Source organism: Rhipicephalus sanguineus, chromosome 1 (assembly GCF_013339695.2).
Source record: "Rhipicephalus sanguineus isolate Rsan-2018 chromosome 1, BIME_Rsan_1.4, whole genome shotgun sequence".
Classification (NCBI taxonomy): domain Eukaryota; kingdom Metazoa; phylum Arthropoda; class Arachnida; order Ixodida; family Ixodidae; genus Rhipicephalus; species Rhipicephalus sanguineus.
This window is the reverse complement of record NC_051176.1, coordinates 258,671,574-258,959,931: the sequence shown is the minus strand read 5'-3', so window position 1 is coordinate 258,959,931 and position 288,358 is coordinate 258,671,574. Positions and strand designations below refer to the sequence as shown.

The window sequence follows — 288,358 nt, the reverse complement described above, 5'->3', positions numbered from 1 at the left end:
TCGGAAATACAGATACAGATACTTGTTTTGCGAGACGTATTGCGATACAGATACCCTAAGAGTATCTAAGATAGTATCGAAGATACATGTATCTTCGATACTGCCCAGCTATACTATACTAGACTGCTATACTATACTATACTATGTCAGTGCCCGCAGTACAGCTTTGAGAGACAGTCCCTCTCAGCAGTGTTTGCTCGCCTCGACGACCAGCCGCTTTCTGAGCAGTCAATCTTGAAATGTCGGAAAGATCGAGCTTCACGCCAGAAAGCAACGAAGGCGCTGATGAAGTTTCTGCGAGCGACCGGCCTCGTTGAACGATTGTGACACTCCTGTGTGTGTGTTTGTGCTTCCCTCCCTCCCTATCCGATTCCTCTCTTTCTTGCTTTTCTGTCTCCCCTTACCCCTTCCCCAGTGCAGGGTATCAAACCAGATATGCTTTCTGGTTAACCTCCCTGCCTTTCCGCATTAAATTTCTCTCTCTCTCTATACTATACTATACATGGCTATGCTTGCTCTCTTTTTTTTTGTCTATCTTTCTTTTGGGTCTTTCTACCCTTCCTTTCTCTCTATGCTCTTGTGGGATGCGGAGTCGGTGAAGGACGGATCCCAACATAAAACGAAACGATGTTTATTAACGTAGTAGCAGCAGCAGGGCAAGCATGCCGATGCTGCGCTTCGGAAGGTTAGAGAAACAAAACATGAAACCAAGCTTGGTAGCTTGGGTTATATAGCCAGCAGTGGTGACGTAAGCCTCCGACGAAACTGCGTGGCGCTGTCTTTTATCGGAAGCGTGTTGCAGCAAGTAGCTGTGTCACGCCGGGCTAATCAGTGACGAGACGGAGGTTGCGTAGGTCTGTGCGCAGTGGTCGCCACACTCTCTTTCTTTCTATCTGTGTCTTTCTTTCTCTCTCTCTGTACTCGTTCTCCCCTCCTCCTCACCCTTACATCTGTCCTCCTCGCCCTCACTTCCTTTTCCCACGTCCTTATTATACTATACTATACTATACTATACTATACTATACTATACTATACTATACTATACTATACTATACTATACTATACTATACTATACTATACTATACTATACTATACAAGGCTATGCTATGCTAGCTCTGCTAGCGTGCCTGGATAGCCGAGTAGTTACGACGCTCGCCTTCGGATCGTGGGGACGCGGGTTCGAATCTCGGCACGCCAAGAATTTCTCTCTTTCTTCCTCTTTCTTTCTCTCTTTCTGTACTCGTTCTCTCGCCCATCAGATTTATTGCATCCCACGCTGGACAAATAAGCGCAAGTGTTATGGGAGCGAAGCAGAAGAGGAAGGCGATGAAGAAGAGGACGAAGACAGCGCGTGCCGGTTTATGATGATGATAATTTTCTATCTACAACACATGGTAAACCTCGACCATAACAGCTCTGCTGTAATATAACCATTTGTTTCGCCTTCTTTTCTAATATGGTGAGGTGACTGCCACTGGGACGAGCTCAGCGGAGAGGGCCTCTGAATTAACAGTTAACTTGCAGTAAATCTTCTTTCCTTCATTCATAGCGAGGGTCTCGTTCTGGCAGACATGATGCCTTCAGGTAGTATGCGAGGGATTATTGGTCAGCTGCCTGCTCGTAAATAGATCACGTGCTACGTGACGCCAAAAAGGCAGAAAAAAGAGTGTTCCACACTCGCCGCCATGGCTGCGAGTGGCGCTGACTGACACTCCTAAGTTTCAATTCACATATATACCCTATAAAGTGGACGGGGCGATGACCGCCGCCGTAGCTCAGTGGTAGAGCATCGGACGCGTTATTCGAAGGTCGCAGGTTCGGTCCCTGCCGGCGTCAAGTTATCTTTTCGTCCACTTTACTTCACATTTATATTCTAATTACTACAATTAACACCCCCTATACTTTCCTTGGCATTGCTGTCTATTAGTTCCCATTAATATTGTGTCTAACAAAGAAAAACGAGCCCTTAAAAGTAATCTTCTTTCCTTCATTCATTGCAGTAAAGATATATCATAGTGTTGCTTAAAAATAAAACAATAGATTTGAGATATTGAGCAGGAATAGTAGCTTGCTTTATTTATTTATTTATTTATTTATTTATTTATTTATTTATTTATTTATTTATTTATTGTTTTTGGTTGCCTCGAATACTGTGAAGGTAAGTATCGCCGACCAAGAGTCAGAAAACTCGCAAGCTGAGGCTTGAAAAACAACAATCTAGTGAAAGTCAGTCTCAGTTCGAGCACGCCAAGATACGGAAAACCCATTCTTGTCATAATCGAGATTGTATTCAACACATGTTATTCTTTGTTCATAGAATATAACCGCTCAGTGTTGCGGCTGCAGAACATCAAAACTATTTTCTTTTCGCGGAACTAGTGGAACAATACGCAATGGCTAGCAACAAGCCTTCTTTCCTTACGGCTATAAACTGCGGAAACATGCACCCTATAATAATTTGCAAAGAGTTCAGCTTGACGACGACGACAACATTCGCAACACAAGTTCGCATCACAAGCATAGTCGGTACCGGCGACCCCCTTGTAACGTATGCAAATATACTATCGTGCGCAACCTTCTTGCGCTGTCTTCACATTGAGTGTACAAGAAAGGGTGCTTTAAAAAATTCCACGGAGTCAAAATGGAAACTCGATATATTCGTTCCGTCTCGCCTGAGTGTGCGTACCCTCCGTACGTGTTTGCTGCATGCCTTGGTCGCATGTGCGTGCGTTCGTGTTTGTGTGTGCATGTGCCTTGGTGACACACTTCCTGGGTTTTTATCTGAGATTTGTTTTGCAGCGACAAGCATGCTGGAGCCTGAAAAGAGGGGGGAACAAATTAGACGGTTGTCTCGGCTATACGGAGCGCATTAATCACCTCGCCGGGAGCCCAAACTGCGCAGCTTTACGGGACGCGTTCTTGACAGGCCGGCTCCCGGCGCCCCTCGGAGGCTGCTGGGCCCGTGGCGACGACCGCGGAGCTCCGGCCGATCCGCGGACTCTGTCCCGAGCGAGGAATAATTCATCTGAAACTCGATCGCCGGAGCCCAAGCCCGTGTTGTTTTTCCCGTGACACGCCTCGCTACCTCTCGACCCCCACCCCGCCGCATGCCGGCGCCGACTGCTTAGTGAAGCGCTTCTCCCTAATTGGCTTCGCGGACCGCGCCTTCCAGCCCGAGCAGAGCTCTGAAGGAAGAGACTGCGCGATACGCATCTCAGCTGCGGTCTTTCCCGGCCGAGCGACGATCTTGGCGACGCTTATCGCGGGTCGCCGCGAGAATGCACGCGGCTTCGACACCTCCCCACGGGCAGACGCGCGAGCTTCCTTTCGCGGAGCCCCCAGATGGGGACGAAACCGCGCCACGCAGAGTGCGCACTCGGAGGAACGCGAGCCCTCCCCCAGCGGTCGCGAAGAAGTCGCAAAAATAACTGGAACATTTGTTGGTTCCACGGTTTGCAACAGTGGTCCGAGGCAGATCAGCTTCTAATTGGCCATGCATGCCGGAGTTTGCGGGACGCAGGATGTGGCGCCCTGAGCGATGAGCTGCGCCGGTATGACGGAAGTCGCGCCTTCGGAGCTCGCTGTCAACTTCTCGCGACTTCCCCCCGTGACCTCTCCACTGCGCCTTCGCAGCATCGCTTGCAGCTCCGTCAGCCTGGTCACGGCCCTGCGTAGTGCCCTCAGAGGATGTACAGCGCGTGTACAAAAATGTATATAAGTAGACTTCGCTGTAAGCAGATGAGGGGGGGGGGTGCGCTCTGCCGAGAATGAGCGCAAACAGCTGGCATTGACACTGCGTGGTATTGGAGAGTAAGAAAACTAGCCACCGCCGTGTGACATAGGTGTGTTCTGGTTTGGCGCAACACACCGCTCAAATGTCATGTCATCCGCGCTTGTCGCCTGTTCCCCGTGTCAGCTTGTTTATTTCCTATTTTTCTATTTTTACATTTCTATAAAGCCAACGCGCCACGAAAGTCACTCTCTTTCGATTCTATCGACGCCTGTGGCTAAGCACAAGCATAAAAGCGAGCGATATCAATTGAGTTGAATCTTCCTCCCAGGCATTACGTTCAAAGTCACGAAATACTTCATGAAAGTTTCCACCTCGGGCTAGCAATATATTGTTACGTTGGAGAGATCTGAATAGTACGTCGACTACTGAGAAAACGACCAAACATCAATAGCCTGGACTGGACCCTTCGCTGTCTCTGCCAGCCATATCTTTTGTAAGTGCACTCCGTAAATAGTTTTATAAGCGTCACATTATGGTGGAGCTGATACTTCTTATCATCTTTCTTTATTCTCATTGAATAACAATAGAATGCATTAGCAGAGAACTATATTTGTGATTTTTCTACATGCATGGCAAGCAAGAAAACGCTCTCGTTAGGCAACTGTTCAGCTGACTTTTTTGAACATTTGTAGCACTTGGAATAGGTGATCCATATGAACAAGGAGCTTAATTGCCGGATTTTGATAATTTGATAGAAAAAACTTTCAGCCAGTTCCAGGCCGTCAAAACCATGGGACAGCGAAGCTATAAGCGCGTGTGTATGTGATTGGATAGTGATATTACGTGAACCATCATCGTCATTTCGAGCATCCTCATTTCGTTTTAGTTATTTCTTTATTTACTCCCCCCTTCTGATCACTTGAACTGCGTGACGCCTGCTGCTTACTACTACTACTACTACTACTACTACTACTACTACTACTACTACTACTACTACTACTACTACTACTACTACTACTACTACTACGACGACGACGACGACGACGACCACGACGACGAGGACGAGGACGGCAGAGGGTAGACATATAGACAGCTGCGCTGTAAAAATAGTAAAATGACGCCTTTAGTTGACATATAATTAACTCTGAAGCGGAAATTGTTACTGTAATTGGGCAAACCTCACCTGTTTCTGTATTGTAGAGCGCTTCGTGGGGAAAGCTGCCCATGTAAGAACTGCGCTTAAAAGACCATGACCGGTTAACGCTCCCAAAACTGCACTGCACGTTATTGGGTGTTTTAGCTGTGACGGTAATAGCGTGTACCGTTTACTGCTACGGTATTACCAATCCGTCTTAAATATACCACAGTCCGAAAACGTGTCAACTGTTATATGCGTGCACTCGAAGTGCATTTATAAGAGCACTTTCAGTTAGTGCACTTAAGCACGCTGAGTGCGTTGGAGGCACGGTGCTGCACGAGAAAGTGAACTGTACTTTGGAAATGACAATGATGGTTATGGTGATGGGTGAGTCAGTGTTACAATATATATTTATCGTTTTCGCAATATTTCTTACGCATACTAATGTCTTATCAGTACCCTTTCAAACAAACTTGAGGTACAAATGCAGCGGACGCGGACATATTGCACGATGTATGGATGTATGCTATGAGCGTCCACCTTATAACGAGGCGGTGATACGTGTGCCATCAGACTCGACAAAAAAAGAAAACGCCTTTTTGTTGTTCTTTTTCTTTTAAATGAGAAGCATTTCTTAGCGAACCTTTGGCACTTTGAGCGTTTCTATCTATCTAGCCGCCTACGCCTGGGTGCTCTCATGATCGCCTCCTTAACTTGGTGTAGACCAAAATTGGCTTGGGAGGGTAAGAGGATTTGACGAATATGACTGTCGGGTCATGAAAGGAATAACGTGAAAATCCTGTCGCGTACGTCGTCAAACCCTTCTCTCGGGACACGTGTGGCGCACTCCCGTTTACCACGGGCCGCGGTGTACGGCCGGGTATGCGCCACAGGTGATTGACAGTTTATATCTACCCATGAATGGTGAGAACAGACATCAGTAATTTAAATGCGAGAGGGTTAAGAAAAACCGTCATCGGCAGCGCTGACGCGACAAATGGAAAGAATAAAAATTACGATCCCAGCAGGAATCGAACCCAAGAATTCTGCGTGGCAATCAGGTATTCTTCCACAGAGCCACGCCAGGTCTAGGAACTGCCTTGGAAAAACACCCTACGCAGGCGTAACGTCGGTGCAACGTCAATTGTGGTTGTGGTGCTGGCTATCTAATTTTGCAAGAAAGTAATAAACACTACATTTGTGCTCCTACGATACAGGCGTCATATCAGATTAACCTCTGTCGTTCCAGTGTTGGCTCCGCTTTTATAGCAGTCTAATAAACATTACATTTGTCTTCCTATGATTCAGCAAGCTATATTGAAGCATTGCTAGACCCCGGAGGAATACATTAACGAAAGTTACGTATGATATTCATATATCAGTTAGAGGCAAAACAGCGCGAAATAACAGGGACCAAAGAAGCGTAGACACGACACGAGCGCTGACTTTCAACTGAAAAATTTATATATTTCGCGCTGTTTTGCCTCTAACTGCTAAGAATCGTTACCAACTCGCCCAGTTTTCAATCCTACTCAGTATGATATTCACATGATTGCACCATAAAGTGCACTTAGTTTCCATAAATGCCACGCCCAACCACATGCGACACAGCAAAGTTGCGTCGCGTCGTGAGAGCCCGGCTGCCAAACGAAGTTGCAATTTTGGGTCAATCGAATACAGGCGAGCGTTGTAAAAACCCTGCGTATTCCATTGTAGAAGCGTGGTACGACATGCAAGTGATTGCAGTCGCCGCGCGGCGTCCGTTCTCAGGAGTGGTATGGGTGTCCGCAGCTCTTGGTCATGAGCCGATAGTGCAGCTTCATCCGCGCGGTCATTGCCGACAATTCCGCAATGACTCGGCAACTATTGAAATACGCATTTACGAATGCGTATTCGTGTCTCACTGGAATGACCAGCAGTGCGGCATGCAACATTTGCGCTTGCAAGGAGACGCTTGAACACATTCTATGCCACAGCCCATCAGGGGCTTCAATCATACCAGGCTCCGTCACCTGGATTCAAGACCACTGACAGAAAAGATCCTAGGACCTTGGCCTACGGTCTCGCATATGCGCAAAGCCACGAAAGCCCTATTGTGCTTCTTGAGGACCACCGGACTTCACGAGCGCCTGTGAACTAACAGCGCGAGTTCGTGTTGAGTAGTTTCAAGCTAACTGTTCATCCATCTCTTTCTTACTCTTCTTCTTTCTTCTCTACCCTTTCCTTTCTATTATTCCCCATCCCCCCACCCCAAGTGTAATGTGGCCAACCGAGTCAAAGCTTGGTTAACATCCCTGCCTTTCCTCTTCGTTTCTCTCTCTCTCTCTCTCTAGTTTCGATAATACTGGCGTATGTACTCTAACGTGAAGGCTGACGTAACGTCGCACCATAAGTTATCCTTTAAAGGCCAGTGTTGTCGGCGTGCCTGGTAAGCCCACGATGTGCACACAGCTACTTCACTTACAAAAACACGTCGATCCACCTCGTAACGCTTGGCTCAAAGCCATAAAATACAGCATAGAAGTTGACTGCTTCGCATGAAACCGATTCGCACAACGCGTAGGCTCTGCCGAATTTTTTAAGTGGGTGTCTTGTCCTACTACGATTAAATCAATCTTACTATAGAGAAGAAAAAAAAACAAATTTACAGCCCAGTTCTCTGCCCCTTTCGGCAGCATGTCCTTACTTTTTCCACTATTTATTTTTGTCCGTTCTCTCTAGTTCTCTGCCACCAATACTCTTACCGTCTCTTACTTATTTCAATCGCGGGTGTGTTCAGCTTTCCATTGTTGCCCCTAAAACCCAAGGCTTCATGTAGGCTCGTGCCCAAACATGCGGATATCTCCACATTCAATCAGAACATGCTCCGCCGTTTCCTAGCTTCCCCACAGCTTGTGCATTGTTCTCCTTTTGCAGAATCTCGCTTTATAACTACGCGCTCTAAGGCAACCCTACCTCGCCTCAAACAGTAAATCGCTTCCCCTCGAATTATCATAAAATGCCTCCCTCCTTATTTCCTTTTTGCCCTTTCGGTAGTTACTCTTGGGAAGAAATTACTCTCACTCAGTGGCGAAAATCCAGAAAAATCACAAAGGGGGACACATCAGACCATGAAGTATGGGTTGTATTTTTCTTTGCATAGGAATTAAACCATGCTTTGAAATAAATTTTAAAAAACGAGCATGGGGTCCGAACTCGAGCAACTGCATTATTCTATTCAGTGTTCTTTGAACCGGTCGAGCGGCTTTTGCGATTTTTATAGTCCGACACAGCGGAGGGGTATTGAACAAAGGTACACACTACACACTGAAAAATAATCACCCTTTAAAAAATGTTAAATGCGCTATACTTAACTGTCAAGTAATTCAAACATGTGACGTTCTAAGCTAAATCTCAAGGGGGGACACTTGCAAGGGGTTCCCCACAGCCTGAACACAAGGGGGGGTCAAGACCCCCCTGCCCTACACTTCAACAGAGGCTACACTTCAACGCAGCGAAATGAGCTTGCTGAACACACTCGCTATATATATATATATATATATATATATATATATATATATATATATATATATATATATATATATATATATATATATGTGTGTGTGTGTGTGTGTGTGTGTGTGTGTGTGTGTGTGTGTTGTAGACGCGGTTTACGAAGCGGATAATTTATTTTGCTGCTTCTCGATTATCTCACTCCCCTTTATTTTTTCATTATGACCAAGCTTCTCTCTTAGTGGCGCATGTAATAAACACCCACAACCCAGGTTCGTGATGCGCTAGTAAAGAATAATATAAGTACTATTAAACACCAAACTGTTGGTGTTTCCCAATAGTGTTCCTGTTCGGTTACGATCGTAAGCGCAGACTGAGTGTCGTGTTTAGGCTGTGAGCTGGAAACGTGTTGTATATATAATGCTCACTCTCTTTTTTCATTGATTCCATGATGGAACTTAGGCAAATGGGAGGCGAACGTATGTGTATTCTTGTTTCTTTTTTTCTTTTTTAACTCGAGATGTAATTTCGCTTTCCTGCATCATTTTGGAGCTGTCGTTGTATAGGAAGACATCTGCAGCAGTTCACGATGTGGCATGGCAGCGAATCGCACTTCCTCCCACAATGACCGCGCTCTCCCAGATGGACGTCACTTGCCCTTCTTTAATGCGAACCCGAACCAGTCACCCGAACACAAATCTCGGCTCTTTCTAGGACCCCTCGAAGCCGGCGGGGTCCCACGATTTGCGCAACGCCTCCTTCGCCTCGGCGCAGTATCTTTCCAAATGAAGCATCGCGGCCTCTCCGCGGGCCAAGCGAAGGGTTGCTGCGCCTCGGCGGGAACGACGCGTGGGTCGCAGACGGCCGAGGAAGCGTTTCCACTGCTGCTGCTGCTGACTTCCCGTCAGCGATGGCCCACGTCAAACGCCCGCGACTGCTATCGCGTGTTCCGTCAACTGCTACCGCATGTCCTTACGATGTCGATTCCCGGTAAGAAAGACGCGGGGCTCGTTTTGGAACAGCCCTGCCATTCATTTCTCCACGAGGCCGGGGTTACTCGAGGAGGCGCCTCTCTTCAGCTTCCTCCCTCCTCTTATGTTTTATCTTCTTCTTTTTCATCTTCTCGCTCGCGGACCAGTTAGCAGGCGCTGAAGCTTCGCACTTGCGCATGTGGCCGTGTGGGAATATACGAGCTTGTTAGCCGGAAAAACATGACAGAGCGGGCTGTCGGCGTGAGTAGGTGGGCAGAGCGAGCGCACGCTTGCTGCTGGGAGCATCCACCGGGCAGAAAAGTACGGCTCCCAGATTTTTTTTCGGACGGAAGGCGCCTTATACGCTGAAAGGCGAGCTACCGTGAGCGCACTCGTGGGGGCTCACGCGGAGCTTCGAGCGGCGCTGAGAAATCGATCCTCTCTCTGTAAACGTCCTTGACATGTAGAAACAGGGCCTGAGAAAGACTTGAAAACCGATAAGTAAACGCTGATAAGACGACGCCAAATGGCGAAGGGAAACGAAACTGTAGGAATGCTCCTGAAAAAAAAAAAAATGTTAGTGGCAAATATGCGCACAAAATTCACCGTATCACTACTGTTTTTTGCTGTACTTGATACGTATTATGGTGTACTATAGGACGCGAGAGAATATAAACACCAGCTCGACAAGAAGGCGGCGCCAATTTTCAGCATAGTAGAGACTCTGTTTCCTATCTTGATCTTACTTCACATTGATTCGCGTTATAAAAGAGTGTGATTGCCTACAGATGTTTGCTACACTGATGTTAAAAAAGAAATGAACCCCTTAAATTCAGTAGTACGCGTATTCAGTGCTGAGTGCGGGAACTACCGGGATAAAATACGTTATCGTGTCTTTCAAGAATAAACGTTTGCTTTTTTCTCTCTCTCGTTCTGCAGCAGATCTGGTATATTACAAATTTATTGCGGCAATTACTCCTCGTGATGAGCTTTGACAAACAAATGAACAAGTGAAAAGCCCGAATTTTCTTATTATTCATTTTAAATTTTGGCAGCTGTTTAAGTGTCGCTTTCATTATACATACATACATACATACATACATACATACATACATACATACATACATACATACATACATACATACATACATACATACATACATACATACATACATACATACATACATACATACATACATACATACATACATCTTATCCCGGCCACGGTGGCCGCATTTTTACGGAGGTGAAATGCAAAAAAAAATTCAGGAGCTCATTCCCTATCGGGAGAATGGGGGCAATGAGACGAAGCTTGGCGTGTGCGTCCCTGACGTACTACTTTCATTTCTTTCTTTCTTTCTTTCTTTCTTTCTTTCTTTCTTTCTTTCTTTCTTTCTTTCTTTCTTTCTTCCATTTTTCTTTCTTTCTTCCTTTCTTTCCTTCTTTCTTTCTTTCTTTCTTTCTTTCTTTCTTTCTTTCTTTCTTTCTTTCTTTCTTTCTCATTGCTCAATGGTCCGTTCTAACTGTTTCCTTCCTCCATGCCGGGAATTGGATCACTGACCGTCATCCACGTGTTCAGCAGCGCAACACTTCACTTGCTACGGGTAACAACGACAGTCGTGCGTTCATATTCTGGCAACAATGAAATCTGGCAACATGACATCACAAGTCACCCCGATAACCTCCATAAAAGATCAGATGGCCATATCAGAAACGGCTAACTGATGACAAGCTCACGATCGAGAGAGCATCAATTATTGAAAAACGGCGCATACAAATACGCGTTACCGGTGCACATTCGAGGACCTCATTTCTTTGTTCTTGCGGGTGCCGTTTTTTTTTTTCTCTCTTTTTTTTTTTGCTTTCACACCTACAACGCCGACGACACTTGTGGGGCAATACACGCTTCGCTTGAAAACGCCCGTGTACTTAGAGTTAGGTGCATGTTAAAGAACCCTATAGGCGGTCAAAATTAATCCGTAGTCCCTCACTACTGCGTGTGTCATGACCGTATAGTGATTATGACGCCTAAAATCGCGTAAGTTAATTAACTTACACACACACACACGCGCACGTACATACGTAGATACACAAAGTGCGACGACACTAATAAACTACATCATCATCATCATCATCATCATCAGCCTGACAGTGCCCAGTGCAGGGCAAAGGCCTCTGCCATGTTCCGCCAATCAACCCGGTCCTGTGCTTGCTCATCTGCCTACCTAACTTTCTGTCTCCCCCTCGCGCTTTGCCTTCTCTTGGAATCCAGTCAGTTACTCTTAAAGACCAGCGGTTATCTTGCCTACGCGCTACATGCCCTGCCCATGCCCATTTCTTCTCCTTCATTTCAACTACGATGTCCTTAACACCCGTCTGTTCCTTGACCCACTCTGCTCTCTTCCTGTCCCTTCAGGTTACACCGATAATTTTCCTTTCCATCGCTCGCTGCCTGGTCCTCAGTTTAAGTTGAACCCTCTTTTGTAAGCCTCCAGCTTTCTGCTCCGTAGGTAAGTACCGGTAAGATGCAACTGTTATATATCCTTCCTCTTGAGTGATAGCGGTAAACTACCATTCATGATTTAAGAATGCTTGCCGAATGTGCTCCATTACTTCAGTCTCATGGTTCGGCTCCGCGGTTCCTATCTGTCCTAAGTAGACGTATTCCTTTACAACTTCCAGTGCCTCGCTACCTATCGCAAAGCGCTGTTCTCTTCCGAGACTGTTGCACATTACTTTAGTTTTCTGCATATTAATTTTCAGACCTACCGTTCTGCTTTCCTTGTCCAATTCAGTAATCATGAGTTGCAGTTCGTCCCCTGAGTTACTCATTAATGCACTGTCATCAACGAATCGCAGGTTACTAAGGGTACTCTCCATTAACTCGTGCCCCTAACTCTTCCCAATCTAGGGCCCTGAAAACCTCTTGTAAGCACGCGGTGAATAGCATTGGGGAGACCATGTCTCCCTGCCTTACACCTTCTTTATTGGAATTTTGTCGCTTTCTTTATGGAGGACTATGGTGGCTGTGGAGCCGCTGTAGATTTCTTCCAGTACGTTTATATGTGTTTCATTGACGCCCTGATTCCACAGTGCCTGCACTACTTTTGATATCTCGACCGAATCAAATGCCTTCTCGTAATCTACGAAGGCATAGGGGTTGGTTATATTCCGCGCATTTCTCTATCACATGATTGATAGTGGGAATGTGATCTATTGTCGAGTAGCCTGTACGAAATCCTGCTTGGTCCCTTGGTTGATTGAATTCAATGTTGTCTTAATTCTATTAGCTACTATCGCGGCCACACGACATTTGTCTGTGCGCAAACAGGTTGTAGACAACGGGTAGTAAGCTGATCGGCCTATCATTTTTCAAGTCCTTGGCGTCCCCTTTCTTGGCTGTGTGCCATACTTTGATAACACCTGATTAAGATATGTTAGCATGAACGGGATGATATTGATTGTGTCTGCACCGTCCGCGCTTAAGATTCTTTTTTGGTGGTGTGTTGGACAATAATGGATGAGTAAAAACCTAACCGTTAAGTCGCGCTTCCGAATAAACGACATCAAGCGCTTGTGTAGTGTCTTTCTTTCTAGCTGTCCCTGTGGGTGGTTTTTGCGCTTACGAAGATACAGGGTGGGATGTGATCTATTGTCAGTTTACGAAATCTGCTTGGTCCCTTGGTTGAACGTTGTCTTAATCTGTCCTTTGTACCGTAGTAAGCTTCGGCCTCATTTTTCACAGTCCCCTTTCTATTTGATGTTCTTCCAAGATTCTGGTAGCCTAACCGTTAAGAGACATTTCGTATACAGGGTGGCCAGTTTTTCTAACGTAATCTGTCCACCGTCTTTCAACAGATTTGATGTTACCTGATCCTCACCAGCGGCTTTACCTCTTTTGCGTTCCCTCTAAGGCTTTCTTTATTTCCCATGTCGTTACCGGTGGGATGTCCCTTTCCTCTGGGCTACTGTACAGATCTCTGTAAAACTCCTCAGCTATCTTTAACCATCCTATGCATATTGGTAGGGACTTTGCCTTCCTTGTCCCTGAGCGTACATGTGGTTTCTCTTTACCGCTTTGAGGCTGCGCCCGTTCCTTAGAGCTTGTTCAAATCGCTCCATGTTATATCTTGATATGTCGAGTACTTTACGCTTATTGATTAACTTCGAAAGCTCTGCCAGTTCTATATTGTCTGTTGTGTTTGAGGCTTTCATTCTTTAACGTTTCTTAATGAGGTTTTTCGTCTCCTGGGAGAGCTTGCCAGTGTCATGTTTAATGACTACCTCCGACTTGCACTGTACACTCTGTAATGATGCTCGTCAGATTGTCCTTCATTGCGTCAACACTAAAGGTCGGTTTCCTCGGATAGAGCCGAGAATCTGTTCCGAAGCGAGACCCTGAATTCCTGTACTTCACCCTCTCAGAGCTAGCTCGTTAATTGGCTTCTTGCGTGTGATTTTCTTCCGCTCCTTCCTCAAGTATTTGTGACCTAACCATTCTATGGTCACCGCATCTATCTTCCGAACTACTTCCACATCCTGCACGATGCCAGGGTGCGCGCACAGTATGAAGTCTATTTTGTTCTTAGCTTCGGCATTAGGGCTCCTCCACGTCCACTTACGGCTCGCCCGTTTCTGGTAGAAGGGATTCAAGATACGTAAATTATTGCTTTCAACGAACTCTACTAATAACTCCCCTCTCGCATTTCTAGAACCGATGCCATATTCCCCAACTGCCTGGTCTCCAGCCTGCTTCTTGCCAACCTTGGCAGTAAAGTCGCCCATCAGTACAGTATACTGTGTCTTTACCTTGTTCATTGCTGATTTCACGTCTTCATAGAAGCGTTCAACTAAATGGTCATCATGGCTGGATGGAGGCGCGTAGGCCTGTACCACCTTCATCTTGTACCACGTATTAAGCTTAATTACGATACTTGCCACTCTCACTAATGCTGTAGTATTCCTCTATGTTGCCAGCTATGCTTTCATGGATAAGGAATGCCACCTCCAGCTCTCTTAATACATTACATAGCAGCCTACGTGGAAGCCTATGTAATAAATTACATAGACTGCCATAAATGTCCCGTATGTGCTTGCCGATGTTTTGCTCTTGATAAAGGTCGATCAATCACAGCTTTCTTTCGCTCCGATATAACAGTTGATGGGGTTTAACGTCCCAAAACCACGATGCGATTATGACAGACGCCGTTGTGGAGGCCTCCTGAAATTTCGACCACCTGCGGTTCTCTAACGTGCACCTAAATCTAAGTACACGGGCCTCTAGCATTTCGCCTCCATCGTTATGCGACCGCCGCGACCGGGATCGAACCCCCGTCTAACGAAATCTAAAAGTCCTGTAGTTCCTGCAAAATTTTCCACCTTCAAAATACCACCTTCCTGTTGTAAAGGTGCAAGTGAGTACTTGACATACGGTTACACGACTATGAACATACCCTCGCCCATGAGTGTCGGCAGGATTTTGTCTTGAGGGGTGCAGACCCGTGTTGCATCGCGGCGGGGAGGGGGGAGCGCTAGTGTAGCTTGGGTGGGGGCAAGTGCCTGTGTGGTTTGAGGGGGGCCCCCCTTTTCACCCGCCTGCCGACGCCCATCACCTTGCCATTCTCATTCGGTTTCCAGCGATGCAAAATGATGCTTATCCGTTAGGTTAACTCTTCAAGGTTGCGTCCCTGAATAACCCCATCTAGGCACCTGCCACAATTATAAACTATTGGTGAATGTTGTTGGCTACATAGCAACCGTTACTCCAAGGCATGACCATAGCATGACCACCGTTGCAAAACTTGCGATCGAGAAGCTGTTATCATAACTATATTGCCTATATTTTATTTCTGCGATGAGCGAGTAGAATAAGCGTAACCATCGGCCTCAACATTTCGTTAGTTCCAGTGCTGGAGAAAGTTTCCTCGTTCGCCGTGGTATAGTTCAGCAGCTCGGGGTTTACACTTCTGAGCTTGGTTGCGGGTCCAACACCGGCCGAGACGGGCACATTCCGATCGGAATGCGACAACTGTCAAGTACTTCGATTTAGGTGCATGTTAAAGAACCCCCGAAGTACGGTCAAAATTAATCCGTAGCCATCGTCAAGTCAAGATTTTCGTACGCATGAAAGGATATGCACACTCACGTATGACGCATACGCACGTATATAGCTTACGCAAGTAAGCTATAAGGTGTCTGGTTCACACCGGAACACACACACACCGGGACACACACACACACACACACACACGCACACACACACACACACACACACACGCGCGCGCGCGCGCGCACGAGTGATTCACTGCCGCCGTTAGCTTCCCTCTGAACACTTGCGTACCTGATGACCTTTATTAGGAAGGAATAACAGGGTTCTAAAAAGACAGGGCGTGCAAACACGGACACAAGAAAGAAGTCAGGACACTACAAACGCCGACTAAACAACTGAAGAGACGCACAACGGCTGAAAAGAAAGAAGGCACGAAAACTTATCTGCGCATGCCCATGCAACAGGCGAACCTATCAATCCGGCACGCGTGGCGGTCTACGTGGAAGATAACTGTTAAGGCATTTGATTTCATCTTTATGCAAGTTAATCGACGGTTGGCTCACGCATGCGCTACCACTATTCTCGATATGCCATGCTTCAATCATCAGGCGCGTTTCTTCATTTCTATGACGGTACAACCCTGCGCATTCATCGAATTTTGGCGTGCACTTACAATCTCGAAATAAGAGGGGATTTGAGAAACAGAGAAGACGAAGGGAAAGACAGGGCAATGTTGGCCAGCATTGCGCCCTGTTTGCTGTAATGTGCTCTGGAAGGGTAACACAGTGCATATAAGAACATTGAAGCTATTAGCGCAAACTGTGGAACATAACGAATTTATTCGTTTGTTTAAACATATTTAATCACAGGTTGGCCACTTCGAATCCGTTCATGTAGTAAACGGTTCTTTCATAATGAAAATCCACAACTTCGCACAGCGTTCATTTCGGATAGCATGAGCATAATTGTCGCATAAACACACTACTATAGTTCGACTGCTGATATTTAAATGGAGCTGCTTCACTGTATACCACATAGAAAGCCGCAGCCTACGGCAGTGTAAGTACACGCAAAAGTGTAATCGATAGCAAAAGCACGTTTCTGGCCGAAATTCAACGTTCAACATTTCCTCGTTCCCTACCGATCGCTATCGCACGAAGCGCTCGGAAAACACAGAGCGTGTGCGAAATAAAGTTTGTGTACGAAATAGTTTTGAGAAGGCTTCCCGCCTACAAGTTAAGAAGATATTATCTCTGTACAATGCCCACAAAATACCAGATTTTATCAGGTCAGAAAGTATTCAATTTGTGAAACACACTGCCGCATTCACGACAGACATCTCATAGAAAAACAATATTAAAGTGATTGTGCACCAAGGGAATGAAGCGGTCTTCATGAGCTCAATTTTCCTTCATCAATTGACGAGATTTTCCTCCTTAAGAATATGAAAAGTGGCTAAGATGCGAACTTTGTTCGGTGTACCACCAACAACAAACGACTAGAGGCGTACGATATAGAAAATGATCGAGATCGGGATAACATACCCAACCTGAGTTATGAAAAGCTGGCAACTTGTGACTTCTGTGCATCAAAACGCCAGACGAAGGCTGATCAATTAGGTTATACACAGTGCATGCAATGAAACACAGTACAATGAAGCACAAAGTTCTTGTATACAATAACTTTCAGCATATTGATGTTCTAAAAGTACGCATCCTATTTAATGCATGCTTTTCATTAAATGACACTACAGAGACATCTGTACTAAACTAATTTCAATCAAGGCCGGCAACATGCCACCCAGGCGCAGTGCAGTTGGCAGGAACCGGCTGCCTCAATCGTTCGCACAGCTTGATATTGCCAACAAAATAGAGGCGGTAAAGTTTGCGAAACGGAGCACGAAGCCATCACCGATTGCACCTAAAAGCAACCGCTCGACGAACTATTGACGAGGCTATAGTCGCAGAACGCATGCACCAGGAAACATTACGCGCAGAAGAACTAACATGTGCTTACATTATCAGCCCTTATCTTTGTGCGCTGATAGAATCCTAATCTAAAGAATTCTTAAATAATAATTGAAGCTAAAACGTAAGTGTGACGTCTTCCTGTGAAAAAATAAATACCAAAACAAAGAAGGACTTCTACATTTTCTCAAAAGGGTTATGACATTCGTTTACGTTTATAGTAGTTCACGCAAGCGCAGTGAGTCGCTTAGGAAAGGTCGCTTGACCGCATTCATCATGTTCTGGTGAGCTTCCCAGCGAAGAGGCGGCAAATTACAAATATGTGCGGTATATGATGACAATGATGACGTACCATTATTTCATATAACTCAATACCGGAGACCGTCAGTGAACTTACAAAAAAAACGGCCTTGTATACTGCAACAGATGTGTCGACCGGAGTACTTAAGTGCTCAAGATGTGGAACACTCGACGGCCGACGGGTCGCGTGAGCGCCGGGATATCGGAGTGTCATGAGGCCGCATGGAGAGAGTTTCCAAGTCTGGATACATAAAACACAGACCGCTAGCCTGCTTTTCCCAGTCTTACATACGAAATCAAGAAGAAAATTGTGGTTATGAGTCTTATCAGAGTTGTATACATACACTGCACGGTCAATTCCACCACAGGACGAATCGCAAGTGCGAGATCTGTAAGCAAATGTGAAGAATGACGCATTCGTACCCATATAACTTTGGAAGGTAAAACAATCGGACCTTTTCGAAAGTAAAGGGGATAAATTTGGTCGTTTTCCGACGCTCGGCTTGTTACTGATAACGCATGTTGATAAAACTCACTCAGTGCGCTCGCCTGTGCCGTCTTCTGGCTCTTATTTATTAAGTCATTAACAGCCCAATCCCGAAAAGAGGAAGCGCCATCTACTGCCACCACCGAAACTCAACAAAAAGGCCGGCAAATGCGGATTCGTTACATTATTTCCAGTTCCCTCGATTAAAGGATAGATACAACCACACTCGCCCGTTCACCATAGCGCGCAAATTTTGTTCGTGAAAATAACGGGTCTTTTTCAACGCCCAACACATTGTTCACCAGTAGCGTCATCCGGCAAGGACCCCGAGCACGTTGTCGCTTTTAGTAACAGCGGCAGCTATCGGTATTCGGCGAGACAGGCAATCTCGTGGAATGATTTAAACCGCGTCGTTGGCCGCCCCTCCGAAGGACACAAAAGAAGGAACGCAACAGCGCATCTGTTCGGGCGCCTGAGCCCGCCATGCTGACTAGGGCTCAAAGGCGCTGACTAGGGTCTTTAAGGGTTGACAGAGTGATGTGCATGTCGGAGGCTAGGTAGCACGCGCACAGCTATTTTCGTTCTTGAAAAGCTGAGCACTAGAGGTGCCTTTCGCGCGCCTAATAAGTTACATCCAGCCGAAGGCAAGCCACTGACAGGCGCGAAGGACGCCTTCGTCGGACCTGCTCCTTTTTCAACTGTTTTCAGCCTTTGTCAGTATGATGAATCGCCATTGTGGTGACAAGTGAAGTTATGAACGTTTCCTAGGCATGCGACTATCTGTGTGCAGTCGAACAGTGCTCGAAAGCCCGAAAGATGATGATTGCTGGAGTTTAACGGGCCAGTTGTGGCTAAAGAGCGCCAAGACATATAGTGTAATGCGAAAGTAATGGTGCGTTCAATTACAATGGGTATATTCAAAAGAGCAGGTCGGATATCCTATACTCGGATAGGCACATAACGACCAATCAGGACAATTTATGTCTATCTGGGTAATAACAGATACTTCAATCAATCAATCAATCAATTTATTTCCTTTCAATAGGATGAGTACAGGACTAAAAGCTCGAGAGCTTGACGAGGTCCCGACCCCGTTACAAGTTGGCAATGCAGCAGGATGGCGGACAATCATGAATGCAAAATACAGAATACACTTTACAAGTTTAACATGGCGTCAAGTAATACAAAAATTATGATACAAATCACTGAAAATAGAGAGAACAGTTTATATACTTGTGTAACAGTTATCGTATTGCAACGATATAGGTGCTGATAATACGGAGCAAAAAAAGTTTACAGCATGTTACTAGTTCATGTTATATTCACATTAGTGAAATGACTATTCATTTAATCCCGTATACCGTATATCTGCATATTCTCATTGTCCCCCCTCTATCCCTTTGGCTTCATGTGACTGACTAACGAAAATCAATCCCCTCGCTAATTCTTATTCTCGTTCATAGCAAAGGCCTTGATTCAAACAGTTTTGATGCCTTCAGGTAACCTACGAGGGCTTATTGACCAGTTGCCTTCGACCAAAGTTCACGTAACTACTACGTGACGCCGGCGGTATATAAACATGATGTTTTAGATCGGCCGCTATGGTTACGAGTGCATGGTGGCGCTACCTAACACTCTCAGGATTACCTCCTACGCATAAACGCTTCAAAATGTGAATGAGAAAACCGCGTCGCGGCACCTTGCCTTTTCTTCCACCTTCATTTCGATTTTCATTATTGTTCCTACATTTCAGTTACATAAAAAATTATATTTTTCTTCGGTCACTTTACATTGCCTGATGGCTTCATGCGATGATAGTCGTGATTAACATACATATACACACACTTTCCGTTGGCAGAGACAGCAAGGCCGACAATCCGCCTTTGCGAGAATATGGTGTACATGCGTAGAAGGAAGCCTTCGCGGACAGTGGTTCTGCCTGGTGGACCATGCGCGCGCCCAGAGGCGCCCAGCAGCCGGGGTGCCGGTCAGCCGTCGGTCCGGCCGAGACAAACAAGCGCGCGTGCATTGTGCGCAGCGGTAGCCGGGATCGTGGCGGTGGTGCTCAATTGCCGGCGAGCGCCATCCGTCACTGTCAATTTGGAGCCTATAGCCGCGCCGGCGTGACGTTTCTGGTGTGCGCCGCTCGAGCAGCGCCATTATCCTGGCCGTGTGTGCCGGAACAGCAGCAGTCAGACGCGTCTCTATTGGGGCCTTTTGTGACGCGCCACTTCGGGCCGACATCAAGTGCGTAATGAAGATGATGCTCTCCTTTTGTGGTCGGCCTGCCACACGGACCGCTTAATTATGACGCATCTGGGCATGGTCAAATCGACCAGGCAGCGAAACGAAAACACCGAATCGTTTTCTTTTGTGAACGAGGGGGGGTTCCGGCGGGATGGGTAGCCGAGTGGCCCGTGTAAAGATTTTGAGTTATTGGCGCGGTCCTCGCGCCAAAGCTTGACGGCCCAGATGAAGACGTCCCGGAGCCCGCTTGCTCCTGGGACGGTCGCGACCTCTGGTGCGCCTCCGTCACTTGGGCGCGTCAAGGCGTTGCGTGCGCAATTTGGCCGCGCCGAGGCCCATCTGTTAGGACGGCGCCGCTCGCGCGGACGCATTCTTGGCTCTGACGGCCTTTTGAATTGGCCACTGGTCTTCATCGTCCCTCTCTAATAACTTGGCGGGGCCGCCTTTCGCGCGCGCCTCGAAAAAGTGATTCGAATTGGCTCGTCGGCGCACACGTCCGCGGCTCCCGCCAGCGCCCACAACTAATGAACTCTCCCGGGCACGCCCCAAGCCAAACACACGCCGACGCTTGCGTGTATCCCGTGAGCGCGGTACCCTTTTGCGGGCTTTCTGAAATTGTAGGACTCACCCATGGCGACCTGCTTCACCGTGCGAATGTAGTTTAGCTCTGCACATCTGCTCTGTCGTGAAAGACCAGCCACATCCTATATTAGCAGTGGGAAATTGCCTCATTTTAATACTCTCTTGGCGCTGCAAATTGTGAGGCAACACGTGGGCTCTGTATGAGGAATACGTAGGCGTGCGTTCATGCTTTAAAAGGCCCCTTACCAGGTTTTGGTATTGCAAATAAACAAACACGGCGCGTAGATTGCTCAGTGGCGATCGCGTATGCGAAGTATGAAACAGCTGCAGCGTGGAGCGAAAACGGTGGAAATTTTAAACAGAAAGCCACGCGCCCATCCTTTCAAGAGATCGAGCCGCGCTTCGGGAGAAAGTGAAACAGGCACCGCTTGTAACTTCACTTACCATAGTACAATGTGGAACGTTTAATGTTCCCATTGGATATACGCCACGAAGCAAGGTAGAACGAGAAGAAAGGCAGCGGGGCTCGTCAGCGAACGAGGTTTGCACCCTCTGCTCCGTTACTTATTGGAGAACGCGGAGCAGAACACAGTTTGGAGACGCTAACCGAACTGTACAAAGGGGAGTAGTGTCTCTGCAGGCAGGTGGCGCTATGCCCATCTCTATAGCCATGGTAACAGGACTGTTCATTGTCTAGGAGTTAGAATTTGTTCCAACTCCTTCAATAATGAACCGATTGAAACAATTATTTCAGTAAAATGCTCATCAGCTGCGTCTTACTACTTCCAGCGCGCAACCAAAAATAAGCAATGAGACCTGGTGAAGAGCCTTTTAAATGAAACAGTTCACCGCGGCGGGCATTGCGTTACAGGCAGGACATCGAGTAGCAGAAAGGCGCGTGTACTTGCAGTGAACGCAAAAATGTGGATTTCGTAGGCAAATTATACTTATTCCGTGACGTGCAGAAACATTGGTTGTTTTTATCCATCGTTTCGGCCGTGGTGCGGCGTCGTACGAGCAAATAACTGGCTTTACGATATAATCTGTTTGTAAATTTTTACTTTTAATGAGTTCAAGCGTCTCCTAGTGCAATTAGCTATGAAACGCCCTTATTTGCCACCACCTTTCAGCAATTTGGTGGGCCCCTTCCTACCCCAACAAGGCCAAGCTCGACTGTTGTGCCGCATCTTGAGGCCGGAAGCATGGAGACAAATTGAGCTGCTGAAGGATTGCTTGCTGCTAAGCTGCTCACCATAGGCGTGCGCAGGGTTGGCCGTCAGGGGGGGGGGGGGGGGGCAAAGGTTCATCCCAGCCCCCCCCCCACCCTACTAAGTCAATGTATGGGGCATATTTTGCCCCCCCCCCCCCCCCCCCTCTTAGGTGACTAGAAAGGTCAATGTACAGGGCAGATTTCGCGCCCCCCTCTTAGGTGATTAGAGGGGGCGGCCGCCCCCACCCTCCCCCCTGCGCGCACGCCTATGCTGCTCACGACGTGTACGACGTATCGGCGCCTCCTGCAGTGCAGCCAAAAGCTAAAAGAGGTGGGCCAATTAACCGAATTTGTATGGAGATGTATGCTTGCCAGCCTGCCTAAGGAACCGCGACGGCACCCCTCCGGCCAGGAAGTGAAGAAGGTGGGTGACGTGGCCATTCCTGACAAGGTCGAAGAAGCCCTCAGGTGGGGTATAAATTCTGCATTGCCCCCAAGTTAGACATAGTAGAGGCACGGTCTCTTGTTAGGGCAGCTGCCGGCAAGGCCACTGGCCCCGAAGCGGATCGTGTGATACTTGGGTGTGTGGAAACACTACCGTCGGAACTTGCTGGCTCAAGAAGTATCAACCCGCGTAGCATCGTTTCCACGTTAAGGGAGAAAAACTACAAGTTTCTCCAGTCTGACAAGGAGGGAGCCTTTGTTGTGGTCCATCCGGAACAGTATCGACTTCTGGCGGTCAGAGCCCTCATTCAAAACTTCAGGCCGGCAGATGACTTTCAGCCATCAAAAGCTAGGAAGAAGGCTATCGAGGTAAGCGAGTCAGCGGGCTTACAGAGACTGGCAGCTACACTCGGAACTCAAACGTTCTTTGTCTGAAGGTATTCTTCTCGGCCAAAACACACAAAGAAGGCACCCCTTTTCGGGTGATCGTCTCTGAGGCTAGGTCGTGGCAAAGGTGCATGTGAAGCTTTCTACTCAATTGCTTGAAAATACTGGAAGTAAAGGACCCATACTTGGTTCACAAGGCGTCCGATGTTTCTGAATTTTTGGCCAGGTCTTGCCCCGCAGGAACGCAGGCGTTCTCTGTAGATATCAAAGACTTATTTTATTCCTTGCCGCAGGAGGACCTTGTTAGAGTCGTAAAAAATGGCATGGAAGAGCACGGAGTCGTTCGTTTTCCGAACGCCATAGGTACCAGCGCCTCCAGTTTCGAAGAAATGCTGCTGCTGTACCTACGGTCTACAGTGGTCGAACAGAACGGAAGGAGGTATGTACAGAGGAATGGCGTCTGCATAGGCACGCGCATCGCACCAGTATTAATTGACCTTCTTCTGGCAGATTATGATAGCATCCTCGAGGAGAAGCTTCAACATTTGAGCTGGGTCAGGATCTTCCTTTATGTGGATGATTTCCTGGTGATATTCAGAGCCCAACCAGAAGGACCTCGTGTCAAGTGCAAAGAATTTTCAACATGTTCCGGTTCTGTTTCCCGGGCCTTACCTTCACCCAGGAGCTACCAGTCGAAGGCAGGATTCGCTTCCTGGACATGGAAATCTACCTTGACCGAGACCATACATGTTGGTCTTATGCACCGCGCTCGAAGAAGCTCCTACTACCGTTCTCGTCCGACATTTCCAAAATTGTGAAACGGGCCATCGCTTGTGGTGCTCTCAGAAATGCCCTTGTTCGCTCCTGCCACCACTCGGTCGCTGGCAGCTACGGGTCGCAACTTCAGAAGCTTAGAGAGAGCGGCTATCCGGAGAGCCTGCTGTCCTCGTTGTCCGTCGCCCTTTTGCGTGAGGTGAAGCCCACAAAAGATCGCGTCCGCTCAAGCCTTCAAAAGTCCAAGATTGTGGTGATACCGTATGTGCACAGTGTGTCCCACCGTATCAAGAAGGCCGTCGGGCAAGCGGAGGTACAAATGCTTTTCTCGGCCCCCAACAAGCTGAGCTCCCTATGCCAGAAGGTCAATGAGACGGCTTTGAACAGAAAGGGATGTGTGAAGAAGCACTCGACGGACTATGTTCCCTGCAAGTGTGAAGTGGTGTATGAGATTCCGACGACCTGTGGGAGAGCCTCTATCGGGCAGACGGGACGTTGCCTCAGCGACCATCTGCGTGAACACGCTAACAATCTCAAGGCAAGAAATGGTAGTAATTTGGCCATCCACTGTGCGAAGTGTGGCTGCCAGCCACGTTTCGGCGAGACCCGGATGCTGCGCTCATACAACAATTTGACAGCACATGAACAGTATGATGCTTACATGATTAAATGTAAAGATGATGCTTGTGTGAGCGCGCCATCGATAAATATTACAGACATGGAGTGTTACTATCTCCGAACTAATCATCATGACAAAACATTTTATTACCGTTGGACGCAGGTGCGGCTAGAAGCACTGATATGTTCCCCCTTCCCCGATTTATCTGTTCTTTGTATATTTGAGCGTATGTTCAATAAACATTTCAGTTGGCAGTCAGCGCTGGTCCTGTGTACTTCCTAGTCTGTGTCTACGTCGCGCTGTTTTTCACTGTGGATTTGGACCAACTAGCTCGCATCAATTCGCTCATAAGTTATTCGGATCCATTGCAGTATACAGTACTTCCCTTATATGAATGCCTATTGAGTTGTGGTTGAAATACCGTTGAGGATTTATTGGAACAACGGATTTGTAAAGATTTGGAAATAACTCTTGCTCAAGATGTGCTCGGTGGTTTTTCTGTTTCGCATATCACAGAAGAAAAAAAAAGAGTCATTGGCGAAATTAATGTTGACTTATTATTGTGAAAGTATTGAGTACCAGTGTACGCATGAATGGGTGTTATCGAGCGTAAAAAGCAGCGAAACCTTTTTGATGAATGAAACCACACAAAGTAAGCACACCATACGACACACAAACGCGGCGCAAACGTTCACTGCATACAGCGGTCATCCATTGCAGGCATACAAGCTACCTTTGGCACCGCGATTTCTCCAGCCTGCCCGCCTGATTAGCTGTAACCGAATGTTCCTGCTCATAACTCTTCAGACGCCAACTATGCGTAACTGACTTCTTGTTGCAGAAACCCAAGCAAAGCATATAAATGTAATCTCCGTGTACACAGCCGTGTGCAACAGCTGCGCTGCTGCCGAATCCACAAAGAAAGCCTGGCTTCAGAACATACAACTCATATGCAAAGTTAATGAGAACTAACAGACAATCAAGCCAAGGAAAGTATAGAGGATGTTGTTTGTACTAATTTGGATGTTTTGAATTATGATTGCAGTAATTGTGATAGTTATATGCAGTAATTATATCATAATTATTACAAATAACATCCTGTATACTTTCCTTTACTTGATTGCCTGTTAGTGCTCGTAAACGCTGCGTCTAACAAAGAAAAAAAAACGCCAGGCCTAGGCACGGAACACACAGCACAGTCACAGTGAAAGCTGGAAGAGCGGCCTTTCCAGAGCCCGTTGTAAACTCTCTTGGGGCAGCTGATGCAGGACACCTGCAGGGTACCACCCGCCACGGTGGTCTATAGTGGTTATGGTGCTCGACTGCTGATCCGAAGGTCGTGGGATCGAATCCCGGCCGCGGCGGCCGCATTTTTGATGGAGGCGAAAAAGCTTGAGGCCAGTGTACTTATATTTAGGTGCAATTTAAAGAACCGCAGGTGGTAGAAATTTCCGGAGCCCTCCACTACGACGTCCCTCATAATCATATCGTGGTTTTGGGACGTTAAACCTCAACAGTTATTATTACTTGCAGGGTATCGACCACACCATAAGTCATAACTTTTGTGGAGTAGGGAAGCACCCACAATGCCATTGTTCACAGGCACAAATATGAAGAAACGCGAGATGAATTGAAATGCCTCACTAGTTATCTCTGGCGTAGAACACCCCCCCCCCCTCCCTGGTGCCGGATTGCTTAGGCCGCGTGCCCATTCGCGACACATTGCTTAGGCCGTGTCGCGAATAGGCAGCGGAATTCCTTACACTGAGAGTTTTGTTTCCGTTGCCATCGACGGGCATTCCCTCGCCGTGCGAGTAAATCGAGTTCTCTTTAGACATCACCAGTGAACTTTCTGCTAGTTGTGCGAGTGCATACAACTGTCTTTTCTCAAATTCCGCTAATCGAAGTTGAAGGTCTGATGCCAGCCTTAAGATGTCGCAGTCAAAATTTTCACAACTTTCGACGTCGCTTTCTAGACCTTCAAGAGGTCATCATCGTCATCATCAGCCTGACTATACTCCTAGTGCAGAGCAAAGGCCTCTCCCATGTTCCGCCAATCAACCCGGCCCTGTGCTTTCTGCCACGTCGTACCCGCAAACTTCTTAATCTCACTCATCTGCCCACCTAACTTTCTGTCTCCCCTCACGCGTTTGCCTTCTCTTGGAATCCAGTCAGTTACTCTTATTGACCAGCGGTTATCTTCCTACGCGCTACATGCCCTGCCCGTGTCCATTTCTTCTTCATTTCGACTAAGATGTCCTTAACACCCGTTTGGCCCCTGACTTCAAGAGGTATAGTGTCATAAATCTGGTGGTCTACTTCCTTCAAGTCCTGAAGATATATATATATATATATGTGTGTGTGTGTGTGTGTGTGTGTGTGTGTGTGTGTGTGTGTGTGTGTGTGTGTGTGTGTGTGTGTGTGTGTGTGTGTGTGTGTGTGTGTGTGTGTGTGTGTGTGTGTGTGTGTGTGTGTGTGTGTGTGTGTGTGTGTGTGTGTGTGTGTGTGTGTGTGTAAAATCTCTTTCTTCTTTCTGCGCCAATGAAGGGCAGCATAAAACTGCCTCCATATCATTATCGACGAGATAATTTCAGCACTCACTTCACAAAATCGACAATCATATCCAGTCTTTTTACTGTGATATAATTTCCATATCCCCTTCCATATATTTAAGAATTCTTTACAGTAACAAGGTCAGAATTCGAGCATTTCGCATAAAGGCTTGCATGTAACTATTCATCTCGAGGACTTGGGATGTCCGAACAGAGTTGCTGCATCAATGACAGCCATTGAAAGATCCAGACCTACGGAAAGAGACAGAACCTCATTGTAATAAAAGCTTATTAGTATTGCGCTGAAATGAAGGTGTTTCTCAATTATATTGTAGCGCAAAGAAACGATGACACAAGAAAGGCACACGAAGACACACACACCGCTCCACACTTACAACGAACAGTGTTTTATTATCGGGTACCAAGTCGTACTGATACACGTTTGCACTGTGCTGCAACTAGCTGGTAAAACAGCATACTCAGCAGTACATCAGCAAATTTGAATCCTTAATCACGCATTGTAAACAGTATCAGAGAAAAAAACAAAAACATTTCAACAGTTTCACACGTCAGCTCATGCGCAGTTATTGTAACTCCTTTCTTGACAGCGCAATAGACATATTACTGGCATACGAATCACCAGCTCTGACTATTAATGAGAACTAACAGACAGCAATGCCAAGGAAAGTATAGGGGGTGTTATTTGTAGTAATTAGAATATAAATGTGAAGAAAGTGAAGTGGACGAAAAGATAACCTGCCGCCGGCAGGGACCGAACCTTCGACCTTCGAATAACGCGTCCGATGCTCCACCACTGAGCTACGGCGGCGGTCATCTCCCCGTCCACTTTATAGGGTATATATGTAGATTGAAATTTAGGAGTGTCAGTCAGCGCCAGTCGCAGCCATGGCGGCGAGTGTGGAACACTCTTTTTTCTGCCTTTTTGGCGTCACGTAGCACGTGATCTATATACGAGCAGGCAGCTGACCAATAATCCCTCGCATACTACCTGAAGGCATCATGTCTGCCAGAACGAGACCCTCGCTATGAATGAAGGAAAGAAGATTACTTTTAAGGGCTTGTTTTTCTTTGTTACACACAATATTAATGAGAACTAACAGACAGCAATGCCAAGGAAAGTATAGGGGGTGTTATTTGTAGTAATTAGAATATAAATGTGAAGAAAGTAAAGTGGACGAAAAGATAACCTGCCGCCGGCAGGGACCGAACCTGCGACCTTCGAATAACGCGTCCGATGCTCCACCACTGAGCTACGGCGGCGGTCATCTCCCCGTCAGGTAGTATGCGAGGGATTATTGGTCAGCTGCCTGCTCGTATATAGATCACATGCTACGTGACGCCAAAAAGGCAGAAAAAAGAGTGTTCCACACTCGCCGCCATGGCTGCGACTGGCGCTGACTGACACTCCTAAGTTTCAATCTACATATATACCCTATAAAGTGGACGGGGAGATGACCGCCGCCGTAGCTCAGTGGTGGAGCATCGGACGCGTTATTCGAAGGTCGCAGGTTCGGTCCCTGCCGGCGGCAGGTTATCTTTTCGTCCACTTTACTTTCTTCACATTTATATTCTAATTACTACAAATAACACCCCCTATACTTTCCTTGGCATTGCTGTCTGTTAGTTCTCATTAATATTGTGTGTAACAAAGAAAAACGAGCCCTTAAAAGTAATCTTCTTTCCTTCAGCTCTGACTATAGACTATTTTACGGACGGGTTTCCGTGCCGCCATGCTGGGCTGTTAACCTTGCCGTGTTTTATCTTGAAGAACTAAGCGAACAGTGTGAAAACGGTTGGGTTGGTGCATTCGGCGTTTCCTGACTTTATCAGTTCGCGTCAGGGGATACAAAAATAAGAAAACATTCGTTTAACGGCCCATGATGGCGGCGCCCATATGCCTTACGTAACATAGTCTATAGACGATTTTATGTAGCGACGCATGAGCGCGGACATGTTTGATCACGTGATCGTGACTGGCCTTGGGCCCGTGAAGAGGCGGTGGCCATACCACACAAGCTGGCTGCAGCAGGGTGCGAGCGAGTCACATTCTTGCTTGCGCAAGAAACAGTGAATGTACGGTACTACCGCGATCTTTTTACGACTAGCTTCCTCTTTCGTTAACAGCTCTGACTGGAACGTCTTGAGTGTGTGTGCGTGTTGTGTTGTTTTTTTTTTTCGTTTTCATTTTATCTCTCGCTCTCTGTTCTCTTTCCTACCCCTATTTCCTTACACTTGTGCAGGGTAGCAAACCGGTCACTCGCGCCAGGTTAACCTCCCTGCGTTTCCTCTTCATCTATTTCTCTCTCTCTCTCCTCTTTCGTTGAGGACCCGTCTTCTCCCAGACGTACCTGCAAGCAAGCCTTCTGCTACTGACACTATGACATGACTTGGGTATCCAGCCTCCTGAAGTCGTGTGGCTTGCAACCTGAAGTTTGCATTCATTAGGTGCGGGCATGGCTTCTGCAAAGCACTAATACACGACTTCTACACCAGAACATGACGTCTCCATATTGTCCATTGCCAAGTAAAAGCAACCACCGGCGCCAGTTAGGGTATTGGCTGGGGTGCGCTGTTTCCTAGTGACTAACGAAAAAAGAATGTTGTTGCTTAATTAGGTATTAGCTCGAACAGCGAGCCCATATTTAACGCAGCCGCACTGCCACTAAACGCTTGGCTACCTACAGAGGTGTTAAGCTCCACATGGTCCCTCAGCAAACAGTCATGTCCGAGGAATTAGGCACCGAACAGCTTTGAGAGATACGGCAACACCTTCCTTTCTAGATACATTTTCTGGTTAACGGGGAAAAAAATTGTGCTGTGTAACGTCGTTGACATGTAGCACAGTGACAGAGAAGTTTTGTACAACACCTCAAAAGAAAAGTACATATTCATTCATTTTTCCATCTAGAAGAGGCAGAATGTCACCAATACGATAATAACTAAATTTATGCATTACATTGCAAAGATTTCCAATTACTACAATGTGGCCATGTTAGCTTGCACTATGAACTAGTCTAGGGGCGAACCTGTGGGACGACATAGTCGGATTTGAATTTCACTAAAGCTTGTTGAGTTCACTGCGTGTTCACTACAGTTCTTCTTGCAGGGATCTTATCATGGAACATATGACGAGTGCTGGACCGAGCTTGATGTCCATCAAAGTGATAAGGTGATCTTCTCCAAGAAGGAACATCGCCTCTCCGTCAATCTCTTGCGTGCGAAATTTTTCGGCGTAGTCTGCGCGGCCCGTGATCTTCCATATATAGCCGGTCACATCTTCCACTGTCCAGTTTATTGGCCTGTTCCTGGGAGCCAATTTCGGCTTGCACACATGGCCAAGTGTTTCCGTAGACTGGTCATGGGTCCGCTTAGTGAGGTAAACAAGACGACGGTTATGAGTTGGGGCCTGGTAAGTGTTCAGCACCGTAGCCATGGACTCGCACATGGTAGGGACTGTGTTCGTGGCGCTGGTCAGCAGGGGCAACCACTTGTCTGCGGTCGCGGCAGGAATTGATGCAATTGGCCAATGGGTTGGAACATGGCTTGCGTTCACAACCGCACTCAGGGCTGGTGACATGGTCGGGACTATGCCTGTGACAGTAGTCGGCAGGGGCGCGCGCACGTCTAGGGTGGCAACAGGTGCTGATGCAAAGGACCAACTTGAGCCGATGACAAGAGGCACGTTCCGCTTCTCGCGAACGCTCGGTAAAAGGTTGCTCGGCCGCGGCTCTAGATATTCTTCGATCGTAAAACCGTCGATCACGTGCTTGATAACGCCTGTGCTGGCCACTTTTTCAATGAATGGTTTGCGAGCAGACAAAGACGGCATATTCTCTTGCAATGGATCTTGTGAACTGTTGCTAGCTATGTGGTGTTCGTCGTTGCATCGATGAGGCTGTTCCCTGCTGTATGGTGCGGCATTGTGGACCCTTTTGGCAAATCCAGCAGCTAGGCCTCGCGCACGCCGCTTCTTCATTGCTGCACTCCGCGTGATTCACAGATGAAATCTGTCGATTTCAGGCAAGCCGAGAAGCTGGATTATCGCTCACCCGAAGCAGCGTACTTGACGTAGCTCGGTCCGCGCACTTAGTCGTGAGAGCGCGTCGGCAAAAACCTACACAACTTGAAAGATCGACAGTGCTGACCTATTCTTAGCCTCGAACGCTCCGCCCTTCCATCAGCTGTTTATCGGTGTTCATCGCGTATTCTCTCCTCCTTCCGGTGCGATTATACCAGCGCCTCTCGCGGCAACAACTTAGACACATGCCGGCGACGTTCTGACGCGCGGTGCTCGGAGGCAGCTCTCGTAGCAGCCTCCGAGCAGCTGCAAGATTCATAAGCGGTTCCCAACGGGGGCAGAGTTGCGCGTAGCGTAGGTCCACCAACTTGCGCGCCGGCGAATCCACGTTAGGCAGGGAAGCCACTCCTCTGGAATGTAAAAGACGACGCCGCTCAGTGGTTCCGTGTGCTTTCTCAAAGCTCGTTGATTCCGAGTCGCTGGCAGGAAAAAACATTCGCTTAAAAAAATGAAAAAAGGTAAACTCGTACATAAATCAATTTAGATCAAACTGGTGCTATAAATTGTTGGATGGTATAGTCACTATCGGCAGTAATATATTTGTTTGAAATATCATATAAGCAAACCATAAAGACATGATTCTGGCCAAAACAAGTTCCAAATCGCTCGTTCCACATGTTTTTGACGCATCGCTTTAAAATATAAAATAGGTAACTCGGGAAAACAACAAGCACCCGCGGCGGTGGTCTAATGGTTATGGTGCTCGCTTGGTGGCCCGAAGATCGTGGGATTGAATCCCAGCCGCGGCGACCGCATTTCGACGGAGGCAAAATACTAGAGGCCTGTGTGCTGAGATTTAGCTGGACATTAAAGAACCCCAGGAGGACGAAATTTCTGGACACTCTCAACTACGGCGTCTCTCATAATCATATCGTGGTTTTGGGACGTAAAAGCCCGACAATTATTATTAAAACAACGAGCGCCGATAAAACAAGCGCTAAAAATTATTTGCACTTCGTGTGCAAACGCAAGCTAACGAAAATTTTCGTAGAGCTATGTAAATGTGATGTAATAGACAATGGATAAGGCTTCAAACTTTTATACTGCACAGTGGTCGGACACTATTATGCTGTTATGCTAGATCTGTAAGGTGAATATTGAAACATTCACAAGCGCACATGTTTATCTTTCTTTCTGGTCCGATTTTTGTCGCCGGTTAGTCAGCTGTTGCAGAGTGGGCGAGAAGCCATACATGTGCTGAACGTTATGGCCAACTCTAGTCGTAACAATATTGCTAATGAGATTTATAGTTACTCTATATAATCAGATTTAGCGCGTGACTTGTATAGGGATGGGCATTCTTAAATGTACTGTTGCACTGAAATAAATAATGAGTCGTATTGAACTATGCCGCCGCATTCGACCTGCAGTGCCGATTTCGACGGCCGACAAATGTACAGACCCACCAGGTACATTCAAGCAAGTTGCTTCGAGTGCCACTGTTTTTTTTTTTGTTTTTTTTTTTGCTACTCGATAGCTGGGGCACCCTGCATATACAGACAATGAACCAGCAGACAATAAAGCCAAGGAAGGCATAGGGAACATCGATTGTAGTTTTTAACTATAGTGTATAGTCTACTAAATATGAAATAAATGGAAAGGAATTAAAGTGAGCGAAAAAAAGAGCTTGCCGCCGGTAGGGACCGAACCTATACCTTTCAGATCCTGTGGTTGTGCCCTACCTTAATAAAACGGCTATGAGACACAGACGTGCTGTCAGCGCACGTGTGAAATAGCCGAAGCCTTTTTTTTTTTTTATAAGATTCAGTAAACATTTAAGTCGTCCATCAATCACTCTACTAAATGAAGAGTACAATTACCTATTAGGTAAGACTTGATTCATGCTGTCTTGCAACACATGTGCAGAGTTTTGGTGACTCATTGTTATCTATATATGTTCTTTCTTTTTCGAAAATAAGTCTAGTTGCGAGTTCAGCGCTGTGTCCTTTTCTTCTACTGTCCGTACTCTGACTCTGCTGCGCTGTTCGTTATTCCACGATCTACAACCTTCAGATGATGCGTCCGTTGCTCTATATACCAATTGAGCGAGCGCGGCGGTCTCGTTGGATGGGTGTTTCTTCGTTGTCCCTGTCAAGTTTATTTGCACTGTATTTACTCTGTGTGTGTGTGTGTGTGTGTGTGTGTGTGTGTGTGTGTGTGTGTGTGCGTGTGTGTGTGTGTGTGTGCGTGTGTGTGCGTGTGTGCGTGTGTGTGTGTGTGTGTGTGTGTGCGCGTGTGTGCGTGTGTGTGTGTGTGTGTGTGTGTGTGTGTGTGTGTGTGTGTGTGTGTGTGTGTGTGTGTGTGTGTGTGTGTGTGTGTGTGTGTGTGTGTGTGTGTGTGTGTGTGTGTGTGTGTGTGTGTGTTATCAGGCCGAGCACAGGCCATTAAGTGTGGGCAGGGGCGCCAAGATCAAGCGGCCTATTGGTGTTCGTTTCGAGTTGTCTTCACTGTAGAAAGCATTCCTTGCACCGCTATGATGGCGGATACACCGCATGCTACATGCTTGTCTCACCATCATTACAAGTCGATTTCAGCTACCGCAGTTGCGAGAACGCTGAATATTTGCTTTGCACTGACCCTTTGTATGCAACAGCGGCGCGAGTATATAGCCGTGGCCGGAACTGAAGCTCGTGTGCGTTCAATAACCAAACCATCAAGACTTGAGACTCTCTGTACACGAAGTGTTGTTACTGGAGTTCCCAGTAGGAGCTCCATTTGACTCGCGCCGAACTATTCTTCACAAAATCGCATCGCCTCACGTGCACGCGTGCTACCCGCCTGAACGGCACGCCGGTGTTCACGCCCATGCAGCGGTGCGCTATGACTCCAGCCGAGCGCCGAAGTCGTGGCGTTGTAACGAGCGTATCCCGTCATTAGTGCGTCGTCCTTTGTGGTTCCTTCTGCGAGTGGCCGCATATGCTGTAGTGCAGACGCGCGAAGTGTAACGACTCTCCCCAAGCTCAGGAGCTGGAGTTGCTTGTGAATGGTTTCCTCGCGAGGCCGGTGATCGCTGCCGCACGACTTCCAAACAGCAAGGCGCCAAGCGATCTGGCAGCTGATAGGAAGACAATCAAAGCCAGACCATTTCGGAACACACCGAAGTTTCGCAGTATGTAACGCGCCCGCGAAATTGTAAGCGCTGGCCACGCGTGGTCTGCTGAGTTGAGATTTGTCATTCCGACATAAGTTACACGAGCATTTCTCTCTTTTTTCCTTGCTTATTTCCCCACGGCAGCTCGGCTTCCCCTTGTGGAGCTTCCATTGCGTGCTTTGCGTCCTCGCTACATTGAAAAGCTGGCACTGAAGCATTCTGAACAAGCGCGTACGCGGACCATGGTCGTCCCTTTCTTGCTCGTCAGGAATCTCGCTGCGCCGTTCTGAATCGTTCCATGCGTGCGGGCGTTACCTCTCAACGGGTCTCCAAAGGCACGCTCGTCTTGTTCGTGGCGGCGCTATACTACTCTTTCGAGGCGATAAGAAATCATATCCGCATGTTTTCCAACAGCCGTACAGCCACGTTTCCTTTTTTTTTTTTCTTTCTGGTTTCATTTTATCCTGGTTTTCTGGCATCTATAATTGTTAGCAAACCGAATTTTTCCTCCAAAGTCCGCGTAATATTCTTTTTTTTTTTTTTCGCACGTTGCCCGATCTAAACAACTGCGATCCACTAGCACAATATAATCCTTTCAGTTCACACAATTCACAATACCTTCTAATCCCGAGCGTGCGGCTGGTCAGCAATATAGTTACTAATTCGCGGAAGTATACGGCTCAGCGCGGGAGAGCGGAGGAGCCCGTTAATCAGCGTGTCGCTGCGTCGCAAAATGGCAATCCATGGCACTACGCCTCTGTTTGCAGGGTATTTCTGTCTGCCATGCGCTGCGCAGCCAGCATGGCAGCCATGGGCATAGCGAGGACAGCCAGCCCAAATCAGCAATGTTCGCACCGATGTGTATTTTCGACTGTGGAAAGGAATTCTAGAAAAAATCCAGATAATTTCTGGCGCAGGTGGCTGTTTTGGTCGGCGGTGCATGACAGTCAGAAAAAATTTCGGAGGGGGGGGGGAGAGAAGCTGTAGCCCGGTCACCCCCCGCCTGGCCACTGGCTTGGGGAGAACTTGTGCAAAAACAGAACAGTTAAGTTAGCAAACGCGAACGCACCTTCCTTGTCCTGCCCTTGTGACTTAATGAGGGCTAGTTGGTTCACAATTAGAGCGGAGTATGAAACAGCGAGACAAGAACAAGGACAACATAGGAACGACGCGCTTGCCCTGCGGTATTCGTTCCTTTGTTGTCCTTGATCTCGTCTTGTTGTTTCGTCATCTGCCCTTGTGCAGTTTACCACAAAAATCGTTTACCCAGAAGCCCAGCCTAAAACCCGTTTTCAGGGGGACTCGCTCGTTTTCGGGTGATTTTCATGCCAAACTCGGGTTGGTATGAATCAATCCATGCTGGTTGTTTCATTTATAAACGCTTCTCTCTCGTATGCGCACACGTTTATAAGCAGGGTGACTACTTTTATATTGTTTGTCTTTTTTTTTGGCGTTTATTTTTAGGTCGAAGTTGCAGAAGTTCTCGTCATTAATGTTCTGCGCGATTTTGGTGCCATTTTTTTTTCACCTTCTCACAGCATGGCACACTAATTTATCTTCAACATTTAGTTGCTCGACCTTCTGGGCAGTAACGTCGCCAAAAGGGTGGCTTTCTTTGCCACTCTCTTCCGGGTGTGCGGCAGGGCAGCGACGATGGTGGTGGCTGTGCGATGACGAACCTGTTGCTTGCGGCAGCGCAAGCGATAACCGTTGCGTCTGCTTATCGCTGTCATGGACCGCGGCGAGAGAAGCATATCACTCTTGAAAAAAAAATAATAATAAACAGTTAGTAAACGCGTGTATTTACTAGTTTCGAGCCTATTTTACTACCTTCGCGGCATCTATAGCTCTTTACTAGCCAGCAGCTAGTAAAGGTCGTAACTCTTGCCGTTACTAACCAGGGAAGCTTTCTTAGTGTTTTTAACTAAGTAACTACTAAGCCACCCACGTTGCCAGATCTTTCGTAGATGCCGCAGTATACTTTGCCTAATCGTGACGGTCTTTAGAAAAATTAAAACAAACTTCAATTTTATCGATTACCTTGGAATAAAAGTTTCGTGCTACGTGAAGGCACACATATAAGCTAATATAAGGACACACGATAATGTGTAGAAAACATCAATTATTATTCTAAATTCTATGGCTGCTAACCAGTACACGGTGTGCTATCCCAAGGAAGAAGCATATATAGTCTTCAAGCTGCTGCTATTGTCGACATCGGCTACGTAGAAGTCTTGATATTCTGTGTGTGCGTTTGCGTGTGTGTTCCCGTTTGTGATCCATTCATACTTCTCTGTATGTTGCTGTGATGCGTACGTACCATGGTAATTACATGAAGTAATTATCGGTCATTAGTGTAATGTACGAGGACAATGCCACTTCGTTTTTTTTTATCCTACTGTAATTGACATCTGTAATATAGAATCATCTTGATATGGCAATGCACACGCACATATAAACAAAATAGGCGTAATCTTCTAATGGCTAAGTGTAGTCCACTGTAGTTAATACGGTTACTAAGTTGCTAGCGCAGTTACTAACAACTTAGTAATGGACTAGCCATTCGAGTCAGCACTATTCACTCACTAACTAGGTAGCAAATTTCACTAACCTGCATTTTACTACCTTCACTTACTAAGAGGTTAGTGTTTTTTGACAAGTAAACGGTTAGTATTTACGTTAAGGAGCACTGCAATCACGGCGCGCAAGCAGGCATGTCACGTGACATATTTGTATTTCGCGGGCACCATGCATAGTAAGCAGACAAACACTAATACTGCTAATACTTGATAGATAGAAAGTTACAAAACTGTCTAATTGAACGTTTTGCAAACAGATCTATACCTTCTCATTGGAATTTCTTGTCTAGCTTTGTTGCTTCAAATGTTAAGTAATTTATTAATCTTGCCTAATTAAGCAATTAAGCAGAACGCAAAAAAAGTGTGACTTACTCCATGCTATATAGTCAGCATCATGGCATTTGGTCGCGACATCATAGAGTGCGTCGGCATATTTTAAAACTCTGGCTAGAGTTAGCTGGGGCACCGTGCATATAGTTCAGACGAAGGTGCTGGTGACATGTACGGTATGCACGATCCGGCGGTGCCCAGTGAGCACATCATGACACAAGCACGGGGGGTTCTCTTATCAACCTCTTCTGAAAGAAACTGTCCATGTTGTGAATCAATGTTGCGGTGTTCAGAAAAAAAATGACATCGGATCACTGAATAGCTTACCTTGTGGTCGTTTCCATAAGTAAGTGTATTAAGGCAGTTGTGTGCTTCATTTTAATAGCGAAGCTGTTAGACAAACCATAAAGACGGCAGTGGTGTTGCAAAAAAATATCATCATCATAAACGGGCATGTGCCGCAGAATTTTGGCAAATCCCACAACTCCCCGCTCCGGCGTGGCCTGTAATAACCTTGATGGGTGAGAGAACGAGTACAGAGAGAGAAACAAAGAAAGAAACAAAGAGTAAGAGAAAAATTCCTGAAAAAAAAATTCTTCACGAGGCGGGAGTCGAACCCACGTACCCTCGATCCGAAGCGAGCGTCCTAAACAGTCGGCTATCCAGGCACGCCAGCAGAGCCTAGCATAGCCTTGTATAGTATAGTACAGCAAGAGGGGTGGGAAAGGGAAATGAGCGTGAGGAGGAGAGCTGTGATGGTGAGGAGGAGGGAAAGGAGGAGGGGAGAGAGTAAAGCGTAGCACGGAAAGAATGAGGAAGAGAGAAATAGAGAGAAAGAAATGCAGAAAGAGAGATAGACAGAAGATCAACGAAAAATAGAGAAAATAAGATAGAAAGAAAGAGTAAGCAAGTATCGCGACCGGATACCACACCACCTGGCCAAGCCGTGCATGCGCGGTAGCTAAGCCACGCCCACCGACGGAGACATCGCGTGCAACTTTTGCTCTATAGTATCAGATCCTGGCTGCGCCCATGGGGCGTCCTAAGAAAGTGCGTACTCCCGAGGAGGAAGGCGCACATCTCGAAGCTAGACGTGTCGGTCGACGGGGAGTGCGAGCGGCGACGGGCCCGTGCTTCACTGTGCTTTGAGCCTGCACGCGCCACGAGAGCTTCACTTTGCTAAACGACCATTCCCTGCTGGCGAGTGAGATAAGTATTGTTAGCGCGATTTGGACAGCGATCGCTATGGTATGTAAGAACTTGCTCTCCTTTCTATAACTTTTTTTACAATACAATACAGCTTTATTTCCAGAAGTACAACTATTCTGGGGGATACCATTGGCTAAAAGCTTCATATACATTATATCACAGTAAACCACTTTACACCCTTAAGGGGGTTTCGCCGTGTCTATAACTAACACCCTTACACCCTAGGAAAAGGGTGTTTTCACGTATCAAAACACCAATACCATAGGGTGTTTCCAATGGCCTAAACACCCTTATCACTGAAAAATGTGAAAAAAAAAAGATCTACCAGTCAGAGAACGTGCAATTATAGATGACATCAGCATAAAAGGTGTACGCATGCGCCACACCGCACACAACAGAGCGTATTGTGAAATACCACATGGACGGAGCGCTCGTGCTCCTACTCGTGCTACACAGCCTTGCACTGACCATCTGGTATATATAGTCATAGTATCTTAAGCCACCGTTCAGTGCCGGTGGAGACATTTCTGTTCCGTATAAATGAACATTAAACATTGAGAGAATATGCGTAAATTTATGGTACGCTTGTAGATAGCCCTAAAAGAGACATATCTTTTAATGTAAACTCGCCGAAGATCCAACGTCATTTTAATCAGCGAGTCCCAGTTATGATCTGGCACGCTGTGGTATGGGCCATGGGTGTTTCGATAACACATAACACCCTTAACTCCTAAAGGGTGTTTAGTTAGAGCATTACCCCTTAAAGGCTATTTTGCGGAAGGAAAACACCCTTACACCCTAATTTTTGCAAAATTTGGTTAGGCAAAAGGGTGTTTTGCTCACTTGAAACCCCCTTAAGGGTGCAAAGTGGTTTACAGTATATATATATATATATATATATATATATATTCAATGCGCTGTTCAGGTACTTAAGTTCTTTCATTTGCTGTTCTTTCAAGTAACATAATGTAACCTAAAATTTCTTGTCCTTGGACCCTATGATTATATTATTAAATTACCTTTTCGCATTAGTTTTTTTTTTAGCTACCCCGTGGCTGTTCCTTCTCCACTCCATGACACAGTCCATAAGCAAGGCACAAGGCAGGGGCGTAGCCAGGCATTTCTTTTCGGGGGAAAGGGGGAAGGTTTCATACCCTGTACCACTGGCTACTATGCCAGTGGTACAGGGTATCCTAAGCTTCCTGCATTAGGACGGGAACAAACAGCGCTACAGACGGGATGGTGAGAGAACGACTGGTGCCATGCAAACCATACACACACGCACAAAAGAAAATCTGGGGTATTAAGTGCAAATTACAAGGAAGATATGATAATGAGACACAACGCAGCGGGGAAACCGGATGAATTTTGGTCAATTAGAGTTCTTTAACGTGCACCTACTCTAAGTATACGGACTTTTTTAGCACTTCGCTCCCATCCAAATATAGACAAGAAAACCTGGGCCGGGGGGCGCTGTTGCGCCTTTCTGAAAAGCGCTCCCTTTATTGGAAATCTCGCTATGCGGTCGCGCTATGCCACCATAGTCGCGCTAGGCACTGCGTCGGTGGTTTGTTTACATTGCGGCTGCGTGCACTGCACGCGACGGCGCGCATGCTTTCTCTCTCTCTCTCTCTCTACTCTCGTTCTGTGTTCGCGAAACGCGTGCGCTCTCCGAGTCACTCGTGCGCACGTTCTGTCCTCGCGCTGTGCTCAACGGCAGTGCGCGTGCTTTGCTCGCGGTCACTCATGTGAGCGTGCTTGCGCGCTAACCTCTCGTTGCGCTGGCTCTTGCGTTATATTTAACTGCAGGTCGTGGTCTCGCGGGATTGATGGAGGTGGTGTACGGCACCTTTGTCAATGGAGTGGCAAAGAAAGCCACCCTTGTGGCGACGGTAGTACCCAGAAGGTCGAGCAACTAAAGGTTGAAGATAAATTAGTGTGCCATGCTGTCAGAATGGGGAAAAAAAAAGGCACTAAGATCGCGCAGAACATTATTGACGAGAACTTCTGCAACTTCGACCTAAACGCCACAAAGAAAGAAGACAAAAAATATAAAAGTAGTCATCATGCTTAAAAACGCGTGTGCATACGTGAGAGAAGCGTTTATAATTGAAACAACCAGCATGGACTGACTCATACCAACCCGAGTTTGCCATGAAAATCATCCGAAAACGAGCGAGTTCCCCTGAAAACGGGTTTTAGACTGGACTTCTTGGTAAACGATTTTTGTGGCTAACTGCACGAGGGCAGATGACGAAACATCAAGACGAGATCAAGGACAACAAAGGAACGAATACCGCAGGGCAAGCGCGTCGTTGCTATGTTGTCCTTGTTCTTGTCTCGCTGTTTCATCCTCCGCTCTAATTGTGAACCAACTAGCCCTCATTAAGTCACAAGGGCAGGACAAGAAAGGTTCGTTCGCGTTTGCTACCGTTCTGTTTTTGCACATAAGTTCTCCCCAAGTTTGAGGTGGACTGTTTTCCTGGTCCTGCGGTTTCCGAAAGTAGAGCAGTGCGAAGAAAAAAAAAAAAAAACACGACTGCTGTTTATTTCTTTCCGATGTAATTTCAAATTAACATAAAAGCCACATTGCTAAAATTTGAGGAAATGTAGGTGCGAATATGCTATATATGTAGGGCGTCCCAACTGTCGCGCAGCACGATTTAAAAAAAGAGGAACGGAGTCACGCAAAGCAAAGCTAGTGTATATCGTTCCTAGCACACTGGAGCAGCCACTACTATTTTTTTCGTTTAGGAGGTTTAATTAATTAGTCATAATTATATTTTTAACCCGGCAAGCACTCACCTAATTATCAAAATGTCAATGACGCATATGTAGGAATGTTCACGCGACATCTAACTGCGTTATTTTCAACAACATACTAGTTGCGTGCTCATTTTTTCCGGTTGATAAAGAAAGCCCAGGAAATCTGAAAAGTGACACGTGACTATACTGTTGCGTGCATCATAAAGCTGTGGATCCGTACGGGTCATTCACAGAACACTTTTTCCCAGAACCTTGCAATCTCGGCAGTTCCTATGGCTATTCAGCGTGTCATCGGACAGTTGTATCGAACTTTAGCACTGTTCTTGTCTCTCCTGTTCATTCTCTATTTCTATTATTCCCTACGGAAGCTGTGTGCCCAAAGGGACCAGTTTAATTAGACGCCTCACTGATTCCACTCTTGCGTCTACCTGGTTTCCGACAGTGGCTTGCAGCAGTGCGTCTTATGTTTTTCATTGCGCCGTGCATTCAGCAAAAAAAAAAGTCACAGTTTCGGCGCAAGGGCGAAGCAATGAATGCAATAGCAATAAATCGTAATGTAACACGAAGAACGGAAAGCAGCTCGCAATTGCCAGCGCGTCGCTCGAGCCCAAAGGACGCACGAAAAGAACGCACACAGGACGAGCGCGAACTAATGCGTCACAGCTCGACACTTGAAGCGCACTGCTCAAACATAAAGCACGACGCACGAAACGAACGAACAGGTACACACAAGACGAGCGCGAACTAATTGTCACAGTTGTTACTTATTTCTGTTTGAACAGCGCGCTCCTTTCGCAAACGCGGCCGCTGCAGCGAGCGAAGCGAAGCACCCCACCGGCCACCCCTTCTTTCCTCGAGATAAGCGCACGAAAGCGACCACGCCCTGTAGAGCGAAGAGCAACGGTGTTCGCAGGAGCCGGGCGACGATCTTTAAAGCGCGTCACACGCGCGCACGTCGCGCCATCTATGTGGCCACTAAGAAAGCATGCTGAATTACATGGTGTATATAAATAGCACGCCGTTAGCAGGCTGAAAGACGGTGCTGTCGTGGCCTAACGTCTAACGCGGCGGGCTGCAAAGCGAGAAAAATAATTCAGAAGAATTTCTGAATTATTTTTCTTTGTGGCTTTTCTATATATATACATACTTATACATATACGGTGAATGACGGCGACGGGGACGGACATTTTCCAGCCGAGACTGTCCATATAATTGCTATCGCAATAAAACAAAAAAAACGAAAACATGTAGACACCTCTAATGATTGCGAAGACTGGCCCGCCGTGTTCCGTAATCCCTCGTTATAACGAAATCGCTTTACTCGAAATATCGCTTTCTTCGAAATTTCTTCCGGTCCCGACCCAAACGCACGGCGGCGGCGACCCTTTTGCGCATACAGTGTCAAATTAATGCCGCCGACGAACTAGTCTCATCGAGGCACAGAACAGGCTACCAAAGTACCAAACCCACGACCTACGGGTACCAAGCGAGTGCCGAGTGCTCCCAGATGTTCACTGCGGAACGAACGGGAGCTGTCAAATGCCATGGTGCAGCGCGCCCGAACCGTTAATCTTCTGTCGTAAACGCATCGCTGGTGTCCTCCATCATAGAATCTACACGAAAATAAAGTTGTACCGGCGATTTGCGGCGCCTGAAAACTGCGGTCCCTTGGATGTAGAAAAGTGGCCAAAAGACCGCGGGCTGAGTTTACATTACATGGGTTGCTCTCGAGCAAAGTTTAGCGCTCTAAAGAGCACTTCATTGGCACTTCTGGCGCTGAAACGCGCCACCTGGCTTTAGACAGTGACAAACGGTCCAAATGCATGCTAGGGTCATTGAATTTTCTTCCTGGACGCGACGGTGCACAAACACCGACACTAGAACCGTAGAATTAGCAGTTTTGTCGACAACGGGGCGCCGAAAAACTCTTGTTTTGCAAACTTCACGGCTGGAAAAAGTCGCCCATTGATCATGCAAAACCCCTACTGCAAAAACCGGTTAGCTTTCACGATTGAGCTGTGCACACACAATGTTTTAAGCACAACAAATCCAACCTCAGACTCGAGCCACGGCATTTGCGGCGCTTTCCAGCGCAAAATTCGTTGCGTTCCGCGACGTTCACAGATGCGCACGAAGGGGGCAGGGGGGGGGGGCTGCCCCCCTCCACTAATCACCAAGTGGGGGCCACCCAATTATTCGATCCCCAGTATGGCCACCCAATTTTTACTTTTTACTTCACATCTTTACTTCAGGAAAGCCAGGAACCAAAGGTATGTCATTGTCATAAGCATGTCATCGCTTCATTTTCATTTTTTTCTTCCATTGTCCTTTGAACGGACCAAGGAGGGGGGCAAAACTTTGCCTCCCCCCCCCCAATGGCGAACCTGCGCACCCCCCTATCAGTACTGTAGCCAGAATTTTTTTCGGGGGGGGGGAGGAGTTGTTCAACCATACCTTATGTATGTTCGTGCGTGCGTTTGTATGTGTGCGTGCATATATACACATGCAAAATTGACACCCACCAGCTACGCCACTGCCCCCTATAAACGCGGCCACTGCCTTCCCCTCCTCATTCGCTCTCCAGTCTCCAAGCCGTTCGGACGCCAGCCACTGCTCTCGCTCGCCGTCTAATCGCCGTCATGTCGACTCCGTCTCCTTGCGGCCACTTTCGACGTCACTACTCCTCCAAAGCTGCCCTCCTTAGCACAACAACAGTGTACTAGAATACTGTAGCACAACCTTCCACCAGCGGGTGCATAGGCGGAGAGTGCGGGGTGCTCGCCCTCCCCCCCCCCCCCCCCCCGGACTTCTTCATGGGGGGCTAAGCCCCCCCCCCCCCCCCCGGAGCCGGCCCAGGTTTTTTTTTTTTTTTTAGGAGCTTGGCTTAGGTCCCCAACCATTGACAACGGACTTCTGGCCGTCCTACATGTCCGGCAGCTAATTCACAGGGGGCTGTTTATGCCCACATTTTTTTCAGTATTTTAGAATTCAGATCATGGTCCATTGACAAGACAAACATTCACTGCAAAATGCCCCTCAAACGAATTTGTATGTGCAGAATATGTTGTGTTGATGAACCACTGAAGGGATCATTGAAGTAATGACAAGTTAAAAAGTCTTGAACCGCGTAGAGAGCGGTTTTTCTAATACAAAAATGCTGATAAGAATACAAGGCAATCCGACACGGTCAGTCAGTTAATGCTTTCGCACACACTTGCTCTCCCATAAAAATTTTCAATGGCTTAGCTCGGCTATGCCAGGATATACGTAGCGTTAGCAAAGGTTCAGCTGATTATTCTTACCATACCAGATAAAATGTGGTATGGTATGGTATGGTATGGTATGGTATGGTATGGTATGGTATGGTATGGTATGGTATGGTATGGTATGGTATGGTATGGTATGGTATGGTAAAGCTTCATTGGGTCTTGAGGCTCAGCCATGGGGTCCTGTGCATGGCCCTGAGTTGATACTGAAGTAGGTATGTTATTATTCGGGGGTGGGTGCATAAATCCATTTACGCACGTGCTGGTTTGGACGACATATTGTTTCCTACGTGAGAGCGGAAATCGTTAAATTACAAATTCCTTGCAATGAAAAAAATTGCAGTGGCTTAGCTCGGCTATGCCAGGATGTACGTAGCGTTAGCAAATGTTCAGCTGATTATTCTTACCATACCGATAAAATGTGGTATGGTATGGTTTGGTAAAGCTTTGGGTCTTGAGGCTCAGCCATGGGGTCCTGTGCATGGCCCTGAGTTGATACTGAAGTAGGTAGGTTATTATTCGGGGGTGGGTGCATAAATCCATTTACGCACGAGCTGGTTTGGACGACATATTGTTTCCTACGTGAGAGCGGAAATCGTTAAATTACAAATTCCCTGCAATGAAAAAAACTGCAGTGGCTTAGCTCGGCTATGCCAGGATATACGTAGCGTTAGCCAAAGGTTCAGTTGAGTGTTCTTAGCTTTCCAGATTGTCTAGGATTATTAGCCTTCTGTTCATTCTTCGTACGCTGAACCGCTAATTGCCAGGCAACTACTTCGGGATCCGATGAGATAAGCTTCTCGGCTCTTCTGCGTCATTGAGCAGCATTTGCGCTCTCTTTCTCTATGGCGTTACCCACCTACAAACGCCAGTCAGAGGCGCTATCAAGCGGCTACAGCGCAGTGTCAGACGGCGACTGCACAGCGAAGGCGAATAGCTGCGCGCGCGCCGGCGCCATTGTGTCTGCCATGGCTAAGACGTCACCCCTCTCGAATGCGCAGACCAGCAGCGGCGAGTCGCGCACGCGCCGGCGCCAGTGTGTCTGGCGCGGCTACGACGCCACTCCTCCCGAACGCGCAGACCAGCAGCGCGTTCGGGAGGAGACCAGACCCCCCCCCCCCTTCGCCTGGGTGCAGGGGCGTACCCAGGAAAAAAAATTGTCTGGGTACGCTCCTACTGACAAGAAAATCGGAATATGCACATTCTTCGAGGAAAAAGGAAACGCAAGCAAGACGGGTTAATGTTGGTGGGAGCAGCGATCGACGTGCTAAAGGGCGCAAAATGTTTTATGTTTTTCGACTGCGCCTGCCATCTTTAATGCAGTCGTATATATATATATATATATATATATATATAATATATATATATATATATATATATATATATATATATATATATATATATATATATATATATATATATATAAATAGCAAATCGCTATATGGAGACGCAGCAGGGAAGAGCACGTAGCAATGTCCCCTAGTAGCTTCCGTGCCAGTCTCCGCGACAATCTTGACATCGCATGTCTGTTTTAAGTGGCCTATACGCACATCTGTGTTCTAGAAGAGAGTGGTAGACTGAAGTAAATCATTTAAAACACAAACACGCATCGAGCGAACCAGGGGGTGGTGGAGTCTGAACGTCGTGATGTCTCGCTGCCACGTGACCACATTCTGCGCTATGCATCATGACCACGTGGTCATGATACCAAGTGTTCCTTCTTATAAACAAAACCGGAACTGGTTTGTAGAAAAGACTACATCATGCATGGCCCACTAAAGTTTTGTATTATACTTTTCAAGGTTTCAAAAACCGAGATTCAGAAAAATCCTTCAACGAAAATATTAACAATTAGTTGATAACAATGACAATGAAGAAATGTCGCGACTATCACGTCATCAGCAAAAAGCCTGCCCTTGGGCGTATGCAGTCATAAACATATGTGAAATGCAGCTGACGGTCACATTACGTAAAAACAAGAAATATGAGAAAGGCATCGCGCACTCCGTAATTTCTACACAAATTGTTCCTCATTTATCATGATTTTATAAATCAAACGCCTTTAAGAATAGCGAAACGCATCATTTTGTTTGATCCAGTATTTAATAAAGTACGTTTTATGTACAATGTAATTTTTGGTGGGTTAGTAAACTTTTTTTTTTCTTCGGCGAATCAGACTTAGTTTTCATGTTATGCCTACGAAAAATAATAACAACGTAAACTCTTTATTATCGTTTTAACTATATTTTCTTCAGTTGAACAACAGTATACAATTGGCCGGGAATAAGGTGATAGTCACCGACAGGCACATCCTCCATTCTTACGGGAAATACGCAAGAGGAAGACGACAGTCCGAAAAAAAAAAGAACGCTGTAGTTTTAACTGGATAGGTGACCCCCATAGTCACAATTAAAACGTCGCGATATTACAACAACTGCTGTCGCGACACGTGGCCCGACGAGTTTGCGAATCTGTCTTCGTTTTTATCTAGCGCTGTTCCAATGGCGGCAGGCGGGTGCAGTTACACCCGTTCACTTCGTCAATGCGTAGAGGACAATGGTCTACGCAAGAAACACCTCCATCTTGGACTGTGGCACGGGAGTACACAGGCTGACGTCACAGCCTCGGCAATGCAATTTGGGAAGCTTACCACAACCCAGAGAGGATTATGGCGGCACCCAGGGAGCTGTCCGTGAAAAAAAAAAAAAAAAAAGAACGCCTATAGAGCAGGTGCTACACAGCAATCGCTCTGTGCTTAGCAGAGTGGCGCAGTGGAAGCGTGCTGGGCCCATAACCCAGAGGTCCGTGGATCGAAACCACGCTCTGCTACAGTATTTTTTTTTACTTCTTACTTCAGTCAAGACCTCATCGCTGCACAGCTCTTTTGTATGTGCGACACCAATGTGGGACACATTTTCTTGCTTACGACTATTCTCAAAAACTTTGCGAAAACATAGTAGTAACAGCGCAGAACAAATTAGATTTAGAGTCGCAGCAGACATAAGCGTACCCAGAGGTGGGGGAGTTCGCGCAATTCAGACCCCCCCCCCTCCCCCCTCCGTAATTTTTTATTTTTGTACGTGTATTTTTACGCGCGCTCATACAAACACGCACGTGCATATGTAGGGATTGGACCCCTGCCCCCCAAACAAGATCTTGGCTACAGCATGCGAACTGCATCAAATGCACAACGAAGCAAGAACAACACTGCAAGCTTAATATTAAATTTAATGAGTTAAATTGATAATTACCTACTGAGCCGGCACTACAGTTCGATAAAAATTTTAAACATACCGAAGAAAAAAAATTTCTGCGCAGTCGACAGGATTCGAACCTGTGCGGGGAGGCCCCAATGGATTTCTAGTCCATCGCCTTAACCACTCGGCCACGACGGCACCGTGCCGCCATTTTTTAAATGCCTCATTTCTTCACGGGCATGACGACTGTGACTATGGCGACTTTCTTTACTTCACTGGCATTCATTTCGGTAGCGCTAAAAAATAAAGGCGTAGACACAAGCGAGGACACATAGATAGGACGGGCGCCCGTCTTGTATATACGTGTCCTCTTTTGCGTCTGCGTCTTTATTTTTTGCGCGACCGAAATGAATGCCAGTAATCACAACCAACTAGCCCGCATTACCGTCTCGATTTCTTGTTTCCTTTGCAACAAATGCAGGTGACCCCCCCCCCCTCTCATAGAAAGGGGGGTGGGGAGATGCGGCTCCTCATGCATGTCTTTCTTCCTCTCAGTGCATGTTTGTGTAATCGCTGTCTTCTTGAAAAATCCTTCATAACGCGAAGTGTTACGAAGTTTCCGACGACACTGTAGTAAACGGTATCACTGGAGAGGAGCACTACAAAAACCTGTACGCCTTGCTGGCGATAAATGCAAGAAGCCAGTCTGAAACTGAGAATTTGAGATCTCACAATGACATGATGTTGATAATGATGTTCCTTCACCACGTGGCGCATACCCACAATTTGGGATATAGACCAAGAACGGGTGGTTCAACCTATAGAAAAAAATACATAGATATATCAACTTCAGAAAACTGAACATATTATGTAGTCGTCTTCGTGTCATGAACGGCAATGGAATATATGTCCACAGTGTGAAAACAATTATAGCGCGGAAGCTAGGCCTTTTCATTACCTCGATCATCTACACAAGCTCGATTCAACCAAATAAACGGAAACATGCATGCTAATTAAATAGCAATTTAACTGCCCCTGCTCTCTCTCTCTGCTTACGAAAAAAACTTTACCCCCCCCCCCCCCCCCAGTTTTTCCCCCCGTTTCCTACACGGTACAAAACACAGTTTGTATATAGGCAGGTATTTAATCCATGGTAAAACAGCATCTGTAGGACTTGTTGGGATGACAGCGCAAACGACAAAACACTGCGGGTGCCCTTCGCGGTTCATGCTTCTTTCACGACTCCGATCGCCTTTCTTCTGTAACACGTGAAGCCGAAGCCAAGTCCGCCATTGCAGCCGCCGCCATCACCAGCGCGCACGAAGGAAGAGAGATGCTTGGACGACGTTTTGAAACTTCTGCGTCGCCCGCCGCGTTCAATCACTTTGGTGCCGACAGCGCGTGCCCTTGGAACTGTGCTGCAGGCCACGTGATTGTGTTATTCAGAATCGAGTCGAAAATTCAGAGTGCTCTGTTAGGCGTGCCGACGGCGCGTGCCCTTGGATCCGTGCTGCAGGCCATTGTGTCATTCAGAATCGAGTCGAAAATTCAGAGTGCTTTGTTAGGCGTGCCTCGCGTGTTTATTTGTAGTCTATAAAATAAAGTTTTGCTTCACTGAATAGATTGTGTTTTGATTTCCCCGCACTTGTGGCGCAATTAAGTGGTCGCTTATATCGAGATACCGCTTATAACGATTTTTTTCGCCGTCCCGATGACTTAGTCATGAACGAGGGATTACCGTATATAGTTTAGTTGCTATGTCGTTGCGCTCATTATTTATTTAATGCTTTTATTTAACTAACTCTTTCTCTTCCATTTTCTTTTCTATCTCTTTAGCATTCAATTGGGAAACCGCGAACACAAATAACATTTTCGCTTACCTAAAATTATCTCTTGAGAATTATCCTTTTTTTTTTTCTCCCCCCCCCCCCCTTTTTTTTTTTTTTCACTCACACATCCTACTGCCGCACGATTCGTGGCCGATCCCCCGTGGTGGGTTGTGCCATTCCTCTAGGATCAACCAACCAACCAACGTTGCGCTGCTGTCGCCCCAGTCGTGGCGTCCGCATTTCGTTGGCGGGCGGAATAACCGTTTGTACTGTTCGATTTAATGCGCGTTACGGAATTCGAGCTGGTCAAAAGTACGCCCTAGTTTTTCACGACGGCGTGCCTAATCACATTAAGTCATTGTTTTCACACGTAAAACCCCAATTTATTGCTAATTGAAAGGAAGAAAAGAAGCTGAACGTCCTTGCATCATGTTTAGCGGCATAATAGCTGTCAGGAGATACTATAAGGCTTTCCATACAAACGCGGCACTTTTCCAAGCCGGCAATTATCTATTGCAATAGGTTTTTTCCCTTGTTTTCTTTTACTTATCCGTGATGTCCCTACGGCTTAATCTTTAGCTTTCCCGATAGGAGTTGCGATGATTGCGCGAGTCCAACATGCTTACATTTCGTGCGCGCATTACGTTTCACTATTTCAATTAAAAAAAAAAAGCGATACCCGAACGTACTGCGCGCAGCCTGCACCAATAGATACATTTATCTGGGTTCAAATGCACATCCAAAGGGCGCAAGAACTTGTTTGTACAGCTTTGCTGTTGTGACATACAACTCGGAAAAACTAATAAGGCGAAGGCTTTATATGGCTCATGCGAACGTGACCTCGAACGAAAAGCCGCTACGAAAGGATATCACGTGACCGCTCAACGCCAAAGGTGGCTCGGCAAGTACGAAATGAGGGCACAATGAGCCAAATGCCCCGTCGTATTCTGACGGAACGTTTCAGTTACTAATGCATTGGCGATCAGGCTTTCGCCTATGAGTCGTCCTAACGATAATGTAGGAGCCCGAAGTCGTCTTCGTTCATAATAACCACGCGCTCTGAAAGCTGTAGTGCACAAAGTGAATGAATTATAACATCCACAGATGGCAAATATCAAAATAGAGTCAAATTAGAAGACGCACACCAAGGAAGATAATGTGATACATGCAACTTTATTTTTCACACAAAGGCTTCAAAAACTAACAAAAAATATGTGCACAAAAACATTCGAAATTAAAGCACATGAGATGGAGCTACCACCTCAGATGGATTGCACCTAAAGAGCTTGTGTAACAAACCGACACACAAATTCACAAAATGAAATTATGAGTGCCTATTCTGATCATAATGATTGTGAAGCAGATCTGAATGAATTCACTCAGCCCAGCTAACTCAGCAAGGCTGTCAGTCAGCTGCTTTGTGTTTATGATGATCAGTCCTCTACAGCCGAACAGATATATCACTAAAAAAACACAATGAAGCACTAATACAATATTCAACTTTGTTCAGAGATAATTATGACAATGAGTGAATTATGTTCATGACTTCATTATGACTATCTTAACAACCTAAATCCGATGTTACTACAGTGGCACCAGTTTGGTTTCCTACTAAGCACTTGCAATGCACAAAGAAAAAATATGGACCGCCCTTTCTCATAGATCATAACTACAATTTTCCTACTAGCATTCGGTAAGGATGAAGTGAGCAAAAAACAAAGTAACTATAAGCCATAGCAAGTTGGCATAAGTCTAGAAGAATACAGTTGCTTTTGAAATGGCTATAAACCAAAATGTTATATATCTAGTATATTGCAATGCTAAAAAAAGGAGCAATAATAATATCACACTGTAAAAGCAATCTGGAGATATGTGCAACATTTTGGTACAATTGCAATGTAAAATTTTGTCAGTGAATGACCCTTTCTTGACAACCACAAAAGCACATAAGCTCAAACATAACATCATATACTACAATTTATGCTCAAATGAGGTTGATGTGGCAAATTAACATCATATTTGTTTACACATTTTTAGTAGTTTAAAAAAAGGTTGTTTCAAAGGAGGATGAGAAGGAGCAATTTCTCCTCCTTTATGTAATAGCCAGTGAAAGACCCTTTGCAAGTGCAACAACCAGCAATATGCTAAACAGCAGGCCAGTGTGCTTGACATTTCCAGACTGCAAGTAACACAAGCAGCTTGTCAAACACATAAGACCCAAAAAGGTTCTTCAGATGCTGTTGGTGTTTGTGATGAGATCGAAATAGTGAGGCTTCAAAAAGATAACTATAGCAGCTGCATGTTGTACCACGGAATGCTGTAAACTTTGCGAGCCCTGTCATTAATACATTGTTCACCCAAGTTGATGTTCATTACCATGACTACACATTCGCACTTCATAACACACCATTCAGTTCACACCCACACCTTGCAAAGAACAGCAATTTAAGATACAAAACATCAGGTCCCAGTAAAAAAAAGAAAGCAAACTGTGAAACTGACACCAGCACACTTTAGTAAGGCAAATGTTGACTCTTCAGCACAAGCTCTTCAATACATAGGCTGCACCAGCATCCTGCGTTACTTGGGGTGTTCGTGAGCAGACTTTCCTTTTGATTCTTGCTTTTCTGGTTCACTGCTGTAGGCCCACTTGCAAACAGAACCATCCCACTGAAACCAAAACACTGCCATTAGCCTCAAGTATAAGAATTTCAGCACAAAACCATAACTTACAGGACTTTTGATAGCCAACTCATCTCTCAAACACACACACAGAATGCTGCTTAGTCTTCATATACATCGTCGAGTTACCAATTCCCACTTCAGGTGCGCTATGTCAAACTTCGTGAAGCCTTAGCACCGGGGGATAGAGTTGCCATGTAATACTATAGCATGAACTTGGGGAATGACAGCAGTTACTTCAGGAATTTCGGTGAAAGTGTTTGTGCCTTCTTCCCTGCATTAGCTTTTTACATAATTAGACACACAAAAAAGCTTCAGGTCAGATAATGTGGACCAATGAAAACACTAAGTAGTACAGTTGACTTCCATTATTTTTACTCGACAGGACTGACAGAACTGATTTAATTCTCCAGGGAGTGAAATTAAAGGAAGAAGCACAGAGAAATGCCGAATTTGCAATGAGCACCTAAATCCAGTGCATACCTGATTCTGCAACACAAGAAATGTAGCATGCCACGAAGTGTGGCGATCATAAACATGACAAGTCTACCTTTACAAAATAGAAATTTATTTACGCTTAATATTTGTTGTCATCAATCACGACCACCTTTTACTGATGTATACAACAGGTTGCCCTGCTTCAGTATAGTATGTACATTGTAAGTTGCAAGGTGCCATATATGGAGTGTCTTACAAAAAGTTTTTCTAATCGGTTTGTTATTGGGCAAGTTAAATGAAATAGAACCACCCTGTTGCCATGGGTATCGCAGTGCACGTTGTGTAGGAGCTTTTGTGCATGTGGCTTCACATGAAGCTCAACTTTCTCGAGAATGAAGGCCCGTGCTTTTCTGTTCCAAACATCAACCATTTTCATGCCACGGAGATGTTTCATACTTTGCAAACATGATTACCACCACGTGACATACATGCTGCACTTGTTCGCTTAAGATGCCCAAATCTGCCAATGGGCCCTTTTAATAGTCCTTATGCACCCTCCTCGCTGTTTCAACAGACTGGGCCATGCACTTGCAAATCCTGTTCAATGCCTTGTAGCCAACGCTCTTAATACTTCATAACTTGGTTATTTTTCTGAAGCTGTAGCTGATAACGAAATCAATCATGGTTTCGATACATCTATCACAGCTCTTTTGTTACTTTTTTTTCTTGTACTTACCGATGAGCTCACCAGGATAGGCAGGTAGGGATGCCATGACACATCTCTCACGCAACCCCTGTGACCAGATAGAACAGTTGCCACTTTTCCAGTTAGAAGGTCGTAGACTGAAAAAAAGAGAACAGAACAGTCAAATACATGCTTGGATGCAGTCATACATGTCAAAAAACACAAATGCCACAAGTGTGGTTCTGGCATAAGGGGAAAACAAATGGAATCCTTTTCATCGTGTTCCTTTGCTTTGCACCAGAACCACATCTTAAAGCGATGCACCAACTAGCCCAACCCACACAGTTCGATGTCACCTACTTCTTAAGAGACTTATTACAACGTTAGTGCCCTTACAACATACTGGGCTAGGCTAGCAGTACACACATGCGTCAAACCAGCACATGACTAGGTGCAGAATGATTAATTTCGTATTAAATGTAACAGTAGAATATATAAACTTGTTTTTCACACCTTGATGGCACCTACACAAACTCTGATGCTGAACTTCTCTTGTACACACATAGTGTGCACCAATGTTTCTAAAACCAATTCAGTTTCGCAGCTCCTTACAGGCACCTGCTCTCTGAAATGGACCTGGCGGTTGTCGCAAATATTAGTGGTGCTACTGCCCATTTTGCTTCATGCCTCACGCATCCTCCTCTGCAGCACCATTGAGCCTTATTGTCGTCGCAGCTGTTACCGGCCATAACAGCAGAATTCACCCTTGATACTTTTTGAGTAACCTCAACTGCTTCAACAAACAAATTTTCACAACCCACAACCCTCACTACATAATTATACACCATAGTACCAACAAATTTTAGCTAAAATAATGCTGTCAATTTCACAAGTCTGGCTGTTCGACCATAGGCTCAAACGAATGTTCACATGCTGCCAACCTGTGTGTTCACTTGTTGTAATGCTAGGCTGTCATAAGACGATCAAGCTATACTGTAACTTAGCTATATTCATGAAAATCCTGACAAACTTGCCAATTATTGTTGTATGGCAGGGTCTTACTGCCACACAACAATAGTAGTTTATCTTGCATGATTTCCTTGTGTTTTCACCGCGTCTGCAGTAATTCCCAGTAACAAATGGCCTGCGGCTATCAGCGCGACACAGCATTCTGAATTGCCAAGTTTGGAAAAAAGAAGGTAATGCTAACAAGCTAGATTACTGTTGCATGGCAGCATTACTCTCCAAATATTTTATTTTTGTCTTATGTACGGGAATGCCACAAAAACGAAAAAATGTGGCTCACAGCAGTAGGACAGTAGGATGTGCCCTACTTAGTTGACATTCTGCGCCGCGCAATGCCCAATGATAAAAAAAATGTTTATGGCTCACAGCAGTTTTGCCTTCTTGCTGACTGCATTTGTTAAGAAATCAACATTTCACTTTTCTTCTTTTACTGTGATAGCAATTATATGGACACTCCAGGCACAATTTTGCCGTTGGCGTCACCATGAAATTTCGTATAAAGTCCAAAGCCAATCACATTCATCCTGCATGTCGTATGCTCTGTGAGCAAGTGAAAGCGTAGCAGGGGCGTAGCCAGAAATTTTTTTCGGGGGGCGGGGGGTTCAACCATACTTTATGTATGTTCGTGCGTGCGTTTGTACGTGTGCGTGCCTATATACGCAAGCAAAACTGAAAAATTTCGGGGGGGGGGGGGGTTGAACCCCCCAACCCCCCCTTGGCTACGCCCCTGGTGCAAGGGCAGTCGACAATCTCTGCTCAAGCAGAGAGAAGATGCGCTGACCGTCTTCCGTCGCATGAAAGGCCCATGCAGGGGTCCTTGAGGAAGGGGGCTGCATAGCTCTGACAGAAACTGCGTTTTTAAGAATGGCCGGGCACGGTCGCCCTACCTTGACAGAGATTAGTAGATGACTTGTACCTTTGCACGTACTGCATTCCTACTGCTCAGTTTACGTTGAAGCGAATGACAGCACAAAGGCCGCTTCGCCCTGTGCGGCAGCCGCATTTTCATTGGCCAGCGTTTTGTTCCTTGACAGGGATTAGATGATGACTCATACCTTTGCACGTACTGCATTCCCACTGCTCAGTTTACGTTGAAGCGATTGACAGCACAAAGGTCGCATTGCCCAGTGCAACAGCCGCACTTCTATTCGCCAGCATTTTGTTGAGTTACGCTAGGTCGGATGCTAAAGAAGTAAGCTGCTAGCCTTGCTTCGTATAACATTCCGATTTGTTGCTATCACATTCATTGGTTTGTGTTTGCGGCAAAACTGCGACGTTTCTTTAATAGAAAGCCCTTGGCTGCAATCTCCTGAAAATTAGCTTCAGAATCAATCACAGGCAACGAAGCTTCCTCAAGTTGTACAAACACAAATATCCAAACTCAGGGCGACTGTCAAGAGTCTGGCGAATTATCTTTTGCACTTTCTTGATGAAAGCGAGGACGCAAGTGGCATCAACCTGCGTCGCAGCTCACGGTCACAGGTGCAGCAAGACGCTGACAGCAGTGGCATTAGTTCACGCATCAACTGCCTGTGCCGGCTCACGTGCGGAGCTGTGAAACTCAATTGGTTCTAGAAATGTTGGTGTGCACTGGCTCAGAACAAATAAAAATAACATTTTCTTTTGATGACTATCTCATTTCTACAGGATGTTGCTGTTCTTCAAAGAACCTTTTCATCACTTAACTCTTTCAACTCTTCATCATGTACAGCCTTTTCAGTTTCTGAACTTTCTTTAACTTGAGATAAACATGTTCTATCACTTCAGACCAACTCCAATCACACTCCAATTTCAATACTCACTGCCCCTTGCCCGTATAGGTCTTGTTTCTAAACTTTTACAACCCACTTACTACACGAGCATATTATTCAGTTTTGCATCTTGATTGTAGTATCCATTATTTTTACTGTTAAATAGTGCAGCAGTTCTAGACAGTTTCCTCATCACTTGACAAAACACTTCGGCATGTTCCTTTCATCCGCTTGGAAGTTTTGACTGTCGATGCCTGTGTACTGTAACTTTGCAAAGATGATATTGCAGTATATGTCCCATTTATACACCAAGTGTGTACTGCAACAAAATATACAACACTAACACTAACAAAGCCAAGGCAACGGCTTCCTTGAACAGAAATTCCCTCTAAAGTAAAAAAAAAAAGATGCAGCAGCTTGCCAAATAGATCATGCAAGTTCCCTGAAGATATGAGCAGCAAAGCTCATCATTACTGCACATAACCTGTGATGACTAGTCTGTTCTAGCAAAGGTGGAGAGTGCATACACCCTCTCATCCACACTCCTGAAAAATACTTTCGAACACACAAAAAGAATTTTCACTGACCAATGACTCGGCCTGAAGCACAGCCAGTGTAGATGAACTGCTGACCCGTTGTGGCAGCAGGTGAAAAGTGACATCGAATAAGGGTCTGCAAGACTGTGTGGCCCTGGTAGGTCATCAAAGATGTGTCTCCGGGCAGCTTCTCACAGAGATCGAGCACTTCAAGGAAGATACGAAAACAACTCTCAGGCAAAAGTGCTATTCGGTCTCAGGACAAGCAACCAACAATGCGCAAATGCACCAATCAGCTTTAAAAAAGATTACATGGCTCTAAAATACCATGTCAAAGCTGTCTCTAGGCAGCTTGACAGCCTATAAAGATAATGCTGCAGGTAGTGTAACACTATCCGCATGCAAGATGTGCGATAGGACTTCAGTGCAAAAATTTTACGAAACAATTTAACAATGTTACCAGCCTCTCAGAATGTGCCAGCATTTCAAGCTGGGAAAAATAACGTACTTGCATACAATTCAAAGAGAACTGTGTGGTAAGTAAGGCTCAAATGCAACTTCTATAAGTAAAGTAAAATTAATACTGCAATAAGCAGCTATTGCAAATGCAGTAGAATGTTATTAATGCATATTCACTGAGAAGGTACCAAGAAAAAGGTCATTAATTTGGAAAACCTGATAAAGCAGACTCATGGCCAATCATATGCATTGTTTGATGCGGCAAGGCAAGCACGAAATGCAAGAGTGAAAATGGCATTAGTGTAAATCTGGGATAAAGTAACGCAGTTTGCATTAGCACAGTTATTAGTAATTTTGCTTTCACTGTGTGCATTCGTGGTGTGTGTAGTCTTGTCATGTTCGAGCTAGGTACATAATGTGTTCCAGTGTAATGAAAAATGATTTCGCAGTCAAGTACTCACGTTTCTTGGGCACACGTTGCCACCGATAGTCCCAGTTCTGACAGGCTACTGCCATTTTTGTTGCCTAAAATAGATAAAGTAAACAAGTAAGGAATGGTGAAATTAATAACAAGAGAAAAACAGTGCACGTAACTCAGACTGGCAGCAGGGCAGGGTCTTGCATCAAAAATTTTGGCACATGGGTAGGCCCCATAATTATACTGTACATAGTGAAGGTATGCAGTTGTGTGCATATGTTTACACCAAATATTCAAATGCCTGAACAATAGTCGTTCCACTGTCTAGAATACTCAAATACTATTGAAGATTTAAATGTCCTATTCTACAAAATTGCAACATCATGTACAAAATGATATATATTTCTATGTTGCCGAAACAGCGAGAAAAACAGAGCTACATAGTGTAACCAAGCAGTTAGTTGTTAAAGTGAGAAAACAGCCGTTTTACAGACCTGGATACCATCTTTTGATGAAAAGGCTCGCATGTCCCAAAGCTTGATTGTTTGATCTTTAGAGTTTGTGATGAGGTACCTGGCATCATTCTGGAAAGCAGACAAAGATATTACTCGTGTGACCAAAATCAACACTCAGGTTTTCAACAACTCACCTTAGAATCAACAAAGGTGATGCCGTTGCTATGTCCTGCAAGGATACCCACTGGCTTAGGATCTCTCTCACTAAGTGTCCTCCTGTCCCAAACCTGCCCCAAAACAAGTGGAGATTAACTGTAAACATACATAAGCATGTCTATACAAGACACATCTAGGTATCCTTTTAAACTTCATTATCTTAATAGGGATGGGCGAATATTCGGGCGTTTCGAATATTCGAATGAATATTAAAGTATTCGAATTCGCTTCGATACGAATTTATATTATTCGAAATGAACGAATATGTGTATGTTTGACCGCACATAACCCCCTGTAAAGGTGGTTTCACTGCAGCGTCGGGTTGCTGTGCCGTGAAACCACCCTTCCGGGGGGGGGGGGGGGTTAAATGTACTCGTTTGTTTATTTTTTTAGTTTAACAGCATGTTATATGGGCTTATAGGCACTAAGTAAAGTAATTTTTAAATTGTAAAGTATTGTACCACTTATAACTTGCACCCTACTGCTATTCAAATTGTTATACTATTCAAGGCTTCTTCCACTTCATTTCAAACCAAAAAAGTGACATTCACTCATACCTAGTTCGAATTCTTAAAAATATTGTGCAACGGTCATAACGAAAATGCTCATTTTTTTAAATATGTGGCAAGTAGTATTCGAACTATTCGATTTGAAATTATTCGACCAAATCACTATTCGCTTCGGATTCGCTTCGAACCTCAAATGTACTATTCGCCCATCCCTAATTATCTATACACATCATTGCAGAGTATTTGATCTATTTTAAAGCGATAGCTCTACTCCTCCCAGTACAAACCCAGAAAAATGCCTTGTTGCGTACATCTGACCTTCAAGCTCAGCCAGAGTCAATGCTGGCAAAACAGCTTCAGCAAAACACTATAGTGGGTTACAAACCAAGAAAAAATATAAGTTCCACCCACAGAATCCCAGCATGCCCGTCATTCACCTGCGAAAGACAGTTGGGCTAGCTGGTTTCCGCTCAAACTGGAAGTACTTTTTCTCGGCTAATGTGAACGCTATGCATACCGAGAGTTAAAGGTAGGTCGTTACTACCTAAAACATTACGTTTGGATGAGCAGCGATGTCAGAATCCGCGACAAAATTTACCTGGATGTTCCAAGTTTCCATCCTAAAACCAGCGACGCAGATGTGAGTCTGTATGGGAAGGTTAACTACATGAAACACTCCAGACGTGCTTGCCATCACGAAAATGAGCAAGCGCTACTGAATAGAGCGTTTATTCAAATTCTCTGTGGGAGGGACAGCAACCGCTGTGGGTGGATCTGGCATTTTTTTCTTAGGTTGTAACCAACTATAGTGCGGCGTGTTTGCAAAAACGAACAGCGGCTCAAGGCTAATCTTTCGTGCTGCCACTGCCACAGGTGCTGGCTGCATCCAACTTCACTGCACGTTCACGCCTAGAGTGCCAATGGCACTGAGCAGTGTCTGTGTGTAGTGGTGCAACACGTTGGCTCCCTTGTTGTGGCACGTAGTTGAAGCGTGTAGACTTCTTGTCGTTCTTGCCCAAACCAAGACATGCAATAAAGTTAAATCTCTGCAAACCAATGGTTTTCGTCCTTTCCCAAAGCATGCAAAACCGAGCTATCATTCCACAAATTTGGTTTAACCACATTCAACCATGGCAAACTTTTTCTAAACATTTAGAAAAAGTTTGCCATTTTGCATTAGCAAAATTTGCAACCAAGAATGATGGCGAGAAAGTTCACTTTTAAAAAAAGTTCACACAAGTTCACTCTATATAATACCACCAAACATTTAAACAGTCATAATAAAGCTTCTTAGCTTCTCAATAATACTGTATTTACTGTGTTCATTTTACCAATAAACTTGCACAACAGACTTCCACAAGACAGGTTGGCAGTCTGCGCTTGTGGTGTTCTTTGTGTTTCTCACTCGTGTCTTCGTCTTTTTGCGCAGTTCAATAACGTCTGAAGGCTATGAACCAACTAGCTGACCAGAACGTCTTACTATGGACACAGTTGCTAAGATGGATGAAAACCATTTGGGTATGTGTGTTAAAACACTACCCATCACATGGCTACAGCTCCACAGTTCCCAATCAAAGAATGAAAGCATGCATACAGCTTAATTGAGCTACAGTAGACTCTCAGTAAACGGAAATCTGTTAAACGGAACTGCTGCTTAAACGGAACAAATGCATCTAATATAATTGGTTTCATACTAGGATTCTGCACTCCTGTTCATCTCTCAGTAAACGGAACTCCTGTTAAATGGAACACATTTTCTTGGTCCCTTCAGGTTCCGTTTAACGAGAGTCTACTGTACTTTCAAAATTCCTGCGCTGGAGTAGGATGTCAGCTTGGATGCTACAATTGGAGCAGCTTGTCACCTTTGGATAAACAACTATACTCATGTATTAGTATGCACGTTCTTCTCATTGCCCACCTTACAAAGGCCATCATCTCCTGCACTAAAGAGGATCTGTGAGGTCTTGTCAGCAAATGCAACAGCATTGACATCTCCGTCATGGGCACGTATCTGTAAGAAAATGACATTTTGGGTATAGACCAGAATTCGCAGTGTTTCTAAGGGTTTGCCTTTTTTTTTCTGGGGACTGAGGGAACTGCCGAAAAGAGTGAAAGAAATGTGACAATGCTCAGCCTATTCTAAACAGTTGTGCGAGAGTAACAGATCCTCATCTATAAGCAACATGAATTATATTCACCATATTGTACAAGCAATAAATTTCAATGTGCTTGAATAATACATTTGTCGCACGGACAAATTTAGGCTTAACATGAATTATATTCACCATATTGTACAAGCAATAAATTTCTATGTGCTTGAATTATACATTTGTCGCACGGACAAATTTAGGCTTAGTTTGAGCGAGTGCACTTATAGTACACAGAGTGTCACTTAGGTGAGTGCTGCTAAACAAGAAACAAAAGTGTGCTTTGAAATCTATGGTAATGACGATGGGTGGATCAGTAGGCACTGCATATATACACGTTTTTAGGCAATGTTTGCTAAATAGTAATGTGCTATAGTTATAACCAGTATTTAAACTTAACTAAACGAAGTAAACCATTCCAGTACCATTAACGTCATCTCATTCATCACCATGAGCCACGATACAAATGACAGCGACTGCTCAGATGCAAACATTGCGGCCACTACATGGTGCAACCGGTGGCATATGCCTGGCAGCCATGGCCATAAACTGCTGGAGAGCAAGAATAGTATACTTTTTTTTTTTTGTAATATAGCACGTGACAATACATAACAATATTCCTAATAACAAAATGATGGTTTAATAATAGTACCACCTCGGCTTTCAATATTTATTTTTCAGCCACCTGCTATCGATGCTACACACTTCAACTCAGTGAAGTGAGTTTGAAAAAGTGTCACAAAGCGTTCCCGTGTGACACCGTGCGAATGACACTAGCGGTGAAGTGCACTCGGTCAAAGTGCACACACGTTAACCCTTGTGGCAGGGGTATAACATATTGTGGTCTACTTTAATTGCGAGGGCGTAACTGATGACACTAGTAGTGCATAAGAACTAGGAGAAAGGGGACAGAGGCAAGAAAGGCAACCACTGAGTTGAGACTCTAGTTCACCTCAATGTTAATGTTGACAACAAAGGGATGAAGCAGCCGAGTGTGAAAGTAAAGCATTTTGAAACACAGAACGGTATGGCCTGGTGAATAGAAGCTCAATAAATACGGTAGCAAGGCAAGCTTTGTGTTCTACAACAGATCAGATCTAGAGTGAATGTTTGGGATGTTTGGTTTCACACAGAAATCGGCAAACAATCATTGAAATTCAAAGCTCCCAATCATTAGATGCTGTCAGTCTGCTGACTATAATAGGGGTATACCAATGGACACATTAGTCTTATTTTCTCAAGCAACGATCACTGAAGTATAGCACAAAGAGCGAGTTCATTTACATCATTTAATCTGTCAATGAAGTTACACGTGCTTTCTTCACTACTAATAGATCTGTTTCATCTCCCTCTACAGTTTCATTGCAATTATGTAGATGTAATTATGATTATGAATACTATATGCATCAGAGATTAAACCATGCCTTCACAGAAAAAAATTGATTTTAAATGGTTAGCGGGTATGAAATTTTCAGCCATACTGCTGTGAAACATTATACAGGGTGTTTCAAGAAATGTGTCCAACCTTCTCGAAAAATCAGGAAAATGCGATATTTGATTGCTGCCTTCAAAATTGGTTTCTCTGTAGTGGCAGGGATTTTAAGATGGTTAAAGAAATTATTTGAAACTGTAATTAAAAAAGTTAAATTAATTAACTTTTTAATTAGTGGAGTTAGGTGGTTGTGTCAAATGGGAGAATTGAAGTTCTTCGTGCGAGAAACCCAACCCAACTTTAAGATTTCGAAAAAGTGCCATCAAGTAATATTTACGAAGTAATGAAATTCAACTAAATTCAATGGCGAAACCTAAACAGAAACATGGAAGAACGCAACTGCCATATTCTTCTGAGACGTCCAAAATGAGTGAATGACTTTTTCTGTAGCGCTAGGCATCTTAAGATGGTTAGAGACATGACTTGAGACAGTAATTAAGAAAGTTAAATTAATTAACTTTTTAATTAGTGGAGTTAGGTGACTGTGCCAAATTGGGGAATTGAAGTTCTTTGTGCCAGAAACCCATCCCAACACTGAGATTTCGAAAAAGCGGCCTCTAGTAATAATTACGAAGTAGTGAAATTCAACCGAATTCGATGGCTTTTGCTGTTGAAAGCCGTTGCATTTCACTGAATTTCATTACGCTACAACAATTACTAGAGGACACTTTTTCGAAATCTCAAAGCTCGGATGGGTTCCTCGCATGAAGAACTTCAATTCTCCCATTTGACACAATCACCTCACTCCACTAATTAAAAAGTTAATTAATGTAACTTTCTTAATTACTACCCTAAATAATGTTCGTAACTACCTTAAGATTCCTGCCCCTACAGAAAAAGCAATTCGGAAAGCCCCGAGCAAATATCGTATTTTCCAGATTTTTTGAGAAGGTTGGACACATTTTCTTGAAACACATTGTAGAATGGAGTAAAATGACATATGCGTCTCTCTTTCATATGCAAGGTACTTTCTACTCTCTAAAAATTGGAGGCTCGTGTACTTAGATTTAGGTGCACATTAAAGAACCCCAGGTGGGTGAAATTTCCGGAGCCCTCCACTACGGCGTCTCTCATAATCATATTGTGGTTTTGGGACGTTAAATTCCAGATATTATTATTACTCTCTAAAAACATTGTAAAGCACATGCTTTTTTTAAAAGACATTAAAACTTGATCTCTTACTTGAAAAACAAAAATGACACTGTACATATTTACATATTCTACCAACTTCAACCAGATAGGTTGAGTGAAAGTTTAATGATATGATGAAGCACTGCAGGAGGACATGACAAAACATGTTATTTGCCACACTATGGAGCAATTTCCACTGTTTCATAGTGACAACATTAAAGAGCTTAAAACAGAAGTTGCTCTGTCCATTAATGTGTTCTGAAACATACAATATTTAAGTCCTCATGTTGTTATTGCACCATCATTACCATGCCATAGTTACCACTGTGAAATTGCTGTTGGAGTGTTGCTGTCATAGCCTGTCATAATGCTGTTGCTGTACTGACACCACTGTCGGCATGTTACCATAGTTGCTATGCAAGAGTTGTCAATTTTAAGTACAGCCTGAACAATTTACACAAAATTGGAGCAATTCTGCACAAAGGCAGAAAGAAAGTAGCTGTTGTGGTAGTAAGTTAAGATCCATAGAAATTTATTACATATTATCCTGTCAAAGTGCATATATGGTAAGGAAAGATAAAGGTTACCAAGTCTCATTCTACACTAATTCGTTTTTAAGATTTACTCATTCATATTTTACAAACATTGTGATGCAGAAGAGATTTTCTGTGTCAATATAAAAAAGTGTCTTGGACTTCCTTAAACACTTTCAGAGATGAAGTTTACCCTCTTATTTTAAGACTAGCAACACTGACTAAATAACTGACAAAGTGTTCAACGAAAATATTTTAATGTAATCTATCAAGTGGCTATTTTAATTTTATAGGTGTCCCCTAGTGCAGTGGCACATTTTAAAATTTTGTTTACAGCTAGCTGGGACACCCTGTACATGACATATTTCAAGCATATGGTCAATGTGACTGTGGCATGAACAATTTCGGTGTGTGTATTAAACCACTCACCAGATGGGTCCTGCGACTTTTTATTCTTAAAGAAATTAGTAGCTCACCAATACAGTCATAAACAACTACACCTGGTATTTTCTGTACTTGCAGAAGAGCTTATGGTTTAACTTAAATGGCTGCTTGCCGGGCCCTCTATAAGACAATGGGAATGTGTTGTAAAATCAGCACGCTTCATACCCTTAGGGAACGGTGGTGAACCTCTCTGTCATATACATAGAGGCACGAGTCATTTGCTCTGAAAGAAACAAACAATAACTCAGAATGCAAACACACAGATTCAGCACATGATCAGGAGTGTTTATAATGGCCTAGATTACACTTTTCACGCAGATGTTCTATGATGTGCGACTCTACATGTGTCCTTCCCACAGGGGTGTCGCCAGAAGTTCTTTTCGGGGGAGGGTTCGACCGCCTTTTACGTATGTTCATGCTTCCCCACCAACCCCCTAGCTACACCACTTCCTTCCAGATGTGCGTTTCCCATCTCCCGCAGTCAACCAACCAGAAAAGTGGGGCAGAAGGATGACTTAACAAATTCCGCATTCAACAATGCATTAGTAGAGAATATTTCATAGTTCTACCATGATGTGCATATAGTATAATCTCAGTTGTAAACTATTCACATTAGAGGCGCAAGGTATTTGAGGGTATGGCTTTGAATTGCTGTTTATATTAGGTGTTCTCATTCCATCTGCTCAAGTGCTATGAAGCCATTCAGGTGGTCAATTTTCTACAGTAGATTGAGGCTACGACGAGTGACAGATCTTGAGCAGCTGCATAATGCTTTCTCATGAAGCGGCTTTGCCCAACTGTTGAAAGATTTATGTTTGACACGGTGTCATATAAAAATAAATGAGCAATGCCCCTAAAACCTAACCTCTTACAGAATAAACGTGGACTTTCCGAGATTTGCTTATTAACTAAAACCTGGTAAAAAAAAAAGCCACTCACCCTCCAAGAATGTCTTTTCCATCAGAAGAGAACTGCAAGGAGAAGATGCAAAACCTTCTATCCTCAGGGCAAAGTGGCAGTGCCTCGTGGACCTGGTGCTCTCCAAAAACATTGCACAGGTGGACTGTAAAGTATGAAACGACAAGTGGACCATAACAATTACAGCAATGTCTCGCCTGTGCCTATTCAGCAACATGTCAGCGCTATGAAGGTCAAGAAAGCATAGGAAAATATTACAAAAAAAAAAAGTTGCTCCCTCCAGAAAAGATTGCAGCACGGATTGAAAAATACAAAAATGCCACACAAAAGTTAAAAGAATCTGTACGAGATCAGAAGCATTACAATTTCCCAGGAGCTATGATAGAAAAAAAAAATGAATAAAATGTCACTCAGGTCAGGCGTCAATGCCATTTCATGAAAATGTTTAGAGGATACGTCAACATTTCATGAAAAGGAGATGTCCGTTAACAATAACTTACACAGTATTTGTGTTAAAAAAAATTAGGTTAAAAAAAAAAACAAGTCTTGCAGAGACCATATTACACAATGTATGCAGAAACATTTGTCACAACTGGTTTGAAAACTTTCTATAACCTTCTTAAAATTTCCCAAATTCTGCTGTTGGCTACACCTGACCATGCACTGTAAATAATCCAAGACATCACAATGACCTAGCATGAGAACCTCAAGGTGGTGTCATCACAAGTCTTTCATTCCTGTCTTTTTTTTGGCCCATAAAACCTTTTCCCACTGCAAGTGTGTTTCTTCTTTGCATTGTAAAGGGGAATTTAATAATACAGCCCAAATCACTCTATTTAGCGTCTCCGTAAAGGACCACACAAGAGGAAAGTGATTTCACTTGTTATCGTTAAATCAGCCTTCTACAACTGTACCAAGAGCACCACTCCCGCCTTGAGAAAATGCTTTCACCGGTGCAGCGGAGAAAACACAAAAGACAATGGAACAGAGAGAACACCAAAAGAGAAAATGCAGGTGGTGACGATGCTTTGAAGTTGCCATGCCATCTTGTAGTGACATCACAAGATTTTGACGGCGTCTGCCAGAGCCTACATAACTCTTTATTGGTAAAAAATTACACTGTATTCTAAATGAGCCACATACTTAACATGACACATTTCAGGAAAAACTTGGAGCCATGTGGCCAAAATTAAAAAAAAAAAGTGAGGTACAGGACAGCACACTGACATTCAGGTGTTTGAAACTGAAACCGGCTTTTATTTTCTCTTTTAATAGTGAACCTATAATTGTGAAATAATGACAACAGAGTTCTCAAAGAATAATTTAGCAGTCTAAATTTAGTGTTTTTTTATGCACACAAATGCCCCAAAGAAGGAAATTAGTGTCCTTGTGTTGATAATATATTCTGAGCTCAGAGCACAGTTTCGCTGTTCTCTCTCACAAACGCACGCGCGCGCGCGCACACACACGCGCGCACACACACACACACACACACACACACACACACACACACACACACACACACACACACACACACACACACACACACACACACACACACACACACACACACACACACACACTCTTCTCAATAAATGTCCGAAAGTGCTATATTTGCTCGCTTCCTCCATAATTACCTTCTCTGTAGTGGCAGACATCATAAGGTGGCTAGAGACTTTTCATTATGGCAGTATTTATAAAAATTTAATTAACTTTTCTATTTGACGAAACAGGTGGTCAGGGCAAATTAGAAAATTGAAGTCCTTTGCCACTGTGAGACTTCCAAAAAGTGGCCGTCGGCAATTTTTGCTGAGTGACGTGATCCAACTATTTTCACCGGTGAATCCGAAACTGAAGCGCCAAAGAGCACAACTGCCATACTCTTCTGAGACAGCCAGAATGAGTAACCGTCGTTATATCAGTCATTAATCCACTTCTCTTCTGATTGTGAGGGCTGTGCTTGCCATTCTAGCACGTATGGCACACGTAGGTTAATGAATACAGAAGGACCAATATCACTGTCGAAAACAGTGATGTCACTCTGGTCACTCTGCTATGATATGGCAGTGGCGCTCATCGAAGCTACGGTTTTGAGGGTGAACTTGGTCAAACTTCATCCCTGCCCAAAAATTAATACAGGCAGCTTTCTGGAAATCTCAAAGTGACAATGGGCTCTCCACAGAAAGGGCTTCAATTCAATTTAACCTGACTCCCTCTACCTACTAATTAAAAAGTTATTTTAATTTCTATAACCAATGCTGTAATTAACATATCTAATCATCCTAAGATTTCTGCCTCCACAGAAAAAGTAATTATGAGGACAGCAAGCAAATACTATCTCATTTCCATAATGTTTGAGAATTTTTTTTTTGTCTATACATTTTACATACAGTGGTTTTTAAAGATGTTCCACACTTACGATATTCTGACCAGCTTGAATACACAAAATAGAGACCATCAGGACTGAAAGAAAATTGAAAAATTAGTTTACAAAGACTGCACGATGTGAAGATCTAGTATAAAAATAACATTTGTATAAATATGATTTATGGTAACTTGAGCGGATTTACATTCATTTACAAAAACGGTGGCCACATGACATTCTCTTCAAACAAGCAAAATTTGGAGTCACAGCCTCCAATATTTAGTTATAATACTATGAATCTAGCTACAGCACTCTGGTTTTTACTGGCTTTTTTCAATACCGTCAGATAGTGAAATATTGAATCCATGACAATGTTTGGTAAGAAGTAAAAAAAAAAAGACAGCAAAATCACAGTCACGCCATATTAAACAGATTAGAATTCTAAAGCAACAAATGTGCCACTGTTGCCAGGAAAAATGTTCTCACAATCAAGAAAATGTTGGAAATGCAATTGGGGAGTGCCACCACATCATTGGGAATAAGGAGCCAACTGCTGATGACTCACTAGTACATACCCTTGGCAATCTTATCTTTTGTCAGCAGTAGTCAGCAATTCATAACAACAGGGTGCGTTCAAACAAAGACAGCTGGAGGAGGATCATCCCAACTATATTTTGGTTTCAGCTCAATTTTTTACAACAGCAAACTATCAAGCATTTAGACCATATTGAAAAAATTTGCACAAAACACAGTCTGACGTAGGTTAAATCGCATGGGGAGAGCAACTCGTGATGTACTAGCAGCAGCCCTGTGTTGTCAGTTGCACATGGTGCACGTAAAGAACGACGAGTGAATTGTTGTCCAGCGACTTCTACAGCCACATGCAGGATGCAGAGTTCGCAAACTCAGTGAACTGCGTTGACTCGTCATGATTATGTCTGTAACGGTGGGGCTGGCTTACAGATGCTGGTGACAACAACATAAAAATCAAACATATTTTATACATGTTTCCTGGCTCCGATGTGCTCCTTCTTGCAATGCCTCAAAATCTTGTCAGTACTCCTTTAATAGGGCACACTCAAATCCAAATATGTCAAAACATGTAATGGACTGCCTTAACATTCCCTCAGAAATCCTTTGTGAGAATACACCACTATGCTGCATGTATATAGGACTCCCGTTCACTTCCACGTTCGATATATCGAATACTACGCCCTTGCAAGTGTGCTTCCCCCAACTTGCCCACAATGAACTACATAATCAAAAATATTAATTCCGATGAAATGGCACTGCTTTGGTAAATGCTGTCAAACAGGGCATGAAATCTGAAGGGCAGTACAAGCTATGAGAACAAATGAACAAAATGCATGTTTCGAAACATAAATTGCTCACACAGCTGAGATTTTATTTGCACTCCATAATGATGGATCTGCTTTAGCAAACTTCACCACGGTACAGCCATGTAATGCGGCGAAAAAGACTGATAGCAAAGAAAACTGTGCAGTGAAGCATACCGCTTGAAGCTGTTCCTTATTGCCATTCCATATCAACCATGATCATATCCTCAGGGTTTTGCAGTACTCTGCACCGGAAATTACTTATACAGTAATATCTTGTTAACTCGAACTCGCATATCTCTAAAAATCGGCTAAGTCGAAATTTTCCGCGATACCGAATGATTTCGCATAGGTGCAATGTATTCATTGCCCTTTATCTCGAAGTATTTCCGTGCCCACTTTTGGGTATCTCGAAATCTTGACTGAGAGTGGAACAAAAACTTCGCCACCAAACCATTTTGAAATATCGAAATATTTTGCGGTCCACTTTGAGTTTGACATATCCAGGTTTGACTGTCATTGGAAGTCTAATGGGATAATGCACATAGCATTATCCCTGTCCACATCCTGTAGTACATGGTTGTGGAAAATCCATCAACTAACAAGCCAAATTCTAATAGTACTCTCAATGCCGCCTTCCACACTTCTAGCTCCTGTGCCTTAACATTTCAAAGTACAAAAAGCCAGTTCTGTTCAAAGTAAAAAGCTGTATTTGCAGACAGCGCATGACGCAGCTGTAACCTACCTAACAGCCATGTCAAGAATACTCCAACCCACATCTCGAGCAGACACAGATTTCAATTGCTTGAAATCACCCCGGCTTGTGTCATAGATGCGTATCACACAGTCTGCACAATGTGAAAAGAAAATGAAGCACAGAATAGCCATAATAAACATTGGTCAAATCAGTACAGTAAAAGCTCGTTAATTCGGCCCTTGTTAATTTGAAAAATTGGATAATTCAGACATGTTTCCTCGTCCCGGCCAGCAGATGCATTGTTTCACGACATCAAAATCTTGTTTAATTCGGTCACATTTGGCCGCAACCCGGTTCATTCAAACGATCCGCGGAGCGCACCGGGCGCCAAGCGCCGCAAATGTGCGATACAAAAGAGCAAAAACGGTGTTTGCAGACAACCACAACGAGGCGGCGCTGTCCGCATCGTTATCTTCATCAGTTAGTGACCACGGTTTTCTCCACATGCGGATCCGTCACTAGTAGCTTCGTTTTAACTTGATGCAATGCGTGCGCAATGTCAGTGTCACAGAACTCAAACATACCCGCCACGGTGGTCTAGTGGTAATGTTGCTTGACTGCTGACCCAAAGGTCGGGGGATGAAATCCCGGCCGTGGCGGCCGCATTTTTGATGGAGGCGAAGATGCTTGAGGCCTGAGTACTTAGATTTAGGTGCACGTTAAAGAACCCCAGGTGGTCTAAATTTCCAGAACCCTCCGCTACGGCGTCCCTCATAATCATATCGTGGTTTTGAGCCGTTAAACCACAACAATTATTAACTCAGATATGGCGGAAGCTGTTGAAGAGCTTTCAGCTGTGGTCGGCATGCTGGCATGAAACTCGTTTGCTACATCGCGATCCACTATCGGTTGCCGACCATTTTGCCTGTGAAAGAACTATCGTCGCATGCGCGTGATAGTGGTGGTGGCAGTACACATGAAGGGAGGGGCACAGAGCACATTTCGGGCTAATTGAACACGGGAGTCTGGCACCGTGATCGTCATTAAGTCGCAGGATGATGAAAATTGTGGTTTCTACACTGATCTTACGCAAAATAGGGACATAATTTACGTATATATCAAGAAAATGAAAGTTTATTGATGTAACAGACATTTGTTTGTTGTTTTCTCGATACTTTCAATAATTCGGCATTCGGGTAATTTGGACAGTAGTACTTTTGAATACAAATGCAAACAGCTACAGATAATGAAAGCAGAACATACACAAGACAGTTCTCTATTAACTATCTTGCTGTCTGCATCGAATCCGAAATTCAGGATTCAGACATTGAAGTAATTCATCGTGTTCCGACGAAGGATAAGACCAAACAAAACATTGTGGTTAGGTTTGCATCTCGCAAAGTCAGAGACAGGGTCCTGAAAGCAGCTAAAAAACACAGACTAAACACGTCGTCCTTGGGTTTGAAAGACAACCTTCCCATTTTCATTAATGAGCATCTGTGTTCTGCAAACAAAGTACTTCTGAACAAAGCGCTGAATGCAAAGCGAGAGCATAAATGGAAGTTCACTTGGGTATCTGATGGGAAGATACTCATGCGCAAAACAGAAAATTCGCGTGTAGTTCATGTGACATGTGCTGAGGACCTTGCTCAGGTACAGTAAGGGTGAGGAAAAAAAAAACGGAACGATGGATTTCCCTCATTTTGATGCAACACGCCAAGGGCGTGATTTCTTATCACTGATTCACTGCAACCTGCGCAGTATTACTAAAAACCTAGACTTGCTCTTAAGCTACATATCTCAACATACCTTTTCCTACGACATCATCGCGATATCGGAAACATGGCTTAGAAAGGGTGAAAAGATAAAAATACCTGGTTATACCATGTTATCGCAACCAAGAGAAAGCATAGCACGTGGCGGTGGTGTCGCGCTTTTTATACGGGACAACATAAGCTTCCATTATCTACCTGACTGTTCCTACAGCTGTCAAAGCGCTGAAACCCTCTTTGTGAAGCTTGAAAATGGCGCTGTTATAGGTGTGGTTTACCGTCCGCCAAACTCATGTGTTAACGATTTTATCTCTCTGATGGAAAGTGTTATTGACCCTATAGTATCTGTCCACAGTCCGATTATTATTTGTGGTGACATGAACATCGACCTGTCTAGAGATGCTTGCTACGACTATGTATTTTTTCTGCAATCTTTCAACCTTAGGAACGTGATTTCATCACCTACTCGAGTATGTGACAGGTCTTCGACGCTCATTGATCATATCTTATGCAATGTTGATCTTGATGTGCGGGCAGGTGTTTATGACACTGCAATAGCTGACCATTGCCCAACATATTTGTTTTTGCCTCGAGATTACATGACTCCTCTTCGCCAAACAAATTCTAAATACTGCACAAGGGTAAACTATTCACGCGTGCGTGAAATCCTGAACACTACGTGCTTTGGTAACCTATACAGTGAAAACGTTCACGCGGAATGTCAAAACATTATAGACTGCATTACTCAAGCTATAGAAAAATCTCGGTACAATTCTAAGCACAACTATGACTACGCCATATGCCCCTGGATGAATGATAGCATACTGCTTTTAATAAAAAGGAAAGATTACTTTTACAATAAACTAAAACACAACAAAGCCAACAAGTATTATAGAGGCCAGTTTAAGTTTTTCCGAAACAAATCAGTTATGTTAATTCGGAAAGCAAAGAAGAATTACTACACCAACCTAATTAAGCGACAAAACGGTGATGGAAGGCAAATATGGAGAATTGTTAGAGATGTAGTAGGATTAGAAGATAAACGATATGTTACCCCAGAAAATGTATCTGTTCAGACTGCTAATGACTTTAATGATCATTTCTCAAGAATCGGTGTGAACATATACAAACAGTCTGCCCTAACAATTTCCACAACCAGGCTTGAGAGATCTATTGAATATGACTTTCAGTTTCGTGAAATAACACTTGATGAAGTAAAATCAATCGTAGGAAAGTTATCTGCAAATAAGGCATCTGGACCAGACGGTATTCAGGTTAGGATCCTGAAAAACAATATCGATATCTTGTGCAGGCCCCTTTGCCACGTGTTCAATCACGCAGTGAGCATGAACTGTTACCCAGACGTATTGAAAGTTGGTAAAGTCATTCCAGTGTACAAATCTGGTGACCCGAACCACCCGGGTAGTTATAGACCAATAACTATTCTCAGTACAGTGAACACCCTATTCGAAAAACTCATTGCATTACAACTAAATGCATTCTTTGAGAACAATAACATTATCTGCCCGCAGCAGCATGGTTTCATTGCAGGTAGATCTACTGCAACCGCCGTTTCAACACTTTCACAATTCATTAACACCGCTCTAAACAGGCAGGACGTTGCAGTATCAATATTTCTCGATGTAAGGAAGGCGTTCGACACAATCTGTCATGCTAGACTATTTGAAAAGTTAGAGTCTTATGGAGTCGTTGGAAACGCGCTTCAATTCATCCAGAGCTATTTCCACGCACGTAGACAGCAAGTTGTAATTGGCAAACATTGCTCTACTTTTGCTGATGTCACATGCGGAGTACCACAGGGATCGGTTTTGGGTCCCATTTTCTTCTCTTTATACGTCAATGATCTACCGCTGGCTCTTAAGTTCACAAAAGTCCTAATGTATGCTGATGATACAGCATTACTTTACTCAGGTAACTCACTTCCTTCACTGCAAGACGTTATATCGAAAGAAATGACAATAATAAATAAGTGGTTTACAGAAAACAGGCTAGCCATAAATACTGAGAAAACTCAATACGTCGTATTTCACTCAAGCAGAAAAATAGTGAACTACAGCAGCCTTAATATTTCTCTGGCCAACCAAACTCTGAATAGGGTCGACTCATTCAAATACTTGGGAATTCTTTTTGACCATCACTTGCACTGGAGAGACCAGATCAATGCTGTGTGTAGAAAACTAGCTTTCAGCTGTTATGCACTGGTCCGTTCCCGCCAATATTTTCCTCGTTCTCTACTTCGTTGCATATATTTTTCTCTGTTTCATTCACACCTCGGCTACTGCTGTGAGGCCTGGGGCCTAACATACAAAACTTATTTAAGACCTATACTCCAGTTACAAAAACGTGCTTTAAGAATAATAACACTCTCCCCCGTTCATTACCCCAGTGGCACCCTATTCAATGATCTTCATATTCTCTCATTTACGGCGCTAAGAAATTATAAGGTAGCTTGCCTAGTTCACAAAATACTGTACACAAACTTTCCACTACCCAACACCATATTCAACTTCCCGCGTGCAAACACCAGACAAACAAGTCAGTTAAATTTAAATCTTCCTCCCTGTAACAACGTTTATGGCGAACGATTGCTAGAATTCTTCGGAGCTGTAACCTGGAACACTGTGCCTCTGGAAATAAAAACTACGCGTAACTTCAACCTTTCTTGCAAACGCTTTTTCTTGTCTAATGAATTGTAATCACCTTCCGTACGTAGATTGTACATCACTGAAACTTCCATATGTATAAAACCAATCATTTTTCATGACCAATCATGTGCGTTGCTAACTTTTATGTATTTTCTCTATTGGACCAGCTACTAGCCACGTAGGCTATTGGTCCAAATATTATGTACGCATTTTTTGTATACATGTCTTAATAAACTCATTTTGATTTGATTTGATTTTGATTTACTTTAAAGCTGCCACCCAGGACCTAGGAATATTTATACATACTCAGTGGTATGTATATATGGGTGGCACTTGGCCTCACTGGGGTGGAAGTGCACAAAGTAAAACGAGTGCACCCTTTCATACATCTCAGTCCCCTCCCAAGCAACATTCCAGCCCGAAACAAGTCACTCGCAATATTAAGTGGGAGGGGAGGGGGGCATGCTGTTAGTACAAGCATAGTCCCTCAATACTTTTTACTGGTCACGAAACTTCCCCGTCACTCTATGGGAGAGCTTTGTGTGCCGCCAACTTTGACCGCGGGGCGGCGCCACCAGTGTTAGGGGGGCACCCGCGGCACTCATCGAAGCAGTCGGCGAGGCGACGGCGTGGTGTGTTTGCTTTTGTGTGTCGTGCTGTATCGCGTGTGTGCGGTGCTTTCTGTGCGTCTTATCGTATTCAAACGTGACGAATACTTAGCGGCAACGTGACGAACGATGCAGAAGACGTCCTGCGTGCCGCACGGTCGCTCCGGCGAACAAGGCGCTCGTCAAGGCCAGCGCGGCGACGGCGTGCTGTGTTCGCTTTGTTTGCGTCGCTTTATCGCGTGTGTGCGGTGCTGTGTGTGCCTGTGACCATTTTCGTATGCGACAAATAGTTAGCGGCAGCTTCACGAACGATGACAAAGACATCCTGTGTGCTGCACTGCCGCTCCGGCTATTGGAACCGCTGAAAAAGTATCGTTGTTTTTGTTCCCCAGCGACCCCGAAAGCCGCGAGCAGTGGAGGCGGGCAATACCACGTGAAGAAACGGGCGCATTTTCGTTCAGTTCACCAAACGTTCGAGCATGCGAAAAACATTTCTATAACGAGGACATTCGCGAAGACGAATGCGTTATAGAAGAGGTTGCCGCGCGAAAGAGTGAAGCTGAGGGCCGGCGCTTTACCTCGATTATTTGAATGTCTCCCGGCTTACTTGGCCAAAAAGAAGCCGGCACCTCGGCAGTTGCCTCACAGGCGGCCGGTCAAGCGTCGTTGGGGGTCTTCGGAGGATTCCAGTGGGGAAAATGCTGCGCAGAGGATCCGCGTGGACATCTCCGACAAATTGGATGCAGTAAATCATGGTAAATATTGCAGTTTTACGCGGCTTGCTCTTCTGTGTTCTTCGGCACGCTGATTATAACGCAAGTTGAGCAAACGTGATGGATTTCGTAAACCTTTGTGTTTTTCCCCTTGTTCTGCAGAAAGTATGCCGACGGTAAACAAGGCTGAGGACAAAGCTTGCAAAACAGAGGAGGCTGTGTGCAGCGCTTCGGAACAGTTGTTTGTGCTGCTAAGTTCTTCACTGTTTGCCTTCAGTTTCTGCTTTCAAAATAAAATGATTATAGCCAGCAATTTACTGTTTGTTATGAATATATAGAATAGATGAAGCCCACTGGCTTTCACCTTTTAATAAGGTGCTAAAAAGATTGAATATTTCCTCTAGATCAAACAGCTGCACAAGACCCTTGTTCAACTTTCGTCCAAGTGAAAGAAGCTGCTGTAGAGCATGGCTGGGAAAATACATTATACAATCGCTTGGCACTTCGCAGAGTGCAAGGGTCCTTAGCCATTTTGCAAGAAAGAAAAAAAAGAAACTACGCCATGTGGCTCTGCAATGTGCCTGTAAATCTAAGTACACATGTTTTTGCGCCTCATCTCCCTGGAATGCGAGCGCTTCAACAAGCATGTTTAGCAGCACATCTTAGCTGCTTAGCCACCGAGGCTGGTAAAAGAGCGTTATCAGAGTTTTCGCTCGTATTATTACAATATTGTTGCGATATTCACTTCAGAGTTTTGTACGTGCAGTCTGCCCGAGACAGACCTTAGCGACGCATGGGCCGTGTACAAATTTTTTTCTCTAACGTGGTATTTCCTACGCCGAGCGTCGGTGGCGCATGGAAATGTACCAGTAACGTTTAACTCGGTCATGTATATTCAGAGGAATTTAAGCTAAGTCTTTTTTCAAAGCATGGATAAATCGCCGGGAGAAAGTATCATCGCTTAAGTTGCGCAAGTCGGTACGTTTTTTGGTGAAGAGACGGGATTCACGCCCGTCGTACGTACGGTTGTGTTGGTCGCGGTTCTTCCGCTGACGTCGGCTACAGCCTCGTGGAAAATAAAAAGCGTCAAAAAGGCATGACCGAGCAGTCTTCGCTAAATCAGCGTGCAGGGCGTGGCTGCACGCCGATTTCGCCGCGATCGAAAGGAATAGAACACTGCCGCAACCGAACAGACATTTATGGCCGCTACGCGCAGATACGAGTACGCTGCCTATACGCGATGGGTGATCAGTATATAAAAAAGCCATGGAAATATGTCCGTGAAGCCACCAGAGCGAGTCGCCGCCGCGGAAACCTCTTGACGCACCAAAAAGCCGTTTAAGCGGCCGCGATGAAAGCCCCCTTGTCTGCACTAACGCCCCTGGCGGGAGACTATGTCCCTATACCAAACTTGGCCCGAAGTTTCGTGACCATAAAGAAGTATTGAGGGACTATGGTACAAGCACACACAACGTGGCCCAGCCAGCTCAGGCCTAGCTACTTCAAAATAAGGTGCTACGAGATACAAAGATGTGACCAACAGGATTTTGTTAGTGGTAGCCTCATGCACACTGGTAGTTCTTTCATTGTCAGTGCTTAATTTATGAAAACTAACTGTCTAAACACTTATCTCACAGGCATAATTGTGAAGGAGAGAAGGAAATTTTCGAGGGCTCGTTTCTTTGTTTGACAAAGCCGTAATGAAAACCAGCAGATAATGAAGCCAAGGAAGGTATAGGGGATGTTAACTGCACTGTTTTAAGTGTACTGTAATAATTGGGATATAGATGTGAAAAAGCAGAGCAGACGAAAAGACCAACCTGCTGCCAGCAGGGACCGCACCTGCAACCTTCGGATTATGCGCCTGATGCAAGGGGACGACCGCCACTGTAGCTTAATAGGTAGAGCATCGGACGTGTAATCCGAAGGTTGCAGGTTCAGTGCCTGCTGGCGGCAAGTTGGTCTTTTCGTCGACTTTTCTTTCTTCACATCTAAATCCCAATTACTACAATACACTTAAAACAGTGCAATTAACGTCCCCTATACTTCCTTGGCTTCATCACCTGCTGGTTTTCATTAAGGCATAATTGTGGAAATTCTGGCGTAATTCTGCATCACATTAAAAAACATCACGCTAAAAAAACTGAAGCGGCTGCATGGCTTACATTGAACAGAAACAATTGCTATTTTTGTAATAGGCATGCAGGATTTCTTTCGATAACTAATGAATGCACTGAAACTCAGATGTGCAGGCACATAGCAACTTCTTTTCTTTGGGTTTTCATTAGAGACAGTAAAAAAAAGTAAACATAATATGGAAAAAACCTCATTGTAGATCTCTCAACATGTTAAACTCTTCAAAAAACAACTTATAAATTCGAACAAACATATGAAGAAATACTCTTCTGCATTTGAATAATCACCACTGAGGCTTACCCTGGCACGCTGTCATGAATATGTCACCATTTCGGGCAAATGTTCCACAGAATGTTTTGCTTGGGTAGTACACTGTATCTGCTTGGAAGTTTGGCAGCAATCTAATGGCAAATGATGAAATGAGCCCATCAGTAACAACAAAAAAATGTTAAGTCACATTCATTTCAAAAAGATCTACGGGGGCACATAAGGAAATCTTACGATCTGTAAATGCGAGCTCATCGCCAAGTGTGTCGGGAGTTAACTTGTTGAGTTCGGTGCTGAGAAAGTGATAATTTCAGAATACCAAATCTGACGTTCACCTAGCAGTTATGTTCCATCTGCACAACAGAAAGCTTACAATACAGGGTACACAATCATGCAGTAGTTATGTGTGAAAACAAACGTGAAATATATTGAACAGCTTTTTAAACAGAAAGTACGGCACTATTAATGGCAGATAATTACATACAGCAATATTTGGTCATATGGAACATCTCAAATGTTGCCGTCCAATTTCACAGCAATGTGTTGCAGCACTCAGTTTTACGCAACCTCCTGATTACAGTAAAAAAAATACAAACATGCTCTTTGATACTACCAATATAAGGCAACTTTCATTAGCTGTGCAATCTTGTGGCACACATTGGCTAGTTGTAGGTTCCTTCAACATTAATGCTGCAAGCCCAAACTGAACATTTAATTTTTTTTTTTATAGTGCCGTTGATTACAATACACACAATGAGGCAATGCTGCAACACCTGTGAATTAAAGCTGATAATTACCAGGGTCCAAGAAGTTGCTGCAACACCATCACAATGGCATAATTCTAACGCTACCGGTTGGTATTTACACACTGCTACTTTAAGCTTTTACATTCATATAAAATGTGCTCGCATACAGTCTTGCTTTTCTTGTGTTCTCAAAGGTAAAGCCTCTCTCCATTATAAGACCTAGGCCCAAGACTGCTGTTCACCCACATAAAGAATGTTAATGGACTCAGTGAACAGAACCCAACATCTTTAATGTGGGATACTGCTGGTCTTCAACAGTGATGACTTACACAAGGAGTTGTGTTTCAAGAACTCTATGGATGGCAGTGCGAAGTTTGTGGAACGTGCAAGAAAACAGAATTGGCCTTCTGGTTAGGGATACAGGTCTCCTTAATGTCAATGAGAGTGTGTTAAAATATATGCACTAATTACACAACTATTTACTTAGTGTGCTTAACGTATGATCAGAAAGGCCGAGGCAACCAATAGGCAATACTTGCCTAGAGCTCATCCTGCACTTGTCTCCTGTGGTGAAGATACCACGAAATGGCATTCCACATTCTCTCTGTAAAGCAAACACAACAAGAAATTTTTAAAAAATTACGAGCTAGTCGCAAGTTTAGTTTCTTTAGTTGCACTGAAACAAATGTGCAAAACCATAAGGCAGACTGCAACAAGAAGGACTACACTTATCGCTGTGAGAAAAAAAAAAAGTATTTTCTGCAAGTTATATAATGACATGCCTTTAAATCACAGTGCTGAAAATTAAAGTTCTTAAAAATTTTGCCTTGAACTCTAAATATTTCAACTTAACCCTCTATATACCATACACCAAGTATGACTTTCACCAGCTAAAATTGTGGTCTACTAAAGATCTACTAATCATAGAAACATACAATTTTATTCATTCATAAATATAAAAAATAACCTGCTGTACATAAAGTATACCATGTTTTACCATTTTTGCAGGGTGCAGAGCCCTGCAACTAATTCACTTAATTTACAAAAGAAGACTGCTTCTGTTTAACTCTTTCCTTACCATGCCGCTACAGATCGGCCACCGGTGAATGATATTTTTGAAAGCGCAATCTGAAAAATCCGTTGCGCTCAACTATAGTTGCTGTTTCTCTACGCAGGGCGCACAATCTCGAACGTTGAAGCACATGCGAGTGTAATGATGGCATCGACACCCCAAACCGCACGCACTTAAAAAGAAGTACAAGCAAGCAATTCTGCTTATTCCCATATTGCTTAGAAGTGATCTCAGGACTCATCGAGCAGTGTTGACTTGAGCATTGATGTCGCTTAGTCAGACTTTAGTTTGGATGAGTTAGTTACTTGTGTTTGTTGATTTTTATTACACTGTAATAATCTTTTGTTCAAAAATGTACCTTTGAAAAGTGCATTCAATAGCCGTTTCAATAATCACATTAAGGTGTATAAAATTTAGCTGTAAACTAATCTCCTTTTTTTTGAAAAAAGAAATTTTAATTAGGACCAACCAAGGCATGAATATTTAGTAACTATGTGTCGTGTAATTTTTCTTAACCCAAAGAGTACTTGGTCTATCGTAATAATTTAAATAAATATTGCCAAGTAACCTTGCAACAATTTGTAATGAAATTTCATTAAAATTATTTTTTTTTTACTGATGTTACTTTTTAAAAGTTTAAATTTTGTTTTATTTTTTGTTTATAATTTTTTAGCAGAAAGATTCTTTTTGTATCTTATTAAAATAAAACACCATATTAAAGCATGCTTAGCTTTATGCCCGTGTCAAGCGAGCAAGTTAAGTGCACTAAGGAGTACACTTCGGAACCCCGAGTGACACTTCAGGGCACATGGTGCTGAACGGGAAAACAGAGCGCACTAGTAGCAAAGAAGAAATGGCGACACACTGCGACAGTGTTTTTCAAAAATGTAGATGAAACGGAAAGGAACATTCCGAAATGTGACTGTTTTACGTTGAGTTATAAATAAAAACAACGTTTTTTTTTTCTCGCCAAGAAGCGCAGCTGTCTTTCATTTAAGTGTTGCAAGTCAATACCGGCGGAGGTGCAGCGAAATGTGCTCATACAACGCAAGTACACGTTTCTGCAAGTAACACTCCGCTTGCATCATTTAGACTTCATAAAGCACACTTTAAGCAAAGTGTACTCCCCATAAGTACACTTCACTTGCCTGCTTGACAAGGGTGCTACTTTGATATATCGCAAGACACTGTAAATACAGTAGGTGTTGCACAAGAAATTCGTAACTCAGACACACAAAAGACTGTCAATTTCCTTATGGTAAGGAATGAGTTAAAGGAGTACTGACAGGAATTTTAAAATTTTTCGGGTTGTTGCTGTAAATGAAAGCACGGGTGTCGAGAACCCTAAAAAGAGTGTCGTGGTGCCTGGGGATGCATTGCATATATTTTTAATACCGCTTCTTTCAACCAGCAGTTTCGGTTTCGGTTTCGAGAGGGTGGCTTCATAGTGACGTGTCAAGTCTGCCCGTGACGTCACGGGCAGACTGCAACCCACGAAATATGCACCTGCTGTCCTTTGCTGTCAGTCGAACGTGGTTCATGATGAGTGAACTGTCGTCCAGTGCCTCCGACAGCGATTTCTGTGATTTAGGCTGCATGCAGAACCCAGACTTCGCAAACCAAGTGAGCTGACTTGGAACGTCATAGGGCTCTCCATGCGGTGAAGCTGCCTTACAGATGCTGGGAGATGAAAACTTTAAAATCAAACTTAAATATTTATAAGTGTTTCCCGGATGCGGTGTGGGGAGAGCGTTAACATTACATGCCAAGGAAACCAAAAACGTCCATTTTCCTGCACTTCAAAATCGTGTCAGTACTCCTTTAAGCTGCAATTCCATTTAAGCGATTTCCATTTACCAAGGTCCTACCATATGGGAAGTCTGCTGTATATGACACATTCTTACACAATTTTGTTCACTGAGACATTTGCATGAGAAGCACTTGGCATGGCTCTCATTCATTGAAATACTTCTGCTATTCTTTTAAATCATTAGTTGAAGGTCTCTGTGCCATGTTTTTCTATGCAAGTTGATTTAAACAAATTTAACTGCATGCATTTAAATGTTGTAATAGTACTGCAAAAGACTTGCCTTTCGAAGCAGCGCAGCCATTGAAGTGCCTTGCTCTGGCTGCGGCTTGCTTTTGCTGCCAGAGTGTTGCTTGATGATTTCATAAAGATCATTTTTCTGTTAGGAAAATACATTTTTTTTTACATTCAGACAAGGCCACTACATACTCAAGATGCTAATAGCAAATGTGATGCTCGAAGATGTGTAAAAAGTTGCGTAGGAGCTACCCTAACCTAGAATTTCGAAAATACGGACTATGTAGCTACATTTTACACACACACAAAAGAAATTGCAAGATAAAGCATAAGGTTTAAATGAGTAATGTCCAGCAATGAAGAGGGAACTATTTTACAAAGAAAGTACAGTTTTAGCAGATTGCTCTTGCCATCTACCCTGTCGATGCTCTACCACTAAGCCGCCCTGCAGCGACAACCTTCCTTGATAGTTTTCTTTCTTTTTTTTTGTGCTACCTTTTCTTCCCTTACGATTAACTGGAGGTATATCTTTTGGTCTCTGGTGTAGTGGTGGCCTCTGGTAGTTCAATCTGTCAAAAATACGGGGTACTTATATATTCATAACCTTCAAACAATGAATTGAATGTTGTTCCATTTGAATTGATTCTCGAATGAAATACTAGTCGTTATTCAAAAATAAAGATGCTTTTCATATCATTTTCAGATAGTTCACATTGTCAACTGAGCCTTAACAAACCTCAAATTTAAGCAGAAATGCAAGAACTTTCATACCATTCATAGTGGACACACTTGGGCCCACTTAGTCACTTAGGGAGCCAGAAATTTTTAGCTATGATTTTTTAGCTATAATTTTTTGTCATCAATTTTGTTTAGAGATGGTATTCGGAAGTGGATATACTTTGGTACTATTTATATATATATATATATGATACCTGTGTCCTCTCATTGTACTAAATCTGAATAGGTTTCATTGCAAGTGATACAAAATTTTTGTGAAAACAGTGCAAGCAATAAAGACAGAGAACCACACAAATGCAGCATTGTCCCCTCTCTGCTGTTTGTGCTGTTTGGTCACGCTCAATGTTTCGTTCTTTGATACATGCACAATCTTCCTCGGCCATTTGACCTTGAGAAAGTTTTTTTTTTTAGTCACTTTGCCCATAGGCAACAAGCCAGCAGCCCTATTCAGTCACAATAAAGATTTTAACCTTTCATAACGCCATCGCTGCAAACAACATGCATTTCAGATTTCGTCATTGAGCTATGCACAGATTTTGATGGACCGTAATGCCACAACGCCTCATACTGGGGTGTAGCCAGAAATGTTTTCTGGGTGGGAAGGTGGGGGGGGAGGGGTCTGACCCTTTTTTAGGAGTGTTTGTATGTGTGTGCGTATGTGTACGTACACAATGTAAACATTTTGGGGGAGGGTTGAACCCCCTCAAAAACACCACTAGCCTAACATGCTCAGAACAGCCCTGTGCTTGTGAGCTCCTTAGGTATTCCTAATGCTCCCCTTGTGCTTTTACTAAAGCACGCTTTTTAATGTGAAGTGTAATAACTAACTTACTAATGACTACTAAGATGTGAGAGCGACTACTAGGTTTTGAAAATTGATATCAATAATACCAGGGCTGAACATTATCCCTAATTATGTGAACAATATTTTATATTCGATTCACTTCTGGCACTGCTTGATTAGTATTTGATCTGCTCACAAAAGCTAGTATTTGTACATGCCTAAAAATAAGCATTCGAGTTTCGCTAATTCACAATAGCTGGCCCCCTTTAAGCTGTATTCACACGATGGACGAAATCGCGATTCGAGCCTGCGGATCGCGTACTACGTCACCATACGTCAGCCGTTCCCGCGTTCCCGCTTCAGTCCGCGCGGAGCGATTCGTGAAACGACGGAGGCCCAAATCACAGTTGGGATCTTTGGGGAGCAATGCCGAAATCCTCGCTTGTAGTGTGAATTCTCCCCTATCACGTGAATGCTGGCTGCAGAGAGATCCGAACCACGTCACACGTCACGTGACTGATTCGTCCGTGATCACATCCGTGGGAATACAGCTTTACGGGACCTTGCAATGCCTTTCCAAGTAACCATCGAATGGCTTCATTAAAGGAGTTTATTGCCTCACGAATCAACTGCCGCAAATATTTTTAGAATCCGTCAAGGAGGAGCAGAGTTAGAGAGATTTGTCACACGCGGTAATAGCTTTCTCTCTTCTCTCGTCGCAATGAACGGAGGTATGGCACGGGGGAATGAAGATACATCACGTGCGCGTCATGACCTTGAGCATTTTTTCATTTTTCTTCTTCTTCAAACACGTGGCTTACTTTCAGCGTGATCTCGAGCACACGCGCGGGCACGTGGCGACCACTCGCAGCGGTCACGGTAACAATGCAGCTCACGATGCTCTAATCAGCCGATGGCCTCAAATTACTAGCGTATTTTGAGAATTAATTCTGTAAATTCCAGGTCGTGTGCTGTGCTATAATGTTTGGATCGCATGTTCTCAGGAGCCTCGACTACCGATCGGCAGCGTTTTCCGACCATGCTGAAAAAGTGTTGCAGGGCCTCTTTAACACAGCTTCTTAAAGGGGCTCTGCAACATTTTCTGAACATAGTCAGAAAATGCTGCTGATCAATAGTCAAGGCTCCTGTGAACATGTCAGCCAAATATTACTGCACCTCACACAGCAGGGAATTTAACTTTGTTTCAAAATACAGCTCGCTTTTCTCTCGGCAAACTATGTAGGCAAAGGGACCGACCGTGTAGTCGTAGGGCAACAGTTGCATGGTCACTGGCTCATTTGATAACATCCTTGGTAATATTCATATTGTTTGTTTCCAGTTCAATAAATAAAAAATGTAAATGCTGCTCTCTTCAGGAACACCAAAAAATTAATGATCTTAGTACTTCCAGTCTCAATCAGCATGATGACTGAGGGGCGCGAAAAAACGGCACACAACCGCTCAACTCGCCCAACTTTTTACTTTACTCAATCAGCAGTCATGTGCTTGTTGTTTTTCCTCTTACATTCAATTAAGGCAACACATGGAGTACTACATCTGTGCTAACACTTAGAGCACGAGTTGGCCACTTGTCTTCTACTGAGCCCACTACGATAGTACTTACCGACGCATATTCACCGTTTACAAAACGGCCACTATGCTTGCCATGGCACATTTGTCTCTTTATACAGTGTTTTTTTAAGACAAAACAGATTTTAAAAAATGCTATGACAGCCGGGCCCCTGTCTTCGCAAACCAACTCGACGCGGAGGTGCAAAAACTTTGCCGCACCTAAAATTAGATTCAAATGAGTAATTAACAAATGGTAATTAACTTTTTAATTATTAACTTTAGGGCCGCTGTTTATATGGAAGAGTTGTAGGGCGTGACATTTTACAGCATGCTCATTTTCTTTTTTAAATTGCAAAACTACACACCAAACGACAAGATAAGTGGTCCAATTGGGTATTCTGAGATGGCTTGCCATTTTTCCTGACTATGTTTTGCTGTTACGCGCCTTTTTTCAAAGTTCGTCACGGGAGCTTCGGGCCTGACGTAATAGGGCTATGTACATTTTTTGCAATTTAAAAAAAAAAGGGCATGCCATAAAATGTCACGCCCTACAACTCTTCGATATAAACGGCCCTAAAGTCAATAATTAAAAAGTTAATTAACGAGTTTTTGTTAGTTACTCATTTGCATGCAACTTTAGGTGTGGCAATGCTTTTTCGCCTAAGTGTAGAGTTCACTTGCGAAGACGACAGGGGCCTGACTGTCACAGTATTATTATAAAAAATCTGTACTGTCTAAAAAAAACACCCTGTATGCCTTGCGAGCATGACATCTTGCCAGACATTTCTTGATGTTCAGCCAATTGAACTTGCTTCAAGATGCACTATCTGAATTTCGCTACTATCTGTGGGTAAAGCTGACGCAGGACAAAGTCGGTGCACGCAAGCTACTCACAGAGCTCGGCCAAACTTTCAAACAACAATGGTGCTTCTTGCGCTGCTTAGTTACCACAGCTGCCAAAGGGCACCACCATGTACCAGCAGCATGCTTGTAATTATACCGGATGTGTGTAAAAGAAAAAAAGATGTGAAAATGCTGAAGGCCATGACTCGCACTGTTGTAGCTTTTTGCCCTTTGTCCCCGCCCCCCATCTTGTAGCTTACAGCACACTCAGAAGGACGAAAGACGATAAAAAGCGCTGAGGCATCCCTCAACTCCATTTATACATAATGAATTCAAGAAATTTTTACAGCAAGCGATTCATGAGGTAATAAACCCTGCTAGTGAGGTCATTCGGTGATTACTTGGAAAAATGTTGCCGGGCCGCTTTCAGTGTTTTGCACAAAAGAAGCACAGAGATATTACTGAGGCTATAAAAACTGGAACACACAACTCTTGCATGTATTAAAAAAAAAGACATTCCCGCCTAGTAACTATATGAAGGTTGGGAAACAAATTATGTTCATTTGATGTGAAAAAGTTCCTCGAAATGCCAAACATGGCATCACCTATATCGCCATAATAAAAATTTGCCGACGTATTGTAGCAACGAGACTACACATCAAGGTGCCCTTCATAAAAATTAAGAAGTGACATATGAAATTATTTTGGCAAAGCTGCTCACATGTGGTAGCCGCAGAGTTCAGAGCAAAGGAGTCAGTCACTGTACTGTGATGTCAAGACACATCCAACTCTCAAACTAAAATCGAAACTGGTTCATTTAAACAAGTATTATGGTAAATTATAATATATTTATAGAGCTCTAGCGCTTCCCAATGTTTTGTTCTAACACTGAGAGCATTTTAACCATAATTAAATACAAAAAAGTCACAAGTAAATGCCATGTCTGTACTTATGGTGATGAGACACCCGAATGCAAGAAAAATTTTGCTTACCATATTATCAGCCTGAGCTTATCCAGCCATGTCACTGCACTTATGACTACACACACACAATTTTTTTTTTCTGAATCATGCAGTAATTAGCTTAGCTTATCTAAGGTAAGAGAGGAGTGGAGCGGTCACTTCCTTAGCTCCTCACAGTTAAGTGTTCTTCACATGTTCACTTGATCTCAATCATTGAATAAAGCAGGCCAGAGAACCAATCTATTAAAACTACTCATTAAAAGACCCATTTTGGTGCATACAATCCGATACTAAAGGTGCACATTTGTGAGCTAAAAGAAAGTTGGACTCACCATACTTGCAAATAAAAGATCTGTCACATTTTCAGAGCTACACATACCTACGCACATGTAGTTGGCCAAGTAGTATACTTACTAGAATCCTTGAGTTGTCTGGTGACGAAGCAGCTGAAACAAGTTGAAAATAACATCTCCTTGACATCAGACCTCGACCCATGTCAAGTGTATCTGTTGGCATAAATTTAACATGCATTAACTGCTACTCGTAAAAGGCCTTCCACAAGAACACCCAATTGCTGTCTAATGCAAGTTGCGTTCAAGCTGTGTTATGTTCCAGTTGATAGAACGGTAGCCTGGCCCAGTTGGTGATTTGGAATCGATATATTTGTGCCATGCAAATATGATTATGTTCCAGGGCGTCAAACCAAACCCAAACCGAAAACCACACCTGTCCCGTAATTTTGGCTGGAACTGAGCCAGAACCAATATTCTTGGGACGTGCCTGAACCTAAACTGAACCAGATCCTAAAATATATAATATTGGTTATCGGCTTGGACAAAAGCAGATCAAGGTATAAGCAAGAGCAATTCTTGCAGTCTACCTGGAGAGACTGAATCAAATGGAGACTCATTAAAGTGATTCCGGTGTATTGCTCCTGTTGCGCAGATCGGGTTCCTGAACAAACATTAGAAGGAGGTTACTGATGCAAGAGTTACCCGTCATTAAATAAGTCTGTCTAGCCTTCAGGCAGCCGATCAATTTGCTGTCTCGATCTGGGAAAAGCAACTTATTATTTCACCGACTTCAACGTTAGTATTTAAACATACATAATGATACACGATACTGTAGCCTTTAACTCAATGCACTCCACACATCATGCATCTGTGATATACTGCTCCTCTTTTTATAATTAATTACAACATCATCATGCACGTGATGTAATCCTTTCATTAACACGTGGTATCCAATTATGTATTTGTTGCCTAGCAGATTTAAAGAGACTTTACATTTCATTTCATTTCAATCAATACTAGATGGTCGTTTTCCTATGACATTCTTATTTGAACCAGATCGAAAATTTCGCTCTAAGGACATCCGTATAAATTGCTACTGTTTCACCCTCTCTCTGTATGATTAGCAATAGAAAGAAATGTGGGAAAAATAGAGATGAATGTGTCAATGAGCTGTACACACATGCCATTCTGAGCAGTGCTCATAAAATGGCCGTGTTTATAACTATGCCTGCTCTAGCTATTTTCACTAAATTTCACCAATAGTCATGTGAAAACTTTGATCACTGTTTCCAAATTGCCAACAGGCTTATTTCTTCCACTTCCTCAAGAAACTTGCCAATGAGCATTCAATTGGAAATGAAAAGAAAATTAAATAAAATACATATTACGAAACACAATTCCAGGTGAATTTACTAGTTTATGAGGTGTTTGAGCTCAACATATAAGTCAGAAGCACTGCATAACGTGTCGAAGCTAAAGTTTGCAATGCCAAACTGGTTCAAAAACCACTGAATTTTTATTTCTTTGAACTGGAGCGAAATGAAGCACACTTAACCTAAACCCGAACCTGCATTTCTTTTCTTCAGTTCAACACCCTGGTTCCGTAGCTCGAATATATGAACATTACAACATTTTTGCAAGATACAGTAAAATTTCATTAATTCGGACTAGGTTATTTCGAAATCCCGCTTAATTTGAAGGGTTTCTGCAGTCCCATATTTTTCAATGTAAATTTGAGTAGATAATTTGAAGCGGCGGTCAGCACCAGCCCGGTTAATTTGAAAACTGTGGGTGCCTTGTGTCAATTCCCGATCCCGATTTCACCGCAAATCCGCGGAAACGACGGCCCTCAGGAGCCACAAGGCAATGCAGTGTAGCGATACTAATGAGTGACAGGTGAAGCACCCCAGCCTCGCTGCTGCCAGTGGAAAAAAAAAGAAAAAACGAAAAGCAGTCTCGTGGTCAGCCGAAACATGCGCCTGCGGAAGGACACGCGGGCAGCCTGTCGCATGCTTCTCGCAACGTCAGCGGGTCATGATTTACGCATTCTTTCTGGGAAAAGAAAAATAATAAAGGATAATCTGACGGAATTCACAACGTATGCGAACGTTCGATTGGCGGTTGCTCCGCCAATTTGCGCACTTGCACTGCTGGTGGGGTTCTCGCCTGCAATGCCTACTTCGCAAACTCAGTTCGAAAACTTCAATGATAATATTTTCCAGCCAGAACACATCGCGAATTCCGTCACAGTGGTCATTATTAAATTCTTTATTTTACCAGAAAGAATGGGCGAATGGTCACATCCATAGGTGTGCACAGGTTTCCCATCAGGGGGGGGGGCGAAGGTTCATCGCAGCACCCTCCCCCCCCCTGTAAATCAATGTACGAGGCAGATTTTGCGCCCCCCCGCCTCTTAGGTGACTAGGGGGGTCAAAGTATGGGGCAGATTTTGCGCCCCCCCCCTCTTAGGTTATTAGGGGGGGCGGTCGCCCCCCCTGCCCCCCCTGTGCGCACGCCTATGGTCACATCATGACACGCTGACCCTGCGAAGGGCAGGTGACATGCTGCCCGCGTGCCACCACTGTGCTGCAGTGAAGCACGTCTTCTTTTCTGCCGGCGCGCATTTCAGATGACCATGAGACTGTTCTTTTTCTTTTTTTCTTCTTTGCCCTGATAGCAGCGAGGCCCGCTGTTTCCCTGGGTTTGCGGTAAAAGTGGCACCGCGTATCGCTGGGAAACAAACCTACATGCCGCAAACTGGCAGGCACAGCAAACATTACTTTCAGTAATTCAAAGTTCCTTATATCCCGCTTGTTGTTTGTTTTGTTAATTCGAAAACCCGCTTAATTTGAAGATTTTTCACAGTCCCAGTGAGTTTGCATTAACGAGGTTTTACTGTAGTAATAATGGTGAATATTGCCATGACTACGCTAAGTTTCAATAAAGATTCACCACATGTTTCACCAATTATTAACTAGAGCACTATAAGCATAATGGCTGGGAGTATTTGGCCAATATTTATATAGGTACTGTAAAATACCTCTTCACTTACTCTGCAAAGAGAACATTTTTTGACGAGACTAAAGCACTTCAGTGGTTTCTTTGGCTTTGCAATGGTCTTATGACAAAGCCTTCAAACAAGTTCAAATTGCGCTGCAATGCCTGCTCAGAACAAAAAAAAAAAAAAAAAAAAAAAAAAAAAAAAAAAAAAAGGCAGCCCACGAGAATGTACAGTTAAGATAGCATAATTATGTATTTTTAGCGCTTGATATTCGAGAGGAAGTTCATAAGCACCTTTCAATTTTAAACTGGATAGCTCTTTCCGAAATTTTTTCAAGTGTTCTTATGGGGCCACACTTTTTTTTTTCTGAAGACAGCATTCCCATAACCTCAGCCCTCTCACTTTGTGAGTACCGACACAAAATGCTTGGCTCGTTTTGTTTCAAATTCTTTTCACCCTAGCCCTTCCGAGTGTAAAATGTTTTTGTGAAATGTGACCACATGAATAGATTTTTGTCTACTGCCGATTTAAGATCTTCAGAGAGACCTACTTAAAAAAAAATTTACCCTAATTTTTTTAAGTGACCCTATAGTAAGCTTTTATAACACAGTGTTTATGAAACACTGTGTTAATACACTGAGTATTACCCAGCGTTTATGAAAGTTTACACTAAAGTTTTAAGTTAAATATCGATACATATTTAAAAATAAAGGATTAAAAGGGTTACCCGATAGGTCAAACCCATTAATGAGAGAATTAAGCCTGAACTAATCTAAGACAAAATTAATAACCACGTTTTAAATGCAAGTGCTTTAATAAATGTGCATTAAGTGCACCGTAGCTTTGGCCTTGAAGCAGAGCACCTCAATACATCACGGAAATTATCATAAAAGTGGTCGCACCATTTACTGATGCACAGGTGAGTCGAGTAGACTTCTTTGCATTCAACTTGGGATAAGCCTGGTCCTCTGGCTTATTAGAGAGTGTCCTTCTCGCAGTCTCTCATCCATTATCGCACAAAGTGTTAAGTCTTTTAAGTGCTCAACTTTTGGCAACATGTCACAGTCAAGGACCTATGCACTATGTTGACTGACTCATGTATCAGTGGTTTGTGATGCACAGTGAGCATCACCTCCAATTTTTTCACACTTTGTTTCACACTTTGTTTGAGTTTTAAATTGTTATCTTAGAATTACATTTGCAACAAAACATTTATTGTGCACTTTCGGAACTCCGGCCCTTTACTGCAATTACGGGGTCAACAACTGCCTAATAAAGCAAAAAAAAAAAGAATTAATTAATAAATAAACAAATAAATAAAATAAATAAATGTAAAAATATTTATGTCAGTACTCCAAATTAGGCTTCCATAAACCCCTACAAGCCCTCAGTAACCAAAAGAAAGACGTGTGTCTGTACAAGCAAGCACGCCTGCATTAGACGTTTACACACAGCATAAGTATGTATGTTAATTCTTTGGATGTGGTGCTCCCTGGTGAAAAATAATCTGCAAGTTTTTTCTGAGGTTTAAAAAAAAAAGCTGCAACATCCTGCAAATAAAAAAAACTATTACACAATCTGGATCAATAAGCTGGATGTGTCTTATTGTTGGTTGACTTGTGCCTCCCCAATGACGGATGATTTCTTGAATACCAAAACATCTATTTTAAATGAAAACAAAGATGTAGAAGTCAGCAGAGCCAATATATTTCAAATATGCAATGATAAGCTTGTCATCATTTCCTTGTTTTAAGCAATACTGTGCAAGCAACAAACTTGTTTTAAGCAATACTGTGCAAGCAACAAATTCACAACCACCCAAGATCTTATTGTGGTGTAGGAAGATATCAGAGAGAGCAGGCATGTACAGAGAGAACCCATATTCGTAGCACCGCCAGTTCCTTCATTACTCCAGCTAGCATGGCCCTTTCACACCTCTCAGTCTATTATTTAGAGTTCAGAAGGGAGGACGTTTGGGCATGTTGGTAGTTCATCGTATTAAGCGCTTGTCCTGTCTTCATCTTGTCTCGTGTTCGTTTAGCGCACTACGGTTTCTGAAGTATCATTTAGAGATACTTCACAAGCTCTATGAAAATGAACCGCACACCAAGCTACAATGCATGCATTCAGCTATTTATCACATCCATATTTCTCATATTCATCAATGTAAAAAATGGAGGGCAGCACCTGCTCTGAAACCACAACTATGTGCACGTGTGATGCACAACAGTGACAGCCCCAAATGCATAACTATTTCAGCAGATGATGTACGACAGCCCTGAATGCACATGAGCAATCTCACCAATTATTCTTCTTTGCTTCAATAATTTAGCCGCCGCTTAGCTAATAGTTTTTTTTTTGTCACGACACAGAACTAGCAAGACAGGTCACAAACAAGAAGAGAACATGTGCGCAGTGACTACAGGTGATATGCAGCAGAAGCAAAATTGAGAACTGTTGTAAAGCTTCAAATTAACAATTTTTACAAACACAGGAGCAAAGTGAAGAAGGTGCTTGGATAAAAAAAATATGCTTACATATTCCGTTCAGTTGCTGGTCATCATCCGAATCGTCTTGATAAAACACCTCCAGGGCACTGCTGAACAGCCGTGCCCGGTTAGCTTCAATGCTGCAAGCAGAACATACAATGAGGGTAAAGCACCAAGAACACAATCACTGTAGTAAAATTCTTTTAATCAAAACAAGCCTGGGAACATGTATAAGCATCCAAGTGCGCCACCTATAATTGTTTCACCTGCACTAGAATATCAAATTATTTTAGACTGACACAGCTTGAGGAAGCCTAAACAGAGAAGATGCACATGTGAATGACTTGGTCTGCTGTACTGAATTATTGTCATTTTAATGCGCTAAAATGTCTGGCAATATCTACTAATTTAAATTCTTATGAATAATAAGATGTGGGAATGCATATTAAGCATTTTGATTAAACAGAAGCAGTGTGCAGGGTAGCAAAACGATTCCTTTTTCAGAACAGCAGAATGAACTTTCAGAGTACAACCTAGGTTCCATGTTCACTACAAAAGCTAACAGAGCCAAATTCATGGCTACTGGAACACAATGGGTGCTACAAAAAAATATTTTGTAGCTAAGTAAAATCAAAGTACAGACTACACATTACCTGCAAGAGTAACCTGAAACAATGTTTACAGATGTATCCATGCACTTGAATGTCCATCACATTATGTCCTACTCCATTGCCTAGTAACACATGCCATCACCGTGTGCAATTATATGTGAATGCATTAAGGTGTTTACAGCCTAAGATACAAGAAAATAACCTATATTAATTAATTACACTTACAACAGTAGAAAGTTGAAATTTAGAACAGCTTGCGACCAAGTGCCACTATCATGAAGACATCCTGAGGTTCGCTGCTCACAAAAGATTCTTAGACATGAACTAAATGCGCGAACCTTCGAACACTCAAGATACATGAAAATAACCTATATTAATTAATTACACTTACAACAGTAGAAAGTTGAAATTTAGAACAGCTTGCGACCAAGTGCCACTATCATGAAGACATCCTGAGGTTCGCTACTCACAAAAGATTCTTAGACATGAACTAAATGCGCGAACCTTCGAACACTCAAGGCTTAGGGAGTACAGTAGGGTCGAAAAAACCGTACCTAACAGTGAAAAGTGCATTCATTTCGAAAACCCCAGAATAATGTGACTAAGCTCCTGCTCCAGCTTTCCCCGTCAGCAGCATACCACAGGAACCGCAATCACCGGCATCCACTGCCGCGATCCCTTGACATGGTTGACATGCCAGCACATTCTATACTTCTAAGTTAACGGGTTACACACTTTAACAGCTAGATTGCTGCCTCCAAGCTGCAACTCAGATTTCGCTAAGTATTGCGGCTGACATCTTTGCACTTAAGCAACAAACGCAATAACTTAAGAGGTTCATGAATCTTAGTTCGTTAATAACGATTGACAAGTTCTCGGTTTCTAGTTAGTAAAAAAAAAAAAAAAAAAAAGTTAAGCACAAAGTGCTCGCACAAATATGTTCGATCCGAGCGCAGTTATGATCAACGACGTAAACGATGCACCAATTACGAAAAACATGGAACTCTTAACTAAGCAATGACATCGGCATGCGTGCACATACCCTGACAAAATGATCAAAGAGTTACTGTGGATTATGTCCTTGAGAAAACAAGCGCAACGAAAAATCCTCACGTTAGAAGTCGCCAGAATTCCAAAAATGACGGGTCGTCCCCTGATGGCATACTGACACAAGTTCAAATTAGAAGACTACAGGCACTCGCGCCACGCTGGTCCACAGGCCAGCGATTCCACAAAAGAATGAGATTCGAACGCGACCGATCGTCCTTTTCAACGCGCCCGACATGGCACGCGCGCAGACAACTGCGCCACAAATGTGTAGTCGACGCGCGAGCCAACGTAATAAAGATAAGGCACACACTATCACCCTCTCATACAAAATTTATGCTCTCTAATTAAATATAACCATACGTACCTCCTCAGTAAAAACTGCAGAACCCTAGCGTAGCCAGAATCTTCGCTGTTCCGTCTACTCGCACTTTCCGATGGGGTCCTTTCACACATCCTCCCTGAGCTAGAACTAGTTGAGCTCATGCAGTCATTGCTGTGTTATGGTGCTGGTTAAACGCCTGCTAAAAATCCCTAGAGCACTTTTAACAGATCAGCCAAGGCAGTGGCTATCTTACAGTTGACAGCCTTTACTATCTTTGCACGACGCGGTCCTAAACAAACCTATGCTTTCGTAAACAACTCGCTGGCTGCAGCACCACAAGCACAGCACAACGCTCAACCATGGACAACAAAACCAAAACAAAACTAAAAAAGTATGACGTCGCAATTAATTATGCTTAGTGACAAAACTTGCACCTCAAGACCTCGTAAAATTTATGTCAAAATTTTGCGATTAAAACACGCGCTTTCTATGTAGCCAAATATCACGCCTTTAGTTAAAAGAGCATCTTCAATCAACTACGGTGCATACAGTACATAGGTGGCGTCAGGACTTTATCTGCGATGCGGTTTCGTTTTTGCGCCATGTTTTTGCGCTCATATTGTGAGAAACTCTATGGCGCTCATAAAATGCTTGTGTGTAAATGGAGATGTAGAAAACCATGATTTATTGCGACGAAAAGAACGGAAACTTTCTTATGCACGTTTTAGGCCATTACAGCTGTGTATGCAGATCGTGCGCTAAAGGTGTTATATGGATGAGTTACTGTATTAATGCTTATGTACTTACCAGTAAACGCTTCTACATGAATTATGTTCATTTTAGGGTTCCTATACAGCTCAGGGCTGGAGTAGTGGTGCTTTTCGGTGCCTCCACTGATTTAATCCAGTGGTGGCGCCGGTGGCGCTTTATTATTACGGTCACGTGATGCCATCTTTGTCCAGAGAGGCAAATGGCGTTGTTGTGGAGCGGTGTTGTTCGTCGTCTTCGTGAAAATGGCAATTTGCCGATTATTCGCAGCTGAAAGTCACCGTACGACTGTTACAATAAGTGCACAAGTGTTCTAGCTACGTGTTCGTAGGGCGTGCGTGTGTTTACGTGTCTTTACTGAAATCCAGCCGCTAAATGATTGAGCTAAACACACGTGGATTTGTGTACATTCACATCTTCGTTCAAGTCAGCTCTAAAGTACTTGCCAGGAGCGTTTGTGGCTCTCTGTCAGGCGTCGTAGTGTTTTAAATAGTCGAGTAATAGCGATGGTAGTTAATATTACAGGTTCTCGCTTGAAAGGAGCGTTTCGATTCGCTAAAGAGTGCGATGTAAATGTGCTGTTTACCGAGCTGACGCTTCCGCTGATACTGGAGAACGTACTGGAGAACATTGTTTCTAACAGCCGTTCATGCAAGTAAGTTCCTACCGCGGCTACTGTTAAAAGTTTTTTTTTTTTACATGTGCGTAGTTGTGAATGGAATGTGCTTGATTGCTACACAAGAAAGTGACGTATCTGCTGTAGCAGCGGATTTGGCGGGATAAGTATCTCAGCATACGCTGTTGGCAAATTGTTATCCTCCTTGAGTAAACATTCAGCATGTTGCTTATGTTATTGTAGCAGTCATGTGCGGAAATATGATGAACATAAACGAAACAGCGATGCGCTCATTGCAAAGTAATTTCTGGGGTTACTGGACTGCCCGTGTGACATTCCTTAATCGCGAAGCTGTGTTATCAATGACTAATTTGTAATATATCGAGGTGTCTAGTTTCGTAGGGTGGGGTTAATTATATATCTTTCGGAAATAAATTGGTGGGGGATTGGGTTCCTTCTGACGGGGAGCTGGGTATCAACCACTGAATGTGTGCAGTTCGTCTCGAATGCATGATTAGCATGGTACTTCGCTTTTCTTTTCATAGACAAGGTTGTCTACTTCTGTTGACGATAGCTTCATGCGACCAAAAGTCTCCAGCATGCAGTGTCTGCTGAAGGTTTTTCGTCACTTATGAATATGTTATGGTAGAAAAGAGATAAGGAAATAAGTAGTTAGCTAAGCAAGCAGTGACATGTAAAATGCAGTGTCTGACAAAAATGCAAAACCATGCTGCTGCTTGTTTGCAGTAACTTTGGGCAATATTTCATTATATATAGACTAGCATGTTTAATATACTACAAGATTTTTGAAAGCTTTGTTCAAATCTTTGGAGCAATTTGTAATTTTTGTGATGTGCAAGTACCCTTGATAGGGTTTTCCATGTCCCATCTTTGCAGAAGATATAATAGAGTGGAACTGTTAGGTTAAGTGTAAGTCTTCTGCATGATGTCAGTAGTAATCTGTAAAGAGGTCTAATTGTTTAAAACCATTGCAGGTACTCTAGGGCTCTTTGGTATGTGCTGTTTTTTCAGTCTTTTTGGGTGCCATATACGTTTTGATGCACATTTCAAAACATCACAAAATATTGTAGGGTGAAGGAATGACTTGAAGGCCTGACATGTCTGATGCTCGTTTCCAAAACCTCTTGTCACGTGATGAGACACTTCTGGAGAAAAACCACACAGTGAGCGAGATGCTTAGCAAACCAGCTGCATCCTGGGAGGAACAGAAGTTTGGTAGGTAGCCTTTGCCACTCAGATGTGTGTATTGCTTTGATTCCAGTTCTGTGAATTGAACTTCTCTAAGCTCCTTTTATTAAGAAATGAAAAAATTTACTGCCATAAAATAGAATCTGCTTGAGCAAACTGGGGTAAATTGGCTATCATTGGGAGAAGCCTTCGTCCTGCGGTGGACATAAAATAAGATGATGAGGCTTCATTTTTAAGATTATGGAAACATTGCTAAGGCCATTGGAAAGTTTGTTTTCTTGGCCTAAAAAGTTCTGTAGTAGTGCAGAATATGTAATTGTTGTCACCTGTTCTCTGCTGTGCTCTCCCTTGTTTATCTGGTGGGAATAGGTTTTTGTTACACGCGTTATCCGAATGAAACGATTTTTTTGTGTGTCTTTGTTCAGGTTGTGTTCACAGCTAAATATACGACCACAATTACTGCATTGTGGCCATGTATGTAGATCGTAGAGAATGAATAATGTACAAAATTCTTTCAGGACCTATCTGCATTGGTGGTTGAGTTCATGGTAAAATTGTCATACTTGTGCCTTAAGTACAGTTCTCAAAGTTGTTGAATGACACAGTGGTCAGCACTGTGTCATCTGCGAAAGTAACAACTAGGCACGTGCACGCAGAGAATCCTCCTATCTGGGCATTGTCTGCTAGGCTGTTCCATTGAGTTCATTGCAGCACCTGCTAGTTGTCCACTTCTATTGCAAACACAAATATGCTCGTGTATGTTTTCATGCAAGCGCCTAATAACTCCCATTTGCTGCGCTTTATTCCTTCCTGTGGCTCTTGTGTGCACACAGTGGTTACAATAAGTGGCTGCAAGGGATACGTAGGCTGACAACATTTGGATTGGCATGTGCTGAAGCTCCCGTGAAATTACACAATAACTTCTTGAGAACAGCACATGTAGCATCCTAATGCTTATGTGGAACACTTATTTTGTTGGCTGTATGTGTGTAGTTTTAATGCAAAAAGCTTTCTGTGGCAGATTTCGAATACTTTTTTTGAGACGAATTCGAGGAGCTCACATGACATTGCAGTCCAGAGGCACATGACATTAATGATTGATGAAAGCCTGCAAAGGATGTCATTACCATACATGTAGCTTTGGAAGTAGCAGTCTTTCATTAAAGTTAACCAGTGAAAGAGCTTTATGTGGTAGGCACATAAAGGAATATTGTTGCTTGAACTTGTTTGTTTATACATATAGGGCACCTGGTGTACTGTTATTTGTGCACACACTCCATTGCCAAAATAATTGATGTTGGAGGCTCCCTTTTTTTTTTCATGTGCTTGCACATGCTTTTTTCAGCATGAACCCTCTGATTTACTGGTTAGCATGGCCTTGTTTGTGCACTGTGTCCATTTTTGTGTTATGCAGTTAATATAAAACCTGGCAAAAGATCCAGGGGCTAAAATTGTCACAATGTGAATGTTTTGTTGCTGCTGTGAATATATTTTTCAAATTACAAACTTGCTTTGAAGCAGTTGCATGTATATTTGAATTCAGTTTACATGCACAAGTTTGTACTGAAAACACTTAAGCACCTAGCCTTGCCAGTTAACCCTTTGAGGTGCTTTGTATACAATTGTGTACACCACTTGTTTTTGTTAGTTGTGTCGCCTAGTGCCTAAGAAAGAGCAAGAGACATTGAGATGTGAATGAATTAAACCTCATGCATAATAAATGTCTCTTCATTTAACTTCATTTTAACATGTACTGTTTGATATGAGCTCTTTGCTGAAGGCACTACCATGTTAGACGATTAATTCAATGTGCCACTTTCTGCAAGACATTTAAAAAGGTATAACTTTTTTTTTGCTGGAAATGAATATAACCGAAAACGATATTGCATTGTATTTCTAGCCTGAGATTTTATTCTATTTATGGAAAAACACAATATGAACAGCTTGAGGATGCATAGATATTTAATTACATTTTAATTAAAATTAATTGCTATGAAACACACAAATCAACATATTATGCAATAATTTTGGTTGCAATAGAATATAGAGTGCCTTGAAATAATGTCATGTAAATTTGGTGCACTTACAAACTGAAAGGGCAACTGAAAGGGTTAAGTGGTGCATAAACCAAATTGTAAAGGTTGTTAATGGATGTTAAATTAACATAAATTACATATTGGTAATGACTGCTGTAGATTCTGGGTCTTGGTATTTAATTCAGTGTATATTCAGCGTAGTAGGAAAGTGGAACTTGATTTCGTTTGCACTGTGGATTCAGGTGTGGAAAATGTCCCAGTGGGGCAGACGACACCATTCCTGTCACCACCACAGACTGTTGGTCCAGATCCCGTGCACGACTTGCCGGCCGAGTTGTTGCAGGTGGGATGGCGGCGCTTCTGGAGCAAGCGTGAAGGCCGGCCTTACTTCTTCAACAAACTCACAAATGAGTCCCTGTGGGAAATGCCACGGCTCAGCACACCAGCTCAGGTGAATGTTGAGCTTTGCTAAGCATAAAATAAACGTTGACACTGCTGGCCATTCAGCACTCAAACACAACACTACTGTTCTGAAAGGTAACCCTGCAAATTGTTAGTCCAGCTTTGCACCTAACGGTACTGGATACCTGTGCAGAGTAAAATGTCTGTTACAAGGTGTGGGAGAGTTTTCTGCTGTTCCATGATGTCACATGCAGCTATCAAGCTTTAGTATGCGCATCTGGTATGTCAGTCTCATTGAGTGATGACCATTGCTACTACATGAAAAGGCGGATAATAAGACAGAGAACAGGACCTATTTGTTGTCATAACGGGTTGCCACATCTATCTGTATAATTATGCAGCGTCATAAAATGCTTTGTAATAAAATGGCAAGTTCGGCGAGTTGGTGTGTTTTAATTTTCTGCAGAAAAAACAGTACACAAAAAATAACAAAAACAAGAAAGAGAGGGAAGACACAAAGTGCTGTGTGTCTTCGTTTTTTTTTTTGTGCACTGTTTTTCTGCAGAACATAAAATGCTTGCAGCATTGTAGCAGTAATTTTCTCAGTGACATTCAACCAGCAGACTGAAGTATATTGCTTTCCACTATCAAAATGCATAAAATGTTATTTGTTCTGTAGCTGTTTTTTCTTTGCAGCTTATTTCTGACTGCTGCTAATTAGATTCATAAGGTTTAGTGCTTACTGTTTGTTAAAAAAAAAAAGTAAAGAAGCAGCAGCTACTAGCATTCACAGTAAAATGGCTGCTTATTATTTTTTATTGAATGCTTAGATGTTTCAGCCTTTTTCGTCCTTCACATTAGCCAATGTATGAGGGATCATCCAAAGCTATTTATAACATAATGTGTTTTATCTCAGTGAAGGGACATGCTGCTGCACTGCTTGCGGCCTGCTGATAAGTAAAGAGCTCAATTCACTTCAGTTCTTTTTATGTTTTTAAAACTATCCTGGAATGGTTTATTGGGGCTAAAATCTGTGTTCTGCAGCTTTTAGACCCAACAGTTTTGATTGATAAGAATATAATCGTTTATCCTCATCACGTTCTTTCGTAGTTCTAGATGTGTTGATGTTGCTTTTTATTGGCCTTGGTGAGTTTTGTATGCATGTTGGCTTTTTGTTTGTGTATGTGTGTGCATGCTGCTTTTCTTGTTCATTCCATATGCCAACGTGTGCATTTGATGCTCTTTTTAACTTCAGTCTTGGTAGAAGGGGCTCAAATTTCGATTCACTTTCATGCAGCTTATTTCCAATTCATACATCAGAACTTGGAGGCAGGTCCTGTAGTGTGAGTCAGGGGCTTCAGAACAGTTGCACATGGTTAGTGGGGATCTTTATTTAACATTACACAAACTGTTGTTGTGTTTGTATTGGTTTTCCCATTTGAAATCTGTCCTGAGTGTTGGTTATGCTCTCTGGATGGTCTGCAATACACGTAAATCAGTTGAACCACTTCCAAGTTTGGATCAGACAGCTTCATCTTCAATGCTTGCTTTAGTGTTTTGTGTGTCTTGGCTACACTTTTCCGAATTGGAAACAAAGCTTGACATGCATTCCTTGCTCTTTACAATTCCATCATAATAACTAATGCAAAGCTGCCTCACCATACCATATCAGAACAAAATGTAAATGGTGTGAGGTAATGTCATTAGCGTAATCAACCGAAACATAGGCTAGCTTACTTTAATATTAAGTGTGCTATTCAGGTGCAGAACAGGCTGCCATTATAAGCAGAGTTGCATAGTATTTTGAGGAACTTTTGAATTGCCTTTCACTAGTTCAAGGTCCTCTGTGAAAGGTACCCCACTTAGCGTCCATATACAGTAACACTTACATGATACATTGCTGGATGTTTTATGTTGTGACATAAGTTACTATTCTGCTGTTTGGCTAGAGCTATATTTTCTTGGCGTAGAAAGTTTCTTGTCCCTGGAACTAATTAAAATAATAATTGTTGGGGTTTGACGTCCCAAAACCACGATTTGATTATGAGGGACGCCGTAGTGGAGGGCTCCGGAAATTTAGAGCACCTGGGGTGCACCTAAGTATAAGTACACGGGCCTCAAGCATTTTCGCCTCCATCAAAAATGTGGCCGCTGCAGCCGGGATTCAATCCCGCGACCTTCGGGTCACCAGTCGAGCACCATAACCACTAGACCACCAAGGCGGGTGTCCCTGCAACTACTCGCATATACATCAGTGAGACACAATCATATGAAGTGAACAAATAATGAAGGCAAGGAAAGCATAGAGGGCATTATTTATAGTTTTCAGTGTGTAGGACAAAAATAAATAGTGGGAAAAATAAGGTCATTCTGCTATAAGCTGCAGGGAGCTGGGCTGTGAATTATGGTCTTTTTTCCTATAGTATGATCTATTTAATTGAAATAGATAATATATTAGGCCGACTTAAAGGGCCCCTCACCAGGTTTGACAATTTTGAGCTAAAGAGCGCAATGCATACATTGGGCGTCCACGATCACGTCTGCCAAAATTTGCAACGCTACGCGCCGCCGAAAAGGGTGAAATTTCAAGCTGAACGCTGCTTGCCCTTCCTCTCGCGGGCGCGCGCTTTAGAGAACGAGGGGATGACGTACATGAGAAAATGACCCTGCGTAGATGGTGGTGCTGTGACGTCGCTCCTCTACGTAGATGACTGTGCTCTGACGTCGCCAACAGTAGCACGTGACACTGCGATAATTATTTGACACGACATGTGTAGTTTGTGTAATTTGTCGCTTGAATAGATTAATAAAACTTGAGAGAAATAATGAGACACACAAAGAGAATGTGTGCGTCTTTTTCATTTTTTTTTGTGTACTGCAGCGAGATGCGGGGCTAATGTGCCTCCCTTTCCCATGCGTTCGTGTCCCCGCTGTTAGCGCATCGAGCAGACGCCAGCCCTGGAAACGAAAGTAATGTTCTGGCGCGTTCGAGCGTTCATTATGCTCATTTATTCTACCGCGTCCAAGTAAACGTTAATGCGGCACTGGCTCATGATACCGCCACTCTCGTGCCCGTACTAATGTCTCAACTTTCATGCCCATCGCGCAGAAACAGGCAGTACACCACAGAGAACGCGGACAAAACGCCCACGGAGGCTACATAAAAAAAAAGGTAGCGGCCGTGCAACGCCGCTCGCGTGCTCGGGCTGGTTCGGGCACGTCATGCGCACGTGACCATGCATGCGCATGACGTGTTCATGCGTATGTGTCAAGTGAAGAGGGCAGGGAAGGGATTTGGCTTGCTAAGGCTACACGTGGCGAGTGGCAAGGGTTTGAAACTCGCCTCCTCGCATCATGGTTTCGCGCCGCTACAAATTATTGTTTTTCTCAGCTCGTAATGAACCGATTCCAAAAATTCTTGCGGCATACTGCTCTTCATTCGGCACACAACAACTTCCAGCGTCTAACTAAAATTTGCTATGTGGCCTGCTGAGGGGCCCTTTAAAAGAAAAATGAGTTTTGTTTTTGAGTTTTCTTTTTTCTGTAGCCTGTTGGTGCACATGTCACTGTCGTGTTATAAAGGGTACGCTCATAACATCCATCCATCCATCCATCCATCCAGTTGAAGTTCAGTAATTATGAGATGAAGGGAAAATTTAAGTGTACACAAGAACAACTCGCCGCTGGTGGGCACCTGGTTTCACAACCTACGTATCGATTAGTTACGTATGTTTCTTTTTTTTTTTTTTTCACTCTTTAACCTGTTTACAGTATGACCCACTGACTGACCCACTGGGAATCCAAGGACCTCCAACACCTGTGGATCCAGGCACCCCACCAGGTCCCTCACACCTTCTTCTCCCATCTCCACCACCGACTTCCAGCCCTGTGCTTTTACCTCGAGCTGACAAACGACGAGCATCTGATGATGCTAATCCAGCAGCAGCCAAGAAATTTGTGCTTAGGTAAAGTGTAGCTGTTTTTCAATAGGTGGGTGGCTGCAGTTTCAGTTCCTGGGCAAACTGAATTTTTGTTAACCGTCTGTCCCATTTACTTTTTTAGGAAATCATAATACAGTAGACTCTCAATAATTCAAACTCTGATAATTCAAATTTTCTGTTGATTGAAACATATTAAATTTCTTATTGGTCCGCTATGTTTTCAATGTATTTTAAAGCCACTTAATTCAAACTGCCCCATTACTAAAATTTGGTTAATTCAAACTTTTTGCTTATCCATGCCTGGAAGTATCTGCTGCTTTTGCTGCTTCTAACTGAACATTCGCGTTTTTATGTCGCAAATAAAGCCAGTTACCTGGCCAAAAAGCGGCCCAACTAGCCAAACCACAAGCACCCACAATTGCATGCTGACTGATAAAAAAAAAACAAAAAAAAACGAGGCGGTTCAGCCTTGGTCTATTGCTTGCCAAACCCTTCTTAAAGTCACTTTCGCCGCAGTACATTGCTGTCATGCGGGAAAGCGCCTTAAGAATAGAAAGGGGCTGCCAGCTGTCATGGGACACACCACATTTCATCCCTCAATTACACGTGTGCGCACCTTGTATATTAATATGCTCCAATATGATTGCTGACATCTAAGAACTTCATGCAGAACTGTCTATGATGTTGCTGTGGCACCGAGAAGCAATAAACATCACAATGCTAGTTGCTATGTTGCCCTGAGTCATATTTTTGAGAACTTTTAAGAGTTGAAACAATATCCTGAGGTCCCCTTGAGTTTGAATTATCGAGAGTCTACTGTAAGTCTCTTAGTAGCATTCTGCCACAATTAAGTGGATGGCACATTGCTTCTTGCAAAAAGTTTTCGCGAAATGGATTTCTGCAGGGGTGGTATTCAGGAGTGATCATTTTCATGAGATTTCATGTGGGTGTGTACTGGACACGTTGGCAGTATATAGCCTCTTGCACTGTGGAAGATAACAAGCTTGGCACAGTGCCAGGAATAGTGGCTGATTTATCCAGTGCCAATTCATTCAAAATGCTGTGCAAATAATAGTGAAACCCCGATTATACATCTTTCACTGGACTGCGTGGAAAGGTTGTTTAATCTGGCCACCAAAAATTATGTCTAACACACGGTTTTACTCTACAAAATTGTGAGGAGCTTGAATTTAAATTACAAGCCAATACTCTTGAGGATTCTGAAATGAAAACAGCCAAAAAGCAATGCAAAAAGAATATTGCAGGAAGATGCTAATTGCATTTTATTGGAGGGATTTAGCATATCTTGTACCCCGATCTGTGGCCACCTGCATGCTAAAACATTCTTTTCTCTCCTACAAATTTTTAAAAGCCTAGCCGCTAGCAGCTATCTTTGTTTTCAAGTGCAGCAACAATCACTAGGAGGTCACCTGTGGTCAGGCCCATAGCCAGGGAGGGTGCCCGGAGGGCCCGGGCACCCCCAAATTTTTATGATGCATGGTGTTTTGCCAAAAATTTAATAAATAATTAAAATAGGCGTTTTTCTCAAATAGTCAAGGCTTTCAGCAAGTGCCGCCCCTCCCCCCCCCCCCCCCTGAAAAAAATTCCTGGCTACAGGCCTGCCTGTGGTGTCACCTTCGATGAGTCTCTGAATGCTGTCAATGCTGTGTAGCACATTCCTGAATATGGGCAAGCCAGTATCTTTGACGCCATCCTCATTCGAGGTACCAGCCTGCAGTCTCACCTTGTACAATGACCCACACATAACTGGGAACCTAATGGTGGATGCGTGAGAATTCATACGTGCTCAGGCGTGGACAGAAAGCTCTAAACTGCATGCACATTCCTCTACACTGAGTATGTGAACACGCATATCTGGTCTAATCTGCATGCCTTTCAGTAGCCATTTTGTTCGAGCTTTGCAGATGCTTTCATTCTTTTTGTATGCATTGAGGTAGTTTCACTAGGATCGGCACAAGAAACATGGAAGTGTCCTGCCAACAGTGCTCTTGGCATTGTGTGGATATAGCTAGCTTGCTGTTGGCCGACATGCCACGCAAAATTTCAGGAAAGTGAAACTATGTCCGAAAGTGATGGCCCAGAAATGCTGCCCTCAGCCCCTGCTTTTGTCGCCTTCCCTCTGCCTATGTTACATATGGTAATTTTCTCCCTTGGTCACCATGTTATCTTTCACTAGTAGTCTAAACAAAAAAAATTACACCATGTCCCGCTAAAGGGGACCATGAGGCGATGCAGAGCCGGAGTGCTTGCACGATCGCGTTTCGTTGGCGTTTGCTGGGCATGCTACCGACCTCGCGTCATGGAACGCGAAGAGGAGCACTACGTGCCTCGTGTCTTTCCTCTAGCCTGGCCGTTAATTCTCACAAGGCGTGCGGGGAACGCGGTTGACAGGCGCACGAGAGAGAGGCAGCGTAGGTAAGGAGAGAGAGGGGGAGGGGACACACATGCGCTGGCCCTCATCACGGCACTGCGCAGGAGAGAATTTCGGCATGTCAAGCCCGTATTTCAGAGGAGCCAACTGAGGCAAGCGCTGGACTGAACGCGCGCAGTGCTCTACCACTTGAAGGAGAGGAGACTAGAGGAGGAGAGTAGCGTATGCGTCATGAGAGCAGAAGCGAGCACGCAGGAGAAGCGCAAGCAGGTTTTGGTAGAGAAGTGAAGAGAGTAACGCGCAGCTGTTGGAGAGAGGGAAGGAGGAGAGTTGCGCATGCGTAGTGTGAGTACGGACTACTACGCCGCGTGCGGATTACCACACCGCGTGACATACCCCCGAGCAAGAGATACTTCGCATCTAAAATTTGGGAATCAGCAGGTAATGTTTGCCTTTGTGGCTACATGCCGTTTCACCACTTTGTTAATCGCCAGCTTGTCCCAGAGCATCGGCGCTGTTCAAATCAGCGACACTGTGCATCACAGTTGCCCAACACATCAAGGATGTAGTACACGAAGACTATTCACTTCCTTGCCATTCTGGGTGTTTTTCATTTTGATCTCAACTGATCCAACATGGCGCTCCATGGGCAAACAGTCAATGCAGTAAACTTTGTGAGAGAGGAATGGAGACAGCGTGAACTAAAGCTGGTGGCAGTTTTCTTTATGAGGAGGGGAAGGGTGTAGCGCCAGCGACATCGATGCGATCACACTAGGAAAGAAGACTAGTTGTCTGTGTGCTGCAGTTGTCGCTGCAGTTGTCGCTGGCATTACAAGGGAAATGATGAAAGGGAAGCCATGCAAAAGGAAAACCAAAGAAAACAATGGAGACTGCAAGCGTGAGGGAGCTGCTGAAAGCTGGTGGCACATCTTGTGCGCCCACTGTTGTGTTTGCACTGTTTTGCAGGTCATCATATAAATGGGAGGTCCATAACATTGTGTCATATAGGAGAAGTTCTTAATTCATTGCCTATATGGGAAGTGGTCTGGGACTGCACTAATTCATTGTAAAATGTGGGATGTCGCAAAATCTGGGGCACATAGTCCGAGTTCCACTTTATCTTGGAAGGTGATGGGCCCTTGACGTACTGCCCCTGGAGTTGTTGAGTAAGTGTTGATCCATCAAGGTTGCATGGTGTGCTTCAATTATGTCATCTAATATGAAGGTAAGCAGCTTGCAATTGTTTATTACTCTTCAGTATCATGAGAAGTCTGAGATCTCACATTGTTTTTATTTCTGCAGCGGGCCATTCGACCTGGAAGTGCCGACCAATGTTGTCATCTGGGAACGGTCTCCGACACTAATGCCTCCACCACATCCCGATGTGGAAAACTTGCGGTCTACGCTCACCACCCGCTTGCGAAACAACTATCATGAAATGTGTCACTCAAGAGAAGGCAAGTTAAAAATATACATTTATATAGGTAGATAAATTATCCTTGCGATACGAATGAACATTTATATGCAACATGCTTATTTCTGTAATCTGAAGTGTCATTTTAGTTCAGTGTGCTCCGTAATGCTATTTTATGGCCTGGAGTGATAAACAGTAGTAGAACAAAGAATGTCACTGAAGCCATTGTTCCAACAAAGACTTGCCTTCATCAGGGCAGCAGCAAAAACAAGTAGAGCTGTGCGAATAGCAAAATTTTGGGTGCGAAGCGAATTCGAATAATAAACATCGAGTGCGAATCGAATCGAATAATTTCGAATAATTTTTGAATATTTCTCAAAAAATTTTCGAATAATTCGAAGTGAAATTACAGAAAAAGTTGCAGAGAATCCCTAAGTATGTTCTTGTGAGATAGCAACATGAAAGTGTTTCTTTTCGCTGGGTTGATGAAGCGCTGGTGGGGTCATATTGCATAGTTGTCTTTCTTATCAAGAGTGAGGCAATGTAGAGGCCGAATTGTATTTATGTACATGATTTGGTGCAACCAAAGTGCTGCCGACAACACTTTACACGTGATAGGCAGAGATGCCATTTCCTCAGCCTCTCCTCCTCTTTCAACTGCTGTGGAAAGCCAACTGATGTGGCGGACAAGGCTGTGCTCCCTTCAAGTCCGGAGTTCCAAATCTGCCTCGTAGACATCGATATATAAGAACATCTGAAATTTTGGATGCTAAAAAGCTTCGGCGTCCGATTTTTCGGACTTCCTGCCCAAATTTCAGGTCCAAAACAGCATTAAATGAGCCCCCAACTCTGCCACATCTTTCATCTCCATATTGGAACCAGCGTTTTCTAGTGTTAATACATTTGCGACCACAGCAGAGCTTGAAAGGCAGCTTTGCCGCAATACGGGGGTGTGATGAGGTGAAGCATATCGAAAATTTAGGGACCACTTCCAAACGAACGTTGCCTGTCTCTTGGCCAAGTTCGACCGTAACGGAGCTTGAAAGGCAGCTTTGCCGCAATACGAGAGTGTAATGAGGTGAAGCATATTGAAAATCTGTAGGGGTCACTTTCAACCGGACGTTGACTGCATTTGTTTTTGGGAAGTTCGAATAGTTCGAATAGTAAAATTTCAGTGCGAATCGAATCGAATAGCAAACACTATTCGAAAAATATTCGAAACTTCGTATATTCGCACACCCCTAAAAACAAGTCCCCTTGTCGAAATGTTTGCTTCAACAGCGTTGCTTTTTCTACCACTCTTAATCACTTCAAGCATCCATCTTCCTGGCAACCTCTCTTGTAGTGATCCAGATTTCGTTGCTTTGAGATTGCTTCTGGATACCCCTCGATTGCTTGCATTTTCAAGGGCTGTAGTGGACAAGCTCAAGCTACACGGAGTTGCTCGAGACAGCGAATTCGTCTTTGAAGTTTGGATATTTTTCTGTTTTTGGCCCGTAAAAGCTTTTCCTGCTCAATGTGCAGCTGAAGATCTCCGTTTGTTTGCGCTATTCATGGTCACAGGCCTCGAGCACGCAAAAACGACACGACGCAGCTACAGTCGCCGACCGATAAATCGGACACCGATAATTCGGACATGCTCGGTAATTCGGACAGTCGCGCGGCACCGCCGATGATCCCATAGAAGTAATGTGTAAAGACGACCGATATTTCGGACAGCTGCGAGATCTACATTCGATAATCCGGACCCTGTCCGGAGACTGTCGCGCACGCCGAATCGCCAGCCATTATCTCCTCCGGCACCCGTACCATACAAAGTATGGCCTCAGAGATCAAAACGAAAGCTAATTGGTGATCTATGAGGCTTTATTTCAATCACTACGTTATGCCTCAGAGATTTGTGATTGAAAATGCCGATCTTGGAGGCACTGGTCAACTGTGGGAAATCGTATCGACATCGCGAACATCTTACATTCCGGTTCCTGTGTCCCCGCTAATCCCCGTGCTGCGCTGCTATCACCGCCATTCTGTCGAATGCGTCTGCGGTAAAGCGTTTTGCGCGCGTTCATTTTTAGCTTGAGACTTGCTTTATTTTACGCTCTGCTCTCTCAAAAGATCTGAGTTAAATGGCATGAACGGTGCCCTCACAGCCAGCGCTGAAGGCCGAGCCAATGACAACCAAATGCGGCAAAAATCGGAAGTCAACTGCCGATTTTTCGGACGCCCGATTTTCCGGACATGCTCGAAAATTCGGACGCTTTCGCGGCACCGCCACCAGCCCCATAGACGTCAATGGTCAAGAACGCCGGAAATTTTGGACGCTAGAACTCTTCAGCGTCCGATTTTTTGGACTTTCTGCCCAAATTGCAGGTCCGAATGGCAATAATTGGATGCCCCCACCTTTGCCCCGTCTATCATCTAGCAGGTTTGAACCAGCGCTTTCGCGAGTCGACCTGTTTGCGACAGTAGCAGAGTCCAAAGTCAGCTTTGTCGCGATGCCGAAGTGTTATGGGGTGAAGCGGACCGGAAAGTCAAAGAAGCCGCTATCACGGCGCCGTGCGGCGATGTCCTTACGGATAAGCAGTGGAAATGCATGGAGGCGTGATGGCAGCAGGTGGCCAATGCGCCAGTACAGCTCAGTTGCTGACAAGCCTTACAATAAGCATCTTCAGTCAACTGCTTGATAGTGCATGTGGCCTGGTGCAGCTGCATGCGCAGTGCACGCAGCGAGAACCCAAACGCGCCGTGCTGCGACTCTTTGTGCGACCGCAAAGTGCGTCGCACAGACGCGTTGCCTTCACGAGCGAAACCAGCTCGTCGTCGTACAGCGATCACATCACACTGGCGGAGATACAGGGGGACTTGGTTGCACGTAAGCGGAAGTGCGGGCAGCAACGCATTGACAACTTTTTTCGACCACCGGGACCCTGAAGTGTCAATAAAAGTTTTTTTTTTTTTTCTGATGCATTCGTTTTTTCGGACATTCAATAATTCGGACTTATTTACGTTCCCCGTGGAATCCGAATTATCGGTCGTCGACTGTATCTTTAGTGTGCAAAATAGCTTTCCTTTCGTGAACTTTCGTAATGAAAGCAGCACATGACCAATTGCACTTCAGTGGGAACAGATATGCACACAAGTTTTAGTCGCACACAATATGAATCTACTCTCCTTCTCAAAAATGCGTTTCGTCACCATTTTATGACGTCAGTGACACTGTACCTATCCCCTCTGATAGAACGCTGTTTCCAACGTTCGGTTTCGATTTTGTATTCGTACTTGATTCTTTCCCGCAGACAATTTTCAGACTCATTTTATCGGAAAGAAGATGCCCGTTAGATTTTTTTTTTAAGGTGAGAATAAAGGTACAGTCAAACCTCCTCCATTTAAATACTTGGCTGTGACAAAAGGAAACTGGCATGTGTTTTTACTTATTGTTTCTCAGGGCTCTGAGCCATGCTCCTGGAAGGGTTGCAGAATATAGTGCCACTTCCTTCGTCAATTAACCACTAGTGCCACAGCAATGTCATAAACAGCTCTGTATGCTTGCCAGTAAAGTTTTTAGACGTGAGCTATTTTACTGGCAATTGTTATTATACGGCATGTTCACGCGTGTATAATTAAGGGACAATATGTGCCATGTCCCATGACAAATGGTAGCCCCTTCTAAATCTTAGTACGGTTTTCCGCATGACACTTGTGTACTGCGGCGAAAGTGACTTGAGCATTCCGCACATGGTCGACAAAGGCCAAACCATCGCGTTTCATTCAAGCGAAGCTTGCAGTAACTGACTTGTGAAGCTGGCAAGGTTCGCTAAAACCCTCCTCACTCGCAGCTTGCGAGCACCAAAGAAAGCTCATTCGAGTGTTATGAGAAGGCACGGAGATAGTACAGCAAGATTTAAAAAAAGTGTCATTTGCCCAATGAAGCGTAACTGATGCCATTGTGGCACCCCTTTCCTTTACCACCATCCCCACTTACAGCCGCACAGGGGTTTGGCTGAATGGGACAGGTGGGGGGGGGGGTGTATGCACTGGTATGAGGATAGAGAGCGGTCTCACAAACAAGAGACTTGAACAGTGCTCTCACCCCCTGCATCTTTTAAGAACATAGTCTTTGAAGCAAGAAAGAAAGAAAAGCCCATGTCCCGTCTTCTTCTGGTGCCTTCTGTATTCGTCTTAGCACTGCCTTTACATCATTATCAGGCGCTTAGCCGTGTCCCCTCATGGGAGACAGAAATTAGTGCCTTTTTGTTGTTTCTCATGAATCACTATATATTATTATGAACCCAAACCAACTTGCCCACCTGTCTATTATTCTACAAGGAAAAGCAGTACATTAGGCACGAAATGGGATCGGGTGCACGTTACCATTAAAAAGTAACAGTGTTACAGTTACAGTTACCTAAGCCAAAAAAGTAACTCTGTTACAGTTACAGTTACAGAGTTTCCGAAAGTAACTTGTTACAGTTACAGTTACTGTGAAAAAGTAACGTCGTTACTTTTCCGTTACTGTATAAAATAATAGATCACAATTCAAATTATAGAATTTATTTAATAAGGGTTGCACGTCCTAAAACCCTAGACGAAGGAAACATAAAAGGGGGCCCAACACCAGCAATCACTTTGAACGCCTCTTACTTGAAGTGGAAAACGTGGTTGATGTACTGGAACGACGGCAGTATATCCTAAGACGTTTATTAACTCTACCCAGAAGTGCATGCGAAGAGCAGCGGGGAGTGCATCACGAGTGGTTACGACGTCCATTGTGTCTGTTCCATATGTTTGAGGTGTGTCAGACTCTGTTCGGAGAGCTTCCGGTCCGCTGGGCATACAAACCGTTTTTAAGTCCCGTTATTATACCTTGGAACATGACAACGTGTGTTCACGAAATCCTAAGACTGTACACCTGCGGATGATCATGGCGGTATCTAAAAGTGCGATGCGCGGATCGGCGAAACGGGCAGGAAATGATCAACGAGGCCTAAAGAACTCAAGCAAAATGTCGCTAAAGCAACCCATGCAACGTGTTCTAAGACCGAGCTTGTTGAGCACTGCTGGATGACAGGTCATAGCTTTGACCTAAACAATGCGACGACGCCGGTTTGTGAACGAAGGTGGGGGAAAAGCAACTCCTGGAATCCTGGTTCATTCGCCGCGGCTTCCAAAACAGCCGCGGCCCCCCACTGGACATTTACAAGGACATGTGTGACTAGTGGACTGGTTGACCTCGGCTCATTTTTTTTTTCTTTTTTAGGATGCCACCTGCATTGGGGGTGAAACGTCTGTCATTTTGTTAATAATTATTGCATTAAGTCGGAGTAAACATTTTACAACCATTTACAAAGAAGTTTTAAAATATCGCTTCGCTAGTTCACGGAATTTCTGGCCTTAGCCGTTTCGAGTTCTGCTGTTTTCTATTTCTAGCCACCTGTCAAACACGATTAGCTCGGAGCCTATGACTATAAACATGGCATCCAAATGCTCCTCCACCTGTACACCAAGAACATATCTAGATGCTCAAGTGACGAAAAGGATATATATGCTGAAAAAAAAAAAAAAAAACGGACGCGAACTTAGCAGGCTGTTCAGTTGAACCACGATTGATTTACATGTTGCGTTGATGACAGACCTCCAACCTCGGTCTTCTGCAGGGAAGATAATGCGCTTAGTCACCTCCTCTCCTAAACTGCGAGGGGAGCCCTATTCTGGAAAGTTGAGGGGTGGAGAGGATATATGGTAAAGAAGAAAGTTCGAAAAAGTGTTGCTGTTGGATAATTTTTCATAAAGACAGAAGTAACTGTAACGGTATTTTCCGTTACAGTTACTGCGAAAAAAGTAACAGTGTTACAGTTACAAGTTCCTCTAACTTAAAAGTAACTAGTTACAGTTACAAGTTACTGAAAAAAGTAACTAGTTACCGGTAACGCGTTACTAGTAACTAGTTACTGCCCAAGACTGGATCGGGTAAGGGCTCCGGAATTTTTTTGTCTTTCTTCCTCAATCAACACACCACTGTTGGTGTGCGCAGTTTGGCTGCTTCGCTGGCATGCAATCAGCTTTATTTGTGATGGTTAATGATATAAGAACGCGAATGTTCAGCTAGAAGTAACAAAAAGGCAGCCAGCAGACATTTTCTGGCACGGACAAGCAAAAAGTTCGATTACTAACCAAATTTAGGCAGTAAAGCAGTTTGAATTAAGTGGCTTTAAAATACATTGAAAACATAGCGGGCCAACCAAAAGTTTGGAATTTTGTTTGAATTGACTGAAAGTTTGAATTATCGAGAGTCTGCTGTACATTAAATTTTCGTAATAAAAATGCACATTCCCATGTGTTAAGGCTTGTGCGAGGCACTGCTTCATGCTGGCTGTAATCTCTACAGGCATTTAGGCTTAGTGTTACAATCTGTACATGAAAGATCATAGTGCAGCGCAAATGACTTTTTTAGAGGATAAAAAATTAACTTTTTGTATGCACAACTCTTCATTTACTGAAGTATGCATTGTTTCTGGTACATGGCGCCTAATGTAGTACCTGTATGGTTTATGTGTGCAGCATGGGGAGTGGTACAAATGAAAGAAAATTCCTTGTCTATGTACTATCACGACTTCCTCATCGAGAGCCTTTATAATAAATCTGTATGTTGAACTGCAAGTAACAGGCCACATGCAGCTGCAGCGGCAGTGCTATGTGGTTGGGCTAATCTGGAGGTGCTCCCCCACACTTTTTTTTTTCTGCATGCTTTAATGATCGTTTATAGTTAGTCTACATGAAAGCACATTGTTAAAATGCGGGGGAGGGGAGCAGTTTTTTGGCACTACAGACACAAAGCCAGAAAGTTTAAGAAGCCCTTATTTAAATTGTGGAGAGTCCGGTTTGATGACGTAAACTAAAGCCTCACATCGTGACATTTCTTAGTAAAGCTTTTGTTTTCATATTAAATGCAATACATCATCGTATATCATCCCATTTATTGTGAAGGTATTTGTAGATGCTGAATGAGCATTCTTCTATTTCCTTCCTTAGGAATTGAGTGCCCAAAAGAATCTTTCATACGGTGGTTGATGGAGCGCAAAGTCGTGGACAAGGGTCATGACCCATTGCTGCCAAGTGCATGCCATCCAGAGGTCTCTCAGTGCATGTACCGGGAGATTATGAACGACATCCCCATCAAGCTTGTGCGACCGAAGTTTGCTGGGGACGCTCGCAAACAGCTCTCCAAGTATGCAGAAGCAGCCAAGAAGATGATTGAGTCACGGTATGCCAGTTATACTTTCTTCACTTAGTATAGTAATGAACAGGGTTTTTGTTGGTAGACGTGCATGACTGCATTGTGCTAAGTATTTCACTGAAGGAACAATGAAAAAAAAAAACGAATGTAAGAGAACAAGAGGTAGACATGCATGGTGCAATGTACAGTCGACGTCGAGACCACTGGTCTGAGAAAATTTTGGATATCCCAGCAATTAGTGACTGTATTCAGTCTGACTGCACAGTACATGTTGCTAGCACATTTTAGAACAGGCCGGAAATCTAAATTCAAGGCTTCCATCCTAAGTAGCGGGAATAATCAGCTTTTTCCTTGTGTCTCACGGTCTCTTAAGCTTTCGGCACTGACTGTACACCTACTTAGCGTCATGTACATCTACTTTTTGTTCTCTTATGTTGCTTCTTTTTTCTTGTATGTGTATAAAGCAGTATGCAGTAAAGCAGTAAAGTTGTATGTGTATAAAGCACCCTCCCATAGAGCTCCACATGTACACATACCACTTATATTGTGCTACGTAAGCTCTGGTGCATTTTCGATTCCAGAGGCCTTTTGGCCAATGAAAATAAGTTATGACTTTGAGGCGATGTCAGTATGGATAAGCATTAGACAAGCGTCGTTTGCTCTGCCACCATGTCCCTTGTTATGGCTTCTAAATAATTCTCAGAATTGCCACCATGTGCTTTTTCACATTAGCGCGAGAGAGCTGGAATTTTTTCCAATCTTTGAGTTTTGTCTCAACTCTCGTCACATGCAGCTACTCTGCTCTTAGTATGCCTTATTAGTATGTCTATAGATAAGGTGCAGGACTATTCAGAAACCTGTGAGGCTTTTTGCTTTTGAAAAAGGAAACTCAACTTAACAAAATTTTCAATATAATGGAAGTTTTCTGTTCCAAGTATGACTTCGCTATATCAGAGTGTGACTGTATTAGTGGACACTTACATTTTTTATAGAGAAAGTGGGGGCCATGCAGTTGGCTGCCAGTCACAGGCACAGTGCACACCATGGCACACAGTCATAAAGGAAACGTTTGCAGCAACGTAAGCACTAATACTTCGAGACTTCAAGGGATTAAACGAAAGGTCAAGCCCTCGTCACTATTGGGCATATCATAAACCGCACAACTTGCAAAGGGGTGTTTTTTCGGACTGCTCGTAGTGAGTGGCAAACTCTGCTCGGCTGTTGTCTGGCCAAATGTGCTATGGTTGCAAACTACCTGCTCTTTAAAGTGTGCTAGTTTCTTACTCTCATTGTCGCATAAAAAGCATCTGATCCAAACTGTAAATAGTATTAAAAAAAAAACTTTTCCTACTAAAGTGGCCTACAGGTCTTCTATTTTGGTGGTGGAAACCTTTTGTGGTGGCATCTGATCAGCTAATGAACACAGCCATTAGCAGCTGATGCTGTCCACTGTTGGACACTGTGGCCACACACTCTGCTCTGGCTGCGAGGGGGAGAAAAAGGAGCACCTGTGGCACTGCAAGGGGGCCACACCTCTGTTTGCTATCCCATGATAGCGAGTCTGAACCTGCATGGCTAGCACTGGCACTGGTCCTGAGTTTTGCCTCCTGTATATTCTTACTCCATGGGCTCCATACAGATTCAGCACCCCCTGCACGTGTTCTATTTATTTGAATATAAGGCAAGGTTTCTACACACAGTCGTTAGCCTCAGTGTCACCCCAGCCTTGTATGTGAGGCCAATAGGTTTAGTACTGTTTCAAAATAATGGTGGCAGCACATTTCCCACAATCCAGGTTTTAATTGGAAGTGCAAATTGCAGCGCCTAGGGAACATTATCTGGCAAGGCAGGTTTTGCCATCACATGAGTGCAAAGCAAATCCTGTTGTTGATATCAGCGATTCATTGAGGGAAGAAAGTGTTGCCTCAAGCCTCAACAGCTGGCTGAGAGCAGTTGTGGAACAAGCCAAAAAGTGGTATTTACTTTAATGTGTTTATTAGATGAAGTATTTTTCCTATGTTGGCTTAGGAGTAACAAGACCTTTCAAGTCAATTGGTCACTGAACTGTTTTTCGGACATTGTCTCACCCCTGCCACTTGCCCTGATAGACTAAAATCACGATGATACGATCATGTTTGGTATGAATTTTGGTGTGAGAAGAATTAGCAAAACTATTTCCCAACTGACATACAGTAGACTCTCAATAAACGAAACTCTCTTAAATGAAATTGCTGCTTAAATGGAACAACTGCCTCTAGCATGATTGGTTTTGTGCTTGAAATCTGCACCCCTTTTCATCTCTCAGTAAACGAAACTCCTGTTAAATGAAACATATTTTCCTGGTCCCTTCAGCTTTCGTTTAACAGGAGTCTACTGTACATTGCATACAGTGCAGCACAAAGCATCCACTGTTACAAACTTGAAGCTTGTGACCACTTTGGCGACAGAGACAGCAAAGCAGCTGGCCACACGATGCCAGTCAACTGTAGTCATTACGTTGCAATACAACCAGCTGCGTCATGTGGCTGCACAATCCCTGTTTGTCCTGTCAAGCTTCATTTGATCTCTCTCTCTCTCTTTTTTTTTTGCCAGCAATGCAAGTCCAGAAAGTCGCAAGATTGTGAAATGGAATGTTGAAGATGCATTTCACTGGTTGCGAAAAACATTGAATGCCACTTATGATGACCATTTGGTAAGCAGACCTGTAAACCCACTGCTTACACTTTGTGGTACTTTTATTTTCCGTAAAACAAGCCAATTAATTCACACTTCATGAATTTTTGTACCTCTCAAGCAGCTGCATTTTTTTGTCCATGGCAGTTTGCAGAGAGTCAAATAGTGGCAGTAACTTGTTTATGGAACAAGAAATGGGAGAATAGGGCTGATATAATGGAGTACAGTAAAAGCTCGTTAATTCGGATTTCTAGGGACCGGAAAAAATGTCCGAAATAACCGAATGTCCGAATTATCGAATGGCCGAAATAAACACAATAAATGCACGAGTTTTTTCAACATACCTTTACTTAACAAAGTAATCGCGGATGCTTGTCTGTTTTCGAGCAGAAATTCGCGCGGACACAATTTTTCTGAGCCCTTCAAGGTGCTCAGCAGCTCGGATGATGTCTGCAGTACCGCAAAAGTTTCACCCGTCATCCACGCTTTTCGGTTGGCACGGTAATCCACGGGAAGATTGTTGATGTTCTTAAAGCAGCGTGGCTTTTGAACCTTTCCGATAACGAGAAGCGGCAAGCGCTCTGTTCCCGTCACGTTGGGGGATTAAAAATACGGTTACTCGTTCCTTGCTTCTTGCCGCCGATTGAAGGATCCCCTTTCATCACTCTTCATCACTTCTTGTCGAGAGAGCCCGTTATTCAGAGCACGCAAAATTTCTACTTTGGTGGTGAAGTCCTTGGCCTCGTACTTGCGCCGCTTCGCCGGCGTTGCCATCGGCGGAGAGTGCGGTCGCACGAGAAGTCAGCACAAAAGCACCAGCAACGATCAAGCTAAAGGAGCCGTACTGAAACGTTCATCGATAAATCGGCGATCAACGATGCAACACACCAACGGGAACAAAGCAACAAAACCCACACGCGAAAAAAAAAGGCGTTTAACCAGTCTCAATCCAAGCCAAGTCGATAATTGATGTCCATGGCGATGCTGCGTTTGAGCTTCACTTTTGTTCCGAATTGTTCTTTTTTCGTTTTCGAGCCTCGCCAGCGGCCCGAAAGTCGCCGAATTATCCGATTTGCGGTCAAATCTGTCCGAAATAACGAGCGCCCAGTCTCATACAGTGATGCGTATATTTACAGGGACCAGATGACGTGTCCGAATTAACCGATTTTCCGAATTAACGAGAGTCGAATTAACGAGCTTTTACTGTATACATTAAATAGCTTGTTGTGCGTTCTGTAGTGAAATAACTTAAACAATTGTAATGTGATCTCAGTGTAGTGAAGTCTGTAATATGTATCGTAAGTGCCCTATAATGCTCCGATGCAAGCTAAACAAGGTAATGTAGGGCAGTCTAAAATAGATGTTAGGAGAAAAGAAGGCAGAGCACCAGACTTTCAACTGATTTTATTTCCAGCACTCCACTCATATACAGTAGAACCTCGTTGATACGTTCCCGCTTGATACGATTTCCCGGCTCCTACGCTTGAAATCGCGAAAATTAAAAATAACCCAATACAGCTGTGTGTAATATGTTCCGGTTAATACGTTCCCGGAAAATACGATTATTCGGCAGCAACGTTCAGCACCGCGGAAAACTGGGGTCGTATGATACGTTTTCTACTCAGAAACTCTCATTCAGGTGTGCAAAAAAAGGCCTTCACGGCGACGGCAGCTTCTCTGCAGTGCCTTTCCCCCCTCCGTGCTTTCTCTGATTTGCTCAATTGTCTCCTCCGCGTCTCTTCCGAATTGCTCGATCGCCGCTCTCTGTCAACCACGCGCGACGCGGGCCGTCACAATCTTCTAACGGCTTGCCGCGGAAACGCACATGCGCTGCCGCATCGCCACCGCTGCACAACACGCCGCGACCCGTAACTATAGCAACGCCGCCATTGTTCCTAGTCAATATGGCCGATAATTTCCCGCACACTTTTCTCCCGGAGCGCAATCGTTTTTGGGTTGCTCCGCCCGGCGCAATTCCAGTTGGCGTTCGTATTTCTCTGGCTGGGCAGTTCTGCCTACCAGCGGGTCGTCAGAAGCTGCCAGAAAAGATTTGTTCTGGAAGATATCAGGAGGTTTCTAGTTATCAGACGCCAAAACCGAGACGATGTGCGCTCGCCGCCATCTTTGTGAGGACTCGACAGATCGCAGTGCGGGCGCTTGGGGACTTCACCTTCGGTTGCCATTACGCCGGGCGTTATCTTTTAAAGCCCGTTTCGCCGTGCGAGATGGTGCGATTACGAGTGTCGGCGAACATACCAGCGCATGTCTCAAGTTAAGACAGAACGCAAACTGATCAGCGCGAGTGTGCGACGTAGTATGCGATAGCCGCGAACAGCTGTCGCTTTCGGGGACGCATATCACTCTCGCGAGATATCGCATATCGTGTTGTACCGCGATTGTTACGTGCACTGCGAAGAGAAGAGTTGAGCATGTTAAGCCTTTAGAGGGGCGGCAGTTTTCTTCACGGACGGGGCGAGTCACGCGTGATCTTTTGAACGTACGTGATCGTATCCCAAATGCGTATGTTCGAGAATATCACTTCTGCTCTTCGGCAAACCTAGCCCCATATTTCCAAGCGGCAATGCAGAAAGAACCGACGCTCATGCGGCGCAAAGTTTCGTCTGCTGACATGGCGGTAGCGTTTCTTTACGTTTACGCTGGTTGTCTCAGAGTTCAAATTTGCAATATTCGGGTTGTCTCGGTATTTCAATACACGTGACCACGACATTATTTTCGGTCAGGATCGGAACTAGCTGGCTGACCTCTGGTGGCCAGCGAGATGCCAGGAGTTCGAAAATCGAAGAGTCCCTCCATGTTTTTTGAGAAATAAATGTTTTTTGCCCTTGCACCTCAATATGGGCTTGTCAGCCTCAATTTTTACTGGATTCGGATCGTACGTTTTCCCGGATCATACGTTTATTTTCCGCGTTTTTTCGGAAACGTATCAACGAGGTTCTACTGTATCATATTTTTAATATTCTTGTGGTCTGTCCATTCAAAATTTGATCAGACTGCTTGAATTTTACCTAAAGAGCGCCTTTGTTTCTTTTAATGACAACCTAAACGTCCATCTATGGGCATCTGTGTTGCGCCATGCATAGCTCGATTGTGTAACATTTATTCTTTCATGTGTTGACCAGGTTTCATGTGTGACCATTCTGCATTCATGCTGTATAGGCAGTCCCCATGCCTATAAGAATCTTTTTCCTTACGGTTCTGTTGACTCTAAAACTGAAAAGAGCTGTTGCAACACTTTGCCTCCACTCTGCTCTACAGAAGTCATGCGAGAACACTGTGAATAACAGTTTCCAGTTAAAAATATGTATTAGTGGCTGGTTGCTACCTGGTTCCCTTCTGTGGTTCTAATCAGTGCGCCACAGTTGTTGCTCCGGAAACTAAAAGGATGCAGAAGAAAGCCTAAAGTCATGCGAAAGGAAAGGCCACATACCTGTTATTCATGTACGAGCACTGGATTGCCCACAACTTCAAAGAAGTTGTGAACCAGCATGATGTGTTGCAGTGTATTTTTCTGCACTGGATAAGTTTTCCAAGCTTTGTGCCTACATTGCATCTGAAAGGGCTAAGCTTTGACATGAAAAGAATTACGGCAGACCAGCTATGCTTTGCATCACGGGCGTTACATCTGATATGTAACATCTGACACGGGCGCTACATCGGAAGGTCACCTATTTGGGCAAAAAGGACGTGCTGCTCAAATGGTTCGTCGACACACAGGCAAACAACATTCCAATTAGTGGATCAGTGATGCTGGACATCAGCAAAGACTTCGCATTCTTGCTGGATTTTCCCGACCTTTGCCCAGCCAATGGGTGGCTACATCCATTCAAGGTTCAGTGTGGGATTGTTTTTAAATTTTTTTCCAGTGAGGCGGCTTCAGCAAATGATCAAGCCATTGCCACTTGGCTTGAAACAAACCGAGCAATTATTTCAAACTATGCTGAGCAGGATGTGTATAATGCAGACATAACTGTGTTATTTTATCATAAGTTGCCAGACAAAACGTACACCTTGAAAGGCGACATGCACTGGCAGGAAACACAGTAAAGTGCGTGTCACAGCATTTCCGTGCACTTATATGGATGGCAGCGACCAGCACGTGCCCCTTGTAATCGTCAGGTCAAAGAAACCGCATTGCTTTTAAAAAGGCTTACGTGCCCGTGTGCTACAGGCACAATGCTAAGACATGGGTTCGCAGAGTGGCTGGGCGAGTTTGACTGTGACATGCAGAGGCAAGGCAGGTGCGTGCTGCTCATCATCAACAACTGCTCTGTGCACTACATGCAAACTCCTGTGATGGCAGCGACTCTGCTTTTTCTGCCACCCAACACCACTTCATAAAGTGCAGCTGCTTAACTTAAACATCATACGTGCGTTTAAGGCATCGTATAAGTGCCGCATTGTGGAATGCTTGCTCATCGCTGTTGACCGCCTGGCCGCCAACTTGCCGCTTCGAGTCTCACTGTATTCAGCTATCAGGATGGTAAAGGCTTCCTGAGCAGTGGTGATGGCCACTTGCGTGTTGAACCGTTTTCTCAGGGCCAGCTTCGTTGATGTAGAACCTGACCCTGATGCTACTGAAGAGGATCAGTCCGGCGGTGATTTGTGGCAGCATATAGTAGTCGACTCCAGCATGGAGGCCATTACATTGGCTGGGACGATTATTGCTGCCAATGAAGATGTTGACACTGTGTAACCGTGAGTGGACAATGGCAAGTATGAAGCAAGAGCGATGCGGAGGAATCAGATGACGACGAAAGTTCGGAAACTTCGGAGCCAGTGCCTATAAGTATGCCTGTAGCAAGTTATATAAACTCGGGCAACTTGTCTATGTCAAGGGCCTTGGCGAAGAGCATGCTGCTGCTTTAATTAAACTGGAGACCCTTATCGGATCTGCACTGCAGAAACTGACAACCATTACAGACTCTTTTTATGGAAAAATAAATTTTGTATTTTTACTGGCAACTTTTTTTTTTAGCTGTGGTCCATTTACTACGAACTTCGGGACATAATGTATGGATGCCACGTGACCCTCAGGTTCATCACAAACGGACTTGACTGTATTGAGATGCTGCTTTAAGATAGTGTGTCTTCACTTGCAGCGCATTCGTCTGTGCACTTTTGGTGAGCACATATATACGTATTTTTGGGTGGGGTGCTGCAAATAAAATTATCTGAAAGTCTGATGCTCTTGATGTGTTTTTTCGGCTAGTTATTTTCCATTGCGCCACATTGTCTTGTTTAGCTGTGCACTAGCTCAGCTCCCCAACTTCGTAATACTCTGCTCTCATAAAAGACGTGTATTTTTACTATTAGAAGTTGTCTTGCATTAATGAAGGCTTTTCATGTCATGTATGCATGCCACCATCCTCTGTGAGCAGAAACTGTGCATAAATAGCAGGATTTATCTGTCACATTCTTGGTGCTATTTTCTGGAGATCAGTACTCTGCAAGCAGGAAGCTTCTTCCTCGGAAATTTTTTCAAGTTGGCAGTTATAGCACGGACACATGCAGTTGAGCTAAAGCAGCAAAACCATTGTTGTATTTAGTTTATAAGACCAGCATCTGCACGTTCACAAGTTCTGCTTTTATGCCAAGTTTCACCATGTGGAATTACATGTTTAATGTGGATGACCATGACTTCCGATAACACAAGCCATGAGTTATGCCACGGACATGCTGTGAGTTAGGTGTGCTTCACAGAAAAGCGAGCATGGTACACTCCTGGGCTGCTTTACTTCTATGCACGGCCGCATTGCGTGCTCCGGCGCTCCGCAGAGCGTTTCTGCACTTTGCTGTGTTCATACCAAGAGTGGATGACCCTGTACATGTCATCATATTAATAGGCAGGGCATAATGTGTTAAAGTTACAGAGAATAGCTGCAGCCAGAGCATTGTATGCATTAATAAGCAGTGCTATTCTAGTTGCCGCATGTCTTATTGCCATTATTCATCTATGAAGCAATCTGCATGTTGTGCATTTGTTCACTTTTAAAAAGGAAAAAAGGTCACTACTGTCACATTCTCGAAAACTAGGTGGTGTGAATCACCTGCCGAGAAAAAACAATCTACAGGCAATGTATACCAGTTTTTTAACAGCCGTAGATGTTAAGGGTTACTTTCTCCAGCTTATGGCATCTGTCGCAGGTATCATTGCCACTCTTGTCATCATCATGTGCTCACTTGGATTCCACCCCTGATTCCCTATGTGTGAGCCATCGCGCCATTGCCGTAATGATCAGGGGTTTCACAAATTTGAGGTTTCATTGAATGAAGGCCTGGTAGGTTTAACCCAAGATTGTAAAGGACTAAGGCATGAAAAGTACACTTGCACTTCTTATGTTGTTCAAAAGATTGTTCCTGACTTGGACAAAAGTGCATCAAAAGTTTATTTCTTTCTCAGTGCTAGGTAGGGTTTTTTAACACTTGGTTCTAATGATTATTGTGCTTTTGTACTATGGCTACAACTATCAAGCTTGTATACCTCTTATTGCAGTTATCTCTGCTTGACAGTATTCGTCACATTTGTAATGTAATGCTCATTCACAGTGTCGACTTGCAGAGGTTGCGCTACTTAGGTGTTCGCCAATGTTGAAGTTTCAAAGTAAGCATTTGTGAATCGTTGCTTATGGTCTAAAGCGACTGTATTGGCTTGCTGCTCAATTGTCCAATTGCACGACTGGAAAGTTGAAGAGCAAGCGACTGACCCAAAGAAGTTGCTTTTTATCTAAAAGCAAATATTTCCAATTACGCTCAAACCTTGTTATAATGAAGTTGAAGGGGAAGCCAACATTGCTTCGTCATACATATTAGTGCCCTTTACTGCTATATGTGCCCTTTGAAGTGCACAGCTTTAATAAACATGCAATAAAGACAATAGTGTTGTGGCTCACTGTACCTCTACACAGCCATGTATGCGATGAAATTTTAGTGAAACAGTGAATGAGTCTTTAGAGGTTGCACTGGTGTTTATGCAGTCTTAGAGGCCTCATCTAGCTGCACGCATTCATGGACTGCCACAATGAGAAAAGTAGATGCGCTATTCATTCTCACTGTGACGGCACATTGCACAAGTAGGTGTGGCCTCTGAGGTTTCACCGGTAAAACTATTGAGGCCATCTCATCCAGGTGGCTCCATCTGGCACAAACAAAGAGTGTTCCACACTCGCCGCCATGGCTAAGAGTGGTGCTGACTAACACTTCCAAGGTTTACATGCACATAAATGCCCGATAAGTGGATGAGGGGACGACCGCCGCTGTAGCTCAGTTGGTAAGAGCATCGGGCGCGTTATCCAAAGGTCACAGGTTCTGGCCCTGTCACTGGCAAGTTGCCTTTTCATCCACTTTACGTTCTTCACATCTATATCACAATTATTACCTTACCCTTGAAACAGTGCAATTAATGTCCCCTATATTTTCCTTGGCTTCATTATCTGCTGGTGTTCATTAAGGTTATGTCAAACAAAGAAACGAGCCTTCAAAAATTCCCTTCCTTCATTCATAGAATATTATGGGAATTTCAAGGGGAACTTCATTTTAACCATTGTTTTGTTAGACAAGGTTCAAATGTAATTGCAACCAATCGCTTTTTATTTATTTATTTGTTTATTTGTTTATTTATTTATTTACCCTTAGGGCCCAAAGGCATTACAAAGGGGAGTTGAATTACATTCATTCTACAGAAGGAAATAACAGAACAAATATTAACAGATTTTTACGGCAGCAAAACAGTAGAAAAACACAGCAAGAACTGGCACAGCATAGATACATAAATGACAGAAAATGCAACTCAAAAAACAAATGCAAAGAAAACCAAAAAAATTTTAAAAACTCAATTACGTGCGGCTGCTTTAAGTGAATCAAGTCAGTAGTATCAAATACACATCGGGAAGGTGGTTCCGATGTTCAGATGTGCTTGGAAAAAATGAATTAAAGCACTGTTTAGTTTGTCAAGAAGGAATGCCTACTATGTGAGAGATCAATGTGGATTGAAATTTTATGGAAAAGACTGAGACAAGGGATTAATCTGTGGTGTGACATTAGTGGCATTGACAGGGCATTTTTAATGACTCACTGGCACTATGGTGATAGCTGGAAAGTATAAAATGCAAAGCTCCTTTTGGACAGATTTAATTTCAGATGCTAGTGAATCAATGCCTGTGTTCCAGAAAGATACTGCATATTATAATTTAGAATAAACTAGTTCTTTACTGAACTAGAAGAAAGGTAGAAACTTTGACCCAGGTAGCCTAGCATGCAGTTAGCATTGTTAGCACTAGTTTCAACATGCAGTTTCCTAGAAAGATTAGAAGTTATATGTACACCGAGGTGTTTGTATGCAGTCACAGTTTCAAGAAGAGCATTAAATTCATACGTGGCTGTTGTGACTCTACGTCGGGAAACACGCATATGTTTACATTTAAACTAGAGCTGTGCGAATAGCAAAATTTTGGGTGCGAAGCGAATTCGAATATTGATGTGTGAGTGTGAATCGAATCGAATATTTTTCGAATATTTCTCGAATATTTCTAGAATATCTTTCGAATACATCGAAGCGAAATTGCAAAAAAAAATGTTCTTATGAGATAGCAACATGAAAGTGTTCGCTAGGTTGATGAAGCACTGGTGGGGTGGTGTTTCATAGTTGTCTTATCAAGAATGAGGCAATGTAGAAGCCGAATTCTATTTATGTACATGATTTGGTGCAACCAAAGTGTTGCCGACAACACTTTACACGTGATAGCCAAAGATGCCATTTCCTCAGCCTCTCCTCCTCTTTCAACTTCTGTGGAAGCCCAACAGATGTGGCAGACAAGGGTGTGCTCCCTTCAAGTCCGAAGTTCCAAATCTGCCTCGTAGAAGTCGATATATAACATCTGAAATTTTGGATGCTAAAAAGCTTTGGCGTCCGATTTTTCGGCCTTCCTGCCCAAATTTCAGGTCCAAAACAGCATTAATTGAGCCCCCACCTCTGCCACATCTTTCATCTCCATGTTGGAACCAGCGTTTTCTTGAGCTAACACATTTGCGACCGTAGCGGAGCTTGAAAGGCAGCTTTGCCGCAATACCGGGGTGTGATGAGGTGAAGCATATTGAAAAATCTAGGGACCACTTTTAATCGGACGTTGACTGTCTCTTGGCAAAGTTCGACCGTAACGGAGCTTGAAAGGCAGCTTTGCCGCAATACGAGAGTGTAGTGAGGTGAAGCATATTGAAAATCTGAAGGGGTCACTTTCAATCTGACGTTAACTCTATTTGTTTTTGGGAAGTTCGAATAGTAAAATTCCAGTCGGAATCGAATCGAATAGCAAACACTATTAGAAAAATATTCGAAATTTCGAATATTCGCTCACCTCTAATTTAAACATTAAGTTCCACATTCCATTAGTCGCACCATTCCAAAACTTGGTTAATATCATATTGAAGAACAGTAAAGTAAGAGTCACCCACCGTGGTGGTCTAGTGGTTATGGTGCTCAGCTGCTGACCCGAAGGTTGTGGGATCGAATCCCGGCACGGGCGGCTGTATTTCGATGGCAGCAAAATGCTGGAGGCTCGTGTACTTAGATTCCCTGAGCCCTCCACTACGGTATCCCTCATAATCAGATGGTGGTTTTGGGACGTAAAACCCCTGCAATTAATATTATTAAGAGTAAGAATCCCTGTCTATTTTGTGATGGCACAATCATCAGCAAAAAGAAACATTGAGCAAACATTGTTACTAGGATTGATCGCACGCTTCAAGCGTGCAATCAATCCCTGTAACTCCCTTGACAGATTCCAAAAATTTCTGCAGCATGCGACTCGTGAAGCGTCATGCGCTTATAGGAGACTATTCTATTATAACTCAGAAAAGTGTTGCAGGGTCCCTTAATGTAAATGAAGAAAAGTAAATGCCCAAGAACTGAACCTTGGGAGACGTCCAACTCAACTTTGCAACTTCAGTCTACTAGAATATCTGTCACCAAGTTGATTGTGTGACCTCTGTGAGGGTCCAGTATGAATGAGACCTTAGGGTGATGCCCAGCTACTGAAACAAAGGAAGCAGTGCTTTTAATGCATTGTGGTGACAGAAGTGCCATAACTCCATTCATGGAAAAAATATATTCAAGAATTTTCAGTTGGTAGTGAGCAAGAACAAAGGGATTCAAGGGGCTTGTTTGCTTGCTTCAACCCAAAAAAACACACATACAGTGAAGTCATAGGAAACATAAAGTTTATTTTATTTATATGTAGAAAAAATAAGGGAAATAAAAGGGGAGAAAAGCAATACTTGCCACCGTTTGAAGTTGGAATTAGTGTCTTCTGCATTATGTGTGGTGCTTTACCGATTATACTACTGAGGCAGCCACCCAACCATCCACCATTTTGGGTATTTATGTATATGTGCAAGATTAACACAGATAGTGTTTGCCAGCACCACTGATGGCCATGGCAGCAAGTGTGGAATGTCCTTATAACCACAGGTGTCATGTAGTATGTGAGCTTAGGAGCAGGCAACTGACCAAGGAACCATTGCATGCTATGAAGATGTTACTTCATCCTTTTCATTCCTTTTTACCTTATTATTTCTTAATTTGAATGAAACAGCACACATAGTTGTGTAATTTCTCCTGTGCTTTCTCTGGATTTAACTGGCTGTTTCTTTTCTTGAAGGTTCATGAGGAGGTGCAGAACATGTTTCAGGATGTTCAAAGGGGTGTTTAAGGGCCCCTCCAAGTTGCAGTTCTTAAAAAAGGCGTACATATGTTGATATAACCAAGAATGATTAACGAAGGTATAGGCACTGTGAACTGAAGCAGTTATAAAGGAGAAAGCACACGAAATGAAGCACACACACAAGAGATGAGGAGAGCAACCGTAAAGTTAACTGCTGTTTAGAAAGACAAGGTTTATGATTTTATAAAGCTAGGCATGCATGTTGGTTAGTTGAGTAATCGTAGACACAATCGGAGACAAAAATAATGGTTTTCATAGCATTATGAAGACATAAATCTCTTTTCACTTGAAAGCTTAGAAATTTGCACTTGGTTTTTTTATACCTCAGTGCGAGAATCAGAAAAAAAAGAAAGGTGTCAGCCTTGTGTGAACTGACAGCAGTGCATAATTGTATGTTTATAGTTCACTGATAGAAATGCCATTGACTATTTTTTTTAGACAATAAAGATTTTTTTATAAAAATTCTATGACAGTCAGGCTCCTGTCGTTTTTGCACATGAACTCTATGTCGAGGCGGAAATATTTTCCCCCAATTTAAACGACGTTGACAGACTAATCAACAAAAACTCATTAATTAACTTTTTAATTATTGACTTGAGGGCAGGTGTTTATATTACAAAGTTGCAGTGCGTGCCAATTTATAGCATACCTATTTTTTAAGAATCACAAAAGTTGCACGTACTTTGAGATATTCATAATCGAATTTCAAGATTGAAATCGAAACTGATTTCACACATGAGTTAATTACTGCATTTCTGTTAATTAGTCGAAACTGTGTCATTTTAATTGCTGCAAAGCATTTCCACCTCGAAGTTGAGTTTGTGTGTGAAAACGACAAAGGTCTTACTGTCATAGGATTTTTATAAAAAATCTGTATTGTCTAAAAAAAAAAACACCCTCTAGGTTGGCAGCTACAAGTCAGCAGTCACTATAAAAACTTATGCAGTGGCTGACATAGCATGATTGTACTCTACCTTCAATTATTTTACAGGAACGGCTTGCTCATCTGAAAAAACAGTGTCAGCCACATTTAGTCCAGGCAGCTCGTTCTTCAGTGGAAGGAATATGTGCCAAAATATATCATATGTCTGTCGAAAATGTGAAGAAGATACGGGAAAAGCATTGGACCATTCTCAACCAGCATGGCATCGAAGGTAAGCAAGAGTCATTGCAGTTTTTTAGGAACAACATGAAGGGTCATATGTTGCAATGCATTTGTCCCTGAGCATTGTTAATGAACTAACTAATTAGTGAAATCCTGCCACAACAAAATTAACTGGTATCAAAGAGATTTTGTTGTTGAATTTCGTAGTCGAGAGATTTACGAGCAAGTTAAAAAATAAACGGCCGCTAGGGCACCATGAACGTGGCATGTAAATAATCCTCTACATGACATGCACGTCACGATTTGCACACTATGACCTGTCACTTATTTTCGTCACACACTCTTGTCCCTCCACACCAATTTTGATATACGTCAAATTAACGAAACGGCCGCGAGTGCACCATGAGCATGGCATGTAAATCATCCTGTACATGACACGCATGTCGTTATTTTCATGTTACCATCTGTCATTTATGTTCTTCATACAGTCACGTTGTACAATACCAATCTTGGTGTATATCAAGCTAACGAAACGGCCGCGAGCGCACCATGAGCATGGCATGTAAGTCATGCTCTGCATGACATGCATGTCATGATTTTCATGTTACCACCTGTCGTTTACATTCATCATACAGTCACGTCACGCAACACCAATTTTGGTGTTTATGAATCTAGCGAAAGAGCCGTGAACGCACCATGAGCGTGGCATATAAGTGATGCCGTATATGACATCCATGTCATTATTTTTATGTTACCACCTGTCGTTTAAAATCGTCATATAGTCACGTTACGCAACACCCATTTCACTGTTTATGAATATAGCAAAACAGCCACATATATGACATATATGCGGCATGTAAGTCATGCCGCACATGACGTGCATGTCATGATTTTCATTTACCACCTGACATTTATGTTCTTCATACAGTCACGTCACACAATACCAAATTTGGCATATGTCAAGCTAGCGAGACGGCCGCGAGTGCAACATGAGCGTGACATGTAATCATGCTGTACATGACATGCATGTCATGATTTTCATGTTACCACCTGTCGTTTATATTCTTCATACAGTCACGTCGCGCAATACCAATTTTGATGTATATCAGGCTAGCAAACAGCCGCGAGCGCAGCATGAGCAGGGCATGTAAGTCCTGCTGTACACAACATGCATGTCATGATTTTCATGTTACCACCAGTCATTTATATTCGTCATACAGTCACGTCACGTAATAGCAATTTTGGTGTACACTCTAAGAAAAACTCGGGTATTTGGGGAGTATTTCTGCCACACAACAATAATCGTCATCCACCTCGCATTATCACTGCGGTCCCGGCACTTCCCGGTCACGAATGGCACGCGCGTCATCAGCATGACATAGCATTCTTGAAAGGAAAGTGATGAGAAGCGGGTTTTCAAGAAGGGAAACACAAGCAAGCCAGATGACTATTGTTGTGTGGCTGAAATACTCCCCAAATACTCGATTTTTTTCTTAGAGTGTATATCAAGCTAGCAAAACTGCCGCAAGCACACCATGAGTGTGGCACGTAATTATGATACATGACATGCATGTCATGAATTTCATGTTACCACCTTTCATTAAGTTCTTTATACACAAATCTCTCGCCATACCAATTTCGGTATATATCCACTTAATTAAATGACCGTGACAGCCTCGAGACCATGTCATGTAAATCATGCCGTACATGACATTCATGTCATGATTTGCGTGTTAGGACTTGTCAGTTATGTTCGTCGTACACTGTTGTCACGGCATACCAATTTTGGTAAACATCAACTTAACGAAAAGGCCGTGAGAGTGCCAAGACCGTGGCATGTAAATCATGCTGTTCATGACACGCATATCATGATTTTCATGTTACGACCAGTCATTTATGTTCGTCATACAGTCATGTCATGTCATGCCAATTTGGGTATACATCTCTTCAATGCAACGTCCACGAGAGCATAAAGTCATAGGCGGATGGATGGATGGATGGATGGATGGATGGATGGATGGATGGATGGATGGATGGATGGATGGATGGATGGATGGATGGATGGATGGATGGATGGATGGATGGATGGATGGATGGATGGGTGGGTGGGTAAGTGGGTGGGGCGGGCGGGCGGGCGGGCGGGCGGGCGGGCGGGCGGGCGTGCTGGTGTGCGGACAAACGTCCTTTGAACGCGTCCGTCCGTACGGACACGCTCAAAGTCACTGAAGTTCGCTAAGATATGCTTCGCATTTAAAATAACACAGACATTGTTCGGACGCAGTAAAAATTGTTTAAAGGGGCCCTGCGATGCTTTTTCAGCATGGCCAGAAAACACTGCCGATCGGTAGTCGAGGCTCCTGAGAACATGTGAGCCATACATTATAGCGCAGCACGCGGCCTGGAAGTTACAATTAATTCTCCAAGTCAGCTAGAAATCACTCACTCTTCTCTCGACATATGATGTCATAGACCGAAATGACCGAGCCATAAACACAAAGTTCACGGCCATTGGCTGATTTGAGCTTTGTTAGCTGCATAGTTACCACGGCCGCCGCGGGATGCTGCAATGTGCCTGTTGGGGTCGAACTTCGTACGTTCGCCGAATACCTCCATATTGTTACCCGCCTCGCGGCCGGCGTGCCTGCGCCAACACGGAGGCGGTGGTACCGGATGGTGGAACGACGACTGTCTGCTGGTCACAAAGGACGCGAAGACCCACGTCTCCCGAAGGGGTCAATTATGGTGCCTTACGGGAGACCGTGGCCTAGCCGGGCTACAGGGACGGAAGGTACACTTGCGCCTTCGCTGTGACAGCCAAAGGCGGCGGCAGTGATGCACGGCCAATTGTATTGATGGCCCGTCAGCACAGCATGGCAAGTACGTACCCGGAGGTGCTTTCCTACGACCCGTCAACGCATGAGGCCGAACATTCCGGAAACCGGGTTGAAAGGGAGCTGAGCAGCGGCGGCGAATCGACGAGTGGGCGAGAGGCGGTGGTTCCTGCGAGGAGGTGGCGAGGAGGAATCCGGGCCTGGTGTTTTCAGCGGCAGCCGACCGGGAGACAAGGAGAGAGTTACTCCTGCTTTCCGATTGGACTGTAAGAGTGTTTGAATGGGGAGACAGGGAATAAAAGCAGGGGTGCAGTGACAGGAGGGGGAGAAGAGAAACGAATAAACGTCTCTATCCAGATGATGTCGGAGCGGTCGTTTCCTCAAGGTGCCAGCAGATGAAAAGTTCTCGTCTTCAGCTTCCTTGGCGGCAGCAGCAAATGTCGCGCAACCAGCGAGGCGAGTAGAACAAACAAGAAGAACCTAACTGGCGCAGTCGAGCAGGATCTGCATGGCTGAACTGAGGAGGACAGCGGGGAGCGACATCGGCCGAGACTGACGACAACCACCTTCAACTGACTACCGCGCTGCGGGACCAACGAAGCAAGGCTAGTCCACCGGATTCCGAGGAGGAAGAGCGCACCGCAAGGCTACTTCAGGCGGGTACCTCTTGATTTTCTGTTGGGCGCAAGCGATGATAAAGCATTACAACTTGCGAGACAGAGAAAGGGACAACTCGGAAATGAACGGGGACGGGGCAGGAAACTTGCAAGCGTTGGGAGTCGCCGACAGCGGCACGGGGGGTCACGGTAGTGGCACGTCAGATACGGCGTCGGAACAGCAGCTAGCGCTGCTACAGCTTCAACTGAAAATTGCTGAGGCGGAAACTGAGAAGCAGCGCTTGATGCTGGAAAGCCAGCGGCTACGAGCCCGTGATCGGGCGGAGTCCAACGAGGGCGATGACAGCCTATCGCTCGGCGGAAGGTTGGAGGAAGACAGGCGACTAAAATTCGCAAGTTTGTTAAAGGGTGTACTGGCACCAATGCCGAACCAAGAGGCACTTGCGCCAATGTGGTTCGAGGACGTTGAGGCAACGCTCGAGTCGTATGAAGTTCCGAGCGAATGGTGGGCCGGGCTAGTTTTGCCACAGTTAAGCGAAAGGGCGCGTGGGCTGCTGTGCAGGCTGACAGCAGAGGAGCGAAAAGCCTACGTTAAGCTTAAGTCAAGCATTCTGGAGGGTCTCAGGCTTTCGGCGGCGGAGTACAAGAGGCTATTTGCGGGATCGAAAAAGGGAGAAAAGGAAATCCTGGATCAGTTTGCCGTGCGCCTTGAGAACTATTTTGACTATTATGTCCAAAGTTCAAAGGTAGGCACATTCGAGGAACTCAAGCAGCTAGTGGTCGCTGATCGGTTGAAAGAATGTTTGAGCCCGGAAGCGAGAGCGCACGTCGTTTGTAACCAACAGGAGGCCTTTTTGCTACCCAGTGGTGTGGCTAGGCTCGCGGAGAGCTTCGAGGAGAGTGAAAAGTGCAAGACAGCACAAAAGAAGGCGAATATCGAGGAGTGGCAAAAGAAAGCTAAAACACCTGTAGATACACCCACGGACGGAAAGGGGAAAAGGCGATGTTTTGAGTGCAAGGGAACCGACCACATTGCCAGGAATTGCCCCAATAAGGGCTTAGGTGCAAGGCAAGGCACTAGGCCAGCAGGACGACAACAAAACGGTCCAGTGGTCGCGAGAGTGACGGCTTCTGCATTCGGGTTAGGAATAACAACGACAGACAGGTTGTGGCAGCGTAAGGAGCAGAAACAACCCTCACTGGAGACCGTAACGCTTAAGAGCTCGGGTCGTTCATTAAACGCCGTGGTAGACTCAGGAGCAGAAGTGAGCGTCATTAGAAAGGCAGTGGTACCTCAGTACAACGGTACGGGTTCGCAGATAAAGTTGACGGGAGCGTTCGGGCAACAGGTGACCGCTGAGTTGGCTTACGTGCCGCTCATAGCTACTGAAGGAAATCCTTACGTGATGTCCGAGGCGGTGCAGTCTGCCGTGCTTTGTGCAATCACAGATAAGCTGCTAGACGGCACGGACGCGCTGATCACTCCCAACGATTACGCACAACTTCTCGAGGAAAGGGTTAAACGTGACATAGTGCCAGACGAGTGTTCAGCAGTCGAGGAGACCGAAGCCATGGTAGAGCTGTCAGAGGAGGCATGCGAGGAGCAACGGGCGATTGTGGGCGTCATAACCGCGGAGAGTGACAGCGAAGGTTCCGAGCCGGTCAAAAGCAAACGACAGGAGTTTCGTGAGGCTCAGGAAGCAGACCCGGCTTTGCGAGACGCTTGGGCGCAGGCAAAGGCCGGAACGCATGGTATGCTTGTTCAGGACGAGCTATTATATCATCAGGAACACCTCGCGGGTCGCATGTGCAAACAGCTAGTGCTACCATCGCACAGGCACAAAGAAGTGCTGAAAATGGCTCACGATTCACCATGGGCAGGTCATTTAGGAGAGCGGAAAACACTACAACGGGTGAAAAGCTCATTTTACTGGCCGCAGATGTCGCGAGACGTAAAGGAGTACTGTAGATCGTGTCATGGATGTCAGGTGAAATCTCCGACGAGGCAGATAGATAGGGTACCGATAACGCCACTGGCCAGGCCCAGCGCGCCGTTTCAGACAGTAAACATGGACTGCATCGGTCCTATGGAACCCCCTTCGGCTAGAAGTCACCGCTATGCTCTTTGTGTCGTAGACTTACATACCAGATGGCCAGAAGTGGTATGCCTCCGTTCACTAACGGCAAAGGCTGCATGTGACGCGCTACTGCAGATATTTTCTCAACATGGGGTGCCAGAGACAATTTGCTCAGATCAGGGCACCAACTTTACGTCAAGGTTGACACAGGAGATGTTGCAAAGACTGGGGGCAACACCGAGGTTTTCCACACCTGATCACCCGCAAAGCAACGGCTTAGTGGAGCGCTGGAACGGCACATTCAAAAGAATGCTTTCTCACATAGTCAGTGAACACGGGCGCGAGTGGGATAGGATGATTCCGTTTTTGCTATGGGCATATCGTGAGGTTCCGCACGCGACTACAGGGCGGTCTCCGTTCGAGCTCATGTACGGGCGGGTGCCGAACGGGCCCCTATCTATTCTCAAAAGGACTTGGTCAGGAGACTGGGAAGTTCCGGAATCACTGGGTATGCCAGCAGCGGAATATCTTGCGAAGCTCCGAAGTAGGTTGGAAGAAGCTAGCGAAGGAGCCGCCCGTCAAAGTGAAGTCAGTCAGAAGGAGTACGTAGGACGCTACAACTTGAGGGCCACAGACAAACAGTTTGTCACAGGGGACCAAGTATTATGGCTCGAGAAGGAAGGAGAGGGGAAGCTAGTGGCAAAATGGATGGGACCGATGACTGTAGTCGGAAAACTGCGACCGTACAGTTATTTAGTTGAGCTCGATGACGGTTCACGCAGAACCATTCACGCTAACAAGCTTCGCGCATATCACACCCGAGTAACTGCAGTAGGAGTGATATTCGAGGGCGATCAGGAATTTGGAGAGGTTCCGGTCCCACCATGCGGGCTAGAGGCGCAGGCGACGCTGCAGCCTGACGAAATAGCACATCTTGAGCCCACACAGAGAGAACAGCTGCGAGACTTAATCGCGAGGCATCCGAGGGTATTCGCAAACAAACCCGGCACCTGCAAAGTGGGAACACACAAAATACAAATCAAAGCAGGAGAGCAACCGAGACGTGCATACCCCTACAGGGTGCCGGTGGCGCTGGTGCACGAGGTAGAGAGGCAGGTAAATGAGCTCCAGCAGTGGGGATTGATATACCCGGTTGAAAGTCCGCACGCGTATCCACTGGTCTGCGTATCAAAGAAGGATGGTGGCATCCGCATCTGTTGCGATTACAGGAGACTGAACGAAATAACAGAGACAGACGCATTTCCCATGAGCGTGGCGACTGATCTGTTATACCAGGTAGCGAAAGCCAAGTACATAACTCTGCTAGACATGTTCAGGGGTTACTGGCAAATACCTCTCGACGAGGACGCGCAGGTTTGTACTGCTTTTGCCACTCCCTCAGGCCAGTACGCATGGAAAGTGATGCCCTTTGGGTTAAAGAATGCCGCCAGCACCTATCAGAGGGTCATCAATGGTGTACTGGCCCCACATAGACATTACGCTTGCGCTTACATTGACGATGTAGCGATATACTCTGAGAACTGGAACGAGCACCTGGAACATTTGGACAAGGTGCTTGCGTCTCTGGCGAAGGCAGGGTTGACGCTAAACGTAAGCAAATGTCGGTTTGCACAACAAGAAGTGAAATTCTTGGGGCATATTGTGGGATCAGGCAGGCACGGGGCCGATCCAGAGAAGGTTCGGGCGATAAAGGAGATCCCGGCTCCCGAAACGAAGGGACAACTTCGGAGTTTCTTAGGGCTAGCCAACTATTATAGGGACTACGTGCCCGAGTACTCTAAAGTCGTTATGCCTCTGACCAACCTAACTGGCCGACGTATTCCGCAGAAATTACCTTGGAATACAGAGGCGCAGGAAGCTTTTGACAAGGTGAAAAACTGTCTAGTGCAGGCGTCGGCGTTGCAAGCCCCAGATCCGAGGAAAGAATTTATCCTCGCCACAGATGCGTCCGATTACGCGGTTGGTGCGTGCCTGGCACAGCAGGATCTGGAGGGCAAGGAGCGCCCTATCGCTTTTCTGAGCAAGAAGCTTAGCCCGACTCAGACCCGATGGGCCACCATAGAAAAGGAAGCTTATGCAATCATTTGGGCACTGGGGAAGTTGGACGCTTGGCTTTTTGGCGCTAAAATCAAGGTGATTACCGATCACAACCCACTCAAATTTCTGACTCTAACCACTCCGCAGAGCGCGAGGCTGACACGCTGGGCGTTGGCGTTACAGAAGTATAACCTGGAAATTGAACACAAAAAGGGGTGTCTAAACGCTAATGCTGACGCGATGTCGCGGTTGGTGACTCCTAACGATGATGCATAAAAGGGACAGCGAGTTAAGGGGGGGTACATGCTTTGTCAGCGCGTGCGCTGGGCAGAGTCAATGAGGTACGAGTGACAGTGGTGCCTCACGTGTCGAGTCAGTGAACATGTGTGAATATGCGGTTGTGTGTGTGTCGCATGTCATAGATACAGTGCAACACAGTTGGAGGGGAGGTGTTGGGGTCGAACTTCGTACGTTCGCCGAATACCTCCATATTGTTACCCGCCCCGCGGCCGGCGTGCCTGCACCAACACGGAGGCGGTGGTACCGGATGGTGGAACGACGACTGTCTGCTGGTCACAAAGGACGCGAAGACCCACGTCTCCCGAAGGGGTCAATTATGGTGCCTTACGGGAGACCGTGGCCTAGCCGGGCTACAGGGACGGAAGGTACACTTGCGCCTTCGCTGTGACAGCCAAAGGCGGCGGCAGTGATGCACGGCCAATTGTATTGATGGCCCGTCAGCACAGCATGGCAAGTACGTACCCGGAGGTGCTTTCCTACGACCCGTCAACGCATGAGGCCGAACATTTCGGAAACCGGGTTGAAAGGGAGCTGAGCAGCGGCGGCGAATCGACGAGTGGGCGAGAGGCGGTGGTTCCTGCGAGGAGGTGGCGAGGAGGAATCCGGGCCTGGTGTTTTCAGCGGCAGCCGACCGGGAGACAAGGAGAGAGTTACTCCTGCTTTCCGATTGGACTGTAAGAGTGTTTGAATGGGGAGACAGGGAATAAAAGCAGGGGTGCAGTGACAGGAGGGGGAGAAGAGAAACGAATAAACGTCTCTATCCAGATGATGTCGGAGCGGTCGTTTCCTCAAGGTGCCAGCAGATGAAAAGTTCTCGTCTTCAGCTTCCTTGGCGGCAGCAGCAAATGTCGCGCAACCAGCGAGGCGAGTAGAACAAACAAGAAGAACCTAACTGTGCCCATGCGCTCGCTCGCGATCACACTGAAAGTAAGCCGCGTGTTCTTTTTCTAAGAAAAAAAACGTAAAGAAAGTGCTCAAGATCATGATGTGCGCTGTAGAATGGACATAGCTTCTTCTCCGCTTGTTATCAAGCGTTACCCTACCAGCATTGCTCATCACATACACAGCTCCGGTAAACCGTAATGCGCAAACGATAAGAAGTCTACGAACGAACTAAAATTCACTGGTGTGCCAGCAGTACAAGACACTGAGAGGTGTGCTGTTTGAACGTCTCCAAACAACGCAAAGACCAATGCTGTTTGATGTCACTGAGATGAATCGCTAAAGTTTGTTGCGTACATTATTTACAAACAGGATCCACTCTGTTGACTACATCGCTAGGTCCTTCACTTTCCGATTCGATGCTTGCATGAACTTTAAATCAAAAGTCAACCTTTTATGCAAAGTATTGTTGCCAAAGGCTTCTTTTTTGCGTAGGAGGTGCCTGAAGAATGTTTGAATAATATGGAAGTATAAAAAGCATATATAAATGCCATGAAAAAACATCAAATTTGTTTAACCTGAGATATGGTGACCTAGACTTGATTCTGCGCTGACGAAGTCCTCTTCACAACGGCCGTATGTCACGCGTCTTGCATAAAGCCTAAGGAAATGCAGGTCGAACACACTGTGCTAATAAGGGACAAGTGAAGCTATCATGCCTATTCTTTCAATTTATCGCCACTGTCTTCCTCTGCAGCAGCAGTGAAACTTCATTGCATTAAAATTACAGATTGACATGCATTATAATGAGGTGAAAAATACATGGTGTTCTGTGGACATGAAGTTGTAAAAACTGAAATGCTTCGTTAAATCGAGAAATGTGTTATATTGAAATTCGTTTTAACTCTTTGAAGTTCGTTTAACTTTAACAGGCTTAACTTTTTATGTTAGAAAAGTGTTTCAGGCAGCACATACTGAAATTTGATAGGTACAACCAATCTACATGGGACTTTAACTCTTTGAGGGTTTACGCCGTACATGTACGACATTGCCTGTATGTTTAAAATGCGCGCCTTTTTCGATAATTTCTCTTGCTTGTCATGTGCTGCCACACTGCGGGAATACATGGAATTTTTTTGTAGCGTCAATGCCTCTCGGTTTCTTTTTTTATGCGCTTCTACAGCGGTGCGCCAGCTAGTTTCGGTTTCGTCCTTCGGTCGGTTCCCGCTCTTTGAGCCCGCAAAACTGATGGCTTTCTGGTTTAGAATGTTTCAAAAGGTGACAGATTTGTTACTGTCTCGTTTATTGCTCCCCGGTAAGTGATTATGCCTGTTTCCGTGCAGGCTCTGACTGACACAGACAATGCTGCTGTGGTTGCGTTTCCTGTTTTGGGACTCGCAAAAACCATTCCCGTTTCATTGGCAATAAGACGAATGATTATTATAATTTTTGGACTTGTTCTTGCTTTCCGGACGCGCTCACAAGCACACAATTTCCTTCAGTGCGCTGACCCGCACAGTTTGCTTACGCTGTGGAAGTGCACACCGGTTTCTCGGCTGCAAAAGTGAGTCTAACGAATCTAGTGAAGTCTAGCGACTGGTGAATCAGAATCTGATTCAGTAAATGTCAGCCCGTCATACAAGGCGTTACTTACAAGTTAAAAAGCGTGTGCAGTGAGGCGATGCTGACTGGATAAAAAGTGGCTTTTCTCCCTCCGTGTTTCCACTTGACGTCACTTTGTGCACTTATTTTTGTATGTCTGTGAACTACACAGACGTTAATTGCAGCACATGATTTTTTAACAATCGTATAGGTTTTTTTTTTTATAATTTATCTTGCTGTTACGCATGTAAAAACTATGGGCATGCAACAACACAAAAAAAAATTTTGTCACTTTACAGTGACCCCAAAAAAATTTTAGTCAGTTTCTTTCTTAAATAGATTCGTCTGCATAATTTAATTCAGCATTAAAAAATACACACTTTTGGGACGCATTTCATGAAAAAAATCGACCCTCAAAGGGTTAATTCGATGACACTTGTGAGCTTTACAGTTGTGAGAGGCGTCAAATGCATTTATGTGTTGAATTTGTGTTGTGCAGAAATCACAAGCCCATTGCACGTGGCAAACCCCAAAAAAGTGTTCTGCTATCCAGTCCAGTTTGCCATCTCATCACCTCGGTTACCAGCAGTGGAAGTGCTCACTGACAAGGACAGCACCCTTTTGCGCTACAAAGGGGAAGTTGTGCGCATCAACACACTGTACTTTCAGAAACTCGTGAGTTTACATTGTTGTAGAAGCTTTAAGCTGACTCTCTACCTTTCGTTATGTCAATATGTGAAAAGTACATCTGTACACCTAAGGTGTCATAGATCGGAGCTTATAAAAAATTAAACATGCTTGAGCCTGTGTAGTGTTCTGGCCATTGCTCTTCTTTAAAGCACCTAAATTTTGTGCGCACTCGAACCTCGTTATTACGTACCCGCTTTAAGCGTACTAACGGTTAAAACGTAGTTGCGACGAATCCCCGACCGAGTCTCATAGAGCCTAATGCATTCGCTGACCCTCTTAAGCCGTAGTGCTTCGCCCTACGCCTACCGGTTAGTGCGTACCCTGAGTACCGTGATAACGTTTTGTGTCATAAAATTTTACTGCGCCGCTGAACTTCCCGACGCACAATGTGCTGCCAAAGGTTTTCCGTCTTTTCGAGGAGTGCGTAGATCGGTCGATCACTGATTCCGACTTCCGCGCGATTGCGGCGACGCCTTTGCGGGTAAGCATTGGGAAAGAACGAAGGTGAGGGGGCGGCCATCGACGAACGCGCCTGCATGACTTATCGCCGACAACCTTATCACAATAAGTATCTTCAGGTATCTGCTCGGGCACGCGTGCAGCGCAGCACTGCTTTAAGCCTACTGCACGCTTTTAATAGGCGACAACCCGAACGCGCTGGACCGCCGATCTCTGCCGCCTCGTTGTGCGGGGCCGTGTTAAAGCGCGTGCCACTTTGTAGAAACGAAAGCAGCTCGCTGTTGCGGAGTAGAGCGTTGCTAGTCGCGGGCGACGAGAAACCTCTTTGCATAGACGCTGTCACGCTAAACGCACGCGTACGGTTCAGCAAGCGTAGCGCTGTTGTAACCATACTGCATGCTTTTATTGGGCGACCACCCAAACGCGCTTCCGTCCGCTGCCAGGACCGCTAGAGCGTCACGGAGTGCGCATCACTTGCGGGAAGTTTGTCATCGCCGCGTTAACCGAACAAGCTCATCTGTGCTCATCGCCGCATCTGTGCACGGTCTGGAACGAAGTGGGTACGAAGAACACTCCCACGACAAATACGCGCGTGCGGTACAGCAAGCGGACCGGCGGCCCAGCAGTGACGGCGTGAGCCGAGAGGGCGACACGCTGCATGCAACTAGCCAGGAGACGATCGGCTCCACGCAGCCGTACAGCGTTTCACTGGAACTGTGTCAGTTTTCAGTCAGTAGCAGATCGCGGTACAGACGCACACACATATATCGTGGAAAGCCAACACTGTCCGTTCTGTCGCCATGTCGGTCACTGCCAGGGGCGTAGCCAGAAATTTTGTTCGGGGGGGGGGGGGGGGGTGTTCAACCATACTTTATGGATGTTCGTGCGTGCATTTGTATGTGCGCGTGTATATATACGCCAGCAAAACTGAAAAATTTCAGGGGGGGTTTGAACCCCACAATCCCCCCCCTGGCTGCGCCCCTGGTCACTGCGTATTCCGGACCCTGTAATAGTTCCGAAATGCTCCTTGGCGTCGCCACCGCGCGCTATTGGCACTATCGGACGGTCGTGCGAGAGTACCAGAATGTTTTCTCCTGTTTGGCAAAAAGAAAGAAAAGGCTTTGCAGCGGGTACTTTAGGTAATATTTGCTGTGGCACTGTATTTCTTTGCTGGCGGCGATGGCGTACGCGAGGAGATGCAAATTTTTACTTGGTGGTTAATGCGTACTACCGTTTAGTGCATAGTTATGCGGCGTTCCCGGCAGGTACGCATTAACGAGGTTCCACTGTATATATGGCACTAGTGTTGCGGAAGTCAGGGTTCTTCCCATGGAAGGCGACAGTGGAAGTGCTGCCCACTGCTCCGACTGATTGCTTTGAAATGTCTGCGTAAGGAACCAAAAAATGGCAACTGTGTGCGCACAACACCAGCGGGTAGAGAGCCTACATAAAGGCTCGTATTACAGTGAGATAAGTACACTATGTACGCTCTTTACAAACGGGCTCTGCCTCCCACCACCTGGTTGCCTAAAACAGGGTTGAACAGGTGGCCTTGTGGCCTCAAAGATTGCCAACACAGTGTGAGGGCAACACCACTGCTGCGAGTACTTGGGTAATTCTGAATAATTGAGCATGTAGAGAAAAGTTGAAACCCAGGTGGTAAGAGGATAAATAGTAGGCATTATTGTATCCTGTACTACTTTTATTTTACACCTTTGTCTGTTTTTCTCCAATTCTTTCCCTAGGAGCAACTTTACAGGTGGAACTGCACAGATGACAGGAAATTTGAGAACTTCCTTCCACGTGTTTGGTGCATGCTGAAGAGGTACCAGGTGGGTTGCTGTACTCATTTTATTGTGGTTTTCACAGCCACTGCTGTAGCCGGGGTGGGAGGGGGGCAGTGGCTGCCCCCCGGCTACAGCAGTGGCTGTGATTTTGCATGTGTATATACAGGGTGTTTCAAGAAATGTGTCCAACCTTCTCCAAAAATCAGGAAAATGCGATATTTGATTGTTGCCTTCAGAATTGGTTTTTCTGTAGTGGCAGGGATTTTAAGATGGTTAAAGAAATTATTTGGAACTGTAATTAAAAGAGTTAAATTAATTAACTTTTTAATTAGTGGAGTTAGGTGGTTGTGTCAAATCGGAGGATTGAAGTTGTTCATGCCATAAAACCAACTCAACTTTGAGATTTCGAAAAACTGGCATCTAGTAATAATTACGAAGTAATGAAATTCAACCAAATTCGATGGTGAAACCTAAACAGAAACATGGAAGAATGCAGCTGCCATATTCTTCTGATACGTCCAAAATGAGTGAATGACTTTTTCTGTAGCGCTAGGCATCTTACGATGGTTAGAGACATGACTTGAGACAGTAATTAAGAAATTTAAATTAATTAACTTTTTAATTAGTGGAGTTAGGTGACTGTGTCAAATTGGGGAATTGAAGTTCTTCATGCCAGAAACGCATCCCAACATTGAGATTTCGAAAAAGTGGCCTCTAGTAATCATTACGAAGTAATGAAATTCAACTGAATTCGATGCCTTTCGCTGTTGAAAGCAGTTGCATTTGGTTGAATTTCATTACGCCACAACAATTACTAGAGGACGCTTTTTCGAAATCTCAAAGCTCGGATGAGTTCCTCGCATGAAGAACTTCAATTCTCCCATTTGACACAATCACCTAACTCCACTAATTAAAAAGTTAATTAATGTAACTTTCTTAATTACTGTCCTAAATGTTATCCTTAACTACCTTAAGATTCCTGCCGCTACAGAAAAATCAATTCTGAAAGCCCCGAGCAAATATCGCATTTTCCTAATTTTTTGAGAAGGTTGGACACATTTCTTGAAACACCCTGTATACACGCACACATACAAATGCATGCACGAACTTATGCTACTGCTCACAGCTGTAATGAGCTTTTGTTGTCATTGTTTTTATTGTTGTGTTTGTCCTTTTACGAAATAAGTGCAGTGAAGCTATGTGTAAAAATCAGGGTTGTGTAAGTAATGAAATTACTTACACAAACTGCACTCACAAGCACGAATTACCGGGGCTCTATGCATGCTGTCACTGCATGTCTTGAAATTGCACAGATTTCATGGTGCGTACTATGACTATGCATCTTCAGTGCTGCTAGTGTCGCTGCCATGTGTATCTCTCGCTACTCACAGACTCCGGATGTGAAGATGCGGCGTGCGATGGCTTCGTCAAATGCAAAATGGGATGCAGATTTTTTTTGCCTAAATCAATAAATTAGGCGATAATGGGGGTAAAACGAGAACAGGTTGCATTTGTTCCGGCCCCTCGCGGAACCCTAAAATGCTCTTCACAGAACCCTTGGGTTCCGCGAACGCCAATTTGAGAACCCTTGTTATAATGTAACAGTAGCTGTCCTCTATTCCAGTATATTCGTGCCCATTAATATAGCTTTGCTGCAAGTAATAGTATGGGCATAAATCTGCCTTGTGCCAGAAATATGAGTGCCTGAAGTTTGTTAGAATTTTCTGGTGCTATTATCTGGTATTCCGTACCTACGAATCGAAAAACTAAGTGCAACTTTGATTTTTGTTCTAACAAATCTGAAATTTTCTGATAGGGTCGCGTTTCTGGAGTTATGTCTCGCATGCACCGAATGTCTTCAATTTGCAGTTGTTTTGTGTTGTTTTTCTGTTGATATTAATTCAGAGTTCCCTGCTAAATTAATCCAGAGCGGCCCACTACGGTATGCCTTTAGCCATACCCTTGGTTTGACATGTAAATCCCCGGAAATTGTTATTTTGCTGCCAGCATGCAATTCAGCACCCATTATAGCTAGAGCTACTCATTCATACTATTTTGAAATTCGAGAGTCGGGTGCTATTTCTCAAGATGATAATCGGGGGAGAAATCGGGTTTTTTTTGTGTAACCATTGCGAAATTTGGGTTTTTTTCATGTTAAATTTACAAAAGTTCCAAGTAATACATTTATGCAAATTAATAAGTAATAATGAGAGCAAAGAGTTAGGTGCTCTCCAAGTTAGCACCTAACCCAGAGCTAGGTGCTTGTTGGGTGGTTTGTTGAGAGCTGTGTAGCATCCACAGTGCTGCATGCAGCTTGTGAAGTGAACTACAGGTCTCTGGAGTTTACTTAACCAAAGAGGATCCAACTTTATTTCATGAGGCAGGGTAGCTAGCATGTGTGCACTGGAAACTCCGTGCGACTTAAAAAAAAGTAGTTTCATGAGTTTGGAATTCGGGGAGAAATTGCGCTTAACCCAGTTCTCCTAAAACATGTTTGGGGTGTAATAATCTGGTAAAATCAGGTTTCACCTGAAAACTGACAACCCTAATTAGTACAACCAAGCATGCATTTTCACTGTATCAGTTACTGAAGCTACATAATAGAAATTGTTGTTTGTGGACTGTCAGATACGGTTGTAGTATCTTCATGTATTAACTTCATGTATGGTGCAAGGACGTACCTTTAATTATCAATCCTTCCTCTTATGTTAAAAAAGAAATTATTTTATTTTTTACTACTCAAAATGTAGTTGCTGTTTCAGAATGAATTCTGGTGTGTAGTAATTGCAAAATTCTCTCCTTTCAGACATATCTGGGACTGTCATCTAATGAAGGTCATGGGACTCAAAATTCACTGCCTGCACTGGTCATGGAGTGCTTGCACAAGCATTTTGGGGTGACCTTTGAGTGCTTTGCGTCACCTCTGAACTGCTACTTCAGGCAGTACTGCTCAGCATTTCCTGACACTGACAGCTTCTTTGGATCACGAGGGTATGTGATGCAGGCTTCTTGCCCTTCTATAGTTGATCTACTCACATTTGCCAAAAACGTAAGAAAATGCTAGTTGACCAACGTGCCACACTGTGGCCTCTCTCTTTTAGTACCTGTGTTGCTTTGGAAGGTTAAACTGCTTTTAACGTTTCCTAGGTTATGTCAGAGTAAGGCCCGTAATTACAAACCAACCTTATACATATCTTTTGCCCACCTTACGTTTTCGGCGCCTTAACACATTTCCTAAACAAACTGTATACTCAAGATCGACCTTTCCTTCACCTTATCGCCGTGAAAAAAGAACATTACTTTAAGCACGGCAGGTACCTTAAGGTGCCACTTTGCAGCATAAAATGGCTGACCAGACTAGCAGCTTTTCAGAGCTGGTTGATTTCGTCACAATTTTAAGAGAAGCTGACGTTCGCAAGATGCATCCATACGTGCAATTAACATTGCGTGTACTCGGGGACCATGGAAATCCCATGGAAGAGTGCAATGACTGCAAGTTCCTGAGCAGATAACACTTTTCAAAGCGAATAGTTCTTATGCTTTTTCCTGGAACCAAGCTCCAACAATCGTGGTTTCCCCATGCCGCCATTTGTTCAACCTGCTTGCACTTCCTCTTCTTGTATGTCACCGACGCCATATCTCTTCGTTCAGTTTCTTTCACATTGCAAAGCTTCCTGACCAAGTCGTTAAGCAGCGCTCTCTCTTCTGTAAATTTACTTTCTTCCTTTCTGCTGCCTTAGCAAAAGACTAACCACTTAACGTTAATAGGTAAGCAAATTTCTACGTGCTCAAATACAAAGCATAGAGATAAAACACATAAATACCGGAAAAAAAATGGCTCCATTGCTACTATTACTATAGAAATTAACGCTTCATGGACCGGCACGTCTCTCTCCACGTGCTACTTTCGCAACTCATCTCCACAAACCACCGGTTGCTATAACAACGGTAAAATGTTAACAAAAGGAGTACACCGCATGGCCAGATAAGATGCATGGAATTTCAGGTTAGCAGCTTGTCCGCAACGGGTATGGGCATGCATATCTGCGTTTGCATCTTATTGCTTTGAGCAGGCAGTTATTTTCGCTTGCTAATAAACCAGCGATGAGGCCAGGGAAACTTCATAACCTCGTTCCCATGCTCATCCCTTATGATGACAAGGCCATCTTCCATAAGGCTGCCTTGATACCGAATAAGGCGAGTCGTTGAAACGCACTGTGACTTTTCCTTATGCTTGTATGTTTCCAATCCCTATGAAAAGGTGCCTTATAGCACCAAGTTAAGGTTGGTTTGTGAATATGGGCATTAGTGCACTGCGACATTTGAAAGCTTAGGCACAAATCCTTTCTATGTGCAGGCTTTTGTTTCACTTCACATGTCAGCAGCTGCTGTAGCGTGTTGTTAGCATCTTTCCCGGCTGCGTTGTCTATCAGGAAATTTATTCCTCTGATTGGCCAAATCCTGCAGTACAATGTGTTCCTTGTATGATACCGTGATCAATGCAAAAAGAAGTAAAAAAAAGTGAAGGGGGCTAATAGAAGTTATTGAATTTACGAATTCAAAATAAAAGCAAACGACAAAAAGAGGCACACTCGTTTTGCACTTTATTGACCCAGCAAGGATTTAGGTTGTTCCTAATCAAAACGTGTCTTTCGTTCATTAGTAGTGGAAGAGTTGCCCATTGTGTCCTTTCCACGGTAACCCAAAGCCGCACTTTCTGACAGGCGATTTACTTTATGTTGAATTTCAATGTTGCAGTTGGAGAAAGTTTGTTCCAATGACCAAGTCGTGGCAGGAGCTGCATGTTCTAATAAGAGTCGGAGCTTATTCAGAGCAGCAGCCACTGCATGGAGCAGGAAAGGTTGCTCTGCAAAAATCTGTAAAGTGTACCAAAACTTTGCGTGACATATAGTTCCTTCAGTTGCCCTTTTACATTTTTCCTGCTCGGTGGCCTCGCGTTAGTTGCGAGTTTTCATGGTAATGGCAGACGACATGGACAACTCAGCCTGGCATACAGTGCTTGTGTGTCTCTATAGCAACAACTCCCAGTCAGGAAGCTGAAGTTCTGAGACCTGCACTGGAGCATCTATTTTCTCGACCCTGGTTGCAGTACAGAGTGCAGTTCGAATTCATTGCTTCGGTAGAAATTTATTGGGAAATTTACTATTATACTCATCTATTGTGTAAGCTGAGCATGAACCTTGCACTGCAGCAGTCACATTTCAGTGGAGGTGAAGTGTTAGAGGCTCGGGTACTTAGATTTAGGTGCATGTTAAAGGGCCAGTAAACAACCCCGAGGTCCAGAAATTGTAATGAAGAGAAATATGTGCACTTTTGCAATGTGAACATGTTGCCGCAAGAATTTTGCGAGTACGTGCTATAATAAGGAAGTTACAGAGGTTAGAATATCCGTTTTGGCTGGTTTCAAATTTTCGTGCGGCCTCGCCACCCTTCTCAGCCACAGGGAGGGGAAGGCGAAGCCCGTCGTCGTGACTCCACCCAGTCTGGCAACGCAACAGGACGTCAGCAATTCACGTTATCGACGAGCTCGATCAGCCGCTATGCACTTCCGCTTGCTGCGGCCCTGGTTATTTATTGTTTACGTTGTCGCACGTGCTCCGTAACTTTACAGGCAGTTTTCGGCTCTTCGGTATTTTTAAACCTTTGTGACAGTTCACAATGCAGCAGTAATGCGTGCTTGCTTTCCAAGACGACCAACGGGCGCGAGAGAAAAGAACCCCGCTTGCCGCGCGTGCAATGGGAAAACCAAGCAAGCGCGACCCGTCCGAGCTACCGGAGGTTTCTCTCTCTCGCTCGATTTGCAGCCGACAAGTGAACAATGCTTCCTCTACGTGTTGCTCATGTCGAAGGCCAAGTTCGTGCAGGTGCTATCTGCGTGGCCGAAACCGCATCACCGCAGGGCCAAGAAACAAGGCGCAGTTTCGTAGCGGCGGGTGGGAACAGGAACTGACGTTAACTTGTTGAGGCCTGGTTTAGACCAATCGACGAGCTCAGTGCTACGTAAACTCGCCGATCGCCGAGTTTGCGTCACTGCGCGTACAAGGAGGATTGGTCAGGCGTAGGAAAGAAGCGTGGGAATTGTTTTTGGAAATGAAGGGTTTGCGCGGCGTGCAGCTCTGTAATATTCGGAAAACGTGATCGCCACGGTCTACTGTACGAATTAGCGAGCTTGTTTGGGGGGTGTAAAAAAAAAAGTCGCAGCCTGTTTACGGGCCCTTTAAACAACCCCAGGCAGTCGAAATTTCCATACCCCGCCACTACGGTGTGCTTCATAATCATATTATGGTTTTGGAACGTAAAACCCCAGATGATATTATGAGCGTGAACCTTGCCGGTTGGCATCATGCAGTTTTTTATATGCACCAGTATTTTGCAGAGGAGAAAAAGATATTTATCTTCAGGGGGCAAATCTCGTCTTTTAGTGAAACTAGAAGTTCTGTAGCTTTGTCCCCAATTTCCAGTTAACTGCAACTGACAACAGCTAGTGTACTTTGCTATAGAAGCACTGTGGGCTTTGTGCAGCATGCCAGACCACATGCGCACCAGTCACTGTTGCATGTAGCAATCAGAAGAACAGTAAGAGTTAGCATAGTGCCACTTGGTTCTTGTTTATATACTTTTTTGTTATAGATGGCTTCTGAAGTTTCTGTTTAGCCATCTTGAAAGCATACAGGCAGTCATTGCTGCTACTGCCACATTGTGCCCTGCATAGACATTGAGCACCAAGCCTGTAGCTTTGATCAAGCTATACCAGATGGTATCCACTTCCACGAACACTGCATCCTGTTGTACAATAACCTAATCAACTTGCACCAATGTGCAAGTTGCGTCAGCAGAAAGTTTGAAAAAATAGACTGTACCACTTGTACACTGGAAGGTTCTGTACTTAGGAAAACATGTATGAACCCTGATGTTGTTTATTGCATTATAGAAAACGGGTTGCGAGCCTTAGTTTAAGGTATAGGATTTTATACTGACTTATGCATTACAGGAAACAGAGTATTCTATCGCAATTACTTCCTTCAAAACTGTAATTGTTTATAGTTCACAATTACTGCTCCAAACAAGTAATAGAGGTTTAATATGTACTAATTGGCTAGTTGGTGAGCCATGATTTTCGAATAGGCAGCGCACAAAAGGGCAACAAATACGCGCACATAAAAAGACGCAAACACAAGCGCTGTGCTGCAACTGGTGATTTATTGTCGAAAGACCCGGCTTATGTATGTGAACACACACATGCGCTCTGACAGCAGTGGATACGATGAGGACCAGAAAAGCACGAGGAAATCGCACAATTCAGTTATTTGTGCAGTTTCCACTGCTATCAGAGCGCATGTGCGTGTTCACAAACATAAGCTGGGTCTTTCGACAATAAATCACCAGTTGCAGTACAGCACTTGTGTTTGCGTCTTTTTATGTGTGCGTATTTGTTGCCCTTTTGTGCGCTGCCTATTCGAAAAAAAAGTAATTGAGGAATTGCTTTAATGTAATCGATCACTTACATGTTACTTTCCTCCCAACTTTTATTAACACTGTACAAATACATTAAATAGAGCAAGTTGTCCTGGCTTTTTCACTGCATCCTCTGCAGTGCCTCACACAGTTCTTAATATTCATTAACAACTGCTTTTCTTTTTTTTTTTTTTGTGTTGTTCTTTAATTTTTTGTTGAAAACATAAGCATTGACGCTGAAAACTCACTTGATGTTTGTGCTAAAGAGAAGGGCAGTGTTTAAAATATACAAACAGCTTATGCACAAGATTGTGGTACATTGTCACAATGCTTGTGTCTTGGTCCTCTATGAAACGCTATGCTTTACATTTGATATAGGGCTTATAGCCTGTCGGCGAAGGCACTCCTAGTAGAGCCAATGAAAAGATGTAGTGGCCATCGCTATCAAGCCCTACTAGCGCTGGTTCAGTTAGTTGGCCAACATGTGGTTGTGCATAGGGATGAGGAAACAAGTATGGAGTGCTGGGTTTGCCTCTCTGAAAATACTCGGCTGTGAGGCCGCTCATGGCACTACTGCGGGTATTGTGCTGCAGTTACCGCCAAATTCATGTGTGCAAAGCAGTGTTGCTTATTATAGCTTCGTGTCAGTGAAAGAATGGGAGTCATGTAATTGATTACTGGAAAAAGTAATTGAATTACGGTGAGTGTTGCGAGCGTTACAGAGTAGAAAAATTATTTGATCGAATAAATAGCAGCCAAAAAATGTAATTTTTACATGCAAGTCCACTTTGGTGTTGTGGATTTTCCTAAATTGTGACCTTTAGTAGGTTCTCGGGGGTAACTTTTGGTACATTGGTTTGTTTTCAGGTCCATCTTGAAGTTTTTTCCTGTTGCTGGCTCTTTTGAGGTCAACCCACCTTTTTCAGAAGAACTCATGGAGGCCACTGTGAACCACCTGGAGGTTTGTGGCACAATCAGTGTGACAGCTGCAGCTGCAAAATCTCTGAAAAATTGCATAATGTTATTTTTGCTGAATGTAGGCCTGGGGACATATTTAATGGTTCTTTTTTATTCTTTCTCGTCTTCATTCTTTTCTCTCTTTTTTTGTGGCATTTGATAAATGTATAAATGAAAGTTAAAGAGGCCCGGAAGTAATTTTTGAACATATTAAAAAGCATTGCCAATCTGTATTTGAGGCTCGTGTGAACAAGTGAGTGAAATATTTTTAAGCTGCATGCTACAGGGAATTCACAGTCTAGTGTCAAAAACCAAAATGATCACTTACTCTCTCCTTCGCATTGTTGTCATCAGCTACACAGCAATTAGACCAGCTAGCAGGCCACATAGCTATTGGTTAATATCGTGGATGGGAAAATCTTCTTAGCTATATAGCACTACGTATTGCTTTTTTTTTTTTAGTTTTTATCAATAAACAAGCAAAAAATATCTCTGCAATCTGAAGAAGACTTGGAAGACTTGTCTTTGCTTTCCCAGTCTTAAAGGGGCCCTCCAACACTTTTGAAGCACCTTTTTTTTTTTGTGTGTGTTTTGCGTAGTCCAATGGCTAGGGATAATTTTAGCATAGGTCTAAGCACCGATATCAAATTATAATTTAGTATTTTAATCATGCAATAAAGTCACCACATTGCTGCCGACCGCATCGGCGCATAGTGGCGCTCGCCAGTACTATGTGGGCGGAAATGACGAAGATTGGCGCAGCCTATCAAAGGACGAATGTAACGTTAGAAGCAATCGTGGCGTAGCACTAAAATTTGGATTATTACTGAGCTTAATTTTTCTTTTCCGAGCTTTTCATTGGTCTTCAAACAGACGCCATCGCAAAAACGAAGATCACTACAGCCACCACTACAAAGCGGCTTCCATCTCGCCTCTGTATCCAGCCAGCTGCATCACCGTCCGGCGGCGACGGCGATGCCGTACGGTCGTCGTCAGCACCTCTCGCTGGTGTAGAATGCAAGTCAGAGGAGTTTGATTGGTGCCTTGGAGTGTCTTTGTAAGGAACGACGCGCAAAGCCTTGCTTCGAAGCAAAAGCGCCTTTTTTTTTTTTCCGCCTTTTTCAGGGCGCCCCCATGCATGCGCTCTCCCATGGCGGAAAAGTCGCGAAACGTCTCATCATCTCGGAGGCTTTGCTTCTGGCAATACCGATTGTCCCGGCCCCTACCAAACCCCTACCAAAACGGCAGAGGGCAGCACAGGGAAATGAAAGAGGCGGATTCTGTCAAGTCTGGGAAGCTCATTTCTACCAGCCTCACCCAGCTGTTCGACCGTGTAAACAAAACGGCGTGGTCAGGCACCACGCTGCTTGTTGCTATACACCTTTTCAAGTTCTCACGCCAGGGAGGCGCCATATTGAAATGCGCGCCGTCTAACGTGCAAGATTGGCGAAATCGCCATCTTGGGCTGCGCGTACTCGAACCGGCACGCTATCTGTTGGTGTGAGGTCCCTGCTAAAGCCTGTGTTTGCTGATTTTTCGTTTCTTTAAGCTGTTTTGTTTGGTATCGTCGCTGCCATTGACTTATTCGTCGCTGTCTGAACCGTTCAGCGGCGCGCATTTGCCCGTGCGACGCAAGAATTAGCTCCGCGTCTGCGAACGGCAGTGCTTCGTCGTCGGTACCAGTAGCAGCCAGCGTAGTACCAGGTCGATCACGGCGTGAAGTGTTAATAATCGGTAACTAGAGCGTTCTTGCAGCTGTCTACCGCTTTCCTTTATTGGCGTACTAAATGTCTACGGATTATCCATCAGTTTCAAACCTCCGCGCATACTCGTTCGCGGCGCGTAAGTTTGTCAGCTGTAAACTGTAAACACCGCACAATCCTTCTTCACAGATACAGTTGACCTACATTCACCCCGACGACGTCGAAGACTAGGTCGAGGAGACCTGTGAGTGGCCAGAAATACCGCGAGCGAACATTGTTTATATCTCGCTGAGGCGAATGCGTGGGGTCTTCGCGAGGTGTGCAACTACGAGGCACTGGAGTCGCGCAGCTACGTGCAGTTTGACTGTGTGGGTCAGTCGCTGGCGCACAATGTGAAGGAAAAAGTCGTGCTGGTGAAGGGGAATGTGACACCGTCGCAAGCCGATCGCGCGTGGGTTTCCGCTAGGCCGTCCGCTGAAGTACGGCGCGCGCAGGCTGCACATGCGTAACCGGGCAAGGCGGAGTTTGCAGCCGTGTCGGCCGCTGTGTTATGGACGATATGAAGTGTGAATCCGCAACATTCTCACGAGTTAGTAGGTGAGTCATCAGTGGCTTGCGTACCTTTCTTTCCTATCTAGGATGCTGCTTGGGAACGTTGTTCTCGTCGTTTTTCTTGCCGCCAACGAAATACCGGGAATAGAGGCGTGACCAGGGCGACACGCGCAAGTTCTTACTATTTAGTGAAGCCACCCACTGCTGCCGCAATTCAGGCGACGAAGGAAAACGATGCAGCGCGAACATGCCACGCTTGCACTCATCGCGTGGCGTACATGCGCTGCGGACACACGATTGCACCTTAAATATTTCTCTTCCGCTGCTTGTTCGTTCACCCGTACACGACACAGTGATGACCAGATGACTTGCTATGCGAATGCAGTAAATTTTCTGCCATGGTAGTCACTTCGTATCGGACACAGGCGCATAACACAGTCACACAAACGCGTACCGAAGCAACACACACACAGCACTGGCGCAGCCCAAAGCACGGTAGTTTTTCCGATTTACCGACGCCACCCATTTCTTCTGCAATTCCGGCGACGACGGAAAGTGATACAGCGAGAACATGTCACACTTGCAATCCTCGCGCGGCGTGCTGTGCTGCGGGCACACAAACACGCCTAAAATGTTCCTTTTCCGCTGATTGTTCGTGCACCCATGCACGACACAGTGATGGCCAGACGATCGGTTCTTTGAATACGCACCATTTCCGGCCATGACAATCGCTTTTTATCGCAAAGAAGGGCCTAATTCGCAAACAACATCCAAGCGTACCAAGCGTACAGATACAACATGCGCAGCCCAAAGCGCGATGGCAACACTGAAAACATACCCTCGAACCCTGCAGCGCACTGGTGCGAGCATGGGTGCGAGGGTGCTCCTGTGAAAAGGTGTATAGCAACAGCGTGATCAATACATTCGACTGAACAGGCAACAATGGTGTGCGAGCTTCCCCTACGTAAGAGTTTTCAACCCATTTCATTGGAGCTCCATCCGACGTCACAGCAGAGAGTGAAATGTGGTCACGTGACCCCGCGAAAATTGAGTTGAGGGTAGGCATTTTTTTTTCTTGTATTTTTAATTTTCTGAATATAATAATTTCATACAGCCTGCTGCTATCGCTGCCGTTCTTGCTGCACTAGTTTTTCCGTACTTCAGTCTACGCAATCCACGAGTAAAAAATGCGGGGTTGAAGAGTGTTAGAGGGCCCCTTTAATCAGTGGTCCAGAAGAACCGACATTTGGGCGAGTTGGACTGCGTTGAACATGATGAGTTGCGCTGAAAACCACTCATCATGTTTAATCAGTGGTCATCTGTTCAATGTTTCATTTTATCATACAGTCGTATGAGACGGCTAAGGTGTACTATAGTTTCTATCTTTTCAAACACTATGTTGATCACTTGCCTCATACAGAGTCCACTCTGACTTACTCACCAATGCATGTCTCCTCCCAGACCACATGTATGCTTGTCAGCATTTGCTAGCTCTCTTCTAAACGCTTTGCACCTGGTACACCTCACAAGACATCTTACATGTACTGCTTGTGCTGTGCAGCGTAGACATCACACGACACCACCATTGGGTGCTACAACGAGTGCTCTCGCTGCGAGGAAGCTGTCAGAGCACTTTACCAGCAAGAGGACTTGTCATGGCACCCCAGGCTCCGATTGGTCCCTGTATCGTGCCGCCTCTTGCTTGAACATGCCTCTAAAACTTTAGATTACACTACCTCCAACAACAGCGCACATCAGTCTCGGCTTGTCCAATCTCTGCATCCACCCCAAATTACCTCTAAGATGGGGCCTGTACTAGTACACTCGGGTGCAGTTGTCGTTCCACATGTCCTGTTAGCACTCAAGCCTGTTGTCACTCAAGCCTGTTGACACTCAAGCCTGTTGTCATACAAGCCATGTGGAACGACAACCGGCTTGAAGAGATGCCAACACACTTGATCACCTTACCGCATGCTCAGTCCCCCCACACTACAGCTCATTAAGTCACCATTTTTGGCATGCTCGTAAGCTTTCCTTCGCACCAGCATACAGTGCTGCAAGGCACAATAGGATCTTATTATACTTATCGTAGACATTGTTTGCAGTGCCCATGTCATTGATAAATTACTAGTAGTAAAGCTACGGGCAAGTGGAAAAGGTTGAAAAACTAAAAAAAAATTAGGCGTTCGAAAAATTGTTGCAAGAATAATACCGTACTGAAGTGTAAGGCAACTGAGAATGTAATGCAAGGGGCAACTTTGCAGTCACTTGAAATGAATAATAATAATAATAATAATAATAATAATAATAATAATAATAATAATAATAATAATAATAATAATAATAATAGTAATAATAATAATAATAATAATAATAATAATAATAATAATAATAATAATAATAATAATAATAAAACCACAAATGTAATGTGAGATCAGTAAAAGAAAAAAAAACGATACCTTTATTTAAGGAACCGCATTTCGGAAATGCATTCACTCATCATTGCCGCTCAAGAATGAGCTTTCCTTAGGTGGTATTCTCAGATGAATACTGGCAGAGATAGTTCCGCTTTCACTAAATGTTGCACTAACACTGCACGAAATGTTATCTGCTGACATATGCTTATAATTTACATAATTGGAAAGTTTGTTTTTTTAGCTTTGTGTTGATATGTAGTGTCTAATTTAATTGTAACCAGTATCCAACAAAATGCCTTTGAAAAAAAGGCCCTTTTTTTCTTCATGGCAAGGAAGGAGTTTGTGTTGTCCTGCTTGTTGTATGAAATTGATTGACTTGTACAATGTTTCTGTATGGTCTTGCAGCGGCTGCTTACAGAATCACCGGAATCGCTGTCCTTCATAGTCTTTTTCCCAGACTTTCGAGATCCTGTTCCAGTGGCCTTGACCAAGCTTGAGGCCAGCAGGTGAGCGTTACATTGTCTGAATTAAAAAACTGAATGCATTAGTTTAGCCCTGGTCATAGGTCGGCAAAAAATGCAGAGCTCACTCAGACTCACTTGGACTCGGACTCACCAAACCTTTCCTCAGCTGGACTCACTCGGGCTCAGACTCACTGAAATTTTTCTCAGCCGTACTCACTCGGACTCAAACGCACCAAAGTATTACTCACTCGTACTCACTCAGACTCATGGCTCTATCTGAGTCTGAGTGACTCTGAGTGAGTTGAATCATGAGTCTGTTAGCGTATAATTGGATTATTTTACCATGGTGTCAATGCTCTCTACAGCCAATATCTCACATATTTGGTGCTCTGTTTGGCGCCTTTTGATCTCGAACTTTCAATTATGAGTTATCAGTGGTTGCAATCCAGTAAGGACAATTTTATTGAAAGTGGTGACTCACATGAGATATTTTAATGAAGAACTTCCTGTGAAAGAGTTTGCGGAGGGAGGTCAACCTGCACCCCTCCCCCCTTCTATGTAACTCACGCCTCTGATTAATAAATATTGAGCTGGCGTATGAACGCTAGTGCTTTGAAGTATGTGTGAGTCGGTGGGAGTATACACGTAAGCCGACATAAGGCTGATAGTAATGCTGAAGTTGTGTAGATAGAACCATAGGTCAGCAAAGAAGTGTGGAGCTCACTCAAACTCATGAAAATTTACCTCTACCGGACTCACCAGGACTCAGACTCACTAAAATTTTTCTCAGTCGGACTCACTCAAACTCAAGCTCACCAAAGTATTACTCACCCGGACTCACTCAGACTCACGGCTTCACCTGAGTCTGAGTGAGTCGACTCATGAGTGAGTTTGCTGACCTATGGCCCTGGTACACCTGTCATCAAACACCTTATTTTATTTGCTTTCCTTGGGCGTAATATCGCAGCTGTAATTTCCCTATCCTTTATGATTGCGCTGTTCAACTTTTTTGTACCATGCTGTGAAGGCAAAGCTTATTACATTGAATATTTTAATGCGTAGCATTAGTTTGCGAGTTAATATGAAAAATTCATGCATTTGTGCCCCCCCCCCCCCCAAAAAAAAAGAAAAAGAATGTGGACCAATCCCGGAAATTGTGAAATACTGGGCCAGTCGGCAGAAAAGGTAAAGCAGGCTTCCCATTAAGCAATAATGAGCCACCCCGCCACCCGATATTGATCCCTTTCCTGATGCAGAGGTAGAAAGCACACTGTAAGCCAATTGTGTGCACACACTTTGCAATAACCAGCAGGTGCGGCGTGACAACTACACATAATTATGTGTCATATGTAAGCACCTGTATACTCGCGCTCTGTATATACTGGGAGCAAACATGTACAAGAGGAAGCACAAGGAAGAATCACAAAATGCACATAAGAGGGAAGGAGAAGACTGTACAGGTGTACAGGGAATGTAGAATGTGAAGTACAAGGCTATGTGAGTGTATGTATATCCCTTTCAGTCACGAATTATGATGCACTGTCTGCAAATGCATCAAATTTGCATGACATCATTCCAAGGCACTCAGTATTACATTCCATGAAATAAAATGAAGGAATGTGTTGTTTTGCGTGAGTTACAGTAATTAATGTTAATTAGCGTATAATTAAATATTTTATTATTCTGCAATCAGTAAGCTTCAATCCTTGCATAAAAAGAATCAACTATTAGGCCCAAAGTGCATGCACACTTTGTTTTTTAGCTGTATGCTTTTCGAGCGTAGCAAAAAATACTCTTGACGTCGGTCCTGGAGCGTCGCACGTTGAACGATCGTCAAACATGGTAGTGTCTCTAGCAAAGTGATCATTTGCAGCAATAAGCAACATAATGAAGTTAAATAACCGCTAGTTGTCCACTCAGGAAGCCTGCGCGAATGTGCACACTAAGTTTCAGGCCATTTGAAGGAACATGCGATGCGTGATGCGACTCCGAAGTTGATGTGTACAAATGTACACACCGTGACTGAAAGGGATATAGCAGTGGTAAATTGGTAGTGCATCTGTCTCCAATGCGAGAGGTACTGAGTTCAATACCGAGTGCCGCTGTGCACCCACCGTTTTTTTTCATGGGGAGAGAGGTACCCCAACCTTGTTTTCTCTGAGACCTTGAGTGTCTCTGCTTGCTGACTGCTTCCTGCTGCTCGTTCACCCCATACAAGGAGAGCATCCTTTGAGAAATATCAACATTTCTCTTTTTGCAGGTACAAGCGAGAGCAGCTGTTGATTCCTGCCTATGATCATGAGTACAGGCATGGATTTCAGCACATCATGCCCAGGTAACTTTTGCGCTGGTGACTACATGTGCCTCTTACTATATTCATTTGAAGTCTTTAGTGCCTACATAAGTAAAACCTTGTTAGTGTTTACATGTTATAAAGGTACTAACTGTTAAAATGTAGTTGCAATGAGTCCCTGACCAAGTGTACATAGAGCCTGATGTATACAATGACTGCTTAAACTGTAGTGGCTTGTCCTATGCCTACCAGTCAGTGCGTACAGCAATAGCTTTTGTCGCATCGACATTAATTGCACCCCTCAACTCACAGTGCGGTCAGCGCCACAATCTGTAACAGGAGATCTGCGTCCTTTTCGGTAAATGCAAAGACCAATCTGGCAATGATTTCGACTTTGGCCAACGCCTCCTATAACAAGATGCCTGGAACGTGAGCCGCAAAAGTGGTGCCCTTTCCTCGCCTGTTTTTTCCTCTTCTTGGTACAGTGGTTAGCACCTCTCATGGCATTCCCTTGCAAACACACACAGCTTTTCCAGCTGCCTCTGAGCAGCTGCTAGCGTCATGTCACGTGACTAAGCAGCACTCTACAATGGGGCCTGGTCGCAACACGCCGCAGGAGGCGTGGCCACTGCAATCGGCTCCAGCAGGAGGCTCTCTATAGAAAAGAGAACAATGTTCCAGGCATATAGTTAGAGGAGGCATTGCTTTGGTGCTAGTGCGAAGAAGCGTGCACAGGTAAGGATCATAAGTCCTTGAAGGTGACGGTAGCGACCGACAAAAATGCTAGTACGAATAATGGCTGACGATCCTGTCACATTAAGAATGACCTATCGTGGCAGAGTACGGGGCATAGCACCATTAGCATGCACTTCATGCTTTTAATAGGCAAAAACCTAAATGTGGTGCAGTGTCATTCGCTGCCACATCCTTGTGCGAGAAAGACCACTAATACACCACGGAAACGCAGATTGCGCATTGCTTGCAGAAACATAAGCAGCTCGCCATCACTGTGTTGGCCAGCAATGTACTCCTTGTACCTGTGCATGCGCAGGAGTGGTGCAGGCACAAATAAACCTTGCTGCTCTAGCATTCTCACAACAAGTGTGTATATGCTACAGCAAGCATCCCTGCAGTGATGGCATGAACTCGGTAGGTTATGTGCTGGTAACTAATAACTCGGGATTATTGGCTCCATGTGGAAGCAGGTACCACATCTCATTGAAGCAGTGCTGGTTTTTGATCAATAGCAGATCGCTGTACAAACGTGCATACTTGCATCGAGGAAATCCAGGTGAGGCATCTGTATGTGCTGCTACCATGTTAGCTGTTGTGAATGTGTTCACTTATATTAGTTTAAGAATGCTCCTTTGTATTGCTGCCGCAAACTATCGTAGGGTTATGCGAAAGAGCTGTTTTTTTTTGTTGTTGTTGTTTTTTGGTGCACTTCGGTAACAAGAAATAAAAAGCCTATAGTGAGCACTCAAAGGGAAGCTGAGGTGGTTTCGAAATTCGGTAAAACTTTGGGGTTAACAAGGACCGACATTATTGTCGACGATGTCGTAATTTCTTGCATGGTAGTTGCAGCAGGAACTTTAAAATACGCGAAAGAAAAGCTTGTCTTGCTACGCCCATGCGAGCACGCCGAAAGCAGGGGCGTGGAAACGCACTACGTGATCTTCGGAACCTTTGGCAGAGTCGCGCTGCATTTCGACGGAAGTTTCTCGCCACTCATTGATTCGAACTAACTGCAAGAGCACTGTTTATGTACCCAAGCCTCAAGTAAGTACAGAGACGCTGAAAGTTCTGCTGCTAGATTACAATATCTGCCATACTGACAAACAGCCGCGTGCAATGTGAACAAGCGCCTCGTAGCTTCAACTGTGGCCTCCATGACTAGCTCCGTCTACATCGTTGCTGGAGCTAATCGTGGAGGCCACACTTTAACAGTGCTGCTGTTGCAGACGACGCACCCTGCCGAAAATTACGTCACCGCGTTCGCTCAGCGTCTCAAAAAGCCCTGCGGCTGCAGCCACTGTTTTTTGCCAAAATGCTATTTGCATTCATTTTTGAGAACTATCACATCGGTTTTCGAATTCAGCAGGGGTCAGACTGAATACCCATGCCAAAGTAACTTTTTTAAAAAGTGCTTCAGCTTCCCTTTAACACAACACTTACGATGGAATAGCATTTATTTCTTTGTTGGTAGCATCAGCGCACTCCAGGAAACTGAAATCTCTACTCGATAGTTAGCGCATACTACCCCTTGTTGAATAGTTACACCACATTCCTGGCTACAAATGTACTACATATGTACATTTACTATTCGCTGTGAGATCGGGCTGCAGGTGGCAGCACCATCGCCGCGTTAGTATGGATAGGCGGTCAGCGGCATGCATTCAAATGTACACAGCGGCGCTTCGCTGTGAGCGGTTTGAGCCAATTGTCGGCGAATAAACGCATTGACTGCACACCTAATGGTGATATATACACTCTCCATTGCCACGAAGCCTGCCTAACGTTCCTATTACGTGTGAGAGAAGCGCAATCTGCCAATCAATGCGGCGCTGGCGTGTTTTGCACTGTGCTCGAAGTTTTTCTTGTTTTATTTGTACGTGTTTAGCTTGTGTTGTGCCTATACTACAATATGGTGTTGCACAACTGAGCCAAGTATTTACATCTTGCTCTAGCGGCTACAAAAAAAGCCTGTATTTCTGCGTAATTAGTTGAATTAGAACTTTGTGCACTCTGCTTTTCTGTTTGCATAAATACGTGTACCGCTATAGAAAAGCGTGGCTTGAGGTCTTTTTTTACTGCTAACCGGCCTTTGCTGACTCTAGTTCATGCTTTGTGGTATCACAAGGATTTCAAAATCACCAGCACTTCACAAGATGGTGTCGTTTAAATTCCGCATTCGCACCTCGACATTTAGTACTTCTTTCATTTGGGATGACGCCAAATGCACCATATGATGTGCTTGAACGACAAAGTGGCACCCACATTGAAATGATTTCGGCAAATAGACGGTACAATTATTACACCTAGCGCCATACCAACACGGGCATGCGCTCACTTATTAGAGTGCATACACGCCTCGGAAGGCGAAATGCTTGCGTATATCGTCTAGGCATATATATACAAGCATTTGATATTGTGCTAACACAACGGAATAAGCTGCCTTATGAGGATGTGCATGACATTTGCACACATGCAAACACGGTGTGGCTAGTAGACGACGCAAGAAGCCATCCACACTACGAGGTTTTGTCTGCTCGCCGCTAGGTGCTAACTCTGTTCAATGTCGAGGCCAATACAGGATGTTTCTTTTTTTTAAGACAATACAGATATTTGATAAAAATGCTATGACAATCAGGCCCCTGCACACCAAACACAAAGAATAAGCTGTCCACTCGTGTTTGAGAAGAATTGCCGTTTTTCCAGACCATATTCAGCGGCAACGTGCCTTTTTTCAAAGTTCATCATGTGAGCTTCCGGTCTGATGTAACACAGCTGCCGCATTTCCTGTGCGCTTGGAGCACTCAGTTTCAATTTTGCCAGGATTGGGGCCTTGAATGTCGATGACTAATATTTCAAATTACTTGTGTCTATGCCATAAATTGACAAGTCCTACAACTTTTTCATATAAACAACTGTCCTCAAGTTAATAATTAAAAAGTTAATGAACGAGTTTTTGTTAATTACTCATTTCTATGCAACTTTAGGTGCAGTAAAGTTTTTCTGCCTCGGCATAGAGTTCGTTTGCGAAGACAAGAGGAATCTGACTGTCACAGCATTTTTATAAAAAATCTGTATTGTCTAAAAAAAATCCTGTATGTGCAACAGAATCTGGAGGGTGTTCCAGCCAAGTTTAGATGAGCTTTAAGATTTTGTCTTAGCAAGGGTTACTGACACGGATATCTTCAGTTGCCGTTTTTTTGCGTCAAATGAAAGTTCAGGCCCTCAAGAGCCTAGAAAAGGTAGTGCTAAGCGCGAGTTCGCCCTGAAAAAGTAATTACAGTATGTTTTTAAAAGCTAGTTTCGGTTCCTACTGTACCCTGACGTCACAACACGGTATGAGCTTCTCGTCACGTGCTCGCACAATATACAGTGACGTTTCCACGGCCGCACGGCAACGTGGCTCCGTTGGTGACGCACAAGTGGCCATTTTGGAAGTTTTGATGACGCACAAGCGGCCATCTTAGAAGTTTTGGTACCTAACGTCATCACAACTAGCCAGACTGCTGCGTGACGTCAACAGAATTTGTACTGTAGCCTGACATCAAGCTAGTGTCGATGTCAAATAAAATACCTTATCAGCATTTTCTGAGCTTCACACTTGCTCAGAGCCGTCTCTGTATAAAGGAGATTTGTATGGCACAGTAAACTCGCCTTCGAAAAAAGGTGTCAGTACCCCTTTAGCAGTATCTAAGTACACAATCAAAAGCATGCAGTCGGCTATGGTATGGAGGAAGGCATGATATTTTATCTATTCCATTTAATTGGCTAGTTAACTAACTTAGCAAGTATTACACTATTGCAAAGCTTCCAGCAAGAAAGTTACGGAATGTTACAGGAAAGAATCTTTTTTTTTTTTTCTATGTTCTAGAGAAAACCCAGAAAATATGTTATGCCACATATGAACAAATAGTGCATTTAAACCAGTGTGCTGCTGCTTAAAATGTGACACAGCTGTCGGTTGGCTGTGTGCTTAACACGAGCAATGTGCTTACCGCATGGTGGTTCCTGATGCAGTGATTAGCAGATCTGGCAGCACAACAGGCTTGGTGTGGGAGCATTTGCTTCCTTGCGCAAGCATTTGTATAATGTTGTATGTTACCAGAGACAAATGAACCTATCCTTTACTTGGTCACTACCATGTGTTTCTTGTGGCAGAGTGCTTGATACCCTTGTGAAGCATGGCAGTGTACCACACTATGCATGATCATGGCTCTCCGGTCCCTGCAGCTTGTTAAGCAGAGATCACTGCGGTATTTATGAGAATGTTTAGGTGAATCACAATTAATTACATAATTTCCATTAGTTCGTTAAACCAATTTTATTATAGTGAGACTTGATGGAAACTTATGTCTTGCAGATGGTCGCATGAGTCCCCACCTAGCGTGTGTCATGGGCTTCTGTTTTGTTGTTAGGTGTTTGGTTTAGTTATGTATGTTTATGCTTACATACAGATTTTTTTTTTGTAACAGAGTGTTTTATTTTTGTAGGACTGAAGTGAGTGTACGCTCAACTCATGGGACGCACATCATCTTTCTACAAAATGATGCTGGCTATGCCCGGTGGGGTCCAACACCTGAGCGGCTAGATGCCCTGCGGGAAAGCTACCGACCAGGCCTGGACCGTGAGCGAGATGTTGTTGCGGAGGTAGTCCCTGTTCCCTCATTGCCTTCAAAAGATGCACCACCGAAAGAGTCACCTCTTGGTGCCCCTAAGTTGCTCTAAACACTGGTAAACGTGGCTTTCTTTACCTCTCATTGAAGGAGAATTACAACTTTAGACACATAGTCAAGCGTTTGCCGCCCAAACTTTAAAATATGAGCCATTCGCAGATACCCAGCTGCAGCTATACAACATTTGCACTTCAGCACAGTGCAGTTCTGCCTCCCTGCGCTGGCTTGGCAGTGTCCGGATAACTTGCAGTGCATTTTCCATCACAGCTAGCGTTTTCTTGCACCACTGTTTCTTGGCTTCATACAACATCACTTGCTGTCTACTGTTGATTCCTAACATAGGATATGTAGAGTGAGAATGTAAAGAGCACTATTTGTGTGGTGAATATTTTCCAAAATTACTCACTGGGTACGAAATTTCTTGTTTTACTGTGAAGCATCATAACACATACAAAAAAAAGGTCAGTCTTTATGCAAGGAGTGGTGTGGATGCATTGCTAATTCTTCCCTTGATTTTTTTAGACTTTAGCAATTGACCTTACCTGTACCACTTATGTTGCACTGATAGAAATTTTATGTAAAAGCATGCTTTGCTAAATGGGCCAATATACAGTCGAGTCCACTTATAACAATGTTGAGGTGCCATGAAAATATCATTGTTATAACCGATTATTGTTATAATTGGGTTATGCCGAAAATAACAAAGAAAACGTGACAAACAAGAGCATTTAATGAAGGGAACATGATAAACAAGAGCACTTAAGGAGGGGGAAGTTGCTTACACTTTTCACTTTTTAGCAGGTAGAAAACCGTAAGAGGCAGCTACGACTGCTTACTGGCCATCTTATTGACATCTTTTTGCAAAGCGTCCAACTGCTGCGCGTGGCCGAGCGGAAGGTTTTTAGCAAACACAAAATCGCGCAGGGAGTCGATCATTTGCAACGCTTCCTGATGCGACAGAACCTGCATGGGTTCCGGTTCCTCCTCGTCGTCACTGCTGTCGTCTTTCGCGCCGGTGACCGCTGCGGCAGGTCGCCGCGGCAGGTGAAAGCAGCGGTGGCATGCGAGGCCAAGTGCGCTATCGCCTGGCCGCCGCGCGTATGCTCTCATGCCCTTTTGCCTAATAGGCGGCGTTGGGGTGGCGTTGTCGCAGCGTTTTTGCATTTTTGTTTCGTTCAGGGTTGGTTCCAGTGCCCACATTTAATTGTTATAACCGATATTGCACCATGACAGCATTGTTATAAGCAGCTTATTTTGCCACAGGATACAATGAAAAGCTGACGGTGCCGCGGCTGTCCATTGTTATATCGGATATATTGTTAAAACCGATATTGTTATAAGTGGACTCGACTGTAGACAAAACCAAGCCCCTGTATTGAATGCTAAGGGAATCACAGAACAGTTCATACTGATAAAACAGTGTATGAATAATGTTTATGTTAACACCTATTTCAACCTCTACCAGTCTGCAATACCTTCCCACTAGTACATGCGAGAAAGTGTCACTTGTGGTGCATGATGTGGAGTAGTATACTACACCAATCATTCACAACCTGATGGCCATTGGCTGCATAGCATGATTTATTTGCATAATGTATAGCCCTCATAAATTGAAGAACGATAACTCAGACTCGCCATGGTGACCTAGTGGTTATGGTGCTCGACTGCTGACCGAAAGGTCATGGGATTGAATCCCGGGTGTGGCGGCCACATTTTCGATGGAGGTGAAAATGCCTGTGGCCCGTGTACTTAGATTTAGGTGCGCGTTAACCCTTCGAGGGTCGAATTTTTTTTGCAAAATGCAGTCCAAAAATGTGTCATTTTTTTATTGCTGAAATAAATTCTTCGGACGATTCTATTTAAGAAAAAAATACACTCAAGCCTCATTATAACAAAGTCACATCTGCCTCAAAAATAACTTCGTTATATCCGAAAATTCGTTATAAAGGTTTATTTTTAACACTGTATCTATTACAAGACTGTTCTTCGTTTACTTCGTTATAACCGATAATTCGTTATATCCATGTTCGTTATATCGAGGTTTGAGTGTATCCAAAATTTCTTTTCGTTACCGTAAAGTGACAAAAAAATCATTTTTGTTGTTACATACACAGGGTTTATTCGTCGTAAAATCAAGCAAAATCCTAAAAAAAAAAAAACAACTTTAACAGCTTTTTATAAATAAAAATGATGCATTGTATTAAACATAGCTCACAGGCATACAAAAATAAGTGCACCAGAGTACTTTTCCGGTTAAAAATGTTCATGCTCTAACACTAAAAACTTTTCAGCGTGTGGTAGTCTTTGAAGCAGGGCTCGCCGTGCACGCTTTTCAGATGTCGCTCCTTGGTCGTCATCGGAGTCTGAACTCGTCAAAAAATCCTCGTCTGACAAACTGAAATCCAATGAATCAGATTCTGATTCGGCACTTGGGGAATAGTCCGCATCGGAAGAATCGCTGCTCGACTCACCGGCAGCAGAGCAACCGGCGCGCGCTTCCATAGAGTAAGCGAACTGCGTCAGTGAGCGCACGGAAAAAACCTCTATGGTTGTGCACTCGTCCGGAAAGCAAAACGAGTGAAAAAGCTACAGTAATCCTTTGTCTTATCACCAACAAGACGTAGTTAGCTTTTCCGAGACCCCAAAACAGGAAACGCAATCATGGCGGTGTCGTTTGTGCAATTTAGCGCCGCACGGAAACAGATGTAATCGCGCCCTGGGAGCAATAAACGAGAGAGTAACAAGCGGTCACCCTTTGAGAGATTAGGAAACAAACAGTCATCAGCTTTGCGGGCGCAAGAAGCGAAAACCACCTGAAGGACGAAACCGAAACCTGCCGGACCGCATGCGCGCATTCTGATGCACAATTGAAAGCCGCCGCGCCACTTTGGAAAGCAAAAAAAAAAAAAAAAAAGGACTAAGAGACATTGGTGCACGGAGGTGCATCGGCGCATTGAAAAATTTCCACGTATCCCCAAAGCGTGGCAGCACATTCCAAGCAAGAGAAATGATCGAAGAAGGCGTGCGTTTGAACCCAACCACTCCGCGGATACGCTCGGTTGCGCAAGCGATAGCCGGCACGCCGTTTTGTGAAGCATAAGAAAAGCAACAACGGAGAGACATCGGCGCATGAAAAAAATTCCACGTATTCCTGAAGCGTGGCAGCACATGCAAAGCAAGAGAAATGATCGAAAAAGGTGCGCACTTTAAACCAGCTGCACCACAAACGTGCTCGGATGGGCAAGCGATAGCCGGCGCGCCGTTTTGAGAAGCAAAAAATATATATATATATAGCGGAGAGACATCAGCGTATGAAAAAAATTCCACGTACACTCAAACCTCATTATAACAAAGTCTCATCTGCCACGAAAATAACTTCGTTATATCCGAAAATTCGTTATAAACGTTTATTTTTAACACTGTAGCTATGACAAAACTATTCTTCATTTACTTCGTTATAACCGATAATTCGTTATATCCGTGTTCGTTATAACGAGGTTTGAGTGTATTCCCTAAGTGTGGCAGCACAGGCCAAACAAGAGAAATGATCGAAAAAGGCGCGTGTTTTAAAAATAAACACTATGCCGTACATGTACGACGAAACCCCTTTGGTACCAGGAAGCTTCTGCTGTACATGTACGGCGAAAACCCTCAAGGGGTTAAAAAACCCCAGGCAGTCGAAATTTCTGGAGCCCTCCACTACGGCGTCCCTCATAATCGTTTGTGGCTTTGGCACGTTAAACCCCAGCAATTATTACGATAACTTAGGGCTATGTAGTGCATGCACTTTTGTTTCCGCTATCTTCTATTCGTGCCCCATCAGCGTAATATTGGCTCGTACACTTACATAAGGGCCAACGTCATCTTAGTGGTCTGGTTTGTAGCAACATGACTCATTATAACGAGCAAGTGCTCATACCAGTTTCTATACTTGAAGTTTTGATGGTGCATTTGCAGGCACAAAGGAAACTTATTTCGTGTATAAAAATGAAAAACCTAGGCAATGCACGTGTGATGAGATTAAAAACCTGTTTTAATGCTAGTCCTTAATGCTCATTTACATCAGCCACAGAGTGCCTCTACAGCAAGCTTCCATGCAAAGGTTTATCTCACTTTAAGCAAGTACCATCTTTTGGATGGAAGCGCTGAGGAAGTATTGGCCATAAGGCCATGGTGCAGCATTTTATTTGATTGTATTAGAATACCGTATGTTCCTGTGTAAGGGCCACACCCTTAAAGGGCCAGTAAACAACCTCGTGGTCCGAAATTTCTAATGGAGAAATAACTGTGCACTTGTACAATGTGAACATGCTGCTGCTAGAACTTTGCGAATAAGTGCTGTGTTAAAGGGGTCATGAACCACTTTTCCAAGTAATGATCTAATGACCTCAGTATCGGAATTTACTGCTTCCCGAATCGATCGCCGCAAAACTTTCTCGAATCCGTCAAGAATGAGCGGAGTTACGGGGGTTTGGCGCACGCTCTCAGCGCTTTCTCTCTTTTCTCGTGCCGACGAGCGCACTGGAAGCTAGACAGGGAGGGATGGCACTGGGGAAAGAAGTTACACCAGCGCGCGTCATGAAACGCGATCACTCTCCCGCTGCGATTCGCATGCGCGAGTGCGGCTACCGTGTAAATTTAGCAGACTGAGGAGTGCGGCGCGGGCAAGTGGCGGCACCCCGTGGCAAGAAGCTCATCTCATCCGGCTATCGGCCAGTAAGCATGCTATATCTCTTACGACATAAACTGGCAGATCCGCGACGTCAACGTGCAGACGCCCCGCCCACCGACGAGAGTGAGAACCGGCCTCTGTTTGAAAAGAGGGCGCCTGAGGAAACGGCAACTTCGCGCTCCGCTTGTGGCCTTTACGCGGCGCGCACGACTGTAATATTTTGCAGAGCAGTTCATAGCCGTGTCAGCTTTCCGCAGGATGTGTTTTTTCAACAAGCCTAAGGGGTGCTTCATGACCCCTTTAAGGAAGTTACATGGTATAGGGTGACCCCCGTAGGTTAGTTTCAGTTTCTCACTCGTCCTTCCCACCCTTCTCTCGCAGTGGAGAGGGGTAGACATAGCCCTTTGTCGTGACTACGCTTACTTCGTCAACGTAACACGACGTCGGCGACTATGTCATCGGCACGCAGCCAATGACCAAGCAAGGTTTCCCCCATATGCGCACGTTTCATAGCGGCAAAGGGAGCAAGCGCAGTGCGAGGAGTATGAGGCACTGGCGAGGCATGCACCCTTCCCCTAGCGGTAAAGTAGTGAGACGCCTCTTCATCTCGGAGGCTTTCATTCTGGCAATACCACTTGTCCCGGTAGTCTCGGGCTCTACAAAACGGCAGAGGGCAGCACAGGAAAGTGAAAATGCGGACTGCATAGCCGAAACTGCATCACCGCAGGGCCAAGGCGCCGCTTCATAGTGCAAAGGACCAATCGACAAGCTCAGTGGTACGAAATGTTGCCCATGGGCAAGATTTCATCACTGCACGTACAAGGAGGATTGGACAAGCGTAGGAAAGAGGTGCGGGAATTGTTTTTTGAAATGGAGGGTCTGTGCCGTGTGCAGCGCTGTAATATTCGCAAAATGTGATCGCCGCGGTTTAGTGTACGAATTAGCGAGCTTGTTTGGGGGGTGTAAAAAAAAAGGCGGAGCCTGTTTACTGGCCCTTTAAATTTGAGTTTCAATATTTTAGAAAAACGTATTTCAGAAAATATTTGTGCATAAGCCACACACCTCACCCTTGGCGTGTGCCTTGTCAGCTGCTGCCAAACGGTATGCGCTGCAATATCCAAATGGTGTGCAGAAGCATACTGAGCGGCATATGGGGCTCGTCTTTGGTCCGTTTGTTGCTTTTACAGTTTCAATCAAACTCGGATATATCAGAACAGTTGTCACATCCCTTTGGAAGTCCTATGCATAGCACTGTATTACATGTACACAGAACTCCCGTTCATCTCCACATTCAATATATTGAATGCTGTTGCGCTTCTGCAAGTGCACTTCTTCCATGTGGCCGACGATCATTTGTGTCATCGGAAATATTCATGCTGATGAAACCGTATTGATGCAAATGCAATAGGCACGAAGTGTTTTGGTATCACTGTAGAGTTCCCACTGATAACTGCAATGACCAGAGCTTCACTGCTTCATTTCTATAGGAGGTTAGTGCTGTTTTTGCTCTTTTTCGTTGTATACTTGCAGCACTTAATGCTTGATATGTTCCCAGTATTGTCTGAGCAATGTGGGATTCTAAATGTATCCAAAGGAAAGGAAATTTAATGTCGTTAAAATAAAGCATATGCATGCTAGGACTAGAGGACATGTCTAAATTATCCAGTTTTCTGAATTAAGGAGTTTTTAACTGCATAGTAGTAGTAGACATACCAGCAGTCTTGGAGGCATTGCACCGTCAAGGGGTACTGGAAACATATATGAATACCTTAGCCAACATCTGTAAAGACGCCACAGCTACCTCGCCTCTCAAAAAAAGGGAGGGGGGGGGGGATTGAGAAAGGAGTCAACCAAGAAGGTACAATCTCTCGGATGTTCCCTGTATGATTAGAAGAAGTATTGCAGTGACTAAATTAGGAAGAAATTGGTATAAAGATTAATGGAGAATATCTCGGCAACTTTTGTAGATGACATTGTGCTCACCATTACTGTTGAAAAATTGCAAAAAATCATTGAGGACCTCCTCAACTAGGAAAGTGTTAAAGTGGGGCTAAAGATAAATATGCAGAAGACAAAGGTAAAGCACAATAGCCCAGTGAGGGAACAAGGATTTGATATTGGCATCCAGCCCCTGTAATCTGTGCAAGATTATGCATATCTGGGCCATTTACCGGGAGCGTACTCATGAAAAAGAAATCCACTGGAAAATAAGGATGGGCTGGTGTGAATACAGTAGACATTTCCAAATCATCAGCCCCAACCATTGCAGTCTACTGGTACTAGCATAGTACGGTGCAAAAACTTGGAGGATAACAAAGAAACTTGAGAAGAAACTGAGGACCACGCAGCATGAAATGGAATCAAAAGTGGTAGATGTAACACTAAGAGATGGGAAGCAAGCAGAGTGGACCAGAGAACAAATAGGGTAGCCAGTATTCTAGTTGGCATTTATAGAAAGAAAAATAGAGCGGGTCAGGTCACGTAATGCATAGGACAGAGGAGTGACGAAATGGGTACCGAGGGATAAGAAGCACAGCCAAGGATGACAGAAAGACAGGTGGGGTGATATGGAATTAGAAAATTAGCAAGCATAAAATGGAATCAGTTTGCACAAGACAGGGGGAATTGGAGATCTTTGGAAAAAGCTTTCAGCCTGCAGTGTAGGGTGTTGATAACAATGATGATAATGAAGTTTGATGCCGGAATTTGCCTTGACCTTTTCACTGCAAGCAAACTTTGCTGCTGGGCATGACACCATAGACAATGTTTATTGTAAGCTTCGCAAGCAAGGGTGCCACTTTGCTTGAGACATTATGCACTATAGAACAGCCTTCAGTAATCTTGATCTTGAATTTCCTTTTGGCATTTAAATCCACCTATGGAAGCCAATGTCGGAGCTGAAAGCCCAACATTGATATTGCATGGAAGGTTTTTGCGTCTATTTTACATGCACTCTTCTTTATTGGTCTGTTGCTGTCAGGCTGCCAAACTTCTAGCAGACTTTGTGGCCAGATGCATTTGGCATATTTTCTTGTCTAAGGGTTGCATTCATGTACGAAGTGTACACCTATGCATGGGAAAATATATAAAAAAATATTTGTGATATCATCCATTCCCCATTTTGAAAGGATTCGTCACTAGTCAGCATCACACCTCTCATTATATATCTCCAACTACTGTTAGCTTTAGTAATGTTCTGTTCACATTTTCCATGATAACTGCTTTGGTTTTATCAAATGGCTCTTTTTAAGTTGCTGAGCTGGCTGATTCTTATCATTCTGCTGCTAACACAATCCTGTATTTTGTGCCTGGCATGTAAAGCTTGGCCTTGCTTCTGAGGATAAAATCATTTTTGGAGAATGGGCTCTTGGTGAACAAGGATCCACCTGCTCAAAGGCTCGCAGTGTTGTGTTGTAATTGAGTTGGTGATCAAAACTAAAAAAATTCTCTTTCAGTTATCCTGTACGACTACATGCACATCTGTTTTTGATGTATGTATTTACCTACATACTTTTTAATTGTGCAAGATACTCATATGCAAATTTTAGGCAGAAAAAAGGTGTGGCCCTTACACATGAACTTACAGTACTACTCCCCTTTAGACAAGTCACGGCTTTTAACACAGCGCTAAAGGCAGCAATGAAATGCTGAACTGTTTTATGCATTTGTGGTGTAAACTTTGGTTGCATCAATTTCAAGAGTGCTGAAAGTTAGACTGTTGATATGAGTTAATTTTTTTTATGTAGTGGAACCAGAGAAAGTAAACAAAAAGAGGAAAGGTGCGCACAGTGTATACAAGCTCCATATTCTCTTGTGCGCACTGTGTCTGCTTTTTGAATCTGTAAGCATTTCTGTGCCAGCTCAACAAGAAAACTTTTCGTCCCTCTATCACGTAAGACAATCATCACCATAAATAAATAAATGAATAAAACAAAATAATTATTCTTGGCAGGGCTGGGTTTGAACCTGGGCCCCCACGTTCCAAAAGCAAGTGTCTTAAAGTGGCCCTGAAACACTTTTTTCAACTAATCATGGAATGACTTCATCAAAGGAGTTTATTGCCTCACGTATTGACTGCCATCAAAATGTTTAGAATTCGTCAAGCATGAGCGGAGTTACGGGGATTTGTCGCACGCTTTAAGCGCTTTCTTTCTCTTTTCGTACCAGTGTGCACGCTGAAACAACCCCATGGCCTTTTCATGAAGCTTCTGTTGTACAGGTTTCATAAATGCTGTGTGATATCAATGTCTATCACCACCTTGTGGCCAGGACTTTCAGTTTGTCCACTTTTATAGCTTTCATGGTGTCTTTACTAGATTTTTAGTTTTGTTCGCTGTCTGAAAGCTGCAGTAATATAAAAATGGTATGTGAAACTTTCACGTGGTAGATTATTTTCATTTACTTTTAGTCTGTCCTTGCTCAGTGAAACAGACAAAAATTATTTTCATTCAAGTGCCCACTTCTGTGCTACTTGCATACACAGCACTGACTGCAAGAGCAGTATATGTGACACTCTCCTTAGTATGTTAATCTGTCTGTCCACTAATTTAATCTGTTTGTCTAGGATTGGACAGACAAAGCTTCTCTTGGCAGTCATTAGAAGGTGCAAATGGATTGAGCTGATGGCATTTCATACATCTCTCTATCACATTAGAGTCCACCGACGCCAGGTTTATTTCTTTTTTTCATGAGGGCACAGTGAAATGGCTGAGAGAGATGACGGAAGGTTAACCACATCTCATTATCCAGTTTGCTGCCTTGTGCTGTGCTATGGGGTGGGTAGAACAAGTACAAGACTATCAGGGAGTTCACAACACATGTGTAAAAAAAAATACACCAAAGCGTGTTGTTATGTTAACCAAGGCAGTTGGCCAAAGTGAGCAGAACATCTTCTGTTCTGGCAATCGGTGAGACCATTTTTAGATTTTATGAGCATGGAATGATAGTTTGTGGAGCACTCCTTTACACAAGGGATACCAGCACTGCATTTATGTATGTATACAGTACATACATCGCACTTTGAGCAAACGTGGCGTGCTGGTTGTTAACTAGCACACTGAAGACTTCCCTTAGTGACCATAGTACAGATATGGCTTGATAATCTGTAAGTAGGTGTAGGTGTGTCAGTAGGCGTGTCAGTAGGTGTAGTGCATGTTAGAGCAGGAACAGCACACTTCTGTTCTGCATATATGGTCATGTCAGAGAAGTACTTTGGTAGATTGCAAATGGCAGGAATAAGGTTCGTTGCACAAGCTATGGTTAAGCACGATGCTTGTAAAGGATACCACTAACTTGGGTGTGCTAGGCAGCAGAACGTACAGGCTAGAGATCAAAAAGGAGGAGTGTGGCCATATGTTCCAAAAAGTGTGTGTGCCCAGAAAGGAAAGGTGATACTGGCCATGCTGCAAATGAGTATTGTTGGATGAGCCATATATACTGATGTTGCTGTAAAAGTGGTGCTTTTATTTGCTTGACCAAGTCTTTTATAACAGGGAGAACAACATGAACACGGTTGTTTTTAATGTTTCTCTTGCTTTTATGGTTTAGCAAGCAAGGCACAGCAACACATATAAAACATTCAAAATGACCTGATAATGATATGTTACTTGGCAGGAGATGTTACCTTGAGAGGGGAAAAAAAGCAATTGATGCAATTGAAGTTGATGCAAGCACTTTTTCATCACAGTGAGATGTTTCTGGAAGCAAAAGGTTTCATTCACGAGTAAAGGAATGCCGTTAAATCATACATTGCTGAGGCAGTTCTGAATAATAGAATATATTTCTTTTATTATAATAAAAGTTGGTGTTTCTGAAACCGTTGACTGACTTTATTAGTGGATTTATTCTAGATAAAAATAAGTAAAAATTAAGCAGTGTTATTAGTGTCCTTCCTCACATCAGCCCCATTTTTCTTCATCTATGTGAAATTGGGATCAGCACTTCATTTTGTTCCTGTATGAGCCATTTGTTCATAGCAGAGTGATTAAAGGGCCCCTCAAGGGCGGGGCATTGCAAGTGGACAGATACATTTTTTGCCTAGATGACACGACACTGACAGTTGTAACTTTGAAGTATCAAACTGCTGATTGGCACAAGAACAGCTGGAATTTCACACTAAAGCTCATGCATTCTTCCTCGAGAGAGAGAGCCGGGCAGCCAAGGTCATTTGTGCAAAGACCTGTATATCAGGTGAACTGCCTGCAACGTCACCATGGCACATGGCTTTGGTAAATCATCTAATGCAGAATTCACGAGACCACCAGTGAAAGCATGCTCCGCTGCAAAAAGAAAAAAAAAGCAGGTGGGGCTCATTGGGCTCATTACATAAGTGGGATGTGGTCCCTCAACTTTGGTGTTGGAAGAAGAAGGAAAAGCTTCCGTACTCAAGGTAAAGGGAGAGCTGCCTCCTGGCAGTGTGGTGATGTAGTAAAACACTCCCTGGAGTGCACTTTACAACTCTCACTATATAACCACTATTGCTAACGAGGTCTGGTGAGGGGCCCTTTAAAGGAGTCATGAACCGCTTTTCCAAGTAATGATCTAATGACCTCAGTATTGGAGTTTACTGCCTCCGGATTCGATTTCCGCAAAAATTTCTCGAATCCGTCGAGAACAAGCGGAGTTACGGGGCTTTGGTGCACGCTCTCAGTGCTTTCTCTCTTTTCTCGTCCCAACGAGCGCACTGCAAGCTACACAGGGAGAGATGGCACAGGGGAAAGAAGTTACGTCAGTGCGTGTCGTGAAACGCGATCGCTCTCCCACTGATTCACGTGCGCGAGTGTGGCTACCGTGTAAAGTTAGCAGACTGAGGAGTGTGGCGCCGATAAGTGGTGGCACCCAGTGGCAAGAAGCGCATCTGATCTGAACGCCGCTCTCGATTTATGTCGGCTATCGGCCAATGAGGATGCTATGTCTTTTGCGACGCGGAGAAGCAGATTAGCGATGTCAACCGGCAGGCGCTCACCGACGAGAGTGAGAACTGGCCTCTGTTTGTAAAGAGGGCGCCTGAGAAAACAGCAACTTCGCGCTCCGCTTGCAGCCTTTACGCGCAGCGCACGACTGCAATATTTGGCTGAGCAGTTTATAGCCGTGTCAGCTTTCCGCAGGATGTGTTTTTTCAACAAGCCCAAGGGGTGCTTCATGACCCCTTTAAACAATCGTGACGAGCAGAGCATGCGCTTTGAATGCATGGAAGGGGTTTCTGGATATGGCTGGGAATTGCCACAATCGATAGAGAGAGAGAGAGAGAAATTTAACTAAGTTTTGAGCTCCGCACATGCACCGTGGTAGCCACTGAACTTGGCGAACAGGTGCATGGCCAGGTGCTTTCACATCTGGCCATGTCTGTATACTGTGTTCTAAAAGCACTTTTATGAAATTTCAGCAGGCTCCTTTAACTATACCATGTCGCCCTAGAACCATGTGATTGAAATGACATGTAATTAAGAACCTTTGCACACTTACGTAAATCTAAGAAACTCTCTTACATCAAAGGCAGACATGCCTCGTAATAGAGCACCCGTACCCCTCAGAGCTGCCAGGGCTTGCCACAGGGGCATAGCCAGAAATTTTTTTCGGGGGTGGAGGGGGGTTCAACCATACTTTATGTATGTTCGTGCGTGCATTTGTATGTGCGCGTGTATATATACGCAAGCAAAACTGAAAAATTTCGGGGGGGGGGGGGGGGGTTGAACCCCCCCAATCCCCCCCTGGCTACGCCCCTGGCTTGCCACTACTTGAAAGCTACCAAAGACCGAGAACTAACATTCAATTCCTTAGCTATACCTCAGCCTTTTATGTGCTGCAATATATGTGATCTTTGCAGAGAGACTTGTGTTTTTCTTTTAAAGGGACCCTGAGACACATTTCAACATACTTAGAAAATGTCGCCGGTCTGTAGACAGGCTTATGTGAACATTCGATCCTAATAATGTTGCACTGCATGCTGCGGGGAATTTATAATCTCATGTCAAAAACAACCAAAGATCACTTGCTCTCTCCTTGTCTGCAGTGTTATCATTAGCTAGTATGCAGAAAACAGGCACAAGTGGCCCAATAGGTGTTAGAAGATTTTGTGATCACAAGAGCATTCTCAGTAATGCTATTATTGTTGATTGGGAGTTAAATAGTATACATGTCTGCAATCTCAAGAAGACCAAAAAAAGTATTTCATCTTTGTACTTCTGATCTCAGTTGACAGTCTGGTTAGTTTTTCGTTTAATCCTTCACCCGACACATTACATGCGGGCTCTTTTAAACACTACGGGCATGACTCAGTCACTTCTCGCATACTAAGTTCACTATGAGAGGACTCACCTATGCATATTGTTGCCTTCCAGAGCACAGGTGCACTTGCCACACCTCGCGATCTAGATGCCTTGGCAGATGTCGCTTCGTATTTAGTGAACTTATAATAGTACCCAAAAATGTGCACGCTGGATTTGGCTACTATTCGTCAGTCAGCTGGTGCAGGGTAAAGCTGGTTTACATCACGTACTCATGTAGCTCGACCAGACTAGAGTACACAAGCACTCCTGCTCTTTCAATTAGGATTGAACCTTTCTATGGTGATATGCAACCTCCAACATGCAACCTTTCTTATTCCTAGCTCAGCTTCAGTAGCTGTTTCAAGAGTACAAGGCCCAAGGCAGTTGTGTATTGACTGAACTATGGACAACCATGGCATGTATCACCACATAACTGGTGTATACCAGCAATACATCAACTCTGTCTTGTTACAATCATGTCAGCCCTACTGCTAATTCATTTGTTTGGTACACAGAGCTGGGTAACGTTTTTCATCACGTTAGAAATCGGAATGTGCATCCTGGTTCCCCCGTTGCTTGTTCATAGAAAATTTGGCTCAGTTGCTGGAGATTTTGCGTGTGCGAAATGCTTGCCACCCATGCACCACATATCATCATTGAGTTTTTGTTGTCTTTCACCATGCCTTCATTAACATTCTGGCCCTAGCCCAACACAAAATTTTACCTTTGTTTTTGTTTACTGCAGTGGGAGGTATTGAACAGCTCATCGTTGTATGGAACCTCGCTTGCTCCCTCCAGCTCACAAGTCATTAATTTCATCCTTCTTTAGTACCAGTCCAGATTTCAATTTTAAACTCTGAAAAAAAAAAAGATATCAATTATGCCACCGGCCCCAGGTGGCTGTCATGCGTGATCATGTGTTGTCTCAAACTACAAAAACACATGAAACGGTGTGTTGTGCAGCAGAAGGCTGAGTGCATATGCATCCCACCAAGTAATCTTATGTCCTGTTCCACCAAACCAGTTCCTCCCTCTTTTTTTCCCTACATTTAGCTTCTTCTCATTCCATGTGTGATAAGACATTTGAAGTGATGGTGCAGGTTCATCAAAAGGTTGGCTTTTTGGCGAAGTTGGAAGAGAGAAAGAGAAGAGGCAGAGAGGTCAGTCTGTGGCACATTCCTCATAGCTAAATACTCCATAATGAGCGAAGGGGAAAATAAACTGGTCTACTCAGCCTCGAGTCCATGCCCGTATATTTTAAAAATTGGCTAAGGCCTGGATGACCTGAAAAATAAATTTACAATCGCGTAAAAGGCCCATTAGTATGCAGTCCTCTGACAGCTGTTCAGTTAGCCGGCTGCCATGTGTTTCCACATCTCAACATTTCAGGGCATATACTGAACATAATCAAGACTGACCATGCATTTACAGGTTACCTTCAAGCATTTTGATGTATATGCATCAGGGTGCTGAAGTTTAAAATCATCCACCTGCTCATATTAAAACAAAATATCTTTTTTAACTTTTTTCTGCCGTTAATGCTTCATTATGGTTATTCATGTGTACTTGTATTGTAAATGGCAGGTTTAGGGGTATATAAACTTTTTTCAGTAACTTTTGTCAATGCTGCTTTAAAGGACCATTAAACAATATCAAGGGCCAAAATTTGTTATGAAGAAATAACTTCGCACTTGTGCGTCATAACATGCTGCCACGAGAATTACCCTTTCGTGTCCACTTCAGCTGGTACCGGTTTCTCGCTCGGCCTTGCTCGGCCTCTGCCATGAAGAGGGGTAGGCGTAGCCTGTCGTTGTGACTACGCTCCTTTTGGAATGTAGACTTTGCATCATTGCCGCACAGCCAATGACTGAGCAAGTCTTCCTCCACATGTTGCTTCGGTCGGTTACCTACAGGTGGCGTGATACTGAACCGCGGGGTGAGGCACTGACGAGGTAAACTAACAGACCATGCGTGCAACAACTGCGCGGCCAAAACCGCATCTGTAAAGCAGTTGCTAGAAGCTGCGCTTTAATCGTATAAAAAGACTGGATGAATTTTTTCATCTTGGAAGCCAACTGTGTCTGGTAGGCTGTGTTGTCTAAATCATTGCAGAGAACTAAAAGTGGTGCTCTTTGCATTCTCACTCATTTTTTTACACACTGTTGTACGGTTATGATGACTGTTGCAAAGCCCTGGTATCAAAATTTTTATTGTGTAGGAGACAAAAGTAATATAAAACAACTCAAAATAACAGCAGGTGATGTTAATGTTGCCATTTGGTTACCACTAGTGGCGCCTAAAATGCTGTTTATGTTGAGTGTATTCTGCTATGTGTTGTATTGCTAATACTTAAATGTTACCCTTGGTGTCCTTTGCATAACCTCTTTAGTATATATAAGTGATACATGGTATGCACTAGCTATGTTGACTTGACCAATTGGGTAATTAGTGTGGAAAGGCGTGAAAGTGACATTCTCCTTGCCTGTTTTATTTTGTCTGAATACATCAGGCTAAATGCAAGCTGTACAGACTACACATATAAGTTGCTTCATATTTTTATGCTGTGCGAACCATTTCAGTAAAGCATCAATGTATAGATTCATTCAAAGCATCACATTGCATTTTCCTGGTGTCTGTGTGTGTGTGTGTGTGTGTGTGTGGGGCCGATGGTATGTATTTTAGTGCAATTTTTAGCTTATTTTTATTTTTATTTATGCATGCTCTGTTTTTATGATGGGTTTTTAACTTTTTATTTAGGTTTTGAATGTGGCTTTTGTGTCTTTAAAATTGTCGACGCTCTTGTCAGCAAAGTATAGGCTGGCCACCTTCATGTACATTCTCAACCTGAATCACAGTGGATGAGTGGGTGCCAAATTCAGTGTTCTTTCAGCATTACTGTTTTGTGGCACATATTCACAGTGTATTCATCTTTTTTTTTTTCTCTGTCTATTAATTACAGTCGCCGACCGATAAATCGGACACCGATAATTCGGACATGCTCGGTAATTCGGACAGTCATGCGGCACCGCCGATGATCCCATAGTAGTAATGTGTAAAGACGACCGATATTTCGGACAGCTGCTAGATCTACATTCGATAATCCGGACCTGTCCGAGACTGTCGCGCACGTCGAATTGCCAGCCATTATCTCCTCCGGCACCCATACCATACAAAGTATGGCCTCAGAGATCAAAATGAGAGCTAGATTGTGATCTATGGGGCTTTATTTCGATCGCTATTTATGCCTCAGAGATTTGTAATTGAAAATGCTAATCTTGGAGGCATTGATCAACTGTGGAAAATCGTATCGACATCGCGAACATCCTACATTCCGGTTCGCGTATCCCCGCGCTGCACTGCTTTTGCTGCTGTCGCCACCATTCTGTCGAATGTGTCTGTGGTAAAGCATTTTGCTAAGGCAGTGACTACGATGATAGTACTGCACTGATGGGCCCCATCAGTGCAGTGGTGTCGTAAGATGAGTGTTGTAGAACTCTGGGACGAAGCGCCTCCGGGCGCTGCGTCTCCTCCCATCTGACAACAGCACTATATCGTAACACTGAGGGGGCCCGTCAGCGTAGTGTAATCGGAATAGTGACGGGGCCCGTCACCGTATTACACTACAGTGACGGGCCTCGTCTCGAGCCCTCGCTGTTCTTTCGTTATTGTACAGCGATCACATCACACTGGCGCAGATACAGGCGGACTTTGACGCACGTGAGTGGAAGTGCATGCTGCAACTCATTGACAACTTTTTTCGACCACCGGGACACTGCAGTGTCAATAAAAGTATATATTTTCTGACGCATTCATTTTTTTGGACATTTGATAATTTGGACCTATTTACGTTCCCCATGGAGTCCGAATTATTGGTCGTCGACTGTATTTTACTACACAGAAAGCTACTTTGTTATATAATAAAAGTAATAAATGAAGTAATAACAATGAGCAAGAGATGTTCAAAACAGCTTCACAGTACCGATAAAGTTGGTAATAGTTCACAGAATATCTGCCATGGTAGCCCAGTGTCTATGGTGTTGCACTGCTGTGCTTGAGGTTATGAGTTTTATCCTGGCCATGGCAGGCTCATTTGAGTGGTTAAGTGCAAAGATACTTTCATTTAGGCACATGTTAAATAAACCCCGGTGGTAAAGATTAATCCAGTCTCTCACACTCATGTGCCTCATAGTCAGATCATGATTTTGGCACTTAAAACCCCAGAATTTCCTTTTAATTTTTCAGTTCACAGAATATCATTTTGATGTATACAAAGAGCTGAATGCATATACTAGAGCTCAGCAGCTCAACATGTGTTCAACATGTGTCATCATGTTGAAAGAAGGTCTTTACATGTGTCATGTTTCTACGTCAATGTCAACTTTTTGGCATGTCTTGTTTGTTACTCAAAATAAGTTCTCTGCAGACATTGGGTGCTTGTAATATTGGCTGTGCTGCAGTTACGCTGGCATGCATCATTGCAGGAAGGCTTTTGCAGTGGAGAAAGCCACTTACTGAGTAAGTAACTAGCACCACTAAGTAAATAGCAATCTTTGCATATTTAGCGCAATTATAAATGTGTCGATATGTGCATGGGACTAAAAAAATATTGTGGAATAATCAATCTATTTCCTCTTAAAGAAAGTACAGAAGTTTGATTATTGGGATCAGCACTCCTAGCATCATTAAACAGCTTCAAAACCATAGCATTTTTGTATATAGCAGAACTGCTCATAGTTCTGGCAATTCTTTATGCTTGTTTTCTTTTTGTTCCTTATTTTTAATTGTGAAATTTCTTGATCTCAGGCAATGCTCATGGACAGAATAATTGGTCAGTCTGTTACTGGACCAGTTTGAGTTTCCTAATACGAAAAGGCAGTTAGACCTATATTTACACGAGCATATGCCAACCTGCGTCTGTGTCAACTACTCCCTTTCAAATCATTGCATACAGAAACTGGCTCACATTTTAGTCGATTGAAATCAACCTATGTGAAGAATCTTATTTTGGAACAAGAGTTTTACTCATACACACACAGGGCGTTTCAAGAAACGTGGCCAAAAAGCCTTGAAAGTAAGGGAGATGGAATATTTGCTCGCTGTCTTCATAACTACTTTTTTTTTGTTGTGGCAGCCATCTTAAGATGACTAGAGACACTATTTATGACAGTAATTAAATTAAGTTAATTATTTTTAATTAGTGAAGACAAGCAGTTGGCTCAAACATGAGAGTTGAAGGCCTTCTTGCAAAGAGCCCATTGCCCCTGTGAGGTTTTCGAAAAAGGGCCTCTGGTAGTTATTGCGGAGGAATAAAACTCAACCTAACTCATCGGCAAAACCACAACCACAGCGCAGATGAGCGCAACTAGCAAAGGACCAGGATGACGTCACTGTTCACGACAACAATTGCAGTGGTCTTAGTTCTTCTGCATTCATCAACCTACGTGCGCCATGCATGCTAGAATCGCAAGCAAAGCCCTCACACTCGCGTAGCAAAGTAGATCAATGGTTGATATGACGACTCTCGCTCATTTGGACGTCCCTGAAGAGTATGCCAGCAGCGCTGTTCTGCATTTTGATTTCGGTTTCACCAGCGAAATTCGTCAGATTTTATCCCTCTGCAATTTTTTTGACAGCAGTTACTTTTTGGAAATCTCAAAGCGGCAGTGGGCTTTTAGAAGGAAGTGCTCCAATTCTCTCATTTGAGCCAACCACCTGTTCCCACTAATTAAAAAGTTAATTTATTTCTTTAATTACTATCAATATTGATGTCTCTAGTCGTGTTAAGATGTCTGCCGTCACAGAAAAGTAATTGTGAAGGCAGCAAGCAAATATTGCATTTCCCTTATTTTTTACGATTTTCGAACACAATTCATGAAAAACCCTGTTTAGTTAAGTATTGGGAGCGTGCAACACCTAAAAGAGGCAGTGCTGCCATCGAATGCATGAGCAAACCCACTGTGCAGCCTTTCCCATCACGCCTCCTACATTTGCGTGTATTTGCCTGCATCATCTTACATAGTTGTAAAAAAAGCCAGTGTTGGTGTTTGTGCAGTGAAGACTTCTTCGATGTCTCAAGTGTTGACAAAGGGGCTAAAACTGCAGCAGATGTCTCAAGTGTTGACAAAGGGGCTAAAACTGCAGCAGAGTGGCCACATTATAGTTGTACAGGAGAAACGAGAGCCAGTGTCCTGAAAAGATGGTGCTTGTGACAAAAAAAATATGGACATGGAAGTTTACGCTGTCATGATACTGACTTCTAAGCATCATGCTCCATTTGTTTAAGGTGAACTAAAAGCATATTTCTCGCTGTGTGGATTCATGATCCCAGAAACTGAACTGATTTCGACATTCACAGATGGTAACGAACTAGCATGCATGTAATGCACATAGCACTCAGTTACACCATGTCTACAAGACTTTATGCTATGCTATAACTTGTGAACGTGCATCAGAGGCCATTTTATGCCATAATATAAACCGCAACAGCTGGTTGCACAGGCAACCTTGAAAACAAGGGAGAAACATTGTACAGGTTCACTAAATTGTTTGCATTTGACAGTTATCTCACGGTAGTATTTTGAGCTGTTAGAAAAGAGGTGTTAGCTCACTAATGGTGCACTAAATGAACTAATTACAATGAGGCAAGCTGTGATCACGTTGAAAGGGCACATGTGCAGGCATGATAATGTCAACAAGCATGCACTTCATGCAGTGCACACTTGGTAACCACTTCTCTAGCTCCTTACAGAGGAACAGTTGTGTTGACAAATGAAGAAAAAGAAAATAATAATGAATAAAATATTTTTCCCGGTAGACAGTTAAAAGTAATTGCTGGAATGACCAACAATGCAACATCTCATGCATGACATTATGAATTTGTGATGTAAGCCTGCACAGTGCTTAATTGCACATCCTCTGCAACAAAAAATTTATTACAATGCTTTCATTCCACCCTGGGGAATGGCACTAGCATTGTACCACATGCTTCCCATACTTTTGTGTAAAGGATCATGCTTTCCATATCAGCTGGGGTTGATGCATAAATTAATCAGATTATGTTGACTAGAACGCAAAAGCATTTGTTTGGTGAATCTACTTGGCTTGTGTGGCTAGTGCCTCTGAGGCTTTGCAGCATAACTACTACATCTTTAATGGATGTGAAGTGCAAATAAACTATGTTTTATGCCTGTGTCTACCTTTTCATATTGTCATTCTGCTTCTGCATAAAACATTGTTTGCTATGGAATACTACCAACTCGCCCAAACTGGTACCCCGCATGTTGGGGTTTGATTCTACGGTACTGAAGAGCAACAGCCCTTAGAATGAATTTCAAGTTTTCTTTGCTGCAGAATCTTTTTTATTAGCATCGCCTTGAAGCATAAAATGGGACTGATCTCTTTGATAGGTTGCATAGTAGCTTATCGAGTTTGGTCAAGGTGTAGATGCTTTAATATTGTGGCCCTTGATGTCTTGCATTGTGAATATTATCAGTTCATTTACCTATGTTTCTCTGTGCACTTACAAAGTATAGAGTGTTACAAGGTGTTCTTTTTGTTGTTGTTTTTTTGTTAATCTGGTGAAAGTAGCAATGTCACCTTTAAATGTGATGACTTTGATGCTACTCCACAAGCTCTGTGTTTTATTTATTTTGAGCTATTGCAAACGCACAAAGTTGTATTGTGAAACATTTGAGCCAGCTTCATAGAGCAGCTTGCAGTATACAGTCTGCAGTGACAAGTAACAGTTATTGCAATGTAGTCCACTGTTAGACTGAACTCATAAGAACGGAGCATGTGCAAAATTTTCTCTGCCAAATCTGGAAGTACCTGGCTTTGCAGCAGGCATATGCGGCATCGGTTTATTTTTGTGCACCTTTGCTGTACATCCGCACTGGCTCTGCGAACAGCTGGAGTACACCTACGTGTTTCATGTGCACTGGCATGTTCCCTTTAGCAGTGGATTGCACTGTATGTTAAAAAAAATAAAAAACATAATTGAATATCCTTTCTTTTAAGTTCCGTTACATTTCAAGAAGGTAGCCCATAATCAGTGGTGTATGTTGTGCAGGCTGTCCTAGCTTTAACCTACACTGTGTTTTAGCCTTAGCTGAAATCAGTGAACAGGCACACATTTATGTAATATATATATAGTTTCATGTCTCATTCCTCCTCCACCCTCATGATGTAGCTCATTCAACTTTATCATAATCCATTTGTATGTACAGCACTAAGGCTTGTTCATCTCTTTGCTAAGCAAAGGATTTCATACTTAAACACTCTTTTGTGAAAATGTTCTGCCACACACTGTGGCATGCGCTAAGCTGTACCATTGATGTTGGACCCGGTCAACCGAGCAGTAGGATAGTAAACTTGAATGCAAGAACCATAAAACTCATCTGCTTTTGTCGTGAGCGTTGCACCGCATTCATTGTGCCATAGCTTCTAGCATGTTATCATGCGTGCTGCTATGTTTTTGCACATGGGGTAGTGGTTGTACATACTGTAAATATTGCAATGCTTCAGAATTACTCATGGGGACGCCCTTTTGATACATTGTGGCATGATGCTAAATGGCCCTTAACTCGGCATTTTGTGTCACTTGTATTTTTTGTGCCGTATTTGCTGTGTGTTCTGTTGACAATTGGCATCTGGTTTTTCAATTTTGTATTCATTGTGGTGATGTGTTGTGATCACATTGTGTTTCATTTTATGACATGGAAGCCACTGAGGAAATAAAATTCCTGAATCTGCCCATGCATGTGTGTTTTGTTTTATATCCCTTTCCAACCCCGTGACCAGTGTACCGGACATAAGAAAAAAAGTGGTGCATAAAAGCAAGTAATGCCACAATTGGAACAGAAACCACTTTTGAAGCTTCTCTACGAAGCGAGCAATATCTTTTTTAATGTAATTCCTCTCTCAGCCGCATTTTCTTATGGGGAAGGCTCAGAGTAAAAGTGTCGTGTACGAAGAAATGCGCGCGGTGTGCTCAAGTATGCAAAATTATTGTAGGAGCTATCCCTCGTATGTATGTATGTATGTAGAGAGAGAGAGAGAACTACATTTGCTCTCAATTTGACGTGATTTTTTAGATAGAGATAACTTGCTTTTCAAAACTGTTGACTGAAATCAAGGAAGAAGCTGCGTAAACATCGTGCAGGCTGGGCCGCCCTATACCACGACAACACAGCAATGTTTAATAACATTATGGAAAAAATACCATCAATTTTAAATAGTACTATAGCCACATTTAACGTCTTCTTTATCTGAGCATTCCATCGGCAAACTTCACAGTCTCAGTTTGGTGTTGTAAATACAACGAGTATAAAGAACCTCCGACTTACCTTAAATTTCCACTTATTAAACAAAACGTGACTGGCAAAGCAAGGTATTCGTAGAAGTCTTCAAAATAAGCCGAGTGCCAATTTTTTGCTGAAGGAGACCATGTTCAGTGGATTAATTTTTATGGAAACCACATTGAGCTGGTTGTATAATATAGGATTATTAATCGCTACGAATTTATATGCTAGGTGTCTTTCCGTGCCCTCCTACTTTTCCCATCTTGGGCGGGGGGTGAAGGGAAAAGCTGTGAAGCGCCCTTTAAGTAAATTCGCCTTTGTAAACTGCGTAAGCTTAAATTTTCTTTGAAAAAATGTTGGTGATTGTAACTTTAAACTGCCCCGCATTGTTTCCTTCTTCATAGGTCATTAGAACGGTAAGGAACTGCGCGATTGACGGAACACAAGAAGTAGTACACAGGACAAGCGCAGACTAACAACTGAAATTTATTGAAGCATAAATCTTCCACTTCAGAAAACGTACATGCGCACAAGCTCTCTCGACAATATCACACACCGTAGTAAAAGCCCTTTATCTACGCTAAAAATGCCAACTCTTTCTTATACAGATAAACGGAGGGTTCACTAATGAATTTATCAGGACCAAGCCTCGAGATCACTGACGCTTCCAAAATTTCACGTGCTCTTTTTTCTCTGGCACGGCCCAGCACTTTCGTTTCTTCAAAAAGTGGGATGCAGTTACAACTATGGTGTGTGATATTGTCGAGAGAGCTTGTACGCACGTACGTTTTCTGAAGTGGAAGATTTATGCTTCAATAAATTTCAGTTGTTAGTCTGCGCTTGTCCTGTGCACTACTTCTTTTTGTGTTCCGTCAATCGTGCAGTTCCTTACCGTTCTAATGCCATACCATCTAGCCCCACAATGCACTTTACTTGAGTTAATAGGTCGTTAGCTGTTAATGATTAGCTGAAATTTTCGGGGTCATGCTCACAGCACCTGTTCGTAACACAGCGCAAAAAAATGACGCGTTAGTGATCCACCGCGTAATGACCATACGCACGCCTACGTCAAAAAAAGAAAGGGAAAAAAAGCAGGGAAAGCTATTTTCAATATGGCATACTGTTGATCATTGGTTCTTGGCTATTCGTCAAAAATTTTAGTTGTGCCATAAAACTGCCTCCTTATTCTTACGCGACGTCACAAGTCTGCGAAAACTCGTGGCGTTAAAATGAAGTGTGCACAATAAACAGTGCATTACTATGCTGAACAATAACTGAACTTTTATTTGGAATAGCCAGACAGTGTCTCATTCTGAACGTAATTTAAGAAGGCTGCCCGCCAATCACATTGGCAGCCGCTACTTAGAGCAGCTGGCGGGATGGATTCATATGCGTATAACAGGAAAGAAGATGACTTTTAAGGGCTCGTTTTTCTTTGTTAGACACAATATTAATGGGAACTAACAGTCAATAATGTCATTATTGTCTGTTAGTTCTCATTAATATGCGTATAATAGGTACTTTCAGTTGTAGCGATGTTGAGCTCTGTGAACTCATCCTTGCTGAGTGAGAGGTAGAGGGAGAAATGAACATTATTAGGAACAGACACAGTCCTTTGCAGGTGGGCAGTCTTCTTAGTCCAGAAAGCCGCAGACGCTGATCACCTTCATCTCCCTGGTCAGGACCATCAGGTACATTTACGGGGCAAACTTGAAAGATAGGCTTCTCAATGTGCTCGAGTCCACTGCCTTATTTATCGCCTTGTTACAAGTCGCCGCGATCGCCGCAGACTACCATATGATGGGCAAGGTGAAGCAGGTTCATCAGAGACTACAGCGGCAACTTTTTTTTAGCTCTCCTGGCCCGGCGCAACTAAAATACTCGACACTTCTGCACACTCATCAACTCACAGCAGCTTGGATATGAAGCAGTAGCGATGCTATTCGTTTTCAAAGAAACTAAATTTCCTGAAAGAGGAAGAACGTTTGATCGGGCTGGAAAACGTTTAGCTGGTTCCCGCCCGTATTTGCGTCGCCAATTACGTAAATTTCAGGTCAGGCAGAACAAAATAAAATCATGACAGATTGCTCTAATGAGACCACCTGCTGAGCAGTAGCCTCCTCTGCAATGCTCGAGCGCAAGGTGCGAAAGTGTCGCCTAGGAAGCCCGCTACACAGAGAGACTAGTGCGTGGTCGCGAGACACTGAGGCCAGTCGTCACAGCAGAATCGTAGGACAAATTTTATTACATAATTACGTGATTGCTGCGTTCGCTGTAAAACTTTGCCTCACTTGTAAGTTTCCTAGCCTGCAGCCGACAATGACCACTGTCGAAAAAGGGTGTGTGTGGTGTGTGTGTGTGTGTGTGTGGGGGGGGGGGGGGGGGGGGGGAGCCACCCCTTTTGCCCCATTGAACGGGATAATGTCGCGTATGTACATTTAAAGATGCCATTTCTCTCTGCACATGTAGATCTGTGTTCTGTGGGATATGTAACCGTGACCATAGGCGTGCGCACAGGGGGGGAGGGGGGGGTAATCACCTGAGGGGGGCGCAAAATCTGCCGCATACATTGACTTAGTAGGGTGAGGGGGGGCGCTGCGGTGAACCTTTGCCCCCCCCCCCCCTGATGGGGAACCTGCGCACGCCTATGACCGTGACCATATCTCGCAACTATAAGTGGAGGGCCTCTCGTTCTAAAAGGACAAGGAGTTTTATTTGTGTCGTTTTTTTTTTTTTTTTTTTCTAAAAGAGCCACGTCCAAATAGAAACACGCAGTTTTTTGATACTGCAGCAATATGGCGGGGCCTGTTCCAACACTTTTTTGCCAGTGTGCTCGTCACCAAAATACCTCAAATCTATACTGCGGCTAAAATCTATATAGCCCACTATCGTCGGTATTCAGGAGTAAAATTTGGATTTGGCTCTTATAGATTGGAACATTTAATTTAAGCTTGAATTAGCTCGTAAAAGAGGTCTAAATCGCAGCGAATGAACGATAGAGCAATATTTTGCGATAAAATTAACACTATCGTTGTGCTTCCGTCGGTGCCTTCCTTTGTTGCGTGGGCGTAATGGCGATGACTAGACTTGAAGAGCGAATGGTCCTTCCTGGCCTGTCGGCAGCGTTTTCTTGTTCTCGGCAATAATTGAAGGCCTTCAAAAATTTCTTCTTCTTCTGAGCTCCTTTTATGGCGCACCGTTTCGGATCATTTCTTTTTCAAGGAATAGATCCACTAGGATCGGTGCCAAAATATCTTCACTTCAATTGTCTTCTATTTCAAATATAGCGTCTTGGAGCGAAAGAAGGACGTGATACTGTAACGCAAAACTCGAAAAGAAACACTAAAAGGCAAAAATGAAGTAGGGAAGTCAAGTTCTTACTCTTTATATTCGAGTATTGCCCTACAACATCATGTCCTTCAGCAAGTACCAACTCGCAAAAAAAAAAAAAAAAAAACTAATTGTGAAACGAAAACACAATAGCAAAGCAACTAGGACACAAATGAAACAGATTGGATGTGGTCACGTTGGTTGTTTTGGTCACGATTGTTGACGCAGCGCTGCTTTAGTGAATGTGGCTCAGTTTGGTTGAAACAGATGTAGGATTTGGCTCATTTTTTTTAGAATCTGCCTTTTTGAATTCACGTTACAATCAGGAATTGCCCCATTTTTATTACAATTGTTTTAAAGGAGAAAGATACGTAGGCGCGCTTTACGCTCCCGTGAAATTTAGCCCAGTTTAGATTTCTGGATTTGGCTCTTTCATAAAAAAAACGCCACAATTGATATGCTGCATTTCCAGAAAACAAAACATCCAAATCTCAGGATGGGTTGTAGATACATACAGATCCTAACGTCTGTCCCTATACATACTAAAGCACCGGTTGCTTAGTAAGGCACAAGGGTAAGCTTGCTAAGTGGCAAATGATGTCACTCGCTGTTGCAAAGATTGCAATATCGTCTGCCTAAACTTGCACATGCACATCCTGACGCATCGGAAATGAACTGAGTGACAGGTACAAGAGACCTAATGGCTCCCTGTGGTACCCGTCTTGTCCGTCCGCACTTTGTTGACGAAAAGCCATGCACCCAACTTCCTGGCAATCGTCGTCGTCATCATTGCTTAAAGGGGTCCTCAACCACTTTTCTAAATGATCTTAATGATCCCCGTATCGGAGTTTGTCGCCTCACGAATCGATTGCCGCAAAAATTTCTCGAATCGGTCAAGAACGAGCGGAGTTACAGGGATTTGTCGTACGCTTTCTCTTCTGAAGCTACACAGGGAGGTATGTCACGGGGTAAAGCAGAGACGTTAGCGTGCGTCATCAGTATGACCTCGAGCGCGCGTGATGCAACCGATGAAACGCGATCGCTCTTGCCCGCTGTGATCCATGCGCGCGCTAGTGTGGCTACTGTGTAATGTTAACAGGCTATGGAGCGCGGCGCCGGCACCCCGTGGCAGGAAGCACATCTGATCGAAGGGCCGCTCTTGATTTGTGTCGGCTATTATGGCCAATAGCATGCCATGTGTTGGGTGACGCCAACAGCAGGCGCCGGCAGCTCCGTAGAGATTGATAATAGGCATCTACCTGAGAAAATGGCAACTTTGCGCTCCGCTTCCACTCCTCTTGCCACGCACGACTGCAAGATTTGGCTGACCTGTTCACAACAGTGTCGGCTTTCCGCGGGGTGTTTTAAAGACGATACTCAAACGGAGAAATTTTGGTCTGTCTGTCTTTGTTTGTCGGCACGTCACTCGATTCAGCCACTCGGCCAAAGTTGAACCACTTGCCCAAGGGCCAGCCATCTTGAACTGGTACGGCTGTTCATACTTGTGAACGTTGTCGATCAAAAAAATCACAGCATATCCACGGGGTGAATGATGATGAGTGGGGCGAAGCTACGGAGGGAATCATCTGTAAACCGTGAAACTCTTCCGTGAAATGCGCCCAGTACATAATATAAAGAGTGTGAAACATCGTGTATATATTAAACATCAAACTTTTATTGTACTGTTGGTTTACGTGGTCCCTTCATTATCACTTGTGATCGGTGAAATGCAAGGAAGAAGTCCGCTCCCGAGCGAAAGAGCGCCAAGAGCGACCGCATTCCCCGCTCGCCCTGTGCGAATTAAAGGCAAGGCTAGAGGGAAGACAGGACGCGCGTTCCACGACGCGAGGTCGGTAGCATGCCCAACGAAAGCCAACGGAACGCGATCGTGCAAGTGCTCCGGCTTCGCATCGCCTCATGGTTCCATTTAGCGTCCCAAAACCAAATATATTGCTCAAGGTGTGCCTTGCGTTTTTCGTAGAAATAATTTCTTTATCGTGTACATTAAGACGAAAAGTTGAAAGCTCACTAGAGTGTATCGCCCGCAAAGTATGTCTTTTAGTGTGATTTAACTCTCGTACGGCAGGGTCCTCGCGCCGTTGCCGGTCCACCTCGCCCGTTGACGATCGGGCGAGGTGGCTACATACAACTACTACTACTACACTTTAAGAAAAACATCTGGCGTTCTTTCGTTCTGCTTTTACAAAACATCTGGCGTCTTTCGTTGGTTTATTTCATCAATCAACGGCGTTTTGAACAAAATTTTTATTGTTTAATCACGCACAGGAGAAATCTCACCAGGCACTACCTTGGAGGTAAACAATGGCTGCTAATGGGAATGAGAGACAGAAGAAGTCGGCTTTTAGCTAACACTTACACTTCTACTTCTACTAACGTTTTCTACTGGAACATGCCAATGGCTGCTAATGGGGAATGAGAGACAGAAGAATTCGGCTTTTAGTTAACGCGCACGCTGCAAATTTTTTATTGTTCAACAACGCACAGGAGAAATCTCCCACCGGCACCACCTTGGAGGTCAAAGCGTAAGACTTGTTACGGACTACTACGACGATGACGACTACGAGGGACGAACGGGTGCCGCCTTAAGGAGCTTCGCCCCTAAAAGTAAATATCGCGCATATCTGAGGCGCAACATCACTAGGTAAGTATAAGGCGGTATGTTCCTTTAATAGAAAATGCATACATACGTAATTCCAAAGACCCTACTTTCTTAAGCTGCGCTGAAACTTGCCTTCCTCCGTGCCCTCTGCACGAGCTCATTGTTGTGTTTCGGTTTCGGTTCTGTATTGCACTGTACGAATGCCATGGGGCGCCGTTCTGGCATTCCTGTTTTACGCAGGCGACGTGTAAATAAAATTACACCATCTCCCGCTAAAGGGGACCATGAGTAGATGCGAAGCCGGAGCACTTGCACGATCGCGTTCCGTTAGTGTTCGTTGGGCATGCTACCGAGCTCGCGTCGTGGAACGCGAAGAGGGACGCTACGCGCGTCGTATCTTCCATCTAGCCTGGCCGTTAATTCTCACAGGGCGAGCGGGGGCAGCGTAGGAGAGGAGGGAGAAGGGGAGGGGACGCGCATGCGCTCGAGCTCATCGCGGCGTTGCGCACCCATGTAACACAAAAGAAGCTATTTCCCGTCTAAAAGACGTCTTGAACGGCTATCGAAAAGGGCTAATAGACGTCTTGGTCAAGACATTCCCGTAGCCGTCTATCCGACGTCTGATAGCTGTGCTAATGTCCCGCTAGTTGACGTCTTTAGAAGACGTTTTGAAAAGACCAAGATAAGACGTTTTATAGACGTTCTTGTTTTTTCGCCGTTTTCGAAATTTTGGACTTTCGAAATATAAAATAAACTAATATAACTGTCTTTGCAGATGTTTGGTCGGCAGCCTGACGGCTACCATAGGAAGATAGAGATTGAAGGGACCGAAAGAGCTCCCGCGAGAGCACTTTCCTGTTTTTCTCACACTTCCTATGTCAGTCGTCGAGCAAGTGACCAAACAATCAAGCAGGATCACTAACATACGTACATACCTGTTCACCCACGCATGTCCCCACTGCTGCATATACAAGTTTTCGACGCTGAGTTTACTCGCGTTTATTGCGGACCGAATCAAGTTGTTGCGGTCGCTCATATATGCCGCGTGAATTATTGGCTACTTCAGCACACCATACATATCCAATTTTCATGTAAAAGACATCGGTTTATAATAAATTTGAACACGTACGCAGTGGATCAACACGTATACTGTACTACATAAATGACGTTTAGCGGATGGCGCGCAAATAAATAATCGCGCTTCTCAGCAACAATAAATTATCCCATGATGGTGTCAAATCGGCTTTATTAATGAATAAAGCACAACCAAATGTGGCACAAAACACGTCGGAAGGTGACCGCACAAGGTGAAGCTGAGTGGCACGGCAGCAACGTAAATAAAATTCTGCATGAATGCACTCCAAGTCTCGTCAAAGAAACTGCACTGGCTTCCGCATTAGCTGGCGTGGTCTCAGGCCCAATATCTTGCACAAACAGCAGTGAAGAAAAGCTGCATACAGAGAAAGCAAGTAAGCTACGCAGGATTTACAACAAATAACAGATCATCAAGTCACTCTAAAGAAACATTTCCAATTACAGATATGATAAAATGCTGTCATGTATTAAGAAACGACAATCAATCATAACCGCACCTACAGGCGAGGCGCCTACGGTAGAAGCTTTGCACTTTGTCAGCGACAGGCCGGCGTAGTTGTAAGCATGCTTGCCTAAACTATGTCGGCCTGTCACTAGCGTGCGTGCGTGGAGCCACGAGCTGTAACGCGCAAAACATAATTACTCAAAATAGGGCGAGTCAGTCTGGCTTACGATTCGCACCGGCGCGTATACTATAGTTTCGCGTTCGACCACGCGGTTTAACTTAGCAAAGAACTGTTCACAGTTTAATCACAATGCTAAAACCTTTCAGTAAAAACGACGAAAGGTCAGGTGCACTTACCGAAAAAAGCACTCTATCCGAACGTGCACACGTTCTTAGCTGTTTGTCTGGCTGCAACGAAGGTGGTGAGCAGAACAATCGCTTCTTGAAACGAACGTACCGACGAACGTACCGTCGCAAAAAGCACAGTAAAGCTTGTTTCACCAAACACTGATGGAAAATATGCGACAGACAGTATGATCACCGTTACTTGATGCCAAACAGCCCGTAATCCGTTCATCCGTTCACAAACAAAAAGCTGACAACGTTACACAAAACGCAAATCACCGCCGGCCGTCGCCTAGCTCTGCTGCCGATCGAGCCGCCGCTGCCGCCGCGAACTGGCGGCTGGCGCGAACTAGTGGAGGAAGAGGGAAAAGGGGGAGGAACATGGAGTTTCTTACAATAAACTCTATGGGGAGGAAGGAACAAGTATTCTGAAACAAGCCTCACCCTTCACTTGACCGAGCTGAGCACAGCGTCACCATTCAACAGAAAAGACACAACGGTTCTCACAAAATAATCCCGCCTATTGCTCAATATTTAGTGAACATTCCTGCCAATAGGTGTATCTGCCATCGACATTGAGTCAAGGTGGAGCGCCGAGTGAAAAGATGTTCTTGAATGCAGGGGTAAACATGCGCGCTCCGACAACACCCGCTTCGAGCCTCCGACTGCGTAGCATCAGAGGTAGCATCAGTGGCATGCTCGCCTGGCTTGCCTGCGTTTGCTTCTGTTGTCGTTCGCTGTTGCGCGAGCGTTCCGCGGCCTTAGCCGCGTTGGCTTGAAAAGAATATACTTACCAAACTGCTGATAGAAACGCGCCTTGCGGAGCGAAACCAATTATTTTGAGGGCTTTGTTTTCTGCGTCTCTTCTTTCACTAAAGCGACAGTCACCGCTCTTTAGACATGCCGTTTTGGCGTCTTTGCGCTCGTGGACAAAACATTTGAAGAATCATTTATATAGTCGTTGCGCGCGCACTTTCCCCCAGAATGTCTAAAAATGTCTGAAAGTAGACGTTGTGGACTTCTTTGGTAGAATACACTCTGGCTATGTCGTAGCTGTTGAAAACGGTAATAAACAGTACGCAGGCATATTTGAGAGGCAAGTGCTTTATTTTGCAAAAATGTCTATTCTTGATCTTCTCGTAAACCAAGACGTCTATAGCCGTCCGTAGCCGTTTCGAGACGTCTTTTAGAGGTTTTGTGTTACATGGGCAAGAGAGAATTTCGGCATGTCTAGCCCGCGTTTCAGAGGAAGAGCGGTAAGGGTGAGTGGAGAGGGGAAATGGGAGAGGGCAGATGACAGGGGGAATGGTGAGGGGGAGTGGAGACGAGGTGTGTCGAGATGGTATGCGCAGTAAGGGTGGTCACGCCGCACACCACCACCGGATTGAACTCCGCCTTAAAGGGACACTAAAGGCAAATAAAAATTTATGTCAGAGTGAAAGCTCAATGTATGACAACTTGTAAAACGGCAATATTATCAACAGCAGTGCCCTACTTACCGAGAAATTAAGCTAAATGTATCACATGATGAGCGCCACGAGTGGGACATTTTCGAAGTGATCCCAATGACGTATGAGAGTCTGCTTACAATAAATCACTAGTAATCAAACTAGCAGAAATAAAAAAAGAGCCTTCCGTGCATCAAAAGACGTAATAAAATGCTGTTTGTTCGTTTCCGTTTGATTCATGGAAAAAAGAACCTCTGTTACGTTGCCATGGGGAACGGCGCGCGTGGTTCAAAGGTTCCGTTTTCGCCGAACTACGCTTCGCCCGGCGCCCTGCCCCGCTCACGCGGTCGCGTCTCAGTGGTAGTTTCGGGATCGCGTACTGCCGCGGCGTACAGCCCAGCGTCGCGAGCCAATGTCTCGTTGTCAAGTTCTCCGTCCACATCCATTGCGGCGATTGCGGCAAGCTTCGATGGCTTCGATGGCCGTTGTTGCTGCTGTGGGTCCCGCTACTTTCGTTCTGCTGCTACTGGTGTCGGCGGCCGCGCAGTAAAGGCGGGCAACGTTGGGCACGGCAGCAGTGACGTATGGAAGTCGGATTTCAGGCGGGTGACTTGAAGTGCGCTAACGCGATGCGGACCACTAAAACGTGATTTTATTTCAAAATAAGCGCTTCCTTGGCATAAAAGTAGCACTGCGAGGTTTCTGGACCGCTATTTCAACAGTCAACGTCGACTTAATGTTTGCCTTTAGTGTCCCTTTAAGATACTTCCCATCTAAAAGAGTGTGTGGAGAGTACTCGTTGAGTGCGGACGTTCCTTCTGCTTCAGCGCATCGCGCCAAACCGCGTGTTCGGGCTGGTTGGCGTCCCCACCGGTCGTGTTGGTCACCGCCGGTCTTCGCCTGCTGCTGCGCCGGGACTACCAGCCCGGAACACAGCACTCATGTTTCCCGACGTATTGCCAGATGGCGTCCATATCTCACTCAGCGGCTCTTCTATCGTCTTTAGCTTTAGACGACATTCGCAGCGAAGCACGCAGATACGCGGCCAAATTTATTATTATTTTTTTTTTTGCTAAGCAAACGAAAATAGAGTGTTGAAGGAATAGTTTAACAGCCAAGGCTCTGGCTCTTTCTCTTTAGATGTCAACGCACTGCGGAAAGATTCAGCCTTACCTCCATGTCGACATATCCGGCTAACCTTGCAAGAAGAAACAGTGTGTATAATAGCGGACTCAAGATACTTACGAGAACCATGAGCATCATTGAATACAACTTGATACACTTTATGCGCACAGTCATTCTTGGAAGGTGGGGACAGGAGCCATTATGGTTTCTTGTACTTCGCTCGCAGTTTTCCTACTTTGCAAGGAAATATATATATACAAAATAGATAGACTGCTTGGCGTGATGAGAAAGTCCGGAAGAGAGTGGGAGTTGGTGTTTTTCTCTCTTTCTTTTTTAGCATCTTAATCGAGCGGGACGAGCTGTCGCTGCTGAGTTGCGGGCGGCCGGTTAGTGACTAGATTGCATCGTCCAACGTTGTCACGACAGCGACATCCTCGCTTGTTTTGTTTTTGCTCGCGCGGATTATTTATTGTGGCTTATTATTATTTTTTTTTATTGAAGGCGCGTCACTGGCATTGCGGCGCGCAAATGAGAGGGAATTCGCTCTGATGGCACAACTGACGGGTCGGCGCCGAACGAGAGAGAAGTGAAACAACAACCGAACCAGACAGCACCTCTCATTCCTCACGGGACAGCCCGATCAGGTCAAATTACATCAATGCCCGTGCAACGCTACCGAAACGGCCGGCATAACCAGAGCCAACAAAAACTTGGCCTCAAGTCCTCACGCAAAAGAATAAAGGAAAACGAAGGAACACGGGAAGGATCGACTGTAGGAGAAAAGCAAAGAAACAAAGAGCCAGAAATGGAATTCCTTACGCTACCGTTGCCACCGACAATACAAGCGACCCGTGGAATGCCGGGATGTGTGTTTCTTCGAGCACCCGTGTTCTTTCTGCTGACAGCGTTCCTTTGATTCACTCGTTTTCTTTCTTTTCCAGCTCGCACGTTATTATTCTCCCCATTTTATCATTATTGTTCTTCCGACACTTCTACTGCGTTTCATTCATTGACACTCGACGGTCGCTGTCAGTCTCGTTTTTTTTTTTCTTTTTTTCGTGCCTTGCTTTTGGGGTTGACCCCCAATCTGGTTGGCGGGGTGTTGTGTTTTGTTCCGTGCCGTGCTTTTCCCGGCGGCGCTCGTCGCCCGAGCGGAGAGAATTCCGGCGTCTCCTGAGCAGCCACGTTGACGAGTGGAATTCACTTGTCAGAGCGACGCGGGCACAGCCGGGAGCAATAACGGTCCTGGCAGGTTGCCAGTGCAGCGAGTGCCGCGTTCTTGCCGCACACACTTCCCCCGCGATTGCCCGGTGCACTTTCCGCAGTTTGGGAAAGTGCGCCCCCGTGTCTTCGACTAATGTCAAAGGTGACACGCCTCGTGTTCGAGCCCTTCCTTTCCCCACTCTGCGCGAACGGATTTCCTACACTCTCTTTTCTTTGTATGTGTAGTTCTTGGCGTGCGCAGAAAAAAAAGGAAAGTTTTATTGTAATTTCCTTTTTATTTCATCAGTTACTAGGTTTCGTCGGTAGAGCTCACGAAAGTGTGGAAAGCATTGCAAACTGTCGTGGTCGTCTATCAGATCACCGTAGGTTCAACATACAACACTAAGGTATTTGCCCGCTCCGTGAGAAATACGCCAGGCTAGCGCATTCTTATATGAGCATGGATACCCAACAGCCAGTGACTTCAGGTAAGCCAGGGGAACTCTATTCTCTCCCTGTAGGAGTTCGCTCAAAGTTCTTGAACTACCAAGAGAATCTGAGAGGAGCTCCGAATCGCCTCTCACCATCCCCCTTCACCCGCCGTGGTAGTTTAGCAGCTGAGGTGTCGCGCTGCTAAGCTCGAGGACGCGGGTTCGACTCCCGGCCGTGGCGGTCGCGTTTTGATGGGGGCGAAAGGCAGGAACATCTGGGTCCTATATTTAGGCGCGAAATGGAAAAATACTTAGATCGATGTAGTCAAAATTCATCCAAATGCAGCCACTTACGGCGTGCCTCATAATCAGATCGTGATTTTCGCACTTAAACGACCATCGTTCAATTAAATCCAAACGTGTTGAGATGCGCGCTCTTGAGTAGCAAGTCATGCCCGCGGCCTCAACGGCCAGAGGCTATCGCGCGAACGCGACCGCGGAAACGAAGTGCTCCGTCGTGGTGCGTCGTATGTCGACTGTAATGTCGACGACACGGCAGCGACAGCGCTAACGACATTGCTGACTAAGGATGCAGAAGCAACTGCATTTCCCCTCTTATTATTATTACTATTAGAGGCGAAGCTCCTTTGGGTGTGGGTCTGTCCCTCCTCTGTAGTATGTAGTAGTAGTAGTAGTAGTAGTAGTAGTAGTAGTAGTAGTAGTAGTAGTAGTAGTAGTAGTAGGTAGCCACCTCTAGTTCTTGGAGTCATAGGAAACCCTATGCTTGGAGTGTTCACTAGATGGCGCGGAGGCGCTCGCTGCTTTGCAGATGCGTGCTCGTGGATATGCTGTGGATTTGCTGTGGACCCCGTGGATATGCTGTGGATTTTTATTTTTTTTGATCGCCAATCCCGGGTGATAACAACGGCGTCGTGGCCTGAAGTGGTGGCTTGCGGGCCAGTGACGTATACGGCGACGTTAGACCAATGCACGAATGAAAAAAATGAAAAGAAAGAAAGAAAAAGAAAGAGCTCCAAGCGCAATGAGGCATGCGTCAAGCAGCTCGGCATTTGGGCCAAGGAGCGAAAATCCGGGGCTTAGGACTGCCATTTTGCATTTTCTATGGTATTTGCTGCGCATCGTGTCGGTTGAACTAATTGTACTATTTATCTATGGTGGAACCCTGCGTCACACCAGACACCTCGCAGTCCTGTTTCCGCAACGTACAGATACTATTTTAGACCACGTCACACGTTACATGAAAATCCTGAAGACAACAAAATACTACCATTCGCCAAACTATAAGTAGGTGATGAGACCAGACGCTTTTATCATTGGTAAGGAAAGTTTAGAACGGGGCACTGAAATATATTCGAAGGAGTTAACTTGGGTTATTTGGTGCTTTGTTGAATTAATCTAGGACAAATTCTATTTCATGTGGCTATAAATGATTGATTCGTGAGATTTTTCTCGTCCATAATCACCTTCAGTGTCTTTTCGCTTAATCATTCATAATGCGAAGACCATCCTTATAAATCATTGCAGCACCAGCGGACAAGGGTAGACGTGGACGCACTCCGTTTGTCTATGCCTCTTTGAAGAAATAAAGAAGCGCTAAAAACGATTTGACAAAAGACAGGAGGCGGCAACACGAGCGCAGCTCTCGTGGCTCGTTATGGTCCCTTCTTCATATTTTCCATGAATTACCAAGTCGACCAGTAATCCATCGCACATGCCTACGCCCCCATTTTGGACTTTTGCGCTGACACAATGTTTCCCAAGTTCGAATGCCTGGGACGTTAAACCCCATCAATCAATTATTAAGTTCGAACACCAATTAACAAATCCCAACATACAGCAGCTCTCTGTTAACTATTTTTTTATCATGTGTGTTGCATTGCTAGTAAAACCACGTTATAGGAGTTTTAGTGAGAAAGGTGTAATGGACGCAAACCTTAAAAAGGTCAAAGTGATCGGGATGGGACGGCAAGGTCTCGTCCGACGCGAGACGGTGACGACGACGCGTACGAATGCATATAATCGTCCAAATGTGCTCAATTAACTCGAAAACCTACGACACTAATGTACTTCAGTAGCGTGTTGAATTCTGTGGTCTCGTTAGTAAACTCTGAACTTTGAGAACTGAACACCGCACGAAGTGTAACTGCAAACTCGTGCTTGGTGATGGCGCAGTTTGAAATATGTAAAACAACGCCAGCGCGAAATATCTGAAGATTTTGCCACACTTCACTGTTACTCCACCGAAATGAGACCTCGTATCCCATCATGTGACAAAGCACCGTTTACCATGATATCTCGTGCCCCTATTTCTTTGTACTGGTTGTTTTATTGACGTGAAAACGCAATAAAGCTTGGTTGTTAGTGCAGCGCCGTGTACGTCTCCTCTCGTCATCGTCTTGTTTCTATATTGCGCTGTTTTTTGTTTTTCATTTTTTCGCCTACAATTTCGCTCTAAAGTTTGCTTAGATTTAGGTGGCCAAAATCCGGATGCAGCGACTTACGACGTACACCTCATAATCAGATCGTGGTTTTCGCACGCAAAGAACTCGGAACTTAACTCGGAACGTGCTGCGACGCTCATATAATATAATAATATCTGGGGTTTAAGGTCCCAAAACCACGACATGATTATGAGAGACGCCGTTGTGGAGGGCTCCGGAAATTTCGACCACCTGCGGTTCTTTAACGTGCACTTAAATCTAAGTACACGGGCCTCAGACATTTTCGCTTCCATCGAAAATGCAGCCGCCGCGGCCGGGATTCGATCCCGCGCGACCTTCGGGTCAGCAGTCGAGCGCCATAACCACTATAGACCACCGTGGCCGGCACGCTCATATATCCAGAGAACGCGCTGCTGCCCGCAGTAGCTTTGCAGCTATCCATTCGGCATTTAATTGCTGGAATATCAGAAACAGACTTTGCAAGCAAGTACCGGAAATAAATGCGGCGTCCAGATTAAATAGTGGAAATCGCCCCGCCACGGTGGTCTAGTGGTTATGGCGCTCGGCTGCTGACCCGAAGGTCGCGGGATCGAATCCCGGCCGCGGCGGCTGCATTTTCGATGGAGGCGAAAATGTCTGAGGCCCGTGTACTTAGATTTAGGTGCACGTTAAAGAACCCCAGGTGGTCGAAATTTCCGGAGCCCTCCACTACGGCGTCTCTCATAATCATATCGTGGTTTTGGGACGTTAAACCCCAGATATTATTATTATTAAATAGTGGAAATCGTGCGTTGAACCGGTTTCGTGTACGTGCGTGTTTTATATTGATAAAACGAAGGTGACAGTGCAAACCACGCAGCTGTCAAAGAACCCATGGAGAAGCTTTGAGAAAAGGGCTACTGCACTTTTTTCCTTCGCATTCTTTATTTTATACCATCAGTCGCACTGATCGCGGTGATAACGGCGTCGTGGCGGCGTGCGAGCCAGGGATGACAAGGCAAAGAGTAACCAATGCGCAAATGAAGAAAATTCTCCGGGCGTATCGACGCATGCGTCAAGCAGATCGGCATCGTAATCTTCGTGGTCAAGAAGCGCACATCCGGGGGCTATAGGCGTGGGCTAGGAGTCATTTCGCTTTTCTGTCTCAGCCTTGGTGCGCGTCGTGTCGGCTGAGCTCTGCGTCGTAGCTGCCCCTTCTATGGCTGCCCTATACTGATACTGGCTGCGCTTGACATTACACGCAACGCGTGTCCCAACCTTCTGCCATAGACTGTTTAACTGCAGCTTCAACCTTGGGGTTTTCAAAACATGAGGAATATTTCGAGAAACTTGTGCCTGGCAAGCGTCGCCGCGGCTGTCAACCTGTGCCGGCTGCTGCCAGAGACTGCTCACTGCTCGACATGTGTAAGCGGTTACCTACTTACCGAACATTTATTTCCGTCCTCAAGTTCCTTCCTCATGACGATTCGCGTCTTCCATGCAAGCTCCTCGAATATGTGACGCTCGGCGTGCATGGGACGTAGGTATCACCGCCAAAGGCTCCCCTGTTAAGCCGAAGCAACGGATACAAGTCGCAGGTTATGCCTGCCGTGGACTCATTTTTCATTGTTGACGTTCTCGAGCTGTCGGTGACACCTGGACAGTAAACTCTGGACGAGGAACTACAACTCACAGTGGACCATTCTCCGAGGACCAGCGGGGCAAACCCTCTTCACGGAGAGCTTGACGATAGGTCAGTATAAGTACCGAGCTGGCGATGGTGCTGCAGCATATAGAAGCTTAGTTGAGTTTCTCGAGTTAGCGTTCGCTAGGCTTCTGGTTACGTTTGAGAAAAAAATTACGTGAGGTTAATCACTTTGTACATTTAAGCCCGAATTTTCGTGGGCGTGCTGCGGTCACATCGGGTGTTCGCCGTGAAAAATAATTAGAGGACGGGCCGCGTCGCTGGTGTGGCGACGCATGTAGCTTCAAGCTTAGCCTTAGCGAACTCTAGGCAGGATAGTTGACAGGTGTCCTCTTTCAAATGCGTCAGAGACATTTACCCGTTCTGAATGACGTTGCGACCCGACCTCTATTTCGTGACGAGGCAGTTCGCGCGCGATAAGGAGTGCTATCACGCGAAATGTGGTTTTACAGAAGCAAACGGCGTGCGGAAATGTTTCGTTAGCTATGGTAGTGCTACAGAACCAGGCTGCAGGTCAGCGCTCCCATGCTGCAGCTATCGCGCCGCCCACATTGGCCGAGTTCTTGGAACACGGCCCGCGTACGCGTGCGAACTCTTTTATTTATTTTTTTTTTAAATTTTGGTTATATGTTGTTTAGGAGATGTTAGCGCTTTTACATAGCGCCGGCTATTACTTTTCACAGGTAATATAATACGTGAAAATCAGAGCAGCGAAAAAAGTTACATAAAATAGCGCGTATCGGGAGAGTTCATGTAATTCCATTCACGTAGCGACACGAAAACCAACACAATATGCAATCCAGTTACGTAACGATATAGTTCACACAAAATGCAGTCACACGAACACCGTATGTGCTGAAAATAAACGTGAACGTTGTTCGTGATGAATACATCAGTTCTTTCTACATTCGTATTTAAAAAAAGCCTGTTTGTTTAACGTTTCCGATGTCCTGTCACTGCGGGCTGGCATGCATCGACGTCTTACTACGGCATTCATACGAGCGCCAGTAGGGCACTCCATAGTTGAGGCGACCCTCGTCGCAACATTGGAAGTGATGTGACAGGTGTATTCCAGGCTTGCGAGGATGGCACGCTATCGAGAAATCAGTCTCGCTAATCGGTTTCAGCTGCAAATATCAGGATGTGAAAAATTAGTTTTGGTGCCTAATTAAACGCCCCAGTTTTCGTGGGCGGATACTGCGACCACGTCGGGTCTTCTCCGCGACGGAATCGAAGAGGAGAGGAGACGGATGGGGGGCGAGACGCCTTTGCTTCAGGCTTTGATAACACTATGCAGGATAGTTGACAGACGTCCTCTTGACCCGTTCTGAATGGCGCTGCGACCTGATCACTATTTCGTGACAAGGTAGCCCGCGCGTGATAGTGTTATCGAGCGCAATGTGGTTTCACGGAAGCAAACGGCATCCTCGCCAGCTTCAGCTTCAGCCGCGCTGGGAAACGGATCTTATTTATCACTCTTTAACGCACTTTAATTCAGTTGTTGCTGTTGTTTTCGTTTGCTGTATGTTTCCATAATTTTTGTTCAATGCGCTCTGCGTATACTGTGCATTTTTGAGCACAGTAAGCATAGCACCCATCAAACTGGATATTAAAATCATACTCGTCTGAATGTGCGCGGCGCTGCTCATGGGTGTCGGCGAAAAGACTATGCGTAGTCGCGGTTTTTTATTTCATGTCTATATAATTACCTATTTAAAACATGAAGATGCCACTACAAAAGCACGTGAGTAAATGGGAACAGGAACTTTGTCGCGATGGTGAAGGCGTACATTTATGACATCATTCACAATAAAACTGGGTCGAGGTTCAAGCCACCGTGCTCGTAATTTGTATGATGTGCTTGAATCACAGCGCCTTAGTGAATTAGAACGTGTCAGTTTAGAACTGAGCATAATGCACGTACTTTACTTTCCACCGCTTTTAGATTGTGTCACATCGGCTTAATATTGGCTCGTACACCAGGGGCGTAGCCAGGGGGGGGGGGGGTTGGGGGGTTCAACCCCCCCCCCCCGAAATGTTTCAGTTTTGCTTGCGTATATATACACGCGCACATACAAACGCACGCACAAACATACATAAAGTATGGTTGAACACCCCCCCCGCCCCGAAAAAAATTTCTGGCTACGCCCCTGTCGTACACTTACATCAGAGCCAGCATCACCTTTAGTGACCAGACTCGTAGCGACATGACGGGGTTACCTCGGGCAATATACCATTTGTTAGACCGCAAGTTTTGATGCTACGTTTCATTTAGTGAGTACTGTAGTACGTAAGCATCTTCTTTTAATTGCTGTGCTGCTGACACTGCATATTTTTTCACGTCTCCACAACTGTTTGGGTTTAACGTCCCAAAACCACGATATGATTATGAGAGATGCCGTAGTGGAACATTTTGACCATCTGGTCTAAGCATACGCGGGCCTCTAGCATTTTCGCCTCCATCGAGAATACGGCCACCGCGGCCGGGATTCGATACCACGACCTGCGGGTCAGCAGTCGAGCACCATAACAGTGCACTAGACCACTGCGGCGGGTTTCACGTCTCCATGGATTTGTTATTGTTATACATATGACTGCAGATCGTAAGATCGTTGAACCACAGACACCGTCGGGCATTGGATCAGCATATTGTTTTGTCGAGGTGGGGCAGCAATCATCTTTGCATTTATAACTTTTATGTCAGCTGTTTGTACAAGAGCGCCACAGCTGAGGCCGCTTGTTAAGGTATGACGCCAAGTGGAAAAAGCGATTTTTTTTTTCAAAATCTCATTTTTTGGTTCTTGGTCAGGTTGAATGTGCAATTTGGCGGCCATCATTTTGCTGCATAAAGTTTCTGTCTACACAGTTTCTTTCAAAAGATACAAGCAAAAACGTTAGACCACCCATCATATACGAAACCGAAAGTGCCAGTTTTGTGAGCATCATAAGACTAGCTTGATATGTAGTATTTTGTTGGTTATTTAACAATTATTTCAAGTGAGAACATCTAATAATGCTCTAATAGCATTGTTAACATATCATTTTTTATCGTAAAAGTCATAAACTTCTTACCAGGTGGACGCACAACGTCGTACATGGGCTGTCTACGCTCAAGGACACGTGAGAGCCTGTCAGTCATCAAATTTGCTTTGTATGACGCTGTGCGTCATTTCAATAATCACAACAGAAGTACACTTGTTATTTTGAAGCATGCTGGCAACGAGCCTGGCCTCTACACTGAAAAAAGTTTGCCTCACGAATGATTGGCGCCATATCGTCAAAGCATTCCATCACGGCACTGATGCTGCAAAATCAGCTGTAGGAAGAAAAAAAAAAATGTCGAGTTGGCGCTTGAGCAACACACACAAGAGTAAGGTCCAGGATGGAACTAGCTACAGATATCGAGGATTTTAGCTCTCCTGATCACATTGCGTAAGCGCTGCCTGTTTCAAACCTTTTTTGTTGAATTTCTCAGAACTTATATTTTTGGTATTTTTCCGTACGCGAACAATCATAACTTTTTTGCTAATAAAGATTTTTCATTAAAACTTGGCACACTTCCTTATCACATTAGTGGGTGTGCAATGAACCTCAATAAGCAAAATTATGCCACAAGATTTAATTTGGCTGCCTGTTATACGAAGGTGCTCCTATTGTTAGTGCATAATTTTTTGGTTATTTAATCACTGTGTTTTTAATATTAATCTTATCTCACTTAGTTCATTGCACTGGCCAAAGCTTCTTTTATGTCACTACAAAAAATTAGGCTTTTTTATTGAGTGGAATTTCAGTTAGGAGTGTACGCGTAAGGCCCACTTTTAATGAAATTTTTAATCAAAAAAGTTAACAGAAAATAAATGCTCACATCTGCCTAAACAGGTGTGCTTTATAATGTAGACTAATAATCTCCAGTGCCTATCGCTTTTAAAAAAAGTTTTTTTTTTGTACATTTGGCCTCATACCTTAATCGCCTGCAGTGCCTCAAAGACGCCATGGTTGAATTCAGCAATATAAAGATATGTAATTAGCATGTAAACTGGAGTAGCCGATATTACAGTTAAAGTTTTCAAGACCGTAAGCTGAAAAACATTTGTTGATAGTTAGCGCTTGTGTTGTCTTGCTTACTCCGTCCCTGTGTCAGTGTGCGCTATTCCACTTACGTTATGTAACAGAAAGCACAAGCTGCTCTTCTCCTCCCAAAGTGACTGTTTGCTTATTGCTTGAAACGTAAATAAAAGTGTGAGCACGGTCCTCGTTAAAACGCCTGTGCCGCCCTTTCCTGCATATTTTGACGGTTTTCCTCCGCTTTGACGCTATGCAGTCAAGAAAAATCACAAGGACGATGGCACGCACTTTGCTTAATTCTTGTGGTCTCAGCGGTATTCTTCTGTACTAGGAAAACAATTTTATTTTCCGCTTTAAGCCAACAGACCTGCAATTACAAAAGAGCTTTCTATAGAGATAGAGGACCTGGATGGAGAGAGGTGCATGACTAGACATCTCGATATAGGGATAGATAGGTATAGATGTACATAGCATCATTTTGGTCATCGAAGTTTGTGTGCCGACTAATGTGTCACAGCTTTTCAGACCACGTATAAGCCGCGCTGCAGCGGTTGTCACCGTAGTTTGTAGTAGCGCTGTACGTGCGCTGTTATTAAACAATTCAAGTCTGTAGGAGGTGTCACTCATAACTAAGCTGGAAGCCCTTCCCGCAGCTTCCCACTTACTGTTTCATAAGGCTGCCATAAATGAGGTATGCATAGAAGAGAAGATCGCGGGTAGAATATGAAACCTCATAGAGAAGTAAATTTGATGGCACCGCAGCACACTTTTCAGTGTGAATCTCGAAGAACGTAGCCCTACTCATTACTCACCCTCTGGCCTTCAGGTGCCAAAACCTTGGGGAATTATGATCACTGCCTTCAGAGCACGCAACTGTGTCTACGGTGCGCCATAAGCTTCACATGAAGCCAGACACCTGACAGAAATTAGAGGCACATGTGCTAAACAAGTCCACAAACATCACTGCCCGTGTGTTGAACGTACGCCCATGGTGGTAGCAGCAAGAATGTGTGTGGAGACATGCAGCTCAACTGAGCGATGAACATTCTAGTAGTAGAACACCCGGAAGCTTTTGCACGAGGTCGCGAAGACAACGAGCAAACGTTACTATACGGGTGGCTACCGAGGAAGTGCAACTTGCTGGATTCGTCACGCTCTAAGCATCGAATGTTCGCGCACAAATGGAAGCAGAGTGTGCATTATGAGCGGATGAAATATAAGGTTGATCGTAAACAACATATACAGCGAACGCTGTGGGCCTTGAAATATGTCGGGCGGGCCCTTCTTTTGTGCTTGTTTTCCTCACCCACCTCCTCTGTCATTGTGCACGCAGACGTTCCAGAAACGCGCCCGCTCACGCATGCATAGCTGCGGTGCGCGCTGCATGCTGGCAGGGTGCTGCTGCACATTGTGCGCCTTCCCCACCTCCCTCTGGTCGCCCGAGGATCACCGAAGCCGTGCACCTGCGTTTCGCGAATATGCATAGTCGTGTACAAAGCGTGCATATATACTCGCACATACGCACGCACGCACAATCTATTCGCTTGTATGCATTCAATGCCCTCATGGCCGCTCGCCTATCCACCTGAAACATTGCTATCCGAGATGGGCGCCTACGCGGTAGCGACAATGGTTGCACCACATCCACAGGTGCGCTCGAATAGCAGCCTTCCGGGGCATGCTTGATCCTTTCTTTTTTGATCTTTTTTTTTCGTCTTTTTGGTGGCGCGCTATAGGAACTGAGGTGGGGAGACTTGGTTACGTGCTCTCGAGTGAAACACCGGACCGGCAGGCATGGTTCTCCAACGGCTGTGGAAGAATTTCGTTTGTGTAAGAGGACACCTGACTGGTAGTAGAGGATATTATGAAAATCGTGGGGAGCGGCCTTTGCAGAGAAACGTGTGGTATGGTGAAGATAGGCAAACAAAAATGTGCGTGCATACTGCTGTGTGCGAGCGAGCTTTGAAAGGAACACGGAAAGACCTGCCAATTCTGTTGACACAGCACCACAGGCGCGCGCAAAGACACCGCACTACAATTGGAGCACTTTAGAAGTACTCGCGATGTGGTGATTGCGCAAAATTAAGTAGCAGGTTTACTATAGGCATCGAAGCTGATGCTGTCTTGTGTGCTCTCTCGTATTATTTCAGTTTGTACTGAAGCATCTTGAGGTCGTGTAGAGCGTGAGGTGCCGAAGTAAGTGTTACATTTGCTCTTAAATTTGAAGCTGCGACTGTGGGTAGCTATTAGCGGCAGTGTGTATGAGCTTGAAAAAAAAAAAGATAGAGCGAAATTATGTAACCAGCATGGTTTGTTTGGAAATACCGAAATGCATTTGTAAGCATCGTATCCCAGAAACGCCGATATGCTTTGCATGCTCGTTGGCATTTCTGGTGTTATATTGCCGGACGATTGGAAACATCGGTGTTATATCGACTCGCATGTTAACTCAGGTTAAGCGAGTTCAAAAAATATTTGGGCGCTATCAAGGAACCTGCATGATATAAAAAAATGATCTGTTAAAAGGGTGGGGCTAGGGAAGTGTCTGCGCAGTTTTTCTTTAGAATTCATTTGGGGAGAATCGCGCCGAGTAAATTATGCCTACCGTGACTACCCCCATATTATCAAACCTTTCACGATGTTCATTTCTCGATAGATTGCGCACTGTGTTACAGGCCACGTAAAGAATACGTAAAAAAAATTGTGTATACGTGTATTTGTGTCTAAGTGTATAAAATTGTGTCTAAGTGTATACGCATATGCCCTTGACCGAAAAAAGATAGAGAGATAGATAAATGTTAAGCGGAGGCAGGGAGATTAACCGGAATATGAGTATCCAGTTTTATACCCTGCAGTGGGGAAGGGGTGAGGGCAGGAAGACATATAAAAAAAATATAAAGCTGAGAGAGAAAGAACCGCGCACGCATATGCACAAGCGCGGGTCATTCAACACGACGTCATAGTCATTCAACACAGCAGCACCTTCGTCGCTTTCTGATGGGTTGCTCGAACGTTCTGGCATTGTAATACAAAAAAAAAAGACTTAAGAGCACAGAATCTGTGAAAAAGCGAAATTTCGTGCTTGTAGCGCCTTTATTTTTGAGAGAGAAAAAAAAAAGTTTAGTGGGTGCTACGTGCCACTATACACCTCATTTCTAGCGCATATTCTCGGCTTAGCGGAGGTGCAAGTTGGTCCTTTGCGGCTTTTAGCAAAGGCTCCGAGAACTGTGATCGTTGTAAGCTGGATAAGCGCGGTTCACTTGTGTTGCGAACGTTGTTACGGGTGTTGTTCCACCGCTCCGTGTGCTATATATACACGTGCTCGATGCATTTTGAAACCGGGGCAGCATTCTGCCTTCCGCGGCTGTCAGGAGAGCGCTGTGTAGAGCGCACCATCCTTCCTGAATGATGTGCACAAGTGCACGTGCACGTAGGCTGAGTGGAACGGATTGTACACTTTAATCTACAAACGCTTACAGTTGTCCTTCTGTCTCATAACATGTGTGATGCAAATAATGGGCGCTGAAGTTTTTACCGGTGCTGGCAGATGTGACTATTGTTTAACATTCCTGTGACGCGGCTAAGTTTTTGTAGCAGTACAAAGTATATCCAAGGTGTTATTTCATGGAACGCTTGCGCCTTTCGCATAAAAATTTACAGGTTTTCTTTTATTTAAATTTATATTTAGATAGTTTTCTGTGGACCAAATGAATAAGTGAATGAACACATTGGCAAGCACTATTCATTAATCTAGTGTAGCATGAAGATGAAATAAACACGCTAGTATCGTCTGCATAAACAACGAACTTAGCCTTATGATAGATCTGGGCAACATCGTTTATATATAAATTAAAAAGCAACTGATCGAGGGACACCTGTGGGACACCTGTTCTTATTTATCCTATTGACGATTCAAAGTTGCTTAAGGGCACATATTGCATTTTTTAAAAATAAGACCGTTAGCTGCACTGGGAGGCCCATGATGCCGTACGTGTCAACATTTATTAATAGTACATTACGATTATTACGATTGAAGGTCTGGGTAAAGTCTGTAAATACTATGCCTTTTGTCAGAAACTTCGTTTGAAGAATTATACTGTAGCACATTATCTATCTGGTCTAAAAGGGCTGTGTGGCAGGGGCGTAGCCAAAAGTATGGGGGGAGGGCGAATTCGATCTTTCTTTATGTATATTCGTGCGCGTATCGTTGTAAAACTATCGGGGGGGGGGGGGGTAGGGTTGACCCCACCCATACTACGCTACAGCTACGCAACTGCTGTGTAGATCTTTTTTTTGTTTTGTTTTGAAAGCCACACTGGGATTTAATAGCAACATAGTTTCTTTATAGAACGATAATAATAGAGCTATTTCTTTTCTCGGCCTAATTCACAATTAGGCCAAACTTGGCCTAATTCACATAGGGTGGTAATTTTGAATATTGAGCGTGTTAGCTTTTTTATGAGGAGGTATGATTTAGGCAACCTTCATTTTTTATGGGAAGGTGCCTTCAGAAATACAGGTATTGTAGATAAGAACGAGAACAGAGGCTATATTGTGCATGGTATATTTAACGGGACCTTTCTGCATGCATGTGGTCGGAAACACTGCTGTTTAATTTTTGTTGCCATGAATACTGTGCAGAGGTCCACGACATAGTTGCATAGAAAATAGTTGCTTTTGAGTTCGAGGGCAGAGAGAGAGAAAGGAAAGATTGGTGTGAGTTTCATATATGTTCTGATCAGAAATTAATCGTTGAACACATTCACGCTATCTGTTTCAGGTAATAAACGACCTTCTAAACAAAATCTTTTTAACAGGTTCTGAAATTTGTGTCTGTTCCACAATAGTTTTTCTCCGCAGCTCTTTTGAACTTCCTCCACATGATAGAAAAGACCTGAAAATAGTTGTATTTGGTTTTCCGTATTTCCTTGTTTAGACTGTTATTATAAACTTTGAATTCCTTAAGGTTTGCAACTCAACGATTTTAATGCACCTGCGGTTCAGTTTTTCACGTTTCTTGGTTTTCTATTCATGACTTTCGACAAGGCTTTGCTTTTTTTTTACTTTGCAAGTGAAATGTTTCTTATACAGGACTAAAAATTACTTTACCCTTTCAGCTCCGATTTACTTTTTTTTCGGTGTAGGCAACTGGTTTTACCATTTGAGATGCGCATGATCATGGTAGTCCGAAAAGATGAAAAAATCTGTGCTTGCACTTTTCAGTCATGAGTAATTAGCGACCGAATTAATTTCTGAATTATTATTTCGTAATATTTCGATCATTTTTTTCTTAATTTCTTACTTAAAAGTTATTTCGATGGGATTGCATAATACCCAATAAACAAAATTCAAATTTTCGACACAGAACTAAGATAAATGCCCTGCTTGTGCTCCGTGAAAGAAAAAGCTGCCTCAGCGAAATGCGTGAATAATGCGACCACTTCTGTAATTTCTTCGTTCATATGTGACCTCGCTTTGTTGAGTGTACCAGGTCGGCACCATATGTAGAGCAGATGCTAAATATGAGCTCTTGAAGAAGAACAATGCTTTATCTTTAACAGTTGCTTGCTGACTGACTTACACAATTTATGATTCCAATTGGAATCACTGGGCCGGAAAGGGTTAAGAAATTACACCATTTCCCGCTAAAGGGGACCATGAGGCGATGCGAAGCCGGAGCACTTGCACGATCGCGTTCCGTTGGCGTCCTTTGGGCATGCTACCGACCTCGCGTCGTGGAACGCGAAGAGGAACGCTACGCGCGTCTTGTCTTCCCTCTAGCCTGGCCGTTAATTCTCACAGGGTGAGCGGGGATCGCGATCGGCAGGCGTGCGAGAGGGGGGGGGCAGCGTAGGAGAGAAGAGAGAGGGGGAGGGGACGCGCATGCGCTGGTGCTCGTCGCGGCGTTGCGCAGGAAAGAATTTCGGCATGTCTAGCCCGCGTTTCAGAGGAAGAGTGGAAAGGGGAAGTGGAGAGGGGAGAGGGAAAGTGGAGAGGGGGAGTGGAGAGGGTATGCGCATGCGCAGTAAGGGTGGTCACGCCGCACACCACCACCACCATAATCACCGGATTGAATTCCGCCATAAGATACTTCGCATCTAAAAGTCAGTTTCGCCGCAAGGGCGAATCAATGAATGCGATAGCAAGAAATTGGAATGTAACACGAAGAACGACAAGCAGCTCGATACTTGCTGAAGCACAAAGAAGGACGCCCGACAAGCGTGAACCACGGCCGCTCGATCTCCCCCCTTTGGTGCGGCCTGCCGATTCGTTTCCCGAACAAAAGAGCGCGCGTGAAAGGAGAAGTTGATTGACTGGCCATGACGGGAGGTGAGGGCGCTGCATATCGGCGAGGTAATCGTCCTTGCAACTGCTTGCACCGCGTCGAGCGAAGGTGTAATCCCACTAGTCCTCCCTATTTGGTGACAGTCTGCCATCGTGTGGTCAGCATGCAATGCCATTTTGTTGTTCTGGATTGCTGTTATGTTTAAATGTCCGAGCTCTCTATTAAAAAGCTACTGAGTTCATTCTTGGCCAACTGGGCTGGTGGAGATCTTAGCAGCTCGCTGGAAAACATACTAAGACTTTCTCGGAAACACCTTTCCCGCAAAATCCTCCGCTTGTGAAATCTTGCAACATTTGAGTAATAAATCCTGCGTATCTGAGACTAACTGCCCGATTCCTATTATACCGAGATGTATGTCGCGGAAATAAGTACATCACGACGCGTAAATAAATGCGCACAGTACCTTCATAAATAAAATACACATTAAACCTCGGTTATTTAATTGACACTGAAGTCTGAGTCACTACGTTTTAGTAATCCAAATAACATTAATTATACAATGTTGAGTTGCCGTACGAGCGAGTCATGTGGTTCCTCGTTGCCTCAATCGGACAGCCAGAACTTGCCGCGTGTACGTTAACTGAAACTGAGAAAAGCGCAGTTTTTCGCTACTGACAACATCGTCGGCCCTGCTCCAACAATTTTTTGCCAGTGTGCTCATGTCACCAAAATACCTCAAATCTATACTGCGGCTAAAATCCATATCATCGGTATTCAGGGGTAAATTTGGATATGGCTCTTATAGACTGGCACATTTCATTTGGGCTTGAATTAGCTCGTAAAAGAAGTCTAAATCGCTGCGAATGAATGATATAGCAATATTTTGCGACAAAATTAACACCATCCTTGTGCTTCCGTCGGTGCCGTCCTTTGTTGCATAGGCGTAATGGTGATGACCAGACTTGTAGAGCGAGTGGTCCCTCCAGGCAAAAGACGCGCCATTCTGGATTGTCGGCAGCGTTTCCTTGTTCTTGGCATCTATTGAAGCCCTTCAAAAAGGCTTGAGCTCTCCGCATGCGCATACAGGAATAAAGCAACACGTGTACATTATGCATGCGGTTGCGCATTAATCTAAATTGGAGTTCAGCAAAGCGAGCCGAATAATAAGTGAGCCGTCTATCGCTTTGCTGGACCCCTAGTTTAAATACATGCGCAAACGCCTCTGATGTATAGGTGTTATTTCCTGTATGCGCATGCGTGAAGAAAGGATATATATGAGGAACTCTTCCCTGCTATATAATAAAGAGTTGCGAGTAACGCGTGTCTTCGTCTTCTTTCCTGTGTTCGTCGTTTTATTCCTTGCGATAATATGTCTCAGCCAGTCACCTGCCTCTATTCCAGCTAAAGTGAGCACTGCCTGTTCAGGAGAGCATCTCAACTGAAGCATGACAAAATACTGAGCAGAGCCGCATGAAACTGCCTGTGCAGATAGCTCACTGTGGCTCAAGGGAGCTTCGGGAGAAACCCCCGCTTCACCGATAGCGAGCGCCATAACCGACGCAGTGGGTTGAAAGAAAACTACCGCTTTCACAGACGGAGAGGAGCATTCGGTGGGCCGCTCCAAAGGGGGGAGATCGAGCTGCCGTGCGTGAACTAACAAGTGTCACAGTTGTTACGTCGTTGTGCTTGAGCAACGCGCTGCAAATGTAGACAATGGAGAATCAGACGCTCTTAGATATTTCTTTTTCTTTTAAATTGCGGTGCATGGAGTGAACCCTCTGCGTCTCCTGCCACACGGGGGCGTCTGACGCAAGGTGTTCCCGGTGTTCTCTTTTTTTGTTCCACATCACGAGTGGGTACAGAAAGGGGCCACTTTGTCGTGCACGGCGCAAGAGCAGTTTTCAAAGTAAAAGAAAATGTAGGAGCGCTGCGTGAAAGAAAACACGCTCAAGCTCCTCCGAAATCTGCGTACCACCAGCGGTAAATGGTGTATATAAATAGCTTGCCGTTGTCTCTGCGGCGCATGCGTAGCGCGTGGTTGAGTTGTCTAACGCAGCGCGATCGGGAGCGAGGGGTCGCTGGTTCGAATCGCCAGTCGGGTGCTTCGGAATTTTTTAATTCTGCTTTATTTTTCTTTGTGCCTTTTTAATATATATACATAATCATATACATATCCGGGACATGGCGGCGACGGCGACTTTGTGGCGTAGTGGTTACTGCCACGCGCTGCGGAGCGGGCGGTCGCTGGTTCGATTGCGCGCTTCGGAAGCATTTTTCTGAATTATTTTTCTTTGGGACTTATATATATATATATATATATATATATATATATATATATATATATATATATATATATATATATATATATACATATATATACATACTTATACATATACGGTGCATGACGGCGGTGGCAGAAACCAGCCGACACTCTCCATATAGTTGCTATCGCAATAAAACATCGTCATTATCTTCGAGATCGTGCTCCCTACGTAATTGTTGTACCTCTCTTCGAACAGCTACCATTGTATGTTCATTGATATTCCGACATTACGTAATTATGTTGTTATTTTCTGAACTTATTAATTTCTGACCGCATTCTCGGTCAAAATGCATACTGCGTCATGACAATCAATTGGGTAGTTCGAAAGACATTGCTTTTATTGCGATAGCTATTATATGAACAGTCTCGGGTGGTTTTTGCCGCCGCCGTCATGCACCGTATACATACATATATATATATATATATATATATATATATATATATATATATATATATATATATATATATATATATATATATATATATATATATATATATATATATATAAAGTCCCAAAGAAAAATGATTCAGAAAAATGCTTCCGAAGCGCGGAACCGAACCAGCGTCCGCTCGCTCCTCTGCGTGTGGCACTAACCACTACGCCACAAAGCGCAAATCCTTCACGTAGCTAACGGCGAGCGTTATATACACACCCTTTACCACTGTCAGGACTCGGAGACGGCAGGCGCTTATAAGCGTTTCTTCATTACCAGCGATATGGCGCGAGGAGCGCAACGGGCGCATTTAAAAGTCGTCGGCCAGCTCACTCGCTTCTTCTAATATTTGCGCAAGGAGAACCTTGACCTTTCGCGGTCTGTTCGCGCGGTAGTTGCTGCCGGGGGGCATATCTTCCTGCAGCGCAGCAGCGCGTCCATCACGGGCCGCTTTTCTTGCTATCGCATTCATTGCATCGCACTTGCGGCGAAACTGTGACTTTTTTAGATGCGAGGCATCTTAAAGGCCCGAACACACGTACGCGTTGCAGCGCGTCAACGCGTGACTTTTTGACGCGGCGTCGCGCCCTCTCCCTATGGGGAGAGAGGGCGCGTGGCTACGCGAAGCTGCGCGCCCTCCCTCTCCACAGGGAGAGGACGCGACGCCGCGTCAAAAAGTCACGCGTTGACGCGCTGCAACGCGTACGTGTGTTCGGGCCTTAAGGCCTGAACACACGTACGCGTTGCAGTGCGTCAACGCGTGACTTTTTGACGCGGCGCCGCGCCCTCTCCCTATGAAGAGGGAGGGCGCGCAGCTTCGCGTAGCCGCGCACCCTCTCTCCCCATAGGGAGAGGGCGCGGCGCCGCGTCGAAAAGTCACGCGTTGACGCGCTGCAACGCGTATACGTGTGTTCAGGCCTTTATGGCGGAGTTCAACCCAGTGGTGGTGGTGGTGTGCGGCGTGACTACCGTCACTGCGCATGCGCGAACCCTCTCCGCACCCCCTCTTCCCTCTCCACATCCCCGTTCCCACTTTCCCTCTCCCCCTCCCACTTCCCCTCTCCACTTCTCCTCTGAAACGCGGGCTCGACATGCCGAAACGCTGCTCCGCATCGCCTCATGGTCCCCTTTAGCGGAAGATGGTGTAATTTTTGGATATAAAAAATCATAGTTTGTAATAAAGAGATCTAACATAGCTTCACTAAAGGTTGTGATTCTAGTACTCGATTCTATGAAATTTACGCATCTGCTCCACGACATTATATTTAGTAAGACATGCTTTCTAGCATATATTAAAATCGCCACCTATGATCGCTTTTTCCCTATTTTCATATGCATGTGCCAACAGACGTTCAACAGAAATAAGAAATGCTTGTGCGACGACGTCTGGTCGACGATAGCACACGCAAACGTAACCTCAGCGCCTTGAACGCACAACTCGCCATCATGTATTTAGTAAATGCTTGCAATATGTCAGATTCCACACCATGGCATGGTGTGGAATCTTTAACGTCGCCTTCACGTCGAGTTGTTATAATTTAATCAATTGTTTTTTTTTTCTTTTTAGGTAGTTGAGGGATGTTTAAATATCTTGAGTAGCATATGTTTCTCGTAACATATAACATCACAGACATCGTTAATGTCGTCAGAAAACGTATCTGTAGTTCGCCAAGCACACTGCACATTCATGTGTAAGCAGCTCACGTCTCTAAGTGCAGCAAAACAGGAAAGCCACAAATGCTTATTTATATGACCATGAGACGTCACAAAAGAAAGCAGCTACAAAAAGCCAAAGAGTATGAAAACTCGTAGGAGCTAATGACGCGGAGTTGATACGCACTTTTTACGACCGTAGCTGGTTCACCACCGCGCCAATACTTTCCCATTAACATGAAAAACGAGCTGATAATCTGCCTCTTTCGTCCATTCTACAATGGCAGCAAAAAAGCTTTTCGTTTAATGAGGTTATAGGTTTCGTTATTAAAAAATCCTCTCCCCCCCCCCTTTTTTTTTTCTCAAATCTTTCGTTTGATAATCCATGTGTTTCTATACTTCTGGCAATCAAAGTATACGTTGCTTTCGAGCGCATTCCATATTTTAGGACAGCATCTACATTCCGGGCTGTGATTGGTTGCGTTTCCAGAGCCGCTGTTAGATTACCGACCTTCTCGAGTGAATTTCCACCCCCAGTTTCCGCAATCTCTTGCGCACTCGAAGTTCGGTTCTGGTTCAGGCACGTTCCGAGAATATCGGTTCGGTTCGACATCCTGGTCTAAATATTACCGTCTCATCTCTCGTTAATTTCGGATGCGCCAGGAGTATTCGTTCTTTTCCAATCGGAAATGTTGCAAAATTCCCGGTCCCGGACCGTAAATAGTCTTGGAGGGCCGTGCTCGCGGCCAAGAGACTGGAGGACCAGCCAAAGCTGTTAAGCCTGTAGGCTAGGCTGCAGCAACGGTCAATGGGCCGAGGTGGCCACCTGCCAAGGGGGAAGACAACGCACCGGTTCTAGAATAGCTAAACGTTTACTAAGTGCGTAGCACTTTAGGGGCCCGGCTTGTCGTCCATCCAGTCTCTCATGTCGCATGGTCACTCTCAAAATCAAGTCGTCAATACAGGCCTAAAACAAGGCTAGTAATGCTCAAAACCGGGTTAGAATAAAGAAACAAGGTATAAAACGATGTAACTGACAGAAATAACCAAGAAGGAAGCAATCGCAATATTTAACTTAAAATCGCTAAAAACGCTTCGGAAACATGCGGCTGACACCCGCGCCGCGCAAGAGAGGGCGCCACCGCCTCGCCAAGCGAGATTGCTCCTCCCACCGGCGCTTCTCCAGCGCCTTCGGCACTACATCTGACGGGGGAAACAGTCTGACTCAACTCGCTGCAGACGACACGTATCTCAACTGGCGTAACAAGCAGGAAGTACATAAAGCGCAGCAAAAAGTAGCGCGCGTGTCGCACACCGAGTTTGCGAATCTCCCTTACAAGATTTTACTCGTGCCGGGGAAACGCTACATGCTCACCTCAAACATTGACGTCATCGACGGTTTGGTAAACGGAGCAGTGGGAACTTTACGAACGGGGGTGCCCGTGCTACGCACTTCCTAAGGTTTCACAGTAGTGGAGCTGCATTTAGCGCAGGATTTAGAACTGTATACACCAATCGCTACACAAGAACGACATTTCTTTCTTTCTTTTCTCTTTCTCCCTCGAAAATCTTGCTAAAGTTGTCGTCCAAGTGTGCCGATTTTTCCGTTTCTCTGACCGTGTGTTTCACTTTGATGTGGGTATATAGTGCGTTACTATAGTGGATGGGAAACAGGAGTTAGATGAAGCGCTGACTACTGCCATTCTAAGGTCATTGGAACTTATGGACAGAACCTGAGATAATATTCAACCACTCTTCAGACAAAGGAAAACGCTTTTATGGCCGTAATGATAGCTGTTGAGTGCTCAGTGGATATGTAAGGTCACGGCCGGACAAAGGCGCGCGTTAGTATGGCACGTAGTGCTTATGCCACTTTTTGCTGGGGGAGGGAGCAACTTTGCACGATGGGGCAGGGGAGGCAATCGACATGGGTTCCATGTGCGCATGTATGTGTGCATAGTCGTGCGCAGAGATCCCCGTAGCGCCCCCCCCCCCCCACCCTACTAAGTCAATGTATGGGGGTAGATTTTGCGCCCCCCCCCCCCCTTTCTTAGGTGACTAGAAGGGTCAATGTACGGGGCAGATTTGCACCCACTCTTATGTGATTAGGGGGACCGGCCGCCCTCCCCCCCCCCCCCCCCCCCAGTGCGCACGCCTATGTATGTGTGTGTAATGGGGGTATGTAATTGTAATATGCGCATGTATTGCTGATCACCAAGCAAGGGGAAGGTTGGCGAGAGCCACCCCACCCTCCTCCGCGACTTCTTAAGTCATGGAGGGGGGGTGGGGCTCTTGATCGCACTTACATGCTTTATCGTATACACTGACGCCCTGGTGCCGACGCCTCAAATACGTCACATATCTCCTAATCAGCTTTGTCTATCGCAATTTTAACTGCGAGTTTGAAATGAGTGCCGACGCCTATTTTTGTCGTGCATTCGCTGTTGGGCACTCGCAGAAGAGTCCTACGAGGTCACTGGCATCGACACGAATGCATGGCAAGTGGCATGCCTGCGCATGCAAGCGTCGACCGCCACAGGTTCCCTCGGTTGGGCGCACATCTGCCGATGAAGGCGATCTCTACCGACCTGCCAAGACGGAGGCGTCGAGGAATGTGATTTAGCGCTGACAGGTCGACGAGAAGAAAGCCGTTGTCGCTCGGGCCGGAGCCTGTGGCTCTGATTGCGTCCGCAGCACCCCTCGCTTGCAGGGACGCAGCGGCATTGAGTACCACAGGCCATGCAGCCTTCGAGTTCCGCAACACCGCAACAAGCAGCGGGTCACGTGCATAATGCTTTTGGGGAGCACGTCATAAAGGTGCCCGCTATTCATCTCCAGCCCGTCCGGGATCCGAGCGCGCGCGAACACTCTTCCGTGTCGTAGTCATCGTCGAGCGCGATCACGTCGGGCCGCGCCTTTTTGTCCGCCCCGAAGCGACGCCCCCTGCGCAGCCACGACGAACAACGCCGCCCGCCGAACGTCGAGAGATTTACGCTCCTGTCGCGTCAATTGGGCGAAATTAAAGTTTACGAGTTTTGTTCGGTTGTAAAACAGCGTTCCCCGCGGTGTTCCGCACCCGGCTGGGTAACCTCGCGAGTGGCTTTGTGGCCCCAAATCCAATTTGGTACGGTTTGCAGTCCTTGCCCCGTTGCGGGGATCGGCCGCGAACGACGTCATGGAGGCTGCGGGATGTCTTTTATGACGTGCGAAGGAGTCGTGCGTGCGAAACAGGGCGCAGATGGATTCGTTTGCGCTCGCCGCTGCTGCGTGCATGCGCGGACGCGGTTTCCCGCCCACGGTGAATGCCGAGATCCGACTCGAAGAAATCAACCCACCACGAAGGCCCACAAAGAAGCTGCGTTCACTGCCACAGGAATCCTTTGTCACTCGGCTGTGTAAGCCTTTGTGTGCTAACCGTGCGCGCGCATTGACTGGGCATAATTTAAGACTCTATACGCCGCCTCTTTTCGACAACCGCGGTGAGTGTGCGCTGTTGTTAAGGCTCTCTGAGAGGTTGACAAGGTCGCGCATCTAGGCTTCCCTTGTCTATCACGCACTGCCTCTCGCTTGCGTCTTCTGGCACCGGCGGCATAACGGTGCCTCATGAAGCATGCATTTTAAGCACTTGCGTTTATATCGGCAAAGGTCGGTTAAACTTTCGGGTCGCGAACCCTGTGAATACTTCATCGAGGCAAGCAGTCTCATATTGTGTGAGAGCCGCCCAGGAAACACAATTTCGTTGTCATCCGCACTAAATGCCGCTTCCAGGTGCACACTGCAGAGACTGTGGCAGGAAGAATCGCCAGAGTTTCTTCGAGGGATTGCTTACGGGCAGGGTTACCAGGCTTAGCTACTTTGCGCCAATTTGGCTTTGAGGCCACTGGTGGCAGAAAAAACGTCTTGGCTACTTGGCTACTTTTTGGCTACTTTCTTCTTCCCTCGATTTGAGCCAGATTATCAATATCTGCTGACGTCGCAGCCGCTGGCGTTCAAGTATGTGGTGTCAAAACATGACGGCCAAACCGTGCTTCCAGCTCCCAAAATTGAATTGAGCACTTGTATTACGCAGAGAATGAACTTTAATTAAATGAATGGCTCAGTTTCTACTTGAACAGGGTCACTTATTGTGATGATAAAATAAATGTAAAAACTGCACGTTTATAACATGTCTGTCAAGCAGTGTTGCGGAATGGGCGCCTCCATTCCATTCCAATTCCATTCCGGGGAATTAGAACTTGCCGCAATTCCATTCCTTTCAATTTCTCGGAATGAAAAAACTTAGCCCATTCCCACTCCGGGAATGGCCGGACAGCTAAATTCCATTCCTGTAATTCCTCAACGTTTAAGAATGAACATAAAGCTTATGTCATCAGATGCATTAAGAACTGGAAAAAGAAGGCGTTGGCTTGATATGTTTTCCGCTAGATGGACATAGTTGTCCATTTTTAAAACTGTTTGAAAGTTCATGTGTGTTTTTAGCGGCGATGGCTGCACTATCCCGGCTTTTTTCGAAGCATGGCGTCGCGCAAAAAACGTAGTTTGATGGCCTCGCCAATGCGCCTACAAATCGCCGAATGGGCTCATTTTCGTCGTGACACCTGTGGAACAAAATGGGTTAAGGAGGCTCCTTCCACTAGATGGCATTTATGTAGTGTTTTTTCCCGAAGCAGTCGGAAGTAACATCGTAGATTTGTGGTAGAACACCTGCTTGTCACGCAAACGGCCCGGGTTCGATCCTCAGTGGGACCGAAGATTTTTATTGTTTATTTTCTTTACACCTTTCTCGATTTTTCGGTCACGGACGATTTTTCGCTCACAAGCTACGTAGCGACGCCGACACCGACGGCGGCATTTCTGCGTAACGAGCTCTTTAACACTATCGCGTTAAAAGTACGCAAAACACGTTACCAAGGTCAAGTGATAGTAGCTTGGTGACATATCTCCTGCAGTACAACCACCCTACTAATTCCCATAGGGGCAGTTCTCTCGCTACCTATAGCATTTGCATGGTCAGCAAGTTTGAACGAATGGTAATATTAACATTGTTTAAGCATAATTGTGTGAATGCTAAAATGACGACTTAGCGCATTTTCATGCTGACAAAAGTAGTGTTCAAGAAGGCTAAGCAGTTTTGCCATGCGTCTGGAGCGCCTAGACAGGGGCACAGTATTGCAAAAAGGGTGGGGGGAGTATGAGGTGAGACGGCGGGCAAGCCGGTATACGAAAGCTTGCAGTGAACACAAGCATTGCGCCAGCGTCAATACGCATCACAACTTAGAGAAGCGCTTTTTCGAATATGCATATCCGAGTCGCCAACGTCGACAGAAGCAAAAACAATGAAGTGAAGGGTGCGGAGTCAGCAGGTACTTGAGGCTCCGCCGTGTGAGTGAGTGCAACAACTTTATTGGGTAAGGGGGGGGGGTATACCGCCGCCGTAGTTCCGCACGACGGATACCAAGGGCACAGAGCCACGGTTACGCGAAGAACAGAGACAAAACTTCGGAGCAACACAGTACATATAAGGACAGAATTGTGGTGGGCGCGTTGCTTATAAATGTACGGTGCTTGTAATCAGCCAAGCCATTTTGAAAATACTGCTTTATTGTTAAATTCGAGGCCCTGACTTACTAATGTTTGAAGTTTGAAAAATAGCGCATAGGACGAAAACGTTCTCTGTTTTCGGAAAAAGAACTAATTCCATTCCCATTCCATTCCGTGCAAAACGCGCTTAATTCCATTCCCATTCCATTCCTCCAAGCGTTGTCCCAATGCCATTCCGGGGTCGCGAAAATGTGGAATGATTCCGGAGTCATTCCGATTCCGGAGTGGCAACTCCGCAACACTGCTGTCAAGCAGGTCTCGAGCACAAAAACAAAAGGCTTTTGGATACGTGGCTGGGACTCAGCGAAAATAGTTGCATGGAGCTCAGTTTTGCAGACCTCTTGCTGAACCCGGCTATAAACCGTGTAATTCGAAGGGAACAGGACAATCGAAAGCGCTCCGCGTCTAGACGCTCTGCACTCATCGACATTAGAAATCGGATATCCGACGAACTGCTTCTCATTTCTTAGTATTAGGTACGAATTGCGACTCTGGAATATTCACTGCTCGGACTTCTTCATCAAACAAGAAATTATTAAGACGAAAGACTTAAATGCATCATCAAACGCGAAATTTCGGCGGCGTCAACACGAGTGACGCAAAAAATCATCAATTGAGGACGTCACATTATGACGTCATCATGACGTCACATACCCCCGAAATCTGTGACCTCGTCATGACGTCACGTAAGTGACGTCACATGATGAAGTAGTCACATGACATCGTGGCTTGGTAAAAGGTGGGCCGATCACGGAGGCAGTGCAGGCAGGCATGTTAAGTGTACAAAGCTTTCGGACGGGTGGGGCAAGGGAGGGTCAACAGATCGACTGACAAGAAACAGATGTCTTTCACCTTCGAGTCGTCATATGCGAATGCATAAGGCTGCTGCGAAAGCGATTACAACTTAAATTGTTTCATAAGTTTTTGCGAAAGTGACTACAGCTTATGCTTCAATCCCAGCAACTGCGATTTTGAGCACACTCATGCCGTGTACTTTATCTTTATTGTCGTTATCTTTTCCGTTTAAGAAAAGATGCAAGACGCGTGAAGAGAGTGTCACCTTTGCAACAGCGCAAGAAACTTCGTCATCCTGCGCGAAATTATTGCTTAAGTCAACAATTTATGCTTTAATATCAACGATTTTGATTTTGAATGGCGTGTGGTCTACTTATTTACATTTCCGCTGAAAGGCTTTTGCATTTAGTCATTTAAATTAAAATGTTTAAGTTGTTTCCAAACGCGCTTAGCTGCTTTTGGCTACTTTTGCTTTCTTTGGATCAAGTTGGCTACTTTCTGGCTAGTTTTTCCAATTCTATGATTATTTTTTCGGAGAGAAAACAGCGCAAAAGACGGAGCACAAGAGAAAAAGGAACCACAAACAACAGCGCTGACTTACAACAATGCTTTAATCATCAACATCACGCAGTATATGCTAGCGAAGTGCGAAACGATGGAAAGAAGGGACAATGATAAAGAAAAGATAACATGAACAAACTATCAGTATATCACAGTAACCCATGCACATTTTGCGTGCAACCATCAGATAGATAATCAATTTCCTTTCCTGTCAAGGCGGAGGCAGCATGCTCTCGACTGTATAACAAAAACGGCTGTTAATGAATGTGTACTTCAATAACAACGACCACGACGACGTGGACAACAGCAAGAATACAAATAAAAACGACGACAAATGTAGACACCCAGGCATAATCGCCGATAAATCACCTTGCAATCCGGTGGAAGAGAGAGAGAAAAGCAAGGAAAGACAGGGAGGTTAACCAGACGCACGCCCGGTTTGCTACCCTGCACTGGGGGAGAGGGATAAGGGGGAGAGACAGAGGAAGAGGGGAGAAGAGGGATGGACACAATCACGAGCACACTTGGGGAGCACATCCAGTCTACAGGCGGTCGCTCAGATTTGTTGATTTCAGGTACTTCAGTAGCGCTTTAGTTGCCTTCTGCGCTCTTGAAGCACATGTCCAATGTCCTAGAATCCTGTCTACAGAAAATGGTCTGGAGTCCAGTTGGCCCAAAAGCGTCCGGAGCGGGCATCGCTGGCCGTCATAGTGAGTGCAGCTGCACAAGACGTGTTCGATTGTCTGTTCGGTTCCGCAGGAGTGGCATGTCGGCCATACCGATGCGAAACGAGTGCGCCTTTGTGAATGCAACGCCCCACCAAAGGCGGCATAACAGCATCGCATCGGAGCGGACAATTCGTGATGGTAGCTGTAGCTTGAGCGAAGGATCAAGTTTATATAGCTGACACCTTTGGAAGCTGGTAGACGATCCGGTGTAAGCATATAGGGTAACTTAATAAGAACTTGTTGGGCGAGTTGGTGAGTACTTAACATCGTGGTTTAGCGCTAAAAAAGACAGACACATGTGAGAGACAGGACAGGCGCTACTAACAACTGGTTTATTGCAAGGATTGCAATGGAATAAATACCACACTGGTGCGCAGACGTGACGAACGCGTAACAAGACGTCACCACTTATCAGGCTACAGGCATGTGGCATCAAAAAGCCTAATCTCATTTCTATACAAGCAGATAGATGTGTCGCTAACACAGTTAGTACTTTTTTCTTTATATGATACGCCTCCCAGAGTTCGCGGGCTGATTTGTTCCAGCTTCTTCCTAGAATCTTAGCTTCTCGAAATATCGGCTCACACATGCATTTTCGGCAGTGGGACGAAAAATGGGCCCCATCTACTTTCTTTAGATTTTGCGCATGCTCCCTTAACCGGTCATTAAGACATCGGCCTGTTTGCCCTATGCACGACTTGCCGCAAGACAGCGGTATGTCATAGACCACTCCTTGCACGCATTTCACAAAGGGCGAGGCATGCTTCTTTGAGCACCCTTTCTTCTTGCAGCCCACCTTTGTTGTGCGAGGGCACAGCTGTGCAAGTTTGTTAGGCGCCGAAAAAACAAGCGGGACCCCATGCCTATTGGCAACCTTCTTCAGGTTGTGCGAAACCTTGTGCACATACGGCACAACTTCAGGTTTCTTCCCCGGTGCTCCCTCATCCGCTGTTTTTCGCTTGGCGCTGCCCTTCAGTTTTCGGAGTAGGGCCTCAGCCACCGCCACCAAGACCGGTCCAGGGAAACCCGCGGACAATAATCTTTCCAATTGTTTCACAAAGGCCGCTTCTACTACATGTGAACACGACTTTCGCAAGGCCGATTCCAGGCAGGATATAGCGATGCCCCTCTTAACAAGCTTTGAGTGGGCAGAGTCATAGGGTAAGAGTTCCTTTCGTGCCCTAGGGGAATACATCCAACATGTGTGACTCTTACAAAAGCGCAAATTAAGATCTAAAAACTGCAACATGTTACTTTGGGGCAGCTCTCGCGTGAACGATAAGCCCTTTCCATGCTGTTTAAAAAGGTTGGTCACTAGGTCCACTTGGTCTCGGCACGGCACTGTGCTACTGTCGCTTAAAATAACCAAAAAATCGTCCATGTATCTAAAAACTTTTTTAACCTCATGGCTTAGAACCTGCTCAAGGCATTGGTCAATGTTAGCGAGAAAAATATTGCATAAAATTGGCGCCACGCACGACCCGATGCAAATTCTCTTGTCTTGCAAAAATCGTTGCTCATTAAAAGAGATAAAAGTGTTCCTGAGGTAAACGTCTAAAAGGGTTAAAAAATTCTCTCGCTAACAAATTTTTTTTCTCGCTAACATTGACCAATGCCTTGAGCAGGTTCTAAGCCATGAGGTTAAAAAAGTTTTTAGATACATGGACGATTTTTTGGTTATTTTAAGCGACAGTAGCACAGTGCCGTGCCGAGACCAAGTGGACCTAGTGACCAACCTTTTTAAACAGCATGGAAAGGGCTTATCGTTCACGCGAGAGCTGCCCCAAAGTAACATGTTGCAGTTTTTAGATCTTAATTTGCGCTTTTGTAAGAGTCACACATGTTGGATGTATTCCCCTAGGGCACGAAAGGAACTCTTACCCTATGACTCTGCCCACTCAAAGCTTGTTAAGAGGGGCATCGCTATATCCTGCCTGGAATCGGCCTTGCGAAAGTCGTGTTCACATGTAGTAGAAGCGGCCTTTGTGAAACAATTGGAAAGATTATTGTCCGCGGGTTTCCCTGGACCGGTCTTGGTGGCGGTGGCTGAGGCCCTACTCCGAAAACTGAAGGGCAGCGCCAAGCGAAAAACAGCGGATGAGGGAGCACCGGGGAAGAAACCTGAAGTTGTGCCGTATGTGCACAAGGTTTCGCACAACCTGAAGAAGGTTGCCAATAGGCATGGGGTCCCGCTTGTTTTTTCGGCGCCTAACAAACTTGCACAGCTGTGCCCTCGCACAACAAAGGTGGGCTGCAAGAAGAAAGGGTGCTCAAAGAAGCATGCCTCGCCCTTTGTGAAATGCGTGCAAGGAGTGGTCTATGACATACCGCTGTCTTGCGGCAAGTCGTACATAGGGCAAACAGGCCGATGCCTTAATGACCGGTTAAGGGAGCATGCGCAAAATCTAAAGAAAGTAGATGGGGCCCATTTTTCGTCCCACTGCCGAAAATGCATGTGTGAGCCGATATTTCGAGAAGCTAAGATTCTAGGAAGAAGCTGGAACAAATCAGCCCGCGAACTCTGGGAGGCGTATCATATAAAGAAAAAAGTACTAACTGTGTTAGCGACACATCTATCTGCTTGTATAGAAATGAGATTAGGCTTTTTGATGCCACATGCCTGTAGCCTGATAAGTGGTGACGTCTTGTTACGCGTTCGTCACGTCTGCGCACCAGTGTGGTATTTATTCCATTGCAACCCTTGCAATAAACCAGTTGTTAGTAGCGCCTGTCCTGTCTCTCACATGTGTCTGTCTTTTTTAGCGCTAAACCACGATGTTAAATATAGGGTAACCCTGCGAGCTGCAAGTTCGCAGCCGCATCTCGCCTTCAGCCTCAACAGTGCCTGCCGACGCCAGCAGTCAAGGCACTTTCCAGCCTTCGGCCGCAGTCAGTGTCAGAGTGCTTCATTGCCACGACCCACCGATATTCATCTGCAGCACCGACGACAAGATGTCGACGATTAATTGGCATCGTGTGATCGTATCAGACGACGAGTGTTTTCTACTGACGCTATAGATATATGCGCAGCTTAGCAAAAATAACCTCATGTATTAGTTGACAGGCGTGGCGAATCTTGGGTTGGGCAACCATGAATCCAGCGTTACCATTCAGACGAGTCTTGTGGAAGTATTCGGCCGTCCAAGCAACCGCCTTGTCATTGTGACGTGCTACGATTGTCACGCTCAACACGCAGCTCGCTATGAGCGGAATCCAGCACCGTCAGCTTTCCATTTCCAGATGGTTGTCGAGTTGTCCATGAACGGAGTTAGCTCCCTCAAATCACTTTTGGGACAGCTCTGGTGTCACCGGCCGCGCCTGGGTGCCCAGTCGCGTTGCACTTTTCGCGCGCTATATAATCAAGAGCATGATAAATTATTGCTGAGGGACATAGCGCACTGAAAACGGTCGATTAGGTTCTTTTACCGCGCAATGACAGTTTTTTCATCGGAAACCAGACCCTAAATTAGCAAAGTTAATACTTGTTTCAATAATCTCTAATAAGCTGGTTAATTAGCATGTAAAACAATCCAGGCGCCGGAAAAGTTCTTATAACCGAAACGTAGGTCTATGTTCGTATAGGGTGTGTGAGTGAAACAACTTTATTCGGTCCACAATACACGCGAGTAAACTCAACGTCACCTGGCTAGGCCCACTAGGGGACCATCAGGTTAAACCTGACGGCCCTCGCGCGGGCCCTATTTTTTTTAACAGTTTGACTATCATTAGCAGGAATTCCCTTGTATATTGCTGGCGAGAGAAGGTGCGCTCGAAGATGTGCTCAGCAGTGAACACCACGCACAGCGGTATATACAACGCGGGCGCGGCCGTTACAGAGCAACGGAACATCCGCCGGAGAGGTTTTCATTTCCACGGGCGTGCACTCTTGTGTGACACGCTGCATGAGTTAAACATTTCTAAACTAGGAGCGCCATTTGGAGCCGTATTTCTTTCCCCCTGACGAGGAATATCTGCCCGCGCGCTACGCCGGCCAGGAGGGGAATGGCTGCCCCCGGGGTCCGCGCACCGTTCGACGTGTGTGCATATACCTGGCCGCCGCGGGGCCATTAGACAAACAGATGCGCGCGCATGCCCGCGCCGGGCACGTGCCGCACTCCCCGAAGCGGCGGCCGGCGTGCGCTCCTCGCCGTGACAATGATTAGTGGGCGGCGGAGAGCCCCGAGAGCGCGCTAAATTCGCCCGCGTCTCGAGCGAAACGGACGCGCGCGCGGCGGGAGGCTGGCCGCAGCTGCTCGTCTTGACCCAAAGAGTGAACCGCCCGGGCGACTGGTCGTATACTACGTCCCGCGATGACCGCGGATCCGCCTGTCTACAAGGTGCCGCCTGCGGTCGGTCTACATAGTAGTACGCGCCGAAGCGCAACAGCCTCCCCCCCGGCGAAGGGGCGGCATCGTTCGAGTCGCGCGTGCGGGCTCATTCGGCACCGTTTGGCCGCCCATTCGATGCGCACATATACGAGCACGAAGCCGCGCGTTACTACCTGCTGGCCCCCGCTGACCTGGCTGCGCCCGCTCTCCGCGTAGTGGGCCCCACCACATGACTGGCGGCCCTCCCGTCTCTTATATTTTCGTATGGTGTATATCGTGCTCGAGTAGTGTGCGAGAAGAGCAAGCGGCAGTCGGCAGCTGTTTCACCGCTTATACGCCAAATGTGGTAGCACGGTAGTTTGACGTTGCATGTGTGTTTCACACCAGGAACACACGCCAGCCGAAGACTTGAACCACTGCGCAGTGTATTATGTCCACTACACTGCTGTGTAAACCAACAAACTGTGCTCTTTCCCTTACTAAAAGACTTCACGGTAGTGGTAGTAGTAGTAGTAGTAGTAGTAAGTAACACAATGAAATGTTCCTACGCCATTTCACGAAAAAAAAAAATCGTTACCAAGCGAATCGTTCTAAGCGCCCACAGAAACAGGCAAAATATTATACGACCTGGAAAGGCAATTTTTTCTGTGAAGGAACATCTCAACAATTAAATTAATCCGGAGGGCTCTGGGTTAACTTCGACCATTTGACGTTATTTAGCCTGCCCCAAATCGTACACGTTTGCGTTTGCCTTTATCCCCACCCTCCTCCCCCGCCTAATCGTAAACGCGGTCGCTGCGGCCCGGAATCGAGGAAACATATATATATATATATATATATATATATATATATATATATATATATATATATGTTGCTTTCCGCAAGTTAGTGGAATACTGTACACTACTTCGACGTCACACTCGACAAACCTCTGCGTATGTTTTATTTTAAGTCTCCTGCATTTTCGGGTTTCATTTACATTGTTAATTTTGTTACAAAGACTTCATTCAGCTTTTGGGGCGCTGAAGATACTACAGGAACATCATCTCTGTTCGCTATCTTTTTTTAGTGTGTGATATTTTTTTAGTGTGTGTGGCAGCAGAAAGCACAGGACCGGGTTGATTGGCGGAACATGGGAGAGGCCTTTGCCCTGCAATGGGCGTAGACAGGCTGATGATGACCGTATGTGTACATAATGGATCACCAGCAGTCGATTCTTTCTCTTTTCAGATTCTACATTCTTATTTCTTCCCGACATATCCCGTAGCATTTTTTCCGCAATAGGTGCAATTACAGAGTCCGGACAACCGCTTCTTTTCAACCCCCCCCCCCCCCCCACACACACACACACACACCCGCCCCTGGCTACACCAATGTTACGGTCCTTAAAGCTCAGTCCCATTGCCAACTTTTGCCGAAGGTTGCGGAAGGACTCATCTCCAGCGCTGCAAGTTGTAACATTTGGTCTGATTATGTGATTCATTCATTCATTCATTCATTTGGTCTGATTATGTGATTCATTCAAAGCTAAGAACAAAATCAAAGATAATGAACCACGCATCCACATTCAGGAAAACATGACTCGCCATAACAGAGAGCTGCTTCGGGCTGCGAAAGAAAGAGCGAAAGATAGTGGCTATCGCTTTGTCTGGCACAAGAATGGGAAAATCCTCGCCCGCAAAGACGAAGGAAGGGCTGTCATTCATGTCAGGGGAATAAACGATCTAGATCTGCTTAAATAAGTATTGCGCAACTTCAGTGCGCAAAAAAATAAAGAAATAATAATGATACAACACATGTATTACCTTCCCACTGACCTGAACAGCATTGCTTCTTCTTTTCCATCCGCATCCATTAAAGCGGTGCATATTAATGCACGATCAGTAAAGAATAAAGCAGGATTACTAGATGAGTTTTTCTGTGAATTTCAATTTAAATTCACTGCGATTATGTTGACCGAAACATGGAGCACAAATGAACACAATGTTTTCAATATGAGCAATTATAAAACTTACTATCTTAACAGGCCTGTTGGTCGTGGTGGAGGAGTGGCACTACTGCTGGGTGCGAATGAAAATGGTGAACTGCTGAGGTCATTCACTGCAGTTACACTGGACTACGAAATAATATCAGTGTGTGTGGGTACATTTATTTACTCTGTTTGTTACCGCCCACCAAGCGGAAATGCAGCTACGTTTTTAAAATTTTATGACCACTTTTTGTGTTTCGTAGCTAACGGAGGCTACACGCTTATTGCTGGAGGTGATTTTAATATTGATATGAGTATAAACAATCATTGTAGTAGAGATGAGATTTTGATACGGTTTTGGCTTCAAACGGCTTTGCGAATGTACTTGAAGTGCCCACCAGAGTAACAGCTGAAAGTCACTCAACCTTGGACTTATTCATTACTAATTTCCCTCATCCTAAAATCAGGACAGGGGCATTATCATGCCCCATTAGTGACCATCCACCAGTGTTCTTCTGCATGGATGCTCCGGTGCAAAAACTAAAACAGCCAGAAGTTATTAGGTACCAGCGGATAACAGATTGCACCCTTGGTGCTTTTCGGAACGCTCTTAAAAGAGTTGACTTCAACCACATTCTCTTGCTTACAAATGCCAATGAAGCGTATAATAAGTTTGTCGATATTTTCAAACAGGTATATCACTCCCATTTTCCCTTTATAACATGTAAGCCATCTCGAAAAACTCGCAAACCATGGATTACACCTGAGCTTCGTAAGGAAATAATTATAAAAATAAGTTATACAGGAAGTTTCTAATTACACGCGCGGCTGACGACTTGTGTTTATTTAAAAAGTTTCGGAATAGATTAAATAAGAAACTGCGATTAGCACGAACGGAATATTACTCCACATATTTAGATGCTAAGAATGGCCGTCATGATGTGGTTTGGACTCGTTTGAACACATTGTTGCAACGTAAACAGTCACAAAGCCACGTGCGTGCTTTAAATATTGATGGCAAAGAACTAACGGGGACTGACCTGGCAAACGCATTTAATGACTTTTTCACAGCACTTAAAATGGACGGATCTTTGCCGGAAACATATGACAACATAAACTTCAACAATAACAACACAATATTTTTAAATCCTGTAGCAACAGATGAAGTTCTATCCACTATGCTGAGCCTAAAAAATAGCAGATGTCGAGATGTTGATGACATTCAGATAAAACCTGTAAAATATGTTGCAGATATTATAGCGCCAACCATCACACATATTTTTAACCTTTGTTTAGCTACATCAGTATTTCCAGAAAGGATGCAGGTTGCAAAAGTAACTGTTCTATTTAAAAAAGGTGATAAAAATGATATGGGCAATTAAAGACCTGTGTCCGTACTCCCTGTCTTATCCAAAGCGCTAGAAAAAATTATCCACTGTAAGTTCACCAAATTTATAGACAAATACAACTTGCTCACGCCGTGTCAATATGGATTCCGGAAAAACAAATCGACAAAACTAGCGCTTTTAGAACAAAAAGAATATATACTCTCCCAATTTGAGAAAGAGCTTTTGTAATAGGAATATTCATTGACTTCTCCAAGGCGTTTGACCTTGTAAATCATGAATTAATTCTAAAGAAGCTATGGTACTACGGAATTCGAGGGCAAGCTGCAGAACTAATAAAATCGTATTTATCTAATAGGAAACAAATGGTCAATATACATAACATGCACTCAGAAGTAAAACCAATTTTTTCTGGTGTCCCACAAGGAAGCATATTAGGGCCACTACTTTTCAATATTTACCTAAACGACATCGTAAACATCAACCCAGGCGCAAGATTTATAATATATGCAGATGATACGAGCATTTTTTTCTCAGGAAGTAACATTCATGAGCTAATACAATCATGCAATACAACTATGACCACGCTAGAAAAATGGTCAAAATATAATCATACGCGTGTTAATGAAAAAAAGACAAAAGTGGTAATCTTCAGGCCGAGAAATAAAGTGGTTCCTTCGCATGATAGCATTATATATAACTCCAAAGAAATAGAAATAGTTGATCAGTTCAAGTGTCTCGGTGTTATATTTTCATGATATATGCCATGGGCAGCCCATGTGAACCATGTTATTAAACAATTAGCCAGAATAACTGGCGCAATCGGTTCCATCAGATACATTCTTCCTAAGTCTATTAAACTGCTCCTTTATAACTCTTTATTTTATTCTTACATTAATTACTGTCAGCTAGTGTGGGGCACTGCATCATCGTCCTGTCTCCAGAAAATATACATTTTGCAAAAGAAGTTTCTTCGTCATATCTTTAATGCGAACTATGGGACACCCAGCAGAGAGCTATTTCTTGAGACTGGCATAATCAAAATCTTCCATTTATACCAATACAGGCTAAGCATTCGTTTTAAAGTTGAAACAAAACGTAATATAAATTACATCCGACATCTCGCCAATTTGGAAGAAAAGAAAACGAGTTACCCTTTTAGGCAACCCGAAAGCTGGTTAGTGCCAACAGCACGTATAAATACCGGGACAGAGCGCCTCCAACATACACTTCCCTCCCTTCTAAACGCGTACACATCTGCAAACATTGACCTGTTTACCTGTACCCATAAAAAACTTCGTTCTATGTATAAGGATGTACCCCCACATATATTCTATGTTTCGTAAAATTCAAATACGGTATCTCTCCTTCCTCTGTATCTGTATTTTTATTTGTGCTCTTATTTGATACATGATGATCTTCGGAATGTGTTATTATTGTTATTACAATTAATATTATTATTACTTTGAGGAAGCAATTGATGCTGTGTGTAGAAAGTGTAGATAACACTCTGTCTGCTCATTTTCTTGTCTGCTTTGATATGCAGTGTTTTTGTTGTTTTTTGTTTTTCCTGTTTTTTTTTTTTTTGGTAACATGAAGCTTTGTGTATGCGACGGTTTTTGCTTTCAACTGCCTTTTCAACTGCCTTCGCTGTTGCCTCGTATTTAGGGGCTGTGGCTCTGTCAAGCTGTCTATTACAGCTTTTTCTGCAGCTCCCCTGTCCATGTATTTCTTGAGGCAGAAATAAAATTATTATTATTATTATATATTGACAATGGATGTAAGTGCTCGCTGTGTAGTTGTGCGTGGACAGGAAAGTGGGAGTGCGAGTCTTTCGACCAATATCTGTCGAAGTACGACGCCATAACTTCTTATATACATTGTAGGGGCACAGATATGCGAGGGACTGCGCCGCGGCGAATAGCCCTAATTTCAAGGCTGCGAGCCATTCGTAAGTGAAAATTATGTGGCATATGCCAATGCATTGCCCATAAGGGTGCATCGGCGTACCAAATACAGCAGCCTCTTTTCAATTCAAGGGGCGATTTTTAAAATAATAATTTGAGAATATATAGACGTGTTCACAGTTGCGCCTGCCTGGACCACGTGAAATAACCATACAAGATGGAGATCGCTAAGGGGCCAGATGGTGGAATCGAATCAGAGAAATAAATATGTGGCTACCCATGCACGCACATGGTGAAAGGTGCTGCACTCCTCTTCTGCAAGCTGTAGCATGTGGAAAAATATTTCACTCTGCCTGATCAATACAAGAGAAAGCCTTCCAATCAATCAATTCAATCTTTATTTTCCCTTTATAAAGAGTAAAGGAGCAGCCACATTTCTTTCAGAAAGTGAAGCAAAATTATGAACAGCGTGCTAAAAAAACACACCAGGCCTGCGCGGAGCGCGTAGCACAGTCACAGCTAAAGCAGGAAGAGCGGCCTTTCGATCGCGCGCATGAAACTCTCTTGGGCCCCGCCACGGTGGTCTAGTGGTTATGGCGCTCGACTGCTGACCCGATGGTCGCGGGATCGAATCCCGGCAGCGGCGGCTGCATTTTCGATGGAGGCGAAAATGTTTGAGGCCCGTCTACTTAGATTTAGGTGCACGTTAAAGAACCCGTGGTAGAACTTTCCGGAGCCCTCCACTACGGCGTCTCTCAGAGGCGTAGCCAGAAATTTTTTTCGGGGGGGGGGGGGGTTCAACCATACATTATGTATGTTCGTGCGTGCGTTTGTATGTGTGCCTGTATATATACACATGCAAAATTGAAAAAATTCGGGGGGGGGGGGGGTTGAAACCCCCCAACCCCCCCTTGGCTACGCCCCTGGCGTCTCTCATAATCATATTATGGTTTTGGGACGTTAAACCCCAGATATTTGTATTGAAACTCCCTTGGGGAAACTACGGTGGCTAGGGAAACTAATAGTGCACATGCAAGGTATCCACTACGCCACAAATCATAACTTTTGTGAAGTAGGAAAGCACCCACTGTGCCATTTTTCGTCTTTCTGCGGATAATCGAGATGCCCGCTACACATCTGTAAGGCATTATGTGCACTTTGTTGATGCTGCATGTGGCTGGTGACGATGAAGAATTATGGTTGAGCACTTTATAGTGGGTGGCAAGCCTTAAACCACACACTCGTTGCGCAATTCGCATTGTGTGACGCCTGGTTGTTATTTTACTCTTCTGCCACACTATATTACACATGCTAACGCGATTCCGTGCCCGACATGATGTCCTTATAAGCTCTTTTTGCAAAGGCCGAGTTTCAAGTAACGCTTGAGCGCTTATTGTCGCTATAAGATTGTACTTTTGTTTTCTTTATTTTGTGCTCTTATTATGCGTTCTAATACTAAGTGTAATACATACCATGTAAAAAAAAGCGCCAGCGTGGCTCTGTGGTAGAATACTGGACTGTCACGCAGAGGGCCCGGGTTCAAATCTCATCCGATCGTGGATATTTTTTTCGCATTAAAGTTTTTCTACGGACACCGGCGGTGGCGACGGCGGCGGCGGACAACAACCCCACTGCCGTTGTGATCTCATAACAGCTTTCGCTGTAAAACTATAGCATCTACCGAACTATTGTCCAAAGCTATTAAATGCGAAGCATTTCTTAGCGAACTTCAGGCACTTTGGCCGTTTCTATCTACGTATCTATCTATCTAGCCGCCTACGTCTGGGCGCTCTCCTGGTCGTCTCCATAGCTTGTAATATACCAAAATTGGCATTGCAGGGGATCAGTGTATGACAAACACGATTCACTGGTCGTGACATGAATAACGCAAAATACCTGTCGCGTACGTCATGAAACCATTTCTCTCAGTCACGTGTGGCACATACCCGTAAACCAGAGTTAATATTATGCGAGTATGTGCCACAGGTGATACAGAGTCTCAATCAACGAAGTAACGGCGAACACACACATTGGCACGCAAGGAAAGTGATAATAATAATAATTGTTGGGGTTTTATGTCCGAAAGCGACGATATGATATGACAGACGCCGTAGCGAAGGGCTCCGCAAATTTTGACCATCGGGTATTCTTTAAGGTGTACCGAGATAGCACACAACACGGGCATTCAGCATTTTGCCTCCATCGAATTGCGACCGCCGCGGCCGGGATCGAACCCGAGACCTTCGGGTCAGCAGCCGAGCGCCTTAACCGCTACACCACCGCGGCGCACGCAAGAAAAGTGAGGAAACTGAAGACAGAACACCCCTGGAAGACGCTCAACTACCACCCACTCGTCCACGTGGCCCGCAACGTGCACCACGTGGATTACGCAAAAACCGCGTCAATGCTTCCTACAATAAATATGCTGAGGGTACCAGGCCTCTCATCATTACTGGTGACTTCAACATTGATTTATCAAGACCCAACAACGCTTGGTCCTTATACTGCGTGAAACACGGATTGAATGTGAAGAGGGCATCAGAAGACCTCGCTGCCACGTTCATGACAGGAGGCATCATAGATCATTTCATCGTAAGAGGCATCCAGGATTTCCACCAGCTGCGCTATACCTCGCACTTCACTACACTTAGACTCCTCATAGCCGCTATCACGAACGGATCCGATGAACAAGTCCCGTCCAGCTGCTGGTGCTGACTAATCACGGTGATGATGACCTTGTTCAAGAACTGTGAAGAACCCCTTCTACACATATACACGGGTTCGTGAAATGTGCGTGCGTTCTCCATCCCATAAAGGAAAAATATAAGCATAACAACTGTGACTGTGACTGTAACCTACGAGCTGTGCGCCTGCGCGTGCCACTCGGCCATTGTATTTATCTCGGGAAGCTTTCCTGAATGAAGCTTAGTTGCGACTAACGCCTGTGCTGTGCATCTATGTTTCTTCTTTGTCCTGTTCGGATTCGCGCTAGCCGGCATTGAAGAATATAAGCACTACATATCAGCTTACCGCGTCTGGTGTTGGTAACACCCATGTCGCTCTTGCCATCGTTACGCAACTGTAAACAACTGGTTATACTATAATACATATGCGACTCTTCAACATATGAGTGTGCGTATACCACTTCCATATTTCTCTAGCGTCATTCCGTAACGTTTCGCTCAATATGAAAAATTACGCCACAGTCACCATCTCGCGCATGCTTCGCATAACATCGATTCCCACGGTACGTGGGATCTGCCGAATTTTCTTTATATAGATTCTACCTCGGCAGGATGTTGAGTCAGTAGTTATTGGAACATTGTTCCAAGATAACTTTGCGAGTAAAAAGAGGAACATTGGGCTTGCTTTCATGTTTCTGTATCTACGATCATTTAACGAGACCTTTTACCCACAATTTCACGCATAAGTGCCTTAGAGATATTTACATTCACATCAAGTTCTAAGAAAATGAAACGGAGATATAAAGTGTTTGCTTTCATTGGCTGCAGCGCTTTACTCCCTCGGAGACGATCGTTGCGAAGCCCCCTCCCTCCATCTGAAGGTGATTTCTTTGGGGGCGGTTGTATTCAGGGCACTTCGTGCATTGCCACCGGCCGCAGCTCGAACCGCTGCTAACCGTGCAGGTCTTGCGGGCCTGTTTGACAGCGGCGCCGATCCTTCGCGCACTTCGCGTTCCAGACGTGCACCGCGGCGTCGCCATACATAGCGCCCTTATCAGATCAAGAGAGGTGGCTTTGGATATGAAATGAAAGAAGCATTAGAAGAAGGAACACGGCAGTGAATCATTTCCCCTCTGCCTCGCCTGTTCGTTGGCCTCGCTGCAGGACCGCCCAAAACGTCAACTTCTCGCACATGGCCAAATGGGAGCGCCCGATAGCGTCGCGCGCCGTTACTGGAACGCGATTTCTGGGGGCGCCCGACGCGCCATTGTGTTCGCGCGCATTTTTTCGCGCGACAAGTCATGCGCGGAGTCTTCAACCTGACAATAAAGCCCGCCGCGTCCGCTTTGACATTGGACGCGCGGCGTCGGGAGCGCAGTATTGCTCCGGGGTCGTCCCGCGGCGGGAGTGTCTTATCGGAAGCATCGCTCCGACTACCGTTCTGTACTGCGCGAGCTGAACTCTGTGCGTAGTCGGGCTAGTTTACGAGGTTTGCTGCGGCATCGCCATCTCGGCGTAATTCTAGCCGGCGTAGACGGCGAATAGGTGCCGCGTCTCCATTCCACGTTCCCTCCATGGGAAGGGAGCAATTGAACAGAACTGCTTTATTGGGCCTCACAAATATGGTAATTGGTTGATTCGAGGGTCCTGTGGCTTTCTCAGAACGAGTCGCTGTCGCACATGACAATACTTGGATTCTTCAGTTCGTATTATGGACGTGCATATGCGCCCGTTTCACATGCGCCCTCCGCAAGGCTTCTCGAGCGATGACGACGCCCACCCCGTTTATACATCTATACTTGAAAGCGCTAAAAAAAAAAAAACTATCCATGTTTTTAGTGTATATGTCCGTCAAGTTGATTTTAAATAGCAATCGCAGACTGGAAGCCGGCGAAAAATGTGTGGCACAGAGAAGTGCTAGAAGCTTAGCTCTTTTTGCTCCGCATGTCGTTTACCTCGAAGTCGCGACCGAAAAAAAAAAAAAGCAAATTGCTGTTCACTTTACGTCGGGTGCCCTCAGATCAGGTAAGTTGTCCACTGCCCGCTTCGAAGGTTGTTAGTGATGTAAGGTTTCAACAGTGGGAAATGTGTTTACTGTTTACCGAATTTTTTTTTAATGCGTAAGCATTTTTATGCCGACTCAACGAGAAAATTGGCCGTCAGTCCCTCTGTCAAGTAAGACGATCATCGCCATAAAGAAATAAATGAATAAAACAAGGTAAATTTTATTGCCAGGGCTGGGTTTGAACCTGCACGTGCCTCCACGCTCTGAAGGCGAGTGTCTTAATCACTGGGCTACACACCCATGCTTGCAGCATTTGAATATATCTGAAACATATGAATGCGTTCGGCCGGCGCTACAAAACAAATGTAAAAAAGAAGAAAAGAAAAAGATCACTTTCTTTGAAGGCTTCGTTGAATTTCGTTGTATAAGAATTAGAGCCCTCGGCATGTAGTGCAAGATGTAAAGCCGACATGGAGAATTGTACACATCAGAAAAATTTCGACTTAGCGAAAATTTAATGTCAAACACGCGTTTGGGTAGTAGGGGTTGCGCCTGCCATAGGGCCGTTCCAAACGCTGACAAACGACAGAAAGAAAATGAAAGACGCCGTGCCGATGCCGCCCGAAAACAGCGTTCTGGAGAAGGCCGCCACTGACAATAAGACTGTGCTTACGCACCACTTAGGCAACTCTCAAAAGAGATTCTGCGTGGCTTTTTTTTAGAAAATGTAATAGATACAGAATATCTTTTGTGGCGAAAGGGGTCCGGCAGGGAGATGCAAGCTCTCCACTGTTGTTCGCTGCATGCTTAGAAGTATTCAAACGACTAGATTGGGAAGTAATACGAATACATATTAAGGGAGAATATCTCATTAACTTACAGTTTGCAGAAGACATGATGCTCTTCAGCAACGGTGGCGACAAACTAAAAAATAAAATAAAAAAAGATTGAAGAGCTAAACCGAGAAAACCTAAACCCTATAGGGTTGAAGGAAATATGCAAAAGACAAAGATAATGTTGAAATGATGTATAGGAATGGGCTTGTTGGTAGCGATACATGGCGAAACTTGTAGCGCACAAAAGGACACGGACGTAGAAAGAGACGACAGGACCATGCGCCAACAATGTCGATGAGGCTCTGCAAAAGAACGAGAGTAGACGATTGGCGACCCGACCCTATAGAGCGCGTACGAGAACATGTACATCTAGGTCAATTACCAGCAGGGGAGCCTACTAATGAAATGAAATTCACCGAAGAATAAGGACGGGCTGGATCGCTTACGGCATACATTCTCTATCATCATGAAAGCTCTGTCCCTAAAGCGGAAAGGCTACAACCACTGTGTATTGCCAGTGTAACATGTGTGGCGGAAACTCGAGGATAAGTTAAGAGCCACGCAGCGTGAGATCGAATGGAAAATGATATACGTGTAAGATTAAGAGATAGGAAGAGAGCACAGAGGCTTAGAGAACAAACAGGGACGGCTGACATTAAGAGAAAGAAAGTGGACCGGTCACGTATAGCGAAGGACAGATAAGTGATGGCCAGTTAAAGCGACGGAATGGATAACAAGAGAGGGGAAACGCGATGAAATTAGGAAATATGTAGGCATAAAGTGGAATCAGTTCTGACAGGGCCAGGCAAATTGAAGGTCATTAGGAAATGCCTTCATCTTGCAGCAGACATAAAATATGCTGATGATTGATGGCGATGATTATCTTTTGTGGCTAGAGATAAGAAAAATGAACGGAATAACCCTGTTGATTTCGACTTCCTGTGCGGGGTTTTCAAACCAGTATCTATATCTTGTATAAATATTGTACTATGTCCTATTGCGTGTTCGTCTGTTGCCGTATACGGTCTCCGTGTATCGCTATCTGCTTCCGCGAGATTAAGCCTCGTGACAATTTCGGTTATCGCCGCAATATTCGCTGACGATTCAGATAGCCGCGTCTGCCAATCATGATGTTGGGCATATTATTAATGAAAACTCTTTGACGGCTGCGCCAAATTATAGCGTTTATAGCGCGGCCTATAGACAACATAGTTTTTGATCGGTGTATCACTCGTAATTTAATGGTGACGATGATGATGGTCATTTTCAGCCATAACACATGCTTACTTAAGGGCGTAGCCTAAGGTTACCCTAGCAGGATGATAATAATAATATCTGGGGTTTTGCGTGCCCGAACCACCATATGATTATGAGGCACACCGTAGTGGAGGGCTCCGGAAATTTCGACCATCTTTTCCGTTGTGTGTGCTGACGCCTCGTAATTGGAAAAGTTGTTTTGAAATTTCTCCGAGGATTTATGCAATCCTCAAAACTAAGCGATTTTACCTCATGCTATAGATGCATTTCATTATCTCTCAAATGTGCTGCAGCTAATGGGTCGCCTACTTTCCGAAACGAGTCAATACTTCCTTATGCCACTAGTTGGGTCATTGATATGCTAGAGAGTTTGAGATTAAAGAACTAAAGCGGCCTGCGTGTGCAATCGGAAATGAAGCCGTGTAAGTACGTCCCTTAATCTGAAATTATTTTTTTTTTATTGTCGGGTGGTGCCACCCAGACACCACTTAATATTTATGTCTTCCTCCTGTATTTTCTGGTTTTCGCAATTTAAAGCTACTCAGCCTTCTCTAAGACGCTCTAGTAAATAAAACGTGTTCCGTCGAGAGGCCGGGGTAAAACCGTTTGAGTTGGAGAGAGGAAGAATAAATCATTTTAATCCTCAAATGGGCAAAAATATGCGCCTAAAAGCAAGTGAAAAATGGTCGCTGGACATTGAAAACACGTACGTGCATGCATTCTTACCTGCATTATGGTTTCCTCCTATATTGTCGCCTCTTGTGCGTTTGTCACTTTAACGTCTTCCAAGTTCCCAGAAACAGGCCGGCGCCCCTTTTACTTTCGCATTATTACCGGGCACTCCGGTCCGGGCATTCAAGGAGTCGCTGGTGGCTCGCGCGCACATTTTCCATATTAAAAAAAAAAAAAAAAACCCCTATGGATGGGCGATGGCATCAACAATGCGTAGCGACGCATATAACCTTTTCTTTCTTGCTCTACTCGCTAAGCGCACATTTGGCGGACTATTTTGCTACGCCTCTGCCACACCTTCCTCGTCAGAGCTTGTTTTATGGCAGTTGAAGGCTCGCTGAATTTTGCCGAAACTAGAAGTTTTCTGGGCAACGTAGAGGGACGCGCACATTTCCCGGCTGGGGCCCATGCATAAGGCCGCGTGCGCGCATCGCAAGTCGGCAAGGCTCGTTCGGCCCTACCTAATCAGGTCCCTCGCGTGAATACAGGTTCTGGAACCCGGACCATCTTTGTTCCGAGCCAGGGTTCAACAACCGTCCGCATTCTTTAAATACTCGGCACCGACGAAAGAAAGGCTGAAAGGAGCGAGATAGACGGGTATAAAAAATTTAAAAAAAACAAAGAGCGCATATTTCCCACCAGCAAGCCGCGAGTACAATGGTGGCTCGCACAACGACCCCGAGTGTACCTTGCATAAGAACAGGTGACAGGAGGAGGCCCGGCAATGTTTGGCAATCCTTTACTCGCGGAGCGACCTCAAAAACCTGACGCAGGGCGGCCTTATACGTGGACGGTCAGTGGGGACGACAGGTTCTTTCCTGGACTCGGCGCAGGGCGCACAATAGTGGCGTCCGAACAGGGCCGCGCGCAAAATACGAGTCCTTCCTGAATGCCTTTTTTGGGGCTCCTCTGTGCACTGGGTCGCGCATCCCTTTAAGCCGGAGCGGCAGCGAACGTCCCTCGGATGACCCAACCCTAAGACGTCGCTACAAAAGCGGGATGGGGGAAGCAGGGGGCCGCTCTGAAAGCAGGCCCGGGGGGAGTCTTTGCCCTTGGCGAAGAATTGCTCGCGCCGTCCCCGCCCCTTTTGTCTGGCCAGCTCGCCTTTCTGGTGCCCGGGATTCTTTTGAAGACAGCGCCGCCGCCACCAGCTCTGCCGAAATTTGCGTGCACTTGCGAGCTCCCCCCGCTGTTGTCGACGCGCGCGCTGCGCTGCGCTGAACCAAATTCGAGGAATGCGAGGAATGCGTCATCCAGTTGCCGAGTGCGGCCGCGCTTCCACTTGCGCTCTCTTTATATCGGTTCCCGACTAGCGCGGAATCAAGGCCATGCCCGCGTGCGCTCACTTTGTATCGGTTGGCTTTGTAAGAGCGACAACAGTATGCGACGTGACAATGAGCTCTCGGTGATTTTGTCTATACAAACGAATTTATTGTCTCGATGACTGGCGCTCGCTGCAATCCGCGTTGGTGGTTGATCACTTACAACTATGGGTAGCAGGAGGCTCTATAGCTTATTAACTTCGTACGGCGGAAATCTTGGGCACCGCGGAATACTTACGAAATAAATGCATTGCGGATTCGGGTCCTTGACCTGAAGCGGAGTCTCAGTTTACATTTACGTCCGCCGCGGTGATGTAGCGGTTACGGTATTTGACTGCTGACCCGAAGGTCGCGGTTCGATCCCGGCCGCGGCGGTCGTATTTCGGTGGAGGTGAAATGCTATATAGAAGCCCGTGTATTGTGCGATGTCAGTGCATGTTAAAGAACGCCAGATGGTCCAAATTTGCGGAGCCCTGCACTACGGCGTCCCCCATAATCATATATCGTGGTTTTGAGACGTAAAACCCCAGATATTATTAATTCAGTTTACGTTTACGTAATCAAACCTTTTCAGAGGTGTCATCATGAATATGAATTGTTTATTTTTTCCCGCTCCAGCTAGTTCAGTATAACTCGGTGCGCTTCTTCAAGATGTCACCTTATACCGCAAGCACATCCGTAATTAAAGCTAATCTGGCGCTTACTTCGCTGACTTCTCATCCTGAGTTTCACCCATCACCATGTGGCGAAGACACCACAAATTCTTTGGTGTAATCGACCGGGAACCATCGTGGTCAATGAAAATCAACACTTCTCCTGCCACCTTCACTTATTCCAGTGCGACAGTGTGAAGCTATATTGGTAGCCGGACGGCGCCAGCCACTGCGCTTTTCCTAAGCGTTAGCGCTCGCTTATAATTTCTGGGCAGTTTCTCGCAACACACGGGCTTGAAGTTTGGCTGTATGTATTAACATTTCGGAGGTCGCTGCAGGCAATGCGGTAGCAAATAAAGACGACGTTGTGCTCATCACGAAGTGAGAGAGATTCAGAAAGGGATAAGTGAAAGACAGGTATAGGTTAACCTGGGAGGGAGCCCTGCTCGCTATTATGTACTGTGGAAAGGGTGAAAACGAAGCCGACGTGATGAAAATTCTGATCGCTTTATGCGATCCTTGGTGTGCTATAAACATCGGTGGCCGACTGTATGCATGGATCGCGAGTCCCCTCAGTGGCCGTACCGTGATGTGTCGACGAGCGATGCAGATCCCAAAGGGGTGTTCTCGGTCTGACACTTTTACCCTTTTCAACATCACGTTGATTGGACTTACTGCTCAACTTCCTGACGCGGTGAAGGTTAGCGCATATGCGGACGACATATGCACATGGGCGTCTGGAGCTACCCGTCCTCAATTACGTGCTCGACTACAACGTGCAGTGACCATCACAGCAATGTACCAACGACGTCAGGGGCTCACAATTTGAATTGAAAAAATGCGCAGTGCTTGCATTCACGCGCAAACAAATGACAATGTACCCGATAATCGTTAATGGAACTGAGATTCCTGCTGTAGCACACCACAAATTCCTTGGTGTAATCGACCGGGAACCATCGTGGTCAAAACGAGTCACTGCACTGAAGTCAAGGCTGAAGAGTTTTGTCCATGGTCTAGGGGTTATGACAGGAACAAGATGGGACCCGTCGGAGGCATTTCTTCTACAACTGTATATCAATCTTTATTCGTATATCTACGATACAGCATGTTGGTGTTGTGTGAGCACGCTCGAAAGCATCCAAGCTCAAGGACTGAGCACATGCATGGGCCTACCGCGCTGCACATCAACCAGTGGATATCGCCGAAGCTCGAGCTTGTCCCATCGATGTATATATATGCTCTGCGAGCCTCTTCTAGTTCATCTTCGCCTGTTGACCCGACAGAGGCGGCATCTTCTAACAGCACTCCCTGCCACCCACCCAGACTACAATTATTCTGCAATAAGGTACGCATTTGGGCTGGTTGGTTCATGATTAACTGTAGAAACAGCGCTAAAAGACGGGACGAACGAGGAAAGGACACAAACAACGGCGCTGACTAACAACCAAATGTGTTTTATTCTTCCAGTCTGCATTTATATACTCGGCCACAATCTCAACAAAGCAAAAGGTGTTAACGAAGGAGTTAACGTTTCTGTCTGTTTGAGGATTTTTTGGCCTCTGCGCAGGCTAATAATCTTTTTTTCTATGTTTCTTTGCCTTTTGCTTTGTTGAGATTGTGGCCGAGTATATAAATGCAGACTGGAAGAATAAAACACATTTGGTTGTTAGTCAGCGCCGTTGTTTGTGTCCTTTCCTCGTTCGTCCCGTCTTTTAGCGCTGTTTCTACAGTCAATACAATTATTCACTAGCAATATCGAGGTACGTAAACGTTATACCATCAAGATTCTCTCCCCCATGTGTTCCTGGGACACCTCCGTGGGTCCTGCCTAAACCGCCTGTTAGTCTTACGATTCCTAGGATTACGAAGAAGCCCCTCGTTTCATCAATTGGCCTCAAACAACTGACCCTACATCACATTTATACAATGTACGGCGGTACTGTGCATGTGTACACTGATGGATCTGCCACACTGTATACCTCCTCTGCAGCCTTTGTCATCCCACAAATGGTGATTGCTCGACGGTTCAAAGTAGACGGCAAGATCACATCAACTGTTGCAGAACTTGTTGCTATCCGGGAGGCAATACGATTCCTTTCCCCAGAGCCCGCTCGTAGACGGACGATATTCTGCGATGCCAAACCTGCTATTCAAACCATCGATTGCGCCATGATACAATGCCCGTATTATGCTTTATCTATAGAAATTGCAGAGGTTCCCGACGTTGCTACGAAAAATGGCAATCATGTCACATTCCAGTGGATGCCTGCTCACTGTGGCGTAATGGGGAATTAAGAGGCTGACGCTGAAGCTAAAATAGCTCTAAATGATGCCCCGGAAGTGCGCATTGCGTTTTCACGATCAGATCCTAACGCCTTGCTTCGGCGCGTAATGCGCAACGGCACGTTAGAGCACTGGAACAAACTAGAACGACAGCACCGGCGACTGCATAAATGGGACCCGGAAATGAGGTTCCGCATGCCTCACAAACTCAAAAGCGAAACATCACATGTATAATCCACCGGATTCGTCTTGGTGTGGCCTTCGCAGGACGTTATGCCCACATGATCGGCTGCATGTAGTGACACATGTATCCCAATTGTGCTCACTCTCACTTACCAGAAACACTTAAACATATATTTTGCGCCTGTCCAGCGTACGCACGGGATCGTCAAAAACTGATTTCCTCGATCGCATGATTTCATAGCAGACCATTAGCCGATGAGGTTGTGTTAGGTCCTTGGCCTGACATCAGCAGCGCAAATGTGGTGGAGCGGTCGTAGCATTCTTATAGGCCACTCGACTGGATGCACGTCTTTAGAGTTGCCCCAACGTGACGAGACAATATTAATCTAACCTTCCTAACTTACCATCATCATCCATTACTTTTTTGCTTCCCTGTCCTCTCTCTCTGATCGCTTCTCTCGCTCTGATCGCTTTGTCACAGGTGCGTGTCCACTCAGTCCGGTTGCCTTCTGGAATCGCAGCAGTGCTTTTGTGGTCTTGCGAAGCTTTAATATGCAAAAACATGGCTCTAAGATCTTGTCCAAGGTGAAAGATTCTTTTAAAAAAATAGCTCCGTTCTCTTTGAGAGCCACAGTAAATGATTTTGAAGCCGAAATAATCTCTGAAGCCTGCTAAAATTGTTCGGCTCGGCAACGAATTTATTGCGAATTTATTATGTGTGACGCCTGAATCACTGGCGTGAAAGAAGAATTGAATCACGCACTATACTAAATCCTTCAGTCAGCGTTTTTCTTCGCTATGCCGTTGCAGGAACCGAACCACATTCGCAGATGGATGAATAAACTTTATTTCGGTCCCTCGGAACGCGCCCTAGCACGTTGCGGGCCGCTCCCACGTCGGAACAGAAAGACCAAGTCTCTCTGCTGCGTCGCGGGCGCGTTTGACTGCCCATAGTTGTGCTTCGAGTCCGGAGCTTTAATAGCATCTTCCCATTTTGGCATTACTAATATCACCGAATTTTTTTTTGCTGAAGGCATTAGCGAATATTTTGTAATTAGCAGAGAATATCACATATTTTGCTTACTCTTTATGTTTCTACGCGTTGCTCTGTTTTACCATTCACCACTTTGCCACGTGGCCATGGAGGCCAAATAAATGAATAAATCAGGGAGGTTATACAGGACAGGGAAAATAAAAACGCGACGCTGACTCATATAGTTTGTTTCATGAAGACAAGATGCATACCTCACGGTACTTCATCTCGTTCTTGGGCGTATAACAGGGAACGCATGACAAGGGAAAACAGCGCAAAGGAAAGGAAATCAAAACCGGAAAACCATAGACGCTTCGCCATGTGCCTTGTATGGGCATTTGAACGTGAATTTCTTATCCGGCTAGCTTACAGGATCTTATCTGTTTAGGAACACTTTTGATTATTTTACAAGTAAGCCTATATTAGTTGGCAAACAAAACTGGCGTCTCATGGTGAAAAGAGCGCACAAGGTAATATTAATATTATTAATATCTGGGGTTTAATGTCCCAAAACGACGATATGATTATGAGAGACGCCGTAGTGGAGGGCTCCGGAAATTTCGACCACCTGGGGTTCCTTAACGTGCACCTAAATCGAAGTACACAACATGCAACACGCAACACGCAACAAGAGTAACTGTTGGCGCTTAGCTTGTTGTTTGTATAATGTAACGAGTGGACAACACCAGTCTATTTATATTGCTCGCAACTGCTGTTTGCTGAGGAAACAGAGGTACTGAAAATTTGCAAGTTTAATAGTAAGAGGCTCTGCCAGCCAAAATCTGGGAAGATTAGTAGTTTTTTCTACAGTATATACGCCACTCTACTTTACCTGAGCGCTGGTGCGACGGTGCGAGAGTGCTGAGCGCTGGCTAATGCTATTTCGTGATCTGTAACATCCCAGTGTGAGTCTTCGAATTATATTGAATGTCATGTGGTTATTCAACGTATACCTAAGTCTAAGTTCAAGAATTTCATTTTCACTCTCTCTCTCTCTCTCTCTCTCTCTCTTGCATTTTTGAGTATTGGTGCGCGAGCGAGGGGGGATGATATATGCTGCCGTATGCTTCCTGAAGAACGCCAATCTAAAGCAATGGCAAGTGCGTGTCGATGGCTTAACAGACGTCCATGTCCCTACAATGGCACCATCTGCAACCCAGAGGCGTGTTTCGGCCGTTCTGCAGCCAGTGTGGGGCGGCAAAAAAGGAAAGCTTTATGAAGTGTATCGAAATTCTACAACACAACGCTCACATGCATGAATGAGGCAAACAAAGACACGGATAATACCCGTTTGACTGGAAGCGGGCAGGCTTAGGTATGCCAGATGCCGTCATGTCAGATGAAGTCATTTTTGTTGCGTCCGTGCAAAGGCAGTCCGCGGGATAACTCCACAAAATTCCTCCTGCTATAGGCGTAGTCATAATTATAACGCACTGAGGTTTAAACTCACGATATAAATATTAAATGGTTTTCGGAAACGGTATTTTTTAACGGCCACGCGTCATGTGGTTGCCGCTGTTCGAAAACTGCAGGGCCAGACCCCAAAGCTTTTAGTTCGCGTGTGCTCTTTCCAAGTGACCGGCCGTCGTAGCTATTATAACTATTTGGTTCAAATAAGGACCAAATTTTCGCAATCGAAAAGGGCAACTGAGCTGAATTCCGGGCATATTATTATAAGCGAAGATGACCAGCCAATGGCAAACAACACTTGTGAACAAAGTTTAGCTATAGTGCGCGGCGAGATCGACCTATAGGTGGCAGCACCGTCACCCCGCTAGTGTGGATACTGGTTTCGTGTGGTGTGTGTAGAAGTACACGGGGCTTCTGTTTTCACATCGTGATTTTGTGTTCCGTATACCCGCAGAAAACTCTTCGTTATCGATGGTGAGGTTCTGTTCGGTGCCACAATGCCGCACATACTGCACATACGCGATGGTGTGCAGCAAGCATTTCGACGACGGTGCATTCGCATTCGCAGACGAGAGAGAATGGTGAGTAGTCAGCGATAACTTCGCTAATGTGTGCATTTATATGCTTGTTGCTGCTGTGCACTACGAGCGTGAAGACGGTCGCAGTAAGCGAACGCTCGGGGAAGCTTCCCTGTGCTTTGATTTTCCTATACTTCCGCAGGAAACTTAAGCGAGAATCAATCGAGAAAGAAGAAAATTAATTCATGGAATTTATTCTTTGTCATTGGTGTACCGTCTGCGCTGTGAATGCAAAGTTTGTTCGCGCTTGGCTATGAGTCTGTTTAAACGAGAGTCCCCGATCCCTTTTGTAGTTCGCGCATGTTCCATTGTGTTTACACGGCCGCGAGAACAGTTCTCGGTGTTCCGCAGGGCAAGTACGTGCACCGAAACGCGGCAAGTGTGTATGCATGATCTGGTGCATAGTAAAGAGTATCGTTTTGTGAGCCCTCACTCGCCACGTTAGCGATGAAAATGCGCGAGCGAATTTATCGCCACTACTGATCTTGATGAATGTATTTTTCTCGCTCGCTCTCTTTTTTTAAGGGTTTTCGCGGAAGAGATTGAGGCCTGACGCACTTCCGACACTGAACTTGCCAAAGCGCAAATTTGACAGGCATAAGCTACTTCGCAAGTACACTGGTGTCTTTGTATATCTTTTCGCCACAAGTTATGACTGCGCAAGACAACTCAGTTATGCGATTTCCGTGTCATTCCATTTTCTGTTCTGTTTAGGGGACAATTTAAGTACCGAAGTGTCAGACGTGACTTGACAGAAATATTTCTCTGCGGTGGGGCCAGGACCGTACACAACTAAAGCTCGTCGCGTAACCTATAAGCGACAGTCCCGAAGTCGTTTATAACCACAACGCGCAAGTGCATGAGAGCCTTTTTTTTAACCACCGAGCCGTTAAAAGGCTATATTCACATGAGATTTAATACTTCTCATCTTTAGGACAACGCCAAGTGCACTTTGCAATGCGCTTGAACCACAGAGCGGCACCTACACTGATATGACTCTCGTGAACGGACGGTACGACGACCACACGCAGCACTCTCGACAAGTTCACTCACTGATCTTATTACAGTACATATACAGCCGATCAAGGCCAAATGCTTCTTTACATCGTGTTAGGCATACGTACGAGCGGTTAAAGTTGCACCAACGCAGCGGAACAAACCGCTTTTGAGGCCCTGCATGACGTACGCGCACATGCAAACACAACGCGGCTAGCAGACGACGCATGGAGCAATCCACACTAGGCGCGCTTCAGCCAGTGGCCGCCAGGCGGTGACTCCGCTCGATCTCGCGGCAATAGTGTTCATACTACAAATTTTTCTACAGAATTATTTGTAGAACCAGCATTAACAAGTGTCACAAATTAGCGTGTTATAAAGCGCGCGCGCGCGGCCGCTTTCAAGCAGCTGCGCGACAGAACGGCGCGAGCCGCGCGACCAAGAAGCGCGAACGACGAAAAAACAAGCATCAAAAGACGCCGACGCGCCGTATCCTCCTCACCCACTCGAGCCAGACGCCGTCAACACGATCGAACGCCCGGCAAAGCCTGGATCTTTCTAGAAGGAAAGGGTGACGCATCCGCGAGCGATGCCGCCGCGATTCGAACATACGAGAAAGCTCTCGCCCTTTCTCTAGCCTTAGCTGTACTGCACGCCGAAGAACCCTCCCGACGCTTCTAGAAACCGGGGAAGAAGGGATAAAAGCGTGCAAACGACGAGAGTCGAGAAGTCAGTAAGGGAGTCGAGAAGTCAGTGAAGGAGTGAGCGAGTCAGTCGCCCGGTGATGGGGAAGTTATGCTACGTGTGGCTCCGTTAGCCAAAGAAGACGTGTTTATGATGGTGTGCGGTCAGTCGATCGTCGATTTGGAAGAATCAGATGACGACACCGTGTGAGCCGTGACAAGTCACGACGACGGTTGAGCTACGACGATCAACGCTGGAGCTGGCGTGAGTGTTTCCTTGAAGAGAAGCATTCGATCACCGTCCAAGTATTGTGGACTGGATACGCCATTGTATATTCAGGACTTTAACGGTCATTGAATAGTTTTAATGCATGCGATTGCATTTGTAGCGTGTGATCTGTTTGTCTAGCTCCCGTTGTGTAAACACCATCTGAATTATATTGTGAAGTTGTAACTGGTACCAGCCGAGTGTGCATGTGTTTGTATTATTTGTATTGCCTTAACTGAGAATATATTTCGTTTTCGTTTGTGTTATCGACTCTCGGCTCTGACTCGGTCTTTGGACCACAACCGGCGTTCGCTGGCGCACCAAAGGACCAACTCTAAATTGTCCGCGCTTTCGTGGTGCGTTTTCGGAGGGCCGTGACGCCAGCCCTTAGAATCCGCCCGGCGATTGCCAACCCGATTAACGGGACAAGTGACAACAAGTCTTTGCCATTTACTGTCTTCCTTTGCTAATTATATGTCCAGCATATAAATTAGTTGCAATTATTCTATAGTGTAAGAAGATTTTTGTGAATACATGCACTGGTTTCATGGCCCGAAAGCTCAACGGAACACGCCAGAAAAAGGTGCATATTGGAAATGATAAATCTTTTATGTGACATCTTTGTCTCCTGTTTCTGTTGTTCCTCTTAGCATTCGAAGCACACTAACGAAAAAATAAAAAGGCCTTACGTTAGAAATGTTCACAAAAGTGGACACCAGCCAATCGTGATGCCAGTCATACTAATGCAGGTGGACAGACGCCAGCAGAAAGAACTTTTGCGAATGTAAATATATTTAATTCGGCCCCAGATCATGACACCATTTTCTGCTGTTTCTGTTGGTGTCTTACAAACACACACACACACACACACACACACACACACACACACACACACACACACACACGCACACACACACACACACGCACACACACACACACACACACGCACACACACACACGCACGCACGCACACACACACACACACACACACACACACACACACACACACACACACACACACACACACACACACACACACACACACACACACACACACACACACACACACACCAATGTTTGCTCCACGAATGTGCTGGTGATATGGCACAATCTGCTGCTCAGCCGCCAGCACAGCTGCGCTCGTCACTACATCTCGACTCCGAATTGTATGGAATTCGTGACGCTCGCATATATGGGGAGGAGGAGTCCCAGTGAGGATACAAGCGAACTTGGAGCTTGGAGGAGGCACTGTCATTCCACCTACCGAGGAACGATTCCTCTTCATACAGAAAAGAGCAGTTCCAGGAGATGCCTATACTGGAGAAGAGCGGAGAGCGACTTAGAAAAAGCCATGGATGGTCATTGCCGAACGATGAACTTCAAACTGACGTACCGCGAATTTATCTTCTCCCTCGCGGTCATGATTAATTATGACGACAGAGCGGCTGTAAAAGAACGCGCGCCCGCGCTTTTTCACCGCGAGGGTGCAAAAATGATCGCTGTAGGTCAGGATGAAAGGCGCCGAGACGAATGCAGCATTTGTTTTATGTCAAGGCTTTCTTTGCTTCTCCGCCGCTTCTGAGGATCTTATTCGTTTTAATTGAATTGAATGTCCGGCGCCACCGGCAAAGTGGAAAAGAAAGCCTCCTTGTGTACATGCATAACGCGAAGCCCGCAATCGGCGTTGCCCAAAGGCGATGAGGGGAGCGAACCAATGTTCCGCGGTGATGACAAATGGACGCCCACTGCTGACGGCCCCCTTTGAATGAGGCGCACGGGAGCTCGGAGAGAAACACCTTTTTGCCCTCGCTGCGTCGTCCGATCAAATTGTTGCGGCCCCCGACTTGTTAATTTCGGGCTTTGAATTATTGACGTCAACAACTTTCGACCACAAAAGGAGATTAATCTGTTTGGCGTTCGGTATTCGGCATCTTCGCCACATTGTCATTCAGACAATGACTTTCCCGACGATTGCCCTCCTATAGGGGCTCTGACAGACATGCTGTGTCGTGCACTGCGTCGGTGACGGCTTGCAAGAAACAAAGGCTCGCCGCCGCACGCAAGTCGATTTAACACTTGAAAAACTCCTGTAAGAGAGCGCGCAGCTATGGTTTATTTATTTTTTTATCTTGTGTATGTGCGTGGCAATCTTCTAAGTTCAGAAACTACTGTAAAACCGTTCCACACAAAAATGAGATACATGGCAGCATTCCTACGGAGACGTGCACGCCAAATTATTTCATATTAGGCGGCATTTAGATATGGCAACTCCTAAGCTAAAATCGGACTGAACTTCAAAGTAGGGCTGAACGTCAGAATTTTTTTTCTTGACTAAAACAAAAACTACTTCGATTAAACTTTCTGTGGACGAAGCTGTTATGATTCTCAATCGTATGCGCTTTTCTGCTTACTTTTTCCTGGACCACCTTAGAGAGCTACAGACGTCTGAACATAGGCCAATGTAGCGTTTTTTCCAAGTTCAGGGTTTTATTTTAGGGCCTGTGCGCCGCACACAGGCAAAACAAAAACTCTAGGAGATAGCACGTTTTATGGAGAGTTCTATAAAAATAATTTATGTATTTGGTCTACAATCGTCTTTTGTAAAAAAAATCCCGAAAACGCTGCAATTTACTCAATTTTACCTAAGCGCAAAGGAGTGAAAAATATAAAGCTACTCTAAGCAACTGTCCTATAATAAGAGCGCGATGCTCTAAAAACACAAAAAAGCAAGTTTCGAATGAATGCGTGAAACGGTCCATTTATAACGAATTTTTTTTTTCGTACCTGGTTTTCCACCATATCGAGAAGTTAAAATGGCGCTCACGCGCCCGAAAAATTTTTGCCGCTCAAAATATTTTGGGAAAATACTGTAAAACCGATGTCTATATGTGGGTAATTTCCTCAGATTTTTTTAGAGAAATTGATTTTTCTCGAGCGCCCCGACTGGGACAGTTGGCGTGGAATGACCCAACTGCAACAGCTCTGCACTGGGCGAACCTACCGTAGTGCGCAATTCTCCTGCTAGGCGAGCATAGTGCCACACCTTTTGAGTAAACTGCATCTGGGGACTTGTCCCAGGAAGCTTTGCTCTTGACGCAGTGATTTTTTTCGTGAAATCAGCTTCACGAGCTCGGCGTTTCTTGTGATGGCTGCTTTAAGTGTACTGTGTGCGGATGGCAAATTTTGTTTCGGAGTGGTAACAATAGCACTATGACTGCTCAAGAGTAACAACCTTGGAGCGATAGTCTGGGTCTCTTTGGAGCTGTTCTTTCAAAACATGGCCTGTTCTTACTCGACCACCTCTTTGCTCCTTTGTCGAAATTCGAGGCAGAAATGTCTCAGTGATCCCCAAATCTTCTGTGAAAATTCACTGAACCGAGCTCCAAGCTATACCTGACAACTTCTCCAACTCTTAAATGGTCCGTCGTCGGTCTTCAAGCTCTAGTGCACAAAATTTTTTGATATTTTCATCCGTTCATCCGTTCGCGAAGTTGGCGGACGTCCAGAACGAGGTTCGTCATGAGTCGACATTTCGCCCTTTTTTAAAAAGAGAGAATCACTCATGCCCTCAAGGTTCCCAACGCAGCGTCCTTGTAAACAGTGTTGTGTAATGTCACAATAGTTTCTGAGTCATTCTGCCAGAGCAATAAACAAAATTTCACAGCCAACCGCTGTTCACTTCAATGGGGCATCACGAAATAACACCGAGCGCGCGAAACTGATTCCACGAAATAAATCACTGCACCCAGAGCAAACCCTGGGAGAAGGCACCGGATGCAATTTACTCGAAAACAGCTGCGCGATGCTCGCCTAGCGGGAGAATTGCGTACTACAATCGCTCCGCTCAGCGCAGCGCTATTCAGTTATACTTTCGGGTAGCCGCTCTTATACAGTACCTAATTTGCAATGAATTTCTAGAAGGCTGCATCTTTACAATCAAAACTCAGAAGTGCTCATATCGGTCATGTGCCACCAGCGAAGATTTAATCGTGCAGCTGAAAATGTAGGCGCTGACGTCATCCGGTAAATAATTTATAAATACAGTGTGGCTGACATTTCATTCGGACTCTTTTCGGTCATCTTAATTCGGGAACAAAAAAGAAGAACTTATGCAGATCTTGCGCAGTGTGGTGATTGCTATTATGGAAAGCACTTCGCTGATGGCATGGTTACCCATCGTCATTAGGGATTTCACAAAGAGTTATGCCTTCGGAGTGTCACAGTATTGTGTAATGGGAAGTTGTCTTCTTTTTCCCATGGTGCAGAAAAAGAAGACAATTATTTTCATAATTGTAAAGTTAGCTTTACTGCGATGCAGTTATCCCAACTAATGGCCGCTGGTCGCTCCTGCAAACAACGTGCTCAAACGCAGTTTGCCTGCGCTCTATGATGCGGAAAATATCGACTCGGCTCTCTTTATATAAACACGCATAATAGACAAGCCTCAGCACATGACACTAGGCACTCGCGTAGCCAGGAGGGGGCGGGGGGGGGGTTAAGGTGATTCAACCTTGAAATTTTTCAGTTTTCAGCACATGCCATGCAACTAGGCCCTGTTGTAGCCAGCAGCTAGGACTTCGTCTCCCTTTGAAGCACGACAGGTGCCGCCATTAGTTGGGCGAATATTTGGCGCATGGAAGCGCACTTGCGGATTATGAAAAGGGTCTATGGTGGCATTTGTTCCGTACGCCGATATTCGAATCTCATTTACACAGTCGGCAATTGCTGGCGGTTAATTTGAACGACATTGTTGTGCAACGTATGTAATCTGTTAGATCAAAGGTAGCAAAAGAAAAAAAGAGGAGAAAAAGCAACCGTGACCTAATCGTTAGTGCAACGGGCTGCTGTGCTGGAAGCCAAAATTCCATATGACGGTTTCTTTTTAAATGCGTAGGCATTTTTATATGCCGACCCTCAACGATAAAGCTGTGTGTCCGTCCCTTTGTCACGTAAGACGAATCGCGATGAAGAATTAAATATATAAAAAAATATTTTGGTGGTGCTTGGGTTTAGAACGTAGGGCCCCACTCTCCGAAGGAGTCTCTTACCGACTATACATAGGCTACCCGCCTACTTTTTTCTTTCTTTATTACGGGGAAAATCATAGGGTAAAGTCCTGTCATTTGTCCCGTCTTGCAGAATATGAACATATTTCAACCATATGAATGCGTTGTATCGGCGGTACAAAAGATAAAATGTTATAGGAGGACACTTTTTATGAAAGCGTTGTTGAAGTATTTCGTGATGGTGGAATAAAAGCCCTCTATAGGATAACGTAAAAAGCGGGCATGAAGCATTGCACATATCAGGAAAATTCTGACTTTGCGAAAATTTAATGCCAAACACGCGTTTCGATAACCGCGGGGTGGGCCTTTCATTGCGCCGTTCCAGACGTTGACGAACGAGAAAAAAAAACGCCTTGCTGATGTCGCCCAAAAGGAAAGTTCCGGCGAAGGTCGCCACCATAGACTTTCCTGTGGTAAAACACTGTACGCTTACGCATCACCTACGCAAATATCAAAGGAGGCTCTGCGTGTATTTTTATTGAAGATGTTAGAAAAGAGGCGAATAGGGAACCTAACTATATCCGCAATGTGCCTATGAGAACTCTTACATTTGCCATCTTCGGGTCCCCGAAGCGACCTTCGCGCATCCAAAGGTCCACACCATGCATGCATGCGTGCATTCTTTTTTGTACAGGTTTGGGCTCTTTTATACGACCGGCAGTTTGTGTTCCCTAACTTTGGCTGCGCAAAACCTAAAGCTCTCTAGTGAGGCAAGAAATGCTTCACACGGAGAACTAATCATACATGGACTGCCCGCTATATTCGGAACCTCGGAGTTCAGCCCTCGCCAGACTTGAGAAAGGCATCAGGCCTGCCTCGCTGTATACGAGTGGGCCTGTCCAACGAGCTCTGCAACGCCGGCTGCTGCCACGGAGCTCTGGCGGTCGCTCATCGGCTTCCTCCAAGAGCTGTATACCAGCCGGCGTCCAGCTTCAGGTCTATGAACACATCCATACCACCAACGCATCTAGCAGTGCCCCGATTCAAGGGTCACCAACAGTGGAGGAAGACACCGGTTAACTCTTTTTCCTTTCTCAACCTTACACTCACCACATCATCACACCCGCAAAAGTCACAATAAAGCGCGTTTTCGATCATTCAATACCCGTTACGCATAATGACATGGAACCGCGACGTAATCGCTTCATGTAGCATGTCTCTAAGCGCGGTGCACACTCAGATGTGCGCGTCATTGTAAAACAAACTATATGCCTCAAATGGAGGCGACGCGTTAAATGGGACACCGCATTCCAACGTTTTTCAAGTATAATTCACGTTTGAATTTATGCTGACACGACGCTTTCGTTGGAGCCATCTGTACAGGCACACGGGGGCCTGTGCCGGGCAGAAACCACAAGTCGTGCGGGTGCCGTTGCAGAACGATGGCAACTCACTGAGTTGCGCTGATAAAAACGCGCCTTATAAAAGCCCTCCAAGCACCGCGTGTTTGCTTTTGACGGCAGCTGCTACGGTAGTGAGACTCGCACGCACGCAGCGAGGCTCTCCGGCTCGTTACCTCATCGCTCAAATTTCATCGAGCCGCTCATCTACATGTGTGCGCGCGCACGCGGATGTGCACAAAAACGCCATGACTTGGTGATACGGGTATATTGACTTGCGCGAGCACATGCGGGTTACAAAGACTGCTTTTACTCGACTTTATACAGAGTCCTTTCTTTTTGTTCGTTTGTCTCTCGTCGCCTTGAAAGAAGACGCACCCTTTGGCGCGAGCAGTCCCTGCTTGGACGGACGTCATTACGCGCATATCGACAAAAGAAAAGGGTTTGGGTGGCGCACTTTTTAAGGCGTTCCCAGATCGACATCCCGTGCACACATGCTCGCGCATCGTCTCGGAGTGATCCATCAACCAGGTGACCATCAGGGCCGCGCAAGTGAATAGCGCCTTTGAGAACCGATCCTGGCGTACATGCCCGCACCTTTTGCCGCGACCGTCTTTGGCGCACGTCACCCGGAAGGAAAGTGAACGTGTAAAAATCGCGCTCGGTGTACACAGAGCCGTCTGGCGAGCAGTAACGGTGCAGCGCCGGCAGCGTGCGCGCGGCGTAGAAGGTTTCCAAAGTGGCACCGGTGCGCATTTAAAACAGTTTTGGCGCAAAAAAGAGGGGGACGGTGGGCGAACGGTTCCCTCCCTCCATGCGCGACTTCGGTGGCGGGACACTGGACTGCGCCCGCGGTGGAGTTTGCCATGCCGCTGGCACTACGCAACAAAGCCGCACGAGATGGATCGATTAGGCATTGCGCCCATTGGCATTGTGCGACGCGCCTAAAGCACGCAGGCTGACTGCATTGAGCGCCTGGGAGCAGTTCGGGTCATGTTCCCAGGTCGACTCTACTCCAGCGCGCACAATAGCGACCAGAGAGAGGAACACCCGACCGGAGAAAAGCGGTGGCACCCGACCCGCGGCAGCCCGAATTGCGCCGGTGCAAACATTTAGTTGCAGAATGCACTGCTTGCGCGTATGTGTGGCGGTGATTAATGAGGGACGTTGCGTGTTCCGGGAGGCGGTGGCGTGCTCTTCGATCTTGCTCGCGGCATCTCTCGCTCGTTGTCGTCGCAAGGAAACAAGTGCCGCAACAGGGAAACCTGGCCCTCTGCCCAACTTTGTTCTCCCCGTTTTGTTGGGCGCCCCGAGAGCATGGACAACCGGTGGGGCGGTAATGGAGCGCTTTTCGTGTCCTAATAAGATTTAGCCACCGTGCAACCATAAAGGACAAAGGGTGGTGACAGGAATGGTTGTGCGGATTGTTGTTGTGGGGCCGCTCACAACAGTCAGGAATCGTTGCGTGTAGCATACTGAGGTTGTCTGTCTTCCAAAGCGGGTACGTTTTTAGGATTATTCCGAGTTGAACGTTAACTTCATGTAGCAAACAATAAATGTCTCTTTTTTAATTATTATTATACGCCGAATCGTTTATCCGATGCAGATAAGCAACATGCTGAAGCACTTCTGCCCGACAGTGCGGAATTCGGTATTGCATTCGCTCTGTCGGCTGAGAAGGACAGTGCTGTCACACTTTTGAGAAGCTCAAATGCTGTCACAGCGATGACAGGTATATATACATGAACGACGCATCAGTGCTCCTATGGTGGTCCACTATGCTGCTCAAAGACTCTCGCATGGTACATCTTTATTTACTCCGTTTACTAGTTTGAGGCCGGAGGTCCACGGGTTGAATGAGCTAATCTTATGTTCGTATAGTGCTTTTTGCAATTCAATTGGCTAGCTGGATTCGCTATTATGTCCACCATCAGGGTTCGCTGTAACCTCCTCCTATGAACAATCGAAAGCGCTTTCTTTGCGAATACGGGCATCGAATTCACTAAGCTTCTCGTTCATAATGCTAGAATTTCTACCATTGACCAGCCGACTTTTCCAATGACGTGTCCGGCATCAGGATTGGCTCGGGACCTGTATTCACAAAAAACGTCTTACTCTAAGAATGTTCGTGGAGAGTATTTCAGCCAATCATGATGCTGGACAGACCATTAGAGAAGCCAGCCGGACTGCAGCAAAAGCACTTATGAAAGATAAGTTTTGTGAATTCGGGCACCTGGGCCCGAATTCACGAAACCCTCTTACTCTAGAATTGCTCGCGTAAGAAAATTTCAGCCAATCCTAGCTCTGGGCAATCAGCGAAGGCGGCCAGCCAATGGCAAACAGCACTTATGAAAGAAGAGCTTTCTTAATTCGACCCCAGGGCCTGTATTCAGAAAAGCGTCTTACGCTAATGTTCGTAAGGGAAAATTTTAGCCAGTCCTGTTGCTGGACATATCATTAGCGAAGTCGGCTGGTCAATAGTAAAGAACACTTACGAACCAAAAGCTTTGTGAATTTGGTCCCGTGGAGGTCTTTGTTTTTATGCATAACATAAAAAAAGGTCATGTCTACGCTCTTGCCTTTTTTTGCCGGTTGGCTGTACGTGGCTAGGTAGGGCATTAGCAGCAAGTAACTTTTCAACAATAATTTCTCTGTTAAATAACGTGTAATTAGGAATTTTTGGGCACACGTAACGTGAATTTGAATCCGTGGAGTAGTTAAGACATGTTTGCTTGGCGGAAATCTTAAGACTATAACACCACTGTCGAGATACGCGACTCTAAAATATGCATAGACATTCCAGTTAACGCTTGCACATTAGCGTGTCTCGAACACTTTCAGTATCATTTTGACTGGAACACCAAAGTATTTTGTGGCACATTTTAGGGTCGCATATTTTGAGAGTATTGATAGTCTTAGTACTTACAGGATGTTTACGAAACAAGAACCAATGATTTAAAAAAAGTGGTTAACCGGAAATGAAACCAACGAAATAATCTTTGCCATCACGTGGCGCTCGTTAAGGTATTTCGTTATTTCATTTAATTGGTTAATTAACTGAGGTAAATTGTGCAAAATGTTTTAATCACTTTAGGGTCAAGTGCGTTTCGTTACGTTGTAGAGGGCATTCCAACACGACCGGCCCAATTTTTTGTGGCACCCTACATGCTGCGTGATTTTTTCCGGCGTTTAAAGTCAGGCCGCGAAATGTGAATTTTTTAAAACCACGCGACTGTGCTCATTCGCTACCGTATTGCAGCGCTCTCAACCGTGCTTCGAGCGAAACAACCGTGCGCGCGGACCGTGGCGAAATGAGCAGCCACGGCTCTAGGCGGCATCGGCTTCACAGCGTGTTAGCATTTTTGACGGTGGCGCACGGCAAGGGAGTGCCCTCTTCCTTTATAAGCGATAGGTTGACGTTCCACGTGCACGGTTTGGTTGGTGGACCAGCCGTCATTAATGTCATCAAGCCGACAATTCGTAGTAAAACGTACTGACTGTGAGGCCACCATATACGTGATATTCTTCGAGGTGATTATCTCTATAATATAATAATAATATATGGGGTTTAACGTCCCAAAACCACGATATGAGAGACGCCGTAGTGGAGGGCTCCGGAAATTTAGACCACCTGGGGTTCTTTAACGTGCACCTAAAGCTAAGTACACGGGCCTCAAACATTTTCGCCTCCATCGAAAATGCAGCCGCCGCGGCCGGGATTCGATCCCGCGACCTTCGGGTCAGCAGTCGAGTGCCATAACCACTAGACCACCGTGGCGGGGCGATTATCTCTTATAACTACGACGCTATTCGCTTGTCAGTGTCGTCGTTTCTAACCAAAAAAGTATAATCGCAATAAGTAGGCTAAGATCGAAGGATGCTAAGCAATATATGGCTACGCTCCAGTATGGAGTTTCTGCCTAAATGTTGTGCTCCGCATAAAAATAAACACCTCATACATTCTCCGTACCACATTCTTCGTATATTCTGTGGTATAGGCTGGAAAATCTGCGGCCGAATTCACAAAGCATCTCGTTCGGTATATGAAGTGTTCGTGAATGTTGGTGCGCTGTCACCAATGGATGTCCAACGTGGATATTGACTGTACCTTTTCCTACAAGCAGTTCTAGAGTAAGATTTTTTTTTTGTATATATGCGCAAATGATGTGAATATTGTACCTTTTGTAAATTTATTACCGCTGCGCCAAGTCTAGCTATATATTTCACAATCCATTCGTCGCTTCTTTTTGCTGCCTCATTTCGGCACCCAATGAATTCAGCTTTCGCTTCCGTTGCGCCTTGAGAGCGATTCGAATGGAAAGGTGCGCCCTTCGTATTGAGAAATGAACGGAGCAAGAGGAAACTGGAACGGGCCAGAACCCGTTATACTCGGCGGGCAGGGAATTTTTCTAACTTGCCGCGGAAGAGCTCGCAGCGGTCCGAATCTCCGTTTTATAGAGGGGAAAAAATGAATAGCCGCTTCCCGTACGTGTCCGATCACACGCGTCCAAGTACGTAATAGGCAGTGAGTTCGCAACAGATGGGTGCCCTGCGAGAACGGTGCAACGGATCTTTTCATGCCGTCAAATCATGCGTCCACCGAGCCGACGCGGATTATTATTTTATTCCATCTACACACATCCCTTTCGGCAGATTTCCCATGAAACCGTTTGGATATTGCTGCTATTCTCACGCGAATCCTCGTATTGACAGTGACGAAAAAAACAAGGCTCCGTTGCCCCTGATAACTGTGGCCCTTGAACGTGTTTCGGTTGACACGATAGAAGACGCTACAATCGAGGCTCGTGTCGGTGAAAAGGCTTCCGGCCACCGGCCATCGATATCCGGCCCAGAACCGGTGCGCCGCTGTGCTAAGACACGATTAAAGCCTCTTGTGCTTTGTGTGATGCGTCTTGCAAAACGACCTTCATTACTGTAGTTGATTTGTGCCTTACTACAGCTGTGTTTCACGTCGACCTGCTAAATAAAGGTTGTAAATGAGCGTTCTCTGGGAGCGCTCAAAGAAGTCAGGCACAGTGGCTTGAAAGAGCCACGGTTCCCGTGCAGTACTCAGTGCACGTTCAAGAACTGCAAGTGGTCGAAATTTCCGAAGCCCTCCACTACGGCGTGCCTCATAATATCGTATCATGGTATTGACACTTAAAACCCTGGAAATTATTATTACCGTACTGAGAGACTTCGTTTTTGCTTAGTTGTTTCGTGTCCACTGCCAAGAGCGTCTGGCTGCGGTAGTTAGTTCGAAAGTCTTGAATAAGGTCTTGAATGCGTCCTATTCTGAACACGTTCCAAAGGTGATCGAGAAGCCGCCCAACGATTCCTCGGTTGCGTTCTCGCGCATTTCACATATCGAGGAGACTTACACGGTGCGCCTCCACTGCATTATATGTACAAATACCAAGCTCACAATTTTGGTGTTCGCGTTCATCGCATAATGTATTTAGGTACGTAGCAAAACATGTCTCCAGTTCAATTCATGGCCTTCGGGATCTAGCCTCGTCGGGACTTTCCGAAATTATGGCTACTGGCTGATACGTATAGGTTCCATATGTAACTTCGAATGTAGCTTCGAAGGGAAAAATGCTGACGTAACATTTTTCCTGCAGCTTTGGGCTTCCCGTCGCTTGTTAATACCTTTCGACATGTGTTCCAAGCTGTTCTGTTTAAGCTACGGTGTCGAACAAATATCAAAATGCTTTCTCTCGCTATGTAAGGGTTATCGACCGTGCGTTCACCTTCTCTTGAGCTGGTGCCTTCTCGGCAACCGCTCGGAGCGCACCGCTGAAAAGGCAGGATAAGAACCAGGCGCCATTTCAGCTGACAGCGTCTAGGAGAGCAACACGTGTCGTAAAGGCGCGCGGAGATTTCAGGGCCGAGCGAATGACCAAGAGGCCCGGCACGCATCAAGCGTGCTGGCGTCATAGCACAGCCGAACAGCGAGGCACTTCAAACGGAACCGCCGGGGTCTCGCGGCAAAGTCCGTTAGGCCTGCCGGTCGCCATTAATCAAGCAGGGCCGCAAAGTGATTCATCCATCTGGCTGCCGCCCCGGTGTTTCAAAACCAGCGCCGTGCACTCATCGAAGCAGGACTAAAGACCTCGGCGCGCGATCACCTCCTTCTCCTTTTAGCGCCTCGCGCGCGCGCGCGCGCGCATGCACGTATATACTATACATGCATGCATGCACGAGCAAACACATGCGCTCACACGGGCGGCCCACATCTGCTGCTGGCGACCGGCCGGTGCAGACTCCGGGGAGCGCGCGCCCGCGTCGCGCACCCTGCCCGGTCGGCGCCTCCACCTAGGGCTAATAGCGAAGAGGGCGCCTTTCTCCTGTTTCTCGCCCGAACACCATGACCCTCTGCTGCGTGTGGTTTCGAGAGGCAAGCTTCGAGCGAACAGCGTGCGACCGCCGAGGTCCCTTCTTTTTTTTTCTCTCTCTCTCTCTCTCTTCTTTTTTCTTGAGCTCTGGGAACGCGCGCAGACCGGAGCGGCCAACGATCGAGGCCACCAGAGCTTCACCGGAGGCCAATATTAATTTAAAGTGTGTCAATAATTGTGTCCAGCTGAACGGCGGCTCCTCCTTTTATCACACTGTAGCTTATATTGCTGCCAGCTGCTTGATCGGCCTAATAGGTGTCCGCTGTGAGAACAGGCCGCTCTAATGGAAAAGCAAAACCGCTGTCGGCGACTGCTTCCCAAGGAGGCAACGGAAAAACATTACAGGTTTGCGAGCCGGGGAGGCTTTGCGTGAGAGAAGAGGTGTTAATGGGGATAACGCTGTAACACTGTAGTTCGGTGCGTCTCTTCGTCAACGGAAAACTAGTTCCTCATAGATTACACCCACTACCCACTTTTTTATTTCCTTCAAGGTAAATGACAAGACGAACAAGTAGGCGTTAAATAGAAAACAGCTGATTTCTCAGCGGGCCTTCTATCTTTTCAGTCACGCCAAGGAAAGGCTTCGCCCTAACTCAGGTTATGAGCCCCGGGTTCGTATTCACATGAACCGCGCATTAATTGGCCCAATCGTGACAATGTACGCATACTATTTCGATAGTGGCCATACAGTGACAAACGGTTCTTACGAACTAAAGGGTTTGTTAATTCAGCCTCTCTCACCTCTCAATAACTATTGAAGAGACCGTCTTATAACTGTGACAGATACCGTAACTACAGTAAAGCATCTTTTGAACTAACATGACCTTAACAAGACTTTTCAGTCCGGCGTGTATATCAGCGAAATTCCCGCGCTGATATAAACCCGTTGTATTTTTCTTTAACTTGAATAAAAAGGGGGAGATGGTACATATTCTACACGGGCAAGTTTAGCCATTGAAGTGTGATTGTAAGTCTTCGGAGCACGTTAAGTTCGGAGATTTTTCATCATTGTGCGATGAAACCAGCGCACAAACACAAGGAACATAAGAAGAGGCCGACACTTCTGCCACTACCAGAGTGACCAGAATTTTCCATCACGTAGGAATTAAAATTACGCTTAGATTTCTTCCCTGTCTCTTCCTAGCGCATGTTGCGTTTTACAATGAAGAGCTTTTTTTGGCAGCAGCTGTGGTAGTGGCGGCATAATCAGAGTGCGGCCAGCGGATTGGCTGGCGCGTCGCCGACTCAGTAGTCATATGAAACTGACGTCACATGTCAGGACCTGTATTCACAAAAGAGACGAGGAGGAATAAACTTTATTTAACGCCCTATACAGGACGGGAGAGCCCACCTAACTACTCCCACGTTGCAACCGGGAGGTCAAGCCTCCTGGCCCTATCATGGGCGTACTGTACAGTTGTTATTTGCTTGCTGCTTGTGGTCTTGCGACCTGATCATGTTTGGGAACCTGTCACGAGTAATGCCAGGGCCAAGCGACCCACACTCCCAGAGCAAATGTTCTAATGTACAATCATCTACCTTGCATGCTCTACATATGGTATTCATGTCTTGAATGTTATGCCATTCCTTGAGTTGTACAGGTGAGTAATATGAACGTGTTTGTAATTGCGTAAGTGTCACTGCTTGTGCCCTGTTAAGTTTTATGTGTGGAGGAGGAAATAGTCTCCTACTAATCTAATGAGTAGGAGGGTATGGGAAAGGTGGGCAAATTATCATGAACAGAAAATTGTTTTCTACCCTACGCTGCGGAACGGCTGAAAGGGAGCTAGAAAGATAAGAAAGCAGATGGAAATGTGGGAGGGTCACAGACGTATACGATCACAGCCAGTAACCATAATGGCGTACTACCAAAGCGCGGGATCACGTGCAACGCAATGAACACTAATTAAGATTAACGCTCATTTTGCAAGTTCGCTCTCTTTTAAATCTAGCAACAGTGCCTTGGTCGCCCTCGATGTGATTGCAATTGCTTACAAAGTCGGCATACCAAAATTTTCGTTTCCGACAGTGGTCTGCAACAATACCAGCTAGCGCAGTAGCGAGCGATCACCTCTGAGTATACTATCCCTTTGAAGGTTTGCCTATATTTTTAAAATGATTATATAAAAACCGGCTGTGGTATATTGATGTAAACTACAAAGAAATAGTATAAAACAAATTTCATCAAAATCAAGCAAGTAGTTTACTGGAAAAAAATTAGGACATATATGTCCCACTGACTCATGAAGGCACCATCTCGCGATTTCATCACAGGTATTTGCGATGAAACGGCCGAAGCAAGTTGCACAGAGTGTCAGTTCTCAAGTTGTGCAGAGTAAAGTTGAGTGGTCCCCATTTCCAGCAGTAGAACACCACCTGCACGTGCGCCTCTTGTGAGCCTTCTTAGCGCTGTGGTCTGTTCCTGTAAAGCTTACTTCACCGCATGCACCAACTATCTTTTTGTCCATTTGCCTGTCCTTGCTTTGGCTGTCTGTTGTTCCTGAATATGTGCCTACTTTTCAAAAGGTATATGATATCAAGAAAAATATTTCCACGCACCAATATCCGCAATTACGCTGAGGGATGAACGTGACAATTTCGCAGGGGATTGTGTTTCGATGCATTTATCGGTCAAGTTATTGCGCAAATTTACAAAAACACGTGATGACTGGAAGCTAGAATCGCTTCTCTGAAGAACCAGAAAAAGAGGAAATTATCCGGCATTTTGATTGGTAGGTTCTTTCTGTCGGAGAAGAGGAAAATTCATCCTCAAGAGGAAATTCATAAAAAATTGATCGAAATTCAATGCGATTGTAACACTACTTCCGCCCTTCGAAAGTGTGGTAAAAGAATTTTCCTCAAGAATACGAAGACTTGGGTAAGATTTGAGTAACTTAGCGTTGCGCTAATTGCAACGGGTGATGTGGGAGAAAGTTTTTCTGCAGATGGAAAAGCGGGACGTATGTGTTCCGGTGTCGAACAGAGGGCTATTTACTACGGGCACACAGAATATTGACAGCTGCAGAATTTGCGTCTATTCGCACTGAATTTTCAAGATAAAAATTTAGCAGAACCTCCCCTGGGTAATTGTCAGATAGCGCAGAGCCTTACCTGTAATTGTATCACTTAACCAACATAGGAGAAGTCTGACCAATATTAGCCCTCATTTAGCCACCATTATCCAATACTTGCCGATATTAGCTATGCACTGAGCCAGACTATCCGGCGTTAGCCATTAGTTAGTCAACATTAACCAGAATTAACCAATGCTTGTAGTACCCGAGTAAATACGGTAGGCTATAACACCCATCGCCGTTCGCTGTTCATTGTCACCGCTCTTTCAATATCAAGTGACTGAGGAAGGTTGCGGGTGGGGGTATGCTAAGCTGTGCTCTCGCATATGGTATACTTACTTCTGGTAACGGCACTCTCTTGCTTGAATTTTGCACCGATTGTATGATATATATTCACTAGAATGCAGCGCTTAATGAACATAAACACATGGGGCTAGAACGAGGACGGGCGCTGATATAGTTGTTGAGGTAAAAAACTGTATTGTTCAAAATTAAATATCTTGTGGCACTCCTGTTGCCTTTGTCGATATCTGCTTGTTATGTTCTGTATTGCAGTCCAGGCTCGGCCAACTTGCTGTTACGTTACGGACGCAGGGACCACGTACGATTTTCTGTGGGAAGGAGCCATATAGTATGCATGCTTTACGCATTAATGTTACAGATTGCATCTGCCTTAACAAAAGGTTACGCCAGCGCAACAGCAATTTAAAGGGCACGCCCTCATCACATCTTTCAGTGCATTGTCGTTCATCCGGTTGCTCACTTTTTTTTTGCTTCTTTTTTTAAGGACGCATGCCTATGTTATTTTCTGCCTTATATGTTGCCACCCCTGTTGCGCTGCTTTTACAATTATTATTAAACTATCCCAGTTTTAAACTTTATTGCAGCAACACCAACCTACTGTTCAAAGATTGTTCATCAGCAGCGACCACGACCGTTTCGGTCAAACAGAGGTCCGCACCCCACCCCCTTTCTTTGTTGTTTCTTTCTGAGAGGAGAAGGGAGGACGGAGGTTGGCTTGTGATTTTACATTTATAAGACAATTTGACGTGTTCTTTCTGGCCTTTTCTGAAGCTGTTCAGTCGACTACCTTTTCAGAGGAAAAAGAGCCCATTGACTTAACGCGAAGCTGAAGAGGCTTTAGAATTCGATAAAACTTCGTGGCTAGCAAGGACCAACATTATTGTCGACGATGTCGTAATTTTTTCCGTGGTTGTTGCAGCAGGAGCTTTAGAATACGCGAAGGAAAAGTTTGTCTTGCTGCGCCCACGCGAGCGCGCCGAAAGTATGGGAGTGGAAGCCTACGTCATCTTCCTTTCCTTTGGCGGAGCCGCGCTGCACTCCGACAGAAAGTTCCCGCCGCTCACTGATCCGAGCTGAGAGAGCGCTGTTTATCTGACGAAGGCTAAGGTAAGTGTAGCGAAGCTGAAAGTCCTGTAGCTGGATTACGATATCTGGAATAACGATAAACAGCCGAACGCAACGTCAACAAGCGTCTCTCGTATCTTCAACCGTGGCCTCCTTGACTATAACTCGTTACGTGCCGTTGCCGGAGCTAATCGAGGAGGACACGCTTCAGCAGTGCTGTTGCTATATACAGATAACGCGGCATACCGAGGATGACGTCACCACGTTCGTTCAGCATCTCAAGAAGCCCTGCGGCCACAGCCTGTGTTTTTTGCCAAAAAGTGCTATTTGCGTTCAATTTTTGAAACTCTTACATCGATTTTCGAATTCAGTTGGGATCAAATTGTCTTTTCACGCTCCAACGTCTTTTTTTTTTTTTTTTCAAAAAGTCTTCCCCTTCTTTTTAAAAGGAATACGACAGTATACTATGTCCAGTCCTTTCGTCCACGTGTCGTGTGGGTTCCCTTTCCCAGCAAGTTGGCTTTCCACCTGAACTTCACGCGGTCTCTCTCAGTTCATCAGCGCTTCCACTATACCATACACAAATGGAACGGTCTGCCTGTAATCATCCTATACAGTTAAGGTGAAATTCTTTGGTGGTTCTATCCCAACTTGAAGCTGCAAGATTCGAGACGAAGCTTACACGGAGTCCTAACGGTACAAATAAAAGCGCTGAACGCTCATATAGCGGAAACGAAAAACTTGGAGCTTCGCCTTCGAGAGTAGGACGCGATAGCGTAATCGGGCCCCGTGCGCATCGTCTTCTCAATTACTAGCCTAGCTTGAGTTCTCGGTTGATGCCTCGACCGTACCGCAAGGAAACGAACGCCCGTGCGCGTAAGATTTGCCGTTTCAAACTATCCTAGAATGCCTACTGCAAGTGCAGTTGTGTATTGCCCCCTGCGCCATAATTCTTCCTTCTGCGAATCAGCGAAGGGCCCACAACGCGTCCGCGCAAACCTAAGCAGCCTATGCTCACTTTACTGATGCTTTTGCTGCTGCTGATGATGATTGAATATGTCTGAGCGCTTTCTAATGGGTGGACCTTTAAAACAACCACCCGTTGCACAATTAACATGTTTTGATGCCTGGCGCGATTCTACGCTTCTGCCACGCAATATTACATGCGTTAAGGAGACTCCTCCCACTACATGACATTCATATAGGTTTTTTTTTTTTCGAAGCATTTTCAAGCAATGACATGCCTCTGCGGTAGAACACCTGCTTGCCACGCTGCAGGCATGGGTTCGATTCTCACTCGAACGAAAGTTTTTATTGTTTGTATTATTTCCATCTGTCTCAACTTTTCGCTCACAGGCAACGCTGATTTTTCGCTCACAACCAACGACACCGACGCCTGAATTTCTGCGAAACGAACTCTTTAACGCTTTCGCGTTAAAAGGAACTTTTAACGGCGCAGCTGTTTAAGCCCGTCGTAATTTGTCTGTAATTTGACCGGCACGCGCTCTCTTCGTTCTCTTCTTCATCTTCGCTCCCAGAACACGTGCGGCGATTTCTCCTGCGCGGGATGCAATAACCTGATGGGCGAGAGAACGAGTACAGAGAGAGAGACAGAAAGAGAGCAATAGAGAGAGAGAGAGAGAAAGGAAAAGAAACAGAAAAATTCGTGGTGAAAAAAATTTCATGGCGAGGCGGGCATCGGAACCACTCGGCTATCCAGGCACGCTCGCAGAGCGTAGCATTGCGTTGCATAGTATAGTATAGCAAAGGGGTGGGAAAGGGAATTGAGGGTGAGGAGGAGAGATGTGAGGGTGAAGAGGAGAGAAAGGAGCAGGGAAATGAGTAGCGCATAGTATAGAAAGAATGAGAAAGAGAGAAATAGAGAGAAAGAAAAGATAGAAATAAAGAGGAAGCGAGCGAGAAAGCGAGAGAGAGTAAGAGAAACAAAGATAGAAAGAACAGGAAAGGGAGATAGAGAAAGAGGGGGTGACAAACAAAAACAAGAGTGAGTAAAGGAATCGAGGGCAGGGTTGCCCGCTTTGGCTACTTATGTAGGCCGGTGGCGGCAGAAGAAGTTTGTTGGCTACTTGGCTACTTTTTGGCTAGTTTCTTGTTGCCTCAATTTGAACCAAATTATCAATATCTGTGACGTCGCAGCCGCTGGCGTTCGAGTATGCGGTGTCAAAACACGGTGACCAAGGCGTGTTACAAGCTCCCGAAATTGAATTTGGCGCTCTCATTATACAAAAGAAAAGTCTTACGCATAAGTGGCTGGGACTTGGGAGAAAACTGTTGCATGGCGTCTCATTTCGCAGACAACCTATTGCTGAACGCGACTTTAAACTAATTGAAAATGAACAGGACAACCGAAAGCGCTCCGCATCCAAGGTGCTATGCACTTGTCGACATTAGAAATCGGATATCTGACGAACTGCTTGTGTCGTTTCTAAGATTTAGGGGCGGACTGCGACTCGAGAATATTAATTACTCGAACTTCGTCATCACGCGAGAAACGATTGCCGAAGTGAGTACAATTTATGCTTCAATCACGGAAACTGATTTTGAGCACACTTATGCAGCACTCATTTTTACTGCCGGTGGTACTTCTAGCCCTTTTAAGAAAAGTCACGCAAGGCGCGCGAAGAGGACGTCATTTCTGCAACGTCGTAAGAAACTTCATAATCCTTACAAATGTAATCCGGCACGAAATGATTGCTAAAGTCAACAATTTATGCTTTATTCACAGAAATTATGATTTTGAATGGTTTCTGGTGTACTTCTTTACGTTTACACCAAAAGGCTACTGGATTTAGTCATTTGAATGACAAGGTCGCAGTCGTTTTCACACACGTGTGGCTACTTTTGGCTACTTTTAGTGCCCTTGGCTCAAGTTAGCTACTTTCTGGCTAGCCTTTCCGATTTCTTGGCTATTTTTGTCTTTCCGACCTGGCAACCCTGAGTGAGCGCGAGGAGGAGGAAAAGGAGGACGGGTGAGAGTAAAGCATAGCATAGACAGAATGAGCAAGAGAGAGAGACAAATGTGGAAAGAGAAAGCATCAAAGAAAGAGAAAGAAAGGAATAGAGCGAGATAGAAAAAAAGATAGAAAGAGGAAGCAAGCGAGAAATAGAGAGAGAGAAAGAAAGAGAAGAAATAGGAAGAAAAAGAGAAAGAGCAAGAAAGAGAAAGAAAATCACAGGGTCCTTTGTGCAATCACCTAAGATGACTCGAAGGCGAAAGCCATCTTCTTTTTCTTCTCTGTCGATGTATTAAGGAGCATCCTTGAACGGCCGGTCACGTAGGCTCCCTAGATGTGTTTATCCTGCCCCGCCACCCTCCGAATGCTTTGTGCACCTAGCGTGATTTCGCACTGACTCCAGGATTGGAGGCACCTCACCTGGTTTTGCACTGCCTCCGTGATCAGCCCACCTTGGACCAAGCTACGATGTCATGTGATGACGGTGTAGAGGCTTATGCCACAGGAGCGAAGGAACGAGGCGGCTGAACCAGAATCGACGCCAGCAGGGAACATGAGCCGTGGCTTCACGTGACACTGCGAAACGCGGTCTTTACTTTCTTCTCTCGATATCACGCGCTGTCCGGTTTTGTTCGCCGCCCAAAGGAGGGCGCTACAACGGTATTATGACGTTACGTCACATGACGTCACGCGAGAACTTGTGACGCCTTCATGACGTCACAAAATTTTGCGATCTGTGACGTCATTACTACGTCATGTGGTGACGTCATCACCTGATGATGACTTCTTGCACCACTCGTCCCGACGCCGCAGGACGCGAGACGCCGACGATCAATTAAATTTTGTGTTTAGTGAGGCATATAAGCATTTCGCCTTAAAAAGATACAAAAAGAGAAAGAAATAAGTAGAACTAAAGGGACAAAAAAAATTGGCGATGCTTGCACTAAGTCGCGCAAAGCTTGAAACAACGAAACTGTACGATTCTCAAGTCTAATCTGGTTGCTTCTAGGTTGTTGATAGGCTTTAGCTAGGTTAGTCACGACACGGATGTCCAAACTCCAGAACCGAGCGTTCGCACCTCTCATAGAACGACCCTTTCTTTATCTCTGCTTTTTATCTGTCTTTCTTTCTCTTTATTTCTCTCTTGATCTTTCTAATATAGTCTATCAATTTCTCTTTCTGCTTCTGTCTCTCTCTTTCTGCGTTTCTCTTTCTTTATCTTTCGTTCTATAGCTTTCTCTCTTTCTTTCTTAGTGAACCAGTGGTGAGTGGGATTTGCCATTTATGTGGCACATGGTCGTGGTGATAGCCGTTTCTTGGGCTAATTGTTGCCTTCTTTATTTTTAGTGGACCAGTGATGAGTAGTGGGATTTGCCCAATTTCTGTGGCATATACCAGTTCATCACGATAGTTTTCTGATAGGCCGCACAAATTACGGCTAGCTTAAAGAGCTTCGCTGTTAAAACAGAAAAAAAAACGGAAAGAGAGAAAAAAAGAGGAAGAAAGAAAGAGAAAACTAAAGAGAAACAAAGAAGGCCGCCCAGCTCCGCGCTTCCTTCAGGCTTGGCACCACTAGTGCAAAGATGCCTTAATTTTTTCACTTACTTTATGGGTAATCAACGTATCATTGAAGAATAATGAAAATCATGAGTTGAAACAATACTTTACCAGACTAAACGGGCTTACTTTTCGCTTTAGTGTATTTTTAAAGCGGGATTGAATTCAAATGTACCCTACGTTGTGACTTATAGTGAAGTAACACGGGCTCTTTAATTAAAATCTTCGTACTAAGGGAACCGGCAGAAGAACAGCAAATGGTTCGATGGGAAATGTCTCATACACGCTGTATACATGCCGTGACACATGACAGTTGGCTGCCTGGATGAGTGTGGTGATACGAAATGCCAGCGCACGATATACGCCTTGTGAGAAGAATATAAACTACGGCACTTAACAGGGAATTAATGCGAGCTTCCATGCTTTCCTTATGTATAGTTACACATATTGTAGCTACCATATTGATATATTTGTCGAGTTTCACACAGCACACCTTTCCTCGTGCTCACCAACATGAACATTTTTTTTTCCCGGCTTGCTCATCCACTGCCAACAAGAGGGGTGATTCAGTCCTATTATAGCATCTTCGCATGAGGAAAACCGACGTAGCGACGGGATACAAGTAACAAAATCGAAGAAGCAGTCACCCGCCATCGCTCTTAAGTGCCATTTTTCCAGCCATAGCAAACAGCCGGCGCTGCCCATCATCCCTTAGTGGCACGGCTGGCGTCGATTCGAGCGCTCGCAGGTGACGCTGTTGCCACAGCTGCCAAGTCTCTTATCTGAGGATGTCCAAGCAGCCCGCAATAGTTTGCAAACACTTAATTACAAATTGGGTAATTCACCTGTTCAGCCTCCCCCCCCCCCTCTTCTTCAGTGATCTTTGTCGAAGAGTGCGACGAGTCACTGACACATCGTAGCTTCTTGCTACCTACGTGCCGAATATTTAGTTATTTCTTCCTCCTCCTCACCCTTTTTCCTCTCTCCTTTTGTTTTAAACGAAAAAAAAAAACATCCTGAAGCAATAGTGTCGGTACTACTAAAGCTTTGCGAGGCACGTAACAGCAACAAGCAATCGTAAACATTTTTATTTGGTTCTATTTGCTTTATAAGTATGCATCCATGGCTGCATCTGCGGGTGAGCCGCCTGCAAAACAACTACCACTCATACTACAATGGTCTGCCCATACACTGGCTCACTACTGCACCGGCGGAAGAATGAGATCAAGAACACCACAAATCGTGCTCCCATCTTCACTCCCCCTCCCCCCCCCCCCTCCCTCCGACTCCTCTTTACACGCGCGTTTGGTGTGAATGAACGAGCACCGGACCAGGGGCGACGGTGGGCTCTCGGCGCATCGTTGGCCGTCGTGCGCAGCGCGCACCGCCCGGGCGCCAACGGTGCTGTCGGCCCTGCCGGCCCGTTATCTATATTCGTCGATGATTTCTCACAAACACTTCAGCCACCACTTTTTCCTGTTTCCTGGGCGGCAGCTGCTCTGTCAGGGTCGAAGGTCAGCGCGCAGCCGCAACGGTTTCCCATCGCGGGACAGACACACAGCACGCGTGCACCCGACGAGCTTCCCCCCGCATCACTTTCCCCCATCAGGAGCGCGCGTATGTGTTTCTACGACGGGCAGGTTTCGCTCGGTGCGCTGCCTTCCGCCCTCGTTTCTATCTTTCCTCTTTTTTTCACTCTGTCGCTTTCTTTTTCTGTTTTTTCGATCGTGGTTTCGTGGCCCGCTTTGCCGTTCTCTCCGTGGGCGTTCTCCTTGGGCGCCGCCGCTACAGCATTCTCAGGAGAAGCCGGTCGCGGAGGCTCATCTCCCGAGCAGGAGCACCGGTGGGAAACGGGGCGATCGGGGACGGTGGGACAGGGCCGAGCTGCAAGTGCACGCCGCTCGGCGGAAAAGAGCAGAGGCGCTGCTCGGCAAAAACTCGCCCCTGAAAGATGAAACGGCCGCGCGAACAAGTGGGAAAAGCGTGAAAGGTTTCCGCCGAGGGTCATGCCGGGGCTATCGATGCACCACCGCTCTGCGCGCTCTTCACACGCCGCGCGCATTAACGCAAGTGTCTTCCGCGGGAAAATATCGCGCGGTTGGAAGCGAACGGGCGTGTCTGCCGTTGATTTTGTTTACGGGCAGCAGCGCGCGTGATGACCCGGTATGAGGTGGGAAGAATTGGCACAGCGTGCGTTGCAGGAGTTGCGTTGCGTATGCCGGATGAGAAACGCGATCGGCCGTCGGTCGCAGCGAAATCGCCTTTGCATCGCCGAATAAGGACCCTGCACCGCCAAAGAAGAGCTCTCCCACGTGAAAAAATTCCAATGCCTTCGCTTTCTCTTTTCTTTACTTACTATATTTCTTTTTAAGTAGATGAGGTAACCCCCAATACCTCCTTGGCCGTAGGTGCATACCTAACACACACACAGACACACACACACACACACACACAGACACAGACACACACACACACACACACACACACACACACACACACACACACACACACACACACACACACACACACACACACACACACACACACACACACACACACACACACACACACACACCAAAAAAGAACAGAAGTGCAGCTTTTCATGTCCGTTAATCATGTCAGACCACTCGCGAGAATATGACGGGGTATTCGAATGAATGTTGTGCCATTCTGCATCTGCAAATGTCTTGCTTCTTGAGATGTGGTGATGGGGTTCAAGAGTTGGTGCGGGGAGAGAAATTTGTTCCTAGAATTTTGGAAATAATCTGTTTCACCGAAAAAGCGAACCAGTGATTGCGACAGCAACATGTCGTAATATCATACGAACTAAGGCTCGCAGCTAACTCTCTTTGGTCTGATCTCGCGTAACTCTGCAAAACGCTGGTATATGGTAATGCGGCCGCTCCCGGGAGAGACGCGGTTTTCGTGCAGTTTGTCGTATCAGTGGTCGCATCACGAAACGATGAGATCACAGCGCGTAGAAGGGTATACGAGCCGTTTGCTGTCTGCCGAGATAGAGCGCGTGCCAGTGCTCGCGACCACGCCCTTCTTCTTCTTCAGTGGTTATTCAGGAAAGGAAAAAGGCACCTAATTTCTGTCTGCCTATAGGCGACACGGCGCAGTGCCTTGTAGGGGTGGGGGTAAGGAGGGAATAAAAGAATAGTAGGAAAATAGAGAGAAAAGTGAGAGGAGCACATCCATCCAACGAAGAGAAAAGAGGACAGGAAAGATTGGGAAACGGTCACGGGAGTTCAGGGACGGGTCCGCGAAACACAGCTAGAGGCACAATGCACAACATCGACGAAACGGAGAAGGTCCCGACGATGAGCGGCGCACGGCATAGCGGGCGAGGAGTCCGTCACGGGGCGCCGGTCAGCGAGAGGTACGAGGAGTAATCCAGGACATCGCGGCCGGCACGTCCGTCTTGCTTGAAATCCAGCGAGCGAATCCGCCCTTATAGTCAAAGTTCACAGTTGCTGCTCGAGCCAAGCAACTCCCCTCCCCTACCCGGTGTCCCTTCATGCTCCTTCGCCCAGCGAAAGACGGTCCGGGCATTTCCTTTCTGGTTGAGGAGCAATCGACGGCAGGACACGCACGCGGGCTGATGTTATCAAATGCGCCCTCCGTGTGACGCAGATGGCCAGCTTGTTTCATCTCTGCTTCAGCCGTGTTCCTCGCCAGCGCTCGCGAGCTTTTACTCGCCTGTACACCATACGATGCGCGGAGCGATGTTATCGATTTAGACTTTATGCGGAACATGAGGCGACGGTGAAGACCTGTCCAGAGTGTCAATATAATTGTTATCGCAATAAAAAAATATAGAAAAACTGTGGAAGCGGGCTCGCCTTTTTCTGGGGAGCTGCATCGTCTCCGCTGTAAAGAGTTCGTCCGTTGGAAGAATCAAATAATCCGACGCCATTTACATGGTTTCGTTCTCGCCTTCACTACCCTTCTTGCAGGCGATATCTCCTCGCCACATATTGTTTTCATAAAGCGCGCGTACAATGTCAGCACTAAAGGCTCGTTCACACCGGCGACTAGCAACGGTCGCGCGACTAAGTTACTCGCAAAGCGACTGGTCGTAAATGGTCACAAATGGCCGTTTTGGTCGCAAAGAGACTGCTGTGGCTCAGTCGCTCGCTGCTCGATTTTACCGTCGCACGACTGTAGTCGCAAACCTCTGAGCCAATCACATGCGCAGGAACAGGACGTCACCTTATTTTACGGAGCAATAATGGCAGTACGAGCTAGGATGCGAGCAGACGTGAATTCTGTATGGCGACGGTAATAAGTCGCACGGAGGTGTGAACATCGGTCGCTTTGAGTCGCTTTTGCAAATGGTCGCGCGACCGGTGCTAGTAGTATATATATATATATATATATATATATATATATATATATATATATATATATATATATATATATATATATATATATATATATATATATGCACTTTTTTTTTCATGAGACCACCGCAACAAAAAGGATATGAAACGGGAGCATGATGGGAAATGTGACATGAACCCGAGGAGGTAGCGGCTTCAGAGGAGAGCTTGTAGACACTATAGGCCGCTCCCTCCAAAATTTTTTTTCTCCAGGGTTGAAGCGCATTCCGTCCCTTACATTTCTGTCGAGAGTTTTGAAAGTTTCGTGACTGTAAACAGAGGGTGCGCTGCTCGCCGAGCTCCCGTCAATCAGCGTCGGCTGAAATGGACAGTCCATTACATGGACACATCGAGAAGAGCTCCCCCGGTGAAGCGGTGTATGTCATGTCCAGATTCCCCGTTCATGTTAAAGGGCAAACGGCGGCGCGCGGCCATTTGCGTGGCGGCGGCGGCGCGAGTGGCGTGAGCAAAAACGGGCAGTGGCGCGGCGCGGAGGCGCACAGGTCTAACCAGGACACGAGAGCTCCTGCATAGGTTTTGCTCATCCCACAAACTTACCGGACTCAAATAAAGTTGTTTTTCTCTCTTCACACTGTGGTGGGATCGAACCTTTGTCCTTCAGCGAAATAGTCAGTTGCTCCAAACATCCATAATACCACGCCCATATTCTGCTCTTGTACCTGTGCGAACTATCAAGTGAAACGCGCGAAAATTCGTGACTGTAAATCAATCTTATACTGATTTACAGTCAATCTTATATCTTATATATGTCTTTTACACACACGTGCAGCAACAAGCCACTAGTGAGCGCCAGTTTCTTCCGTATTACACATACTTCCCTCGTGGAGCCATGCAGCGCTTGCAGCTGTTGTCTTGACTATATCGACCTCGGGAGGTACAACATTACCCACTATATCTTCCTCGTGACAGCTAGCGGTACGTATACGCTTGGCGTCACATTGTACCACCTTCTACGCCGTTCTAGGTGCTTGGGATCTTAATAATTATAGTTGTTTATTTATCGAAGAAATCCGAAGCGGGGTGGTGTATCAAATATATCTGTCACAAAGGACCCGATGCGAGGGAAAAAAGTGCAAAATAATATTGCCACGTGCGTTTCTTATTATCACTTTTGCTGTTTGGTTTTCGCCCACAAAGACTGTCAGCAACGCTCAGCGCAAACCGCGCCTCATTGTTCAAGATGCTTCGCGATTATTGTAGATCGTTTTGTTAAGATTGCGCGCAAGACGTGAACACTCGAACTTATTCTAGAACTTGCGCGACAACCAGCGCTAACGCTGGAATATTCGGCGGCACACGTATAAATGCCGACGCGCTTCACCGCTTGTCAGGTCATCGACGGTCGACGCTCTGTTCGCCGCTATCAGTGTATATATTGCTGTAGTTTGACTTTCAGTTTCCCGGCCACAAGTTCGGCCAAATAAAGAGTTTCATCTCTGACGTGCTGACTGCTGCCCTCGTCGACGTCACGACCACGTGACAATATAACGCACGATGATGCTCACTGATCGCCCCTGTAGGCCTCTCTGTATTCCCTCAAATGCATGCAGCTGCGCGACGGCGGCGCGTATGCGTTTGTCGCAAGCACGGTGTTTCACAATCTCGGAGACCGTTGTCGTATCAGCCGACTGCGTGCACGGGCGGCATTCCTACAGCCTACGTGGGCGTGCCAACTTGTAGTGAAGAGGTCCACTTTGCGGGCAGCGGATATCGGTAACACAATGACATTCTCGAGAGCACACTTTGTGCCAAGTTTGTCTTCCCGACAGGAATGAGTACTGAACGTGCTGCTGCTTGCCTGCCACTTACAGCCGACAGACACCCGCCACTCATTCTTTGGGAATGGGCACGCGTTGCCGCTAAAGTATACTGGACGGCGATGTACAGATTTCCGGAAATCTGGACGGAGATTCGAATCAGCACAAAGGTGCAAACGGGAAGCGTAATACGTCGGCAAAAACTTCAGCGGAGCATGTTGAATTGTCTGGGCAGTCCATTTTCTGGGACGGCGCATGCGTATTGGCGTCCGATCGAAACGCATCATCACGGCTTCAACGACAATCAATGATTATTCAGACTAGCAACAACGCGCTTAACAGAATGTACGACAATCTTCGTCTATGTACTCTTCGACTATGTGGCGAAGTGATGTATGCGACATCACTTCGCCACATAGTCAAGAGTACATAGACAAAAATTTCAGCGAGGAAACGCGTTGGCATTGGGTTCGATCACCGGACCACGAAAATTGTTTTCTTCAATTGTTATACGTGAATAAATGAATGAATTCATTAATGGAGGAAACAACTTTATTTATGAAATCCAGCGAAGTTAAATCGTGGCGGACCTCAGCCCCGGCCTATAGGCATCGGCCGCGAGCCCTTGGGCTCGGGCGGCTTCCTCGGCTCGCTGGACGGCCCACAGTTGTTGTTCTAATGCGGAGCTGAGCAGAGCCTCCTCCCAGCGCGCCCTGCGATTCGAGACCGCCTCCTCGTGGTTTCTGTGTGCTTTGTCGTCGACGTTGTACAAAACTTTTTTTTTTTGTACTTCCGTGCTTAATGTAGCGAACAGAAAATTTAATTCGGCATGGGTGTTTTTGCGTGCCAGAACAACGATCTGATTATGAGGCATGCAGTAGTGGGGTGGCTTCTGATTATTTTCGATCACCCTGATGTTCTCTGCGAGATAACGAGCAGTTAAATATAAGTACACGAGCGTATGTGAACACCATTCGCTGCGGCCTACAAGAAACGCGTGTGCGGCGCCGCGTGCATTCGTGAAAAGTGGGATCAGATTCAAAGTTCTGCGACCTTGCCATAAAGTAATTTGGCTTTCATTGCGTACGTTCCTGAATGGATGAAAGCTGGCGATACGAAGCTCGCGTCATTCTTTCGCGCAAGAACAGACGGAACCACGGGACGAGAAAGAAACGCCCATAAATATAAAGGTACGAGTGCCTAAGTCGGGCAGGTGTACAGCAACACAACCAAAAGGACTTGCACCATTCGAGTTTTCCGCGCCAAAAAGAATAAAGGAACCTGACATGCCTAACCGGTTCCAGAACCACTATTATCGGGAGGCAACACCTACGAGACGCCCCATTTTCTTTGTATACCTGCGGCTCCCCAAAAGAACGCCTAAATGGTGATTTTTCCCTTTATCAAGTGCCGGGTGTCGACGAAGGGAGTGAAATGCACCCCCCTGGCCGAGTAAAACAACCACCGCGAGCGAGCACAAAGGAAGACATCTGCGATCTGCGCGAGCGGCTACTTGACGAACTCGCCCCGAACAAAGAGGACTCGTCAGATATGTCGGCCGCCAGGGCCAGTGCACAAAGAGAACAAGAACTGCGGCGGAGAAAGCAAATGGTCGAGGCAGCAGGAGGGAGAGAGAGGGGCAAAAAAAAAAAAAGGGACAGGTGCGAATCGCGCACTCCTGCAGCCGCGCTGCGGGCCCCGCAGGCAGAGCTCGCGCAGGGCAGCCCCCTTTCCCCGCGGTGCGAGCCCCGCGCGGGCGTTTTGGCGCGCGCCTCGTCGACATGGGGCGCCGGCGGACAAACAGCGGCGCGGCATTATTTCATAGCCCGGCGATTGGTGACCAAGAGCCCACAAAAGGTGCGGGCCCAGAGCGCGCGGAAAAGTCTCGTGCCATTCATCTGGCGCTCGCCGATGAGCACAGCGTCCTGGGCACGCGCGCTCGCTGGCACCTGGTCCCCCCACTTACCACCGGTGGCGCCAGGTATGCAGTGCAAAGGCAGCGCACTAGCCGGTCCCTGACTGCACCGCCGCTACCACGCAGCTTGAGACTCCACCAATGGGAAGAAGGCTGCCTGTCGCGTGTAGCCATATTTAAAGGGACACTAAACAGCAAAACGATTTTTCTCGCATTAGTAAAGTAGTCTTCCACGATACCGAAAACACCACGCTTGCTGCGAGAAGACGTTTAATAAGCGAGAAAACGCGCAAAAAGAAAATACAGGTGGCGACGCCACCTTGGAATTCCCGCACCACTTGCCGTGACGTCACATATTTTTGACGGCGCCTGCTTGGGCCTTCGTAGTTCCCAGTAGGTTAAATCGAAGTACATCGTCCTCTGAGGGGTCCAGAGACTTGACATAACGAGTTTGTGGAAATTTCGTCGAGCCAGTGGCGCCAAAAATACGTTAAATGCTCTTTGAAGTCTTTCACGTCACGAATTCGGCGCGAAATTTAAAAATGAAACTTTGAACTTGGTTTTCTCCTCTAATAATAAACCTATGGGGGTGAAATAAACTACACAAGAGTTCTCCGACCACACTTTATCAATCTAAACCAATTCATTGTTTCTCTTTAGTGTTCCTTTAAATACAACTCGATGAGTACCGGATCGACGCTCCATAGAAGCAAAGCGTCATTCGCGCGCTCATCGCAGGAATGGCGTCTTTTTCCATTGGGCTCGTAAGCCAACAGCCAACGAGTAGAATTATGGAGCTTCACAATAAGCGTTTTCAGGTATAACAATAACAACAAAAAAGAACAACAAAAAAGGAGTCTGGATGAAACCGTAGCGGGCTCCGTAGCTCGTTCTTCTGGCGGGTGAAGCCGAGGTACACTCGCATTCGTAAATAGCGATTTATCTGCAAGGATGAAATGAATCAAAATCACAATTAAGTTACGCTTGCGTAAGTTGTCTCTGCTCGTCTATTTAGGGTAGTCAAAAGTCAAGTTAGGGTCCCCGCTTTTCTTTCCAACCTCTCTCCATCAAGCACTTAGCCGGCAGGCAGCCTCCGATTTCGAGCTGCATTTGTGACCGGGCTTGGTCTTGCCAGTCTTTTGGCATCGTTGTCGAAGATATATGTGGTTTTTTTCCCGCATGTATCAGCATACGTTGAAACGGTGATAGCAACCTTGGTGATAGAAAAATATATATGCCGACCCAATGGCGCTATGGAAATCGATTTAGGCGTATACCTTTCAGTGATGTATTTTATATGTGAATGCTGCTGTTCTTCATGACGACCTTTTATAAGAACAAGACACATGACCAAAAGTTTACGCATATTTACGGGGAAAAACACCACTCAATACGAACTTTAGAAACGATGCGCATTCTACCCATAAAGACAATGCATTGTATGGCGGGAATGGGAAGAATAAGCTGTAATAAAGACGATGTCTTCACTGTGGTGGCAGAACAACGATTGCATAATTACGCTGCTATGACGACATAATTATGACATTTGTCTGATGGCGACGGCGTTACGATGATGGATTGATGGTGACCACAACAAGAAAGGATATGACTTCGGTGGGAAGGAAGGCAATAAAATATAGAGCCGACTTGAAAGCAAGGAGTTGTCCTAAGTAATGTAATATTAAAAATTTTGCAAAATTGATTTTAGTTCATCAACCAATTAAGCACGATATAACCCGCCGCGGTGGTCTCGTGGTTATGGTGCCTGACTGCTGACCCGAAGGTCGCGGGCTCGAATGCCGGCCGCGGCGACCGCATTTCGATGGAGGCGAAATGCTACAGGCCCGTTTGCTTAGACTTAAGTGCGCGTAAAATAACCCCAGGTGGTCGAAAGTCCGAAGCCCTTCACTATGCGGCGTCCCTCATACTCATATCGTGGTTTCGGGACGTAAAACCCCAACAATTATTAAGCGCAAAGTAAAAAAAAGCCGGCAGATCCCACGCATTGTGGGAATCGATGTAATGCGAAGCAGCCAGCAAAGAGCTGCATACATCGTCTTGTATGTCACTGAGGAAAATGCGTGTCATGGTTTTCATGTTAACTCCTATTATTTATGTTCGTCACACAGTAACGTCGCGCAATACCAACTTGGGGGTCGATCAACCTAGAGAAACGGCCGCCAGGGCACCATGAGCGTGGCACGTAAGTCATGCTGTACATGACATGCGTGTCATGACTTTCATGTTAACTCGTGTTATTTATGTTCGTCACACAGTCACGTCGCAAGATACCAATTTTGGTGTATATCAAGCTAGCGAAACGGCTGCAAGCGCACCATGAGCGTGGCACGTAAGTCATGCTGTACATGACATGCGTGTCATGATTTTCATGTTAACTCGTGTTATTTATGTTCGTCACACGGTCACGTCGCAAGATACCAATTTCGGTGCATATCAATCTAGCGAAACGGCCGCCAGCGCCCAATGAGCGTGGCACGTAAGTCATGCTGTACATGACATGCGTGTCATGATTTTCAGGATAACTCGTCTTATTTATGTTCGTCACACGGTCACGTCGCAAGATACCAATTTCGGTGCATATCAATCTAGCGAAACGGCCGCCAGCGCCTCATGAGCGCCGCACGTAAGTCATGCTGTACACGACATGCGTGTCATGATTTTCATGATAACTCGTGTTATTTATGTTCGTCACACGGTCACATCACAAGATGCCAATTTTGGTGTATATAAAGCTAGCGAAACGGCCGCCAGCGCACCATGAGCGTGGCACGTAAGTCATGCTGTACATGACATGCGTGTCATGATTTTCATGATAACTCGTGTTAATTATGTTCATCACACGGTCACGTCGCAAGATACCAATTTCGGTGCATATCAATTTAGCGAAACGGCCGCCAGCGCCCCATGAGCGTGGCACGTAAGTCATGCTGTATATGACATGCGTGTCATGATTTTCATGATAACTCGTGTTATTTATGTTCGTCACACGGTCACGTCGCAAGATACCAATTTCGGTGCATATCAATCTAGCGAAACGGCCGCCAGCGCAGCATGAGCGTAGCATGTAAATCATGCTGTACATGACATTCGTGTCATGATTTTCATGTTATGACTTGTCATTTATGTTCGTCATACAGTCATGTTACTCCATACCAATTTTGGTGCACATTCGATTAACCAAGCGACCAGGAGAGCACGAAGTCGTAGGCGGCTAGATAGATAGATAGATAGATAGATAGATAGATAGATAGATAGATAGATAGATAGATAGATAGATAGATAGATAGATAGATAGATAGATAGATAGATAGATAGATAGATACGGTCAAAGTCGCAGAAGTTCGCTAAGAAATGCTTCGCATTTAAAACAAAACAAAAGAATGAGTGCCACATGACTGCAAACTGTGTCTGGTTGGTTTAATTCAGTTGCGTTTAAGCACTATTTTTTTTTTTTAATCTGTGGTTCTAGTTACGTGAAACACCATGCATATATATTAGAGTCTTTTAGCAAGTTACGGAAATACGGTACGCAAATACGGTAAGGCAGTACGGTAGCGTTCCTCCTTTGCCGCTGGCTGTGCTTTGGCCGCTCAACGACCGGGAAAGGAGGAGCCGTACCGTACTGCCTTACCGTATTTGCGTACCGTATTTCCGTAACTTGCTAAAAGACTCTATTGTCACGACTGAACGCTTGAAAGACAGCAGAGGACGACGAAGCGAGGAACACGAGCAGCAACCACTGTTCCTCTGAGGAATTAATACGAAGTTGGTGCGTCTCTGGTGGACTCTGGTTGGTGGCCTGTCTTGCTTTGTCGTACTGTGGTCCTGCGTCTTGTTTCTTCCGCGTTGTGATATATATATATATATATATATATATATATATATATATATATATATATATATATATATATATATATATATATATATATATATATATATATATATATATATATATATATATCACAAGGTGCGTAAACGACTGGGCATGTTTCAAAAAACACTGCATGCCCGTGGCGCTGTAGAGGCATGCAGTGGTTGAGGCGTAGAAAAAGTGAGGGTATCTTCATGCCGATACGGGCATAGCAGTATATTCGTACATGCATGCGTCAACTTTATAAATCTCGTCTACATGGCCCAGCCAATCGCCGGGTAGCGTGCATACATATAAGGAAGCCAAGATTGCTAGCAAAAAGCGGTCATGGGACAATGTCCTCCCAACATGCCTCGCTATGGCGGCGCCACTGGGCTAAGCATACAGAGCAGATGTGCCATCGATATTCTTCAAACATCATCGTTCTTGCAGTCGGTTGTTGTGCGATCGTTCCCCGTCCCGCTCCTTGCAACCTTCGCGTCGTAGAATGTACATTTCTTTACAGGTAATTTTTTTTTTACACCGTGCGCGAAGATTCGACACACTGCGGCGTTTCGGCACAATCAATATATTCACCCATATATTTCCCGCTTCGCTTGCCTGGGGTGCAAATTTTATACGGCCACTCCTTAGACTCCACGATCACTACGGAACTCGGCCCATAGTGTCTCAACAAAGCACCGTAAAAAAATGCAGAATAAAAATAAGTGTGCAGGCTAAAGCACTTGCCTCAAGAAAAGAAATACTCGCTAGTCGAGCGCATTGACTTTTGATGTCTCACTCACAAAATTGGAGCTCGGTGCAGCGGCCGCTATAAACGCCACGGCTAAGCGGCGATCGCTACCCCGCGCCAAAATTATGATCGCCGCTTCCTTTGACTAACAAAAACGGTGCCGAGGCAGGACGAGGGCAAAGGCGGCCGTAAAACAGCCCGTTCGCCGACAAAAGGGGCGTCAAAAAGTAAGAAAAGCTTACGGCATGCGTGGAAGCCTTCTTGCAGCCGCTTCAGTGGCTGAGATCGGTAGCTGACCTTGTGTGTGTGTGCGCGCGCGCCAGCGGCTCGGCTGCGAGTTTACCTGGAAGATTATGCCGCTCTCACTGCTTCAATAGCGAGGCTGGAAAAAGAAGCGCAGCAGCGGCTGTGCATTCAACGTGCGTGCCCGTTTCTAACGTTCCGTGCTTTGTCTCTCAGGTGGCGGTTTCAGAAGGTGTGTCTCTGTTTACCATATAGCTTCTATCGCTCTACACAGAGCGAAACCGGCAAGCACTTAAGCTGAACGAATTCGCTGCGCCTCTGGAACATTGTCAAACGCACTGCACGCGCGCGCACGTTGGGGCCATTTGTCAATGAGAGATTGCGCGGAAGCTGGCTCAAAGAACGGAAACAGCGGTTCTCTGATTTCACGACAGAACGATAACATATTTAACTTATATGTAGTTAGGACATTCTCCTCATGACTCATTAAACATTAAAGCGATGATGACTGAAGGAAACGAGCAAGCTAGACATTTAGTATAACCGCCATAGAAGGTTGCGGCTGTGTCGCGCTTCATGCTATGAAACGAGGACGCGGGTTCGATACCCGCCCGTGGCGGCTGCGTTTCGGCAGGGAAGAAATGCGAAACGCACGCGCACGCGCCCATTCATGCACGCGAGGAATCGAGTAGCGAGTACTACTCGATTCCTCGCGACCTGGGCTGTGCATGGGCATTGTTGCGTTCATCTCGACGCCACTGTTGTGCACTGGTGATGCTGCGGCGTGTCTACGTCTGCGTCATTTTTGTAATGATTGGTACTTCGGTTGCAGCTGCATGCGAAGCATCCGGTCCTTCGAAACGCATGCCAAGGGATACGTCCGAGAACACTGATGCATGTGCCGCATTCTATCTATTCATTTAGTATGTGAAAATTATATACATCGAGTTAGTTTGGACGTACCACTTACGTTGTCTATATAAACTCCAAAGTTGGAGAAGCTTGCTGGTCTGTCGCCGCGCAAGCTGCCTGCCCGCAGTTAATAAAAATGTCTATGTTCGTTCGTTCGCTATAGACCGAAGATTCCGTGTGTCTACATACGGGGCGGTTTCCTTATTATATTAAGGTCAACGACCATCAACGTTCCCAAAGAAAATCTGCAAGCTTTCCTTTTTTTCTTTTCTTTTATTACTTTTTTTTGCGAATGAAACACCCCTGTCACACCGGCGGGTACCCACGAGTTACATTTGACTTATTCACCGTTATGCCGAGCAAGATGCAGTCCCTTGCAGTCACACGTTTAGTAGAACTTTCCGCTAAGGGAGTTCGGCTATCTCCATTGACATCGAAGGGATATTGTTCCCAGAAAGCTGCAGTTACGAAAATATGACAGCACAACATCACCGCTGTCAGCACTATAATAAATTTTAATAGCATTTAAGCTGTTCCTTGCGTAATGAATTAATAACGGGCACTTTTAAAAGTTATTCATGCGCATGAGTGCACCTGTTCTACACCATTCATCGCGAAAAGCTGCCGTGACGCCGTTTTGAATAAGTATCACTGTGCGCGCCGCCGTTGCCTCTGTTTACGTTTGAGCATCTCAGCCTGTTCTCACTGTAATGTTGTTTATTCAGAGAACTTTGGCACAATTTCAACGTTATCAAAAGTCATAGCAGTTAACGACACAGGTGCTTCGTCGTCCCACCATGCTCGCCGACAGCAGAAGCGAACAGTATTTAGTGCAACTGCTCAGCAGGAACGGCTACATCAGGGGTCTCAAACACTCGGCCCGCGGACCTTTCGCTAGCGACACTGGTCGCTGAGCTGATGACTATCTTCGTCCTATATTAAATGAGCATTTCTTAGCGAACCTCAAGCACTTTGGCCGTTTCTATATACGTATCTATCTATCTATCTATCTATCTATCTATCTATCTATCTATCTATCTATCTATCTATCTATCTATCTATCTATCTATCTATCTATCTATCTATCTATCTATCTATCTATCTATCTATCTATCTATCTATCTATCTATCTATCTATCTATCTATCTATCTATCTATCTATCTATCTATCTATCTATCTATCTATCTAGCCGCCTACGTCTGGGCGCTCTCCTGGTCGTCTCCATAACTTGTAATATACCAAAATTGGCACAGCAGGGGATCAGTGTATGACGAACACGATTCACTGGTCATGACATTAATAATACAAAATATCTGTCGCGTACGTCATGAAACCCTTTCTCTCAGTCACGTGTGGCACATACCCGCATATCAGAGTTCATGTAATGCGGGTATGTGTCACAGGTGATACAGAGTCCCAACCGACACAGTAACGGCGAACACACACATTGCCACGCAAGGAAAGTGATAATAATGTGGGCACTAGTTATGTGCTTCTTTCTCATCTGTGCATTATCATAATCATCATCATCCGTTTGTCTCTCTGTCCTCATCGTCACCGTGTGTCATTGTCATCATCATCGAGTGTGCGCGCGCTCGGCCCATTCTCTTCCGAGGACTTGAGCTGAATAAACGTCGCGTCAACCAAGACGTCATACGTGGTGGAGGTGGATTTTCGGTCCTCGGTCCTCTCCCAGCCCGCGCTCTACCCCTGGAGCTTCGTTCAGGCCGCCGCTTGCCCCTACTGTCCGGCACCATGTCGCAGAACGAGCCTGCCGGCGCTGATGCCATCTCTACCCCTCCGCCGCACGCCGTGCCTCCTGTTATCATACAGGGCCACCACCGTGACCCGCCGCTCTTCGCTGGTCTTCGTGGAGAAGACGTCGAGGACTGGCTCGATGACTACGACCGCGTGAGTGCCGCTAATCGATGGGACGAGGCCGCCAAACTGCGTTACGTCCCCTTCTACCTAACCGGCGTTGCGAAGACTTGGTACTTTAACCACGTCGTTGATTTACCCGACTGGGCGACCTT

General features: G+C 45.1%; 2 protein-coding genes and 2 non-coding genes across 5 annotated transcripts; 2 read left to right on the top strand and 2 right to left on the bottom strand.

Moving 5' to 3' along the window:
• Nucleotides 1–47,049: 47,049 nt before the first annotated feature.
• Trnam-cau (transfer RNA methionine (anticodon CAU)) lies at nt 47,050–47,121 on the top strand. The gene has a single exon. It is a non-coding gene; the product is annotated as a tRNA-Met (tRNA).
• Nucleotides 47,122–47,605: 484 nt separating this feature from the next.
• On the bottom strand, nt 47,606–47,687 carry Trnas-aga (transfer RNA serine (anticodon AGA)). Its single transcript has one exon. It is a non-coding gene; the product is annotated as a tRNA-Ser (tRNA).
• Nucleotides 47,688–51,667: 3,980 nt separating this feature from the next.
• On the bottom strand, nt 51,668–94,640 carry LOC119378781 (DDB1- and CUL4-associated factor 11). 2 transcript variants are annotated; one of them, XM_049411526.1, is made up of 17 exons: nt 94,289–94,640; nt 92,312–92,403; nt 86,895–86,986; nt 81,624–81,723; nt 79,005–79,065; nt 77,753–77,853; nt 69,606–69,708; nt 67,578–67,621; nt 65,180–65,303; nt 64,406–64,463; nt 60,412–60,504; nt 57,963–58,055; nt 57,808–57,897; nt 57,357–57,420; nt 56,488–56,643; nt 53,175–53,281; nt 51,668–51,988 (listed from the first exon to the last, which is right to left on the bottom strand). In XM_049411526.1, the coding sequence occupies exons 1-17, from the start codon at nt 94,405–94,407 to the stop codon at nt 51,899–51,901; spliced, it is 1,587 nt and encodes a 528-aa protein (XP_049267483.1). In that variant the 5' UTR covers nt 94,408–94,640; the 3' UTR covers nt 51,668–51,898. The 2 variants fall into 2 exon arrangements, with proteins under 2 accessions (XP_049267483.1, XP_049267484.1); XM_049411527.1 differs by having other exon boundaries at nt 86,895–86,926; nt 94,289–94,639.
• Nucleotides 94,641–95,208: 568 nt separating this feature from the next.
• On the top strand, nt 95,209–185,036 carry LOC119378763 (mRNA (2'-O-methyladenosine-N(6)-)-methyltransferase). The gene is made up of 15 exons (XM_037647796.2): nt 95,209–95,669; nt 96,722–96,866; nt 99,118–99,326; nt 103,049–103,242; nt 106,913–107,067; nt 114,054–114,285; nt 116,851–116,950; nt 128,659–128,821; nt 139,640–139,815; nt 142,035–142,121; nt 144,883–145,067; nt 150,420–150,513; nt 155,587–155,687; nt 157,906–157,980; nt 163,161–185,036. The coding sequence occupies exons 2-15, from the start codon at nt 96,749–96,751 to the stop codon at nt 163,393–163,395; spliced, it is 2,124 nt and encodes a 707-aa protein (XP_037503724.1). The 5' UTR covers nt 95,209–95,669; nt 96,722–96,748; the 3' UTR covers nt 163,396–185,036.
• Nucleotides 185,037–288,358: the final 103,322 nt, after the last annotated feature.

Bases quoted from the DNA above. Each gene is read 5' to 3' on its own strand.
- LOC119378781 (XM_049411526.1), bottom strand. From the start codon at position 94,407: ATGAGCTCAACTAGTTCTAGCTCAGGGAGGATGTGTGAAAGGACCCCA. The intron at 79,066-81,623 runs GTCTTTTGCAGT...CTTTACAGAGAG, and splicing joins TGCGCTGCTTCGAAAGGCAA to AATGTGGAATGCCATTTCGT. The intron at 57,421-57,807 runs GTCTGTAAAACG...TATCTATTTTAG, and splicing joins CATCAAAAGATGGTATCCAG to GCAACAAAAATGGCAGTAGC.
- LOC119378763 (XM_037647796.2), top strand. From the start codon at position 96,749: ATGTCTGATGCTCGTTTCCAAAACCTCTTGTCACGTGATGAGACACTT. The intron at 142,122-144,882 runs GTGGGTTGCTGT...CTCTCCTTTCAG, and splicing joins GCATGCTGAAGAGGTACCAG to ACATATCTGGGACTGTCATC. The intron at 155,688-157,905 runs GTGAGCGTTACA...CTCTTTTTGCAG, and splicing joins ACCAAGCTTGAGGCCAGCAG to GTACAAGCGAGAGCAGCTGT.